This window comes from Rattus norvegicus, chromosome 7, assembly GCF_021556685.1.
Source record: "Rattus norvegicus strain SHRSP/BbbUtx chromosome 7, alternate assembly SHRSP_T2T, whole genome shotgun sequence".
In the NCBI taxonomy this organism is placed as follows: domain Eukaryota; kingdom Metazoa; phylum Chordata; class Mammalia; order Rodentia; family Muridae; genus Rattus; species Rattus norvegicus.
Genome location: NC_141540.1, coordinates 136,543,032 through 136,831,389, shown reverse-complemented (window position 1 = coordinate 136,831,389; position 288,358 = coordinate 136,543,032). Strand labels below are relative to the sequence as shown.

General features: G+C 45.2%; 1 protein-coding gene and 3 long non-coding RNA genes across 17 annotated transcripts; 3 read left to right on the top strand and 1 right to left on the bottom strand.

Annotated features, from left to right (window-relative positions):
- The first annotated feature begins 91,293 nt into the window (after positions 1–91,293).
- Positions 91,294–125,667, top strand: LOC134479558 (uncharacterized). The gene is made up of 3 exons (XR_015625925.1): positions 91,294–91,362; positions 110,185–110,328; positions 122,223–125,667. It is a non-coding gene; the product is annotated as an uncharacterized LOC134479558 (long non-coding RNA).
- On the bottom strand, positions 96,819–276,849 carry Ano6 (anoctamin 6). Of its 12 annotated transcripts, none has more exons than XR_015624132.1 (23): positions 276,461–276,744; positions 233,156–233,218; positions 202,638–202,720; positions 175,599–175,727; positions 157,717–157,782; positions 156,312–156,596; positions 155,949–156,062; positions 153,870–153,985; positions 150,172–150,306; positions 141,735–141,840; positions 137,585–137,645; positions 128,592–128,734; positions 126,734–126,811; positions 122,919–123,144; positions 121,680–121,849; positions 121,381–121,478; positions 115,703–115,833; positions 109,393–109,598; positions 105,589–105,791; positions 104,097–104,202; positions 99,501–99,742; positions 99,279–99,404; positions 96,819–99,175 (listed from the first exon to the last, which is right to left on the bottom strand). XR_015624132.1 is itself a non-coding variant. In XM_087557552.1 (22 exons), the coding sequence occupies exons 1-21, from the start codon at positions 276,531–276,533 to the stop codon at positions 99,536–99,538; spliced, it is 2,799 nt and encodes a 932-aa protein (XP_087413678.1). In that variant the 5' UTR covers positions 276,534–276,744; the 3' UTR covers positions 96,819–99,404; positions 99,501–99,535.
- Positions 233,773–240,387, top strand: LOC102547300 (uncharacterized). Of its 3 annotated transcripts, XR_015625922.1 has the most exons (4): positions 233,781–233,938; positions 235,352–236,846; positions 237,563–237,823; positions 238,699–240,387. It is a non-coding gene; the product is annotated as an uncharacterized LOC102547300 (long non-coding RNA). The 3 variants fall into 3 exon arrangements; XR_015625924.1 differs by lacking the exon at positions 237,563–237,823 and having other exon boundaries at positions 233,773–233,938; positions 235,352–235,490; XR_015625923.1 differs by lacking the exon at positions 237,563–237,823.
- On the top strand, positions 245,777–251,974 carry LOC148004950 (uncharacterized). Its single transcript, XR_015625927.1, has 2 exons — positions 245,777–246,525; positions 250,406–251,974. It is a non-coding gene; the product is annotated as an uncharacterized LOC148004950 (long non-coding RNA).
- Positions 276,850–288,358: the final 11,509 nt, after the last annotated feature.

The window sequence follows — 288,358 nt, the reverse complement described above, 5'->3', positions numbered from 1 at the left end:
ATAAGAATGGATCGATCTGCATTCTTCTACATGCTGCCCTCCAGTTGAACCAGCACCATTTGCTGAAAATGCTATCTTTTTTTCCATTGGATGGTTTTGGCTCCTTTGTCAAATATCAAGTGACCATAGGTGTGTAGGTTCATTTCTGGGTCTTCAATTCTGTTCCACTGATCTATCTGCTGTCTCTGTACCAATACCATACAGTTTTTATCACTATTGCTCTGTAATACTGCTTGAGGTAAGGAATGGTGATTCCCCCAAAAGTTCTTTTCTTGTTGAGTATAGTTTTCAATATGCTGGTTTTTTGTTATTTCAAATGAATTTGCAAATTGCTCTTTCTATCTCCATAAAGAATTGAGTAGGAATTTTGATGGGGATTACATTGAATCTATAGATTGCTTTTGGCAAAATGGCCATTTTTACTATATTAATCCTGCCAATCCATGAGCATGAGGACCCAGCTATACTTCTCCTGGGTATATACCCAAAAGATGCTCAAACATACAACAAAGACACATGCTCCACTATGTTCATCGCAGCCTTATTTATAATAACCAGAAGCTGGAAGAACCCAGATGCCCTTCAACAGAGGAATGGATTAAAAAATGTGGTACATCTACACAATGGAATATTACTCAGCTATTAAAAACAATGACTTCATGAAATTCATAGGCAAATGGAATGAACTAAAAAATATCATCCTGAGTGAGGTAACCCAATCACAGAAAAACACACATGGTATGCACTCGTTGATAAGTAGATATTAGCCTGAATTTCGCAAGATGCAATCCACAGACCAAAAAAGCTCAAGAAGGATAACCAAAATGGCAGATGCTTCCACTCCTTAAAAGGGGGAACAAAAATATCCGTAGGAGGGGATATGGAGGCAAAGTTTAGAGCAGAGACTGAAGGAAGGGCCATTCAGAGCCTGCCCCACATGTGGCCCATACATATACAGCCACCAAAACTAGATAAGATTGATGAAGCTAAAAAGTGCATGATGAAAGAGACCGGATATAGATCTCTCCTGAGAGACACAGCCATAACGTGTCAAATACAGAGGTTAGCAGCAAACCATTGAACTGAAAACAGGCCCCTCTTTGGGGGAATTAGAGAAAGGATTGAAAGAGCTAAAGGGGCTTGCAACCCCATAAAAACAATACCAACCAACCAGAGCTCCCAGGAACTAAACCACTACCCAAAGACTATACATGGACTGACCCATGGCTCCAGCTGCATATGTAGCAGAGAATAGAAATGTTGGGGGGTTGGGGATTTGGCTCAGTGGTAGAGCCCTTACCTAGGAAGCGCAAGGTCCTGGGTTCTGTCCCCAGCCCCGGAAAAAGAAATGTTGGGGCACCAGTGAAAGGGGAAGCCCTTGGTTCTGCCATGGTTCGACCCCCCAGTGCAGGGGAATGGGGTGGTGGTAAGAGGATGGTGGATTGTGGGGGGGACAACCTTATGGGGGAGGATAGGGAGCTTATGGACAGGAAACCGGGAAAGGGAATAACATTTGAAATGTAAATAAAGAAGTATATCCAGTAAAAAAAAAAAATTAAAAGAACCAGTGTGATTGAAAAGTGTTACTTAGAGTCGTAGGAGATTAGAGCTGGGTGTGGCGGGTGTGACTTCATACCAGTTTTATTTTAAGCGAGGTTGGCAGTTGCAGATTAAATCTTTCAAAACCTGGATTTGTGGCAACAAAAGAATGAAAGCCATGCTCGCTGAGGAGAGGGCAGGCCCTTCATTGCGTCTTAAATCACTGATGGGGCTGAGGGCTGAGGAATCATGGCGGGCCTCAGAGCGTTTTTGTATTCTCCTAGACATTTAGGATTTTACCAGGAGTAGGAATGTGGGGGTTGGGGAGGAAAAGGGGTTGCTGTTTGGCAACCGTCCATTCAGTGAGCAAGTTCTGTGGGGATCTGGGGTTGTCTCAGTGAATAAAGTGCCCATCCGGACCGCCTCACTTGGCTATAAGCTGACGCGGACTGATGGCCAATTGCAAGGTATTCACGTTTGGATCGATATCCCAGGCACAAGCTCGTTAACCCCAATCCTATCACCTCATACATGTGAAGCAGATTGTTTTTAATGTGATGACATTTTCGGTGTCTGAACCTGAGTCCTGATGCGGTAAAAAGCCTGAACGCAAGCAGACATCCATCCGTGTCACTCTCCGCACAGCCCGTAAAGTGACGCCCGCAAGTTAATAGAGGTCCGCTCACAGCGCACAGGGTTCGGCCCGAATTGATGACCTTGATGGATTTCCGGTTGTCCCTGCTCTTATTTCCCGTCTCCTTGAGATTCTAGCTCTTTAAGTGGAATCTGGAAACCTCCCTCACTATCTGTAGATTGGTTCCTTTCTCCAAGATGGTGGAGCTTGAAGCCTGTCTGTGCTATTTTTTTTTTTAACCTAGTTTAATCTCTGTGTTTTTCTTCAACCACATTAATGTGCAGACTTTATGGGTGGGATGGGCAACCCCCCCCCAAAGATACACCACCTCACCTCCTGGAGTCATTTGCATGTTACCCCATTTTCTATCTCTGCAGGGACAAGCCAATTGCTCTCCACAGTATTATCTCAACCACCAATGGATTCAACTTAAAATTACTTCTGAATCTCATGGCTGCATCTCGTCCCCTCTTCCCCCCAGAGCTGAGGACCGAACCCAGAGCCTTGCACTTGCTAGGCAAGCGCTCTACCACTGAGCTAACTCCCCCACCCTCTCTTATTTTTATTTAGGGTCCTCTTTGATACTAGCTGAGTGGTCATTTCTTTTGTGGTGTTTGAAGTAATAAGGCATTGGCTGTGTGTGCTGCTAAAATAAACATTTTTAAATGAAAACCGTTCCATCTTGACCATTCATGCCGTCTTGATGGCTTCAAATGTCCATCCTGATCTCAGAACATTCAGCAGAAGAGGTTCGTCGTTCACCCATCTCTGAAGGGTTGGGGAAGAGTATCTACCTTACCGACACACAATCATAGATCACACGGATTTCCCAAGGGAAAATGCTAGACAAATACATACCGGTGTTATACCAGTGGTTCACACCCAAGCAAACATTTGACAACGTCTGGGACTATTTTTGGTTGTCAGAATTCAGTAGAGGGAGATGCCACTGGCATACACATCCTGCAGCATGCTGGATAGTCCTCTGCAAAGCACTCCCAGCTCCTCAAGTGAATGGTAAAAAACTTGACTGGGGGAAACTTTGACATAAAAAGCAGAAATGAGTCCTTCCTGTTCAGCAATCACCCACTCTCCTCCTTGCCAGCCACTGGGTGCCCAGCGGTAACCAATCTCTCACCGTAGGCAAGCTGAGTGATGTAATGACATTGATTACAAGCGCTATCCCTTCGGTGTCATCAGACATATTTTTAACCTGTCACGTTAATCGACAAGTACCGTGTGGATCACTTTCAGCGGTTGAAAGGATCGCGATAAGACGTTATTTCCTGGCTGAGGTTTGGAGGAGTGCCTAGTCATTAAAGAATAGAATCCAAGAACCAAGGCAGATCCAGGGCTGTTTCACTCTGAGGGTTGTTAAGGCTTAAAGTTAGGGCCGGGCGTTGTGGCCCACACCTTTAATCTCAGCACGCAGGAGGTGGAGACTGGTGGATCTTTGAATTCAAGGCCAGCCTGTTTAAAAAAACAGGTATGTTTAAAAATGCACACGACCGGTTCCATCAAGTTCCTACTCCATCCTCATGCTCTCTAGCTGTTTCTCTGTCAGCCACTTTTCACACACTGTCCTCTTGGCGGGTTGTTAACACGCCTGACACTCACATCTCGTTCCTTGGGCCGTGCTAGCCGTGGCCCCAGCCACACTAGCCCCAAGCATTCTATAGCCTACCACAGCTTCCTGTCATAGACTCTGTTCACACTCCCAACAACCCGGTGAAATCATTGCTCAATGTACAACACATCCACACAATTAACTTACAACCAATTGATAAGGATATAAACCACCCACCTAGATAAGGTAAACTGACCTTTAGAAATCCATCCCTTAAGAAATATTCATAACAACCTGTATTTATGTAGAGATGCATGGCGAGGATCGTTTATGTCTGCCTCCATGTTGCCTCTCCCTCCTTTCTGCTGCTGCTCCTCCTCCTCCTAAAACCTCTGTTCCCTCCTCCCTTTCTTCTCGTCCAATGACAGGCCTCGTTTTATCTTGTACCTGCCTTCACCTGCATAATGACATCAACCTGCACCAGCCTGATCTACCTAGCAAGCTCCAGGACAGCATAGACCTTATAGCAAAGATAAACAGAAGACTAACTGTCCCTGCTAGTGTCAGACATTGCAGTGGCTGCCAGCATCCTCTAGGCAGTCAGTAGAGCTCTGGCACATTCATGTTGTAATTTATTTTGTCTTTAGACCACCCTGAGAAATAGATTCATCATCTTAGTTGAAAGCTTCACTTCAACTAAACAAAACTTTATTAGAAAAACCTTGAAAATAAACAAAACCATCACGCACCAAAGTTTTTGGAGGTTTTGGGTTGGGTCGTGGGTGAGTGTATAAAATAGACACCGAGTGTGTGAACTTTTTTGTGGATCTCCACAGCTTCTGTTCTGGGTGCCCGTCTCACTGTGTGGAAGTTCACTGAGGTGTACAGACTTCGGGTCAGGTTAACTTTGCTGTGTGATATTTTATGCACACACATACTCAGACCTTTCTGACTATGGAAATACAGCATGACTTCAATGATTTCCTTTAAATGTATCTGCCTCAGCTTGGTCTCTGCAGCCCTACTGTGTAAGGAGTAGCGAGTCTATGTGCCCCTGAGTGAAGCGATGCTTATGTCAATTATAGATCCTTACGTCCAGATCACCTGAACAGACCATGCAAGCTTGTTAACCAACAGGCCACCCGGAGAACTGGGTGCACAGAATGAAGCCTTTTGTTGCTGTTGAAAATAGGTCTACGCTTTTAAAAACCACCATCCAGAAGACCTGCCAAAATGAACTGTGGCCATCTTTGGAACAGAATTACAGAGTCACGCTGCCCTTCTCTCTATGATTTAAATGTTTTATAAGGATTGTGTGTAATTCTAAAGACTAATGAGCACGTTTCTGCTGAGAATATGTATATTGGTTAGGACTTAATAATCATAGCACGTATGCAAAAATACCCCCGACGACCAAATATTATCCTGTGTTAACAGAATGTATGTGCACTGTGCCTATGATATTTTACACGTTTGTCAGACACAAGCTTATTATCACGATATGTCTGTGAGGGATCTTAATTCCTACCTTGCAAAGGAGGAACCTGTGATACAAGAGCAAGAAATCTACCCAAAGCCACAGATGTAGCATTTGAGTGACTGAGACTTGAACTCAGGTCATCCAGCCGCAGAACCATAGCGTGATATATTCTTCTGGTGCCAGAGGAGTGGCACCCTGGAGGACCGGAGGCCTGGCAAGGGAAGCAACTTGGAGACTTGAGATCCTCATGGTTTCCTATGGCAGGAATACCAGGTTCGTGCTAGACTATTAAGTCTCTGTAGGGCAGGCACTGTGTCTGTCTTTAGCACCCAGAATTGACTTCTTATCAAGGACAGGTCTTTAGCAACTGCTTGTGACAGTGAAGGTTTAACCCCGTGCCCCCCGGTACCCTAAATATCTGCTTTTTGGGTGAGTAGGCATCTAAGTCCTTTTTCTTCACTCTTGGTGAGGAAAGTTTTGATTCAGAAAACTGATTGGCCGTTGTGTGTGATCACAGGTGAGGGTGGTCATTTCAGTGTTCATTTGTCATGCACCTTGAACGCCTCCCACGAGCAGGCACGGTCGTTCTGGGGACACGATGTCTCTATTTTACATAGTGATTGCTTAGTGGTTAAAAGCGCTGTCTGAAACAAGCCGGGCAAACCCCGGCATACAGAATGCGCTTGGCTCTCAGGACCAGTACAAACCCTGTGAAGAGTTGTACGAAGTATACATTTTATAGTAAATTAAAGTATTACTTTAATAGATAATAAAAGAGAAAAGTTCTTCTGCCAGACAAGGCTCCGATGCTGTGTTATCGAAACAAGGAAATTAAACCTAATGGCACCAAAGGGAAAATATTAAAAATTATTTTCTGGTCATGTGCTATTAACCATAATAGTACAATAAATAGATTCATGGGAAGTGGGCTGTTCACATCCTCAAGGAGAAAATGGCCCAGGAGGAGCAGAGGAAGGCTGAAAGGCTGCTTACATCCAGCTTAACTGTTTCCTGGTTTCATCTAACGTCCCAGAGTGTTTGGTATTCCCACGGGGCACAAAGCCCACCTCAAATGATCATTACAAGCCTCCGAGTTATTTTATGTTGTCCTTGGAGACAGAAAATAAGCTTTTACCTCTCTTCTGGCTTCATTTTCCAAAATGATTCTTGGAAATGAGTTTTTCTTAGACACATTTATATATGATGACAAGCTAATATCTTACCCACCATTACTGTACGTAATAACAGTGTGCCAAACTGACACGGACCAGGCCAGAGATGGAAGGCAATTAGCTATGGAGGGAACACTACCCAGCAGAAAGGAGGAGCATCATCCTCTGTGCTGTGACTTAATGGTTACCGAGTGACGGATGTGAACTTCTCCAGAGGCAAAGCTTCGTGCAAGTGCAATTTGTCCTTAAGGCCCCACTTTTGGTGTTCTGTATAGACTTTTAGCTGTCAAGTCCCTTTCACTGTGTAGAAAAGCCACAGCCCAGAATCCAATATTTTTATAACTGATTAGGAACTCTTCTTTTGATATGGGTGCACAAATGAACAGATGGATGGATGGATGGGTGGATGGATGAGAGAGTAGATGGGTGGGGAGGTGGATGGGTGGGTAGGTGAGAGAGTAGATGGGTGAGTGAATGTATGGGTGGGTAAATGGGTAGATAGATGGGTGGGTGTATGGATGGATGGGTGGATGGGTGGATGGGTGGATGGGTGGATGGGTGGATGGGTGGATGGGTGGGTGGATGGATAGATGACTGGATGTGTGAGAGTGAATGGGTATGGGTGAGTGAATAAATGAATGAATGATTGGACGAGTGGGAAGGTAGGTGGGTGAATATGTGAATGAATGGGTGGGTGAGTGTATGGCTTGCCAATTCACTAAAAGATGTAAGGAGGTTTTAGGCCACCCACTTAACTTTTTATTTAAGAGGTGAGCTATTGGTGATGGGATTTGAGGAAGGGGAGAGAAGAGCGTTTTATATAAGAAGGACTTCTGATTCATACTTTATTTTATTATTGTGGGGGAATATCTGTGCACAGCAGGTCAGGGGTAGATTTTTGGGAACTGTTTCTCCCTCTTCGTTGTAGGTTAGAACTCAAGTCTTCAGGCTTATGTAGGAAGCCATCTTGCTGGCTCAGGAAGGACCTCTTCCTGCATTATTTGACTGTTTATGTAGTACAGAACACGGAGAAACACGTCCAGATGAGAGGGATTTTTGCTGTTAGTTTTTAGCTCCGAACTTGGACCATTTCCCTGCTGACAGGGATCAACCAGCCTGTGCACCTCCCAGGAGTCCATGGACAGTCACAGTGACAGACATAGAGTCCACCATATGGTTGGAGCTCAGCAAACATGAGCTTATCGTCAGTCGTATCCTGTATGGAAACTCCAAGACAACAGGGAGAGTGAAGAGGTAGACACAGTTGGAGCACATCTTGCTGTCCCTAGACACTGGGGTACCACTGGTTTTTTTCCTCTTGGCTCTTTTTGTCTTACAAGAGTCCAGTTGTCAGTCAAGCCAGTCTCTCCATCTCGGGTGGGATAATCGCTTTTAAATCCTTTCTCACTCTGCCATGGCCATCCAGGCTCTCTCATTTTTCTTCAAACATAGTCTCGTCCAACTGCAGGGCTCTGTAGTAACTTCTCACCTGGCAGGAATGAGCCTCCCAAGATGCTCACAGGATGGCTCCCTTTATCTCTCTCAAGCTCGTGCTCAAATGTCTCTTTCTGACTAAGGCCGGCTTGGAGCACCCGGAACACTGGTGTCTTCCCTACTGACCCTCATATTCCCGAAGCCAATTACCCTGCTAGTTCTTCTTCCCGGGTGACTTGAGCCACACTCTAATACAACTCATATATACTTATTTATGTTTATTGTGCATTTCTCTGTCAGTCAGGAGGTGAGAACCTTACCGAGGGGAATTGTGTGCTTTCATTTCATCAACTTCCCAAAACCTCCAGCTCTATTTCTAGTCTGACTCTGGACAAGTATTTGGCAGATGATGATTAAGACAGATAACTGAACTCCAAAGCATCAAGCACACAGGAATGTAAGGAACAAGGCGGGCGGGTGCCCAGCCACCTAGGCTAGAGCACTGAGAGTCAGGGAACTCTCCCCCACTCACCCCATTCATCCATCCATCTGTCAGATCCCAGCAGATAGTCTCATTCTGCTTCTGAGACATCTGTCAATCCTTCCCTTCATTTCTGACTCACTAATTCCTACCAAACAATGATCTGCATTTTTCTTCTTTGGCTTCTTGTTTCACTGTGATCCACTGGTTGTTTATGTGAAATACAGAGTTTATTTATATTTCTCTAGTATTTAAGAACCCTCGGTGGTTCCCCATCAGCTGGGGTAAAACCCTAATATACTCTATCCTGATAGTTAGTCGCTTTGTCACTAACAAGCCCTGTGAGGTAGGCAGAATGATACTCTTTTTCTCTGCAAGGCACCCGTGTCTTAGTCTCTGGAACTTGTCAACACGTCAGGTCACGTGGGAAAGGGGAATTAAGGTGAAGTCAGAGCTGGTAATCAGCTGATGTGAAAAGATGGAGATTTCCCAGTCAGGACCCATGTAATCCCGAGGTCCTTAGACGTAACATCCAAGGCAGAATGAGTAATGGGAGGTGGTGGCTCGTGGAGTTTGGGGATGGATGCAGAGATCCACATACCCACCAAGGATGTAAGAGAAAAGGTGTGAAACAGGGATTAGTAATACCAACCTTTTATACTATTACCAAGGTCAAGGGATTTGCAAATTACCAAGCATATACCACACACAACAGGTACTTAACAACTTCAACAGTACTCTTCCCTGTTGTCTCCCAAGTCATCTCCAAACATAATCCGTCCCTTTCTCTTGATTTGTCTGTATAAAGCACCTCAACACTTGACTAGAAAACGTCCTCTCATTCTTTGAAGACCGAGAAGGGCTAATATCTCATCATTGAGCAAGCATTTTTATAGCCTGCTCTCAAACAAATTTCATCTGCTATCCCTCTGCCTCCTCCACCCTATGATTGAGTGGAACAGGTACCTGACCCAGACATCACTTCATGTACAAGCGTTTCAGATCCTTCGCTCTAACCTTGGTTTTTACTTACGTTCGAAGGAAACCCAAGTTCAAGCAGATGTGGTGTCCTGCTGCTAGGTGGCAGAAGGGACAGATTTTGTGGTTTGACTTCACTACGGACAAACTCCTAGAGAGGAACCTAGTGCACGGCTACATATGTCTGAATAAATGTGAGCAGATGAGGTAGTAACATGAATGGCTACCTGTTACCTTAATTCCCCTTTCCCGTGTGACCGGACGTGTTGACAAGTTCCAGAGATTAAGATATGGATGCCTTGCAGAGAAAAAGAGTATTGTCTCTTCATAGCTCTGAGCTTGGCAATGTTAATAAAATTTTTACCCTGACATAAAAGAACACTGAGGAACTTCAGATCCTTCCCTAAGGCCTTGCTGTTAGTAAGTTCGCAGTGTGTGAACCGTAGGATACTGACTCAGCAGCCCTCCGACTTGGTTTTGTCACTTTTATTTGAAGTACTGATTGAACTAGTTACTTCATTAACCAAAAGCTTCTAATTGATCTTAGGATAAACACCGAAGTGTCAAGTGTTTAAGGCAGTGGGTTGCGACCCCTTTGATAAAGTTTTATCTCTAAAAATATTTGCACTCCGATTCATAAGAGTAGCAAGATTACAGTTATGAATCGGCAATGAAAATAATTTTTGTCATTGGAAGTCACCACAGCCTAAGGGACTGTATTAAAGGGTCGCAGCATTAGGAATGTGGAGAACCGCTGTTCTGACGTAACTCAGAGCTCCAGAGGGAGCTATCCCTCTCTTCTGTCAGCAGGAGCAATGGATGGGATGTTTATGGAAACGAAAGGAGGTAGACTGGGGACAGCAGTCCCTCCCCAGCCTGTGAGGTGTGTTTACCCCTCTGCCATGAGCTTGCTCTGGTGCAACTTTTACTTTGGTGTAATGAATCGTATTAACTTTATGCTTGAGTGAGTTATCTTTCAAGATAGAAAAATGTGTATTTCCAGGAGTCCTTTTTCATTTACACATGGAAGGGTATAGGAGTTTAAAAAATGGGTTTTAAGAGCGTCCGTGATGGCAAAGGGATTGCTATTTCAGTCCTGAAAATTGCCTTTTCTACCAAAAACACTGAACAAGGAAATCAGGCCATCTGATTTTGCTGGATTGGAAACATTACTCAGGAGCTGAGATGCCTCCCAAAATTTAATCCCCTTCCCCCCTGACGTTATAAAAACTATACACTGGGATTTATCATTAGAATACTTAATAAGATAATGCCGAAAGCCAACTTTTAATTAATTTTAAAGATTGTAGGCTCCAAAAATCTCCTGAGATTTTAAAACATCTGTTGCGGTGGAATTCAGATATCTCTGTGGAGTCATGCGGTGGGTAGACCCGGGGATGTAAATAAAGCCATGAGGTCTACGCAGCTACCTTAGGAGCCTATTTTTAGCCTCTTGCTACTCTGTTAGGCGCGAGGACATGCAGCTGTGTCAGTAACTCCAGCTCTGGAATTCAGCCAAAGTCTTCGTCGCCATCCCCAAATCCCCATCCTTTGGTTGCCACAGAAAATTAGTTACCCTCCTAGTGCGATGGATCATGGCAAGTTAAAGATCCCCACTGATCGAATTCCCAACTTGGGAAGAAGAGCTTGTGCGTTGCTGGCGGTCGCATTTCACCCTCGGTTGCAAATATCTGCTGTCAACATTCTTATCATGTCTTGGTCATCTGCCAGACACTGGCCTCTTTCTGCTGCTGAAGCCAAAGCACATAACCCTTTCTTCTTTGGCAGAACCTCTGTTAGCAAACGTGTGGGAGGGAGATGGACTTCGAAAGTCAGGGATCCTGAGGGAAATGACGGAATAGCCCTGGAGGCCATCTAAACACGAATGTTCGAATTTCAGGGTTCCAAGGAGGACATGAAAGCTGGTAAAAGAGCTCCTTCCCCACCCCACTGACAATGAGACAGGTTGACAAAAACCACACAGATTCTTGGGTCTAGGAGAAAGTTGAATTCACACTGAATTCACAAAGAAATCAACTGGCCTGAAGTCTAAGGGAAGGCTGGCGTCCCTGAAAAAAGGCAGGGCAAGGCATCCTTTCAGGGTTTAGGAAAAGACTGGGCTACTTTGCCAGCAGTCGAGAAGAGTTTTGTTGGTTGGGGATTTAGCTCAGTGGTAGAGCGCTTGCCTAGCAAGCGTAAGGCCCTGGTTTCAGTCCCCAGCTCCGGGGGGAAAAAAAAAGAAAAGAAAAGAAAAAGAAGAGTTTTGTTAAATGCCTTGGTGAATTGCTGAACCTTGAGTTTGGGAGCTGCTCTAACCAAAATGAGACGTATCTGTGTGTGGACTTTCTGCTTTGCCTACAGTCACAAAGACCATTAAAGGTAGGGTGGATGGAAGCTGAGAGCCTACGGAATATCTGTTTGTAACCAGGCCAGGAGGAGGGCCTATTACTATAAACAACCAAACAAACACCAAAACAAAACAAAAAACTCAGGATCTGCTTCCTGAGTCCTTTTCTCTTTGAGGAATGAAGACCTTAGGACCCAGAGACAGCAACGAACCTTAGAAATCCCAAGTCATTGTTTGCTGGGGGCTGAATAAAAGAAAAAACTACAAGGCACTTCGGGATGACACCATTAGAGACCCCCATTGTTTTCCACAAATGGGAGAGCGGTAAAACTGTAAGGTAGCTTCAGCCTGGATCCTGGCCAAACAGATGAACAAGAAACAACATCTTACCTCTCCCAATTCACCACCTACCACACCAGACAACATCAAGGACAACAACATAAACAATTAAAAAAAGAGTCTAAAAGAGGGAGGGGGATCTAAAAGAACTGAGTATTATGTTAAAAGGTATTTTGGAAAGCATATACAAATGCTAATGACCAGGCAGGGAATCTCACTGAAGACACACCCCCTAAAGAAATGGTCAAATAAAGACACAAGGGCAGAAAACACGTCCAAAATAGCTAATGCCTTCGAAAGACTCTTCAGTGGACTTGACACATTTAAAGAGCTGGGGAACTTGAAGCTTAAAGACAGACCACTAGGTATAGGTACTATCTAAACAAAAGAAAGCCACCAGAATGGAGTATCCGGGCTCTGTCGCATGAGACCACAACTTGCATACAAGCCTTGGGATTTAGAAGGGAAAAGGGAAGGCCAGTGGGGCAGGTGAATGGCTGAGACTTTTCCAAAAGTAGTGAACCAAGGACTGAGCGCCCGTCTTGTCACTGTGTTGAGAGCTCAGAGGGCCTTAAAAAGCTAAGAGGCCAACGGGAGTGGACTCAGTTTAAAAGGAGGGGGCTATCAATGCTGAATACAAAAATGAAGATTTTTTTCTTTAAAACCAAAACCAAGGGAATTAATTCCTAGCATAAAATGTGTTGAAGGAATTCCTTCAGCTAGAAACAGTTTGTCCGGCACTGGGGCTGGAGAGTTGTCTCGGCAGTTAAAAGTACATCCCGCTCTTCCCGAGGAATTGACTCAGGTCCCATGAGCAGTGTGAGAAGCCTCACAACCATCTTCCCCTCCAGCTCCAGGGAGGTCTTATGCCTTTTTCTGGCTTCTTCCAACACACACACACACACACACACACACACACACACACACACACACACACAGAGAGAGAGAGAGAGAGAGAGAGAGAAAGAGAGAGAGAGAGAAAGAGAGAGAGAGAGAGTCATCACCCACATAGACATATATGCATACACTTAATAAAAAAAAAACAAGACTTAAGTTTGTCCTACACAAACAAATGAAGATCTCTGAAAATAGTTAAACACGAGAGTAGTTTGAAAGTCTTTTTTTTTTTTTTTAAATTGGTCGTAAATATAAGCAACCAAGAAATGGCAAAGCTGCCTGGATTACAATGTGCATAGAAAGAGCATGAAGAGGAAAAGGGAGCTGTGGAAGGCTGAGGCTTACACAGTGGGGAAGGAGGTCAGAGGTGGAGAGGACTGAGGTAAACCGGTGTTTCCTGGGCATGACAGAAGCGTCGAACTCAGGAACTGAAGACAGATATGGTGGCTTATACAAGACCTGTACCTATGGTTCAAGACTTGGTGGTGTTAGTTTCTTGGAAGAAAAATAGTGTCTAGAAAGAAACAAAACAAAAGGACGTGGTACACTATTATGCATCACAGTGAAGCAAAAATCCTCCAGTGGGTTTTTTTTCCTGTTTTCATTATTTGTGTGTGTGGGTATATGTGCATGCACGAGCACATGTGTTGGTACACATGTATGTGTAGGAGCATTTACACACGCATGTGTGTTCACATGGAGGCCAGAAGTCAACTTCCAGTGCTGTTGCTTTTGAGTCAGGGCCTCTCACTAGGACCCAAAGCTTGCCAAGTAGGCCGATCTGACTGGCCAGTGAGCCCTGGGGACCTGCCAGTATCCACCTCTCTAGCACTGGGGTTATAGACCCTTACCCTCCCACCTACTCTTTAACATGGGAGCTGGGGGTGAAACTGGGCTCTTCTCGCTTGTCTGGTAAGCACATGACTGGCTGAATCATCTCCCCAGCGCATGCCCGCCTTCCTCAGTCCCTGTGCAGAGTAGACATCTGTTCAGAAAATCTCTGTCATCCAAGGAGTTGAACCAGTCAGCCATTAAGATATCTGACAAGAGTCATGGAGGCAGAAGAGTCATGATGTGTGAGTGAGAAGCTTGTGTGAGGAACAGCAGCAAAACAAGTCTGTCTGTCTGTCTGTATGTCTGTCTGTCTGTCTGTCTCTTTCCTTCCCCCTCTCCCCTCTCTTCCTCTCCCTCTCCCTCAACCTCCCTCTCCCCCTCCTCCTCCCCTCCCCTCCTTCCTTCTCCCCACCCCCTCTCTCTCCCCCCTCTCTCGCTCGCTCTCCCCTCTCTTGCTCCCTCGCTCGCCTGCCCACACACGCTCACATGGATGCTCCTCCTTTAGCTACCTCCTGGTTTCCTCTTTCTAATGAAAGAGCATCTGCCTTTTTGCATAGACAAGGCTCCGGGCCCCGAATTATATCGCGTTAATTCACGCTTAACTGTTTGAATGGCTACCGTCGCCCCCAGCTTTGCGTCCCTTAATGTACAAGATGCTAATTATTAGGCAGTAAGCCACACCGTGTGAGTTCCTGCTACTTATCTTTCAGAGTACAGATGGCTGGGAGTAGACCGTGCTGGTGAGTGACCAGTACACTCAGTTGGCAGCAGGCAAATGATCACAGAACACACAGGAGGGTAGGAGTGCAAAGAGAGCCGACCGCATGGTCCTTAAGGGACAAGAAGTTGTTCTTCACAAAGTGGCCGTCATCAATTAATTGACAGCTGTAGCGATGGGTCTTAGCCTGCTCGTAGGAAGACTTTCTACCAAACTTCGCTTCTGCCTTATAAGGCCTCCCAAACGAAACCTGCGGCGTTTGAAGGAGCTCACGAAAAGCCCCGGCGTTTGCCTGGGAATTCTCTAACAGATCTGATTAATCTTTTGTGACAGAACTGGGAGCCTATTACTTTCTCATAGCTTAGGGGGGGACGCCGCGGTATCTTTTGGGAGTTCAAGAACTAGACCTTGAGAAGCCGTGGGAATGCTATGAATTGGTAGAAAACAATAACATTTGCACAGCTGGACCATCTGGCGCGTTATTCAGATGTAGCTGAATTTGTCACTGACGGCAGCCGTAAAGCACCGGAGGAAGATAAGCTGACATCTTCCTCTCATTTTCCGAGGCTTAATCACTTCCATTCTTTACGTTCTGGAAATGAGAACTTTGTTGGCAATGGCCTCAGCGTTTTGTAAAATGAGATCCTTTGAACCTTTTGATCCTTTGAAGCAGAATGTTACATCGTCACTGTCGACTCTATGCATGCCCTCCTTCCATGCATGTACCTCCACATGCCTCTGTAAGGAGAGCGCCTTCTGCTTCTTCTACCTTTGCCTCAGAGGCGTTCCCTTCCTTAGAGTGATGTAGTAGGCCCTGCTTTGTTTTGGGTTTTGAGACAAGCTGAGGCTATGTCCAAGTATATCTGGCTTAAGACCACCTTGGAAGCAGAATGCTTATATAGGCCCTGGCTATATCCGGACCGCCCTGTGGTAAATCACTCACCCTCTTGAGACATCAGTTTCTTCATCTTAGACCATAGATAATTCTAAGTGCACCCAGTAGCTTTGAAGAACAGAGCACATGAAGTTGGGAGGGTGTGGTAGTTTGACTACGCTTGGCCCAGGGAGTGGAACTATTAGATGTTGGAGTAGGTGTGGCCTTGGAGGAGTGACGATGGGCTACTCTGAAACTGTAAGCCAGCCCTAGTTAAATGTTTGCCTTGGTCACGGTGTCTTTTCACAGCCATAAAACCCTAAGACAGAGGGGAAGTAGTTGTATGGTATGGAGGAACTGGAAGGGAAGGAATCAGGGTACTCTTGACCAAAACATATTATATGCACATATGAAGTCTTTAAACAATATGAATAATGAAGATAATTTCCAATATTCTGTACTACATAGACTTGTGAGTGAGTCTCTTCAGAGCTTAGCCCAGTGTTTGTCACACAGTACGTATTGTGCAGCTGCTTTGGGCATCATCACCTTCCTCGCCACCATCACCACCATCACCATCATCACAATCACAATAACAATAGTTTCTGTTAATAAGCTGAGTTGTGTGTAACGTCACTCTCCGGTTGATTTTAGACAGTGCAAGGGTCCACACTCATGCTCACAAGAGAGGCCATATTTTACACCATGAACATAGAAAGTTCACCAACACCATTACACCAGCAGCAGAGAGAGCAGCTCATTTATCGCACTATGGCTATGTATCAGGCGGTGTTCAGTGTTGTCCAGTTGACAGGCCTTTGCTGAGCGCCTCCCACATGAGTAAGATACTGAGGATCCAACAGTGAGCCCAGGGCTGCTGCTTGTCTGTGGTGGGGGTGTTATTAGCATTCTGTGGCCACGAAGGGATTGAGTCCTCATGAATTTAAACTGCTTGCTCACTACTTAGTTACTGTACGAAACTTCTGGAGAGCCCTTTGACCCCAAAGTTGATGTTGGGTCCGCTCCATTTTGCTTTCTATTGGCAGAACAATAAAAGTCTGAGACTCGCCAGTACAGCCACATCCGGGATATGTCGACTATATTACAGAATAATATTGGAAGTGGGTTGTAGTGCACTGTCTTAAATAACAACAGCATAAAGCCCAAATCCGAGTCGTAAGTGGAATGTGGTGGGAGAGAGAGAAGCCCCTCCTTCTCAGTCAGAAGCTTCCTTCCATGACGAGATAATGGCGGGATGGAGAGAGGCTCCACAGTTAGGAGCACTGGCTACTTCTGCAGAAGAGCTGGGGTCAGTTCCGGCTCCCACAGCGGGGCTCACAACCATCTGGTAGTTCTACTTCAGGGGACTGAATCCTTTCTTCTGAGCCTGAACTCACCAGGCATTTGCATGGTACACTACATGCATGTAAAACACCCATACACATAAAATAATAAATCTAATTTTTATCAAATGAGAAAATTAGAAATTCTATAGCCATTTACTATACAGTACAGTTTAATAACTGATTAAACCGAGTATCAATATTGGATAACATTTTATTAGAGATCTGGGTGTTCACACAGTCTTTAAGTAATGCACTGGTTGCATTTTCCTTATGAAGTAAAACACTGTTTTTCTCTCAATGGGTCAAGTTTAGAGTGTCTAATAATGAGAGCGGTCAACCTCATGCAATGATGTGTCCGTCCATCCTATACAATGCTTTGAGGGTCACACAGCATTGTCTGTGCGTAGTTTTAAATGCTTTGCATCATACCATGGGAAAATACCCAGACAAATCTGGAATGTAAAAATCGAAGTCTTCATGATCACTGACCTGGGCCCTGCAGACGATGTCATAAGTCCAAGAGACGACAGTCTTGACTGGATTGGCTTTTGGGTTAGGAATCCAGTGAAAGTTTATCAAAGACATACTGTTGTTAAGTAGAAAGATTTGAAGACGCGCCCTGTAGTAGATCATAATACTAATGTGGGTTTCTTGTTTGCGATGATTTCACTGTGGCCTTGCAAAGGAGAGAGCGTCGTTCTTTGGGTGTGAGTGACAAGTGCTTAGGGGAGTGCGTCCCTGTGGCATGGTGTAACTTAACCTCAAATACTGCAGTTCAGTGTGCATTGGTGGGGACATGGAATGAGAGAAAAGAGGGGACAGACTGACATTAAGCAAAGTATGAATAATCCAGGCAAGGTATATAGTCATTCGAGCATCACTTTTTCACCTTTGAACATGTTAGAATTTGAGGAGGGGAAAAAGCCCAGCGCTGCAGATCTTTGCAGACTAATGAAAGCTTGACAAATTGGCCATATCCACAAGCAATGCTAAGCAAGGTACAGTTCTCCCTTTACCCCCACGCAGACGCGTCCACTATACTTTCCATAATTTTTGCAGGCGCTGACAGATAGAGTTCAGTTAATGTCTCTGAATTCCAACTTCTGAGAGAGTAAATCTAGACAATCTAATTCTGGTTCAAGTTCAAACTGGCCCTGGGCTAGTCAGCAGTAACTGACGGGCTAAGAATGATTTAGCCACACGGACACACTGCAGACCCAGTTTCTAGAGTGAGAAAGGGTTGACTACCTGCTGGCTGGGCCCCTTCAAAGGATCTACTGCAGAGGGTGACTCTGGAGCTATGCTGGCATGACTTAGCAGGAAAAGCCTGTGTGGTTGCCACTCATTCAGGGAGAGCCTCTGCTGAGCTGCTGTTCTCCAAAGCAGAGCTCCCCACAAAATACACACCTCCTACCCAGATCTACACATACCCATCAGTAAATGAAACATCTGTCTGCCATTTTATATTGTAAAACACGCACACTGGCGTAACTTAACACATATGAAGTAACCCTAAGTTGGAGTCCACGGAGTACCTTGTCGGACTCCAGTGTTTTTATGAAGCCTCTATGGTGGTGCTTCGATAAAGAAATAAATAAATTTCTATTTACTGCAGGAACTTGTTTGTGCCCACTCACACATTTATTAGCACCTACAGGAGATTTTAATTTGGTTTCACAAAGCAAAATGAGAAAAGCAATTAAAATCTTTATGCTTACTTACTTTGGAATGAATCATACGTAGTTTCTTATTTATCCTGTTGATGGATTAGACTCGCCAGTACATGAGTCCTTCCTTGAAATTAACGCACATTTGAGCTCGATTTCCTTTGGACTGGTTACTGTTCTTCGCTCTCCCGTGGAACTGATCCTTCTCCCCGGGCTCCTCTGTATAACAGAGTCCTGGCTGTCTAGGACCAAGCTGGCCTCGAACTCCCAGAGATCTGCCTGTCTCTGCCTCTCAGTGCTGGGACCAAAGGTGTACACCTCCACACCCAGCCCTAGAATACTAATCTTAAAGCATTTTTTCCCCTCAAGCCTTTTCATTAGATACCTCTATCTGTTTCCTAAATGGAATGTGTGTGTGTGTGTGTGTGTGTGTGTGTGTGTATGTAACCTGAAAAAACACAGCATAATGTACATTAATAGATTATATATTGTAAATGTTTTGCTGAATTTTTTAAGAAGAGAACTGAAATATAAGTAGATATTCTAGTAAGTTCATTAGCCCCAGGACTTACATTAGGATTCTCCAGAGTCGAGAACAGGTGGGGTAGATTTACATTATGGTAGACAGGGTATCATACACAATATGTAATTCAGTACAATATAGTATAAATATATTTATATAGCAGAAAGAGAGACAGAGAGGAAAGAGACCAGGGAAATCCTCAAATCTAAGGGCAGTTTGCTGGAAGAATTTCCTCTCCCCTGGGGAAAGACTAGACTTTTTATCAATCCCTCAACTAAGTAGCTGAGGCCCACTGCCACTTCCTAGAAGGTAATCTACATTATTTGACTCCTAATGACTTTAATATTACTTAGAAATTATCTTCACGGCACCATCCAGCTTCACTCGCCAAACATCGGCCACTATGGCTCAGCCAAGCAACTGACCATAGATTATTCTCTCAGATTACCAGATTTGACAAATAATCATGTTTCCTAAGTTATCCATAAGAATGCTATCAACCTGCCCAGGCTTTCTTCTGGGTTGGTCTTTCATTGGACTATTTCACTGTGGGTGAAGCCCTTTTATGCTTGTGCAAGCATTAGCTTGAAAAGAACTGTGTTTCAACTATACGTCTATGTATTGTTTTATGGTTTCAGCCATGTTGTTCCCATCCACATGGGGGGGGGTATTGCAGAAATCCCCCTGTTACCCTCTCACACCGGGGGTGGAGGGCAAGTCGGACTGGTTCTGGTTCTGAGGAAACTAACCCGCCTTCAATTCTGGCTGCCTTGGGGCTTTTTATTTTGTCTTTCATGTTCTCAAATTTACCCATAAAGAAGTTAGCTTACTGGGCTGGTAAAATGGCCATTGTGAAAGCATGCCTGTCATCATTCCAAAGTCTCGAGTTCGATCGGTGGGTCAGACATGCTGGAGGGAGAGAACTGACTCCAGCAAATTGTTCTCTGACCTCCACCCGTATCTTCCCCTGCCCGGCTTTACCACATACGCATGCATGCACGCACTACATAATTTAGGGAATTTGTAGTTTTTCTGTATTTTATGTGCGTTCTCGTATCTGATCCCTTTACAGTTGAAGTGCTACATACCATTTTCCTTTATCGTTTATTTTCAAATATTTTCTGCTCCGTTCTGTCCCTCTTGGTCCACGTTTTCTTGAACCTTCTGTCACATAACTTAACATTTTTACGGCTTCTCTTCATCTCTTTAAAGCTTGATTTCTTTATTCTTTTGGATATTTTCCCCAAAGAATATTTAATCAGATTTTGGGTCTTCTACTCTGCCTTTTAAGTCTGTCTACTCCATTTTGTTACCCTTTTATTCACCAACGGTTGTTTTATATCTAGCGTCTTCAGCTGGTTTCCCTCTCTTCACCTCTTTGAGAAGTTTAAATTTCTTTTCTATTCTATCTACAGATTCTGCTTTCCTCTGCTGCAAGTGAGATAGCTTTCTTTCCCAGTGTCTACGATTCTCAAATATATTTCTTCTATGAGTGCTTGTCCATGGTAGGTCACTGAATGTCTGCTCACTGAACTGTCATGGAGGGACCCATTCCAAGCTTAGGGATCGGCTGAGTCCCATCAGTGAGCATCAGGAGGACCTGACTTTGAGTCTAAAGTCTCTGGCACTGCATTTGCTCTCATTTATCTTGCTTTGCACTACACACACACACACACACACACTCACACACTCACTCTCTCTCACACACACACTCACTCACACACACACTCACACACTCACTCTCTCTCACACACACTCACTCACACACACTCACACACACTCACTCACACACATGCATACTCACTCTCACACACACACACTCACACACTCACTCTCTCTCACACACATACACACTCACACTCTCTCTCACACACACACATTCTCACACACTCTCTCTCACACACACTCACTCACACACACTCACACACACTCACTCACACACTCACACTCTCTCTCTCTGTCTCTCTCTCTCTCTCTCACACACACACACACACACACACACACACACACACACACATACACACACACCAAAACAAATCTAAACCGAAACAAACAACAAACAAAACTCAACTCAAAATAGAAAACGTGTCATCGAGAATATTTCTATGTCTGCTCTCTGGTCCGTCCTTTGTGCTAACCTGCCATTTAAACTGGGGCTCACCCATGTCTTCTTCCAAATCTTTCTGGTTGTCCTGGGCTCTGTAAATTGCTTTCTTGTTTGCATGACACAACCAGAGCTGGGGTTAGGGAAGGAAGTAAATGTTTATCGTCGTCGTCGTCGTCGTCGTCATCATCATCATCATCATCACCATCATTTCTTGCTTCATTGGAGACCAATCTACAATCTGCATGCGGGCCAGACACACTGCTGGCCTGCTGGGGATACTCAGACTGTCCCACCCTGCACCGGCTGGGCCTTCGGCTCTTCCTCCTGTGCTATGAGGCCCTGCTCCACTCAGGGACTTGTTTCAAGTTGGTCTTTGTAAGGCTAGCTCCTTTTCCCTTAGGGAGAATTCAGTCCTGTGGCCACAGGAGCTCCAGGCTTGTTTGGATTCTTGATTTGTTTTATGAAGTGAGTTTCATGTAGTTCAGACAAACCTCAAATATGATACGTGGCCAAGGCTGGCCTTGAACTGCTGATCCTTCTACCTCTTCCTTCCAAGAGCTGACCTTTCATGGGCATGGCTACCACACTGGGTTTAAAATCTGTTTTCAGTTGACATCGTCTACTAAATTATATCTGCGTCCCTCCAGTTAAAAGGTTCAAGGGTTCAAGGACTTACATCCTGGAATCTAGGTAGGCTGCCAGGTTTCTAAAGTTGTGTACAAAAGAATCAGGAGTCTATTGAGAGGCTCCGCAGGAATTTGCATTCTTGAGGAGATCAGGCTAAAAAGACTAGCTCTTTCTGTTCCAATGTGCTCTGTATCGGCTTGAGAAGGCATGGCTGTTCTCCACAGGAGAAAACTCATATTCCTCTCGGAGGAACAGTGTAGCTGTGAGCACAAAGGAGCTGAGGGCTGAGCAGCACAGAGCTGCACAGAGCGGCGCAGAGTGGTGCTGAGTGACGCTGAGCGGCGCAAAGGAGCACAGAGGGGCGCAGAGGGGCACAGAGTGACGCAGAGTGACGCTGAGCGCCATGGCCCCACTGGTAAAGAATATGTGTCCAGGGTACAGATTCCATGGCTTTTGAACCTTAGCTCAGCTGTTATTATTTTGCTTTTGATAAGTCCTTAAGCCTCCATTTCTTCACTTGTAAATAGTAACAATGCCCATTTATATACTAGAAGGTTGTTTTGAAAACAAAATGTTATTTAAAAATCAAAAACGACTACTTAGAACAGGGCCTAGCATTAAGAATATAATTGCTGGCCTAGAGAGATGGCTCAGCGGTTAAGAGCACCCAACTACTCTTCCAGAGGTCCTGAGTTCAATTCCCAGCAACCACATGGTGGCTCACAACCATCTGTAATGGGATCTGATGCCCTCCTCTGGTGTGTCTGAAGACAGCGACAGTATACTTATATAGAATAAATAAATATATCTAAAAAAGGAATATAATTGCTATTAATTTTATTTTTATGGACTCTTCAAGGTTTCTGGGCCATGGGCTCTGGGCATGCTAATGTCTGAATTTGTGGCTCCCACATGGTACAGACCATGCTGGCACACCTGAGGGGTGCCCCGAAGGTTAGTGGGCAGCTGGAATACTATGTCAGACCCAGAGAATTTACCCCTATCCTCTCGCTATGGAGCCTACATCTCAGATAACTCTCTCTGCTTTAGGACATGCTATCAGATCTATTGGAGAACAAAAAGATATTATGTTTATATACTTAAATGATGTATACATCAGCATTTGAATTTAGGCAGACTAGCATTACTTTATAAGCATCTGTCTCCCTCCAGTCTGACAAGCTGTGAAATACTTTAATCAAATGCTTTCCTGAGATGTTGGGAGTCTCACAGCTTGGAACAGGACTGGCTGAGCCCCTGCTGCCCAGAGCCCCATTGTATTTTCAGGAGAACTCAAAACTCTGCAGACCTCATGCTGTCTCTAGCCCAGGAGCATGCGTTTGCACAGTCTCAGAGGGTTTAAAATCAGTCGTTCATTGTGACCTCTTGGAGCCACTGTGGAAGACTGGAGGCTTGAGCCGTATTTGTTGCCGTGGAGGAATAAACAATGCATCCTCGTTCCATTATCTGTGCCTTGCTAACAAAGACCCAGTTTTCGCCAAGTTTTCAAGATCTGTAATTCTCGAAAGCTTAGCTGGAGGGTTCTGAGTTCGAGGCTAACTGGGCTAGTGAGCTCCAGTCTGGTTTGGGATCTATAGAGACTGTTATCTCACTCCCAACAAAACAAACAAAAGCCCACTGCCCTCGTCCAAAACTAGCACCAGTGGGGTCCAGTTTAGGTAACTGTGTTCTCTTCCAACTATTTCGGTACCATGTAATTCTCACAGCACTTTATGATGGATCAACTACGAAGCAACTGCTTTCCTGACAGATGGGTTTGGGGTTAAAACACAATTCACCTTACATTTTAGTATACATGGCATCGCTTTTTCTTCTATGATGCCAGTGTAAGATAGTACCTTGTTATAACGAAGATTCATTGAGATGCTGTAATCAAGGCCCAGGGTACAGGGTCAGCCACACTGGCAGGGCCCTACGTGTTATTGTCATTGGTAGCTGTTACCGTCACCGATGGTGTTTACATCACAGTTGCTCCCTCTCAGGGCCACGCAAGTGGGGAAAGAGACAAAACAGGCTGGGAACTTTCTCAGTACCTTCCCCAGGTGTGGACGAGGACTTGTTCTCTGAGGTGTGTGATCCACATCCACACTGTCCTGTATCCCCGATATGCCTTCCAGCCATGTCTGTGTGCGTGAGTCCGGTGAGGAGACCACAAACCCTGTACGACCTTTCTACTTCTCTGTCTGCAGCTGAGCACCCACCTTTCCTAAGCCACGGAGGCTGCTGCAGGAGGTGCGGCCTCCTTACCAACCCGAGACCAGAATCTGAGGCATAGCTAGTTCCCACAGTTCTCTTGGCCCCTTCCGAAGACGCACAGGTTGCTCTTTCTCTTCCCCAGCCCCTTTCTGCAAAATGACAGTAGACAACAGTGACTTTACAAAGCCACTGGTCTTAAAGCTTCAACACACAGGAGAGGATCAAGACAGCCTTGCAAGCCTGCTTGGATGACAGCAGCATCATTTCGCCAAGACTGCAGTCTCCAGAGAAGGGGAAATACCGATGTCACCCTCTTCCTCTTCCCACTTGTATCTTAGGATGGAAAAAAAGAAGCTGACTAATTAAAGGAATAACCCTAAATTGGGGTTCCCCCTGTAAGGATTGCCTTCCTCATCCTACAGGTTTAAAGGCCAGTCCTGGCAGTGACCCCTATTCTAGTGTGTTATAATCATAAATATAATTATTAAGCCATGTTAGGAGAACCTGGCGATGTGATTTAGCATCACGCTAAAGAGAGCACTATCTCAGGGCCCACAGAATGAAGGGTATTTTCAAGCAGTTTTTACTCAAGTTTGGAGAGCGTTTCGCTAACAGAATGGACTTGAGTTTGACAGGCACAGCAGGCCGACAGATGCTCATCCCATGACCTCGACAGCATACGAAAGTTGTTATTCATGGCCAGTGAGATATAAATACAGCAGCGTTCATCATTTGGAAGTGTCACTTCCATCAAATGGATGTGTGATGTATTGGGGAGAGGGGTTGCTCAGTCTATAAATAGCCCTGCCTTGGAATCCCCACCTTGGAGTGGTTGAGGCAGTGAGAGAGGGCGACGAGTTCTCTGTCTGCCTACAAACTTAAGACCAGCTGTCTGTGCAGCTCTCACATTCGGTTGTCTTGAGAGCACACTGGACTCATTATCTGTCTCTCAAGCTTGGTCCTGCCTTTATGTAGACAACACCCTTGGCTGGTTAGAAGAAGCACAGAAAGAAGGGAGAATGGGCAGAGGCCTGCTTCGTAGCAGGCACATTGAGGGCACGAGGGGTTGACTGGGAGTTGGGGTGGACATGAGCAATAGACTTGATTGTGATTTCCAGGGGAAGGATTAGGCAAGGCAGACTAAAGATTGGCTAGTTGGGGTGATTCTGGTGGGCACGGGCATGGGAGCTGTCCTTCGTTATCTGGTACCTGGTTCTTAGTGATGAGGGAAGATTAAAGGCCCAGAGAGAAGAACTAGAGGAAGGAGGTGGTTGGAGATGAAAATCAGAAGCTCTGTAATTGGTTAATCCTGAAAGGGGAAGTCCTCCCTGGGTCAGCAAAGACACAGTTAATACTCCCAGTCCCTGTTTTCCTCCAGCTACTCTTCTCTAGCAGCGTGAGAAAGCCTTGCTCCCTGGTTCTACCCATGAACTGTGTCCTATTGCCCTTTCAACATGGATCTAAGTGATCCGGTCCCTGACCATCTTCACCTTGAGCAAGCATCTTGGTTTATGAATCCCTAGCCACCTTCACTTGCTTTCAATTCCTTATATGTGCCAGGTTACCTCCCTGGGCACATGCATGCACACACATAACAAACATGCGTACACATACTCTTACACAAATACATACATACACACATACATGCATACATATATACACACTCTCACACAAATACACACATACACACATACATATACACACACTCTCACACATACACATGCATACACACTGACACACACATACACATACCCACTCTCACACATACACACTTGCACACACACACCACACACACACCACACACACACACACACACACACACACACACACCTATACATGGACTGATTTCCCTTCTCCTGGTCTTTGTGGTTGTACCTAACCTCTCTGACCATCAACTGAAGCACCAATTCCTCAGGAAACCCCCTCCCTTCTTCCCACTGGCAGGGCATGTGTGCCTTAAGGTCCTATAACCTCTCAGGTTTTCCTCCAGTGTGATTATCATGGTTCCTGACTGTGTATTTATTTTTAGGATTAATTTCTGCTGCCGGGGAGGCAGTACTGTGAATACTTGGCCCACACTGCATTTGTAACTCCTAGCAGACTACCTCAATACACGCGGAAGACCCCAGTGAATGTGTGTGGAATGAGTGGCCAATGCCATTCTTGATGTAAGACACAGATACATATGTAAAATGTCTCACTGAAACTGTTTTCAACTAGTTTGATTGGGTAGTGAAGCCTTGGCATCTACCCATCTCTCCCTTTAAATGCAGGGGCTGTAAACACATGGCAGCCATGACTGGCTTTTGTACGGGTATGGGGACTTGAACTCAGGCCCCCTTGCTTGCATAGCAAGAGTTCTTATCCAGCCCCTATGGCTGTCTCTTTACAGGGTGGTGATTCACGTGACAGTTGTTTTAGACTGAAATACATAGAGACATTTTTGTGTTCCTATTAACCATTTATAAAGTTGTTATACAAAGATAGTACATCAGACTCCTCTTGATGTTTACAAAGAAAAAGTGTAAACCAAAACGTATTAGACTTCATATTCCCAGGAAGAGAGTGTGTCAGATGGGTAACTTAACTTCAGTATCACAGATCAGACCAGACAATGCCACACTGGGACTCCAGAGCTGCACAGAAGGTGTCAGAACTCGCTTTTACAGCATTCTGGCAGCACAGGGGACTTTAAAAAGATCTGTTACGATTGGATTTAAAAGTTTATGTGTATGTGTAAGCGTATGCTGGGGAGAGTGCCTATGGAGACCGGAAGTGCTGGTCCCCTATTTGGATCCCCGAGTGCTGGAGTTACGGGCGGTTGTGAGCCATCTGACATCGGTGCTGGGAACTGAACTCTGGTCCTCTGCAAGAGAAGCACACACTCTTAACTGATAAGCTGGGTCTCCGGCCCCCTAATCCTTCCTCTTCTATAGTATAACTCTCCATTGTCTGTGTCCTCTGTTTCCTCTGTAAGGGCTTTTTTCCCCTTGAGATGTAAGGAAATGCTACAATAAGATCCTCAAATAGAGCAGATTTACCTATATATCTATACTATATATGTATAAATATGATGTCCTCAGATAGAGGAGAATATCTGTATCTATAACTTTACACACACATACATATATGTATATGTATTTCTATAGCCATCATCTTATGTATTCCTTATATGTATAATATAATGTATATAATATGATATCCTCAGAGCAGATATATCTATACTATACCTATATCTTTATCTATATCCATATTTATCATCAATCAGTATACTATCTATCTATCATCTATCTATCTATCATCTATCTATCTATCTATCATCTATCTATCATCTATATCTATCATCTATCTATCTATCTATCATCTATCTATCATCTATCTATCTATCATCTATCTATCATCTATATCTATCTATCATCTATATCTATCATCTATCTATCTATCTATCATCTATCTATCATCTATCTATCTATCATCTATCTATCTATCTATCTATCATCTATCTATCATCTATCTATCTATCATCTATCTATCTATCATCTATCTATCATCTATCTATCTATCTATCTATCTATCTATCTATCATCTATCTATCCACCTATCATCCTATCTACTATCTATCTATCTATCTATCACCTATCTATCTATCTATCTATCTATCTATCTATCACCTATCTATCATCTATCTATCATCTATCTATCATCTATCTATCTATCTATCTATCTATCTATCTATCTATCTATCTATCATCTATCTGTCTATCATCTATCATCTATCTATCATCTAGCTAGCTATCATCTATCTATCATCTATCATCTATCTATCATCTAGCTAGCTAGCTAGCTATCATCTATCTATCTATCATCTATCTCTACATCTATCTATCTATCTATCCACCTATCCTCATATAGACCATGGATTTGGAACATTAGCTAATCATATACTACATCTGGCTGGTGGATATAATTTCCACTTAATTTATACAACACTTTTGCCTTGAAAATGCTTTATAATTTCTTTTGAAAGTTTGCAACACATGATTAGAGACAAGGGATCTGCTAGAGAAGATGGGTAAAGGAGGAACTCTTAGGGAGGGAGGAATGGGTAAATACAGAAGAAGGTTGGAGGAAGGTAAAGGGAAGTAGCAGGAAACAAGGGATGCGATGAGGGGAAAGGGAACAGGGAGGAAGGTAAATACAGATTGTGAGATGTGTGCAACAGCAACAAGGATGTCTGAAAAAGTCACAAAGAATCATACAAAAACCCTATAATACACATGATTCTCTGTATGTGTGTGTGTATATTACAGCCTCAAGGGTGCAGTGGTGACTGGCATAAGTGCCTGAGCAGTAACCAACAGCCCTCTAATTGGACGTAAGACTTACTCCACAAGAGGGGAAATGGTGCCTGCTTCTGGAAACCTAGCCACCGCTCAGTGCTAGTGACGTCATGGTTTGGGGAGAAGCATCTACATCACTAATTTACTAAGCCAGCATAATTCCTCGCAACCATCTATAGGCATTTGCCCTTAGGACCACAGATAAGCGTCGTCTCCACTTCTCATCAGGGAAACTTCTCTTTGTAATGGATGGGGACCACAACAGAAAATCGCAACCAATCACAATGCCGAGTCGTGGAGCGCTAGCTATCCCCATGGGTACCCAGACATGGCACCTTTTTACTTTCCTGCTCTCTGCTTGCATCTGAAGATCTGGAACTAGGGGCGAGCCACAGGTGACACAGCACATATGGCCTTTGCCTTTCTGGGCTTGGATCTCCTCACTCCATACAATATTTCCACTTACTGCCAATTTCATGATTTTTATTTTTCGAAGTCATCCATTATCTCCCTACATATTTGGAATACAGAGAGGAGCCTGCATTATGTGAATTTAGTTTTAAATGGCAGTGTGCAATGACTAGTTTGGAAGTGTCTCTGTGTTCTTGTCTTGTTCTTTTTAAATGCCCCAAATTCTCAACATGTGGACGCCCTGCACTGTAATAATTATGACCGTGGGGTCACATGCTCACCGAGTCCATTTGCTTCGCCTTTTACTTAACCTTCACTTCCGGAAAGCTGGCATGCAATTGGAGCGGCCAGCCCTCAGAGGATATCCAAGATGTGTGGAAGGAGAGAAAATACCTGCTGCTTATTTAGAGACAGAGGTTCTGGTGTTAACAGGTCTTATGATTCTCTCTATTTTACACAGTAATGAATAATGCACAAAGTTGGAAATTAGGTTATCTTTCACAGACTCCTTAACACACAGTGCCCAAACTAGTACTTGGTAGATGACCAGGAAAATATATAAATAAGTTTAAAATGACGTCTGAGTAAACAAATATGTGCACGAACCCACCAGTGAGCATGGTCACTTGCGTGCAGGCCAGATAAAACTAGGAACTTGACCGTTCGCGTCTGCTGGCTTCACACACAGAAGCCAATCCCATCATGTGCCAATCAGAGTATTTAGAGAGAGTTCCATCTGAGCTGCGGATGGGCACACGTTACGTCTGATCACATCCTGGATGGTACCCCATAATAACTAGCTACAGAGAATTCACACTCTAGACAGCGTTAGACTAGTCCAGACACGAGAGACATGTCTGGGGGAAATCATATAGGTTATGTGAGGGCACTTTGCCATTTTGTGTGGGACTTGTGTATCTAGAGATTTCATCATCTGTGGGGAGTTCTGGAAACAATTCCCTACAGATACTAAGGGATAGCTGTATGTTCTAGTACATTAAAAAAATCCACTTAATGACAGAATATATTTACTCATACCCCAAGTTCGTATCCTGAAACCCTTATGGTTACCATGCATCTGAGTGTCCTTACCTGTGATCGTACTAATCTGCTGGGGGAAAAAAAAAAGCGTGGCCTTTCTGTGCTGCACAGTCCTTTACTGTCTACCTCTGAGAATTGTTTTATACCCAGCAGTAGCTTACATTTCAGTATTTTTGACTGGCAATCATTCCCACCTGATTCCTGTTGTTACTGAAGCCAAAGCATTTGTGCTGGCAAGGCTATGACTTGGCCACATTCTAGCCAAGGATATCTGAACAAGAGAACCTGAAATTTGACCTCTCGTTGGCTTCTGGGAGCCTTACTCTTGCATCTACCCTAAATGACTCTCTTCCTTACTTCTGCTGTCAATGACTGTATGCCCTGACCAGAGTAGCTTCTTCTGCTCATTTCTGTGATTTGGAACCTGCGTTTATGTTTGTTTTAAAAGGGGAGGCCTGTGATTTCATCATCTATGGGGAGGTCTAGAAGCTTTTCCCTACAGATACCAAGGGATCCGGAGGGGCCTGTGAAATGGCTCGGTGGGTACGGCTACCCCACGCCAAGTTTGATGGCCTGAGTTTGGTCCCAGAACCCACATGGCGGAAGGAGAGAAACATCTCCTAAAAACTGTTCTGTGATCTCCACAAGCATGACATGCATGGGTGCTGTCTGATGATATCAGATTGGATCGGATTTCCAGATCTGGATCAAATGATCTTGCTGTGTAGTCCAGGCTGGCTTTGAACTCATGATCCTCTGGCCTCAGCCTTCCTTTCTGAGTTCTGACATTATCGGCACAGGTCATTACGCATTCTCTGCCTAGTCATTTGTGATAGGAGTAGTCATGAATTGTGTTGGCATTCTCCCAAAGTTCTGTATTGTGGCATTATGGTGTAGGCCCTTCATTAAACTGCTTTAGCTGAGGCTAAAGGTAAGGGACCCAACCCCTAACCCTGCTCCCCGACTCCCGCCCTCCACCCCAAGCGCCAAGCCTCATGGCTGGTGGAGAGTGCCCCTGCTGTAGCCCTGAACGGAGCTTGAAAACAGACAGCAGCTCAAGGGCCTGACTTCTAAACTTTGGAGCAGGCAGGCTGTGACACTCTAGTGGGGGTAATGAGTAAATAACGTCAGAATGCTTGCCCGGTTAGTGCCTAAGAGACCTGAGAACCGTGAGAATCGCCACCACAGGGCCAGGAGGAACAGCTCCTCTGCTCGGCAAGAAGGAGTAACCAGGAAACAGCCCAGGACTGGAAAGGCAAAGTTTGGTGGTGTTCTAAGGGTAATACAGAGCAGCTTTCTGAGCTGGGTAGGAAAGCACATTCCAGGGCCCAAGGCCAGCCCCGAGACAGAGTCTCTGGCAGGTGGTCCCCACTTCTGTCTGTCGTAGAGGCCCATTCTAGTTTGAAAACCTCGGGCTTCTACCCAGGATCCCTGCTTCCTGGTGGAAGGGTTTAGGGATGATGGCGCGCGGTGGGCGGTGATCCTGGGAGTGGCTGAGAGGCTAAGGTCTAGTGTGTGAAAAGACAAAAGGAAAATTTAAAGGGGCACCCCAGCTCCCCTAAGGGAAAAGCGGCTAACCTGCTTACCCATGAGACAGTGCTTTGGGCCCTGAACCACCGTGCTTCCTACCAAGCACAGAAAGCTGCTTAAAGTTTCATTAAGAATTTCGGCAAACCAGGCTGGTTCTTTCCCATGAAGATGGGCTACTTGACAAAAATGTCAGCACATCACGGGTTGCTGCTGTTGTACCTTCGGTCTTCTTTACCCCTCCCCCAATAGCTACAAAGAATACTGGTTAGTGTTCAGTTACCCTTGATAGTATGAAAACAATAAAATGTCTCCCCCAAGTTCCCAGTCTGTATGATTTACATGAAGATCAACCTGAACCAAATAACTTCTTTTAAAAAATATCTACTTTATGTGTATGGGTGTTTTCTCTGTGCGCTGGTGTGTGCAGGCGTTCGTGTGTGTGCGTGTGAGTGTGTGTGTGTGTGTGTGTGTGTGTGTGCGCGCGCGCATTGCATGTGTGCATGGTTTCCAAGGAGATTAGGGGAGGGTATTGGATCCCCTAGGACTGGAGTTACAGATGACCGTGTGCACCCAACTGAATATGGGTCCTCTGTGAGAGTAGCTACTGCAGTGCGTGTTCCTAACAGCCGAGCTACCCCTCAAGTCCCAGGAATTTGTTTCCACTAGTCTTCATCTCCTTAAGTATTTTCACCCATTTTCCAATTGCATTCACACCTGATGTGGACTTGAAGGTACCATTCCCAGATATTTGATGATAATATGCACAGTGGTCATGGCTCTGATAAATTACTTCAAGGAGGCACGGTTAGAGGTGCTTTATGATTAGACACTACTACAAGCGTGATCCAGATCGACCGATAACACAGTCTCAGAAAACAAAGAAGAATACGGAATTCGAAGTTTTGCGAGCACATGAAGACGTGGCCGTCACTGCCCAATCAAACTGGATGATCCAAGAATAACCCTGCCGTGAGTTAGTGAGTGCCAGAGGCATATCTTTCTAGCATGTCTGATTCTGTGGCTTTCTTCCTTAAGGAACAGTTTTAGTTGGTGAGACAGTTAGCGGGGAAAGATCAGAATGCATTTACAATTTACACTGTTTCTCTGTCCTTACACAATGCTATATGTGACAGGCCACTAAATTGTACCATTTTTCTTTCTAACATCAAACTGATGGATCTTGGGGGAGTCACAAATGGGGCTGGTAGTCGTATCTAGGTCGTGAAGTTCACTTCACAAAAACCTCAAATAAAATGTTATTCTACACAGAGACACCAAGAACCACCCCACTTTATTATCATTTCAATCAGACCACACAGTTACCTGCCTTTGAAGTAATGGCTATTTCTTTCAAGTTCTAATTCCGGGCTATGAGCGTCCTTCATGTTAAATTTGACATTTTAATGAAGTTTTTCTGCAAAATATTTGAGGCTGTATGACCCTGATATATCGCACTGGAGGCCAGAATCCTGTGTGTTGCGCTGAGGACAGATGGAGCTGTCCGTTCCGTTCCTGATTAACACCATCTGAATATAGATCAGAGATCCAGGTATGAATCCCCGGTGATCAATCCATCATGACTTGCTAAATAAATCTGCTGGTTTATAGCTGTACCACTTATGAATATTTAATTAAATTTGATTAAAAAAGTCCTGAGCCTACTCTAAGACTAAAGACCCGAATCTTCACTCCCTTATCTCGTTTGACCTTCATGGTACTTCTCCTCAGCTGGTGGTGGCAGAACCATAGTAGAACCTGTCTCCCACACCCTCCTGTCAGAATTCTCTTCATCACACTCATCTCTGTCCAGCCTGCAGCAGGGTCATTGATCTGTTGCCATCTGGTCTGTATTGATGAACACTGGGTGGCAGAGAACATCAGGGATCAGGGTACGAAGGACTTCCTGGTTGCTCTTAACAGTAGCTTGAAAGATGCCCTTGCCACGCAAGCTTGACCCAGGGTGAGAGAGGTTGACGGTGTTAACCGGTGTGAGCTGTGTCCTCATCCATCACTCTACCAACGTCACTTCTCATCTTCCCAACTTGGCCCTTTGTTAAGACGCCATTTTGAGTGGAAAGGAAAGAACATGCCTCCATTCAAGAGGATGCCTACTTTACCAACTGCTCCTTGGGACAAATCAAAACTAGGGGCTGGGGATTTAGCTCAGTGGTAGAGCGCTTACCTAAGGAAGCGCAAGGCCCTGGGTTCGGTCCCCAGCTCCGAAAAAAAGAACCAAAAAAAAAAAAAAAAAAAAAACTTGCTTCTCCTCTGTCCTGAATTTGCGTTGAGAGCCTTTGTTGACTCCATCACATGCCAACCTCTGGCTGCCTCGTGGCAGTTAGTTCTCATGATTTACATTCTTAGTTGTCTGGTTAATAAATAGAGATTGTTCACCAAAGATCGTCAGGACCCAGCACTAGGACTTGAAGGAAGTGACTCGTATTTCTAAAGGCCAGCTACTTGTCAGTAGCTCCAAAATAAATAATGGTGGTGGTGATGATGACGACGACAATGATGACGGCAGCAAAGTGAGGTTTTACAGAGTTCTTCTGTGGTCTCCCCTCTCAGCTCCCTTAGCTAAAACTCACCAGCAAGCCCTCAGTCCTCACGGCTGCATCTCCAAGTCTTTCTCTACTCACTTGCGTGTCTCCCCTTCTCTTGCTGCCTCCTGATCCTAAAGCAGGTTCCTTAATGAAACCAGGAATGTCGATGGTGCCAAGACTGTTCTCTTCCCTTGGGCTGGCTTTGACTATCTGAGATCTTTTGTGTTTCCAAATATACTGTATCTTCTTTTGCTGTTTACGTAATGAATGGCGCAGGAATTGGACCAGGGTGGCTCAGATTCCATAGACTGCTTTCAGGAGAATGCCCACCTCACAACATCATCTGTCACCTTATCACACTAATTTGTTCAATCTGTGAACATGGGGGTCTTTTCATCTTCTAATGTCTCCTTCAATTGTTTTCTTTGATATTTTTCAATGTTTTTTTTAAATATACAAATCTTTGGTTTCCTTGGTTGGGTTTGTTCCAAGGTTTTTTTTTTTTAAAGATTTATATATTATATATAAGCACACTGTAGCTGTCTTCAGACACACCAGAAGAGGGCATCAGATCTCATCACAGATGGTTGTGAGCCACCATGTGGTTGCTGGGAATTGAACTCAGGACCTCTAGAAGAGCAGTTGCTGCTCTTAACCGCTGGGCCATCTCTCCAGCCCTCCAAGGTATTTTTAAGCTAGTGTGAATGGAAGTTTCCTTGATTTATTCCTTGGCGTGCTTGATATTAGCACGCAGGAAGCCTAGTAATTTTTACATGTTAATATTGCATCCCAACGCTCTGATAAAAGCGTTTATCAGATCTGAGAGATTTCTGCTGGGGTCTTTGGATCTTTAATGTAGATAAACAGAATAGAAAGTGGGTTTGTAGCATAGCCATATAATTTCTGGCAAAAAAAAAAATGCCAAAAATATATATCGAGGGGAAAAAACCCAACTTCTTTAAGAAACAATGCTGGTAAAACCAGATATATGTGTGTTAAAGAATGGAGCTACAGTGAAAGAGACCATGAATCAAGGTGGGAAGCAGCCTACTGAGCTGGAGGAAGGCTTCACTGATGAAGAATTAATATTTATAATATACAAAGAATTTAAAAAACAAACCCACAAGAACTCAAGCAGCCCACACAATACGTATGCTTATGCAGTGAGCGGGCGGACGGCTCGTAAGAGATGAAGTGCAGTTGTCGTTCAGCAAAGATAGAGAAAGATGTTCGGCCTCACTAGTCCTTAGAGAAGTGCAATCTGAACACCGAGATTCCATCTCACCCCAGTCACAACGGCAACCATCGCAACAACAAACAACTGCACCTCCGGTGAGGATGTGGACAAAAGGAACCCTCATGCTGGTGAGGGTGTGTCTAGCTGCTATGGCGACTGGTGTGGTGTAGAAGCAGCTTCCTGTGAGCCAGCTGTGTCCCTCCTGGGAGCCTGCCAACGTCCCCCAAGTCAGCCTTCCCAAAGGTCCCCCATCAGTGTTTACTACACCACTGCTCACGGCTAAGCTGGACCCTTGCAAGCATCCAACATCCAAGAAGTAGGCAGAGAAGATGAGGTTTGTGAGCACAGAGGGACGTGCTCGTCCCTAAGAAGGAAATCATGTTATTTGTAGGAAAATGGAGACAACTGGAGATGAAGATATTAAGTGAGTTAAGGGAGTCACAGAAAACAAATATCATGTATTATCTCATCTGTGTCATTGTGATTCCTAGTATTTATATAGCTACATGGAAATTATATGTATATATGTGTGTGTATATATTCACATATACATATATAAAATACATGTATACACATGTATCTCTGTGTATGTGTATGTGAGAGAGAGATGGTCTCTTATGGAATGTGTGTGTATGTCTGATATGTATATATATATATGTGTGTGTATATGTACATATACATATGTTGCTAGGCAGTGTCATTTGAGAAAATTTGACTTCATGAAACTTCATATGCATACATATACATATACATTATATATTACATATACATTACACAGACACACACATCACATATATGTTACATATATATCACATATACACACATATGCGTGTGCACACACACATATGTGTGTGTGTATATATATATAGAGAGAGACAAAGTGTCTAGATCACACACACACATACACACACACATATAGAGAGAGACAAAGTGTCTAGATCACACACACATATATATAGAGAGAGACAAAGCGTCTAGATCACGCACTACACATACACATATGTATATATATATATATATATAGAGAGAGAGAGAGAGAGAGAGAGAAAGAGAGAGAGACAAAGTGTCTAGATCACACACATATATATAGAGAGGGAGGGGACAAAGTGTCTAGATCACACACACACACACATACAGAGAGAGACAAAGCGTCTAGATCACACACATACACACACACATATATGTATATATATATATATATATAGAGAGAGAGAGAGAGAGAGACAAAGTGTCTACATCACACACATATATATAGAGAGGGAGGGAGACAAAGTGTCTAGATCACACACACACACATAGAGAGAGAGACAAATTGTCTAGATCACACACACACACATAGAGAGAGAGACAAAGTGTCTAGATCACACACACACACATAGACACACACACACACACACACATATATATATATATATAGAGAGAGAGAGAAAGTATCTAGATCACACACACACACATATAGAGAGAGGGAGACAAAGTGTCTAGATATCACACACACACATATATACATATATATATACATATATATACATATATATATATATATATATATATATATATAGAGAGAGAGAGAGAGAGAGAGAGAGAGAGAGAGACAAAGTATCTAGATGAAGGTAGAGGACCGACCAATAGGGAAGGGAGGGGAAGGCTTAGAAGGGGAAGGGTCCAGAGAGAGGGTTGGGAATGTACTCAGTGTACACTGTGTACTGTGTGAAAGTGTCCTTATGTAACATAGCATCATGCACAAAACATGGGTAGCTGGATAATAGAAGCTGAAAGAGACCGGAGTAAGTTCTTCCCTCAAGATCCCAGAAGGGAGCACGGCCTGGTGGACACCTTCAGTTTAGGCTTCTGGCTTCTAAAACCCCATGAGTGTGAGTTTGTACTGCCTACTCAACCAAGTTTCTGGTAGTTCACCTCAGTAACCACAGGAAGCTGATACACTGTGCTGGGGATTTTCTTTGTATCTGTGGTCAGTGTCTAAGCCAACTGCCACCTGCCTCTCTCTCATTCTTTAGGACTCAGCTCAGATGTTACCTCTGAATGTGGAATGTTCCTGAGACTACATAGTATTCCCTTCAAGTATTGTTTAAGATGGTAACTTACTCTAAAAACTAAATCCTACATGACCATAAATAATGCTTAGTCTAAATTAGTCTCATAAAACAAATACATTCCACAAATATGTCAAGGGACACTCATACAAAAATTACATTTTATAAAAAGTCAAGTTTAGCTGGACTTCTTGGCCCCCTCCCGTCATACCTGGCATCTGTGTAGTAAACGGAAGAGTTGCTTTGTTCTCGGGGAGCAAGATCAAACTAAGAGATTATAAACCTTTCCTTCAAACATCTTTCCTTACACAGTTCTTCAGAACCACACGGGGTGTGCCTATGAGCGTACGGCCCTTCCTTTGAAGCAAAATCAGAGGGAAACTGCTTCATACCCACAGCACCCAGGAGGGCATAGCATGCTAGGAGCAAGCTCTGACGGGTTCATGAATGAATCTCCACTCACGATGGTGAGATCGGGTTGAGTTCCCGGATGATCAAAGATTGGTGGATTTCTCTGTACTCAAAACAACCTAGAAGATGCCACGGGAAGATGGAGAATTTAGTTAGGAATGCTTATGTTGGCACACAGAAGACCACAGAGAAACCTCAAGATGACCAAACAGCACAGTACAGAAACAGAACAATATGTTTTCTAAGAGAGGCTGTGCCCCAGAAGGGAACAAAGGCAGCTGTGTGTCACAACGCAATGCTTCAAAATAGCTAATGATGGTGAAAATTGGTCAGCTCTTACAGACTACCTCTGTGTAATTGCCCATAATCTATACTGGTTATACACTTTCTCAGAGGCCCAATTTTCCCTTCAGTTTTCCCCACAATTTTAAATGGTCAGCATTAGTTTTTCCAACTCACCGTGCTCTTTGTTTCATCCTCACATCACTTCCAGGGGTCGGAGTATAAATTATCTGAAGGTTGCTAAGCAGTGCTAGTCTGTTTTGTGGTCTGGGCAAGTTTGACTTCATGAAAGTGCATGGTCACAAGCTGTGCATGTAAGCATTGGGTGGGTTTGTGGGGAACAGAGAGCAGGTGTACCGAGGATGTCTGTGATCTCAGCACTGGGAGGCAAAGACAGAAGCCCCATGAGCGGCTAGCCTGGGCTACATTAAGAGACCACGTTTCAAATACAGATATATACATACATACACAGGGGTAGGGAAGAGAAAAGGAAAAGAAAAAAAGAAAAGAAAAGAAAAGGAGAGGAGGAGGGAAGGGAGAAAAGAAAAGAGAGAGGGGGAGAAAACGGGGGGAGGGAGAGAAGAGAGAGAGCGAGCAAGCGAGCGAGAGAGAGAGAGAGAGAGAGAGAGAGAGAGAAACAGAGACAGAGAAAGATCACAGAGAACGAGAGAGATTCCCCAGAGAGTTAAAGAGTTCTATTAGACTCTGTGAAAGAGTTGCCAGCAGGGGACCCCTTATCTAGCAGGCACAAAGTACTCAGGATGTCATAGGTCTGTCAACTGTTGTACCTGCTATGGTGGTCGTGCAGCACTGTTTAGAGATGAAGAAATGAAATTATTGCCCGTTTTATTGTATAAGTGGTCTATGATGATATCTGCCCTTTTGTTTCTAAAATAGTTATTCTTTCAAAAAATTAAATTTTTACCATTCTCTTTCTTGCATTTATTTTGTTTGAGAGACAGGGTGTGGTATATATAACCAAGACTGGCTTCACACTTGTAATCCCCCTGCCTCTGTCTCCCAACTATTGAAACTATGTTTCACTATCATGTCTGAACTTAATTGTACAGAGGTATACTTTTAAATGATTTTAAAATTAATTTTTCCAGAATTTTGTCTTCTGGATCCCTGCTCTGTGGAAATTCGAGTCTTGACATACGGGCTGATTTTCAGTGACTTCCCTACCCAGGACTGGGACATTGGGACTGTATTTTACAGGATTAAGACGCAAAGTTCACCTGGGCATAGATGGTGTCTTTATTGTGGAGCTATGTACATATGTGACCACAATGTAAATATTCTGAGAATGTTTTCATTCTTTGTTGGGATTCTTGTACACGCGGCTGTCACCTAGGACCCTAGTGAGTAGGACAGTCGGGAAAAGATGAACTTGATGTTTCAAATGTCAGGAGGGATTATTTTGGTCAAGGCCATTTAGTTGACTGGGATCCCTTTTCCTGCCTGTGCATGTCACCGGTTGAAAGGGAAATCAGAATGGGTCACCCTGCCAGGGAGGCCCTGTTCTCTGTGAGATCAGAGGAGCCTGTGCCAAGAGATTGAGAGGACACGCACTGGGCTCCAGTGTCTTGTAGCCAGCAAGACCCGTTAACACTAGTTACTAACAGGTCTGCTTAGCCAGACCTCCCCACAAGGAGGAAATCTGGGCAGAGGTGTGGGCAACACCCCTACCTCACTGCCCTGCCCACAGAAAGTGTGAGCACTCTCTTTTCTTAGGAAAAGGGAACATAACTACTTCCTGCTAAGATACCTCTTCTGGGAAGAGCTTGTATTTACAGAACCAAGTCACCAGTGCTGCTTGCAGGCCCGATCGCCCTTTGGTAGCCGACGTGGGAGAGCCGCTGTGAAACCAAACACTTTGTGCTGGGCATTGTGACAGTTTGGACATTTAATAAAGCACACTCTTAAGTCTTTTGTTACCTTGAAGTCCTTTACAATCTAAGAGTAGGAATTAGAGTTAGGGATAGGAATCCTTACTGTTGGAAGGGTTCCCACCAGTAAGGGACAGAGGGCCTGGACGCAGTCTCAAATTCCCTACTTCCTCCTTCCAACAGTTATAAAACGAGTGCTCGAGTCTGCCCCTGTGTTTTCAGTTAGCCCACCCAAAACAATACAATAGAATGTTCTAGAAACTCAAACAGTAACCGAAAACTCAGAAGTTATTATCTTTCTGTCTTTAATTTTCGTCGTACACAGTACTGTGTTACACAAGGACATTTTCCACAGAGCACACGTTGTACAGGGAGCAGAGTGCCACATTCCCATCCACCCCGTTCCGCCTGTCTGCCTCCTGATAGCCTTCCTTGTTTCCCTATACAGTCACACTTCTGTCCTCCACTTTCAAGTTACACACACACGACTTTATGAATCTATTAGAAACCTCAGAACGAAATGGCAGGCACGTTTATTTAGCCGTATTATTGGGGTTGTCTATCTACCACTCTTATGACCCTTCTTCCACGATAATCCCTTCCACCCTGCTGACACTAGGTAAGACAGAGAAGGCTAGAGGGGAAAGGGGACGTCGACCTTTTTAGACCCACTGATTAGGGACATCAGGTTCCTAGAGAAAGTCCAATCTTCACTGTCAGAATATCCAGCAAATCAGCAAACTAAAAACAGCAGATGGGACCATTGAACCAGAGTTGAACCTTACTACAGCAGCAGCAGCTGCTGCCACAGGTCCTCTTAGGGCTCTGGCATTTATACCCTCCTCAGAGTCCCCAGAATTAAACTGTCTGCAGCTGGCAAAAATCACTTCCCATCCCTCCCTCACCCATCACCCAACCCCCAGAGCACGAGGCAATCATAGTTAAAGGCTGTGGGCAAACTGACGCTGCCGAATATTCCAAACCTACTGTTAAAACACAAGCATGTTCATATAACGTACCTGGGGTTTTTAAACCAAAGTCCTCGCTACACAAAACAAATTAGGGAAATATGTTACCCGTCATTGCGAGGCTGGTTCACCTTGCTTAATGTGACTATCTCCGGTGGAATGTTTCCCTGCAGCTTTATTCTTTATGACTAAAAAAAAGAAGAAATCTCTTGTGTTTATACACACCTTTATTCCTTGGCTGGGTGGCTCCATAATTTAGCTATCGTGAGTAACACAGGGATAAGCATTGCTGTGCAAGGCTCTCTGAGAGTCGTCACTGGTCTCAGAGGCCGTTTGCATAAATACCAATAGGTAGACGCTGTGGGCCCTGTGGTAAATCTCCTTCGAGTCACCCCCAGAGTGACTTATACAGTGGCTACGTAGGTTTACACTCCTACCTACGGTGTGATAGGTTTTGCTTTGCACCACAGCTCACCAGCAGAGAGGTGCAGAAGCAGCCCCAGTGCCTGTGTAAGGAGCAGATGGCCTAAGTGGACGTTCGCTGCCGACATGAGCTCGTCGTGTCAAGGACTCCAGTGCCTCAGACCGATGTGAATGGCAATACCTTCCTGAGATTTGGATCCAGGAAACAGCAAAGCCTTCCCTTGGTCTAGGTGTGGATCTGGGCAGTATGTCTACAGCGCCAGACGTTCACAGCCGGAGACTGGTCCTCTGTAAAGATCTACCACCAAGAGTCACTAAACCTATTCTCTGTATACAATAAACCCACCTCCCCATTCGGATGTACAAGAGAATGCCCTGAGTTTCTTGGCATCTCCACCAGAGCATGCTACCTACCTGATCCCAGTACATCCACCACAGTGTGTGCATGTGTGCGCATGTGTGCGTGCATGTCTGTCTGTCTGTCTGTATATCTTTTTCATCCACTCATTGCCCTGTCACCCTGTCAGGACATCCCCATGTTCTTCATGTCATAGCAACCAGCATTTGTTGTTACTGAGAGATGGGGATCTACGAACCACTAGCTTCATTCTTCTGCATGTGGGTATCTACTTTGTGTGTTGGGGTTTTGGTTTTCACATTTTTACTAAGGGACAACAGGGGATGGGGCCTCGTCAATCATCAGAAGTGTTCAGAGGTTCTTCAGCCATTCCAGGCACATCAGGCATGTTCCCATTACCTCAGACAGGTACTAGGTGGTCATTAGGTATAGCATAGTTGATCACGGCAGCATACTTTGTGTAGGGCTGACCGTTGGCATAATTATAGTCCCAGCCATCTTGGTCTTAGTGGTGACCAGGGCCAAGGTATCTACGTCTTTAAAATATCATTTGTTTGGTTTTTCTCCACTGTGCGTTTTTACACGCTTGACCAACTGGAAGACCACAAATAAGCATTTGGGGCTTATGGATGGGTTTTCTGTTTTGTAATATCGATGTGTCTGTTTCGTGACCACCATGTTGTCTCTGTTCCCGCAGCTCAAGAATGACTTAAAAGCAGGCACAGCAGTGCCTCCGGTATTGCTTTTGCTTTGACCATCTGACATCTTTTGTGCTTCCATACGAAACTTTAAGATATATTTTCTTTACGTGCAGAATAATGTTAGAATTTTATTGGAATTACATTGAACCTGCAGTCTGCTTTTCATAGGCTGGTCATTTTCACAATGTTAATTCCAACAGTTCTGTAAATGGGGTTGGGGGTATCTCACCACTGTCTAGGATCTTCTTCAATGCCTTCCTTCAGTGCGTTAAGGCTTTCATCGTGGGGAAGGTTTTGTTTCCTGGGTTATGCTTATTTCAAGGTAATTAATTTTATTTTGAGGTAACTGTGAACAGAGTTATTTTTCTGATTTTTTTTCTCGGTTTGTTTGGTTTTAGAAAGGTAGAAAAGGTATATAGAGTGTTTTTGTATTTTGACTTTGCTAACGGCGTTTAACAGATTCACTCTTTTCTGGGAGAGTCTTTAAGGGACTCTTATTTAGAGACCGTATCATCCCCAAAGAAAGCTTTGACTTCCGCTCCTCTTGCTTGCTTCCCTTCACTTATTGTCTTCCCGCTCTAACTAAAGCCCTGGACACTGTGTTGATAGAGACCAGTCAGACCTCTCAGTGGTCCTTCAGGGATCTGACTGTCAATGTTGGTCCCCTCCTTGGGCAGTCCTTGCTGGTATCCTGCATGTGTTTGGAACCTTGTGTATTCCCCTGTAGATTCTGGCTCCAGCCAAGTTTACACCTCGGTGAAGACTGTGTGTGTAGTTCAGACTCGTGATTTCTTCCCTGGAGTCTAGAGGAACCCTCTTGGCTCTGCTTGCTCAAACGTTCCCTAGAGCACAGGAATGTGGTTCTAAATGGTCTGGGGTAACCATGTAGATGGCTGAGCAGCCATCTTTTAAAATGACCTCTCAATGATGCTCCAGGTTAGCACACAGAGAAGTTTTATCAACACCTCTGCTGTTTCCGCAGCTGAACATGCCTTGTGTCTCCCCTTCTCTCCTTTCCCTTTAAATGCCCATGGCTGAGAGTGGAGAATGTTTCCTGAGACTCTCCATCTTAAGCGTGGCTCCGGTTATTACCATTCACTGGATGAAGGGGCAGGGAACCCCCATACCTGCCAGTTCCTCTGGGATGGATGGGGATTTCCCCCCCTCTGTTCTGTTTTGTGAAGTTTCTTATTTGACTTTGCCATTAAACTGGACATTTTCAGTCATCGCACACACACATCCCCTCCCACCCTATCCCTTGTGATAAGGCTTACCCAGCTTTCTGCAGTTCATTCTCTGGAGATTTTAGCACAGTGTGCTTAGGTGTCCTCCACCATCTTCCTAAACTATTGTTTTCTTTTAAATATTATTAACGCAATGCCTGTCAATCATGCCAGGGGGGAGGAAATGAGAAAACAAAACAAAAGAACAGCAAAACAAAGAAAACACGACAAGATCAACCCTGTCCTGACAGGTTCCTCTCCCATCTTTCCCCACAAATTTCTGGGAGCTTTGTCTTTAAGAGACCCCGGATCCTCGCAGGAAGGTCTGCTTTCACTCCACGTCAGCTGGGGATGTGCTCTGCTTCTTCGGTTCTCTACTAAGACGCACTCACTTCCCATCTTAGAGAAGAGACTGAGCCCTAGTGGCTGTGAACAGAAACAGAGTGACTTTTCCCAAGGACCAAAATGAAGGACTGAGCCCGTGAGGAACTCTGAGGAACTAGCTCCCTTACTCTTCTGCGTCAAGTGTTTGAGATTGCCGCCAGATAAGTTGCTCATGTGTGTTCTGGCGACTTAAAAAAATGCAAACCTGATGACAAGCCCAGGCATTTTAAATTATCATATTTGTTCTTAGAAACCAGAAATTAACAGCCACATTGGCCAAGAAGTACCCAACCTGTTTTCATATGGTGGTAACATGCTGTGCTGAGGTGTTGTCTAAGTGGATTGGACCACAGCAACTGAGATTCTCCAGTGAAAACCAAAAGATCTGGACCAAGTTTTACACAGGAAGACATACAGGTCTAGTTCCAGGAGAACCAATTATGTAATTCTCCTGTAATTTTCTGGCAATATTTGAGAGTCTTTAAGATAGTATGCATTTTAAAATCCCATTTAATGTATAATCAACTAATTTAAAAAAGGATTCATTTTAAGAAGAGGGCAGATGGTCCTCATGTTTTTATTCTATCTAGCTTTCTGACTATATACATATATTTATTAAAATTTCAGTTTATCAAGAGGGAGATTCTTTTTCTTTCCATCTTGGTTCTGCATTTGAGTCATAACTGTTGTTGGTAATTTAATGTGGGAGTGGGCACAGGACAGAAAGAGGGAGGGTGAGGGGGGCCTGGGGACACCTGGGAACACAGAGAGAGAACTGGGTGGCAAGCAGTCCTGTGCTAGCATTGGCTGATAATGGCGGTAAGCCCTTCTAGGTCCCTGGGAGCAGCCTAGTGGCATCGCTGGTAAGCTAGCATTAGATACTTTCCGATTTTGTTTCCTATGCACAGAGAAGCATTTATTTTTGTTTACTTTTAGTCTTTGTTTTGGAAAGTTGGAAAGTAAAATAATGGAAATGTAAGCTAGTATGTAACTGCTGCTGAGCTGCAACTGAAATGGAAACATAGTCTCCTTCCTCCTCTCCCAGTTCCCTTTCCTTCACACTCCACTGGAGAATTTGCAAGCTCATCTGCGACATAATATCTTTTCCCACTGCCGGCATGAGGACTGTCTCAAAATTGGACATACTTTTGACAGTGTGTTCTCTTTTTGCAAACTAGATTTATCTATCCTAATTCTATTTCTTTTTCATATATACTAAAATAATTTCTCCTTACCTGTGAACACCTTCCAATGTTAGTGAGAATTGTATAAAATCTGTGTAGTGGTTAATTACATACAACTTCTCTGGGCCACGGGACTTTGAGTTCTCAGGCCTTTGGGCATAAGATAGAGTAGCACAGCATTGCTAAGGCTCCTGCTTGCTGACAGCAGACTTAAGGACTTGTCATCTGCCATTGCCACGTGGCTCAACTGCCCCTTTATAAGTTGTAACTCTTTTCAAACCTTATTATAAATGATGGTTCTTAGACACTTTAACCTCCCTTGTAGCCCACCATCCACCCGAGGTAGTGAAAAAGTGGACCTGTTTAGAAAGGTTCTTTGGAGCAGATCACATCTGTGTTGTCTGGAGATCAGCAATTCAGTTCTCAGGTTAGCTAGCATGCGGTGGCAGTTGGATCCATTTGCAAATACTTCATGGAGACACCAGGAGTCCAGGTCAGTAGAGTCAGATTGGCAACAGCAGTGACACAACCCAGCAGAGACAGCCAGGCCTCAGTCCCGGCTTGAGGCAGCAGGAAGTACTACCAGGAACAGCAGGAGAGCTCTCTGCTGCGCCTCTCTCAGGGAAGTGAAGATTCCTGAGACCCAAGACCCACAAGTGTTACACAGCTAGCTCTATAAGCAAGCCAAGTTCTGTCTTTGTCACTCCAAACTTTATAACCTCCAAACTTCATGTGTCGTCCTCAGCACGGGCCTTACCTCAGAACATGCATCTGTCTCAGCTAACATCACTACCAATCAGCATAGTCCCTGGAAGAAGCAAGAAACTGCAGCACGCCATGAGAAGGTTTTTGGTGCATTTCTCTCTATGCTGTCCCAACAAATGCAACTCAACTATGCAGTGTAAGGCAGACCAATACGTTTATATCATTAGCAAAGAATCGTTCCTCACCTGCCATTTCATGTGCTTGCTTTAGCAGGACATCCTCTCTCCTGTGTCTGCTTCAAGGATGCTCGGGTCTGCCTTAGTCTTTCCCCTGTGTCCACTTCAGGAAAACACTCCTTCACATGTTCGCCCCAGCAAAACCCCATCCAACACAACTACTCTCCAAAGAACCCTAAAGTTTCCACTTCAATAAGTAATAGTATGTAAGCAATCTCATATATTGTATATATTACATGTATACTATGCAAATATACATTTGTATATATCATATACTATGAGTCACATAATCACATATAAGGTGACAAGTACATTACATATTTCACACCTAATTTATCACAATCAATTGCCTTATATTTAGTCATAATGAGCAATAACATTTATATTTAATATATGCAATGCTATATGAATATAACTTTTATGCTAGTTTGTGAAGAAGTGGCATCTTTATCATGTTTTAAAATCATGGTTAACTTTTTAAAGGTAATGTACCGAGTTATGAGTTTCATCATGCTATCATAATACACAGGTGTCATGTTGTTTTCACTTCTTGTCTTCCTCCACTGCCCTTTGACCCCCCTTTCCAGCTGGTTCCCCACTTCTGCTTTTCCATTACATGCATCTCATAACCCTTCTATTTTTAACCACCTTTAAGTGCTCTTCCTCTGCCACCAATGACCTTCTTTCTAGCTTGTTGGCTCATCTACACATACACACATAAATATACCGCACACACATTTTGAATCGAGGTTCTGCATATGAGAGAAAACCTGGTGCCGATCTTTCTGAACCTGGCTTATTTTGTTGAACGTACTGATTTCCAGTAGCATCGATTCTCTCTCTATCGATGACCTGATTTCATTTTCTTTATGGCCACACTGAACGCCACTTAGCACCTGTTCCATGACTGCATTAACACACTTTTGCATCTAGAACATATATATGAACGTGTCTCTTATCTATGCACCAGACTTTTCTACTCAATTGTAAGTTTGAGAGACATGAAGGTCACCATTTACCTCATCAGCATCTCAAAACCTGAGACAATTAATGACCAGGGAAGAGAGACATTACTCAACACCATTATCTCTAGTTGTGCCCATGTTCCTACACAGGGCTGTGGTGTGTGCATCCATTGCAGAAACTTCTTAATTTTCCGTCTTCTCATTTCCCAGTTTTGGGATTGTTTCCTGTGCTCTGGAGTCCTACTTAAAACATCTCTGCCTATGGCTTTATCTTCAAGTGTCTTTCCTATGTTTTCCTTTATGTCTGTCCTTCAATACCAAATGCTATATGCTTTTCCACTTATTTAAACCCTCTTTGGTTGATCTCTTTAACATCTTTAAGTTTTCAAAATACAGGAAGCATAGGACTTCGTTAGACTTGCAGCGAGGTATTTTAAGTCATGTATTTTACGGATTTGTTTTTCTCAGTGCACTCTCAAAAGGTCTACAAAATTATTATATGATTAACGGGTGACTTTAGCAAGGTTACAAGATGCAAGGTCAGCATTTAATGTAACATGGAACAGGTTTTTTTTTTTTTCACAAGCAAGAGGAGGAATGAAACTGTACTCATTGGATAGCATGCACAAAGATTAACTTGGTGAGGATCCAGGAACTGAGTAACAAAGTTACAACTATACAGTTCTTCAAAACCACACAGGCATAATTGAGACATCTTGGGGCTGGATTTGATAATACTGCCTTGCACACGGCCCCACAAAGTACAGTCAGTGGAAGAAACACATTTTAAATTGCATTCATGGAAATTCAGCATTTCTAGACATCAGAAGATAGAATCAACAGACTGAAAACACAACCCATGGGACGAGAGGAACTATTTGCAATTTGTGTCTCTGAATAGGGTTAGTACCCAGTGTACACAAAGAACCGCACCTCAGCCTCAAAACAGCAAATAACATAAAAATTAACCAACACCAATGCCTACCCTTAGGAAAATGCAAATCAAAGCCATACTGACCTTCCCCCTCCCCCTTATGTCTGGGTTTGGGACCATAATCCTTCAGCCAGCCCACGCTCCCTTCTTCTGAGGTTCTGCTTCTGGGTGTTCCCCACCGTTGACAGCATGCTCAGCTCCAAGTTCACTGAAAGCTTCTTCTGCCCGCTGAGTCATCTGAACCCCGTTGGTAAAAAGTTTCCATTCACATATCATGATTTTTCAGTCTCAGAATGTCTGTTTGGTGTTCGAAATATGACTTCTACCTCTGCCAGTGTTCCTTTCCTTCAGTTCGTAGATCACCTTCCTGAATTCGTTGACTGTTCCTGGTCTCCTTTAAACTCACTGGTCCTATCTCAGTTGGCTTAGAGTTGTGGTCAAGTTAACCTGAAGCCATTCTTCTTCAGGGTCAAACCATTCTGTTTCCTTGCACCTTGTGATCTTTTGTGGAAGGCTGAGTGTTTGAAAAATAACCCCATCTCCCCATTTTTTTTTTTGCTGACTTTGTGCTGACTCCATGACTTACTGCTCAGCCCAGCACATCCATCCATCCGTCTGTCTGTCTGTCTATATCTGTCTGTCTATATCTGTCTGTCTGTCTGTCTGTCTATCTATCTATCTATCTGGATTTTCAAGACTGTGTAGCCCTTGCTGTCCTAGAACTTGCTCTGTAGACCAGGCTAGCATCTGTAGACCTGCCTCTGCCTCCCGTGTGCTGGGGATTAAAGGCGTGCGCCATCACCACCCTGCTCAGCTCGCATCACAGCTGCACTGGACCCTCCATGTCTTCCCTGTGCCTTTCCTCAGCCTCTTCCTTCTGTATGACTGACATTCAGGGTCACACTTCCCGTGAGTCTCATGCCCACTTCCTTTCAGGGCCTCAAGTGTTCTATTGGATTTCTCTGCAATAGCCTCTTTTTTTTTTTTTTTTTTTTTGGTTCTTTTTTTCGGAGCTGGGGACCGAACCCAGGGCCTTGCGCTTCCTAGGTAAGCGCTCTAACCACTGAGCTAAATCCCCAGCCCCGTCTGCCATAGCCTCTTAACCAGCTGCCATGAGGTGTGTAGTTTCCAAGGGCTTCTGACTCGGATCTGAACTATGGTACGATTCCAGCAGTCTTCAGAGGAACATAATAGAATCTAGTCCTTTATGCCTCCCCCGAGGCATGCCAAGTGTGGCACGGCCAGATGAGGAACAGCCTGACATGGTTTCCTGCCCCTGGAACAGAGCCAGCAGGGTTGTAGGCTTCCGCAAGTGTTGACCGTTGCTGTGGGTGAAAGGCTCGTTCGTACGATAATGTGCATATGGAGGGGCAAGCAAAGTGATGAATCAGAGAAAGATTTGACAGAATAGGATACACTCAACTCTCACTAGAACAGCACAGGGAGGAGAGGCTACTGACAAGAGCACAGGGAGAGCGGGTGGGTGAGTTCAGTCAGTCAGTTCAGTTGAGTGGAGCCAAGTTCGTTGCAGGGCAGTGCAGTGGAGTTGAGTTCCTTGGGAGATCATGCGGTTGAGTGCAGGGCAGCAAAAGCGGTTGAATGAGAATGAGAAGGAGCCAGAAGATTTGAACAAATTGTCAGAGTTAGCTTGAGGATGAGCAGAGCAGTTCAGCTGAGAGAAGCCAGATTGGATCAGTTATCTTGGAGAGGAGTTTGAACAACAGCTGAGTCGAACCAGTCAGCCAGAGTTCAGAAAGACCTAGAAAGGGTAATATTGTTTAGCATTAAGTCTCAGAGGCTGAAACATTCTAGGCCTAGGTTATCGGAGGCTGGAGGCTTCAAGGTCTGGGCTTGCAGAAGATTAGATTGCATGAAGGCTAGAAGTTTCCAGAACTAGGCCTAGGGACAGTCAGAGACATTCTGGGCTCAGCGTGAGTACAGCTCTTTATCATTTACTCTGAGGAAATAAAACCAACTCTCACATTAAAAACAAAAGCAAGCCTTTTTATTTAAGATATGACAGACTACCTAGTTTTCAAGAGAGAGAACTTGGACCCAGACTGAGCACACGTGCACGGTTCTCTGGAAACACTTGTGGACTTCAGGAGGTCGATGTTTGGAAGAACAGAATAAACTCAGAAGCTAAGAAGCCCGGGTGATCAGATTGGAATCCCTTTGGCACCACCCAAATGGTGCCACTCACAGAAACGAAGCTGTAGACTGGATTATTGTTCCGGTCCTCATCGCCTCTGGTGTGTCAGGGTTACAGGACACCGCGCCCTTCCTCTGATTTTTTTTTTTTCATCACCACTCACAGGAGCGCAGAGAGTAGATTTCCTTGTCTCCGTGGTGTGGGCTGAGAGAAAATGCATTGATAACAGCAATCTTAGAATCCAAAGTGGTTTTGCTGGGCTTCCCGTAGTATTACTGGCTGATGCAGCAGGAGATCACAGCAGTATTAGAGATTCTGATGAAAATGATCTGTGGGAAAGTTCGAATCTGTGTTGAGCTCTAAGCCCAGAAAGTTCTGGTATGTGTTGAGCTATAAACCCAGAAAATTTTCTGAGATTATGGCTTGTGGGGCTATTGTGTAAAACAGATGATTCAGTCACCTTAGGGGATCTAAAAGCTAAGAGTGTAGAATACACTTTATCAGCTATTGGCGGCTGCCATGGTGTGGTCACTGTGAGTCACGAACACCGTGTGAGCCTTCACCAAGTTACGGCATGGCATTTCATTTACAGACAATGCCTCTGCTTTGTAAGTCCTTGTTTCTTTCAGAGGATGGTGGGGTTAGTTGTTTAGTGATGTGTTCACCCTTTACAGAACCTGAAATTCCCTGTTGAGGGTACAAGGACAAACACAGGATTTTTACAGCATGAAAAACCAAAAGACTCACTTTGACAAATCTGACAACTTCTTCCAACTGGCGGAGAGATCGGGTGTGAATCAAGCCGGCCTGCAGCTGTGTCTTTCTCTGTGGCTGGCAGCATATGCAGAGTAAGACAAAAGAGTTTATATTAGGATGCCACCCCCAGGGCCATATTTTCTCTTTTGTCTTTGCTGTGAACTACACCTCAAGTCAGTGATGCGTCTCTACAGAAATCAAAGATGGATAAAATAGACTTTAGATAGGCAAGCCTTACACTAATAAACCACACCTAGTTGCATAATTATGTGAAAATCGCTTTTCTGAACAGCTTAAGGAACTGCTCTAAACTGGTAGACAGTTGCTTCCTCTTTCTCAGATTGCTAACCAGCATCAGATTGATACCCGCTGCAGTTCCAATATTAAAGAATATTGGTAACACTTCTCTAATATTCAGTCAATCTGAAAAATTGAGACAAACCGTGAAGTGTGTGGGTGAATGATCCCACCGATTGTCGTTTGGAAGTTGCTTAGGGGTGCTGAGGTAGGGAACAGAGACTGGGGAGGATGCTGGCTGGGACAGTCCTGACTTCGGCTCTGGCTGTCTAGGTGACCTTGGATTCCTCATGGAGGCCGGGGCTTCAATTTAGATACTGCAATTTAAAGCACTTATCAGAACGGATCAGAAGCAACATTTCTGGATGAGGAGAGAAATGGAGTGACGTAGGCTGTTGCCTCTAACCAGTTTCTTGGCAGACGAGGTGACAGTCATGGGATTAACTAACCTTCAAACCATGCATTTGGCCCTTTAAATCTCAAACCTTAAAAATGGAGGGACTGGGGGCAGACATTGGGAGCTTAAGTGAAGGCTTTAAATGGGCTACTGTAACTTGATAGAGGCCCACGGTATCCATAACTCACAGTGAGTACTCCAGGACAGATGTCAGGACATGGTAAGGGAGGGTCTACACATTTAATTTCCAGGCTCCCTGAAGGTGTCTGGATTATCTATTTTACTTTTTAAGGGCTTCAAGAAGCCATTGTCTATGTCTTCCTTTTAGGTAAATATTAAAATTACTGTTTGTTTTTAAAGTGAGATTATTAGACTCAGAAAAAATACTTCGACAGCAATCGAGGTGAACTCATTCTAAATACTGTTCTGACTCTTTAATGCCTTTAAGAAAACCCAAGGCCTGTTTCTCTAAGAAGCTGTCTTGCTTCCCACTGCTATTCTGTGCACTTGGGAGGCGTGAGCCAGCACTAGTGTTTGCAGGGCCTCCTTCTTCTTCCAGCACTTTCACTTCTGTTCCTTCTCTCACAGGAGTCACTCGAGAGCCCTCAAACATCACCCAGAAGGAACCTTGGCCTCCCGTGTTTGCAGATCAGGAGAGCACAGCGCAGAAATGTCTAGAAACGTTCTCAGATTCGCACGGGACTTTTCAGTTGAGGTTGAGATTCTGCTCCAGGCTTCCTGATGTCAGAGTTCCACCAGCCAGATGCTCTCCCAGTGTCGGCTGGGCTCACACACCGAGTTTGAAGGACTGGAGGTCTCTTGGGAAATGTGTCTTTAACAACGCCAGAATCCTTGGATGTGGGCACAGGTGGGATTCCTAGGTAAAGGGTAACAGGCTTCGTGCAGGAATTTGGGGAACTCAAAGCATCAATCCCCCCGTGTGAGGACATTCAATGTCACCAACCTCTGGCTTAGGCTTAGACCCTGGGATCTATTTCCCCCTGAACGGGCTGCTCCAGATGACCGGAGAGCATTTGTTTTTAATCCTGGGCTGTCCTGAGTCCACTGTTCAAGGACATAAAGCCCTGTGTCTTTTGTTTGGGATGCTTGTTTGCTTAGTAGAAGCATATTTCTGTGCAGTTTGTATGAACTCCTTCGAATGGCACTGCACAAATCATATTCAAACAAGTTTCCCCAACCTAATTAGAATATTGTTTTATTACACTGCACATTGCCTAAATCTCATGCTAATTAAATGTATGTTGTTCTCCATTATTACCAACAAAAACTATCTATGCTCCAGATTTATGCTCGTGTACCGCGGCGGTTGACGGCTATATCAGCATTTCAAATTGAAATGCGTTGCAGAGGTTCAGAACTTTTTCTGGGAAATTAATTGCAGCTGGAACCTGGCACCGTGGGCCTTGCAGATCGGCCCAGGGGCCCCTGTAGCTCCTGGCTCTCTTTTCTGGAACAGAGTGACTGGGGGAGAGGAGCCAGGAGTGTTAGAGGCAGGAGTAAAAGGGAATGGGGAATGTGTGCAGTGCTGTTCGTTAGAGCCTTTCCGCCCTTGCTGGCTGTGTCTATGGGGAGATGAGCATTCCTTTGTGTAAGGAGCTAGTGCTGTTCGCTGCCTGCCTTAAGCAAGCCTGCTAGGGTTTGGTTACTGTCAATGCTGACAGCAGTTTCCCTGTTTTTTATCTTGATAGCCAAAATCTTAGATGATTACTTATTTGCAGTCGATCCCAGCAGAAATAGGTTTGGGAAATGGATGACTTTCTGTGGTGATTTAAATGGGAATGCGCCCCCCCCCCCCCCCATAGGCTCTGGTATTGGAAACTTGGTTCCCTGTTGGCGGAACTGTTTGGGAAGGCTTAGGGGGTGTGGCCTTGCTAGAGGAATTGTGTCATTGGGGATAGGCTTTGCGAGCTGAAAGCCTCACTTCCAAGTGTGCTTCATGCTTTGGGTTTAGATGTGAGCCCCTGGCTTCCCACTCCTATTCTTTTGCCTCCCTGCCACCACATTTGTGCCACGACACCCCCTTGCCTCCATGTTCCCCCAACCCCTCTGTCACTATGGGCTCTATGTCTCTGGAACGGTAAGCCCAAACCCTCTTCCTTCTATAAGTCGCCTTGGTCATGGTATTTTAGCACAGCAACAGAGAAATAACTAATTCACCTCCAAGGTAACAGGACTTGTTCGCTGTTGATTTGTCCCTCAACGTTTCCAAGAAGAAGAAGAGAGATGACATTAATGCCTGGAGCCTCTATAACGCAGGGGTTGCATCTCTGCTTTGTAAGATTTTATGAACCCCGCCCACCCCTGCCAATTTTTCTTTCTTTGTTTTAAATGAAGAAAAAAAAAGGTTTTTGTCTCAAAATACAAAACCAAAAAATGTCTCTAGTCTTGGCATAGACTCGGAACTCTTCTTGCTTATCCCGAACGATGAAAAGTAAGGAGACCACGATGAAAAGTAAGGAGACCGGAGCAGCAGAGCACAGTAGCTCGTGGAGGTGGAGCCTGAGTTCGGTAGCCCAGGGGCTCGCTGGCTCATGTGGGTGGAGCCTGAGCGCAGCAGCCCCAGAGCACATTGGTTTAAAGAGAAGGAACCTGTGTGAGGCCGGCCACGAGCCCTCTGGCTTATGGAGGTGGAGTCTGAGCTCAGAGCCCCGGAGGTTTGGGTTGTAAGCCGAGGAGCCTTCAGGAACCAATTCCTTCGTCCCACCTCTTCCTTCCCACGTCTCTGCCGCACCTTCTTTCTGCAGTGTTTACTTTTGTGCCACCTGCTCACCTGATGCTTCCCACCACAGCCTGGTTGTTTCCCGTGCACCCACTCAGTCCCCAGACTACCCTAGCCTTAAAATCTGTCGAGTTCTCTAGTGATACTTCTTAACCATTAGAACGGTCCCATTGTCTCAGCCTGAGTCGGGTGCCCGGCTTGTGTCAAAGCCATTTCAACAGGTGTGCTGGCCCGGTGAACGCCAAATACGTTGCTTCGCAGAGTCTTCAATAGTAGCGTTGCTTAAGAACAGGGGTTCGGCAGGGTGGAGGTCATGCCTACATAGGTGTAGGTGGATAAGAGTGCATGTTTAGCGGCAGCTTAAAGATGGCGTCATCATTGGCGAAAACGTAGCTAATGTAAAGTAGTTGACTTCAATGGCTACTGAGCTCTGACATCAAGACTTCTACAGAGCCCACGTTCCCTTCAGAGACCCTGACTGAGAGGACGGAGAACGGGAATCTGCACTAGAGGAGCCCTTTTGGAGCATCTGATAAAGTGACCACCTATGACTTTTTGAGAAGCACCTGGGCATGTGTTCGGGGTAACCAGTGGTCAGCGCTGAAGGTTTTTTCTTCATGGCAGCATTTATAGCAGTGAAGGGCTTGTGACTGCCTCACACCGGCTGGAGGAGGTCCAGTAGTGAGAACGGACCCATCCTCATTCTCTTCGGACCGGACTTAGACACACGCTCGAGCCAACACTTCAGGAACTGATTCAAAGAACCCTCGCGTGTTTCCATCTCACTCGCTCTAGTTCGCGATTGAAGAAAGAAAAGGTAATTATGAAATAACGTGGTCATGTTAATAATACAATCCTAGTCAGCATGAATGAAGTATGCCAGGGTTGATTACATTAGCGAGCCCGGAGGCTTCATCAGGAGCTGTCAGAGGGACATTAAAGGAGCCCCCGTCCATGTTTCTTCGAGCTGGATTATCAGCACAGAAGATAATTTAATTTCTTTCATCTCTTTTCCGGGGTGTGATACCTTGCTGAAGGTGCTAATGTCTAATTTTAAAGAGTGCGGATTTGGTTTTTGCTTTTGTTTTTTGTTTAAATCCCAAAGTTTAAAAAAAAAATACAATTCACATTTGCAAGTTTTCTTCTCTCCCTGTGATTCAAGGGTGGTTAAAGTCTGGCGCTGGGCGAAGATCCATTGCACACGGTTCATCTTGCTTTATTGTTAGGTTAAAAAAGAAGCGCTCAGGGGCTGGGGATTTAGCTCAGTTGTAGAGCGCTTACCTAGGAAGCGCAAGGCCCTGGGTTCGGTCCCCAGCTCCGGAAAAAAAAAAAAAGAACCAAAAAGAACCAAAAAAAGAAGCGCTCAAAGGATGAAATTAAAAAGAAATTAGGATATGTAGTGTGTACAGCCAAGCCCACCATCTTCCTTCCACACGCAGCACGGAGGGTGGCTTTACAGCATGTGGGCACACGGGGCACCTGCATTCATTTAAATGATTAAGTGTTCACAGCATTTGACTGTGTGCTGTGCAGTCACACGGACTGCGCATTATACAGTAAAATAAACCCACAGGAACACGGCCTGCTGCCTGTGAGAAACTAAGTGAATTAAATAAAAGAATGACGTACAGCTGGCCTAGGCTTAAGGTTTGATGGATAGGAGGCAGAGAAGTCACAACTCTTGTCTGACCGGTACCTTTTAGCCCTGGAGAAACGTAGTTAGAAAAGCCACAAAAGAAAGGGGCGTGTCTGCTGCTTGCCTCAAGCTACCAGGGTACTCACTTCACACAAGACTTTGGACAGTAACCAAGAACTGTATAGCGAAAAGGAGGAAACTGGATGACTGGATGGTGGTGAACGAGGCAAGCAGAAAGAAAACAAACCCCTTGGAAGGCATGAGCTTCCCCCTGAGTTCTTTTTTGTTTGTTTGTTTGTTTGTTTGTTTGTTTGTTTTTAACTTATTTCCTGGGATAGGGGGCTGTGCTTACGACGTGGCCCACATGTGGAGATCCCGGTTCTATTCTACGACCATGTGGGTTACAGGAGTTGAACTCCGATTGTCAGGTGTGGCAAGTGCCATTACAGGCTGAGCCGTCTTGCTAGCCCTTAAGCAAAACTATTAAAAGATAAATTTGGTTTCTTCAGTCTATTTGAGTGGCGTTTTCTGAGTTTGTCCTGTTTGTTCTTGGCACAAGAAGAAAGACCTCCCACCCCTTTGTGAAGCATCTCAGTTCCCAGCATGCCAAGCTCTCCTGCCCTCCTGTGGAGGCTCCTCCCCCCAACCTCACCCCCCCCCCAGCCCCGTCATGACGACATGATTGGCAGGTGCCTTTCTCTCTTCAGATGACCATCACATCCCACCGCACACATGTACGCAGATGAACCCATATTTACAACGCTAGCCTTCAGAGGTCCAAAAGCACACATGCTCCTGTCTAACAGTTCGATGTCCGCATCTGAAACATCCACAAAGATCTGTAACTCTACAGGGTGTGGTGGGACTCTTTACACTGTCTGTTGTCTTTGAGGTCACAGTACCATCTCCTTCTACCCGATTGCTCCTGCCTGTCCACCTCATGTGTACTCCATTAGCATATCCACTAGAGAACCCTCACCCCCAAACCCTCAGTTGCCACAAGGTGACTGCCATCTCATCTTCTTCTGGTGACCATGGTTCCCCTCCCCCACTTTCTCTTTGATGACATCACCCTTGTCCACCCACCTTGATATCACTCTCTGATAATCCTTGTTACTACCCCTGTCTCTGAACTGACCTAAGAAGGCAGCCAAAGAGACCCTCCAACGAGACAAACCAGATCTGATTCCCCAACCCCCACTCAACATAGCTCTCTGTTACATTTGGAAAATATTATATACATTTGGAAAATTACAATAGTGCTGGAGAGACAGCTCGGCAGTTAAGGGTACTTTACTGAGTTCAATTCCCAGCAACCAGACGGTGGCTCACAGCCATCTGTAATGGGATCTGATGCCCTCTCCGGTGTGACTGAAGGCAGAATGCTCGCATACATAGACCGCACAGCGCCTCCATGCTCACGTTTACCTCAGTTCTCAGTCTCACAGAACGTCCTTTTAAGAGTTGAAATCAGACTTATCCCTCAGATTAAAACCCTTCAAAGTCTAATAATCCTTTCCACATTGAGCAGTGTTTCGTCTGTGAGGAACGTGTTTGGCCCCGAGTAATGGAAAAACCGACTAATGAATCAAAGGGTGTGTTCGCTAACAGAACAAGGAATCCCGAAGAGGCAATTAATTGTGCTGGTGTGTGGGTTTTTAATGAATCCAAGAAGTACTCGGATTCTTCTTTCTCTCAGCATGCCATCTCACAGCATGCTGGCCACGGTTGTTACCTCATGGTTCCAAGATGGCCGCCTCAGCTCCAGACATCACACGCATGCCATCTGTGTTCAAGGCAAGAACGTGGTAAAGGAGATATAAATTGTACGGCAGACACGTTCCCACTCCAGAACTTTTGCATTCATCATTTCTTTCTTCCAGGATGTGCTTCCCCCGAGTTTCTACTTTGTGTTTCCCTTGTAGCTATTTATGTCAAAGCCCAAATGTTAAAGCAGAAAGGGGAATCATGGATCCAAATGAGTATGGCCTGTTGCTCTCTTTCACACCCGCTTTCTGGGTTTGTCTTACGGGAATCCATACTAGTTGCCAGGACTGATAAAGCAAAGCATCGTGGGCTATTTATTGGTAAGATCACCGCCTCTTTTGGTGTTCGAATTTTGGTTCTTTACATAGTTCTGTAGGCTGTTTCTTTACGCTGTTATTTGCATGTTTTCTACAGAGCTCTGGTTCATCTTACAGGGTCTCACTTATCAAGTACCACTGGTATTTCCGGAGGAGCAAGCATCCCATTAAGAAGTCGCTGCCCCTGCCTGAGTCTTGAAATGATTTCTCTGCCTTCCTCTGGTGGTTATACAATTTCATGTCGAACATTAAGGTCTTAGACGCACTTTGGTTGGGGGAGGGGCAGTTAGTTTTAATCTTTTCATTAACCTAGTTGTTTTCCCAGTGCCACTCCTGTTTTCATATAATGCGGCTTTGTTCCTTTGGCTTTATAGTATTGTTTGAAGTAAGGTATTGTGAACACCTTCTCCTGTGCTCTGTGTGTGTGTGTGTGTGTGTGTGTGTGTGTTTTTTTTAAATTAAATTTCTGTAATGAATATCACTGGGTGTACTGGGTAGTTTTGTTTGTCAACTTGACACAAGCTGGAGTTATCATAGAGAAAGGAGCCTCGGTTGTGAAAATGCCTTCATAAGATTCAGGTGTAAGGGGGCTGGGGATTATAGCTCAGTGGTAGAGCGCTTACCTAGGAAGCACAAGGCCCTGGGTTCGGTCCCCAGCTCTGAAAAAAAAGAACCAAAAAAAAAAAAAAAAAAGATTCAGGTGTAAGGCATTTTCTCAATTAGTGATCAAGGGGGGAGGGACCAGCTCATTGTGGGTGGTGCCATCCCTGAGCTGGTAGTCTTGGGTTCTATAAGAAAACAAGCTGAGCAAGGCAGTAAGTAAATCCCTCCATGGCCTCTGTCTGCATCAGCTCCTGCTTCCTGCCCTGCTTGAGTCCTGGTCCTGAGTTCCTTTGGTGATGAACAGCAGTGTGGAAATGTAAGCTGAGTAAATCCTTTCCTCCCCAACTTGCTTCTTGGTCATGATGTTTGTGCAGGAATAGAAATCCTGACAAAGACACTGGGTGTTTGACAGGAAAACCTTATCAACTCTTTGTATTACTCCACTGACGTGTCCAATTTATTGGTGTTAATTCTGCTAAATCTGGTGATGTAAACTTTTCTCTCGTGTTTTAAAGTTCCAGTGTCAATGTCCTCCATATATGTAGCTAAGTATATTACTAAGTATTTTTAAAGCTCTTATAAATGAGGTCTTGTGAAATCACGACAAATGACGACCAGTAAGGAATGACAAGGTGTACCAATGCCATCCAGCGCCGTTCACTGCTTGTTGGGTTATGTTTTTATTTCGTCTTAACATCATGTGTCCTCTCACGTGTTTGCTTTAGCGAAGCATCCTTTCACCTGTGTCTGCTTCAGTGAAAAGTTCCTTCATGTGTCTGCTTTAGCAAGACATCCTTTCACCTGTGTGCCCCAGCCAAACATCACTTGACAACTGACTTTCCAAAGAAACCAGAAGTAGCCACTTCAGTCTCGATTCCTAATTTCTTTCTTACTAGCCCATTACTGAAATACAGAAAGGTCTACCTTTTGTATATTGGGCTTGCTTCCTGCTGTAATTTCTTTTCTGGTGGGGACTTTTAGGGTTTTGGAGGATTTGCCAATAGGACTAGTTGATCTATGTCAGTTTTTATTTTTCCCCTTGCTCGATCACTATAGCTAAAGCTTCAAGAACTGAATGAGAGAGAAAGGAACAGAGCCTTGCTCATTATTTTAAAGGAAATTCTTTCAGTTTCTTCTCATGTAGTACAATGGCAGCTACAGATTAGGTACCTGTAGCTTTTATTATGATAATTTATGTTCCTCTATCCCTAGTTTGTTCAGGGCCTTTATCAGGAAGAAATACTGAATTTTGTCAAAGACCTCTTTTGTATCTATTGAAGTAATGGGAGAAAAGGAGGGGAGAAACTTGTTGCCTTAAGGCAACGTTGTATCTTTGAACAGTCTCTCTCTCTCTCTCTCTCTCTCTCTCTCTCTCTCTCTCTTTCTGCTTTTTATTTCCTTTTCTTTTTAAAATCCATGCTTTCCTTTGGTGATTCAATTTATAACAGTGGTTTAAAGCCTTTCCTCATTATATCCAAATTCTGTATTTCTTTAGTTTTATTTTCTAGAATGTTATTACTTTTCACTAAATTCTCTCATGCTTCGTGGTTTTAGGGGCAGGAGGATGTTGGTGAGAACATCTGTTAAGAGCCAGCTCTTCCCTTCGTCCTCTCTTGTTGACAAGGGAGGTGGTATTCAGGACTTTGGTGAGTATACCCTCTAAGCTTAGATTTTAGTCTTCCTATCAGTTATCACGCATATAAGGATGTATGTATATGATGTTACATATATGTAATATCTATGAACATATATACATGGTTTGCTTTTAAGTGTCTGAATTTCCCTAAGGGTTTTATACTTGCTTCCAGAACATTCTCCGATTATTTCCCCTGCAATCCATTGTTCCTAGATGATTGTAAGTTTCCCTGTGTGCTTCCTCTTCCTAGTTACCAGCCACTGGTATTCGTGACTTTAAACCTGACATCAAACCATACACCATTCCATTCCTCCTGCCCCTGTAAAGCCAAGCCCCAGGGTGGCCCACAGATGGACTAACGTGTTGCAAATAAGGTTTTCATTCTTTTCCCTCCATCCTGAGAGAGGGACCCGGGAATGGCCCACTTCCACCAAGCCACGCCCTCTCGGAGAGCAGGTGCAGCAAGGTTAAATGAAACACAAAAGCACCATATGTTTCTATCATTTTCTGTGTGACTTTTGAAGGGAGGAGGACTGGGTGTTCAATTTGTTGCAAATCTTTGGCTGCTTCTCAAGGGTGTACAAACAACTTAATTTAATCATTAGTGTTTATTTGATATTTCCTACAGGGAAGTAAGGACCTGTCATTTCATATCGTTTTTCTTTTTTGCTACCATCACTGAGGAACTACGTTTTCAAACATACACACGATATTTATTAAAAAGACAGGTTATATATTACTGCAAAAATCTAGTCTCAACAAGTGTGTTTGAATTGATCAAAAAATTTCTGCCATTATGAATTTAAGGTTAGGCTTTAAGTAAATGAAAACTTAAAAGTTTAAATCACAGAATAAAATAATTCAGGTATTATAGTCAAGCTACAATTTAAATGTTAAAGTGAGAAAAGTGGTTTCAAATCCCCAAATTTAAAAAATAAAAGTGATGTGGTTAATAAGGCCTTCAACACATAAAACAATACGTGCCTCATAACACATATGTGGATGTTAGTTGAGTGAGTTATTGATTAAATTAAATAAAGGAGATCTTGATAAGCAGATGGCCGAGAGGAGGATGTCTTAAGAGTATTTCCTGCTGAAACACTGTAAGTTGGGGAGGGAAGGGTTTATTTGGTTTATGCGTCCATAGCATTGTTCATCATCGGAAGAAGCCAGGACAAGAATTCGCTCAGGGCAGCAGCTGATGCGGAGGCCGTGGAGGGGCCCTGCTTACTGCCCTGCTCCTCATGGCTTGCTCAGTCTGGTTTCTTATAGAACCCAGGACCAGCAGCTCAGGAATGGAACCATCTACCATGGGCTGGGCCCACCTACTTCAATCGCAAATTAAAAAATTCCCAGCAGATGTGCCTACAGCCGGATCCTATGAAGGCATTTCTCAACTGAGGTTCCCTCCTCTCAGATGGCTCTGGCTCATGTCAGGTGGACGTAAAACCAGTCAGCGTGCCTGGTAATTGTTGTCTTCAGGTAGGCTGCATGTAAACGAGAACTAATGTTTATCCTAGTACTTTCTTAAAGGTACAGTTCAAATGCCCCACGCTCAGAGAGGCTCCTTGGAGTGTTGCATTTCCCTGAATGAAGAGTGCAAGCGTGCTAGTATCTGGGCTGTCTCCAGGATGAAGAGCAAGTGGGAACTGGCCCTGAGACCTGCACTGCAGATTGGATGAGCATAGCAGATCTCGATGGAGATGTCAGGAGTCCCGGCTCCACCTCCTCGGCCTTTTTCACTGGCCTCTGTACAACCCGACACTCCCAACTCTCTGAGAAGGCTGCTGTACCTGCATCTCACACTCTGAGGTGCTTTGGTAGTATGCTAGCATCGCTCAAGTTGCCAAGACGCTCGGAGCATGCTTCCTCACGTCTCCCCACTGGGACTTCTTAGCCATTGTACTAAACCAGCGTGCCAGCCTTTCCCACCCTTATTCAGGATCTCAAGCAATCGGCTGATGCTTCCGTTTATGTCTTCTTCTGTCCTGGTGTGCTGATAAATCACCTACCTGGAAAAACTCTCTTATCGAGGCAGATGAGGTTTTCATTCATCAACTCATCAAATATTTATTGACCGCCTACCACCTGCCAGGCCTGCTGTATCAAGGAATGATTGCATACACTAGTTTCCTTGTTTAAAGTGACTGTCTCTTAACAGGACAACTCACTGCCCACAGGGCCCAGGACCAGGCTATGACTATGGTTTTTGCACTAGACTCCTAAGGGATCCAAGAATTATGGTTCTGACCAAGGCTTTGCACACTCATCCCTGACACAATTGGCAGATTTTCTACCTGGAAGACTAGGGTTTCCAAACAAAGTAAACTATCATGGAATCCCACAAATATGTAAGGAATTCAGCAGGACACACGTTAGAAACCACAAATGCTCCTTATCAGACTGAGGCCCCGGGACAGAGCTGGGAAAGGGGGTGGGGGAGGTTTAAAAACCCAGCAGGCTGAATGCAGGACAAGACAGTTGAAGTCGTTAAAGATGGCGTTGGTAGATAAGAGGTGTGGCTGAGCAGCTGGTGGACGTCACACGGGTAGAGAGTGCAAAGTTCTTTCTGCTACTCCCCACTCCCGTTCTGTAGTCAGTGGTAAAGAGACTGAGACAGCTCTGCTGTGGTCCTCAGAAGGCTTGAAGAGTTCTGAGACTAAGGGAACCAGGTCTTTCAGATACTGTAACTCAGGTCAAACTTAGATTTGGGGCTTCATTGATGAAAAGGATCTCAAGACCTGACTGCATAAAGAAGCAGAGTTGGATATTTTATTAAAGATGTTTGGATGTAGGTTTAGAAGGAAGGATGCTCAGATGGACAGACATACCCAAATATAAAGGTTTGATTCTCAAGGGGGGGGATGGTGGAGGAGAAAGGGTTATGAGGAAGGGAGGGGCAGAGATAAGAAAGACATATTCGAGAGTGTGTGTGTGTGTGTGTGTGTGTGTGTGTGTGTGTGTGTGTGTGAGAGAGAGAGAGAGAGAGAGAGAGAGAGATACTATAGTATAATTTTGGTGGCTCTTAGATTATGTAATTGTTGAGCGAGAGAGGTACAAGTGCTCTCACCCATTCCAATGTTAGTGTACGTTTGCTCTACGGTTGTTATTTGAGACCCAGTTTATCTCTGAAGCTCAGACTGGCAGGGAACTCAGACTCATAACCCACAATCCTCCTGCTTTTTTGTGTGTTGGAAATTTCTTATGCTTTTCCGATAGTTTGGAAATATAGATTATTTTCATCAGTTGATACCTTATGGTGCTGTACAAGTGAGAACTAATCACCCCTGTCTGCTTGGTGCCCCTCATCTGACGTCTTTTTGGCCTCCCTGGTGGCCTTTGCAGTCGTCCATGTCTTTGCCTTCAAGGCTCATTCTTCTGTAGGACAGACGTTCAGTTTCCACAAATGGAGACAACGTGTGCCATTTGTCTGTCTTTATTCCACAGGAAGACCAATAGAGTTGGCTAGCCTGAATCCTTGGGGGCTCTCAGGGACTGAGTCACTGACCAAAGAGCATGCACAGGCTGGAGAGAGTCTCCGTTGCAATATAAGTGTAGCGGGCGTACAGCTTAGTCTCCATGTGGGTCCCCCAGTGACTGGAATGAGGGCTGTCCCGGGAGCGGTTTCCTGTCTGTAGAATCCATTCACTAGCTGGGCAGCCTTTGCTGGCCTTGGTGGGAGACGATTTGCCTAGCCCTGCAAAGACTTGATGGACAGGGTGTGGGGATACCCAAGGGAGCCCCGACCTTCTCAGAGGAGAAGAGGAGGAGGGGAGGGGAAGGGAAGGGACTCTGTGAGGGGGCACCAGGAATTGGGGGCAGCAATCAGGATGTAAAATGAACAGATATTGATGGAAAAAGAATGTCCAATTCCGTCACCATTGCTGGAAATGGCAGGATTTCATTGATTTGGATAGCTGGATAATATTCAGCTGAGTAGATGTAACACATTTTATGCAACCATTTGTTCAGTGATGGGCTTTGTAGCCAATTCCATATCTTAGTTCTTGTGTGCAGTTCTGCAGTTCACACAGGCATTCAAGGATCCCTTTGCTTATCTCCTTTGGGTGTATTTCTTGAAGTAGGATTGCTAGATCACACAGCAGTTCTAATTTTAGCTTTTAGGGGCGCATCCACACTATTTCCCACAATGGCTTCTTCACTAATTTACTTTCTCATTAGTATGTCTGAGAGGTCCTCTTCTGTTGGGCCCTACCTTGGGGTGTTTCCCTTCCCCCTAGCTGAGCCTTTCAGCCTGCCACAGCAAGAAGTTGTTTACACCCTTGGCAGCTGCTCTCAGCAGCTCCTGTTTTGTGGCCGGGACTTTCTTTTTTTTTTTTTTTTTAATTAACTTGAGTATTTCTTATATACATTTCGAGTGTTATTCCCTTTCCCGGTATCCGGGCAAACATCCCCCTCCCCCCTCCCCTTCCTTATGGGTGTTCCCCTCCCGACCCTCCCCCCATTGCCGCCCTCCCCCCAACAGTCTAGTTCACTGGGGGTTCAGTCTTAGCAGGACCCAGGGCTTCCCCTTCCACTGGTGCTCTTACTAGGCTATTCATTGCTACCTATGAGGTCAGAGTCCAGGGTCAGTCCATGTATAGTCTTTAGGTAGTGGCTTAGTCCCTGGAAGCTCTGGTTGCTTGGCATTGTTGTACATATGGGGTCTCGAGCCCCTTCAAGATCTTCCAGTTCTTTCTCTGATTCCTTCAACGGGGGTCCTATTCTCAGGTTTGCTGCTGGCATTCGCCTCTGTATTTGCTGTATTCTGGCTGTGTCTCTCAGGAGCGATCTACATCCGGCTCCTGTCGGTCTGCACTTCTTTGCTTCATCCATCTTGTCTAATTGGGTGGCTGTATATGTATGGGCCACATGTGGGGCAGGCTCTGAATGGGTGTTCCTTCAGTCTCTGTTTTAATCTTTGCCTCTCTCTTCCCTGCCAAGGGTATTCTTGTTCCCCTTTTAAAGAAGGAGTGAAGCATTCACATTTTGATCATCCGTCTTGAGTTTCATTTGTTCTAGGCATCTAGGGTAATTCAAGCATTTGGGCTAATAGCCACTTATCAATGAGTGCATACCATGTATGTCTTTCTGTGATTGGGTTAGCTCACTCAGGATGATGTTTTCCAGTTCCAACCATTTGCCTACGAATTTCATAAAGTCGTTGTTTTTGATAGCTGAGTAATATTCCATTGTGTAGATGTACCACATTTTCTGTATCCATTCCTCTGTTGAAGGGCATCTGGGTTCTTTCCAGCTTCTGGCTATTATAAATAAGGCTGCAATGAACATAGTGGAGCACGTGTCTTTTTTATATGTTGGGGCATCTTTTGGGTATATGCCCAAGAGAGGTATAGCTGGATCCTCAGGCAGTTCAATGTCCAATTTTCTGAGGATCCTCCAGACTGATTTCCAGAATGGTTGTACCAGTTTGCAATCCCACCAACAATGGAGGAGTGTTCCTCTTTCTCCACATCCTCGCCAGCATCTGTTGTCCCCTGAGTTTTTGATCATAGCCATTCTCACTGGTGTGAGGTGAAATCTCAGGGTTGTTTTGATTTGCATTTCCCTTATGACTAAAGATGTTGAACATTTCTTTAGGTGTTTCTCAGCCATTTGGCATTCCTCAGCTGTGAATTCTTTGTTTAGCTCTGAACCCCATTTTTAATAGGGTTATTTGTTTCCCTGCGGTCTAACTTCTTGAGTTCTTTGTATATTTTGGATATAAGGCCTCTATCTGTTGTAGGATTGGTAAAGATCTTTTCCCAATCTGTTGGTTGCCATTTTGTCCTAACCACAGTGTCCTTTGCCTTACAGAAGCTTTGCAGTTTTATGAGATCCCATTTGTCGATTCTTGATCTTAGAGCGTAAGCCATTGGTGTTTTGTTTAGGAAATTTTTTCCAGTGCCCATGTGTTCCAGATGCTTCCCTAGTTTTTCTTCTATTAGTTTGAGTGTATCTGGTTTGATGTGGAGGTCCTTGATCCACTTGGACTTAAGCTTTGTACAGGGTGATAAGCATGGATCGATCTGCATTCTTCTACATGTTGACCTCCAGTTGAACCAGCACCATTTGCTGAAAATGCTATCTTTTTTCCATTTGATGGTTTTGGCTCCTTTGTCAAAAATCAAGTGCCCATAGGTGTGTGGGTTCATTTCTGGGTCTTCAATTCTATTCCATTGGTCTATCTGTCTGTCTCTGTACCAATACCATGCAGTTTTTATCACTATTGCTCTGTAATACTGCTTGAGTTCAGGGATAGTGATTCCCCCTGAAGTCCTTTTATTGTTGAGGATAGCTTTAGCTATCCTGGGTTTTTTGTTATTCCAGATGAATTTGCAAATTGTTCTGTCTAACTCTTTGAAGAATTGGATTGGTATTTTGATGGGGATTGCATTGAATCTGTAGATCGCTTTTGGTAAAATGGTGGCCGGGACTTTCTACGACACAGATTTTTCCTGGTTGGGGATTTTCCACCTGCTCTAGTACTTTTTCCACTGCTTTTTGACTCTTGTATATAAGGAGATCTCAGTAGAGCCCGGTCTGCATTCTCTTAAGATGAATGACCCAAGAATGTGTTTCTTCTTAAATCTCAGTGTTGTGATAACGCAGGCATTGTCACTCTTCTACACATCTCCACCAACATTTAAAAATTTTAGTGACTGCCATGCGGATGGGTGGGTTGGCAACTCATTGGGTTTTTGTTGTTGCCCGGGCTAATGTTTTGACCTGACAGAGTCTTGCCCCATAGCCAAGACTGTCAAACCCTCAATCCTCCTGCTTCAGGCTCCCAGGTGCTGAAATTACAAGTCTATACCATCCCTCCCTGCTCACTGGGGATTTGATTTGCATCTCCCTGATGAGCAATGAGATTGAATTTTTTCATAACAGTATGTGTGTTTGAGGTTCTAAATACCATCTATACCTATATGAGAAGTATCTACTCAGGTGTTGAGCCAAAGTTTTAACTCGATTTATTTTCTCTTGAAGATTTATTTTACGTATTTTAAATTTATTTGTTTTAAATTTATTTTTACTTGTGTGTGTGTTTCTGTGAATGTATGCCATGTTAAGGGGGTGCCCCCAGAGGATCTGGAGTTATAAGTGATTGTGAGCTACACTATGTGTGTGTGTGTGTGTGTGTGTGTGTGTGTGTGTGTGGTGTTTAGATTTTATTTTTAAGAAGAGAAAGCATTTAATTGGGTTTACAGTTCGAGAGGTTTAGAGCCCATGAAGGAAGAACAAATGCAAGGCAGCAGGAAGAGTTGGGTGCTCACATCTCGAACCACCAGTAGGAAGCAAAGAGCACACTGGGAAACTTCAAGCCTCCAACAAAGCCACGCCTAATCCTCCCCAAACACCAACTGAGAACCAGGTGTTCCAATCTATGAGCACGTGGAGGCCATTCCCACTCACACCACCATAGATCCCTTCATTCTGCAAGGAGTCAGTCTGAAGACCATCTGCTTTGCTGAACAGAAACATCAGATATAATTCTAGATGCCAGTTCTTTTTCTCTGCTTTGGAAGTCTGGGGACTCCACCTGTCCCAGCGTTTCCCTTAGGACCTATCCTGGCTCTAATATGGTTTCACTGGGGTTTTCTTGGCTACTTGAACTCACTTGTGCTTAATATGAATTCTGGAAGGTTGTCTCCAGTTACACAAAGCCACCCTTACTATTTAAAGCCACCCACTGTTACATTGAGACCAAACATCAGCTTTTTATGTCTAGTAGTGGTTTTTATAGAATTAGGAGGTGGTGTTTCAATGCTTGGCATATAAATTTACATCTCATTCTGATTTTCTTCAGGTAGGCTTTGAATATACTTAATTCGTTATACTTATCTTATGAATTCTGTAGTTTACTGTACTAGTAGTATTTCTTTCTTATTCCTTGTGGGCATATGTCTTTTTCTAGTGGCATTTATTCTCATCTTTAATGATGGTATTTACTAAATCCTTTCTTTTAAGGGTATAGGATTCCTTTAAGCATCTGTTGTAGGTCTGGTCATTGGTCATGAATCCCCCTTGATCTATCCTTATCATGAAATGTCTTCTTCCATTGTGCACAGCCTTGCTGGGTACAATAACCTTGGTTGCAAATTATTTTCTTTCAGGACCTTAAATACATCACTCCATGCCCTCCTGACATTTAGAGTTATTCCTGAGAAATCTGCTGTTAGTCTAATGTATTTGCCTTTAAATATTACTTGACATTTCTCTCTTGCAGACTATAATGTGCTTTCTTTGTCCTGTACTTTTAACGACTTGACTATAGTATGTTGTAGTGATGTACTTTTACAGTTGTGTGTGTTTGAGGTTCTAAATACTTCTTGTACCCAAACTTTGTGAAGTTTTATGCTATTATTTTTACTGTAGAGATTTTTCTATGTCCTAACCCATATCCCTGTCCTTCAGGTATGCAATGGTCCTCCTACTTGATTTTCAAAGGGTGCCCCAAAGTTCTCAAATCTTTCTTTTCATGCTCTTTATTTACTTCTCTTTTGTCCTGTCTGAAACTAATAGTTCAAATGATTTGTCTTCAGGCCCCGTCATCATTTCTTCTGCTTCATCTAATTTCTTACTGAGGTTGCCGCGATGGCTGTTCTTGGTGGCTACTTGACTACCTCTGGAATTAACCAAAACGGAAGCAGCTGGGTATACCTGTGGGTTTTTTTTTTCTCCATTAAACCATTTGAAGTAGAAGAATTCCCTTTACTCCAGACCTTTAGAGGTGGAAGGGTACACCTTTTATCTGGGCCACACCTTCTGTTGGCAGCCTATACAAAGGACATGGAAGGAGAAAGCTCTTATCTCTTTGCCTGCTTGCTGTCACCTTCAGTCTGTCTAGTGGGTTCATTCCTTCACCGGCATTAGAATCTATGTCTTTGGGATTCCAGCATATACTGGAGACTGAGACATCCGATCTTGTTAACTACTGGACTTTCTATAGGTGGTCAGTCATGGTTGGACTAGCAAAACCACAGCCTATAAGCCACTGTATCAAATCACCTGATAAAGTATGTATATGTATGTGTATGTGTATATATACATGTATATGATGTATAATTTGTATATATCAGATTTATTCTATAATCTTCAAGCCCACCTTTCCATTTGACCTTGAGAGCTTCTCATTTCCCCCATGATCTTTGTCTAGCTCTCTTTTGGATCCTCCATTCCCTTCCTTACCTCATTTAACTGTGTCTTTTCATGTTTCTGTGGTAAGAATTATTCCTTGGTTGAGATAAGCATCTTTTATGATGTGTGTTGGCCTCCTTAGACTTTGTCTTGAAAATGCCTTGGGAGGTTCTGGTCCTGACTCACAGCACATGTTCTCTCTTCTTTACAATACTCTCCAAGACCAATCTTCTCCGTGTGTTTTCCTCACATGACCCTGATGAGGCAGAGCTCAGTGTTCTCATTAGTAAATTCCATATATATATATATTCAAATTCCTCAGTAGCAGTTCTTTCTTGGATAAATGGTTTATGGGTGTTTTCTTCCATTCTGTAGGATCTCTCTCTCTCTCTCTCTCTCTCTCTCTCTCTCTCTCTCTCTCTCTGCGTGTGTGTGTGTGTGTGTGTGTGTGTGTGTGTGTAGGCCAGAGGGTCAATATCCGCTAACATTCCCCAATTGGTTCTGTACATTATTTTTTGAGCCTTACTGAGCCTCGAGCTTACTGATTGCCCAACAGAGGATGCTGTGTCTCCCTCCCCGGTTCTGAGGTTATAAATGCATACTGTAGCATCTGGCCATTGCACAGGTGCTGGGAATCTGGGCTCCGGTTTTCATGTTTGCCTAGCAAGCGCTTTACTGACTGTGCCATTTCTTCAGCTCCTATATCTGTTTTTACTCTGTGTTACACTGTTTTTACTCTGTGTTACACTGTTTTTATTCCGTGTTACACTGTTTTTACTCTGTGTTACACTGTTTTGGTCTCCCATGCTTTGTAGTAGGCTTTAAAGTCAAAAGTTGAAATCGGTTAAGGTTTACGTTTTTATTTCTAATAGATCACATCAGCTAGGTGTATATAGGGTCTTCTGTGGATTCTTTCAAATTTTAGGATTTTTTTCCCCATTTCTTTGAAGCATGTCATCATTAGTATTTTGAATCTATAGACAATAGGGTCATTATTTTTTTTTTGTTAGAGAAAGAAACCTGAGAGCTATGTTGCTTTTTTTTTTAAACAGCTACATTAAGATGAAATTCATATACCAAATTATCTCCATCCATTTAAAGTGACTACTTCAGTGGTTTTGGTATATTACATTATTGTTTTATTCTTTGACAATTCCTTACATGCATAGAATGGATTCCATCATAATTCGCCATCACTTCCTCTTCCAACTTCTTCTGGATAAGTCCACCTTCTTAATATTATGTCCTTAAAAAAAACCAATAACCCCCTAAGTCTAATGGCTGTTGTCCATATACCCATGAGTATGAGGTTTATTCATACTAGAACATTGTCAGCCTACCAGGAACCATACTCCTAAAGAAAACTGCTTCTCCCTCCCCTAATAGTCATCAACTGTCAACAGCCCCCCAGTTAGGGATAAGACTTCATGTGTCTTTCCCTGCACCATGCTGAGGGTTACTTGGCTTCTTGTTCTGCACGCAACTTTGGGTTCTGTGAATTCACATTAAATAGACTTCCTAATTGTGGCTGAGTGCCCCACAGACACTCATTTCTCTGCATTTTGACAAGCTCTGTATCCCTACATTAACTGTTGTCCACTGCACAAAGACATTTCTCTAATATGGCCTGAGAGCTGCACTAAAGTCAACACAGAGATTGTGTATTTAGAAGGTTATTTGATACTATATCCTTTTAGCAAAAGAATAGTAACACATTCACTCTTAGGGCCTATGAGCCTCCTAGCCATGGGTTCTTGACAAATGTATAGTCTTAGGCATGTGATTTCTCCCATGGTGAGCCTTAATCAGAAAGCAGTTGATGCTACTATTGTACTGACAGGCACTCCTTGTCTTTGTTTTGTTGTAACTACCTGTTTTCACAGGTAAATAAGATGCCTGATGACATTTCTCACTCAGTTGCCTGCATAGCACATTCTGGTAGTGTTGAAAGTTAACCAAAAGGAAGGAAATTTCCAAGTCAACACCAGCTTGATTTCTCCAAATCCTGTGATCCACATATATGCAATGCTCGGCAATAGGGTCTTACCAACAGATTGTGATGGGTACCCAAAAGCAATGACAATAGTGTGTATTATTTATTGGGTCTCTGGGACCACTCTGACCAATAACTCAAGGGGAGATATCTTACACTTGGTATCATTATCTTTAATCTGTGGTTTGTTAAGGGAGCATTATCCCCTGTATAGAGTAATTCTATCTAAACTATTTTTATGTATGGGTATATTCATAAATACATATATTTAAGAAGTTTATAAAATTGTATTATCTCTGTGGTTTTAACTTTTAATCTTCAAATTTTTAAAGTTGGGTTTTCTATACCTAATGTGGTAGTAGTGGCAGCGGCGTTGGTATGTGTGTGTGTGTGTGTGTGTGTGTGTGTGTGTGTGTGTGTGTGTATAAAAGGGAGGATGTTGAATCTTATTTTTGTCCTCAATTCTGTAGATGTGTGGGGTCACATTTGTACGGGGTTGAGTCATCTTCATATGCCCGGATGAAATCCACTTGATATGGTGTGTGGCCTTTTGATGTGCCGTTAAATTTTGTTTGCTATGATTTTGAAGAGCAGTTTTATACCTGTTTTTCAGGGATACGTTGGCAGTTGTTTTGTAGCTGTTTTGGATTCAGGACAGTATGGGCCTCATAAAAAGTGTTTGGCAGAATTCCTGCCCTTTAAAATTGTGGCTAGTTTAAAAAGATTTAGAATTAATTCTCTTTAAATATTTTATAGAGTCCAGCAGGAAAGCCTTCAGACCCTAGACTTTTTACACTGGCAGATTTCCAATCACTGCTTCAATCTTACCACTCATTTTGGTCTGTTTATATTTTCTATTTATTTGTGATTTGACTTTGGTAGTTTATGTACTGAGGTGTTTACCTATTCCTCCCAGACCTCCAGTTTGCTAGCATGTAACTGTTCATAACAGTATCCTGGGCCTCTGGTTTGCTAGCATGTAACTGTTCATAACTGTATCCTGGGCCTCTGTTTTGCTAGCATGTAACTATAACTGCTTATAACAATATTTCTGTTGAATCATCACTTGTTCTCATTTTTCATCTCTGATTTCATTTTATTGATTCTTCTTTGCTTTGCTATTGTAGCTAAGGGTATTCTTGCTTATATTTAAAAGCCAACTGTCTTATTAATCTTTTTATTGTTCTTGTTTAATGTATCCATTCCCTAATCTTGGTTCTTTTTCCCTACTCATTTTGATTTTGGTTTATTTTTTCTTTCCTAAATCTATGACATGAATGTTTCTTCGCATTGGTAAATGTTGCCATGTTGGGGAGGATACTCAACATAGTAGCAAGAAATCCACCACCAAATTATAGGTCTTGGCCAATACTCTTCTTTTCCTTCATTATTTAATTAAAAAACTTTTTATTGATTTTTTTTGTGAATTTTACACATCATGCACCTTAATCCCACTTATCTCCCCATCCCTTCATATCTGCCCTCCACTCTTGCAACACCCCAAAAGAAAACAAACAAACAAACAAACAAACAAAAAAACCAAAAACAAAAGTCTCAACCATGAAAGCTGCTATGTGTCACACAGTATATATACCCTTTTGCCCAAACAGCTTTCTTGAGAATGTTTGTTGCAATGAATCATTGATCTGGCTTGAGGCCTCTGGCTTCTACTACACTGTCAATATTGGATCCTCACTGGGACTCCTCTGGGATATCCTGTCGTTGCCCTGTGTCATGGAGATCCTACAGCTTTGGATCTATAGGACTGGCTTTAGCAGTTCATTTGTTGCCGTGGATATTGTGGTGGGCCATCTCAGAGCCCTGGATCTGAGCCTGGGTGGAAGTTGAGTTGGTCAGCCCATCTGCTCTCTTGTGCCCACCCCACCAAGGCCAGCGGTCCTGCTTTGCCCAGGCAAGGGGCAAGGACACCTTTCTCACTTTCATGCCTTTGGGGAGGCTCTCCCACACCCAGGCCAACTAGGGCTATCTCTATTGTGCTGCCCAGGTAAGGTACATCCCAGTTTCCCAAATTCTGCAGTCAGAGAGGGATGGGCCAGCTCTCTACTCTCCAATTCTCAGGGCTAGCTCACTCATGTGTCACAGATCAGGGGGATGGGAGTGCATCTTTCCCACACCTACTCCAACACATAGCATACAAGGAGTCAGGGCCAGCTCTGCCATACTTAACACCCCTGCCACTAGGACCAGGTCTACTGTACTGCCCAGGAGAGGTATGGGGCCCACTCTCACAAGTGATGCAGCTGGTGAGATGCAGGGCTAGCTCTCCTGCCTTCTTTTCAATACATGTATTCTTATATAAACTTTTCTCTTAAAACTGCTTTTATTATAACCTATACTTTTTCCCTCCCTGAAATGGCATCTCATTCTGTAGCTCTAGCTAGCCTAGAACTTAACTGTGTAGGCCAGACTGGCCAGGAGCTCACAGAGATTGACCTGGCTCTGCCTCCAAAGTTCTGTGTGTACCTCCATGCCCTGCCCTGTAGCCTAAACATTTTGATGTGTCATGGTTTCATTTTTGTTTCATGACATTTTGAAACTCTTCAGTTAGTTTCTGCAATGATTCCTTGTCCATTTATCACTATGTCGTTCAATTTTCGTGTATCTGTATATTTAAATTTTTAGTTTTGTTTTGTAATTTTATTCCACTCTTTCTTAATAGATACACGATAGGATTTTGATTTTCTAAAACTTGTTGAAACTCAGTTTGAGGCTTTACATGATGATCTGTCCCAGAGAATGTTTTAGGTGCCAATGAGAATAAAGTGTGTTCAGATGGTATTGAGTGCAACGTTATGTCAGTTCACCAATTCAGAATTTTCTTTATTGATTTTATGTTGGCGAGAAAATGAAAAAAAAGATAGGTGTGCACCATGTCTGGTTCTTTGTCTCTTTTTATAGTTTCCACTACAAATTTGCCTTAACTGAGGTTAATATAGTTATTCCTTTTTGCTTGAAAATTCCACTTGAATGATATACCTTTTCCAGGCTCTTACTTTTGGCTGGTGTGAATAGTGGAGTTTCTTGTAGGCAGCATATGGTTGGGTTTTGTTTGTTTGTGTTTTGTTTCCTAGTTGGTTAATTTTTTAATCTACCCAGTCACTCCGTCTTTGATTGGTGGATGTAATACATTTATATTCAAGGTATCACTGCTAAATTTGACTTTCCTTCTGTTCATAGTTTCTACTTATTATATATATATTTTTTCCATCTCTCTGTATCTTTGCAGTTTGGTAGTTTTTAGTCATATAGATTTCTTTTATATTGCTGTTCTAGTAAGCTTTTACATTTGTGCACATTTAATAATGGTGGTTTTCATTCATTTATGTCTGGTATAGGAGTCATTTTAGTATTTCTTATAGGGATAATCTGGCGGTAGTGATTTCTTTCTATTTCTGCTTATTTGGGAAGACTTTATTTCTCCTTTTATGAAGGTCAATTTTTCTGAGTGTATTCTTGATTGGCAGAGGTTTTTGTACATTTATTTCCAGGAATTTGTCTATAGCACACCATTCTCTTCTGGCAGGGCAGTTTTATGCTGAGAGGTTTGCCGTGTTTAATAGATACTTTTCTCTAGCCATGTCTGCCTGCCTGTCTCTCTCTCTCTCTCTCTCTCTCTCTCTCTCTCTCTCTCTCTCTCTCTCTCTCTCATATCTGTCACATTGGCTATATGGCCTTAGATAAGACTCTGTATACTCTGGAGCTGGAATCACAGGTAGTTGTGAGCCACCTAATATGGGTGCTGGGAACCAAATTCAAATTCCCTGCAGGGATAACAAGAACTTGAGACTGCTGAGTCCAAGGTTGGAACTGTAAAGGAAGTGTAGGATTACAGGGGAGGGCCTAGAAGAGACAGCCAGTGCCACATCCCACCATATGGAGTGCCACAATCATGTGCCCATGGGTTAGACTTCTCAGGTGGAGTGGGTAGCAACCTTCCAGAAGGTGACATGTAAGATATTATTTAGGAAGATTTTGTCTTAGGCTCTTAATGCAATCTCCTAGACTAAAAGAAAATAGCTAATAACATGATTTACTTCTGTGAAGAGGGCCTAAGGATGCATCCCATGTGAAGGCAAGTATTAATGGGATATTTCCTCCTAGCTCCATTCAGTGAGAGAGTTCCTAAGACTGATCTGCTCCACCAGTCATGTTCCTAGAAGTGTCCCTACATGTGTTTGCTTTCAAGTATTTGGGAAACAGCAAAGATCGACTATATATTCTTCCTTAGTTATACTCAAATATAGCAGAAATGAAAAGAGGATAACTTTCTGTGTGCTGTTGGAATCTCCTGAGAAAATTTCCCCTTTGTTTATCTCCTGGAATCATTTGAACAATACCTCTCTTCAACCCTGCTCTGGAAACAGTGATACTTAAAAAGAAATGGTTCTTAAAAATATAGCCCTGGAAGAGTAGGTGCTGCTGGACAGAGGAAACAAAGTATTTGAGAGCAAAACTTTACTTGTCTACTTTTTTCGTAAGTAGAGGTCCAGTGTTAAAATGAGCCCTTGCATCAGTTAATACTGTGTCCTGTCCTGTCCTCAAAATGGCAACTCAGCTGTGTTAAGACCAAACATGGGCAATGTGGTGGTCCACACGTGTACAGACCCACTCCAACCATTAAGGGTCACAGTCTACTGAGTGGACTTCCATATGAAATGGTTCTAACTACAAGAACTAGTTAAGGACACATGAAGTACACATCCAGATGACAGAGTGAAAGATGCTTGCAGCAAGAGCCAGGCATTTTTCTAGTTGGCTAAGCAAGAGAGACAAAAATCACACCAGCATTGTGAAATGTTCCAAATGTAGCATCATTTCAGGAAGGAAACCAGAGGTCTGAAGGCCTCCTACCTATGGGAATGGAAAAGAAAACATATCCAGAATGAAATGGCCCAAACTCTCTATTGAATCAGATGGGCTAGACTCAGAGACCTCAGAGAGAGCTGAGCAGAAGAATCCTCACCAGGGCGAAGATCAGATTCTTGCTCTCAGTGTTTACCCCTGAAACCTTCCCCAGATGCCCCATTTCTCTGTTGAGTTCACATGCCTAGTGGTTTGATGCACACTTTCTAAAGATTCACTTGGCAACCACCAGCAACTTTCCTCTGTGACTCAGGGCAGAAGTTAGCCAAACTAAAGCTTCTCAATATTCACTCTACACACTCAGCAACACCCACCCCCTGTGCCTTGTTAGCAATATGAAATCCACGCCAAATAAAAATGTAAGATTATTGACCATAGCCCACTATAGCAAGGAAGTCAACCACTATCACCTCTATTTGAATGGACACTCACAAACTTTGAGGGGAGTGTAAGAGCTGTGCAGAAAACAAGGAAGCAACAGATGTGTCATGACTGGAGGCTGTTGGCAGGGAAGCGACTGGCAGCTGCTAGAAGCTGGTGTGCTGTGCGGTTGGGTGGGGACACATATGTTACATTCTCTGGTTTCTACATTGCAACTGGTGACAAAAGTTGGGGTGGGTGTCAGTTACTAGTCAAGTCCTGGCAATATCAGGTCAGTTGTTACAAAAGTTCCTGTCTGTCTACTTGGAATGTCATAAGAGATGGTACAAGTCTGGCGTAGCCCAGCTTCCTGGGCTGACTAGTATAGATAAAAGGTTCTCTTCTGTGCAGGCTGTGAGTCAAGAGTCCATTTCTGGTTCATGATCTAGCCACTATCTCTTGTGTAGAAAATTAGAGAATATAGTGGACATGCCCTTATGTTTGTTTGTTCGTTTGTTTGTTTTTAAAGTACTTTTGGGAGAACTGTATTTGTAAATCTGATATTTAAATCCTCTCAACTGGATAAAGAGGAAATGAAGTGCAATGAATTTGTTAAGATATTTTTTAATAGGATGTATTATTTACATATACTGGAGTTTGGTAATTTCAAATGCACATCCAGTGTACTATGATCCAACCCCCTCCCAATCCCTAGTAATAGTTATTCTGCCTCAGGTAGGTTTCCTCTCCTGCTCCAATTTTCCTTGTGAGAATAAATTTTTCTTTCTGTGCCTGTCTTTTTTAAAAATTCTTTTATTTATGTGTGTCTGTGTGTCTGTGTGTCTCTGTGTGTGTGGTTGTGCCTGTGGTCTACCATGTGAGTTCTAACATTCAAACCTCGGTCCTCTGCAAGAGCAGCTCCTAACCACTGAGCCATCTCCTCTGTACTTCTCGGTGTCTGCCTCATTTCATTTGACGTTACTCATCCCACTTTACCTATTTTGATAGGAATTACAGAATTTCACTTTTTTCTTCACGCCTAAGTTATATATGACATTGTGCATGTTTGATACATTTTGCTTATCTGCTCTTTTGTCATAGACCCTTAGGCTGATTCCAGACCTTGGCTATTGTGAAGGGTTTTAGAGTAAGCATGTGAGATGAGCTGGATCATTTAGTAGCTGAGGCGTGTGTGTGCTTATGTGTGCACATATGTGTGTGTGTGTGTGTGTGTGTGTGTGTGTATTCACGTTTCATCAAGTACACTCATTGTGTACACTGGCATTGTACTACAAATGGACGTTTGTATTTATTGTACGTGAGCACGATCTGTTTCATATCACCTCTCCTTCCTCCCCTCTTTCCCCTCTCCCCCTCCCATGAGATGGTTATTCCCCAGATGGTTTTGCCGTTTTCATATTGCCACCATCTAGGAGTCTTTACCAGTTCATTTTCTCAATGCCTTATAGAGTTATAAGGCGGGAAAAATCCTGAGTGTGGCAGGTAGCAGCAGAAAAATCTCAAACACTGTGAACAGAAGCAGACAGGATCCGAAGTTACAAAAGCCATGCAGCATGCATGCGGGGTTGGAGGGGAGACCCTCGGCAGAGCAGAGGCCACAGGGGACTCAGGAAGCCAGAATCATATCTCTTCTCGCAGACTGGGGTTCTTAAAGTCTCAGAAGAGCCTTCTTCCCCTAATTTAGCATTGTGGCCTTGAACTCCATCCAGTCCATAATCAGGGGCCTACTGGTGGAAAGAAAAGCCCACAAGGCCCTGGTTTTAAGCTGTCTGGCTTTTGTCTCAGGTCAGGAGGGTGAAGGAGCCGCCATCTTGAAAGCTTTCCACCTTTACCGCCTAGCTACGCCCCTCTCCCGTCTGTCTAACTACCAGGGAGCACTGTCTAACCCCCAGTGTCTCATTGGCATATATCCATGTATGATTTTACATATCTGTGTGATACCCGAAACCACAATGAGGGAGCACAGATGTTTGTTGTTCTAAGACCGTCTTAATTAGCTCAGCATGCTTATTGCCAGTTGGGTCCAGTTTTCTTCTTTATGGCTAAACGATTGATTCTCTTATACACATGCATACCATTCTTTAAGTCCATCCTCTGTTGTTGAACATCTACATTGGTTCTGTGGTTTATAGAATAGGGCTATGATAAATATTAATGCACTAGTTTCTCCGTGTTATGTTGTTTTAGTCTTTTGCAGTAAATACTCAGGAGTGGTATAGCCGTTCTGTATCTGATTTTAGTTAGGCTTTTTTTTTTTTTTTTTTTTGGAGAGACCTCCGTATTGATTTCAACAGTGACTGGATTAGTTCCCAGATTAGTATTTGAGGTGCTCTTATGTCCAGATCCCCGTGAGCATTCGTTGTTATATATTTTGTAATGATTGGCATTCTGCCTGGGGTAAGGTGCAATATCACTGTAATTTCCCTGGTGGGGAGCACTCACATATTTCCCTATGTTTACTGGCCGTTTGTGTCTTGCTTTTTGAGAAATGAATTCCTTTCATTCAATTGTTAATTAGATTGTTTCGTTTCTTGGGCAGTTCTTTTTAGTTCTTTGTATAGCCTAGCTATTAATCCCGCCATCTTACTAGCTAGTACAGATTAGCTCTAATCATGTAACCTGTCTCTTAAGTTGATTAACTGTTTTATTTTTCACTGAACTGAAAATGCCAGTTTTCCACTGCTGCTATTTCCTGAGCAAATGGAGCCTTGTTCAGAATGTCCTGCGTATGCCTTTCTCCTGAAGTGTTTGCTCTGCTCTCTGTTTCAGAGTTGTCGGTCCTCCACTCAGGTCTTTGATCCATTTTGGAGTTGATTTTTGTATGGGGTGGGCAATGGGGACCTCGCTGCACTTCATTCTTCGACGTGTGGACACCCAGAAAAAAGTCACCTTTCTCAAATGTATGTTTATTTTTGGTATCTTCATAAGAAAAATCAGGTAGTTACTGCTGTGTGGATCTATCTCAGGGTCCTCTGCTCTATTCCTCCGGTCTGCACGTCTGGAACTGTGTTCTATGTTATTGGTTCTATATTGTAACTTGAAATCTGGTGTGGTAATAGGATTTTGGTCAGGATTGTTTTGCTTCCTTGTGCCTTTTGTGCTTACATATGAATTTTAAGATTTTTTTTTTATGTCTATGAAGGGATTAGCGAGGATGGCATCGAGCCTGTAGGTTACTCTTGGTAATACAGTCATTTTCACAATAACAATTTTTACAATCCACAAGCACGGGGAATCTTTCTATGAAGATTATACTAGAAGTAGACTGTAATTAATTTCTTCAGTATTTTAAACCTCTTCAAAATTTAACTCTTTTAAATAGTCCCATAGGTGAGTACTATATTTATAGTGTCTACTCCCACTGTTCCCTCTCCCTTCTAACTCCATCCACACCCCTATGTCCTCTCAGATCTAAGGTCTTTTCTACCTTAACTATTACTGTTGCACACACGTAAAGAAAACCTATGGAGTTTATTATAGACCCTACCGAGCTCATTTAACCATACTTGTATGTGCATGTGTGTAGAGCTGACCACGTGCGTTCCGAATAGTCCATTAGGCTCTCTTCTGGAGCAAACCGATTTCCTCCTTTACAACCATTGTTTACCTCCAGCTCTTCATCTAGCAGTGGATGCCTTGCGACCTGCCCCCATCCAAGGGGTTGGTATTTTTATTATGCAATCCTCATTTAGGCGACCATCTTGGTGAAGAGTTTATAGGTGCAGCTTCTCTGTCATGTTTAGAAGATGCTATCTAGTGGCAGGTGTCCTGGTCTTCTCTTACAATCCCTCTTCTGTAATGTTCTCTGAGCCTTAAGGGTAGCACTGTACTGTGGGTCTGTGTTGGAGTTGGGCAACCCCAAGTTACCTACTCTGTTTTTCTGTAATGGCTTCTGTCTGTTTTTTTTTTTTTAAATTAAGCTTCTTTGATGAGGAGTGAGAGCTACACTTATCTGTGGATATAAAGGTAACTATTTAGAATATGGTTAGAAATTACATTGGTTTAGGAAATTGGTAGTAGTATGTTTTCCTCTAGAGTTCATGGCATGTCCAGCCATGGGTGGTGGGTGAGATTTGTACGACCAGACAGGAGTTCTCTCCTACTGTGTGGGCCTTAAGTCTGGTTAGACAGCTGTTGGTTATCCTCAGGGTAAAGGCACTGCTGTTACACTATTGTGGCTGTCTTGGCAGAGCAGTCACTGCCAGGTTTTTTTCTCCCTTGTCAGCTTGCGTGGCACTCTTGGATACTTGGATAGCTAGTGATGGAGGAAACTTTGAGCTCATCTCTCCTCTAAGTCCTGTGCCTGATGTACACGGTGTCTTCAGCAGCAGGGTCTTGTCTTCAGTGCTGTAAGTCTGAAGTCTTTTACATCATCAGTTATGTTTATTCCAGAGCAGTCCGTTTTAACTTTGTGACTATTATGAATGGATTCATTTCCTTGTTTCCTTTCTCACTGTGCTTGTCATTGATACATTGGAAGCTACTGATTTATGTGTGTCAATCTTGTATCTTCTCACTTTGCTAAAATTGTTTATCAGTTCTAAGATTGTCTGGTAGAGGTTTTAGGGTCTCTCTATATAGAATTGTATCATTTATAGATAAGGATGGGCAACTTCTTCCTCTTCAGCTGAAGGCATCTTCTTCCCTTCCTGATCAAGCTAAGACATCATGTTGAGTTTGAGTTTAGAAACTGGACACCCTTAGCTTTTTTTCCCTGAACTTGGTGGAAGTGCTCTGAGGTTTTTCTAGTTAGAATGAACTTGGCTGCAGCTCTGTCAAATATAGGCTTCATTACATTGATACCTTTCTTCTATTCTTAGGCTTGCCAGACCCTTTGAACATGAATGCACATTGGACTTTTAAAAGGCGCTTTTGTTTTGTTTTGTTTTGTTTTTTGCATCTATTGAGATGATTACATACTTTCTGTCCTTAAGTACATTTTGAGTGTTGTATTATAATTATTGTTTGGATATGTAGAAGCTTCTCTGTATCTCTGGAATCGTGTTAAATGGTCCTTCTAATGTGTTTTAAAATTAGACTGGTAATTTAAAAAAGTATTCTATTATGTATGTGACCGTGTGCGTGCACATGCAGAGACAGCCTTGAGTTCTCAGGTGCCATTCATCTTGTTTCTCTGGCCATGGTCGGCCGGTGGTCCCGACTCACCGAGTAGGTACCAGTAAACCCAAAGAGTCCTCATCTCCTTGCCTTCCCAATGCTGGAGTTACAAACGTGTGTCACCATATCTTTCTTTTCTGCCTGGCTTCTGGGATCGAACTTAGGTTCTTGTACTTTTGAGGCAGCATGGAATGACTGTGCTCATTCTTGAAGCCTGAAAATATTTACATCTATGTGCATCAGACAGTTATGTCTTCCTTTTCCCCACCCCACCTCCCCCTCGTCCCCCTTATTGTCTCCTCTGATTTGATAATCAAGTTAATACTGGCTTCATAAAGAGTTTGGTAATATTCCTTCCTTTTATATTTTGTGGATTGCTTGGGGAACACTGGGTGTACATTCTTTAACAGTCTGGTAGAATTCATCTGGACCCGGACTCCTTTTTTTGACATCACTTCCTCAGTCTTACTGTCTTTTAGAGATGGTTTAAAATTGTCTATCTCACATTGGTTTAATTTTAGTAGGTCATATGGGAGCCAATGAAGTTCTGGGAGGAGGGTATAAAGATTTGCCCAGTTCCTGCAATGAACGAGTGTGCTTTTGCCACTTGCCTGACTACTGGAGTCTGTGTCATTGATTCTGCCTTACCCTTGTCCCCAAGGTTCTTGGTTAGGGTTGCAAGCAACAGCTTATGACCTCTCAAGCTCTGGGCTTTTAACTACATGTACAGTAGCAGCCATGTATTTCCTTCTGTGGAGCAGACTTCAGGTCTAGCAGGAGAACAGTTGGTTACCCATCCCCCTCCCAGCAGAGACACCACTATTGCTCTAGGTGCTATATCTTGCCTAGTAGGTCAGTATTATAACACGCAAAGGCTAATGCCAGATAAGATGACATATGTAACACCCCTGGGTATTCATACTTACATTTAATAATCTACATTTTCTGGAACCACTGTCGTCTGCCCAACCCGGTTACCTCTGTTGAAACGTGTCCAAAATTTCATTTCAAAATTATCTTATTCTGTACTGGGACTCCATAATGTTATGTCTTAAATCCATGGATCACGTTTTCATTACCAACTAGCTGACAGACATCTAGGCAGATTCCATAATAGCTATTGCGGACTAGAGAGGCAATGTGCAAATGTCTCCGTAATCGAATATGGAGCCCTTGGATTTTGTGCCCGGAAGTGGTAGAGCGGGGTCATGTGGTACACTTTTGGCCCTTGAGAAGCCTTCACACTGATTTATTAGTGGGTGAACCCACTCCTGCCAGCAGTAGAAAAGGATCCTTGTTTCCCTGCATCCTTGCCAGCACCTATTATTGTTGGTTTTCATTTGTTTGTTTGTTTTTTGATAATAACCACTCTGACTTGGCTGAGGTAAATCTCAAAGTAGTTTTAATTTTCCTTTCCCTAATAGCTAAGGGTGTTGGGTACTATTAACTATCTTTCGATAAACAACTCTGTTTAGATCCGTAGCCATTTTTAAATTTTTTTTTTTCTCTTTAGCCTTTTGGAGTCTTTGTAGAATCTCGACATTACTCAGCTGTCAGATGTGTGGCCAGCAAAGGCGTTTCCCTTTTCTGTGGGCTGCCTTTTCCCTTGACTGTTTCCCCGGTCGCAGAGAAACCTTTTTAACCTCACAGGGTCTTTCTTATCGATAACTGGCCTTGTTCTCACCAGCAGAGTCCTAGTCATAAAGTCCTTACCTGTGCCTCTGTCTTGAAGCGTATTCTCTACTACGTCTTGGTGGCTTTAGAGCGTCAGGTCTTGGTTTGAGGTTCTTCATGCCTCTGAGTTTCTTTCTGCAAGGGGAAAGCCAAAGATGTAGTTTCATTCTTTCACATTTGTTGAAGTTGCTGCCTTTTCTCTAATGTGTTTATAACGTACTATTTAAAAAAAAATCAAGTAACTATAGTCACAAGGTCTTGTATCTGGGTCCTATATTTATTCAATTTCATTGATTTTTGTGCCAGTGCCATCCTGGTTTGGGGACTACTGCTCTGTAGTACAGCTCCAAGTCAGGTAAAGTGACATCTCCAATTGTATTCTTCTTGCTCAGGATTCTTCCACCAATCTGGGGTCTTTTGTATTTCCATCTGAATTTTAGGATTCTTTACTATTTCAGTAAAAAATGTCACTGGGAGTTTGGCTGGGATGGCATTGAACTTGTAGGTCGCTTTTGTTAGCACGGCCATTTTCACAATATCAGTCCTTCCAACCCATGAGCACAGGTGGTCTTCTGCCTTCCTCAGCTCTTTTCCTCGGAGGTCTTTTCTGTCTTTGGTCATAGATACTGCCGGGTCAGGGTTTTAGTTTCTGTTTGGATTCTTTGTTTTTTTTTTTTTTTGAGGAGGTGAATGGCATTTATCCCCAATTTCTCAACATTTTTGTCTTTTGGCACATCGGCTGCTGCTAATGTTGTATCTCCTCCCACTTTGCTAAATGTGCATTCTCGGTTAACTGTTTTCTGGTGAGGTCTCTATGGTCTCTTATCCAAGACTCACATCATCTGCTGAGTAACAACACTTCAACTTCTTCCTCTTCTATTGCATTCCCTTTAGTTGCTTGTCTTGCTGCTGTAGCCACACTTCAAGTTGCCTATCAAAACAAGAATGGATAAAGTGACTGTCACTGTAGTCTCCTTCCTGCTTTTAATGGGAAAGCTTTAAGGGTTTTCCCCCACTCAATACATTGTTAGATATTGGTTCGCACATATAGTCTTTTAATTTTTTAAAAATTCTTTCATATGTATACTGACTGTGGCCCCTCCCTCTAGTCTCCTAAATCTTCACACCCCCACCCCGAATCCACTGCTCCTCTGTTTCCCTTCAGAAAAGAGCAGGCTCCCCAGCTATATCAACTGAGTATCGCGTAACATGACAAGATTCAAAAGGACTAGGCAGAAACCCTGGATCAGGCAACCAGTAGGACGAGAAGGTCCCAACAGCAAATGAAAGTCAGAGACACCTCCTCTCCCACTCTTAGGACTTCCACAAAATAAACAACCCAAGATAAACAACCACAGCTTGTATACACAGAGCTTAGTTAGCATAGACCCTGTGGGCTCTGTGATTATCCGTTCAGTCTCTATGAGCCCTGCTTAGTTGACTGTGTGGGCTGTGTTCTTCTGGTGTCCTTGGACCCTCTGGCTCCTGCAATCCTTCCTCTCTCTCTCCCATGGCCTTCACTGAGCTCAGCCTAATGTTTGGACGTCAGGTGCTACCTCTGCTCCCATCAGCTTACAGTCTTTGTTACGTTGAGCTATGGTCTCTCTACTCTTGAGTTTCTTCACACATTTTGACAAGAGGGGACTTGTGTTTTTTTTCAAAAGCCTTTTCTGTATCTATTGAAATGACTATGTGGGGTTTCTGTCCTGAGACACATATGTTATTTGTAACTGATTTTTATATATTGACCCATCCCAGCATCCCTCAAATAATAGTGGAGAATATTCTTCCTGATGTATTTTTAAATTCAGTTGGCAATTATTTTGTTGAATTATTTTTTGAAAAGTTTGTTTCTATGTTCTTCAGGGTGACTAGTTTGTAGTTTTCCTTCCTTCCTTTCTCTCTCTCTCTCTCTCTCTCTCTTCCTTTATTTCCATTCTTTCCTTTCTCTCTCTCTCTCTCTCTCTTCCTTCCTTCCTTCCTTCCTTTCTTTCTTTCTTTCTTTCTTTCTTTCTTTCTTTCTTTCTTTCTTTCTTTCTTTTTCTTTCTTTCTTGTTGCATCTTTGTCTCGATTTGGCATCAGGGTGATACCAGCTCTGTGAACAGAGTTTGGTAGTATCCTTTCCTTTTCTATTTTGGGGAATGGTTGAGACACACTGGCGTTAGTTTTTATTTGAGGTTTGGTAAAATCCGTAGTGAAGCCATTGTGTACCTGGACTTTTAAAAACTAGTCCTTTAATCTCACTCCTTGGTATGTTTCTGCTTAAACTGTTTATCAAATTTGGCTTACTTGTGGTAGGTCATAGGTTTCCAGGAATTCATCCATTTCCTGACATCTTCAAATTTTGTTGAGTGTGTGTGTGCGTGTGTGTGTGTGTGTGTGTGTGTGTGTGTGTGTGTGTGCGCATTACCTTTTCATATCTAATAAAAGTTTTTAATTCATGTCTTTCTTGGTTAGTTTGGCTAAGAGTTCATCTATCACGCTTTATCTTTTTAAAGAACCAACTCTCTGTGTCATTGCTTATTTTTCTCCATGATTTGTTCTTGTCTACTGATCTGGAATTTGGCTTGCTGTTCTTTTGTTCAGATATGTAAGGTATATAATTAAGTCATTTTTCTGAGATATCTTTAATGCAGGCATTAAAGCCATAACCTCCCCCCTTAGTATTGCTCTCAGTGTGACACAGGCTTAGACGTGTGGTATGTTCGTTTTCACGTGATCTGAGAAATGTTTTTATTTTCTCCTTGCTGGTTTTTAAAGGCCTGAACCGTTGTCGAGTACAGTGTTGTTTGACCTTCATGCATCCATGTGTGCTCCGGGTTTCTCTCGCTATTGATTTGTAGTCTCACTCTATTGTGATCAACAGAACACAGGGAATCATTTTGATTTTCATTTATCTGTTAAGACTGGCTTTGTGTCCCAAGGTACAATCTATTTTAGAGACAGTTCTGTGGGATGCTAGGAAGAATGTGTATTTTGTTGCATTTGAATGGACTATTCTGTGGATGTCACTTAATTCCGGTGTTTGCTTAATTTGTGTCAGGTAGACCAGATGACTGCTGAAAATGAGATATTGAACTTGTCCACTATTATTGTGTTGTGGTTACTCTGTGACTTTAAATCTAATAGTATTTGCTTTATGAAATTTGGGGCAACTACTCCTGGCATGTATCTTTAGGGTCATAATATCTCTTTCATAGATTGTCCCCTTAACCAGTATTAAGTGACTTTCTTTATCTCTTCTCATTACTTGTGGTTTAAAGTCTATTTTGCGAGATATTAGAATAGGGACACCTTCCTGTTTTCGTAAGTCCATTTGCTTAGAATACTGTCTCCATCCTCTCCCTCTAAGGCAACGTCTGTATTTGTGGTAAGGTACATTCATGGGAGGCAACAAATAGTTCCTGCACTTTGATCTGGCGTACTAGAGTGTGCCCTTTAAAAGATTACTATTTTTTTTTTTTTTGGCCACACTTCAAACTCCATTTGAAACAAATTCTAATTAGCTTACAGATTCATCACTTCTTGATCAGGGGCATGGAGAAACACATGCAGCATGGTCCGTGTATGACAATCAGAGGACAACTTGAATGTGTCAGTTCTCTCCTTTCATCATGTTGGGTTCATGGATTGAACTCAATTATCTAGGATCTACCCATCTATCCATCTATCCACCTTATCCACTTATCTACCTATTCACCCACCTACCCACCCACCCATCTATACATACATACATACATACATACATACATACATACATACACCCATCCACCCATCCACCCGTCTGTCTGTCTGTCTATCTATCTATCTATCTATCTATCTATCTATCTATCTATCCATCCATCCATCCATATCCATCCATCTATTTTTGATTGGTGAGCAAGACCATTCACTTTCCAGTTAGTCCTGAAAGGTGGGTACTGACTCTTGCGTTTGTTTTGTGGTGTTTCGGGTTTTTCTTCTTAAGTTTCAGCTGACAAATCTGCTGTTACGTTGATGCACCTGCCTTCACGGTGACTTGGTGTTTTTCTTTTTACTCTCACTATACTTTCTCCATTCTGTGTATTTAACATTTTAATTCTATTATGGAGGGGGGTGTTCTTTCCAAGTCCTGTCTGTTTGATATTCCAAGTGCTTTCTGTATTTGACTGGCATCTCTTTTCCTCAATGGGATTTTCCAGTTATGATTACTTTGAAACTATTCTCACTCCTTTAAAATGAAAATCTTCCTTATTTATGGCCAGCATCCATGCGTTTTGGTCTTTTAACAGCATCCTATATATCATGAAATTCTCAGCAGTGCCTTATCTTAATTTTGTGTTTTTCTTTGTTTGAATGGTGTTTCCTCTACATTGTCCTCAAGTTCAGATGTCAAATCTTCTCCTAGAGCCAGTCTATCATAGAAACTTTATATAAAATTTCTTCTTTAACTTCTAACTTAGTTAGGGTTTTATGGCTGTGAACAGACACCACGACCACTCTTATAAAGGAAAACAGTTAATGGGGCTGGCTTACAGTTTCAGAGGTTTAGTCCACTATCATCGTCGTAGAAAACATGGCAGTATGCAGGCAGACCTGATACTGGGGCACCCAAGAGATCTACATCCTGATCTGGAGGTAGCAGAGAGACTGTGTACCACACTGGGCCTAGCTTGAGCATAGGAGACCTGTAAGCCCACCCCCACAGTGACGGGCTTCCTCCAACAAGACTACATCTACTCTAACAAGGCCACACCTCCTAACAGTGTCACTCCCAAGGGGCCAATCATCCAAACATGTGAGTCTATGGAGGCCAGACCTATTCACACCACCAGAGACTTACTGTCTTCTATTTTGATTGGTTTTTCGTCCAGTATTTCTATCTCACGACTGAATTCCCTTTCTTACGTTGTTGAGATGTTTGTGTCTTTGCACGTATTTAAAATCACTAGTTTGAATTCCCTGGGGTTTCATCTAACTCACTCTCCCTAGTTGTCATCACTGTATAGTTAGTAAATTTTGGAAGAATTATGTTGTCCTGAATTGTTGTTGTTTTTGTGGTGGTGTGTTATCTTGTTGCTTGGGGGTTTTTCCAGCTATATTCTTTTAGTTGAAGCGTGGTAATATCCAAATGGGCCTCAACTGTTGTAGAGCTGAGTATAAAGTTCAGGAAAAAAATTAGTATAGCCCTGGAGATCATGGTGGGTAATGTAAATACTGCATTATTCTGTGAGAAGGATATTAACCGGGAAGACAACTGAAGCTGCTTGATATTGCCAGCTATATCAACGTCCTATTCGCCAGTTCCTAACAGCGGTCACTTAGACTTCGCTAACTTAGACCGTCGAAGGATAGACAACTAAGGGCAATACGTACGTATACTTGGATTTTAGTCAATGGTGTGGGCAAGGGGAAGGATCAACTTAGAAAAGAGAAACATGGAGGTGGACGAAGAATAAAGGAGTCAAAGCAGAGTTAGTGAGGTCGGAGTCTGTACACGTTAAAGAGTCAGATCCAGGGAAGGTCACGTTAAGAAGTGAAGAGGAGCAGAGAAGAGTGAGAGGAAGAGGAAACGATGTAGGAGTAAGGAGAAGGAGTCTGTGAGATGAGGCTGAAGGACTTAAGAGAGCAGCAGAGAAAGCCTTAGAGAGAGCTGAGTGGCGCAGAGCAAACCCGAGAGGCATGCGTCCAAGACCGGAAGTTGAATCGTATAAAATGAGAGCGCTAAGGAGTCCTCACGGAGTGAACTGCTACCACAGCTGTCCTGAGTTAAAGGCGATGCTCTGAGATCCCTCTACCTCAGAGGTCCTCAACCTTCCTAATGGCTGTGACTGGTTAGGACCGTTCCGCGTGTTGTGGTGACCCCCCCCAACCACAAGTTTATTTTTATCGCGACTTAACTGTGATTTTCCTACTGAGCGGTGCTGCAGTTCCTAAGACCATCAGAAATGTATGTTTTTTTCCTGACGGTTGTGACCCACAGGCTGAGAACCGCTGCTGGAATTCTAGCAGGTTCTCTGTGGTACGGCGTGGAGCAGAGCGGGAGTCACTGGTCCCTGCAGTTAGTGTTTTGGGAGTTCTGGTGTGGGAGAGACTGTAAGTTTCCTCTGACGCCCCTCAGTCCAGCACAGCCCCCTTCGGCTCCTGCAGTTCCAGTGAATGTGAGGAACAACATTTGTTCCTCTCTCACTTTCTACTTTTCTTAATTGCTTCTTATCAAACTTATATTGTTTGTAAACAAAGACAACTGCTTTTTATGTGTTGATTTCATACACTGCTGCTTTCCAGACTTACTTTATTAGTTCTAACGGTCTTTTGGTGTTGTCTACATTTTTCTTCCTATGTAGAATCTCATCACCAATAAATGTGTGTTGTATGTGTTTACCATTTCCCTCGAGTAATGTCTAGTGTTCTAAATGTACGTTGACTAAAAGTAGTGAGATTGGGAACCGAAATCTTGTTTTTGACCTTAGAGTAAATGTCTTCACATTTCACATTCAGCATGACGTTGGCAATGGGCTTCTTATATATAGCTTTTGTTTGACGACGATCCTTCTATACCTAACTTGCTCAAAGCTTTCCTTGCGAGGGGATGCTGAATTTTGTCAAGTCTATTTTGTCTTCTCTTGAGATAATTATTTGATTTTTAAAATCCCTTCCCAGGGTTAAGGCATTTATGTTTACTGATTTGCACATGTTAAGCCATCCTCCTATTCCTGGAGTGAAGTCAGTTTGATCATGGTGTGTGGATATTTTGATCTGCTCTTGAACTCATTTTGAGAGGATTTTGCTGTGGACTTCTGTGTTCAGTGGGGACTTTCATCTATAGTTTCCTTTCTTTCCCTTCTTCTCTTCCCCCTTCTTTTCCTGGATTGTGTTTGGTCTCAGCAGGAAGGTGATGCTTACGTCACATGACCAATATGGGTGGGATCCATTCTTTCATAGAATGCTCTGAGAAACCCCGACCTGAGCTTTCCTTTGTAGAGAAGCTTTGTATTATTGATTAAATTTCATTGTTGACCATTCTCCTTACGAGGTCAGTTGGTATTGGTATACTCAAGTTTGTAATATCATATTTGTTAAATTCTGGTTAGTGCTATATCTAAAAATGTGCCCAGTTATAGTTTTTCTCCTTCATTAGCATAGTTTTTACCCCCTCCCCCAAACTTTAGCATTTTTGCATGTTTTCTTCTGTAATTCTAATTGAATTCAGATCCTACCAGATCTCTGTTAGTTTAGCTAACTGTCAGGCTTTTTTCTTCTGTTTCAACTGATCCCCATGTATTGTTATTTTTTACTGTTTCATTTATTTCCGCTCTGATCTCTTGCTTCCTTTCATTCCGCTTTGGGGTGTGGTTTATTCTTCATCCTTTAAGACCCTGAGATGGATGTTAAGATGCTTCTTTGAAATCGTTCTTTTTCTGTTTTTGTTTTTGTATTTTGATTGAGTACTCTGCTGTAAATTTCTCTGATAGTATTGCCTTTTAATTTTAAATTATTATTTTTCATAATTTCACATAGGTACACTTCGCACTTAACCTTCCCTACCTCCCGACCGCCGCAGGCTGCCCTTCACAGCTCCCACAAACACCTCCCATGCACTCATGTCCATTTGTCTCGTTTTGTGACTCAGCAGAGTTAAGCAGGGCCATCTGTGTGACTGTTGGAGGCCGGTGGACTCAGCAAAGGACACCTGGCTAAAGGCAGCCGTTCCTACTCTCCCATAGGGCCCTAGGTCTGATCCCCTTTCCCTGATTGGTTGACAGGGCTGGTCTTGTGGGAGCCGATGCAAGTGGGCAGAGCCGATGCCGGCGGGCGGAGCCGATGCCGGTGGGCGGAGCCTATGCGAGTTGGTGATTCCAACAGCTGCATCATTTTGTAGCTCTGCACCTATTTCTGGCGCCTACATATTCCTACCCCTTCTGAGCTGTTTCCTGAGCCTCCGTGAGAGGGTGTTCTAAGCGGCCTGCTTCGGGCTGGGCCCATATCCTTCACTTATTTTCTGCCTCTTGGGTGGCGTTTACTATTGTTATGGTAAGAAGAGGCTGCTTCGCTTAAGTGTGGAAGCCACTTTTGTCTGTGGATACTGGCAGAGGCCATTAGAAGGCAGTTTGCTGCTAAGTAAGTTTAACTCTCAGAAATCCTTTCTCTGAGTGAATCTACTAGTTTCCCACGCCTGGGGTGTTAGCCAGGCTTAAATGACCTGTTTCCGCTGAGCCCTGACAGAGTGAGTCTTTAGTTCGTTCAGAGAACAGTGTGTTACCTTCCTGACGGTCCATCCGCTTCTGTACAGGTACATCTTGCTTTCTTCCTACTCCCTTATCCCATCGACTCCTCCCTCATCCCTACACTCTCCTCTCCCCAGTCCCCGGGTACTCCTCCCTGTCCAAACCCTTCAATCCTTACTATTTCTCCTCTGAACTTTTCTTTAATCTGTTATCCCTTCTCTTTTCCTTTAAAGCCACCCCCTCCGGTGTTCACAGCCCACAAGGCTGAGGCATTTGGTCCCAATTACACTGTTTCATGTAATTTTTCAATATGCATTCAGCTCACCTGAGAAGGATCTCATTGCATATGTCTATATAATTCCCAAAACTTCTCTGTGATTTTTTTAATGACATATCACAGTGATCAGGAAAGATACAGGACCTGATGATACGGTTTCATTTCTTTCCACTGTCAAGACATTTGTAGCTTCATGTTTTCTCTCTTAAAAATATTACTTGCTCACTTTCCAACTCAATATGAATCCTTTCTCTCCTCAGAGTACCCCCTCAAGCAAGTCCTTCCTTCATTCCACCTTTGGGGAAGTCCCCCTCTGGGTGTTACACCCCCCCAACACAACCCCTGCCTCTGGCACATCCAGTTTTGGGTGCTGGTGGAAAGAACATGTCCTCTGTCGCTGCTGGATTCTTCTGCAAATGTCTGTGAAACCCACTTGATGTGTAGTGTGGGGCTTGCTCATTTGCTTGCTTTTGACAGGCTCTCCCTATGCATCCCAGCCAGGCCTCAGGCTCACAGATCCTCTGGCTCCGCCTTTTATGTGCTGGGGTCACAGGTGTGTGGCACTGCACCGGCATTGTGGTTTAACTTGGATGTTATCTGTTTCTCTTTTGATTCTAAATGGTAGTTTTGCTGAGTACGGCCGTGTTGGTTGGCATTTTTCTTTCAGGACTTGAAATGCATCCTGTGTATCGGACTTCTACTTAAGAGATCTGCTGTTACCTTAATGGGGCTGCTTTTCAGTGACTTGGCCTCTTTATCTCCCAGCACTTAAAATGCTCTGTCCTGTACTTCTTGACTGTTGGACTCTCTCTCGGCCAGGGTGAGGGTCTTTTCTGGTGGTGTCTATCTGAGCTTCTCCAGGCTTCCTATACCTAGAAGTCCTTGTCATTCACAAGACTGGGACGGTTCCTGTTACAGTTCATCGAATGGGTTTTCCATGCCTCTCACCTTTATTTCTTTTCATCCGTTTATACAAGACTGCCCCTTTAACGGTGTTCAGCAGCTCTTATGCGATCCCTTCTCTCTCGCTCCCATCACCCCTTACTTGCATGCTATTTTGGAAAGCCTGCTTTCAAGCCTTGAGATTCTTCTGTTTGACCAACTCTCCTATTCATTCTTTCAACTAACTTTTGTAGGATACACAGAATTCTCTGCTTTTGAGATTTTTTTTTTAACTGCGTCCTTTTTTCGATATATTCTTACCCATAGCCTGCTTTGTCTTTCAGTTTAACTGTTTGTATTTTAATGATCTCATTGGACTTTAAAGTAAATCATTCCTTTGGATCCTTTATCAGATGTTGGGGTGTCTCTGGAGGGAATGGTTTAGCAGGAATTATAGTATCATGGTTCCCCATTTTTTGGTGTCTTAATTTAAGGTTTATGCATCTGATAAATGAATATCTCTTCTGCCCTTATTGGCCAGATCTCCTAAATAAGCAGGTTTCTCCGAAAGCTATGTCTTGGGGCATCAGTTTGTCACACAGTGTTGTACTTATGGCATCTTGTGACCTGGGGCACAGGTGGTTATCACATCAGAGCTAGATGGTGTGCTAGGGTCTTGTCCCTCTGACAAAACATCTGAGTGAAGGAAGCCCCTGAGGGGAGAGTGGGTTACTTTGCTTGCAGTCCAGTGCCTTTAATTCACAGCCCTCCATTCCCAAGCCCATGTGGACAAAGTATCACCGTGGAAGGGTGTGGTGGGGCAAAGGTGCTTCCCCAAGACACACGAGAAGCAGGTGTAACAGGAAGGGGTCAGGGCCTCGATGACTTTGCAGAGACACCTGCCCTGTGCTAGTCACCTGGGAAGAGGGACCCTCGACCGAGGGGTCGTTTCTGTCATATTGGCTTGCGGGCAAGTCCTTGGAACATTCTCCCGGGTAATGATTCAAGTGGGGGTCCCAGTTCTCTGTGAGCAGTGTCACCCCTGGGCATGTAGCTCTGGGCTGTAGAAGAGAGAAAGGTGAACGAGCCATAGGCAGTGTTCTTCCATGGTCTTTGCTTCCCTCGATGATGACGAACGTGAAAAGTGTAAGCCAGACTAACTCTTTGCCCCTCCCGGTTGATTTTGGTCGAAGATTTCATCACAGTAGTGGAAACCTAATAAGACATCTCAGTGACCCACTTCTCTAAGTTTACCTTGCTCTCCACAGTCCTATCACATCCTATATGCTGTTCAAACTCTGAATCCTTGAATGGATTAAACATTTGGTCAGGTCAGAGCTTTAATGCTCTAACTGTCCTGGGAAATGCTCTCCCAAACACACCAGGAGGTGGGCTGGCCTAATCTTCTAGGCATATCTCTTTCTAATCAGGCTAACAAGTAAGATTAATCTTCACAGAGAAACCACAGAGAGACCAAGAGTTGATTTTTATGATTGTAGATACTCTAAACGGGAGGCCTGGCTTTGGTACCACCATAGCGTGTCCCTTGTGGCTCTTCTGTGTGGAAGTCTGTAATCAGGCAGCGTGGGCCTCCTCAGACACAGCTACTTGAATGAACCATGGTATTGTTACCCCAAGTCTCAAGGGACCTAATATGTTTGTCCTCCGACACAGATGTGGAACCAGGCACCTCATGGGAAGCAGTGTCAAGAGTCACTCTCCCTGCCCTGTAACATTCATGGGGGTTTGCCAGTACCACACGACCAGATAAGGTGCCAGTGATCAATGTAGGTGACGTGCAGAAGTGCAGACGCAGGACAGATTGTGCGTCCATTCTTCTGCCGTTGTGGGCTTTTGCGCTCAGATGCAGGGCTTCCCCCACAGCTGTGCACGCCTGTGGTGGGTGATGGGCAAGGACTCCTGCTAGGTATTTTTAGTTTCAGTGCCCACCAGATCAAGCAGAAGTGGGTCACAGCTGGAGCCAGACGAAACCGCTCTTAGCAGAGGTGCTCCAAGGAGCTGCAGAGCGAGATGGTGGTGGCACCAGGAGTTTTCTAGCTGGACCGTTGGCTGTAGAAAAAGCTCCGGGATCTTATTAGCTTTTGTAGTGACAGGCATGGTTCTGGGGGGAGGAATGGCACCTAAACAAAACCACATGTGACTGGCCACATACTCATCTCAACAGGCTCCTGGACCCCCACTTCTTATGGATGGCACCATCAGCTCCTTTCTCTGTCCAATACACATTCCCCAGTGGGTATGTTGCTCTCTCGTGACTGACCGTACAGCTTGTTAGCATTCCTTCTAGGTTCCGCCCCACAGTTACCTGGCAACAGCCAGGTGTGCCTGACTCACTATAAAAGGTGCTGCTTGCCCCCTCCTCGATCTCTTATCCCCTTATCCTCTCTGTCTTTTCTCCTTCCTCCATTCCCTTTCCCCTCTTTCTCCGTAAGTTCAGGGCCAGCCTCTCTTCTACACACTCTGTCTGTCTCTCTCCCTCTCTCCCTCTGCCTTTCTCTGCCTCTATTCCCTCAACTCCCCTCCCCATGCCCTAAACAAACTATTCTATACTGGCACCTCATGGGGAAGGGATACCTCAGCAAGGGCCCACAGAGGAACCCCCTTTCACCTCACAGTACTGTGCCACCACCAAATGGATCCTGTCTTTGTTTCTTTCTTCTCTCTTTTTATAAGACACAACACAGCTAACATTATCAAGGTAGGATACATTTCAAATGGCACAGCACATGGTGGCCATTTGTGTGGGGCTGTGGTGAGGTATGGCATCATGACAGCAGGTGCATGTGGTATAGAAGGCTGCGTAAAGAATCAAAGGTCTGGGGACCAGGCTGAGGGTATGCCCCTAGTGACCTGTTATTTCCAGTGACGTCTCATCTCCTACATTTTCCAGTCTCCCCAAATAGTGCCACTAGCTGGTGACCAAGCATGCAATAAATAACCCTGTAGGAGACATTTGATATTCACACCATAACAGTTGGTCTGTGACAGTCACTCCAAGTCAAGTCTGGCTCGCAGGGCAACCATGAGCTGAGCCAGGGAGGTAGAGTATCTGTAGCGTCCCAGAGATGGGGACACACAGACGTTTGACCTCTGAATCTGTCCAAATTTGGGTATTGTCTCCTTTCAAGAGAGGTCGAGGCTGTGGTACGCTGAAAATGCATGTTTGTTTCCGAAGGCTTTGAATGCCTTCATTCTCCCCCCTCTCCTTTTTTCCTTGTTTGAATAACTTATTTCAACAGCTTGGTTTGCGTTCAGATATTCTTTCTTCCTGTGGATCCAGTTTGTTGTTGAGGCTTTGTGATCGTGTGTGTGTATGTGTGTGTGTGTGTGTGTGTGTGTGTGTGTGTGTGTGTGTACGTGTGTTAATCTGACTCACTGAGCTATTAATTCACGGGCCTCCTCACCCCTAGCTGGTCTGAAACCAGGGTGATAACAAGCCCACGCTTCTCAATCCTTGAGTCCAGTCACCTCCTGTGCCCCTAAGCACCTGTCACTCTGGCTCCTCTGTGAAGGAGAAAAAACAAGAGCACCGTGTGTATCTATTTGGCCACTTTGTCTTCTGAAGATTATTTTTAAAACATTTACACTTTCATATGCAGAAGTCTCTTAAAACATGGCACGAGAATTTGCATCTTATGATCAAGTACTGAGGAGCTCCCCATTGAGAAAGGGGTGCTTTGCGTTAGAAGTAAACTTGTAACTAACCTTTTGCTGTACTTACAATGCCTTGAAGAGGAAAGTTCCTTGTTAGTACTGTTCTAAAATGCATTCAAGAGCCAGGTGTGTGGCTCAACTTGTAGTCTCAGAACTCTAGAGGGGGCTAGCCTGAGCTACACAGTGAGACCCATCTCCAAACAAAACCCAAAAGAGGGTTAGTGATCAAGGGTGTCATCTCATTGGTGACTCTAGGGTACCTGGGCGGGTGAGCAGAACCTGCAGCTCGCCTGGATTATCAGGCTCAGGCATCTACAACATCTAAGTCCATGTACCCACAGGCCATGAAAAAGTCATCTTAGGGGCTGGAGAGATGGCTCAGTGGTTAAGAGCACTGTTCTTCCAGAGGTCCTGAGTTCAAATCCCAGCAACCACATGGTGGCTCACAACCATCTGTAATGGGATCTGATGCCCTCTTCTGATGTGTCTGAAGACAGCTACAGTGCATATATAAAATAAATTAAGAAAAAAGAATGCTTTAAAAAAAAACTCATTTTAGATATACTCTATACAGAAGTGCACATCTATCATCTAAGTGATACTTAACCAGTTACCGGCAAATCTCAGAAACCTGTCACTTTAAGAACATCAGTAAGACAATTATTAAAACCTAGTTAGAGCACAGCATTGTTTGTAAAACAGAATTTATTAAAATGCTCATTAAAAATATTAAAAGGCATAGAAATGAACGAACATCAGTTACAAACATTACACAGGATACAGGAAGCATCATGAACCTCAGTTCTGTCTTAGCTTAGCTGTGAGCACTGTCTCCACTTCTCAGACGTAATTGGAGCGGACACAAGGAGCAGACAAGTATGGGACCAACACACCCCACTCTGCCCCCCTCACAAATGAGTGCCCCATGAAACTCAAGACCCATGTGCCCCGCAAAGGGGAAACCTTGACAGACTCATTACCAGGTGGCCTCATTTAATTTCAAGACAAACCGTGGCCTTCTACTTCTAATGGGACACCTAAAACATCCAAGGAACATTTAAAGAAAAATCCCCTGAGTACTGGGTCTACTGATTTCATCCATTAAAACGCAAAGGCATTACAAAAGGACAGACTTTCTCTAGTGGTTCATGCTAGACAGGTGGGTGGCCAGATCTTCCCTCACAGTCATGCCCTTGGCTTTCCTGGGGCTGGGGGGGCTGTTATCTCACTGCCACCGCAGATGTCCTCTCCATCGCCAACTTGGCACAGGTCTCACAGGAATGATACTGATGCCGTGGGACCCTTTAGCCCACGGCAACTTTGCCGGTCAGCATTCTGGTAGCATCAGACGCCATGAACGTTCCCTTCAGAGACGCAGGGTTTGTTTGGTTTCTTCTGTCCACAGTGGTACTTTCTGCACTGTGAAGGGAGTTCTTGGCTGGGGGTACACGTGGATAAATGCACTTTTTAAATTCGATGTTTTCTTTGTATGTACAAAGAAAGGAAGGGGAGAGTTATGAGAGGAAAGATCTCCTTTCCTATGGTGTGAAGTGTGACTGAAGGTGAGCACAGGCTCTGGAGAAGAGGTAACGAAGGGAGCAGGAACTCCAGGGCAGTTGGGATGGGGCCGGGGGTGGGGGGAGGAAGGGCAGGGAGTGGCACCTGGTTTTAGCTGTGGAGTGAGAACCTTCCTTGAGGGTGGGGGAAGGCAGTCATTTCTATCTTAGCTTAACTGTGGTTAGACACTGTATGGCAGGTCCTGGACTCCCAGGACAAGAGGGGAGGGGAAATGTTTCCGCTGAACTCAGAACACTGTTTTGATTAATCATGTTGATTCTCTAGTAAGCCATTCCCGGTGGGCATTTAAAACCAGGAATTAGAGCTGCTTCAGCTCAGTGTTGAGACGGCAGCCTCTCAAACCATTCACTTTCCTTGGCTCGGCTCCTGGTCACCCAAGCCATTTCCCACCATGCCAGTCAGCAGAGGCCCAATCCCGAAATGGTGTGAGGCAGGGCCTCCCTTCTTCACCCTGCCCTGACCTCTGTTATCAGTCCAGGGTGCGAGATATCAGAGGTAATGGAGGAAAGGCCGGGCATGTATAGGCTGCGGAGAAACTTCAGTCAAGCAACAGGGAGGGAGGGCACCAGGAAGCTAAGGCTTAGCAGCGAGCCACCAGCAGATAAACCAGCCTTCCCAGAATCTCCCTGATGGCCTGAGAGGAGGCTTGGGGCTCAAATCGAATCCTGGGCAACGATCGGGGTAGACTTGTCTCTGGCACAGTTGTGATTACAATGAGTTAGCAGGCCTAGGAAAGGGACAGAGCCCGCAAGGAAGCTGGTCACAGCGGCAAGCAGAGAAGGCAGTGGGAATCCCTGTGAGTGACGCGGGACCGCAGAAGGATCACAGGACATGGCTAGTGATTGGGTTACTGGCTGCTGCTCTGACTATGCCCAGCGTCGTCAGGCCACCAGCCTTCTCAGCGAGACGGGCAGAAGGCGCTTGGTGATTGGTAGTGCCTGCCTTCTGCATGAAGTTGATGGGCTTCCCAGCCCATTCTGTTGAGGACGGTACAGTCATGATCATTTGATTATCATCCTACCAAGAAACTTACATATCAAGAAGAGGTAAATTAACCGTTCAGATCAGTAAGAGTTTACTACCTTCTCCTCTTACTCCCTTAAGATCTGAAAGCCAGTCATCATTGGTCAGGCCCAGAGCATGCTGGGAGTACTGCTAGAAAGCAGATGTCCCCGCGGGGTGACGGAGACAGGCTTCATTCAATGCCCTCCATCTTCACGGCAATCGAAGACGAGCTTTTCTTGGAGGTGGAAGGCTGAAGAGATACAGAAGCGGCTCCATAGGCAGCGGAGTCTCCTTCCCTGGGGTACAGTAAGACGCGAAGTACTGTGAACTCTGGAGTCTACCTGGCACCTCCCAACAGCATCCAAACTCAATCCTGAGCTGGCTGTTGTTGATAACACAAATGCGATTAAAGCTGAGGTCTGCCTGGTCTTTGGTGGCGGTGCCATCCGGACGAAATAGGTCTGGGATAGATTTGGCAAAATTAAGAACAGAAAAGGAACTCTGCACCTGAGGTCAGGAAAGTAAAGCCTCCTCCCCTCCCCCCCCGAGAGGACTTGGGCCCACCTGGAGGCTTTCTCTGTTACCAATTTATCAAAGGAGGGGACAGAGTCAGGTCCTCCAGGTAGGCGGTTTTATGCCCTTCCTGATCAAAGTTTTTCCCTTCTCCAGTTCCCGCGTTGCTAGCTGAAACTGAAAAACAACCATATAGGGCGGAAATGGGTAAGGCGAGGACTCCATTTGCACCGTCCTCTCTAGTGATTCACAACACGCCTGACAGCTAATTACTTTTAAAGTGCTTCTCAGGACCGTAAAGCGCTCTCTCATTCGAGTTTCGGCCTCACGCTGCTGTCAGCCACTCCTCCCATCCTCTCGGCGATGAGTCCCATGTTTTTGGTCAGGTCTTTGAGGTGACTCTCGTGAAGCAGCTTCTGTGTGAGGTATTTCTCCCTCTTGATCTTGCTTTTCGTGATCTTCGACACATCCGGAATTGCGTACGAAATGAAGAACTTCACAGAGTAGATGACGTGCTGTGGAAAAGGAGAGAAGACGACGTTAGAGAGGCACAGAGTTCCCGGGGGCTTGCTCTTGCCTGTCATTATGGTGGTGTGTCTGGGTAAGGGCAGACAGTGTGGCCATTCCGTCTCAAAGCAATGGGATATAAAGGAGTGACCTATGGAGGCTACAAAGGGGTATCAGAGCCCTTGGAACTGGGGCTACAGCTGGCTGCGAGCTGCCATGTAGGTGCTGGGAACTGTTCCAGGTCTTCTGCAAGAACAAGCGCTCTTACTGCCCGGCCATCTCACCCACCCCTCTAGACAGCATTTGGGAAAATACCTTTTTATAATTCAAAACTAGTTTTTTTAACTTCTCAATGCCATTTCCATAGCTGGTTCACTATGGTTACTTTCACTGCTGTATAGCTCTCCCGGTGAGCGTGCTGTAACACCTCTGTCCCCCTCTGTCCCCTACTGTTAGGAAACGGGGTGGTTTCCAGTTTTCACATTAGCAGCGCTGTTGTGAATGTGTAGTGAAAACACTGTCTGTTGGTTTCTAAAGAGCAGGAACCCATAGGGGGCGCTGCCGAGACACTTGGCCAGTCGAATGCCCACTTTTTTTGTTTGTTTGTTTTTTTTTTTCCTTCTTTCTATTTTTTGGAGCTGAGGACTGAACCCATGGTCTTGCACTTTCTAGGCAAGCGCTCTACCACTGAGCTAAATCCCCAACCCCCGAATGCCCAGTTTTACAGGATGACCAAGTCCTTTCCAGAGCGGTTGCACCTGCTTAGCTCGCTCCAGCAGCGGGACATTTTCAGCTGTGCTCTGTCCTCTCAGCGCTTGGTGACATCCCACTTTTCTTCTTCTTTTACCAATTTTCTGATTTTCAGACGGACCCTGATTTTGGTCTCACTTAAGCATTTCATCTGTTACTGACTGCCCCAAAGTTTCTTTAGCTAGGTATGTTCCATGTATAAAAGGGATATAGATGAGTCACCATAAAAGAGAGAGAGACAGAGAGAGACAGAGAACGAGAACGAATTGTACCTAGTGTCAGGCACTGCTTAACATTTGGGAGAACCTAGAACATTGCGACCCTGATCTGTGCTAAACACACACACTTTATGCAGAATAGTCTGCACACTTAACACTCAGCCAAGGGTTTATGGGGTGAGGGAATGAGCCATGGAGGTATTAGAGGGCAGAGTGGGGATGGGGGGTTTCCAAGAACATGATCTCGAGTAGTGAGGCTGGAAGGAGAAGCAACTGTGAGAGCCACAGACATGGCTGGACACACCACAGCAGGGAACTCTGGCTTTTACTTTAAGGTCAGAACTCAGTAGTCTCCAGAGAGAGACCAGGGCCCAGCCAGGCAAGAAAAAATGGTGGCTCTGGCCTGGCAGACCTTGGTTTCTCTAAAGTTCCCCCAAAGCCCTGCGTTGGTTCCCGGCTTGTGATGCAATCGAGGGGTTTAGCAGAAGGAGGTTAGGTTATGGTGGTGTGTGCTTGTAGGGCACCCTGGGACTCTATCCCTTACTGGCTGCTGTGAAAGGAGAAGCTTCCTCTCCATAGCATTCAACTGGTTTGGGAGGCTACCTCAGTATAAGTCCAAAGCAAGAGGTGGGGGACCATGGATGGAGACTACCAGGCAGAGTGAGCCTGCCAGCATTTCGAGGCAAAGGTAACGGACACGTGGGGAAAGCAGGCAAGACGGTAAGGAGGAGTCAGTGGTTTACTGTTGAGGGAAAAGCCAACAGGCTTGAATGTGGGGCAGCTGGGAAGGGCTCCGAGAACTCTGTCCTGCGAGACTGGTTGGACAAAGATGACATAGCACAGAGGAAGGGACTGCAGAGCAGAGTGAGATCGGGTAGCCTAGAGTGGGAAAGTACGGGAGCTAACCATGCTGAAAGCTTTAGCAGACTGGGCTCAGACGGGGAAGAGGCATCTTTGGGGCAATTTGCCTTTTTCCTGCTAAACTGATATGACCAGGGATTAAAAAACGTGCTTCAGTACTGCCTTCATTGTATCCCAAATGTTTTGGCACATTTGTTCCCACTATCATTTGTTTAAAAGTTAAAAAAACAAACAAACAAACTCTCTCTTAAATATCTCTACTGATTTGCTGGTTGCTTCAGAATATGTCGTTTGGTTTCCGTGCACATGTGTGCTTCCCCAAATTTCTCCGGTTAATTTCTCATTTAATTGCACTGCACACAGAAAGCCACTTGATAGGATTTTAATTTTTAATTTTTAAGCATGTGCTGAGACTCGTTTTGCAGCCTCCCGTGCGACGGGCCCTGGCAGGGTGCTGCTCTGTTGAGAGGAATGTATGTGTCACCCCAGGCGCAATGTTCTGTGGGTGCCGGTGAGCCACCCCCCTTGTCTAGAGCGCAACTCTGCAGGTTCTTATTTTGGGTAGAGATGACCTGATAAACCCCTCTGTCACTGACTGACAACCGCTTCTCCCTTGAAGCACACTGACTGTCCTTTGACACTACATGGCACTGTCGGCTATGTATTATCTATAATTGTTCCTTCCTTTTGCTGAATGGACCCCTTCGTTGTTCTAACTTTCCTAGACTTCTTTTTCCTGCTTTAAAATACAAAATAAGTGTTTTCCTGAAGCCAGGGGACAGGCTTCATGGAGGAATGAGAGGTTGGCTGTGTTGGTGTTCACCGCCGGGTAACACGTGGGAACAGATGCTGTTCAAGAAATTCACCACGGGACAGACATTATGGTCACCGTAGCCAGAGCAGAAGAGTGACTTAGGAGGTGAAGAATGGCTGGACTGGAGGGAGGAGCGGAAGGGGAGTGGGAAACGAACACTGCTATGCCTTTGGGGACCCTGGCCTCACTAGGGGAAGAGCAATAGAGTGGAGCTGGTGAACCCCACAGATGTGGCAACAGATACGAAGGAAGAGAGTCCAACAAGAGAAGGGTAAGACTCCTCTTCTCCAAGCTCACCTACATAGAGGTTGGTAGCATTCACAGGTGGCCGGTGTCATTTCTGGATTAAAGCCAATAGGACGTGATGCCGTCTTTTAAAAATATCCTACAGTGAACCTTCTCACACATTCTACGAGGACCTCTGTATTTACGAGCCAGAGAGAATGGCCTTAGTTCTCCTTTCTTTTCAGCATTTTGGGTTTTCTCGTTTTGGTGTTTGAGACAGCGTCTCCCGATGTGGTTGTGGTTGGCCTGGGACTCACAGGGGCCAGCACCTCTGCCTCCTCTGGGCTGGGATAGAGACCCCTCTGTGCGGGACAGTCTGCTGTCCTGTGCCTACAACTGTGAGTTTATGATCTAGTCCAATGGTTCCCAACCCATGGAAAACACATATCTCTGGTGGTCTTAGGACCCCCACCCCCAGCCATAAATTTTGATAAGTGTCATTTTGCAACTGACTGGCACTTAGTTCTTGGGTTGAGGACCACTGATCTAGGCTGTCCCAGCCTCACAGGAGTTAAGAAGGGCTCCTCCTCTGTGTTCTCTCCATTTGTTAACTCTCTGTAAGGGTCAGTGCTTACCAGCATTCTATCATGGGGGTATAAACCTCGGTTATTCCCTTTCGCTGCCTCTCTAGGTTAGCATGCTGAAGTACTACAACTGTTGTTCCTGGCTCCCACCGTTGCTATGGAGACGCCTCTTTCATTCTTCTGGTCTTAGTTTTCTTCCTCAGCTGTTTGCCACTTTCCTCTGGCCCGTCTTTGGGGAGTTGCATCTTCTTTATGACGTATGCTGTACTTTCTGTTCCGTGGCCACCACCTGTTGTCTATCACGGGACGTGGCCCTTTCCTCCATCCCCCATTTCCTTAGTCTATTGTTTATTTATCTTCAAATCAGATTGCAAAGTCTCAGAATTCTGCTTGATTGGTGTTTACACATGACAGAAGACTTACCCAAGCGAGGGTTGATGTCTTTCTTTGCCCAGCAAATAGGCTCCCTAATTTATTACTAGTAACGACCTCTCAGACACTGGCTAGATCAACTGACAATCTACAGCCATGTCATTTCCTCAGCACTAACTTGAGAGAGAGCGAGAGCGAGCGAGAACGAGCGAGAACGAGAGAGGTGCTATAAGGAGTTGGGGGTGCTCCACGTAGCAGCATGAAACATAAATACACCATAGCTACCTGGGCAGAGGCCTTTCACAATCCAACATGCCGCTCGGTGTGCCCCAGTGTACAAAAGGAACTGAATCTCCCTTGTCATGGGCTTGCTTTTTAACATTTAAAGCAGACGGCTACTTCATTCAGTGTTACGGACTATCTACTCTCAGGCCAAGCCTGATTAGTTCATGTCCTAATATATACATTGAGTAAAGTTGGTAATACTTAAAGGACATAGATGGGTGGCCACAGGCTCTCTCAGAGCCCATTCTCTTACCTCCATGACAATGATAAAAGCCAGCTTGGCGGCAATCACGTGCCAATAGTAGATGTTGTGTTTATACTCTTGTGGGTGCCCGGGTGGGTTTCGGAAGTCACGGTACCTGGAAGTACAACCAGGCACGTTAGGAGACAAATCTTTTGGATTAACACTGTGAACGAGAGCCTGACTTAAAACTGGAGTCATCTTTGATGCAATGATTTTTAAAGTGGACATCACATACATTTCACCTTAAGTTCAACTTAAGTACCCAGGAGTATCTTATCGTTGAGCATGTAACGAGAAAGTGAGGAATCCAGCTGGGTAAAACAGGACGCTTCTTTACAAAGTTTGTGTATTTTCCCCAAGGCTCCATCCCTGCTTTCTGAGAAGACACAAAACAATTTAGCTATCTCATGGAGCCGACTGCACCATCCCACCCGGTGGAGCCTACTGGTTAACTCAGGGCTTTCACCCAACTCTTGTCTTCCTCGGGCAGCCCACTTCTAATTCCTGGGCCGTGAGGTATTAGACATACAGGAATGTAATTGCTGAGATCAGCATTCTGCACAGTCAGAACAAGCTGACCACTTGGGACAGTGGTCTTAGTCTTGTCTGACTTCTTGGTTGTGATACTGGAAATCTGAATCAGAGCGGCTCGGAGCAGTTGAATTAAGTGAATTTGGGTTTAAGAAACCGTAATAGAGAAAATAAATTTGCAGGACCTACGTGGTCAACAAACTACCAACTGGTAAGTGACCTGGTGTGCTCTATCCACAGTTGACATTCCCAGCCACCAGAGCACGTGACACCCCTTGAACGCATCCACCTTTACGTCTTTGCTGAGGTGCCAGTGTGTCATCACTAGCTTTTCGGTCGTCCTTGAATAACAATTTCTTTCACTGCACTGTTCGGGATGGAACCTGGGCTCATGCCCAAGGACGCCGGTGTTCTCTCCTGCTGGGCTACAGCCTGAATGGCTGGCTCGCTCTTTTATTTTTATTTTACTGAAATAGAGTTTTGCTATGTACCCCAGGCTGGCCTTGAACTTACTATGTATCTTAGGTTAGCTTCCACTGGAAACAATTACCTGTAGCAATACACCCCTCAGTGCCGGGCTGTGGGCACCCACCAGCACTTCTGGTTTTATGCGTTGTGCCTGATTGGTGAGAACTACCACATCAGCTGCCTTCCCCACCTTCACAAGGCAGGCTTAGAAGGGAATGGTCTGAATCTGTAGCTCTCTCGGCTATCCCCATTCCTCAGACTCGGGAGGCTTTTGTCCTCCATTGTTACAATGTGTCCATTTGAACACATTTCAAGTCTGGTTCACAGGTTCTACCATTGCTCTCCAACAGCGTTAATCTGAGTATTACCGAAAAGAAAGCACTGTGAAAAGTGTCTCATCTAACACCGACTTAAACGATACCAGTTAGAATCTTATCACACATACCAAGAGCTCTTTTTATAAGATGAAGGACATTTTTCAAACAGGTGAGTGAAGACTTGCCTGCACAGGGTGTAGTTGCCAAGCCCAATGTACGGGTTTTCTTTGTCTGTATTTTTGAAGTCGGTGATGTTGAAGACCGAGAGAGTGTTGTTGATGTAGCCGTCCATGGTGTAGTAAGTGTGGTCCCCATAGGGAGGGATGGAGAAGGACCAATAGTACACCAGGCGGGGGATCATGTCTGAGGTGAAGGCAATGATCATGGCCTGCATTGGGGGAAATGAGAAAGGCGTGTCAGGATGGCAGCTACGGTTCACGGTACAACAGAACCGCGGTTTCCAACAAGCTGCATCTCTCAGTGTAAGTTACACATAGTCCATGTAGAAGACACGTTGGGAGGCCTTCCACTCTAAAGGAAGATTGGAACGACCAATGGTTGCTCGCTGAGCTTCTGAAATACCCGAGACGATTTGTGGAGAATGACTGACTATACTGGGGCACCATGAAGAGCTGAAGCGGGGAGACTGACTGTGCCTCCTGTGTGTACAACATCCACTTTTTTTTTTTTTTTTGGTTCTTTTTTTCGGAGCTGGGGACCGAACCCAGGGCCTTGCGCTCCCTTACAACATCCACTTAACCTCAGCGTGCTTCTTCACAGAGCCAGGAGTCGGCCGTAGTTCAGTTAGAACACTTATAGCATGAATAGAACCTTGCTCCATAGAACTGATTTGCAGGATAAAGAGTGATTTGTTTTGTTTTTTAAATAAAAATCACTTGCTTGAAAACTGACTAAAACATACCTCTCCTGATCCATGGTTACATAATGGCCACTAAACTCTCATTCCCCTCTGCCATGCTATCTTAGACTTCCTTACACAATCCATGGCCTGATAAACTACTCAGTCAGGAAACAATGCTAGCTTTATAACAACCCCGTATCTGAGCATCCAGAAGATTAACAGGATAAAGTTCCGAAACCATAAATTATCGTTTAACACAGCTCCGTATGTTCCTGCGTAGAAGGAATAAATGGGCCAGTTATGAGCCCGTGTCTATGCCAGGCAGAAGTGTTCTGGGACGAAAGCCTACTTAGAACTACATGCACCTTCCCCAAAGAGCTTTAATTTGAGGCTTAACCTCTGGTATAGGAAACGGCTTGCGGGGACAAAGGGGAAATTGTATCCATGTTAGGCCAACCATCAACCGAAGCACAAGAACAGACGTGCGTCTTTTGGCTCGCAGTGATTTTTAATGGTAGTCATCCGGACATACGACTTAGATACAATGAGACTACAAACTAACAGACAAGATTCGGGCAAAGCAGAAAAACAATGAAGCCAGCATCCTGATCTCTGTGGTGTGTGTGTGTGTGTGTGTGTATGCATGCCTGCCTGTCAATTGTGAGGTAAGACAGGAAGACTTGGTCTCCTGCCAGATCTCCATATCTTCCCGCTCTCCTTTAACTCCAGGCCATCTTTTTTTTTTTTTTTTTTCCTTTTTTTCGGAGCTGGGGACTGAACCCAGGGCCTTGCGCTTGCTAGGCAAGCGCTCTACCACTGAGCTAAATCCCCAACACCAGGCCATCTTTTAACAGAATCACCGGAGATAAACTTTGGGGGAAGAACAAAAACTGCAATCAGAACCACAGTTCTTTGTTTTCCTGACAAGGCACCTTTCCCCCTGAACTGAGCCGCTCTGGGATGCGCCGCAAGAACACACATAACGTAGCTCGTCCCGTTCCCCATGCTGCTCTGCACACACGTCCCATTTATATCAAAATAAATTAAAACTGCCCTTCGATAGCAGATGCTCTGGCGTGGCATGACAATGACATCGGGGCTTATTTATGGAACCGTCGGCTTCCAACTCAAGTGACTTCCCAGCGCACTCCCGCTCAGTGCCTCCTACCCGGGTGGCCTCCCTCCTTCCTTCTGCACACACCAGGCTGTGGCCGTTATGGACAGCACTTCAGGGGGGAGGGCTATATACATGGGGTAACAGACGTGTTTCCTGTAAGTGTGACAAATGCTAACAATATGGGCTGAAGGGTTGTCAATAGTGTGACCAAATGACACGATCTAGTGAGGGGCTTGGCTAGGGCATATTATAATAGTAAGGTGACAAGTAACCCCAATTAGACAGCGGATGTGTGTCTGCATGAGTACACGTATAGAGAGGGGCGCGCGCGCACACACACACACACACACACACACACACACACCCCTTTGGAGACCCAGCCAATTCTGCATCTCTGCTCATGGAGGAGAGCCACGTCGCCATAGATAAAGAGAGAAGGTGCCTAACAGAATCATTCCAAAACGCTTGAGGAATCAGGAGTTTGAACCAGATCAATTTTCTGTTTCTGAGGGTCAAACAAAAAACCCTTTTAGTTTCAAACCTTCGTGCCTGAAGCACTCGGATCTGCGTTCCTGCCCTGCCTAATGTACTGTGGCACACTGGCTGTGGCAGATTCCTGCTCTCATGGCTGTGGACTCGAAAGGCCTTGCTGTCACAGCTCTAAACATCAGCCTTCATTTTCAAACACAGTGGGCACTGAAGGTGGGGGCTGTTTGGGCGAGAAGAAACTGATGTAACCCATCAGTTTCTCAACGCTAAAGGTTGCCTGCAGTTCAGAAAAGTGGTGGGGGTGGGGTGACAGCTAACATGTTTCATGGAAACCAGTCAAGGGGGTGACTGATTCTGAGGTGCCCGTCAGAGCCCTCAGGGAACCAGTGTTAAAGATGTCAGGTAATGACGTCAAACAGCGGCCACTATGTGGATAAGGACCAGGCTCCGGCTGCAACTCAAGTGACTTCCCAAGCCATGCTGAGTATAGAACCATTCATGTAACACATATAAAAAGGGACTCAGCAGTGTGTGGGGCCAGGGCCACGCAGCTCGAGCAGTGGTGCTGGGATGTGGAGCTCAGATCCTCCTGACTTCACAGTGCACTTCCGGCTTCCAGCGCCTGAGCCGGCCACGGCCACTTTCTCTTCTGCTTTTGCAGGAGCTCCCGGGGACTCAGCAAATTGTGGCTTAAGAAACTAAAATTGAAAAATCATTTTGTTTGGGAAGCTGGGTCTGGTAAGATTAGTAGTGAAATATGGGCAGAAATAACCCTGTTTCTGAGGACATTCGTAGGCAGGATCCGCTGATGGCTGGTGTTAAACTGGTCCGCTGGAGAGCTGCTGCTTGGCCTCTGCCCAAGTAAACAACATACACAGGTTGGACCTGTGTCCCTCACAGTTGGGACTGCCCCACCTCTCATAAGAGCTTATCTCCCTGAAGACAAAAGGGCCACTAACCTATAGTTAGGATGGACGCGCACACACACACACACACACACACACACACGTGTATGTATATACAGTGATGATATATGGTGGGATGCTTTTAGGATGCTCTGACCCAGTATGAACCTGTATCTGCCTGTGTTTAAAAGCACTTTTATGTCATAGATGAGTAAAAGTTTCAGTTTTCATTACTCTGTTTCTTTAGATAAAGACATTGGCAGAGGAGAAACAGCGATCCCTCTGCAAGATGTCCTGGTGGGTGAGTCGATGATGATGATGATGATAAAAAATTAAAATGTATTGGGAGACAGTTGCAATAGCAATTCAATACCGCACCGGGGCTAGAGAAATAGCTCAGTGGTGAAGAACTCTTGCTGCTCTTGCAACAGACCCAGGTTCTATTCTAGCACCCACAGGGCAGCTCACAACCGTCTGAAACTTCAGCTCCGGGGGGGCTTCTATTCCCTCTTTTGGCTTCACCAAGTGCACATGTGGTCCACATCCACGCAGGCGAAACACCCACCCGTGTAAAGATAATACTGGGTGGTCTCCCCGTGAACCCCAGGCTACTCACGTTGGTCACCACGGCCAGGATGGCTATTCCTTGCATGATGGGCTGCCACGCGCCGATATCCTGGGCTTTCTCTGGCACCATGCGTCGAAACTGTGTTGTAAGCTTCCACGCATCCACTCTTATCTCCAGTATATTGTTCACCAGGGCCAGCAGGGGAGCCAGTGGGAAAGAGGCCACAAATAAGGTGACGAACCCAAACTGAATAACTGTCAACGGAATGGACACACATCATGGTGGGGAGGACAGATGGGAGGACGATGTATTTTCCTCTATGCTTGTAAAGAAATTTAAAAGGCCAACAAAGGACCCACCCCAGTAAGGAGACACAGCCACGGGCAGTCACAACACAGTGCTCAGGGCAGGACAAATACAAAACATGAGTATGAAATCCAAAGAAAGGTGACTAAATACAGCTCCTTTCCCACACACGTGGGATTCGCTCAGAAGAAACGGCGCATTGGAAACTCTGAGTCAAGCACGGTTACTTGGTGGTCATACGCTGGAGGCAACCTAAGCGTATTGTTCACTCTGCCTCTTAAGATGCTATGAGAAGCAGACCCAGGGTTTGGGATTTAAAAATGAACAGAGTGCAAGTATCTAGTAAGCAAAGAGGAAACGAAATGTGTGGATATGAAGCCGATACTTGGAGGAATGTTGGAAGCCTGCTAGCAACAAGCAAACTTCATCGCCTCTGTGTCACACGCACGCACTCGGGAGAGCCCTAACCCTTGTCAGTCTGTGTGGTCCCAAGATCAAGATTCTAGTGGTAACTCAGCCTTTTCTCTTCATCAGAAATGTATGTGACCTTGGTATAAATAAAGGATAAACTCCGCCGTGGAGGGGATGAAGAATGGGGTAAGACCAAAGATCTAGCCGAGAAACGTCTCCCAGGTCCTTCCAGCCTTACTAGCAGAGCCATGGAAGACACCTACACAGGTAAGAGTGAGCCCAAGACTGGAGGAGAGGTCACCTGACAACTCTTCTAGGCCTTCACTCCATTCTGCTCAAGAAGGGCAGGGCTGTGTGCGGTATATCAGCCTAGGAGAGGAGTACTTCAGAACGTGGAGAAGCTAAGCCACAGGCCAGGCAGGCATGGTCAGCATCAGGAAAGCCAGACAGGCAAGGGCCCAAGCTGTATTAGCAGCAGGAGTCATGCCTGCCTCTGTACCTCTCTAACCGCTATCCACACGAGTCTTGGGCCAGGCAAGTAAGAGACTGCAGAATGGGGCAGAGTTGACTGTGGCAACCCAGTCAGTGTCCAACCTATTGGAAGGACAGCTTGGGGTCCCTGTGTTAGAATGAGAGTGTAGCATAGCCAGATCTTGATTGTTCAAGAGAGGCCAAAAATAACACAGTTAAAAGCACAAAAGAGAAACCACGCCGTTTATAATAACGAAAACAATGCTTGGTTAGAATAAGCTAATGATAAATGTTAAGGCTAATGGTTATTGTAGAAAAAATGAATGAACAAATTGCATATTCTTAATCAGCTAGAGTCAATTTGGGGATATATACAAATCTAGCTAGTAATTCCTTATGGCTATCTTAGACACTTAAATTTCAAGAGACATCAACAAACAGTTAAAATAACACTGGCAATTACTGTAGATTACTCTGATAAAGAATCCAGTTCAAAATGACACTGGGTTCAAGTACACGCAGACACGGTACCGATTAAACAGAGGGTTTTAACGAAGAAATACAAATATTCATGGGTTCTCACACAGCTGGCTACATCACTGGAAAAGCCAGGGCCTTCGTCACTTTCACCCCCAAAGGGATTAAGCCATTTTTTTTTCTTACATTAAACACAGTGAGAGAAGAACTTTCTAAGCACCCTTTGGAATGAAGAATAAGAGGTGTTAGTGAGGCGGAAACCACTCATTGTGAAGATCCCCCATTGCTCTACAGCATTTTCAGGATGGCGGGCGGAACCCACACTTCTCTGCCAGTCACCCCATCCTCTAAGCTGTGCATCCCACGAGCCCTCACCACTGTACGGAAGCCACTCCTGCAGCTTCCCAACCCCACCTCCAGATGTGGCTGCGCACGCCAAAGCCCAGGAGTGCTCTTGACCTCGCTCGTTTAGACAGATAGTTTCTGACAGGGCCAGGCAGCTCCCTCTCCACAGGATGGTTTTTGATTTGTTTTTACTTAACGTAAAAAGGCAAGTTATATTTTAAATACGAGCTTCTAGAACTCCATTCCCAGTAGGGCGCCATCCGCTTCCTACAGCTCTAGCATCCACAGGGTTTTAGCTTTGACTTTCCCTCCTGTCTTATGAACCTGTCTGCTATGTTTCAGTCTCCCCCGAATAACGCTGGTACCCTCAAAAGCCTTCTCTGTGGAGAGAACCCTGCTTCACTCAAACTCCTGCAAGGCACGCCCGATCCACCCGCCATGGTCTCACCTTCAGCTCCTCAGTGCCTAACCTGTGCACCTACTTTCCCCAGTAACACTGCCATCCTCACGTCCTACAGACAGCAGAGCATCTCCACACCAGCTCCCCTCCTGCACATTCTATCTCCTGGGAGGTATCTTGGAAATCCTATCCCTCATCGACCTCCCGAGTCACCTCTCCAATGCTCACCAAACCCAGTCTCGCCACATCTATTCCCATGCGCACAACCTCTGTTTATGAACTTTTCCCTTACCGGCGTTGACTGCTGTAACCTAATTAATCGTCCTCCCACCAAATACAGACCCCATCCAATGGCTGCCACTCTGCTTCCGGAATAATCTGACCTTCGACAAAACGACACACAGTTCTCTTGCTTACCAATATCCCTATAAACCCCCATTCATTCATCTGAATCCCAAGCCCTGGCTATGCACACAGAGGCCATCTCCTACGTCTGTAGTTTACCTCAGATTCCCACCATGGAGTCTCTGCTTCAGAGATGCTCTGTCTGTGTAACACTGAGGCAGTCAGGGAGTAGCTCTGCATTTTCCAACATGTCTAGTCCTCCACTACTCCGAGTCCCGTCCACTTCCTCCACCACACCTTTGATGCTAACACTCGCTTTTCAGAATCATATTCACACACCATCTGCTTGACCGAGCCTCTACTTGGCTCTTTTTTTTTTTTTTTTTTTTTGGTTTTGTTTTTTGTTTTTTTTTTTTTTGTTTTTCCCCTCCCCAGGGCTGGGGACCGAACCCAGGACCTTGCGCTTCCTAGGCAAGCGCTCTACCACTGAGCCAAATCCCCAACCCCTACTTGGCTCTTATTACACAAACTGCCATGTGTCCAGCTCCGTGAGAGCATGCATCGAATCTCAGCTTGGCACAGTGGCACACCCAACACTGGGTAGTGAGCAAACACATGGGAGTGACCCATCTGCCACACTAGAAAGCCATTCATTTAAGGACTAGAAGTCTTCAGTGCAGGAGGTGGACAGGAACACAAGAGAGGCCAGGGAGACTGCGGGTCCCCTCTCTAGAGAGTGTGGCCCATCTGGTAGGTGTGTCACAGGGAGAAAATTGGTGAGCATGGGTGATGTTAAAGAGCTGAGTGACTCACAACAGGAAGCCTCGTCTGTGGAGATCACTGTAATGGTTGACAGTGTCACCACAGCAGCATCTAGAGTCTCCTGGGAGATGGGCCTTGGGGTGTGCCTGTCAGGGAGTATCTAAATCCCGTTTATTAATGTGGGGAGATTCTGCCGTGGGCAGGGAGCCCCGGGCTGTATACAGTGGTTAAGGAAAGGTAAACATTAGCACACACGTGTCTTTCTCGATTTCTGTAGATGTGATGTGACCAGCTGCCTCATGCTCCCACACTGCTTGGGCTTCTGCACCATGGTGGACTGTAGTACCTTGAACTGTGAGCTAGAATGAACCTCTTCCTCCCTTAAATGGCTTTTCTCAGGGTATTTTAACCCAACAACAGGAAATAAAGGAAAATAGCCTTTATCCTCATGATTTTTGAAAGTTTGCTTTGGGGATGGGTGCAATTAACAAGGCAAATGTGGAGACTCAGTGCAGGAGAGACATGGAGGACTCATGACCTTGCTTTCGTGCCCTTGGCTATGGCACCTACCAACGAGGAAGATGCCGTCACCACATTCTCAAGAGGCCCGTGTCTATGACTGGTAGGCCCAAGGTACAGAAACAGTATCTTCAGCTTCTAGACTTTACTATCAGTAGCTGTTCCTCTCCTCAAGTTCTCTGAGGTGGGGTCTAAGATTTTGCCAGGCAACTCTGGCTAATACCCAATCTGAAATCATGGGGGAAATTCACTTTAAAAGAAATTCACTAGCAGCAGTAACAAGAACAAAAACCATAGGGCATCCAGCCTCAGTGGGCAGAGAGTGGGTGGAGCAATGCAAATGTAGGATTGACAAGCGGTTGTATACTTGCACCAAAGGTAGCAAGTACCTGGGAGTACTAAGTTCCAAGCACTCATGCTAAGGGCTTAGTAGTTGCCTCCAACAGGAGTGGAGTGGGGGAGAGGCATTCATGCATGCACAGGATTATGGGAGTCAAGGCTGCCTAGCCCTACAAGGGGAGCTAAGTGGATCTGTGGAGGTTCCTCAAGAGCTGTGAGAAGGAATGAGAGGCAAGGAACCGTGGTAGCCGGTGGAAGTCACAGGGCTAACTGCTGGGACGTGGTGGTGGAAGAGGGAAGGCCACACCCATGGGGAGGTGCCTAAAGGAAGGTACACAGTGGTGTTGCTGGCAAATGTGGAAGAACACCGTGAGGGTCCCGTGGGAGTGGCACCACTCCCAAAGACAGTATTTACTTTTAGAGGAGTAAGACAAGAATTCAAAGGGTACTGAAGAATGTATCTTCCACAACTTAACACTAAACACAGATTTCACTGTGTTACTGACTACCTAGTAACAGACTGCCTGTACTCAGAAACCTGGGAAGATCGCTGGGATGGCTGTAAGGCATGGGGACAAAGCACTGTAAGAAATCTCGTCTGTTATGACAGAATGTATATCATACATATACTGTAGGGTAGGATGAGACGAGATTAATTAGTCCATAACTATCTAATAGGCCTATGAAACTCTAAAAGTCTGATTTTTTTTTCTCCCCCAAGGCATGGGATGTTGCTTTCCCCTGAATGGCATACAGTTAGCTAATTAATTTGGGAAAAAACAACTTCCTGTAAAGTCTTCTTTGCTGGGGAGAGGCTCAGATAGATAGCATTCTATGCCAACGTGCTATTGTTAATGGTGACAGTGGCCCTGGCAAGAGACAGTTAGTGAGGACATGGACTGACTTCAACTTGGTCAGCACTGATGCTGCACCCTTAGTAAAACCCAATCCTGACAAAAAGCAAAAACGAACTTCAAATCTGACCCCAGGCTGCTAACAGACACAAAATGGACTGTTTACTCACCCATACAGACAGATATTCTTGTGCACTCTGCATATTTTTGAAAAGGGACTTTATACATAGAATGTGATTTAATAATCCACCTCCCCACCCCCCAATCTGCAGGAAACACTGTCCTGGAAAAGACACCAACTCCTCTGCGTAAACATAAGGCCTGTCAGTTTTATGCCTGTTTTTCTGTTCTCGCTACCTTAAAAAAAAAAGTGATTCGTTGTAAAGTTTCGGAGAAAGGACAGAGAATATGTAAACAGTTAGCCATCTTTTAGATTTAGCAGGTCATTCACAATAGAAAGGTTAGCGTTGCCGAAGGGAGTCTGTTCTGAGCTGCAGCTATTTAAAGGCAACAGAGCTTAAAGCCACACCCATCAGTCTGGGCAAGTAATCCACAAATGGACAAGACATTCAGGAAGGTAGGGCGGGACCTGTGCCAAGTCCTAACTCCAGGCCGTACACTGGCTCTCTTTGCTCATGCACCACATACAAAGCCTGCACAGAAGAAACCTGAGGCCATCTCGGGCAGGACCAAGGTATGAAAGGGCAACAGAGTTCCTCCTGCCATGAGGGAGCACGTCCTCCCGGGCTTGCTCCGTGATTCTGTTCCTGCCCGTCGCAGTGTCTGCATGGACTCGGGCTCAAGCTGCCTGAATCATGACAGTGATAGGGTTCCTTCACAGACAACACAGCCAGAACACTCTGAGAACTCACAGCAAAGTGATACGTCAAGGAAAATTCCATCTCATTGCAGAGTAATAAATCCTTAGCTTTGAACAACATAGACATTAACAAAACCACACACACAGCCGTTGTATCTGAAAGCTTTGATTTTTCTCTACTATATAATTTTATCCTGGTAGAGAAAAACACACAGCTCTTCACATCAATGCACTAAATAATTCTGTGGCTCAACAACAGATACTTTTCAACTCCAACACGCACCCCGACATACTTTACAGAAAACTTACTCATTTCAAGGTACTCATAGAACAATCCCAGCCTGCCCATGGGCTGCAGATGGTAATCCTGTTCCCATCGTGGGGTTATCTTTTCTGATCCCGAGACTCTTTTATATCGTCCAATTAGATTCATAACCCACCTGTCAGAAAGATCAAATTATAGATTAGAACACACATTGTCAGGCCTGCATCATTAAGTATTTCTTGCTATCTCAAAGCTGACTATGTAATCCTCCCAAGAAATCAGTGTCTCTCTTTTGCATGGTAAACATCTTCAGTTTGTCCAATTTTTCTCTAATCATTCAGTATGAGAATTATCAGTGAAATTGGCAGAAGAAAGGCAACGACACAGACTAGTCCTAGCTGCTACGGACAAGCTCTATTTGTAATAGTGTGCAAGGAGAACCAGGGATGGCGTCTCAGGTAGGGTTTTACAGCTGTGAACAGACACCATGACCAAGGCAACTCTTATAGGGACAGCATTTCATTGGGGCTGGTTTACAGGTTTAGAGGTTCAGTCCATTATCATCAAGGTGGGGACATGGCAGCATCCAGGCAGGCATGGTGCAGGGGGAGCTGAGAGTTCTACATCTTCATCTGAAGGCTGCTAGTGGAAGATTGAGTTCTAGGCAGCTAGGGTGAGGATCTTAAAGTCCACTCCCACAGTGACACACCCACTCCGACAAGGCCACACCTCCAAATAGTGCCACTTCCTGGGCCAAGCATATTCCAACCATGACAGATGGTCACCTTTTAATAGTAATTGTGAGGCACTGAAGGAGGCAGAAGGCTAAGTAAGCGTCAGGGTGAGCACCTCCAGGCTGGGGTACTTACTAGCGACTACAGACAGCTTGAGGCAGGATCAGACCTGCCTTTGACAACTCTTAGGATCCCAGGAAGCAGGAAACAAGGCCACCACACTGGCATAGGATCTCTGAGACCAGTGGGGGAGGGATCTAGGTGTTCTTAGCTATGGGATGTGAGGGGCTACTCCAGAAAACTACACACAAAAATGATAAAATAGTTCTCAGGCTCTGCCTCAAGCCAAACAACTTGAGGACAACAGAAGAGGTGGAGGTCCTCCGGATGAGGGTGCAGAGCCTGCCCTGTGTACCACTGCACACTGCTCTATTCCAGCAGTCTGTCTTTTCCTTTTGAATATCACATCCCTCTGTCCCTGAAAAATGCCTGCTCTTTTCCTAGCAATCTGCCTTGAAAACAGATCTCAAACGGCAACAGAACTGGCCACGGGTCTGTGACAAACTCCTCAACTGGCAGCTGCCTTCGAGTGCACACACAGCATCTCCTACACTTTGGTTGCTTAGACAATAGACTTGTGTGGGTCGGAAGCTCTGACAATGAGGACCCATCACGGGGATCTAAAGACAAACACTACCAACCGGTGCAGGTCCTCACCTGTTCCTCCATCCCACCAAGTGTTTAAAATGCGAGGCTGACAAGAGTTTTCTCACTGTGCTGGCCTTCCTCCTGCTGGAGGTCTCACTGCAGTCTCCCCTGACTACCAGTGTGGCCTCACTCAGGGCAGACACCCGTCCACAGAACCTGGCCCTGGCTTCCCCATCTCTTCCCACTTCCTCTGTAGGAGGTCAGGCAAGTGGGAAAACTCAGATTCGGAGGCCCCTAAAACCTACACTCCCTTGCTCTTCTGGTGGAGTTAAAATGTGCCCTTGGGATGTCCGCTGGCCAGGGCAGATGTCAGGATTAATGGGAAAACAGACGGGGAAAGGGGGCCAGCACGCTTCCCCACACACACGGGACCTCCTGCTGACTAATATGAGCTAACAAGCGGAGGCCACTGAATATGGAGCTATGACTGGAATCTTGGCTTGGAGACACCAGGCCATGTGGACTAATAGCTCCTGCTTAAGGATGTCATTGTGGACCGCAAAGCCTCCTCCTATATGTCAACTCAAAGATCCCAAGACGCCTCAAATATCGCTGCAGCTGTTCCAGGTGTCACATAGGTGACACCAAACCATGATGAATAAGGGCTCCCTCTCTGTTGGTTTGTTTGCTCCACCTCCCACTCCCCAGCCTTTTCTGAACACTGTCCATGGCCTGGAAAAAGCAGGCATTTTTCTTGTGGGCGTCCCATACATCCTCTGTCCTGGTATATACCTAACTCAGCAGATACTTCTCCCTCCTCTCATGCTGTCTTCCCAGGCCACAGTAGATGACTCTGCCTGGCTTTCTGAGCTATAGACTCCAAGCCTATTGTTCCATTTTCCCGAGTTGAATTACTCCTCTGTAATAGAAATCCATCCATCTTCTGAACTTTTTTTTTAAGCAAAAATAACAACAAACTGGGCTGGAATCCTGGCCAACAGATCTCAACCTTGACTACACATGGGAATTGCATCACAGAACTTTAAAAAGAAAAAAAAAAAGCACCAGATCCTTTCCCTCCCTAGTCAAGACTAGAAGCAGAGGTTACAAAGTAACTCCCGTACAAATTACCATAATATTAACAAACCGCGTAATAAAACTTTGTATCTCATTTTCTCTTGGCCTTTTATCAAACTAGAGCCAGGCGTCATTTCCTTTTAGTACACCCCACCCAGGGGCACCCACCACATCCTGAATTCAATGTTCTTCTGAAGGATATCAGTGGTGGCTACTTGAGGCCTTGTGGCAGCCCCTCCTGAGGAGGTTTTCTCTACTACAGTATCTTCTCTTGTTATATAAATGCATCATTATTTTGAAAAGATAAGAGATACATAGAGGGAAAGAAATGTGACCGCTGCCCCCTGGCTGAACACCCAAGGACACTAATGTTCTAGGTCTTTTAGGGTTTTCATTATTTAATGTTAACATCATCTTTGGGGAAGAAAAAAAATCCCTAGACTGTCTCAAACATCAGTGCTGGGAGGACCAGCGGGCTGACATTCTCTGGCTCCAGAAAAACACCATCTAATTTATTGATGATTTGCATATGAGGCCAATGCAGCACTTGCTCGGGGGTGGGGGAGGGTGGGGGGTGGGGAGGGTGGGAGGTGGGGCTCATGCCCAGCGCCTGCTCTGTAGCGGGGACCAGTCTAGCTGTAGGCTCGGCTTAGTCTAGGAAGTCATGTTGACTGAAGGGTGTGGGTGGGCCTGAAACGGCCAAGTCTGAGAAATTCTGGTCAAACATCCTTCACTGTGCTCCACTGGCATAGCGCCCTCAGGAACGCAGCCGAGATGGTTGTTTGCTCTGACACTCTTTAGTGGAGCAAGGGTCTGGGAAGCTCTACCTGATTCTGTGTGGAAGCAGGGAACTGGCCCGTGCAGAGCAGCAGCCCCAGGGAGGCTGCCCTGACGGACACTCGGCTGTCTCGGGTTTCCAGCCAGTGGAAGAGAATTAAAAACATACATCAGTATCTCTAGCCAGAATCGAAATCTCTGCGATTGTTAACAGTAAGTTTACCTGAAGTCAAAATAGGGACAGGCCATGGGTGCTGTAGTCACCTATCGATTGCTCATAATTAATCTGGGAAATACGCCCTTACCCACTAACTTTGAAAGCTCAGGAAACAGCTCACTGCCAAGCAGTGGCTTATCAAAAAATTTAGTGTTAAACAGCCTGCTTGGCTCGGAAATATGCTGCTTTAGTAGCCTGAGAACGAGTTAAGTTTTTTCCTTTAAAAAAAAAAAACGCATTTTCATATTGAAACAGCATGATTTGCGCATGACCTACTTTCACTTATCTGGAAAAGCACAAATATGGACTCGATGAAAGGAAGGGTTGTTTTCTGTGCAGCAGGATTAAAGTTATCTCGCAGCTAAGGATGGAGCCCCTTCCTGGGAGGGGAGTGCTGTCTTTGCTTTGAGAAGGGCCTTGACCGGTCACACTGGAGGGGGGGCGGGGATAAAGCCCCAGTGAAGAGTGTGGATGCACTGAAACCCAGTCGGGGTCTCGGAGGGGGTGAACAGAAACCTGGCTATGAGGGAGGCAGAGACTCAGGGCAGAAAAAGAGGTGGGAGTTGTTGAATGTGGGGATGGAATGCAGGGAAGAATGCACGGGGGCGTCGGCCTGCACGCGGTGATGAGTTCTAGGCATGTGCACCCCACTGCACAGCGGGATGAAAGGCGCTGCAAAGAATTTACATCTTGAAATTAAAATCCTTCCTAAGTTGACCTCCATGCTGGAGGACGTTAAGGAGAGGGGGCGCTCTGTTGGTGCTGTCCTGGAACAGAAAGGAGATCACAGAGGAGGCAAAGTATAAGGGTGACCAGAAGTCTCATGAAAGCAAAAAATGGAAGCCAGAAACTACTTTGGAAAAGGAAGTGTGTGGTCAGAACAGCCTCTCAAGGAGGTTCCCTGCCTCCAGAAGATCAGAAGAGCATCAGGTCCCATGAACTCATCGACTACAGTACAGGAGGCCATTCTGGATAATGTAGTGGGGGCTGAGGATCACAAAACGGGGCAAGGGTCCGGGTCCTCAAAGCCTGAAAAGGCCAAAGAAGATTCCGCTGAGAACTTCTGGAAAGGCCTTGGCTAGCTAACATCTTGAAGTTAACTCAGTCAGACCCATGTCAGACCTCTGACTTCTAGTACCAGAAGACACAGAACCCTACTTTAACCTACTAAGCTTGTAACAATTTGTTAAGTTGCAATGGAAAACTATTATATCAAGTGTCCTGTTTGCACAAAATACAAGTGGTGCTGGACTGTGGACAAACCCACAGTAGGGCCTTGCTTATCAGGCAGTCACTGTGCCCTGCCACTTCTCAGTGTTTTGGGAAAACTATTCAAAAACTCCCATGGTGATTATTTCTAATATCTCGGGGATCATAGGAGATGTCTGTTCTTGACAACACTAAGTCTGAGGTCATGGCATCCCACTGTAACCCCTCACTGCCAGTGTGATCTGGGTAAGTCATTTCACCCCTTCAAGCCTCAGATCTCCATTAGCAAAAGGGAGATTAAGATTTGTTAAATTAAGCTATATAACTATGTAACCGCCATATACACACATACACACGGAAACACATAGCCCTTAGTACAGAGACTGGCATATGTTAGGCATGTAACACACTACTGTTAATGACTTCTAGATGCATGGGGACGGATGCTATGCAAGTCTGTGGCAATGCGTAGTTCACAGTGCTAACAAGGGCCCTTTCTCAAAGGTCTGTTTACTTAGCCATCAGTGATAACCTAAGAGACATAAACTACAGTAGGTGGGATTTCTGTTAGATGTGAAGAGGAAGGGCTTCTATAACTACTGCATGTGCCTGCGTGCACACTCAAGTGCACAGGAGCATGCAAAGTCCAGGGCTGACATCTCGTGTCTTCCTCAATCTTCGTCTAGCGTCTTTGAGGCCTGGTCTATCATTGAGCCCAGAGCTGCCCAGTGAGCTCTAGGGATCCTCCTGTTCCTCCCTCCCCAACATTGAGGCACAGGTGTTAATGACAGTGCCTGGCTTTTTACATGGGTCAGGTTTCTAGTTCCGGTCTTCATGCTCACACACGAAGCACATCACAACTGAGCCATCTGCTGAGCCTTTCTGTATAATTAATAAACACATACAAACTACTGCTTGGACCTTTTGCCTGGAGGCCTTTAATTGCATCACATTCTAATCTGCTTTAGAGACAGAGGTATGGCTCCGTGGGTAAACTATTTCAGTGGGTGGGCTGACCTGTCCCCCATCCTGCCACCCAGGACACCTATGCGGTACTCACGGGAGCAGAACTTCTTGTATGTTGTTCCAGATCGCCTTTCCCCCCATGATGATCGTCAGCTGTGTAGTCAGTTCAAGGAGGCAGCCCCCCGGGTCACACTGGCGTGTCACAAAGAGAGCAACATTTAGATTCCAGGTGCATCAACTTGCAAAGAAGCGTTAGATTAACATCTCTGTTTGTTCTCTCAGCTAAAAATACCTCAGAAATACACAAGGAAGTCACTATTCATTAGGCAGCCGAGAGAAAGCAAGTGGCAGCTTCAGCTGTCAAGAGAGTTAACAGGTCTCTGCTTTTCTCACCTCTTCGTTTCTGTATTTGCCCAGCCAGTACACCGGGTCCCCCGGATAGCCGACAAATTTGCCCTTGAAGAATGCGATGTAGAAGCAGGAGGAGTAGTAGTTGACAAACTGGAACAAGAACATCTTCATGGTCAGGCTGTTCTCATAATCAGTCTGGGTCCTTGGGAGTTCTGCGGTCAGGTCAACCACAAGAGAGACACTGAAATTCCGAACAGCTCTGAGACCCAGATCAAAGACTGATATCCCAATAACATGCTGAGAGAACTATGATACACTGTTTCAATTTAACCTGCTTTCCATTCCTTAACATAGCTGCTGTGTTAGTTTTGAGTTTGCACATTGTTATGAGTCCTCTTCCCAAAGAAACACAGTATATCTTCCTTGGCAAGTTGTGCCATGTGCTTGGGAGTGTGTGTGTGTGTGTGTGTGCGCGCGCACACACACACACACACACTCTCCTTAAAACCTATAAATGCTATGCTATCAAAGATCAGCAAGAACTGTTTTGGTCTAAAATCCCCCCGCTATCTCTTGTGGTCCTAGGGAATCAAACCCTGGGCCCGTGCCACTGAGCAACATGGCCAAGTCCTCAGAAAATGAGCTCTGAACTGACCACCCAGTTCTTCTGTCTTCACAAATTGTAAGATCTGTTGGAAACAGTGGAACAGACTCCCTGCTAGAGGCATTTGGGAAGCACAAAGGATTGTCCTCCTAGCTATGAATCTCAGCCAGTCTGACCTCTGACCTCTGAGCATCACGCTCTGAGAATGACCCACACGCATGCAGGGTGTGGGAAGCCCCCAACCCTAGCCACGAAGCAGCTGCCTGGGACTCGAAGTCATCCAGAATCGGCACACATCACAGCAGACAGCGCTGATGAGAACTGTATTAAAGGAGACGGCATGGGGGATGGCGCACAGCCACCAGTGTGGCAGTTTGTTTTCTCCACGACAGAGGCTCGCACTTGCGGCGGGAGCCGAGACCCTATTCTGCTGGCTCACTATAAAGAGACCATTTGCTTTCAGTGGCAGAACATGGGAGCTAATGTAACTGAACATACTCTTCTGCCTCATGTGCTTACAGAGCTCGGACATTACCACCACTGTCTCTTCAAATACAAAGATGCGCACGGCTCACTTCCCTCACGGGCTGGAGCAAGATGCTCCCACTCAAAAGCTCCCACCGATTTTAACCCACGGGAATGAGAACGGCTCAATGGCTTTCCAGGCAGGACCTCACCAAAGTTGGTGATCATGATGGCCACCTTCTCGTAGATCGTGTTGAGGATCATGATGATGATGAAACTAATAATGGAAGCCGTGATGGACGTGGCCATCTGTGGGGTCAGGTACTTCTGGATTGGGTCTGTCCCATTGGGGTTCTTGGGGAGCGTCGTGGAGAACACGATGAACACGGACAGCCTGTAGACAATGATCCCAATCACAGAGGCGATGATGAGCAGGATCTGAAACCACCAAGGACGACACAGAGTGAGCTTCAGCAGAAGTCAGTCAGAGCTGCACCGGGGCTGGCCCTGTGCTCAGGTAAGGAAAGGGTGGGTGCCCCGTGTGGGAAATCTCAGGTGAGTGCCATGAGAAAAAAATGGGGTGGAGTGGGAAGAAACATGGTGGCCAAAGAGGAAGCACCCACCAGAGTGGGATACTGGGGATGGTTATACTGTGCACCGGGCAAGAGAAGACATGGTCTGTCACTTAATGCATGTTCTAAACAATTGTCCTGTAAAACTAAGAGAGTGCCACTAAAGAATGTCTATATTTAAGGAGCGTTATCTTCAGATAGCACGAAGGTGGGAGGACCTTCTAGGTCAGTGGGTCTCAACGTGTGGGTTGTGACTCCTTTGGAGGCAAAGTGACCCTTTCACAGGGGTCACAGAGCAGACATTCCGCACATCAGTTATTTACAGTACGATTCATAGTGGTAGCAACATTACAGTTACAAAGTAGCAATGAAACAATCTGGGGTGACCACAACAGGAGGAAGTGTATTAAAGGGTCGCAGCATCAGAACCACTGTCTTAGGCAGAAGGAGTGTTCATCACCCCAGAAGTACCGTAAGTTTCCCTTGTACAAACGCTGAATGGGTCAGCTGTGGGGTTAGCAGGGATTTTTCTTTGGTTCATTCCTCCCATCGGAGAGCCAGTCAGTAAGAATCCACAGGGGGCTGCCTCTGCCTTTACCATGATGGCGGCAGGGTATGACTGGAGCACTAGCTGAGGTACTGGGGAGCCGGGATTGGCAGCAGGTCTCTGCTTTAAGAGCTTCTCATGGTTTTCACACTCAGGTATTCCTGAGCTGCCATCCACACCTGCACCCCCATGAGCCCTGTTCTGTGGACCTTCTGCACTTCGAACTCCCACGTCCCAGGATCACTGGGGCGCCCGCCACAGAGCCCACGTAGGACCTGATCTTAGTTCTCAGTAAACAGGCTTGCTTTCTCTGGCCAGTGTTAAGTGCATGTTAAAGACCCTTTCCTTACTTGATACCCAGCATTCAGACCAGTAGTTCTCAAACTGTGGGCCGTGACCACCACAGGGGTCACATATTTGACATCCTGCACATCAGATATTTACATTATAGTTCATGACAGTCCTGAGACTACAGTTATGAAGTAGCAATAAGATAAGTTTATGGTCGGGAGTCACCACAACACAAGGAACTGTATTGAGGGATCAGAATATTGGGAAGGTTGAGAACCACCAATTAGACACCGTCGGAGAGGCCGTTTTAAACGGTTTACCCCTATGGTTTCTCTCTTGGATATACTTTAGAACTACTCCAACTGCTCGTGATGAGAACCAGGGTGGGGGTGGGGGGAGTTACAGAGAACAAGAACTCCAGAACGAGGCACACCCAACGTCCACATGTGCAGAGCCACACACAGGAAGAGGAGCTACAGACCCTTGGATGTGAACCTCGACTCTGCCGCTGGCTGCGGAACCTTGTACAGGTTGACCCCAGGCAATGGGCAGAATACTTCTTTTCGGCCTAGGAATAGCACTGGGTAGTTACCAGCGATGACTCTGGCAACCAGAGTGTTAAAAAGGCATTTTCTTACTTGCTGTGCGATCTGTATATAGAGAAGGCATTGTATCTCCCTGCCTTCTCGCTCATTATCTCCTTTCCTCTTTCACAGTTAAGTCTTGTGAAATGAAAAGGATTGCGTGCGTGTGTGTGTGTGTGTGTGTGTGTGTGTGTGCGCGCGCGCATGTGTGCGTGCATGTGTAAATTAGCTAAGGCTGAGAAAAACTGTATTATGCTGACGGAGGAAGTCATTGCATTTTCCAAACAGGCCATTTAAGTCTCTCTAATAATCACCCCCCCACCCCCCACAATTACTCTTACAATTATCCACCCCAACAGCATCCTTGGAGTGCCACTGCCAACCTCAACACTCTTTCGCTGGTGGATTTTCTAATTAGTAGGCAGGGTTAGAAGGCTGAAAGAGCAAAAAAAATTTTTGAAAAATTTGTTGTGGATTAAGCCGACAGGAGGGAAAGCCGTGGGAGTCAGACACGGACCTCAGCAGCCCTGCTTCCCACCTGGCCTGCCCCACCCTTGGCTCGGGTAACAGATTCTGGTACCTTCCGAGGCTGTTACAAACCTTCGAGGCCTCCATGACTGGTTGTGGGGTTTGCTTGCCTTCTTGGAGCAAGGCACACTCCCCCCTCAGGTTTCCCTCTCTCTGACTCTAACATGATTCAGATCAAGCTGTAGTGAGCTCCACCATGGACCGACACAGACCCCTTCTCCCTGTAGGAGAGACACTAGCCTTTCCTCTGTAGGGTCAATCTCTCCTAACCCCTCAGCCTCCTGGGTACCCACTGGGGATGATTTAAGTTGTAGGCACCAGTCCTCACCAAAATTATACCCCAGACCTGGAGCTGAGGTTTCAGGAACTGATAAACCCAATTTCCCCTATCTTACCATCATAGACACTAAAGGGAGATGGGCTTTATCACCTCCAATTTAAAAAACAAAAAGAACCCTTTAATTATAAGAGGTAAAAATCAAGAAAACAGGCAAGATAACTATGAAAATAAAAGCAAAATTATTTCAGAATGATGCCTTATTTGCATATTAAAAGCCACCTTTTGTATCTGTATCTTTCCCCTGAACTCATCGTAAACCTTAAGAGTTTCATGGATATTTTATGAGCAGACCTGTGCGAGGATGTGCAGCCCTCCACTGTGTGGCTGAGCCTGAAGTAGGCCATTTTAGGCTGTGGCGTTCAAGTGCGTACGTGCATGTGTGTGCATGCGTGTTATAAAATGTGACAGTGTCTGTGGGAATATTCTTGCCTCTCCGTTACACCTATCCCTCTCACGACAAGATCTTGCTATGTGGCCCAAGATGACTTCGAACTAACTATCCTGTCTTGGCTCTCTGGAGACTGACATGACAGGTCAGTGCGGCCACTCTGGACTTCCGAGCTGGTTCTTGATGAACAGTTTCTAAAAGCCAAATTAAGCTGACACACACAAATCTGTCTGAGTCACCTGCTCTCTAGGAAAGATGGAGAAACACAATCACCTGCTCTAGTGGGAGAGGCTGATATGGCTGCCCAGTCACCTCGACATGGCGCCCCCAAGAGGCAGAGAGTAGAATCTCACAGTGAGCACAGATTTCATCCTTGCAGCCTGGAATGTTTTCCCATAGGGACCACTGTGTTTTTCTTGTTGGTGCATCCCCGTGCTGTCACCTGCTACTGAGCTCTTGCAGTTATGGGGACTCCGTCCTAAGGTGGAAACCCTGACCTGCTAACAGGAATGGAGTGGAAAGAATAGAAGAGCCACAGTGGACAATGGAGAAGGTACCCTGGCCTGGAAATACTTCATGTGGCAGCCAGGGAGCGCTCCAGGGCCATCACTATGACATCATGTAGCAACCACACCCCTCTGTATAGGACACCAAGTAGGCACCACCACAGGTGGCTGGTGCTTCCCTCAATATTTTAAAGGAGATAGTAAAAAAAAAAAGTCATGTAATACAAAATTTAAACAGTTCCTCAAACATAGGCTTGAGATGGTTTCTTACCCAGAAGAAGACAGCGCTCGCACACAGGGTGATCCGGATACACTTCCCACAGGTGGTAAATGGGATACGCTCCTCCTCCTGATGGACAGAAAGGACTGGTCAAGTGGGTAACACTGACAGAACTGCTGGTGTCTCTGGATGTGTCAAGAGATTTAGACTTAAACACAAACCAACCCTACTTTGCCAGTCTACTGCTCTCACGCATGACTGCTTAGTTAATAATCTCAGACACACAGGCCATGCTCAGCGTTGATGTGTTTTGGCGTTGTGTAGTTTTGGCATGATACATTGAACACGGGCCCTTTACTCATCTGGCAAATGCGCTCAGCTATCAGATCTGTGGGGTTTTGGTCAAGTTTTACATATTAATGTGGTATAATGATGAATTTCTGGAGAGTTTCCATCTTCTAGTTTATCAAGAGAGGAAGACAAGGCTCTTCCTGATTTCCCTGGAAGAACAGCCAGCGCGTAGCACCCTGTGTATCTTAGCTGGCACTCACTCTGTGCCAGGTCCTCTCTTAAGTGACCTTTAGACACAAACCCCCATCAATGCTCAGTATAGCAACACTGAAACTCCCATTTTGTAGACGAGGGAACTGAGGCACAGATCAGTCAGCCCACAAGCTGCTGTGTTAGGACCTGAGCTACAGCCTGCAATGTCAGCAACACAGGACTCTGCCCTCTCACCCAGGAAGGATGCACAGGCAACAAAGGAGAAACAAGGAATAGAGAACAGTGAGATTTCATTCGGGAGTTCTGGCGAACAGCGTTTCACTGGGGGTTTAATTCATCAGTTGGCCATTTTAAATGGCCAGACCATCTCCCCTCTGGTTGTCTGGAGATTTCGTCATTGCGTGAGTTGCAGCTTTCATTCTGGAATAGCTACTCCTAGGCACTGCCCGTCCTCTGTAGCAAACAGCGATCATTATTCAGAATGGGGGCTCCCTGAACCCCAAGAGACAAATGTTACCTCCTGTGCTACTTATAAGACGAGGATGCTCAACTACCCGCCCCTAGCACCCACATTCTGAAAATCTGGGGCTGCTAACTTAGAAAACTATAGTCGGAGACATTTCAGACTTGTTCAAAGAATTTTCCTTCCAGGAGCAATAGCTCCTATTGAAAACCTTCTGTGGGGCCGGATTCCCACACTGAGGACTAAGAGCAGCTCAGAAGTCCCTGTGTTGACAGAAATACTGCAAACACCCAGAAATCACCTACTAGGGGTTCGAGGATGTAGAGGGAGACTTCCTATTTTTGGCAGCAGTAGTTACAATAGACAGACTCTTCCAGCGACAGATGCTTCACACCATGCTGGCACACAGTAGGACGATATGCGTTCCTGTCCTTCGACACCTTCCAACTTTAGAATAGGAGTCACAGTATTTTGTGTGGTGTGTGTGTGTGTGTGTGTGTGTGTGTGTGTGTGTGTGTGTGTGTACAGCCCAACCGGAAGGTGGGCCTATGAGTGAGACTGAGCGCAGGACAGAGGGACAGCTAAGCTAGTACAAGGTGAAAACTGACTGCAAGGAAGCTGCCTGTGACAACTCTGACATCTGTACATGCCGACATAGCGTCCTTAGACAGCCATGCCATCCTCACTGTCTGAAATACACACACTTTACTGTTATTGCAAGAGAGGGACCACAGTGGTCTCCTGCATACACTGTCCTAAGCAGTCTCCAGACACATCTGGGTACTCGGTGGAGCCACAGTGGGCTCAGGCACCTGCACTGTTCAAGCCCCATGATGGCCTGGTGAATAGTGTTGTGAACCACTTCAGAGAGAGCACTGCACTGCACTACTATGGTGGGAACCTGCGGGGAGAGCACTGCACTGTAGCAGAACAGACACATACCTGAGTGATCTCGTTTATTACCACGTGATTGCACTGGGCCTCATACTCTGGCCGGGGCTGTTCCTCTTGCTGTAGCTCAACAGTGTCCCATTCATACTCAAGCTCTGCTTGGCGCCGCTTCCAGAACTCCAAAAACAATGTAACTGACAGGAGAGAGGAGGACAGTGTGGCTCTTTAAGATTGGCGTCAGACTCCATGCTGGGAATTATCACTCCTCTTTGCGGTGAGTGCAATCTATTTATAGGTGATGCTAGCATTTCAAAGGCAGGAAGTGCTTTCTTGGCTAAATGGAAATGTTGGTAATTTACAAACACGATGAAACATGATGTTCTGAGGCGGGCAACAGGGATGGTCAGAAGGCCAGTGTGTATCAGACACAAAGCTTTCAACCCACGCTTCGCCAAATGAACGCACAAGTAATTCTCTAATCAAGAGCAGTCCACGGTTCAGCCTTTCCTTACATCCTCTTCCTCCCTCCCTCTGGGACTAGGATAGGAAGAACACTCTGGTACCCTCTAAATAAGCTAAAACAATATTTTTACACGGAAAACCAATCTCGTCCTCAATTTTGTACAAATACAAGACAATTAGGCATCTTTATTTTTCATAATATGTAACTCAAAAAAAGCCAAAAAATGCCAATCGTTAATTGATGATACGGCTTCCAGGTCAGCTTCCTAGGCTCTTTTAATTAGAGCAGTCACAAACCGTTCTTACATAAAAATTCTGACATTTCCACGGTTCCGTTCACAATTACTATTCAAGTGTCCACTACATGCTGAGAGCAGGAAAGAGGAGAAGGGAGTCTGAGATGCATGGGGACGGGAGGCCCCAGCAGAGAGAGCAAGAGCTGACTGTGTTAGAGACAGCCAACAGACGAATGGTTCTCAACCCAGGGGTCGCAACCTCCACAGGGGTCGCATATCGGATATCCTGAATGTCACATATAAAATATTTACATTACAACTCATAACAGTAGCAAAATTACAAAGTAGCAACAAGATAATTTTACGGTATGAGGAACTGTGCATCAGGAAGGTTGAGGACACGGCGACAGACTTCCAGAGAAGGGAGCCATGTGAGGTCTTGGGATGACTGACATGATCGGGTCAGGGAGGAATGTGGCAAGTGAAAAGTTGATCTTCCTCGTGGAGCTGCCTATCTATGTCCAGGAGCCCAGGGCACCAGGTGCTTTCCAGCCAGGTTCTGACTGCAGGGCTAAGGTGAGGAAGATGGGGCAGCCAAGTGACAGACCTGAAGGAGAGTGCCTTACAAAGACCTATAGACCTTGAAAGGAACTAGGAGTTTAACAAAGGTGGGTGGGGCACTGGAGGTGGTCTTGTGTAAACACCAGATACAGATGCATGTGTGAAAGATATTGAGACAGGACAGAGGCAAGGTGTAATGAAGGGGCCGGAAGATGTCAAGCACACAGGCCCCGTTTCTGGTTTGAGTGGAGTATTTGATTCTGGTGTAGTATAGGAGAACATTGGAGGGAAGACGCTGGGTCTGTGTGTGCGTTGAATGAGAACGACCCCCCCCCCCCCCCAGGCTCATATATTTGAACACTTGGTTCCTACTTGGTGGAACTGTTTGGGAAGGATTAGGAGGTGTGGCCTTATTAGAGGAGGTGTGTCACTAGAGCAAGTTTTGGTGTTTCAAAAACCAATGGCATTCCTAGTTAGCTCTGCCTCTCTCTCTCTCTCTCTCTCTCTCTCTCTCTCTCTCTCTCTCTCTCTGTGTGTGTGTGTGTGTCTCTCTCTATCTCTGTCTCTCTCTCTCTGCGCTTCCTACTTTTGTATCAGGATATGAACTCACAGCTCTCCTCCAGCCAACATGTCCTACTGCTTGCTGTCAAGATGCCTCACACCACGATTGATCGACTTTTGCCCTCTGAAACAGTGAGCGCAGTTAAACACTTTTATAAGTTGCCTCGCTCGTGGCGATTTGTCAGCAATAGAAAAGTAACTAAGAAGGTCAGTGACAATAGGCGCCCGTGGGCGGGTGTCTAGTCTAGAGGTCTGGGAAGACACAGCCAAGTCAGGAATCCTCAGTGCTGACTGGGAGCGGAGGGATGGCTAAACGAGGTGTCTACAGTGGCAGTTCTCTCCTGAGATGCACGTAGGAGGTAATAAGGAGGGGGAGCTTTAAAACAGTCCTGAGCACAGGCACCAGCCCTAAGAGTCTTTCTGGCTTAACAGGTCTGGGATGGGGGATGCTGCTGGTCCTGCATGGCAGAGTGGGAAGCCTGAAGCTTGGAGGAAAGGCTAGGACATGGGAGAGGTAGTGTAAACTCAACACTTTCCAAGGGTGAAGACTAGGGAAAGGCTCAAGCACCCAGTTCCCAGTCCCGCTTACTTTGACTACCTCACCAAGTTAGTTAGTGGTAGAAATGGCCTGCGGGTTAGAATCAGTTCACTCATGGAGGGAAGAATGCAGGTTCCACTGAGAAAAAACATTCAGACCTTAGCGTCTTTGAACTTGCCTAAGGGGAAGTGAGGTAACCGCTTGTCACTGGATAAACACCTTCAGGACACTAGGCTGTTGTGTGGAGCAAACTGTGACAACCCACAGGAGCTATGGGAGCCTCAAATGGCAGACACTTCCTGAGATCCCTGCCTTGACTATGGAATTAAAGCCCCTCAGTAAACATCCACACAGCCCATCAAACAGAAGGCCTACTTTAACTTACCCAAGTACTCTGCCAAGCATACACCACGTCAGACGCTGAGGTCATTCTAGTAAAGTTTGCTCTCCCACAAACAGCGCTTCATTTCCCTGTCGGCCCCCTTTCTCTTTAACCCATGCAGCCTGCACGCAAGCTTGATCTACATTTGCTTCTGGGCTTATGGTCCGCCATGCCTACAATGTCGCCGTCATGGGGGCAAGAATGTCTTGTTCACAGATACACAACTGTAGCTTAACAAATGCACTCATTGAATACATTCATGGAAATGATCCAGAAACTGGGTGCCCTCCAATCTCAGCTTGAGGAACCAATCATCTTTGAGCTCCCAGCTATCACCACCCTACTCTCTGTTACATCAGTCATCAGTCAACCTGGGTGGATGCTTTGTTTCACTGAGGTGTGTTTTGTTTGTTTGTTTTGCTCCCCAATCTATTAATTTCCATTCTCATTTAATTAATTTATTTCTGCCACTGATTTGGGGCTTCTTGTTTTCCCAAAGCCTCAAGGTTACCTTAAATTACTTATTTGTAGCCTCCCTTATATTGTAATATATATACTGTAACTATAAATGTCCTGACAACCGTTTTCATTGTACTGAAGATGTTTTGGTAGATTGTGTTTTAATTTTCATTGGAATCTAGGAACTTTTCTGAGTTGTTTCTGGATTTCCTCAATGACCCAAGTCATTCATCAATCAAAAGTATGTTGTTTGATTTTCAAGAGTCTACCTTTTCAGGTTTTTAATTTATTTTCATTATTTTTAAAACTGAGCGTGCAGGTGACTGTGGAGGCCAGAGGTGTTGGATCCTCTGGAACTGGAGTTACAAGTAGCTGTGATGGCCTAAAACTAGTGACGGGAACTCTGTATAGATCCTCCGGAGAACGGTAACTTAACTGCCGAGCCATTACTCCAGCCCACATCTTTTCTATGGTTGTTCCAATCTTCATAGATTTGGGGAGACCTGCTTTGTGTCCTAGAATATATTCTATTTTGGACAAAGTGCCATAGATGCTAAGAGGAGTTATTTCTTTGCCCATTTTCACTTTTCTGAACTCTAAACAAAACATCAACACATCAAAATACAGTTAAGTCAACAAAATCAAACATTTATGCCTCTTTCTAAAAACCTTGCTGCAAACTTCTTAATGTTCATTTTTATTATGGTTGTTTTGTTTTTTGAGACAGGGTTTCTCTATGTAGCCCTGGCTGTCCTCGAAATCTCTATGTAGACGAGATGGGCCTGAACCTCACAGAAATCCACTTGCCTCTGCCTCCAAAGCGTTGGGATTAAAGATGTGGGCGCCAAGCGTGGCCTACACTGTGTCTGTCACTGATTGAAGTCTGAGGAAAGCCAAGCGTCCTGCAGAGCTCTTATTTTGTGCTTGTCACTTTCTGTCTGTGTGGCCATGGGCCACCTGCCACTTTTCTCACTTTTAAAATCATGACACGCACACAGAGCCCATGAAACAACTCCGCCAGTAGAAGAGGATCCAGAAAAATAACTTTTCTCTCAAAAAGCAACATGAACAATTCTAACCAATGCCTAAGGAGGAATTAGCAGCTACCCACCCTACTCCTTGACATGAAGGGTTCGGCAGTTCACCCTTGGAAGTGACTGGATTTGAAGTGAGCGTGTGGCCAGGTAGAAAATAGAGTTGTGAGATTTCAACCTTGAAGGCAAGCCCTAGGGGGTTACAAGAATGGAGGGGAACTCTTCACTTTTATTCACAGCCAAGAACTCTACCGGGTGCGTTAGCCAGGGCTTTGGTGTACTCCTGGGAGCTGTCAGTGTTACTCATGCGCCCTGTGTCCCAAATGGGAGGAATTGCTACTCTGTATCTTTTGCTCTGCAATACAATGAACTGGACTCCACTGGCTAGCACTGATTTCAGTACCCAGGCAAACCACACACCAGGAGGCTCTAGGTCAGTGGTTCTCAACCTGTCAGTTGCAACCTCTTCTGGGGGTGGCATGGGGGGGGGGTGGAATGACACTTTCACGGGGGTTGCATATCAGATATCCACATTATGATTCTTAACGGTAGCAAAATGACAGTTATAAAATAGCAGTTAGTTTTATAGTTAAGGGCCACCACAACATGAGGAACTGTGTTACAGGGTTTCAGCATTAGGAAGGTTGAGGACCAGTGCTCTAGTCAACTAGATGCAGTTGCAACTCTGCCAGTACCCACCCACCAACGTAATAAGAGATGAGGGGGTACTACGTGGATCTTAATTATGATAACATTGTATCTAAAGAGAATATGTATTGGATAAAGATGCCCGGACACCAAAAAAAAAATTGTTAGAATTTTTACAAAAAACACAATGTTACAGAAAAAATAGTGTTATATTCTGTAACATAGAAAGGCAAGACATAAATTCTGATAGGTGGGTGCCTTCAGTCCCTGTAATGAGTTAAAGCTCTTTAGATGCCATAACTTATAAGGTAAAATAGCTTTCTCCCCTCCCCCTCCACCTTTCTAACCCAGACTCTCTTGCACCTGGGGTACTAGAAATGACTTAAAAGGTTTCCACCCTTAATGTTTACCATTTCTAGAGAGCTGAGAATTAGTCAGTGCCAGATACACGGTGCAGGAGGAGATGCCACAGGATTGGCAGCAGTTTTAGCAATGACTTCAGAGCCTCCCGCCGTCTGACTCTGCAATTTCAGACTTTCTGTAATGAGGTTCACAGCAGTCGTCCTCAGAAGGCAGAAGTAACGAGGAAACTGGCATAAGGCACTTAGTTCATCTGACACACGTCCTTAAAGATGTACATACGATACCACAAGCAATTCAGAGACGCTGTCTGCATCCTAAAGCCAGACAGGATCGGCAGGCAGCCCGATGCATGACCAGGGTGCAGTTAACAACCAGAGGAAGGAAACTTAGGACATCTGAGCTTTGTCCCTCCTACATCAAAAGTAATATTTTTTCCTTTCCTTCAAATGCCTTCTGTTAGAGTTGTAGAGATCACAAACTGTGGCTCACGCAACATTACTAGTGCTGACCTACACACATAGTTCCTTAGCTACTACTGCTGGAGGAAGATGCATTTACAACAGTGGAGGACAACACAGAGGATCCTAATACACAAATCCGACCCAAAGCCTCACTCATGCTAGTCAAGCGCCCCACTGAGCTGCACCCCCTGCCTGCTCTATGCTTCTGTGCCAAGTATCTCCCAGTGTGTGGTTTCCAATAAAACAGACTAAGTGTATGAATGACAAGGCCTCTTAATTCAGCCACCTTAGATTTCACTGTCCCCAAACAGGGTTCACGGGGATCTCTCTCTCTCTCTCTCTCTCTCTCTCTCTCTCTCTTTCTCTCTCTCTCCCTTCCATCCTCCCTCCCTCCCCTTCCTCTCAGAGGTTGACTTGCTATCTATCTATCTATCTATCTATCTATCTATCTATCTATCTATCTATCTATCTATTTATTTTTAAATTTTGAGACAGGGTTTCTCTGTGTAGCCCTGGCTGTCTTGGAACTCACTTTGTAGACCAGGCTGGCCTCGAACTTGGAAAACTCAGAGATCCACCTGTCTTTGCCTCCTGAGTGCTGGGTTTAAAGCCACGGGCCAGTACGACCCTGTAGAAGTTAGATCCGGTTCTTCTTCCCAGTCCCATGATCCCAGAAATAGACTCAGACTTAAAATGTATTTATAAATACCTTGGCCATATAGCTAGCCTCTACTCTGACTAGATAACTAGATAACCTAATTAATTTAGCCTGCATTCTGCCACGTGGCTGGTTACCTGTGCTCAGGTAACCTGCCTTTGTCTCCTCACATCTTCCCATGCTGATCTTCTGCCCCCCCCCCATGTCCCACCTTCTATTTCCTGTCTATTATTGACAGGTACCACATCCATGCAGACATAAGATAGTCTCCCTATACCACTCAGTGCATGGGTATTCCTTAAGGGTACAACATACCATCCGGTGGCCCTTCACAGGTACAGCCACCACCTGCCCCATAAGGACCGCCAACCCCCACTTCTGTGTGTGCACACACTAATGACTTGCCTTTCAGGTTGAGAGGTGCAGTCTTACTCCCTACCCTTTCCTGTGGCCCAACACTGCTGATCTCAACGTACATAACACAGCTGGAAATGAAGTGCAGGTATCCTTGAAGGTGGGAATTTTCCCTCTACATTAAGAATATTTACCTCAATCAAACACTCAGACGTCTGCTTTTAAATAAAATGCTTTCCCCACCACATCACGAATGCTACCCAGAAAAAAGGATGAACAGCATCTAGTTTCTATGCAGAACTTACATATTACAACCGCATCTTTCCATCTGTTTACTACGGAGCGCTGGCTATTATTATCACAGTGAAATATACTTAAAACTTTCCGATCCTACGGAAGTATAAAAAGCAGCAGACTCAAGGACGTTCTCTGCTCCTCCCCATCGCCCCTGCCCCAGACTGAATCCCAACCGTAGTGATTATTGGCCCTCCTGATCTACAAACATGCAGAAACACGCTGAGCAGTGACTTACTGGGATTTTGGAATGATATAGATTTTGTATTTGAGGATTATAGATGTTCCCGTGATTGTCTCCTCAAGGGGGAAGGGGAGAAGCAGGGGAAAGAGGAGGACAAAGGGGAGAAGATGACCGTGAGTTCTGAAACACCTCTGGTCCTGAGCACTTGGGACAATGGATACCGAAACGGTGAGAGCTTCCAACAACTCACACCCATGGGTCGCCTCCTCCACTCCACCCCCTCATGACTCAGACTCTGATGCCTGACTTGCCACAGCTGCCAGGACATTAGCAAACGGTGCAGCCATAGGCCCAATGTTGCCATTGCACTTGTGGGCACACTCTGCCTAGCAGGTGGGTACCCAGGGCACGGTCATGGCATGACTTTTATAGGGTAGCCAATTGTTTTCTGATTGGATTCGGGGTCTGCTTCACTGGACGGAAGACAGGCCTGGTATAGAAGACAGGCCTGGTACTACTAAAAACCGAGCCAAGAGCCCATGGCTGAGGAGGTCATAGGCCCTACCTAGGGTGGGTCCTACCGTTGTGACTTTGCTAAATGGTTATACAGTTAAGCTGTCATCTAAGTTTTTAATGTAATAGTTCTAGGACGCTCTCAATGGTTACTGAGAATAGGTAACCATGAATATTCTGCCCTAAATCTCTTATGAAGCCCTTGCCTAGGTTCAGGTAAACATTCCACAAGAGGAGGGGGGAGGGGAGGGGAGAGAGTGAAGGGGGAAGGGGGAGGAGTAGGAATTTAGTGGCCAGAGGACAGGGAACAGTGCCATGAAGTATTGTTTTCTGAACAAGGCATGGCTGCTATACTCACAGCAGCCGGGGTTACCTGCACAAGACCTGCCCAAAGTAAGCCAGCCTAAATTACAACACACACCAGGGGTGAGCTCACAAAACCCCACCTCTAACCAAGGAGCTGCTGCCATTCGGTAGCTGCTTGGGGAAGGAGAATCATTCTCCTTTAGAGGTGTGGCCAGAGGTAAGTTGCCTAGGCCCCAGTAGCTGGCCAAGCACCCATGCACACCCAGGCGGCACCAACTGGGTTTAGTGAGTGATTTCAGAAGAGGAGAGGAGACTGTGAAGGCGAGAGGAAGATGTACTGAGGAGGATCTGGGTGAAACCTGAGAGCGGAAGCAGGGGGTGAATACGACCGTGTTAGTCGTATGAAATTCTCAGAGAATAAATGTCAACAATAATTTTAATGCCAGACACATTGAGGTTCGTGGTCCCTTGCTTCCTTTTGTATCTCTGAAGCCCCATAAAGAATCCTAGGCTAGACCCCCTTGAGGGTGAGACCATTTGGAATCCCACAGACCAAGCCAGGCTTCTTGCTGCTAGATCATTTCTTCAAAGAGAAAACGATGACTCAGCACAGAGATCAGGCCACGTGACTCAGGGAACTGAGAGAGGGAGGGAAGGAGGGAGGGAAGGAAGGAAGGGAAGAAGGAAGGAAGGAGAAAGAAAAGAAGGAAGGAAGGAAGGAAGGAAGGAGAAAGAAAAGAAGGAAGGAAGGAAGGAAGGAAAAAGAAAAGAAGGAAGGAAGGAAGGAAGGAAAAAGAAAAGAAGGAAGGAAGAAGAAAGAAAGAAAGAAAGAAAGAAAGAAAGAAAGAAAAAAGAAAGAAAGGAAGAAACAGAAAGAGAAAGAAAGGATGGATGGATGATAATGACAAGTACAGCTCTGGAGGAGTGGGGGCTCAGCTAGGACAGGGTCCTAAAAGTAGATGGATTAAAGTAGCTTACACAAAATTGCACCGACACCATCAAAACTGAGAGAAAACTGAGAGTAACTCACCCCACACTCCCATAAATACAGCGAAGATCAGGGTTCCAAAACTGTCAAAGATGCACAATTTCTGGAAAACAAGAGCGAACGGCGGATTAAATAAATCAATTCCTCGTGTACCAGAACTCAGCGAACACGTAACACTCGGTGGGTACTCCGCAGCCTGCAGTGCTCTCGAAGCCTGATGCTGGTTTAACAATCACCACACGTATGGCATACCCACAGATAGAATTTCTCGCATTTTAAAGGCGAACAGCTTTCGCCCGCCTGAGCCTTGAGCACACTTTCTAGTGGAATCTTCCCACACCGCGATAAAGCACTAAGCGCATCTGCCAAGATTGCAGGCCGCTAAAGCCTCTTTTATGAGCTGTCAGAGTGAGTGGAAGGACGCGGGGAATGGCCTTAAAGATCCAGTGGCCTCTAAGTAACTTCATGGTTTGCTTCTTATCATTGTCTTAGTCCCCGTCAGAGGATAAATTCCAGAAATACCCCTTTTCTTATTTAAAATAAAATAAAATAAAAAGCTGAGTTTATGTAGCAATGGCTCTCCTCCAGGAGCCTCATGCTTCCACCAACCCGAGGACGAGGACAGCTTTGCATCTGTAAGTGACGCTGACAGTCTTCCGTGGGACACAGGCAGTGCAGGTGCTCCTGCGGATGGCACTGGTACAGTTCTCAGGAAGGTTTACTGTCTCACTGGGGCGGTGCTACCATGGCTGCCAAACTCCACCTCTTGGGTGACAGACACATAGCCTAGCTGCTTTTATGACTGGCTAGGGGAAAAGTATCTAATTGGTTACCAACTTTTCATTTAGCGAGCACTTAAAAGCTTCCTTAAGGAAGGACTCACCATGCTAATAGCCAAGTGGGAGCCTAGTTTTGCAAGAGGCCATGAGAAAAGTAAAGGGGGGGTGGTGGTGCAGGAAGAGGATCCAGGGGACCTTCTGCTGTGGTGACATTCAGATTTATTATATATGAATACATTGTAGCTGTCTTCAGACACACCAGAAGAGGGCATCAGATCTCAATACACATGGTTGTGAGCCACCATGTGATTGCTGGGATTTGAACTCAGGGACCTCTGGAAGAGCAGTCAGTGCTCTTAACCACTGAGCCAGCCCCAAAACCAGTGGTGACATTCAAAGGTGTTTCCGAGTGGGAAGTGTACTCTGCTTAGATAGGTTTCTTTTTTACAGTTGCCTTTTATACTCAAAGCTGTGTAATTTTCACATATGCAAAAAAAATTGGTTATTTTCCATTATAACCTATGTATCTAGTTATGCTCTTACCCACCAGGTTTCCAAATAGGACACAAGCACCTCGGTCATCCATGTGGGCCTTAACCAAACAGCATGATTCTAAATGGTTTCAGGAGATAATCCCTCTTTAAAAAAAACTCTCCAGGTGAAGGAAGATATACTCGTTATAGCTGGATGTCCCACAAATGATGCTTTCTGTATCTTTTCCCTTTGCCTTTTGGGACCCATGGCTCTGAGACGTACTCCAGCACCACGCTCTACCCTTTACTGCAAATAACTGCACACAGGGCTATGAAAAATATCCCACACATATAATCTCCTTCCTCAAGATCCCATCCAATGTCGCTCCCATTTTGGAATTGATACAAGTCAGGCCAAGTGCCTAGTTCCCAGTGTGGGATGTGCTCTGTACCCCAGGGCAGGATTAGACATAAATGAAGCTGTCATACTACTAAGTAGACCTTTGGCCTTTCTGCTTGTCCCAGGAGCCCCATGGAAGCAGGAGCAGGGGAGATAGTAAGACGCATGCTTGCTTCGAAGCCTAGCTTATCTTGTTTGGCAGTTGGCACAGTGGTCGAGATACCACCTTAAGAACAGCCCCCAAAATGATGACATTTTGTTGGAGTCACATCAATTAGTGAACATCTCTTCAGAAGAGAGGCAGAAATTAGTAAGTGAATCAATGAATTAAGAATGGAAGAGATCAGAAATGTTTTTGCCCCGCCCCTCTCATCCCTGCCCCACCCCTCTCATCCTAACCCCACCCCTCTCATCCCTGCTCCACCCCTTCCATCCTTGCCACACCCCTTTCATCCCACCACGCCCCTTTCGTCACTGCCCCACCCCTTTCATCCTCTCTCTGATTCTTGTAAAGATTCAAGAAGGTCCTTTAGGAAACATGACAGAACCCAAGGACATTTGAAAGTCTTCATAAGGTAGAATAGGTGGACTCTAAGGAATGAAAGCGTGTGTAGGGAAGGGACAAAGGAGTAAAGGATGTCTTTAGAGGGGACCTTCCACTGTGGCTTCGTGGGTGCACAGCCACTGTTTGGGTGCAGAGCCTCGGAGAATGCGCTAACACCTGCCTGTAATTTATCAGTTCAAAACCATCGGCCAGCAGCTCCTCTGAGTCTTACTTTGTGTAATCAGTGTACAGTCTTCTAGTCCACAGTCTGGGCACTGCCTTGGCTCAAGGGGCAGGCAGTTAAGTCCTTTTTAATCTTAGTTAAGTGTAGAAATCGATTAGGCTGGCAATGTGCCACAATCATCATAACTAGTAGTGGAACAAGTTTTTCAAACACAAATCTGGATTTCAGGGTTGTGCCCAGTGCCACAAGTCAGTGAGGAAGGTGGTATGGTGGGCAGCGCAGATCTGCTGTAGCTCTTGTCCTTGCCAGTTCCTAGCTGTGTGAGCTTAGTCTCTCAGGGCCTCAGCATTTCAACCTGTCAAATGGGAGAATGATTCTGCCCACATCACAGGTGCTCTGCGTCCAAGCTGATGTAATCAGTGTAAGAACACTGAAGAATATTTATCTTCAAAATGGCTCTGCAGCTAAAGATGCTTTGCTGCACAAGCCTGTGACGTGGAACCCCGAGAAAAGGTGGAAAGAGAGAAACAACTCCACAAAATTCTCCTCTCACTTGAGCACTTGCTTGTACACACACACACACACACACACACACACAGTTAAAGTATGAAAATAAGTACTCTAAGGCTGGAGAGATGGCTCAACGGTTAAGAACACTGACTGCTCTTCCAGAGGTTCTGAGTTCAATTCCCAGTAATCACATGGTGGCTCATGACCATCTGTAATGGGATAAAATGCTCTGGACAGTGACAGTATACTCAAATAAGTCTTTAAAAAAAAGTTAAATCAGTGGTCTAATACTTCTCTTTAATGACCAACTTTGATGGATTAGGTCAGATGTCTCCAGGACCACATAATGATTCCTGGTCTCTCACGGCAGGACAAGATTTCACGACTGAGACCGGTGAATTAAGAATGGAAGAGATCAGAAACGTCTTTTTTGCCCCGCCCCTTTCATCATAGCCACACCCCTCTTATCCCTGCCCCACCCCTTTCACTCCGCCATGACAGGCCAGGCTATTCTGTTTTCCTACCTCCTAAGAAAAAGCACCATGTTGTGGGCAGAATCATCCACACTTTACAGGTTGAAATGCTGAGGAGCTGAGAGCTCAAAGCTCACAGCTTCTCAGCACAACTCCCTCCTGTCTCAAGGCGCGACCCAAGTTTCCTAGGTCTTAAGAGCTCGCCCCACCGGCCAGTATTCGAAGGAGTGTCACCCATGTTTTGCGAGGATGTTTTGAGGCAAGCATCTTTTATCACTGAAATATAAAACCTCCCCTCTATATTAACTGACATAATCTAAATATGAACAGGAGGACCTTTAAAAATCCAAGAATACAGTGCCTGCATGCTTTGAAAGGCAGAAAGCACAAACTGTACAAACTGCAGGTTTTGTAAGTACAAATCTACACGCACACATTTGAGGGTTTTACTCACTTGGAGTAAGGCAAACACTTGCAATGGTACACGTGTGGTTGAGGCTACAGCTCAACGGTAGGGCAAGCCCCAACTCCGAGAAAACAAAAACTCAGAGTAAGCTGATTTTGGAACTTCTGCTTGGATTTGCTGAGTTACTCAAGATGGTTCAGACCCACCACATCCTTACTTCCCCTGAGACCTCTGAGAAGTGGTCACTCTCAGTTTATTATCTGCAAATGCAGAATAAACGTGCGTCCTGTGCACTCCCTTCCACTATACCTCTGCGGGAGGTTTACTTAAAAAGGTCCTTTTTACAGTCCTCAGAGGAAGAATAGTTTGTATGCTAAACTTAAGTGACTATTTTACACAAACATCTGGGATGCTGAGAGTTACCTTAGAGGATTCACAGGTGATATTCAGCCTCCAGAACGGACACAACCTGTCACACTGGGGACACATCAGGATCTGGCCACCGATGTCAGGATCACAGACCTCTTTGCTAAGGAAAAAGGAAAGAAAACATATTCAGATATGTTAACAAAAGGCTTTCATGTTCTGTCAACATAATAAACTCCAAGTCCATCCATGACAAGCAACAGAACTGAAACCTGTGGAACAGGCTGGCAGGAGATGGTCATTCTGACGAAGGCTTGACACGAACAAACTCTAAAGGCACACAGAAACCAAAAAAAAAAAAAAAAAAAAAAAAAAAAAAGAATGGAAAAAAAGGGCTGGGGATTTAGCTCAGTGGTAGAGCGCTTACCTAGGAAGCGCAAGGTCCTGGGTTCGGTCCCCAGCTCCGAAAAAAAGAACCAAAAAAAAAAAAAAAAAAAAAAAAAAGGCACACAGAAGAGCGAACCTTTCTTTGAAAATTTCTTTTACATATTTCAAACATTCTGAACCTTTGTTTTCATTTATCTACCTGGCTATTTTGCTAGCATGTGTGTATGTCTATGTACCATGTGCACAGAAGCCAGGACACTGGATCCTCCCGGGGCTGGAGGTATTAGATGGCTGTGAGCCAACACATGGGTGCTGGGAATCAAATCCAGGTCTTCAGGAAGAGCAGTCAGTGCTCTTAACCACTCAGGCATCTCTCCGGCCTCTGATATTTTAAGATAATATCTTTTACTAATTATTTGAGAATTCCATACAATGCCCAAACCTATTCTTTAACTCTGGGATGAGAGCGGGTCCTCCTAACTGCTTCGCTTGGAGGTCTGTAAATCACAGAAGGTCCAGCGATGTAAGACTTTGAGCACTGGGAGGAGGGAAGCCCCAGCCTCTCACAGGTGTTCCCACACACCACCCGGGAACCTGCCACTCTCCACGAAACCCCTCCACTCACTGTTTGTATTTATCGTAGGAATCACATTTCTACTTCTGCTCCCATGAGCCCCAGCAACCTGAGACCCCACCCCTCCCCCATAGAGATCCTAGAATTTGTCACAGCGTTAGGTCTATCCTTGAACCCAGACATACTAAGAGCATAATTAGTAAAGTTTGTGGACTCGAAATCAATATATAAAGTATACATGGGGAAATAAAAAGAGATTTTTCTTCTTATCCACCTGAAACAATTGGGAAATAACATTTTTTTAAATACTATTTTTTTTCAGTAGCTTAACAAGTATAGTGTCTGGGAATGAATCTAATCAAAGATGTATTAAGATTTATATAAAAAAACTACAAAACTTTGTCCAAAAACAGTGAGGAAGATCTGCATTGGGATTTCAGAATTGTTTGGTAGCAGGATGCGGCGAGGAAGCAGGATTCTTGCTGGATCTTTTTCTATTGCTCTACAAATCTCACGGAAGACCCAAAGTTCAGGACAAACAAGTTGCTAATTAGACACAGCTGATGCAGTCTTAACCAACAACAGCAACACAAAATAAAACACATAAAGGTTTTTACCTGCACCCAAAGACCTGGCCCCCAAATTAAGAGCAGACAGCTCAATTCATGGTACACGGAAAAACATGAGCTTAAACAAACCGCACTGCACCACATAAAAATCAATTCTATTTGGGATACAAGAATGATAGCTACAGAATATGAAAAAGAAACAAATGGGGCTGCAGAGTTGGACTCTGGGGTTAAGAAAACACACTGCTCTTACAAAGGATCTGAGTTCGGATCCCAGCACCTACAGAGAGCAGCTCACAGCTGCCTGTAACTCTAGCTCCAGGGACCTGATGCCTTTTCTGGCTTTTGGGAGGGGAGGTGCCCGTCTTATCACGGTGCGTACATAATTGAAAATAAAAAGAAATACTTTCAAGAGAACATAATAACAACAAAAGACTATCTCAGCAATCTTAGGTTAAGGAGAGATGCTGTCACCATGGAAACCAAAACCACAGAGGAAGTTACAGATACATTCAAGGTTTGATGGAAGTAGACAAGGAGTTGTAGACTGCTCTTAGGGGTGATGCTGTTGTAGGTGGACACTGGGAGTGGGGGACACCATTACAGTTCGTTAGGTGACCTTGCAAACAATAACCCAGAGAAACGCAGATTTGGGAAGAGTGTCTGAGATGGTGGTGTCAGCCCTAACAAAACCTACTCATTCACAAAAGCAATGAGAACAGGGACAACATGTTCAAACTCACCCTTTTCTGAAAGTTGCCTAGGGAACTCCTCTGGTGCATACGTGTGTGTGTGTGTGTGTGTGTGTGTGTGTGTGTGTGTGTGTGCGTGCGTGCGCGCGCGTGCGCATGTGCGTGTGCGTGTGAAGGGCTGGCCAATCTGTGAAGAATACAGCTTTGAAGCATCTTAACTAGACCAGTTACCTTGCCCATCCCCCCAGGTTCATGACAGCCTTAAAACCTAGCAGACGTCCATCCACAATAAACAAGAGCAGCCTCACAGGATCAGTCAAATGGCCACAGACAGTGTCTACAGCTACTTCAGGGACCTCTCCCCAGGAGTGTCAGTGTTGGACCTGTCCGGCCACTCCCTGGAGAAACTTCATGTTGACCATTGTCATTTTCTTACCTCATACCCACAGCTTTTACTGTGGAAAAGTCCAGTCCCCAACTGTCTGCTTCAAGTATCTTCAGGAACTACTCAACATGGCTGCTCCTTGGGTTAGTAATAACCACAAATATAAACCCAAAACATTTACAGGAAGAACTAGGTATGGCATGCCCACAGTCACCAAACCTCTACGGTATCTGTGAGATGCAGGAGGCATATGCATATGTTCTAGATGAGAGTACGTACGTCTGGGGTTGGGGACTTGGCTCAGTGGTAGAACGCTTGCCTAGGAAGCGCAAGGTCCTGGGTTCGATCCCCAGCCCCGGAAAAAAAAAAAAAGAAAAAGAGAGTACGTACATCTGGACAGGCCTGAGAGAACCTGGAGGCTGACCCTGGGCTTCTGCCTAAGCCAGAAGGGGAGCTTTATGAGAGCTGGAGGCTGTCTGTTGGAATGTCAGACACATTCCCAATACGCATGGCGTAGAGGAGGGGCGGGACCCAGCATCAGTGGAATCACTGTAATGTGACTGGTGTGTAATGCTCTACCACACACAGACTTCAGTGCCCATACAAGGCAGGGAACGCAGACCGTGGAACCAGGAGAGGAACAAGAGCAGCAGAGGAACTTCCACAAGTAGCAATAAACTCTGAGAGGAAATCTGATTCCCGTGGCTATTACAGTGTAACACTTAAAATGTCAAATTCTACCGTGCAAGGCACAGGCAGAGCAGAAGCCCGAGTGAGCAAATACGTGCAGAGAACTAAGGGAAGTCACACCCATGGCATTAAAGAAATGGTCTGACCAAGTCTCACCGAATGAGGAAAGCAGTACCTTAAAGAGAACTGACAAGACATTGAAGCGAAGCACAGTAACATCAATGAGAAAGTCCCTAACCGCTCTCCTGTGCAAATAAGAAACAATGTATCTACTAAGACGATACAGTCTGAGAAATGGAAAGAAAAAGGAATAGAAAAACACCTGGGAATCCAGCTTCAAATACCAGCGACTCTATCAGACACTCGGCACATGCACCGGGCAGGTTGCAGAAAGGGAAGAAATGCCAGAAGGAACCAATGAAGGATGAGCCCAGCTTCCAAATTTTGATGAAAGCTTTCGTCTCTACATCAGAGAAATTCTGCAAGATCTTAGAAGGATGCGCTCAGAGAGATTCACACCTAGAAACACCATACTCAAAGGGTAAGGAGAAGAGAGCCCCAGGGAAGAATACAGAAGGGGACACATGACTGGCCACACAGAAAGCTCATCAGGAAGAAAACATGACTCCCTGTCAGAAACCCAGGGTCCAGAAGGAGTGGGATGACGTTTGCTAAGTTATAAAAGCGAGCTGTGCACCCAGATTCTATACCTGCAAAGCCAGTCATCAAGAATGAAGGAAGAATTTATGTCAATTAAGAAAAATAAACAACTGGATGCTCAGACCAGGCAGGTACAACACTAGCTCCTTCCAGACTCTGCCCACCCCCCAGGAGGCACCAAATTGCCACCCTGATCTTGAGCTCCTACCATGTAGACCTGTGAGAAATAGGCCTGTCTGATGGGATATCATCTGAAACAGAAGAAGATGGGATCGCATAAGGGGCTTCTATGCTGAGCACATAGAGAACGGTAAATTCCAAGTCAACACAATTACATGCAGAAGATTCCAAGGGATGTTTCTCTAAAGTCACATCAATGATAAACCCAGAGAAGAGGCTCAACACCAGACTATGCTGGGGAAATCCACAACAGCCATCATATACCACTTTGTATTGAAGGAGATGGCTAATGTCTTAGCTAAGGTTTTAGTGCTGAACAGACACATCAAGTCTTACAAAGAACAACATTTAATTGCGGCTGGCTTACAGGTTTAGAGGTTCAGTCCATCATCATCAAGGCAGGAACATGGCAGCATCTAGGCAGGCCTGGTGCAGGCAGAGTTGGGAGTTCTACATCGTCATCTGAAGGCTGCTAATGGAAGACTGGCTTCCAGGCAGCTAGGGTGAGGGTCTTAAAGCCCACACCCACAGTGACACACCTACTCCAACAAGGTCACACCAACTTCAACAAAGCCACACCTAATAGTGCCACTCCCTGGGCCGAGCATACACAACTCATCACAGCCAATTTAAAACATAGAAACAAAACCAAGAAAAGTGCCCACTGGTACCTGGAGAATCTGGAGTCCTTACAGGTGGCTGATGGGAATGTAAACCAGCGGTCATCTGGTCAGTACCTTGGTACTTTCTCACAGTGTTAAACAGAGACTTTATATATAGCTCAGAAACTCCACTCTTTGTTATATCCTCAAGAGATGTGAAACCATATGTCCCTGTGACAACATGTCAAGTAAGTGTTCTCCGCAGACAGCGTTCATCAGTTGCTGTACGGATAAGGAATGTAGCACACCCATGCAATGGGATATGATTTGGCACCAAAAGGGACTGGGGTGTCAATAAATACTTCAACAAAGAACCTCGAGACAGCTTGAGCGATAGAAAGCAATAATGAAAGGACACGTAATCACGGAAGGCCGTGTGATCATGATAGACCACGCACTATGTAACTTGACTTATACAACATCCATAACAGACAGTGCTTTCTAGAGCCTAAGTAAACAGGCACTTAGGAGATCACTGTTAATGGTTTCTTCGGGGGCTGTTTTGGCCACTCTTCTGTTGCTGTGATAAATACCACGACCATGGTAGCTTATAGAAGAGTTTAATTTGGCGTACAGTTCCAGAGAGGTTAAGTGTTCATAACGGCAAAAAGGTGTGTCTGCACGTGGCAGGAGCCAGAAGCTGAGAGAGCGATCGCATTTCAACCACAAGCATGACGCAGAGGGAGCAAACTGGAAGTGGGGTGAGATTAGAAACTCTCAAAGCCCACCCCAGTGATGTAATTCCTCCAGCTAGGCCAGACTTCTGAAACCTCCTCCAACAGCGCCACCAACTGGAGACAAAGTGTCAAGATGCCTGAGCCAATGGGAAACGTGTCTCACTCAGACCACCGCGCTCCACTCGTTGGCACCCAGAGGCTTACAGCTCTATCATAAAGCAAAATGTATTTAATCCAAACTCAAACGTCCCCATAGTCTTGACAAAAAATCTTCCAAGTCTTAATGTTTTCCAATGTTTCTTTTGAGAATTAAGGCGATCTCTAAATTGTACCTCCCCCAAAGAATCAAAAAGCAAATCACACGCTTTTAACCTATAATGTACAGATCATGCACTGCCATCTGAAGAGAGAGGCACAGGGGCACAGTGAAGAAATACTGGACCAAGGAAAGACCAGGACCCGGCAGGGAAAACAACGAATCCCATAGTTCCAAATTGGGTGTCTTAAACTTGGGTTTCAAGGCGCTCAGACGGCTCTTGCCCTCCGTTCCTCCAGGACTGGGTACACTCCCTGATGCAGCTCTCTTCTTGGCAGATATGGCTCTGGCATCTTTAACCTCATGGAGTCTCTACTGTAACCAGGCTTCACTTTCCCAGTTCCCCAAAATGAACTCTGAGGGCCTTCGTGCAAAGACCGCTCTGCCTCACGCTGCCTGCGCCTGGTGTCTTTCTGAAACCGTGGAGGCGGAGGCCATACCCTTTCTCTCTTCCATATTTTAGCCTCTAAAGCCAGCACCGTGTGAACAACACTGTCAAGTCTGACCTCCAACACCCACTTCATAAAGCATGGCTGCTGGGATGGTTTGCACATGCTTGGCTCATGGAGTGGCACTACTAGAAGGTGTGGCCTTGCTGGAGGAAGTGTGTCACTGTGGGGTGGGCTTGGAGACCCTCCTCCCAGCTGCCTGAGGATGCTCAGTCTGTTCCTGGCTTCCTTCGGGTGAAGATGTAGAAATCTCAGCTCCTCCTGCACCATGCCTGCCTGCATGCTGCCAGGCTCCTGCCTTGATGATAATGGACTGAACCTCTGAACCTGTAAGCCAGCCCCAATTAAACGGTATCCTTTATAAAACTTACATTGGTCATGGTGTCTGTTCACAGCAATAAGACCCCAACTAGGACAGCTGCATATACCCATACTCCAAGACTTGGGGATGGAGACAGTAGGATCCCAGAAACTCAGCGGTGAGCCAGTTTAGGAACAAGGTGAGCTTCTGGGTCATCGAGAGATGATATTGTCAAGATGTTAAGACAAACAGCAAGGAAGGAAGATCTGAGTTCTGCTCTGGCTTCTATGTGCTCCTATATTCGTGTGCGTGGACCACAGCTAACATCCAACCTATCTAACACACACACACACACACACACACACACCCCACTACCACCACCACCACACTCAATGCATACAGACACACACACACACACACACACCACCACCATCATACCCAATGCACACACACACACACACACACACACACACACACACAAACACACACACCATCACCACCACCACCACCAACCACCACGACCACCATCACACCAATGCACACAGACACACACACACCACCACCACTACCACCACACCTCATACGCAAATGGACCTTACAGAAATGAAGCCTGCTCATTCTGAAGATATATTCTGGGATGCCAAGTGGCAGCGGAACATTAGCCCAACGAAAAGCGGAAGACAAATGGAGGGAGGAGGCAGCAACGTTCAGATCTTAGTTACAGATTCCTTGTCATGAAGACAGAGAAGACTTCCAACAGCCAACTTGGGTACACGGGCCCTGTGGCCCGTCAGTGCGATAGGTCACGCGCCTATGTATCAGGCCAACAACCATGCAGCCTCAGAGCCAGTCTCACATGCTCAGGGCCTGGAAAACGTCATCGCCTCTGCCCTGAAGCCCATGAGCCACCGTCTGCCCCTTACACCTGGACAGAGGCCAGTCCATCAGGAGACAACAGAGAACACGGAAAGCAGACACATGATAATACAACTCGCAAGAGCACCTCAAAAACCCAGCGTTCCCCAGCACCCAGCGACTCCTCTTAGATCAGTGGTTCTCGGCTTTCCTCTTGCTGCGACCCATTAATACAGTTCCTCGTGTTGTGGTGGCCCCCAGTCATCAAATTATTTTTGTTGATCTGTCACAACTATAATTTTGATAGCTGTGAATCACAATGCACATATCTATGTTTTCTGGTGGTCGTAAGTGACCCCTGTGAAAAGGTCATTTGACCCCCAAAGGGGTCACGGCTCACGGGTTGAGAAGCACTGTCCTAAGATGCGGCTTTTGAATTCTAGTACCGAGCACCGACGGGCTATCGGGTACTTAGTTACCCCCCTTTCCGACATTATAAGGAATACTTTTGTAAAAGTAAGACAACAAAACCACAACTGGCCACTTGAGTTTCCTATCATGCAACTCTTCATTTAAGAAAAAAAAAATCATTTCGAAACAAAGAAAAAATCCCCAGCTTTCTCAGAAGGACCCTAAGAGTTCAGAGCTCTCATTGGCCCAGGTCTGCAAGGCTGTGTGAAACATTCCTCAGAAGCCAGAACTTCAAGGGCCTCCTTATCCTTTCTTCCTTCATACATTCATCCTTAGAATGTTGGGATGCTTATCTATCTATAACATATAGACATAGGGGTTGGGGATTTAGCTCAGTGGTAGAGCGCTTGCCTAGCAAACGCAAGGCCCTGGGTTCGGTCCCCAGCTCCGAAAAAAAACAAAACAACAACAACAAAAAAAACCATATAGACGTAACGCATCTGTCAGAGGCTGTGTTGGATTATCTGAGGAAAATGTTTCCCATTTCCTTTGTAACTATTCTCAGAACAAAGGAGGGAGGACCGTGCAATGTGTTTGCAATGAGTTCTTCTTTGCCCAAACACTCTAAAACCCTGGGAACACGTTTGGACTAATTACTGCGGCGACAAAGGTCAAAGTGAGATTACCTCCAAGTGCAGTTATCCTGATTAAGATATCCATAGAGGAAGCAGGCCACGCCCACCACAGCTGCTAGAAGGAGCATCTGCGTATAATAGCCCAGCCACGCGAAGTAGATTCCAATCTTCTCTCCGTAATACTTCCTGGAGAGAGAGAGAGAGAGAGAGAGAGAGAGAGAGAGAGAGAGAGAGAGAGAGAGAAGAAGAAGGAGGAGGAGGAGGAGGAGGAGGAGGAGGAGGGGAGAGAGAGAGAGGGAGGGAGGGAGGGACAGAGAGAAAGAGAGAGAACAGAAGGAGGAGGAGGAGGGGAGAGAGAGAGAGAGAAGAAGGAGGAGAAGGAGAGAGAGAGAGAGAGAGAGAGAGAGAGAGAGAGAGAAGGTATTTTTAGAGGCTCATTTCGTCACTGTGTAGCTTTGTCCTAGCATGGTTGCTTGGTTTTTAAGTAAAGGAGGTGGTGTTTTTTATGTAAAAACCTGATCCCGTTAACCCTTCCAGCATTCTCACCATCATACCAGCACCTGAGTTTAGCTATGGAACGGAAAGGATGCTACTCGAACAGGAGTGAATTTAAAAAGCAAGGAAGGAAGAAGCATGGTAGTTGGGGCAGATAGGGTATCCCTTGCTCTCGTGAAGTTGAGCACCATGTTACGGACTCCGAAAGACCCTTTGGTGTGCCGGAGTCTTCTGCCCATTTGGCTGGTTGCTATTAAGAACTTGGAGAAGATGCACAAAGTGCAGCATAAGACCCAAACCTTACAGATGGCGACACAGGCGTCTTCCCAAGTACAGGGAACATGTTTGATCCCATATGGTGTCACCCCTCCTCCAAACTGTCCTGGCCTCTCTCTACACAAACATACCTATATACCTATGATGCACTAAATACTAGTAGGAACATAGGAGTAGTTCTGGGAAGGCGGTCTCTCTCACAAAACATTGCCTTCTCTCTGACCGTAGGTAGTAAGGTGAGCAAGAAGCAGGAAAACACTGTTCCTGCCAGTGGTGCGTGAGGCCCAGGCAGCCACTGTGATATGGGTTTCTGTGAGTTGCTTTTGATTCCTGTCTTGGTCTGTGGGCTCAAGTGTTTCTGCTTGGAGTCTTACCTGGGTCTTCAGGTTTAATATGGAGCTGAGCTGGTCTCCTTGAGCCTCATTGTGAAGGTTTGTATATGCTTGGCCCAAGGAGTGGCACTGTTGGGAGGTGTGGCCTTGTTGGAGTAGGTGTGTCACTGTGGGCGTAGGCTTTAAGACCCTCATCCTAGCTGCCTGGAAGCCAGTCTTCTCCTAGTGGCCTTCAGATGAAGATGTAGAACTCCCAGCTCCCCCTGCACCATGCCTGCTGGAAACTGCCATGTTCCCACCTTGATGATAATGGACTGAACCTCTGAACCTGTAGGCCAGCCTCAATTAAATGTCATCCTTATAAAGACTTGCCTTGGTCATGGCGTCTGTTCACAGCAGTAAAACCCTAGCCAAGACACTCATCTAGTGGGGAACTCAGCTGGGAGCACAGCCTAGATCCCCAGGAGGCTGGACCAGATCATAGGACAGAGGTCAGCCCAGTGCTAAAGCTGCAAAAGAAGGCTAGAACCCATGTGGAGAGGAGTCAGGGCAAAAGAGGAGCATAGGATGACACTTTCTATTGACAGGGGCTTGGTGTCTGGCTCTGAGACAGCCAGAAAAGAGCAGGCTGGAATGGTGCCTGAAGGAAAGACCCTGGCATGGGTAGGGGCCATTTTGGCCTGTCTTTAACGTGTTCTTGCTATGCTTGGAGAGAGGCTTAAGTGATGCCAAAGGGCTTGTGGGCTGGAAGTTTGCTTGGTTCAGTTTTACAAAAAGAATCCCCCTCCCCTGTTTCTGAGAGAGGGTCTCTCACTATATAGACCTAGCTATCCTAGAACTCACTACATAGACCAGCCTGGTCTTGAACTCACAGAGATCTGCCTGCCTCTATCTCCCAAGTTCTGGGATTAAAGGCATGAGCCTGGTTAAATTTCCCCCTTCTGACAATCCCATGGAACTGTAGGCATGGGTCATCAACCTGAGTGCTCAGGAGGTTACTGGTGAAGCAACAAAAGGAAACTGGTTGAATGGGGCAGGGGCAGTTAACAAATGCATTTGATTTACTTAGAATAAGAACCCACTAAGCCCACGGCTGTGTAGTCTGATACAACTCATTTCCTACGAAAGTTCATTAATAAGACAGAAACTTCACAAGGATGACAACCTCAAAATATAGCCCTCCACCTGTGGGTTCTATACCCCGAGATTCAGTCAACCACTAACTGAAAACACCAGAGGGAATCTACGGTTACACCGTGCTGACCGCACCCAGTCAAGCCTGAAGACACTGGGGGCAGACGTCATCTGCATTGAGCATACCGAGACTTTTCTTCCTGTTTACTCCCTTCATGGCCCGGCAGAGCACTCGCCCGCGTACATGTTATTTACACCACCCTAGGGATCTTGAGGGATTGGAAAATGACTTATGGTTCATGGGAGGAAGGACATGGGCCACATGTAAAGGTGGTAGCCTTTTACGTGAGGGACTTGAACAGGTCTCCTTATTCTCAGAGGCTCCGGAAACCGGTGAATGCCCAGGGAAACTGTTTACATGTTTACGTCCACATACTACTATTTTATCTACAGGGTAATCAGAGCTCACAGAAGTACACTGTGTGACAATCATCCAGATAAAATTAAACGAGGCGGGACTATAGAGGACCAAGTGAAGTAATTAAAGGAGACTTCATGAGATAATTAATCTAACAAATGATTTTTAATGAGTGATCCCTGTTGTCCTTGGAGGTTATTTGGGAATAGAGGTGATGATGCCTGGACAGTGATGCTAGCAGCTGTCACCCGAGAGAGCAAGGCAGCTGGGTGGTGGGAGCCCCAGGATGCTCGTGCCCTGAAGTGAGGCCATGGTAACCAATAATAAACTGGACCACTCAAGACATTCACCTTCACAAAGACAGAGGAAACGGGAAACCATGCCAACAGGAGCACATGATGCTGCTTGTCAAGTATCCCTGCACAAAGTGGTCGGACAGGGATGATGTCACTGCTGCAAATGCGCAGGACAGAGGCGTGATTCAACATCACAGGGCCCAAACCACCAGCTTCTAACAGGAAATATTCCGAGACACGAGCCCCATGCAGTCACGATCTCCTATGACGTAATGAAATGACACCTAACGGCCCAGGTGAGTTAATGACACTCACTCCTGTGCAATCAAGAATTCTAAGTCCCCGACAGGTAACCTCTAACCCCTGGGCAGTTCCTGGGAGAGAAGGGAGTCTTTCCATTCATGGTGGGAACACAGTAATACTTTCTGCTCACCTAAATCATACTGGGGTGGAGAGAGTATGCCCATGGGATGACTCCGGATGGAGCCGACCATGAAAGAAAGACCAATCCATGACTGTCAAGTTGGGCCATGAGACCAGTGAGACTGTTGGACCCGCAGGGTAAGAAGAGACTGGATTTTATGTTCAATACCAGGGATCAAATCCAGGGCAGGCTTCACCACTGATTTAAGAGCAGACACTGAGACACATAAGTTATGCTCCATCTACTGTGGGTACGGATAAACCCTGGTATGAGAAACCTCTGGTAACACAAAGCTGGGTGAGCCCCTCTGGTTGGCAATGGTGTGTGAAAGCTACCATGCTCACACACACCACAGGGTATCCTCTGCTGCTCACCTGATAAGATCCAAGGGCTGTTTCTTGTATATACTCCGAGGGTGAGCCCATTCCCTGTACAGGAGGTAACGCTCGCTAGGACAGTTGGGGTCTTCCGACTTATAGTTGAATTTGCACTGAGAAGCAGAAGGAAAGAAATGAGCATCATGGTCCTCAGTTTACACATCTGCTAAATAGGGCACTAATGGCTATTGAGGGAAAAGTCCCTGCCCCTTGTCAGAAGGGACAGACATGCCATTTAATAGTTAGTGATTCTAAAATAAGGGTGATCCCTGTTGCCCTTGGAGGTTATTTGGGAATAGAGATGACAATGGATGCTTCGGTAGTGATGCTAGCAGCTGTCACTCCTAGAGAGCAAGGCAGCCAGGTGGTGGGAGTCCCAAAGATGCTGATGTCTTGAAGTGAGGCCACGCTAATTGATGAGAAACTGGACCGCTCAAGACCTTAGGTCCTCACAATCAAGGAACATCTGTCGGAAAGCCTACCCCACCTTGGATGGTGGGGAGTCCCGAACACTGGCTGTGAGTAGCAGGCCACTGCTAAAGCCAGTGTTTCGCTATCTCTCAGTTTAGTAATTACGTTGATGATACACAGACAATAAGTAACAGAGACTGTATTGGGTCAGCCAGGAAGCTGACCAGAGCCAGTCAGAGCCTCTTGTCTCTGAATCCAAGCCTCCCTTTTCCTGTCTGACCTATTCTTCTGTTCACATACAGAACTATAGTATCACAAATCCTTGGTGAGAGCCCTGACCTTTGTTTGCCTCCTACTCACACCATAGGATTACTCCAGGCTTAGCTAGAGGGAAGACTAGGGTACACACGAATGTCAACTGAACACTCTAGTATGGTGGTGTCCCACTCTAACATCCAGAGAGCATTATGCAACCATCCCCGAGGTTCCTATGTTTCCATTGCTAATTTTGCTGGGGCACAAAAAATAGAACAAACTCTCAGGCTTGGTGGCCACCGCATCTCCCAAGAGGCTCAGTCCTTGCCATCTCGCCCCCACCTCCCAGTCTCCGTTTATCCATGTGAAACAAGTACTTGTCTGATGCTCTAGCTTTGTTTGGATACATTGTGCACTTCAAGATTGTCCTCAGCTCCCAATGCACAGAACACAAAGTAGCAATGATCAAACACAGTGTTTGCTTTCTTTGGTTGCACAGATTTAGACAGATCAGTAGTAAGTGCAGCAAAGTAACAGCGCAATTGACATGGAATTTAGCCTGATTCAGTGACAGGATACAGTAAACACTCTTAGATATATACTGACCTCACATAAATGTGGTCCTGAAGGGCTGGAGTGATCATCTTTTAAAAACTCAGCCCATAAGAGATATGCCGGCAGCTTTATAAATATCCCTGAATCCAAGGGGCCATGATACCCTTTGAACAGTCCTCCCTCAGTGTCAATAATACGGTGTTTTGTCACTGTGACACGAACCCTGATAAACCCCGTTTTAAATGCTGTGGTACAGCCTGGAAATACTATTCCAAAGGGGGAAAGTCTATCTACAGAAAATGTCAAATGAGAATTTCTAACATGTTTTCCTCACACACAAACAAACGGGCAGCCCCACTTTTTTTCTGGTAATGACGTCCGTCAGCAATTGTGAAGCTAGCCATCATTTGTATGACAGGGACTAAAAGTTTATATAAGTTTTATGGACTCCCGAAACAGCTCCACGAGGTAGGAACCATTACAACGCATTCCTTACTGACAAGGACATGAGGGGACAGAGAGAATATACGTCTCACAAGGGCTTCTAGCTGGACAGCGGAAGAGTGAGACTTTACCTTCTGACACACAGAGTGAGTGCTGCCCTGTATGATCTGTGTTGTTGCCACTTTACTCAGAGCAGGGAACTGTTCCTTCTCCCTAGTCCTGAAAACCCAGCACTGTCTCTACCCCTGGGCTCTGTCAGTGAAGACTCCCTGCATCTTTCTTGCCCTGAATCAGCTTGTGATCTTTCACGACATCATCTTTGTCTTATTGAGGAAGAGGCAGAAGGCCAGGGAGTCTAGTCCTTCCCTCTCTCACCAGAATACTCAGGGACATCTTTGCCGTTTGACTTACGTCGTGCAGAGGGAACGCTGCTTTGTAGATGCCAGAACTGACCAGTCTATTAATCCCAAATTTGTTAACGTTGTTCATCACTTGGTATTTGACCCGAGAGAGGATGAAATAAACCTGAAAAGATTTCAAAACAGACTGTGTTGTTTTTTTTTTTTCTCCATGGTGGAACCAGTGGCCTATGCGACCTTGTCTATCACTATAGCAGAAAACCATCGGTGCTAAAATCACACCGCCACTGCTAATAATAGTTAGTAGGTTTCCGTTTCTAAAAACAAAACCACCACAGCTCAACCAAGCGACTAATTATTCAATAGCAGGTTTCGAGTCTCATCTAAACAGAGGCCATGTTCAGTTTGGACGTACAATGCGACTTCTGGTGGCGGGATTGAAGAAGGAGTCTCTGTCAAGGATGTAGAAGTCATTCATCCGGCTCTTCTCAAAGGGGGCAGTGAAGAACTCCTGCTCCGGCTTGATGACACTCTCATTCACACGGAGGACCTTGGTGAACCAGTTGAAGGTGTCAAAGGTGGAACGAGTCTTCAGGTCATTGGGCTTTAGTGGGAGCTTGATGTGCATGATCTCAGCATAGGTGCACAGCACTTCCCAGGGCGCATGCACTTTGACGAACACAAGCTTGTCATCAGAAACCTGGGAAGGAGCGACAGAAAACCAAGCAATGATTTTCACAAGTTTAAGGAACAGATTCTTTGCTCCCCATGGTCCAGTGGAAAATCCATGCAAAGTGAAGATATCAGATCTACAAATGATTATGTATAAATATATAGGTATATGTCTATATCTTTAGTTTGAGGGCTGGAGAGATGACTCAGTGGTTAAGAGCACTGACTGCTCTTCCAGAGGTCCTGAGTTCAAATCCCAGCAACCACATGGTGGTTCACAACCATCTATAGTGGGTTCTGATGCCTTCTTCTGGTGTGTCTGAAGACAGCTACAGTGTACTTATGTATAATAAATAAATATATCTAAAAAAAACCCCTTTAGTTTGAGTTTAAAAACATAAGACTAGAAAGTGTTTAAATATTTAAGTCTTACTTGTGAGTGTGTGTCTGTATGTCACTTGTGCGTGCACACTATGCATGTGCACATGCATACAGGTGGCCCACAGCAGCCAGAAGAGAGGGACAGACCCCTTGGAGCTAGCGTTACAGGCAGATGGGCTGGGAACTGAACGTTGGTCCTCTGCAGGAGCCCCCAATGCTCCTAAATGCGGAGCCATCCCCCAACACGGTCTAAGTGAGTGACTTGGAATAACAACACTAGAATATTCACGGTAGTGTCGCACCAACGAAAAAGAACTCTAAACCTGAAAACTGGCTGCTTAATCTACATCTACCCATTGTGCTATAAGGCCACGGATGTCAAAGAATTTATACTTGCTGCTCTAGATACGCAGTCTGTGTAATAAAGGAAAAAGCAAGTAATAAAACTGAAGCCATCCCTTCTTCCCAGAAAGACGTGAATACATGGTGTACCCGTTGGTCACACATGTGGACGTCAGAGGATGACTCTTGGTGGTCCGCTCTCATCGACAGCCATGCAAGCCTGGGATGGAACTTGGGCTGTCGGGTTTTTGTGGTGGGTGCTGCGCCCACGGAGACATCTCACTGTCCTGTGGTACAGGCTTTGCTTATCTCCTTTCACACTCCACTGCACGATTCCTGGGCCACTCCCCCTCCCACAATTCCAAGGGATGCATAAAATCCCAGGCACGGTGGTTAGCAACTGTTTCAAAGGCGCTAACACTTACAGATCTTGTGGCTTCCAGCTGCAGGCCGTGGCTGATGAGGTTAGATTCGTATGCTTGCCTTTTCCTCTGACAAAAGAGACAGAACACATGTTAGACGGCCGGGTTTAGCAGAAGAGACTATTTTTTTTTCCTTAAAAGTATTTAAGAAGCTATTTTCTTAACTGTTGGCCTTGAGGAGACATATTTGCTCAAAATGGAACAAAAGTAGTCAGCCCACTCGTGTTACAGAGGTGTTAGCCTCCAAGAGAATGCAAGAGTGTAATGATTTCCTGGATTCTCTCTAGAGGACTGAGAGTGGCCCTGGGGGGCCTCTGGTCCTTTAGGCATCAATAAAAATCGCTGTGACACAATCTCTGGCTCCCGAGAGCACAGAAAAGGAACTTTTTGAGTTTCATTCCTTGATGCTATTTCCCAGATGTTAAAGATTCCAGATTTTAAACTTTTATTACTATATTATACATTCAAATGATTCAATATTAGATGCATGTAGATTTACACACAAACACATACACACATACACATAGGCATAAACACACACACACAGACATACACACACACACACTCCATGCATGCCTTAACTAAGGCGATACAACAATACAGAAAACCCTAACAAGATTCAAAGTATTTGCAGCGAAATGTTCATAAAGCCAAACATCTCTAAGTATACAAAACAGGGAACTCTCTGATGATACCGTACCACTCCCAAGTTACGGGGCCAACTCACGAGACGCACATGCATACATGTGAACGCGAATAAAGCTTAATAAAGTAAATGTTTAAAAAAATTACTAGCCTTACGCTTCTTAATTCAAACCAAAGAATCATCTTTAAGTGAAAAATGTATAATCACTTGCAGATCTGATATTAATTTATTTTCGCTGCATACGTTGGATGGACTATTATATCCTATATGGCCAGGCATCTGCAGAAACCATGCAGACGTGCGGACTTCTGCCCTCATAGCCCTTCGTGATGTATCAGGCAGAGGCTAAAATAAGTCCTTTCTTGCTCACATTGCTTCTGGACATGGGGTTGGGCAGATCAATAACAGGGAAACAACACAGGAAGCAGTTGTGCTGTGAGAACGACAGAGAAGGTGGGTGGACAGACAAGTGGCTTGAAAACACAGCACTGGGGGGGCTGGAGAGATGGCTCAGTGGTTAAGAGCACTGACTGCTCTACCAGAGGTCCTGAGTTCAAATCCCAGCAACCACATGGTGGCTCACAACCATCTGTAATGGGATCCGATGCCCTCTTCTGGTGTGTCTGAAGACAGCGACAGTGTACTCACATACATTGAGAGGAAAACACACACACACACACACACACAACACTGACTAGACTGAAACTCCAACTGCATGTATCACCTCTACAGCCCACGGGAGGTAACCAAGTCCCTGTGTGCTGCCTTTTCATCTGTTCATACTTCAGGAGCGATTTTCACACCATGGTAAGGTCTGACCACATAGACTGAATTCCCATTCTTGAGGCAGCCCTCTCCCTGATGCCAGCAGAGAATGGTGGATGACTTGATTTTTTTTCTGCTTTTTGTTTGTTTGTTTTTTGCAACAGCCACATGCTGCTGGACCAAGGTCACGATAGTCCAGAGGTAGCAGTCAGCCACTTTACTCAGAGAGCACCACTCCTGACTTGCCCCAGCGAGGAGCAGAGAAGTCCCTGAGGCGCTGTGGCCCCAAACACCGAAAAATCCCGTTAATAAGTTGTGAACACCCAGTATGTGGCTAACCCTGTGTCCACATGGAATGTCCCTGGTGACGTCCTATGGAAACGTCAGAACCGGATATGGTTTGATTTGTACTCAGTGATCTCATAGTTCTAATAATAAGCAGAGACCACTTTGCACACGTTGAGACATAACCTAGAGGAGAGAGAAACCAAAGCAAGGGCTAGAACACCCTAGAGAAGAACACCTGGCTGGCCTGAAGCCCTGGACTCAAAACCATGAGAAGGCTCAAGGCGCTGTCTCCCCGCTTCCCTGGTTCCCAGCAAGTGCTGGGCCCCTCTGAGGGCAGCCTCACCATCTCTCCAAATAGTCTCTGGGTGTTTTGACCTTTTCTAACCATGGCCTGTCTTAATTCCAGCTCACCTTGGGAAGTAACTTATCTCCACAGCCTTTCTTCATCTAGAGTAGAACGGTCATGTCTGTTCTCTTAGGGCAATGCAACCTTATTCCTGACCACTTCTTTACCAGTGAAGAAAGACACTTGGATTATGTGGAGTTGGAATGAGAATGGCCCTCATACACTTGAATGTTTGGTTCCCAGTCCATAGAACTGATTTGGAAGGGTTAAGAGGCATAGCCTTGTTTGACAGGGTATGTCACTGGGGGCAGGGTTTTGAGGTTCCAAAAGCATAGGCCAGCCAGCCAGTCAGTCAGTCAGTCAGTCAGTCAGTCAGTCAGTCTTCCTAACCCCTTGTGCGTGTGTGTGTGTGTGTACTTGTGTGTGGTGTGTGTGTGTGCATACACATGTGTGCAGTGTGGTATGTGTTCGGTATTTGGTACTGTCTAAGGCTTGGGACATCCCCTGGGGTCTTGGAATGCACCCCTCACATATGAGGGGAGAGCACTGTCCTCTATGCATTTATTAGTTTCTTATATAAACGCTTACTAAGGTTCTGTTATATTTCAGGGAATTTACAAACTTCTCAACACACAAAGAATTTTTTCCATGTGCCCAATAGAAGATCCAAAGGGAAATTGTCCATGACCTCAGACTTTCTCTCATGTTAGGGCAGAAACACTTATTCAAGCTACCAGGCATTGCAGCTGATGTCTGTGTTTGCTTTGGACATCCAACATTTCAGGTCATTGCAGACCCTGGATCCGCTACAGGGGGCATGCAGAGCTATTCCTCCCCTCCCTAGTTCAGTGGCTCTCAACCGTCCTAATACTGTGACCCTTCAATACAGTTCTCCATGTTGTGGTGACCCCCCCAACCACAAAATTATTTCATTGCTCCTTCATAACTGCAATTCTGCTGTTGTGAATTGTGATGTATATATCTGATATTCAACCTCTGTGGCAGGGTCATTCAGTTCTCAAAGGGGTTGCAATACACAGGTTGAAAACTGCTGGCCTAGTGTCTAGTCAAGTTCAGCTCTATTCTAGACCCTATGTCCTGAGTGGTTCTTTTGTTATTGCTGTTGGTATGGGCATCTTTTCCTTTTTCCTCCTCCTCCTCCACCTCTTCCCTCTCCTTCCTCTTCGAAGTTGATGCAAATTACAAACCTATGAGAGAGGGACCCTCAACTGAGAAAACGTCTCCATCAGATTGCTTGTAGGCAAATCTGTAGGGCATTTCCATAGTTGATGGTTGATGGGAAAGGGCCCATCCCACTGTGGGTGGTGCCATCCGTGGACTGGTGGTCCTGGGTTCTATAAGAGAGCAGTCAGAACAAGCCGTGAGGATCAAGCCAGTAGGCAGCACCCCTCATGGCCTCTGCATCAGTTCTTGCCTCCAGGCTCCCACTTTGTACCCACTATGAACTCTCTCCATTGGTGGGGTGTGGCCTGGGAGTTGGAAAATGAAATAAACTCTTCTCTTCCCAAGTTGCTGTTGGTCATAGTCGAAGTGGAAACTTGAGGGATCTTTGGAAGGTCAGTTGTGTCGGATGGTGTTTTGCTAAGGCAAATGCATGGTATGCCAGGCCTTCTTGCGGACTGTGTGGACTCGGACTGATTGGCAGAGTGATGTCAGTTGAGACAGACTCAAGGGCTGAGGCAAGACCTGTGGAGGACACGTGATGCTTGGAAGGAATATAAAAAGGACTCGAGGGACAGCGATGAAGGCTGAGCTCGGCTTGCTGATAGAGCTTGCTGGACAGTGATGGAGGCTGAGCTCGGCTTGCTGTGCAGTGCTTCAGGCTCACATCTTTGATGATCTTCACTTTGCCAAGAGAGGCACAGCCAAGAACTTTTCCTGGCATTCCTCTTGGCCCTGGTCCCTGGTCCATCCTGTTGCCTTGTGCCGAGGCTGAGGCCTGGCTGTCGTATTTGCTATCCCAACTCAACCAAACTGGACTGCTGGTGTGTCCGTGAAGTGTTTGCAAATTCACCAAGCTGCCTCTGCTGACGTGTGAAGTGAACTGTCGATGTCCAGACAACATGGACGGGAGTTGCTCCAAAGAACCCTTTCTAAACAGGTCCACTTCCCCCATATCCTTTCTTTCCCGCTACCTCCGGTGGGTGCTGGGCTACAAGGGAGGTTAAAGCATTTAAGAACCATCATTGAAAATAGGCTTTGAAAAAAATTAAAGTTACACACGGTGTTCGTTGCAGCAACAGAAGCCCTAACTAACACAGCCTGAGTTGGAGACCATGTGTCGCCATGCAAGGAAGAACTCGCTGTGGAGAGGTGAAACAGGTGCCAACTCCAGAGATGGACTCAACAGGAAGCTGTTGGCTACCCCAATGGTGGCAGGGATTTCAACTAATATTTTACTTGTTCCTTCTCTGTCAGTGTGACAAAATTCTCAACAGAAATAACTTAAAGGAGGAAGGCTGGTTGCAGCAGTGGCCTGCTTACATGGTAGTGGATAGGAAGCTCAGGCCAGAACCAAAGGTGAGCACAACCTGTAAAATCCTCTTCCTCGTGGTCGACCTCTGCCAGCCGTGTCCTGACTTTCTCAGAGTTCCCCAGCTTCCTAAAACAGTTCTACAAGTCGGGAAACATGAGCCATTGGGCAGGGAGTCATGAGCCATTGGGGCATTTCGGTTCAAAATCTCACATGTATGAAGACTCGGGCTCAAGCATTTAGGTCTTAGAACAGCTGAAGTGTCAGCCAGAGGTGGGTCATCTCCCATACTTTAAGGAGTATTTTAATATTTAAATGCTGGTAAAAACAAAACAAAACAAAACAAAACACATCAACAGCAATTGGTTCTGTTACAAATGCCATGCTCCACTACTCACAATGCTCAACTGTCTCCTTTCTGACCAGCAGCCACCCACTAGGGAGCCCACTCATGCTTGGCACCCAACCAGCAGAACCCTATTCTGTTTGTGGGCTAGCTTCCTTCCTCACTGAGACAATGGTGGCCACTCACTGCACACCTACAGCTTTCTTCCTTCCGACCCACTAACCGCGGCCACCATCTCTCTCCGTGGCAGCGGAAATCCACCCATTTCTTGAGCTCACTGGGACACGCCTTCTATTTTCTCACTGTTCTTACCGGTTGGCCACAAATCAACTCAAAAGCTTTCCTTTCTACGACCATCACATATCCCACGGTCCTCTGGACTTTTATTACCACTCCTGCCCCTAGAGATTTTGGTGTTTTAATATCAGTATCATCAGTACTTAATATAGACCTATAAAATAGTATGCGCACCATAAATGTTTGATGAATGAGTAAATGAACGCAGTGTAGATTAATGGCTCCCTGTTACTCAGAGACCAACTGGCATGTTGGAATGCTACAGTGTAACAACCGGCTTCCTTAGTCCTTAGCTCCCAGTGAGCCTTTACTGCAACTGGGTCTGGCAAGATATGGTGGAGGAGGAGAGGTAGAGTTTTATCTTGGAGTACCCCAATATCAGAGAGAACAAGGCTTCCAGGGCAGTGGAGGCTTACAGACAACCACAGAGTTTAAGAGGAAGACGGAAGAGGTAAGTTCTGGGAGCTGGGCTATTCTGCCATCAGACATACCAAACAAACCACTCTTGTCTTGGTCCTGTCAACTGCACCAACCACAGACATTATACACTGAGTGTTGCAGACCAGACATGGTCCGTTTTCCCACAGATTTTCTTCTGAATGGAGGCTATGCCTATTCACTAGTTTCACAGGCCCTCTGTACTCTTAAAAGCTACTCTGCCCCAAACAGCCCCTTTCAGTTCTCATACTTGGGATTTCCCTTTATTCCTGGGTTTGGGGCAAGAGTGAAATCTTAGCCCTTCCGTTTTCCACCTCCGTGAGGCTGGGCACTAATTTGAGATAAGAACCACTGTTCGTTCATTGCTTACATCTCTAGAGTCAGTGAAGAAATCGCTTCACTCTAGGGTTAAAGATTAAATAGGACGCCTGGGACTCAGTGTAACACATGACACGTAGTACCCAGTCCCTTCTACTCTTCAGGACTTCAGGAATCACCTCTCCGCCCTAATGCCAGAAACCTGAGAAGACTGGCAGTAACCATCCGCTCTGCCTCTACTCTGTACGCTCAGTGACCCCGTCCCGACGGAGGCACCTGCCCCATTCTACAGGAGTGCTTCCAGGGGATCTTAACCCTCAGGTACCTGGTCTGCCACCTTCCTAGCTTTTGTGGCCACCCCGATCTTGATCTTTAAACTAGGTCTTTGATATCTAAGGAGAGTGTATTCTTTCCATCCTCTTCTCTGAGTGCCCCAAGGCCACTAGACACGGTTACACATGTGCCCATCACAGATGCAGAAGAACACAAAACCGTCCCTCAATCTCATTTGAAAACCTTAGTAATATTCTTGCAGGGAGACGGGCTAATTTTATTTAGCCAACCTCAAAGCATTAGGTATTTGGGTTGCTTTTAATTTTCCCTGTTATAAAAAAAAAAAATCCTCGTAGAACAGTCTCCACACGCCCTTTGTTTCTTCCTCGGGGCGAGATCCTAGAAGTAGAAATGCCCGATCAAGTGCGTTTGAAAGTCCTTTAACACGTACAGCCATGCTGCCCCCCGAGAAGGCTGCACTAATTTATCTTATTTTCATCCTTATTTGGTTCACAAGATGTTGACCGGAGCATAATTGGTAGAGCTTGGAGACTGCCTTGGAATGCCCCCCGACAAACTATAATAAATACGTAAGCATTTGACTCAAGGACAGGCCATTCACATTTGCTTGAACATGTTAATAAGCCCGGTGTCACTTTAACAAGACAGATTCTCAAAGAACCAATGGCATATTTTAAAAAAATTGATCTAAACAGTTTTACTTATGTCAAGCAATGAAAGCAAGGGAGGGAGTGTGTGTGTGTGTCTGTGTGTGTGTGTGGGGGGGGGGGCGCATGTCTACTCTATTTGTCAAACAGTCACGGAGTGGGAAGGGGCCGCTCACTTCAAAAGACTTCTGGAGCCTGTGTGTGAAATCGTCACCTGCACTTCTCAGCAGAACTCACACGGCATCGGTAACCATTCTTGACAACGGAAAAATTAGTGCAGGACATCGTCTACGTTAAGACCAAACACAATTAATATTGCATATTGACTGGCACAGCCATTGCTCAATAAATATTTGAACAAATGGTTATCTGAAGACATAGTTTTAACTGAAATTTACCTCAGGGGCTTGCTGGGAAACCTTACATAAGAAACCTAACCTTACATAAGAAACTTAGAGTCTTTTTTTTTTAATCGAGTCATAAAGCAAGTTGTGCTGTAAATTCCTACATCCCCGTGGAAGCAAAATCCACAGCAAGGCAATGAGATTGACCTTCTTCACGTACGGCATTCTGGTAAAGACAAAGTGGCTACTCCCTTGTCACTATGTGTCCCTCACGGGATGAAGCACACACGGGTCCACTGCCATCCGGGAGAGTGGGCCTACAATGCAGAGTGAAGAAGAGAGAGAGAGAGAGCAGCTCCCCCACCCACCATCCTGAAACACGATTTATTTATATCGCCTCTGAGAGACTCATAAAGCTGTCAGAGACGTAAAGAACTCAGAGATTAAAGCCGCAAAGGACAGACGGACATAGTTAAAGAAGCCTTCTGTCTGGAAACACTGTGGGTTACTGACTCCACGTCTCAATGGCTTAACAAAGTGTCTGCTGCACAGGACTTACCTGTGAACCACACTGTGCAAATCCTGGTTGTAAACAGGACGCGGAACCTGCCTTGTCAGTGGAAAAATCAGGGACCTCGGAGACTGAGAAGTCAGAGAGTGGAGGACGCCGGGGTTAGACTCGATGAATATAGGTAGATTAACTTCTCATATCCTTCTAACTCCATTAAGCAAAGTACCATTGGCTCTGTTATTTTATTTTTGTATTTTTATTTTCATTTGGCTCATCTCTGCAAAGTCTACAAAGATGCACACACGGGTCCACCAGCATCCGGGAGAGTGGGCTCACACTCTCTTTAATTCATGTAAAACTATTCATCACTTTATGTGCTAGTTTATTAGTTACATAGCACACGCTCCAAACGGGTTCGGTAGGTAGAATACACAAACTAATTAATTGCCACTTAATTGATATTCACGTGCCGGCGACACATTTAACGTTGGTGGACCCAGGGTGTGATGAGGAATTTACTGAAGCAGGTAATGTGTGCTCGTGGAGGGTCAAAAAGCAGATGGGCGGTTTTTCAGGGACGGGCGTAAATGAAGGTGAATTGTTTGGATGAAGCTCAGTTTCAAACCTCACTTTTAAATTAACATTTTTGTCTAATTAAAAAGAAATACACAGCCAGGAATGGGTCACTTAAAAAGCAAGCTACCACAGAAGGCAAACCTCCCAGAACCTACCATTGAATAGAGGACGCAAAGGGTCTGAGGTGGTTTCCGCCCTAAACAGCTTCTAAAAACAACTTGGAGAGCTCATCTTCGAATACAGACCCAGGCCTTCTGTCTAGAGTAGCAGTTGCGACCTGTGGGTACAACCCCTTGGGGACATGGGCAGTAAACGACCCTCTCACAGTGGTGGCAGATATCTTGCATACCAAGTGTCTACATTATAACTCTTAACAGTGGCAAATTGACAGCAACAAAATAATTTTGCGGTGGGTGTGGGGGTGGTGACCACAACATGATGACCTGTGCTAAAGGGTCTTGGTGTTAAGAAGGTTGAGAGCCACTGACCTAGAGCTACTCATTTCAGGAGAGATGAGAAGGAGTCGAGGTAACCTTCACACAGATCAGCCTAGGTATGGTCAAATATTGCTGTCCAGAGGATGGAGGGAAGGCTGTCGAATGCACATGGCTGTTGTACCCATGAGCTCCCAGAGGCTGGGGCTGCCTACGTAAGAGCTGCACACAATGGGCCTGTCAGCAGTGTACCTCAGGTAGAGGAGGGACTCAAGGAGCCTGCTTTCTCTGAGGAACCATTGGCAGTCATGAGAGGCTATGGGAAGAGGAGCACAGCCCCTGGTAAGTTGTCCCCACTCCAGTAAATACCACACTCCAAATGCTCACACAGAAAACAGAGTAAGTGGAGTCAGGGCATGGGGGTAGAGGAGGGGGGGCATTGTGGTTCAGAACAAACACACACACTCAGGGGTTAAACCAAACATGTAACACATCTCCTAGCTGGAGTCTAACTCCTAATTCTAATTCAATTCATTTCTTTTAGTCCTGTAAGCAAGTTGGAAGCAAGGTTCCCCAGGAATGGGAAGAGAAAGCAGTCAGGTGGAGACTGACCATTATATACCATACTGTATCAAACTGTCAAATGATAAATATATATTTATTTAAAAAAAAAGAAGAAATACTTCTTCCCAGAATGTACCTTTCAACATGCATGTGCACACCAGCAGATTTGTTCGTGACTGCTTATCCCCCTCTTCTTCTACGTAGGGATGTGGTCTAGTTGAGGAACCTTTAGTAGATCCCTTTAATAGATCCCTTTAATAGACCCCTGTAATAGATATTATTCCTAAAGGTGAGACAGAAGGGGCTGTGACTACCAGAGCAAACACTGGGAACAATTAACAAAAGCGTATTCTTTCCCCATCTTTCTGAAAGTCCCAAGGTCTTCGATGAGCTGACATGAAACGACTTCCAGTTTATCAATGTTTTCTGCCAGGTTTTGAGGCTTAGGGCCAATGACATTATCCATTTTGGAAATAAGCAGCAAGATCCAGCTTTACTGCTCTTACGACACACACTCAGGGGTTAAACCAAATATGCGACACATCTCCTAGTTGCAGTCTAATTCCTAATTCTAGTTCAATTTATTTCTTTTGGTTCTGTAAGCAAGGCAGAAAGGGAAAAAATAAAAATCTTAAAAGGGAGCTCCTGGCATTAGTTCCAAAACATTAAAAAAAAAATCGAAAGTAGATCTGGTTTCTCTCTAAAATGTGAGCCTGGGTGCCTACCACCTGGGAAGGTAACGTCATGAAAGATCAGCCATGAGCATTGATCACCATCCGGTAACCTATCATCGTGTGAACCTACTCTGGCTTCTGATCCCTGGGGAGTCAGAATCCTATCTGGGGGAAATGCTCATCTGAGGGAACGGTCTCGGCTGTTAGGATTCTTTGCCAGTAACCATCTTCCCTTGTTGATTTTGAGATTGGAGGTGACGGTCCATCTGTCCCAAAGATCCCCCAACTAGAACATGGCTTTCCATTTGAACAATCGATTTTGTCTGCAGTTGTGTTGAGAAAGAACAGTAGCTCTCATTATTGGTAATACTCCCAGTTCTGTGCGGATGAGGACGCTCAGGGAGAAACGTGCAGCTCCACGCTAACTTCTGAACACAACATTATAGGTGCACAACACAATTCGTTTTAATTTTCTGACCTTTACCTTCCTTTCATACAAATGCCCTGAAATGGGTTTTCCCTTTGCTCCCTAACTTTTCCACATGCTTTTACTTTGGTTGACAAAATCGCATGTATATTTCTCATCTACACTAAAGGCATTTCCCATAGTTATACATGAGGAAGGGTAGCTTTCAACTACTTGGCAATTATCTCTTACATATCCTAGGAACTGAAAACTATTCTCTTCTGCCATTTACAACAGCACAGTACTTAACTATGGTCTCTATCAATACACGAAAGATCTCTTGAAATTATTCTTCCGAACAAAAAGTGTTCTACCCATTGACAAACATCCTCCCAACCCTTCTACTCACACAAAGATCTGGGAAGCCCATTCTAATCTCTTCATCCATGAGCTTAGCTTCCAGTACTCCACAGACGTGTCAAATCTTTCCAACAACATAAATTATTCAATGTAGCATCATAAATAAGTAGGGAGCTAATAAATGAGAAACTATGTAGCACTTTAAAGCCAATAAGAAACAGTTTTGTGCCATCCTCATTATTAAGTGTTGGGTTCTTACTTTATAACCCCCATGCTGGCTTGGAACACAGTATGCAGACCAGGCTGGCATTGAACTCACGGAGCTCCGCCTGCCTCTGCCTCCCAAATCTAGGGTTAAGGGAGTGTTCCCTGACACCCAGGTTTCCACTAGATTCTTCTTTTTAAAGCACATAACATAAAGTTCAAACCATTTAACTTAAAACTAAAAGACAACAGCTTAACTTCTACAATGGAATCTACCAGAAATTTATGCTGGCATAATTATACGTACTGGCGAAGTTGTGCATCTATTCCTGTTAAAATGATAAACAATACCACAGTCACTACTATGATGAGTTGCTAGGTTCACCTCAGAAGCCCTAGCAACTGTATGCAAATGAGCAAAAAAGAAAGAACTGTAGGAAGGCAAAGGAGAAACAAAACTGTAGTAAGCTGGTGGTGGCGCGTGCCTCTCATCCCAGCACTAGGGAGGCAAAGGCGGGCAGATCTGAGTTCAAAGCCAGCCTGGTCTACAGAGTGAGTTCCAGGACAGTCAGAGCTACACAGAGAAACAAAACAAACTGTTATAACTTACAGACCATAAGGCCTTGAATAGACAATACTGTCTTGAAACAAAACAAAACTGTTACGATTCGTAGACAATACAGTCTGACAAATAATATAAAGAACCAGTGGATACATTAGAACTAAAGAGTTTACCGAAATACCTATACAGACTCATAAAAGTCAAGTCTTATATAAGACAGGTCACAAACTACACTTTGGAGAACAGCACCATGAATTTAAAATAACTAAGAAAATCTAAAAAAAAACTTAGAAAACCCACATGAATATCCTAAAACTTCACTAAAGGATATAAAGTCTCATCGAAGATCACAGGGCATTGCCCTTATACTAGACATTTCCTGAACGTGAGAGCATTTCTAAAGAGAACCCATGCAGCTTCTAGGGAAACAATTCTGCCTAGCGTGAGTCACTTGAGCAATGCCCAACAATTGTAAAGGTTCATGATGTTGAAACCTAGTATCTGTATTTATTATATAAATTAGCTTGATGGGTGCTTTAAAATTGTTATGCGTCAGTCTCTGGACCAGACCCTTCTAGAGAATTCCTAAGGTGAATGTGAAATTAGAGGACCTACTTTTCATGTTGTACCTTTCCTCAATCCTAAGGAAACTAAGTTTCCATCATTTACTAGGAACGGATAAAAACGAAATAAGCCTTATTCAGAACTAAGTGTACTGCTCTTATTCTGTCTAGACACCTCCTCTTCCCCCTTCCACCATCGGCCGATTACACCATCACGTGGTCAAGAACAGGACTACCTGGTGGGAGGCAAATGGCGGACAAAGCAAAATCAAAGCAGACCAGTCTTGAGATTGGAAAGAAGCCACTGCTACGCAGACCGTGATGGAAGAGGTGATGTAATGCACGGGCATCTGTTTTACTGAAAACATCTTTGCTCATAACAATACAGATCAGACATATTTAGTAAAAGTAGCCGTTTGGGCGCCAGACACCGATGGCGGCTTACTCATCCCACTATTCCAAAGAAAAGCTAAACATGTTTCTGTTACTAGGTGATCCCGTGATTGAGTTGATGAACTGGACCAATCCTGACTATCCTGGGCCAGTGAAAGATTCCACTTACCTTACTAGTCCAGCCCCTTCGGCAGACACATGGATGGATTCTGGAACAGTCTCCTTGGACACGGAAGAGACCCTGACATAAAACGGTGCGGTCTTTGGGTATCACCTGTCTACGCACCCCATAGATTTTTAAACCATTTCCGATCGCTCTGAAACAGCGAAATGTAAATGGTGGCTTAAACTGTATACCTTAAAGAACAGTGAAAAAGAATGCCTTTGAGTGTGTTCAACAGAAGCCGATTTTTCTTCTAAAACCTTTCTTTTTTTTTTTTTTTGGTTCTTTTTTTTTTTTTTTTCGGAGCTGGGGACTGAACCCAGGGCCTTGCGCTTCCTAGGCAAGCGCTCTACCACTGAGCTAAATCCCCAACCCCTTAAAACCTTTCTTAAAAATTAGGTTTATTTACTTTATGTGTGTGAGCGTTTCGCCTGCTTGGATGTCTGCCCACCCATGCATGGCTAGTGCCCACAGAGATCTAAACAGAGCATTAGATGGCCTGACACAGGAGTCGTAGATGGTTGTCAGCCATCACATGGGTGCTGAGAACCAGACCCAGGGCCTTTGCAAGACCAACAAATACACTTTAATCACTGAGACATCTCTCTAGCCCCTTTCTGAACATTGTTTTTAAGCTGTGGTTGACCAAACACATGGACACAGAGCCAACGGACCTGAAGGGCTGCCTATGGTTGAACTGTAACAGTCTATGAGGTGGCAAGGGATGTAACTCCATTAGTGAATGCTTGCCTAGCCTGCTTGATGCCTTGGGTTCCCTTCCCCCAATCAATAAACCTGCTGCCCTAGTTTGGCTTCTGTTGCTGTGATAAACACAGGATGAAAAGCAGCTTGGGAAAGACAGCGTTTATCTTACAGGAGGTTAAGGGTCCATCATGAAGGGAAGCCAAGGCAGGCGCCTAAAGCAGCAGCTGAAGCAGAGGCTGTGAATGAATGCTGCTCACTGGCTTGCCCCCTGTGTCTCTGGAGATAGCCTTGTAACACGCCTGGGGTCTACTTGCTGAGGGATGGCAGGGCCCACATTACGCTACACCCTGTCCCATCGATTAGCAGTGGAGAATACCCCATCCCTACCCTGAAGTCCTGCTTGTAGACCAAACTGAAGAAAGCTACTCCTTAATGGAGGGTATCTCTTGTGAGGCTGTGTCAAGTTGCCAACCAAGATTAGCCACCACTTCTGGTCCAGTGGCATGAATCTAGGACCTCAATACTCAGGAGGTACAGGCAGGGAGATCAGAAGTTCAAGGTCATCATGGCATAGTGAATTTAAGATGAGCCTAGGCTACACCGGGACCTTAACAAAGGGAGGGAAGGAGGGAGGGAGGGAGGGAGGGAGGGAGGGAGGGAGGGAGGGAAGGAGGGAAGGAGTTAGGAAGAGACTATGATCCATGCTAGACAGGGAGCTATGGTGGAAAGTCTGCACGGGGGTCTCTCCACAGGAGCTTCTTAATCTCTCAGAAGAGACATATTCCTCTCATGCTGGCTGTCTGGGTTTCAGCCATCGGCCCATAACCAGGAGATGCTTGTTTGAGGCTCAGGGCAGCAGGGTGGGATGGCCTCATTAAGCTGGAAGATCTCCTGCCTCAGAAATGGCTCTACCTCCTGATTAGTTACATAATTATCTCCTTCTAGCAATTAAATCATTTTAAACCTTGTTTTCTTGTGACTCGCAATAAAAAAAAAAATCATCCGAACTGATTCTGTGCAAAGCATTAGCCGTAGAGGGCTTGCTGAAACAATTTACAATCGCCCCCTATAGCACGCGAAAGCAAACGTCTTGTGTCAAACTCAGAGCATGATCTCGCCAATATAAAGGGGCAGAATTTCGCAGTGTTTAAAGGCTCGGCTGCCCCAGAATTGTCTCTTGTTCCTGAGGGCGAATGGGTTTTAAGTCTCTGTACGCATTCAGGGTGCCTGCAGCCCTACGAGTCCCACCTTTCCACAGCCCTAAAACTTGCTCACAGAACCCTTCCCACCAATTCCCGCAAAGTCAATCACGGCGTTGTTTTAGGAAATCAATATGACAAACACAAAACCTTTTCCTCTTAGGGAAAACAGGACTTTGATGTTGCCTCTCCGTGGCGTCGCCCTAAATCCCCACTAAGCCTCCCGGCAGGGAACACAACAAAGCTCAGAAACGTCTGATATAAAAAGGTGGTTCTGAGGCTGGGCTTTGAAATCTGACGGAGTATAAAATTAAGGAATAGATACAAATGCAAACTGAAAACACTTCAAAGCCCAGCTTATGAACGTCAACATGAAGGTATCGCTCACTGTGCTGGAGGTTTACCAAAATTAACGGTGACTTTTTTTTCCCCCCTCCTGACTTAGTGAGGGTCACCCTGAGACCTACGTTCCTGTCTGAAGCAGACGAGGAACTTATTAATAACGTGAGTAGCTCCAGGTGCCCTTCAGCCCAGCAGTACAGCTTTTTCTCTAAAGCCAGACAGTCTCCTTTAAACGTCTTGGATTTGATCTGCTAAGAGTGCTTTACACAAACCCAGCCCAGCTGTCGGCGGATGGGTGGGTCATGACTATCTGATAGGAGTAAATACGGATGCGCCGGCTATTACCGCATCCTGGGGAAATGATCGAGTCCATTAGCTACTTCAGTGATAGAGCCGGCTGACAGGAGACTTAAGCCTTTTCTATCAGACCACTGCTTTAGGATCACACCAAATGAAAGAGAGAAAGCACATCACCTCCTACGACTTACGTGTATTAGAAATCTACGCGATGTCGGTGTGTGACCATTTATTTAATTTTAACTGTAGCCACGTGGTAGGTACTGAAACTCTGTCTCGCGGAATCTACGAGGCCGCTGATTGTGCGATGAGCCAATAGTTTATAGACCAACAAGAAAAAGAAATTTTCAACCAACTATAAAATTACGATAGCCTGTTTGTAAGATGCCATCTAAACGCGAAGAAGTCTAAGTGTGCGTGTAAGTGTGGGGTGGAGGGAGGTTACAAAATGGACAGTGAGGTTTGCCTGAGGCACAGACCCAGTCCTGCCAGAGCCGTGGCTTGCTGAGCTCTTCTTGACACAACTTGAGCGCGATGGCTGCAGTCAGCCCCCACAGTGATGCCCCAGGAGCTCCCCCCTTCACCCACCATGGCATCTTCTCTGCTTTTCATGTTGATATCCAGGTTGATTCCGAAACTGCCTGGCGAACACCAGCAGAGCCGCGATTTCAGCCTGGGTTCCCAAACGACTACACACCACACTGTGCCAACCCCAAGCCATGCTTCGAAGGAGAAACACCACCTTCTACTTTGGTGTAAGTGATAAATACCCCTGCCCCCCTTTTTCTGGTGAAGCCAGTTACCTGGGGAACTGTTCCATATAAACTAACTCAGCTAGGACAGTGGCTGAATTAGAATCTGAATGTCAGTGTTTCTAAACCCTGGGGCTTATTCTGCTGTACCAGACACAACTTCAAACTCTAAAGTTAACCCTCTCCAAATTTAAACACGCGAATAAAACAGCAATTTGTTTCATTTCACAAAAACGAGGTTTCAACCACTCGCTTTCAATGAATAAGCCGAAATTAAAAGGATAAAGATTGCTATAGTTCGTGAATTCTGCATACATAAGGGACACTGGAAGCTGTATGTGTGTTACGGCACATGGGGGACGGGGACTTTTAACGGTGTGGGGAGTTCCAACATGGACACAAACATCCAAAGGCATTCCTTTTGTGCTCTGCAAGCTCAGTGCAGTTTGCGTTTTAATAAAGAAGTTCCGGGTGGCTGTGCTAACCCTGGAAAGTAAGAATAGACAGGGCCCCATGTGGAGGGATGGGGTTGCCAAGCCACAGTCAAAATTTCAGATCCAGAATTGTTCCTGTCTAAAAGAACTGCGGGGACTAAAATGGAGAAGAGACTGAAAGAAAAGCAGTCCAGTGACTGGTCCAGCTTGGGATGCATCTCATGGGGAGGAGAGGGGGACCAAAGCCCGACACTATTATTGATGCTATAGTGTGCTTCACATAGGAGCCTGGCAAGGCTATCTGTCCTCTGAGAGGCCCTACCAGCAGCTGACTGAGACAGATGCAGATACCTAAACCCTACCAATGGACTGAAGTCGGGGACCCCTATGGGAAAGCTGAAGAAGATGCATGGGAGGGTAACCCCAGAGGAAGGCCAACAGTATCAACTAACCCAGACCCCTGGGAGCTCCCAGAGACTGAGCCACCAACTGGGCAGCATACATGGGCTGGTCGGAGGCCCCAGGCACATATACAGCAGAGGACTGTCCAATCTGGCCTCAGTGGGAGAAGACAGCCTAAAAACCTTGAGAGACTTAAGACACACCAAACCCTTATGAGACTTGAGGCCCCAGGGAATGGGGAGGCATGTTGGGAGTTGGGGAAGCACCGTCTGGGAGGCAAAGGGGAGGAGGAATGGGATGAGGAACTGTTAGGGGGAGAACAGGAGGGAGAGCCAACAGCTGGAATGTAAATGAATGAATAAATAAAAGGAACGGTTTGCACGAGGCAAGAGCAATGGAAAAGGAGGATGCAGCCTGGAGGCCAGTGGATACGGAACAGGAACAGAAGGCGAGAGGGTCAGAAGCACAGAGTCTGGAATCAAACCGAGAAGCTGAACTTGTCTCCACCCTGACTAGACGAGCGCCATGGCCTCGGCTTCTCCACCATCAAGTCTCATGCACAAAGGATGGGATAGCTAAGCCCAGCTAGTGCGTGATAAGAGTTAAATGAGGGGGTTGGGGATTTAGCTCAGTGGTAGAGCGCTTGCCTAGGAAGCGCAAGGCCTTGGGTTCGGTTCCCAGCTCCAAAAAAAAGAAAAAGGAAAAAAAAAAAAAAGAGTTAAATGAGAAAAAAGAAAAGCCCTGAAGGGAACCCACACCTCTGGCAGCAGAGTGAGCAAGTGCACTGGGAAGGCTAGGCCGTCCTGCACTTGTCCTTGATCGTCAGCCTCCTCTCCCAGCCAGGTGCAAGCTGCTGCCCAGTGTGCCTTCATGCAAATCTGCTCTGCACATACAAAGTGTAATCCCTTAAAAGTAAATTCTCCCTTTCGTATGAAACTGACTGGGGAAGTTCCTGAGTAAGCTCTTTCAGATCAACAAAATCTTCTGCTAAGGTGCCCTGAAGGATCACAGGCCGAGAGAACATGGGAGGGATGTTCATTACCCGACTGCTTACTTAAAACCAACTCACTCCTCGATATTAAAGGGGATAAGAGGGAAACCAAATAGAATGCAAGTCCTACCTTCTGTTTCTCATTTGTCCCTTTCTTATTGTTCTCCTTCTTGCTCTCGTCTTCGTACACGAGGACGAAGTCGATCCGTCTCTGGCCATCGGTGAAAAAGAGCGAGTCAGGCTTTCCGTTAAACTCTTCCTGTGTGCGGAATAGGGAAAACAGAGGCAAGGTGAGAACTGGAAAGGCAGTGACAGGCAGGCGATGGCAGGTGTGCACCTGTTGGCTTTCACTGATGAGCTCACCGAGGGAGGGAGAGACACAGTCACATCAAGTTACCTAATCTCCACAGCTACAGGGCATCTGTGCGTGGGTAGAGGAGGCCTGTGGTTTGAGGAGCATGGCAGTAGCCTAGAATGCTTGTGCAGGAAACGATCTCCTCCCAGATTCTACCTGTCCAGGCAGCTGAGGGGAATCAGGGCTGTAAAGAAACTCAGTGATGAGAGTCCCTGGCTGAGGGACTGAGTTGGTTAGCAAGAAGAAAACTCTGAGACTTACTGTGAGTCTCGTCCCCTGTCTGTCTTACTTCCTGGCATCTAATTGGTTTCCATGACATCTCTCTGGACATCATTACCTCACCTACGGTGTCACTTTAAAGAGATGAGGAAAAGGCCACGCACACAAAGCCACTTTAGACACCGGCGTTTGTCTACAGATCCACAAGCAGTGTCTCCTGACACAGAAGCAAATTCTAGACATTGTAAATAGCTATGGTAATAAACTGAGTGTTTAATTAAGAGCTTAAAAGTCTGTACTCTGAGCTGCACAGGGTGGGACAAGCTACTGTGATTCCAACAATACTACCTGGACTGAAGGAGGAAGGCCCACAGGCCAGCCTGGGCTAAGATATATATATATATATATATATATATATATATATATATATATATATATATATATCTGCACACACATATATATGCATATATACATATATATCTCTTACACATACACATACATATACATATATATACACATATATTTAACTAAATATATATTTATATTTATTTATTAATACAATTAAATATGTATATTTAATTAAAAAGAAGGGTAGGTGGGAGAATGAATATGGCAACAAAATAAGATGTTACAGCAAAAGGTGGCTTAATAAAATTAAATGACATAATATAATATATATAATTAAAACAACCGCTGTCCCTCAGTTTCCATACACACATAGTTGGTTTAAACCACCATGAGGAGAGTCGGTGTCCTCACAGCCTATTAAAAAAAAAAATGCTGATGTCAACTTCGTTGTTTAAGAACCAGACTGCCTTTTAACTGGTAAGTGATGGTTTTTAAATTTCCCCCATTAAAAACAAATGGGGAATCGCGCTTTGCAATCATTCGACGGAACGGCCTGCATGCTACGTTCATTAAATGTGATTCATTCTCGTCTGCGTTCAGCATCGATTAGCGCAGAAACTGTCGGGTTTTACCGCCATCCCAGAGCCTCCTTTTCTCCACACATCTGAGAGGATGTAATCTTCGCAACTCATAAAACCCGCGCATGCGTCCTTCCTTTCCTCTCTCCCAACCGGAGTGTGCGTGGAGGCGTCTCACCGTCCCTTTCCACTCGGCAAGCCACCCAACCTACAGAGGCAGCATCACCAAGGGTAGCTGCCTCCATCCCCACATCCCCGCAAACCAGGGTTTCTCGGCCTTCCGAAAGCTGGGACGCCTTAGTAAGGCTCCTCACGGTGTGGTGGCCTCGGAACTGTAAAATTACTTCATTGATACTTCCTAACTGTCATTTTGCTACTGTTGTGAACTGCAATGGAAATACTACATTTTCTGGTGGTCTTAGGCGACCCCTGTGAAAAGGCCATTCTATATCCCCCCCCCAGAGGTCACGACCCACAGGTTGAGAACCCCTGCATGAAGGGCGCCACGGACAATATGGTTCTATTTAGGGACTGGTCGTGTTCAGGGCACAGAGTGTCCCGGAAGGCAAGACACATGTTACCGCCTTTTTTTTTTTTTTTTTTTTTTTTTTTGCTTTTTTCACTTGCCATTTCAGTTATTTAAACTAAGGAGCCTGAAGAATAAAAGTAGAAGGAAATGCTAAGCTCTCCATGTCTCACTTCGACCACGGGCTTTTCCAGTGCCCTCAAATCTTCTCTTTGATGGGGCTTTATTATGGGTGATGCCCAGGGCAGCTTCTGGAGGAAAATGGCCATAGAAAGGGAAAACTGGGAATAATCTCTCAGAATGGTAATGGGATGTCGGTAGCACGTGACAGGAAAGCCTGGTTACCATTGGAGACGGCTGAGAAGCTCACAGAGACTTTGGTAGAGCCAGCAGCTCACCGAGGAGCTAAAAACCAGGCCTGGAGTGTGCAGCACCACAGGGCAAGGCACACACGCTGACCATGCTTCACCCCTGCACAGTGACACATGCTGACCATGCATCACTCCTGCATAGTGACACATGCTGACCATGCTTCACCCCTGCACAGTGACACATGCTGACCATGCATCACTCCTGCATAGTGACACATGCTGACCAGACATCATCCTTGCATGGTGGCACATGCAGGCCAGGCATTGGATCCACATAGTATCATACACAGGTCAGACATCACCCGTGCATGGTGGCCCAGGCTAGCCAGGCATCACCCCTGCACGGTGGCCCAGGGTGGCAGCTACCTCCCAAATCAGCCACTGGGCACAAAATCCTCTTGCATGGGATACAAGACCATGTCTTTTTGTTCGTGTGAAGACCCCACTGATTAGCGACAACTACCTGTGTGAAGCTAATGGTAAGGGTCTGATATGGAGCTTAGGGTGAGCTGACAGGAAAAGGGCTGCCAAATTCCTGCTGCTGAAAAATCAAAATCTCTCATCTCTTGGCAGAAGACATACTACCAGGCAACTGTGAGGAAGAAATAAGTTCAGATTTGAGAGAGAGAGAGAGAGAGAGAGAGAGAGAGAGAGAGAAGAGAAGAGAAGAGAAGAGAAGAGAAGAAAAAGGAGGAGGAGGAGGAAGAAGAGAGGAGGAGGAGGAGGGGAGGAGGAGGGAAGGAGGAGGAGGGGAGGAGGAGGAGAAGGAGGAAGAGGGGAGGAGGAGGAGGAGAAACATTTTGTTTCTGGGGAAAAAATGGATTTTTCAGTATGAACTTCACTTATAGGCCTAACTCATGCAGTAGCCCATTAAAATCACAAGCAACCTAAAAAAACTCCTGAAGTTTTACTTTATCTAGAGGAAGGAAATATTTAAGTTTCTCCAAACAAATGATCATTTTTTAAGTGACTGAAAATTCAGAGACAGACCTTTCATCCCTGGCGACTCCCTTGGTGTCTACTCAATTCTTCACTGTTAATTGTTTCCGAGTCAAATGACACCCAAACTACTAGTCAAAACGCGGGAAGTTCAATGATTCTTCTTTAGCAGAGCTTAAGCTTAGAAATAATTACAGAAGAAGTTTCCAATTTGTTGAGTAAACTCATTTTAGAGACAAGAGCTTGTCTATAGTTGCCAGCTCCCTCACTGAGAAATTTAATTCTCATGGTCATCAAAGAGACGTCCTAACTTTCACCCCGAAAGTCTTGAGCATAGGTTTTCAACGTCAAGGCAATGAGCATCCTTTCTGGTCTTTACGGTTCATCCTTCGTCCTGAAAAAGTGTCTGTAAACTTCTAGTTACAGTATCATGTGCATAATGTACTCCCATCTGTTTACAGCCCCACCCAACCTGGTCCTGAGGACAACGGACTCCCATGAGCCCACTCTTCAATATCCACTGCCAAAATTGCCTGATGACTCAGCCCTGATGAGGGTTCAAAGCACAACATGCATTTCATTTGTCACTGCACCAAAGTAAGACGAAAAAACACTATCATCACTTGGGTTGTGAGCTCTCCACGGTGGGTGGATGGGGGTCACCACAACATGAGGAGCTATGTTAAAGAGTCAAGTCACAGCATCAGGAAGGTTGAGAACCATTGGGCTCAATGCTCAAGTCTTTTAGGAATTTACCTTCTAAATATTTATGTTTTGACACAGGTATCAGATTCGTAGCAACTGTGACCACCTGCTTAAGCCTGCCAAAATTCCATCATAGATGGGGGAAGTATTCTCCAAGTTCTACCCTTTAAGAAGGAGAGATCAGCAGTTGATAGCTGCTGTGGAAGAGAGAGTAATTTTCCCCCCACTGGTTCCCACTGGTATGGTCCCACATCCATATATACACGGGCAGCACTAACTGAAGTTAGGTGGGGCACTGTGGTGATTTGAATAAGAATGCCCCCTATTGGCTGATACATGTCAATGTTTGGGCCACAGTTTGTTGGTGGAACAGTTTGGGAAGGTTAGGAGGTGTGGCCTTGGTGGAACTGTTTGGGAAGGCAAGGCCTGTCGTCCCAGAAACACTAATGTCAAGGATCCTGGGCGTGTTTATTACCTGCCTGCGAATACACTTGCTGCCATAGCAAACATGTACTCTAACCTTCCACATCTGCAGACATAAGCCGGGCCTGTAAGTGAAGTTCACACTGAAAAATCCAAATTCCTCTCCCTCTCCCTCTCCCTCTCCCTCTCCCTCTCCCTCTCCCTCTCCCTCTCCCTCTCCCTCTCCCTCTCTCCTCACTGTTGCCTGGTAGTATGTCTTCTGCCAAGAGGTGAGAGATTTGAATTTTACAAATGCTTTACAAACCAAAATGCTCTTTTAAATAAGTTGTTACCTTGGCCATATTGTCTCTTTACAGCGAGAGAAAAGCAACTAAGACAGGGACATATCGGAGGGGACTTGGAGAAAGAAATGAGGGGAGGGTGTTGGATATGATCATATTTTATTGTTTACATCTTTGAAATTTTCAGGAATAAGGAAAATTATATATGTATGTATATATGTGCGCAAATATATATATATATATGTATACACACACACACACACACACACACACACACACACACACATATATGCAGGTAGTGGTCAATGCTGAGACTCATTACTGTTCAAAGTGCTGAGAGTGAAGCTGGGACTGCTTAGTCATAGATAGGACATCCCACTCTGCCCAAGGCTCAAGGAGCATTGCAGAAGGTAAGGAGGGTGATATAAGAGGCAGAGGACACTGTGAAGGGCTGTCCTCTGGACAGGACAGAGTTATTGGACACATGAACTGGATAGCAACCGTGGTCACCTGCATTAGATGAGGTCAGTTAACTATTCCTTCTTGATGCTGGGAGGGAGACAGAACATGGACCATCTCCTGGGAGAAGATGTGGGGGTGACGGGGGGGGGGAGGCAGAGTAAGAACAGAGACTATCAAGATATCTTGTACCACATATGGAATTTTCAAAGGGTGAAAGAAAAACGTTAGACTATTTTGCTCAGTGCCTTCAAACGAGTGTGACTTTGAGAAAGTAAAAACTGCCCGTCCGCTTGACTGTTCTGAGGTTAAACACATGCAGGGCCTCATCCCAGTCAGTGACTCAAGTGCAACTTCAGGTTACTGTAGGGCAGTGGCCGAGAGACAATGTCCCTAAGTGAACCTTTTCTAGTAACAACTTGGTGGGTAAAGTCCACCTAGGCAATCTGGTCAAAATGTGGCATTGAGCTCCCCTTAAAGAGGACATCACAATCACACCAGAGAGAAATGATAGGGCCATGTGGAGTGTGTCTTCAGGATGGACATAGGGGATAGGGGTGAGAGGGGCCTAAGGGAAGGACTGCATGCGTAGAGGTGCTCTGTGTTACTCAGGGCAGGCAGAGTGAACTCTCCCCCACTAATAAACCCTCCCAGGATCCCTGACATCAGTACTTCTGTGCCTACAAAAACCCTGTCAGCACTGGTCCAGACTCACACGTTTCAAATGTCATTAAGGTGGGTCTTCACACAACCTGCCTGGGAACACCTCACTCCAGCAGAGTCCCTTATCGGCTGAAATGCTGAATTTAAATTATTCACAATCAGGACGAAATGTGGCTCCTGGGGAGTCTTTGCTCAAACTCATGCTTATGTATGAGAGTGTCTGACCCTTGCCTTGGACAGTGAAATGGATCGCATCAGAAGAAATTTCTTGATAACCTGAAACACCGGCCTGCTCCAGGCTCATCTGCGTTCACACAAAGCAGGCTGCAAGGAAGGCTTGTTTTTCCAGCAATAGCTGAGAAACTGCACTATGAAAATTTTTCATATAATTAAAGAGGGATATGAGAGGAGCAAAGAACTGCTCTCTGCGGTTCGTATGACTAGAAAAATAAAGTAGTTAATTCTAAGACCATGCAGGGAGGAAGGGGCCCTGTTCATAACTGAACTAAATTAAAAATATTGTACCATCCATTCTGCAGGAAACCCTGAACACACACACACACACACACACACACTCTCTCTCTCTCTCTCATACACACACACACACACACACACACACACACACTCTCACTCTCTCTCTCATACACACACACACACACACACACACACGCTCTCTCTCTCTCCCTCTCATATACACGCGCTCTCTCTCTCTCTCTCTCTCACACACACACACACACACACACACACACACACACACACACACACACCAAGTTCAGCTCAAGCGAAAGCCTTTATTCAGATCTCAAAACACAGAACTTAACTTCATTTGCATGCCACCAATGACAGGTTTCCATTTCCTAGCTGCTAGAAAGATACAAGATATCAAGAAGTGAAGTGTTTTCCTCTGTACCATAATGTAAGCATGCTACAAAGCAGGACAAATTTCACTCCTTTTATTTGGATCAAAATGCAAACTGCACATCAATGTCAAAAGCCAAATATTGAACCAAAAGAGTTCCAGGACTACAGCTACAGGAGGCTGAGGGTTGAGGGGAAAGACAAATATTTGAAGAAAGCAGGGGAGGGAAGAGAAGGACGTAACAGATTAGTCACAGGGAAAACAGAAGTGTGTGGGCACACACAGCCAGCACACAGGAGCGCTTCTCTCTGACCAGACTAGGCATTTCAGATTGCTGACTTCAGAGAAACAGGCAAGGAAGCCCACTCTGGAGGAAAGGCCCTGAAGTGAAGGCTGTTTTTAGAATGTGTCTCAGGGTGTTCCGGGAACATTTGGTGTTGACTCTGTGACAATCAACATGGACTCAGGAAAAACCCAGCGATTCCTGTATAAATCAGTCTCCCCTTGGTTCTATGTTCTGAAGGCAGTGACCCAGGACTTGCTCACCCTGGACCTCTCCATGTATCAGACTTCCCACCCCCACCTCCCAAACTACAAAGACTCTTTCTCTCCTAATGGAAAAAACCTATGCTCGTTACAAAGTAACTTCTAACATCATGGTAAAGTATAAAAGGAAGAAATAAACGACATATGTAACCCCGTCTCTCAGAAATGAGCTTGGTTTTGAAGTATTTTAGAGAGGATCCTTCCGTACACAGTCACTAAAATGGCACCATGCACCATGCGCACGCACTGTTTTACAAACATCGATCAGAGACATCTCCGAGCTTTATATAAAGCTCTGAATCATCATGTTTAATAGCTGCAATATAATTTAGCTAAACAGTTCCTCCACTGATGAACACAGAAGTTGCTTCCAATTTTCTGCTTCTATAAACACCGCGGCAATACGCTTCCTTGTACATATGTATATGTGCACGTGTTCAATTACTATTTCATTAGGCCTAAATTTCGGGAAGCAGATTTCTAAGTGCTGTGGCCTGCTCAAATGCTTTTGATACATGAGTCGCTAAACCGTCACCCACACCACACACCCACCAGCACAGTGTAAGGATGTGCGTGCCAGGCACCACCCTCCCTAGATTACAGACTTCCACTTTCCCACTACTGCAGCCAAACCGTGTATTTTGGTTTTTCCTTTACTTCTTTTGCACCTCTTAACTAGAGGACACGGACACTATCCCAGGCTCCGCCCAAAGGAATTACTGCATTTTTTAAGTAGTATCTATTGCCCCCTTTGACCTAACTGGACTCTTTGATAGAGCTTCGGTGGTGAAATCTGAGGCCACACAGGGAAACGGGCAAGAGAGAAAAGAATAGCACAGAACAAACTCTCGGGACCCTGTACGTCTTCAAAGGTGACCCCGTGATGGGGCCTGAGGGAAGGGCTGGCCGAGGGGCCTGTTCACTCTTGAAGGAGCCCTGCAGCAAGCTATCTGCAGAAGTAATGTTCTGTAACCACGGTGGACCCTGGTGTCCACCTGACACAGAGTAATCCTGGCTAAGACAACTGTCGTCAAGGCGGCAGCCTGTGGTCAAGGGGAAGACAGGGAACTGTATGGGGAGAGACCTTGGAAAGTGCTCACGTGTCCCAAGAGCATCCCAGAATGGAAAGGGAGCCATGCCCCAGGCACTGCCAGCCTGCCCTGGGTTCTGTGGCGCTGACCCGCCATCTTCATCTGGACATTAAACTGAAATGTGCTCATTTTCAGAAGGTCACCAGAGCACGGGCTGACTTTTCATCGCAGATTACAGGCTACCCTCACAACCACCAAAACATCGGCTGCGCATTCCAACCCGTACATTTCTCTATATTTAGAACCTTCTACTTATTTGGCTTATCGTGGTTTTTGGTTTCAAGTCAAATTTGATGTCAAGTTCTTAAAAGTGCTGTCTCTGAGCTGTGAATTATTCCCAAGTGGTGGGGCTTGTTATTTTCAGCGATTCCTTACAAGGCACAGATGTGGTTGCCTGTAAATAGCGGACCATATCATTACAATGTCTTCTTACAGGCCACAGCCTCCTGATTCAGCGTGTGCATTTCGTCTTTTCCCTTTGCCGAACGCCATGGTTCTATTATCAGGACTTGCACATGCCCGATGCCAGCAAGGCTGAAGGCACACCTTTGCCAGCATCGTTGTTACTGTTCCCCTCCAGCTCATGACGAGGGCTCAGTTCTTTTGTCAAGTGGCATTCTCCCACAATTTTATAAACCGTTAAATTTTGTAAACTAGACTGGAAGACAAATAAAGACAGAACTTTGAAATAAAATCTCCGTAAAAGGAATTCATTGGGGCTGGAGATGACTCAGTGGTTTTAGCCCGACCCTGGGTCCCACCCAAAGCACCACACACAGAGAATTAACTAGCTATGGAAATAAACGGAGTCTTATGGGAGACTCCAGTCAGGTGCCTTCTTGCTAGGCAGGGAGCTGCCTTCCCGGTCTTCTCTTAAGCCCTAGGAGTTCAGGGCGACCAATTTCATCAACAAGACTTCATTCTTTTTAATTTCCTGTTTTCCTATGAGCTTTCCACCTTCAGGGGTGGGGGAATCTCAGTTCAGTCTTAAAAACAAGAAATAAAACATTGAAGAAACATCATTTGATGAAAAGGAAAAGCGAAAGTGCCTGCCGCAGCTCTTCTATCATTTTCCTTTCTAGAATAAACTATCATCTGTTTATTTTCAGCTGTCAGTGGTAGTGCGAGCAAAAGAGCTGAGAGACACAGAGACACAGAGACATAGACAGAGACAGAGAGTGACAGAGACAGAGAGACAGAGAGACAGAGAGAGACAGAGACACAGAGAGAGAGACAGAGAGAGACAGAGACACAGAGAGAGAGACAGAGACAGAGACACAGAGAGAGACAGAGAGAGACAGAGACACAGAGAGAGAGAGACAGAGAGAGACAGAGACAGAGAGACAGAGAGAGAAAGACTATAAGGAATTTTCAACATACTGCCTACTATATAAGAGGTAGTGACCAGATCAAGACAGGTACAATCCAAACTGTGTGAGAGAGAAGGACCGTCCTCCCAGACGCTGGCCTCCTGAGGTCTCAGATGCCCAGATCAGTATATCTCGGTTCATTGCCTATCCACTGGCATAAAACCTTGGATCCGTCTGAAATTTTAGTCTACACCATCTTCAGGAGGATGCTGTAGGGTTTCCACCTCAGACAAGATGCCTGTCCTAAATTACACTTCTGAACCTTTAAGAAAAAGTTCCCCACCATATATGTATGTGTATATATATATATATGTGTGTGTGTGTGTGTGTGTGTGTGTGTGTGTATAATACATATATATACATATATATATGTATTTCCCCACCCACCGGTGTTTACCTTCTTCCTTAGCCATATTTCAACTACTTTTGACATACATAATTTACTATATCTTAAACACTAGTAGATCCCAGTCACCAAACTCATAGCTGCAAGCTGCCCCTTTTCCTCCATTATCATGTCATATGCTCCCAGGTCAACAGTCTCTGTTTTGTTTTTAAATAAAGAGGCACTGGCCTACAGGTTCCTCAGCTGAGAATGAACACAGTGGTTTGCTGATCCACACTGGGGGCTTCCTGATCCAGCTACACAGACTGACTGGGAACTCAGCAGAGCACCGCTGTGGGCACAGTGGCGCACAGTAAGTCTTCAGGTCTTCCCTCCTGTGCAATCCTTCTTCCACAGCCTCCCTCGAGGTAGCAGTGAGGTTGACAGCCATCTAAGGGTTTTTCTGATGTGGCGAGATGTCTTTAGCGAGCAGCTCATCTGGAAAAGCAGTGCCATGCTATCTTCGGCTGCTCAGAGTCTTCGGCAGGGGTGCTGTCCTCCAGTCTTTCTAAACCCCATGTACCTCTTAAGCCATAATGTCCTCTGACCTCTACTCTGGAAATTGATATTTTTAATTTCATTGAAGCCAAGAGGAAGGAAGACCCGGAGTCTCGGGGAGCAAAGAGCCACATAGGTCAGCATCCATTGGGTGAAGTACTAAAAAGATACTGCTTTCCCCCTTCGACTCAGAAGGTGGTCTTCGAAGTGCTGCTGGCTGTGCTGGGATGAGGTCTACAACACACAGCCCCAACGACTCATTTATGAGCAAGGCAGGCAAGCGTTTAAACTGCATCATAAGGAAGAATAAAAATAAGACTTTATGAGACCTCACTCAGTTATTGGGAATGGTCTATAAATTAAACGTCCCAAAGAAATAAGCTGCCACTAGAGCCAGAGAGATAGGCCAGAGGTCTTGCCAAGGACAGGTCAGTTCCCAGCATGTCCATGAGGCAGTTCACAAACATCCATCAATGCAGTTCCGTGGAATCCAAGGCTTGCTGGCTTCTCTGGGTACCTCATTTCACATGCACATACTCCCAACACAGGAAGATACACATGCATACATATGTGTGTATTTGTGTGAATATATATTTAAATGTACGTATATATGTTTATGTGTGTTATGTTGAAGATAGCTAAGAAGTGTCTGATACCTTGTACTAAAGAACCGAGGTTCAGTTTTATAGAAATTCAATAAATTCAACCTGGTTTCTACTTCAAAGACAGCTAGAAGCAGTGAACGATAGGAAATTACAGTACCCACTAAAGACAGCTCATAGCTAGATGGCTAGGAGCTGCGTATATACATGTGTGTGTGTATGCACATATATATACATATATATGACTAGGAGCTATGTATATATGTGTATGTGTGTATGTATATGTGTATTTGTATTTGTATGTATATATGTGTATATATGTGTATATATACATATATGTATGCATATACATATATACACACATATTCATATATACATATACATATACATGTGTGTATAAACATATACATACACATATATACTCATATACATGCATATATGTGTTTGTATATATACACATATACATGCATGCATATATATGCATATTTACACATACACACACATTCTTAAAGGTGGCTAAGCTTTTATGCCTGAATATTTCTTACAGTATATGGCATTTTTGGTATCTTAAAACGAGATATTGCATACTGTTCCTTAGGAGGTAGATATGAAAGGCCGACAACAGAGGAAAAAAAAATGAGAACTTTGGAGTCCAGGAGATCTAAGTTCAAAGCCCAACCCTATTGCAGACAGCTAGCCTTGGTGTATACATGTTATCTTATCGGGATTCATTAATGGGGCGATGGTGGGAAGACAGGGGTCAGTGCTGAGACAGCCGACCTAAAGTCTGAGTACAGACAAAGGCCAGTAAGGGAGACCCACAATGTTCTCTACTCTTCCTAGAGGGCTTGGGTTTGACCCCCAGCACTCACCCAGGGGCTTACAAACCCCTGTGTCTGTGGGTGCAGAGGATCCCATGCCCTCCTCTGACACCACACACACTTGTGGTAAGCAGATGTACATGCAGGCAAAATACCCATATCTATAAAATGAACAGGGTTTTTAAAAAAAATGGTGAAGGGTGAAAATCGCTGCTTTGCTGAACACAGTCACCACTGTGCCTGCAGTCAGTCCCTAGCCACACTCTCCCCCTTACTGCAGAGCCTCAGTAACAGCACGCTTGCCCCCACCCCCCACCCCCCATAGCTGTCTACCATGCCCTATAAAGAAAGAAGTTCTCATAAAGCACAGTTCTCTCCTCACCAAAGTTCCCTGACGCCACCAGGAAAAGCGCTTCTGAACTCTGCACTCAAATGTCCCCCTGCACCAGGGAGCATTCATTCTATCCCACAGAAATTGACTGAAATACGATTATAAAGACTTAGGTAGCTGGCAGATACTTTCGAGAAAACATTTGTCATTAATGACAATATCCTAAAACTTCAAGCAAATATTAGAACTTAGCACAACTGTTTTCTTCTTGACTGTCTAATTGCTTCCTAATAATGGCTTCTGGTTGAGACTGAAGGTGATGTTATAAAATGTGACATTCCTTTTCATTTTGCATAAGGAAGCAAGTAAACGTTTGTAAGAGCTACTAATCTGTAAAGTCTACTATGACCTAAGCAACAAGAAACTCCAGTTCTCTACTCTTACACGGACCTGGAAAATACATAAAACAATGCCATTTCTTCTGCTAAATCAAAAATACACTCTATATGGATACACGCTAGTGTATATTAATGTATATTAATATTCAGTACTGATTTAATGATCACTCTTTTGGTATATTGTTGGTCATGTTTAAATTAAGAAATGTGTTAAGTTTTAGTGTTGTGTTTTAAGGTCTGGTGTACTGAACATTATGCAGGTCCATGTTACTGAATGCGAAATGTAGGACTTTAAAGTTGAGAGCTACAGTTCTATCCAATTCTAATATTGCATTATATAAGTTACCACGGTATAATGCCAGACATATGGAACATAACGCCATGTGTTTGTGTGCACACTATCAATAACTTTAATTAGACTATAATCCCGAAGGGAAAACTACTTGCTTTGCTTTTAACCTGTAACACCAGGAAAAGCGATTCAATGGGTGTTTGTTGCACTGACCCGAGGTAACATACTCCAGTAAAAACATTTAATGTAACCACTCGGCTAAAGCTTATACTTAGTTGCAGGTTTGCAGAGGCCATTGTAGATGATGTAGGGAATTAGCGAGTCCATCCTGATGCAGTCCCCAGTTTCTCTATTCCTTTAACACTTGTATGTCTTTGGTATTCTTGTTTGAGATGAGGCTAGGGGTCTTTCTGTGACTCCTGGGACCACCCTGAGCTCCAGATCCTCCTGCTTCACACCCTCCTGTGCAGCCAAGATTTCGGGCCAATGTTGCTGCCCCTGCTCACAGTGGGCCTCAGGGTTTAATCCCCTCATCTTTGCGCTGTACGTCCACCGTCTAGGTTCTCTACCTTCTAGGGTAAAGCTTTGGGGTCTTCCATTGTCTGCCTTCTGAGGTTGCCTAGCTCATAGCACCTTCCCTCTCCTTAAATGTCACATCTCCTAATTCTAATTGTTGAGCTATTCGTGTAATGGCTTAATTAATGTCTGTCTCTCACTAGAACGTATGCCCCGAGGGGATGCAGACTGTGCCATCATTTCATTGCTACTTCCCAAGAGAGTTACAAAAACATTAAATGGGTAAATATTATTAAATAAATCAACTGAAATTAATTCCCCATTTATCCTGTGACATTTTATAATGGGGCAGATGAAGCAACGGGAGAGAGATTCCACTATGCTGGGACGGAGATGGTCTGGTTTGCATTGTTAAAGGATGGCACAGTGGTGATGGGAGAGTGGCTTCAAGGAAGAAGGGTGGAGGAAACAAAGAAGCTGAGGAATATTACTACTTCCTGCAAAAACAGTCTAGGCTTATAGTGTGTTGTCTTTGTAAGGTTTACATAAACACACTCAGGTTCTGACCAGGAACAAGGACCGTAAAGTGTGGTCCTTTCTGTGTCGAGGGCGCTATCAGGATTATCCTGACTCACAGCCAGCTCTCTATGTGCACACTAGGACTGACCTAACACTCCAACACACCTCAGAGACTTCTGACCACCAGCCAGCATCACCTGCACAGACAGCCACCGGACACAGAGGTGAACAATGTACCACCTTTGGCCTTGAGGGTGAACATCTGAGATGCACTCTTTTTTATTTCCCCACTGAGCACATGGGTTAATAAATATTGAATGAATAAATTAATAAAATTTTACTGCAAAATTTAGTGATGTTGATAGTGGTTTATTCAAAACTGAATAATTCAAATAGGTCTTATTCTTAATTCATTAAAAATTCTATTAGCGAGTTTTAGAAAGGGCTCAGTATATTTATTGACCGGTTGCGCTGTTGGTATTCTATAATACTGCTGGGTATAATTAATCCCCAACCCACTGATAATTTGCTCAGCATTCAAGAGCTGATAAGAGTACTTTCTTGGGGATACAAGTTGTCAATGCTCTAGCCTGGTCTTCTAAGAATGAAGCCAGTTTCTGATACCTACAGTGTGACATCACATGACAACGCTTTCAAGAAACGTGCTATGGTTGGTTGAGGGATGTCCATTCAGTGCTGTGGCCTGCCATGTTGCAGTTCTGTCTTTTACTGTCTATTTTTGGTTTTTTTTTTGGTTCTTTTTTTCGGAGCTGGGGACCTAACGCAGGGCCTTGCGCTTCCTAGGTAAGCGCTCTACCACTGAGCTAAATCCCCAGCCCCTTTACTGTCTATTTTAATGCTAAATGCGGGCCACCAGGATCTGGAGTCTGCAAGTAGCACCCGTGACCCCGCCCCCAAGTTATTTCTGATTGGTGAATAAAGGTGCCAACAGCCAATAGTTGGGCAGAAGACACATAGGTGGGGTTTAGGTTTCCAGAGCTTGGGGACAGAGGAAGGAGAGGAGAACCTACCTGAGGGAGAAGAAGAAGCTGCCATGGGTTAGCTGAGCCATAAAAAAGTGGCCCTGTGGGCTAGCCCAACTGCAGCTAAGAGCAGCCTAGTTGAAGCACAGTAAATAATAATAACTCGGGGTTATCAATAGGAAAGTGGATTCTAACAGCACGGAGAATAGGCAGCTGCAAAGCTATCATGTTATTTAAGGCTTATTATAAATTTAAAGGCTGTGAGTGTGTCTTCCTTCTGAAGCCCCGATCAGGATTCGCTACTTTCTACAACGTTCATGACCACTAACTAAGCTACGGCTGTTCTCTGCCTAACTTTGTGAACATGTTTTCCACACCACTCAAACACCTCTCGACTCTGTGCCGCACCACATGCGGGTGAGGAAATCTGCCACTGACCTTCTTGCTTTTTATGTATAAGGAAGTAGAAGACCTAAACAGAAAAAGAGGCTTCCTGGAGGAGCCAGGGGGCAGAGCCATGCAGGGGCACAGAAGGCTTCTCGTGCTCAGTTCCATTTCAGGCTCTACTTCCTAGTGGGGCCTTTGGAACAGCTTCCGCTTACAGAAAAAGAACGGTTCCTATCAGGAACTGGACATTTTATAATCTTAGAAGTCCCTCACTGCACTGTCTCTCCTTCACCCTCCTATGTCACCTGTCACACATTTACATCAAATATGCATTAAGTTTCAGGGCACAGTGGTGCATGCCTGTGGTTTCAGCACGTGAAACACTGAGGCAGGAGGAGGATTAAAGGTTCAAGCCCAGCCTGGGCTAACAGTAAGAACTCTGTCTATAAACCACCAATAAAAAGCACTTGGGGACGCACGGACCAAAAGCCAGGCCGAGCCTCCTGTGAAGTCTGATGGTCTGTTTCTGTTTTAGACCATTTAGCTGAGATCAAACTTTATCCCCAGCAACAACTCAGGTTCAGACTTGATACATTCTGATCCATGTTCACACCCCGGGATGGAACACTCCGGGGCTGGTTTGCGCATTATAATTAATGAAGATGCTGTTCGGTAGTAATTACAATCTGTCAGGTCGCATTAATCTGAATTTCACAAGGTGACTTGGAAGGAAGTATAAATGCACTCGGGTCTTCTAGGTAAAAATGACTTTATGGTTTCTCCCCAGAGATGGGCTGAAGGAATGCTTAAGACTTTTCATAGCACCAGCAAGATCGCTCCAAGTACAAGGGCAACCTCCACATGCAGAACAAGATGTACAGGGACCACATGCACACACACACATACACACATATGCACACATATACACACATAAACATACACACACATGCACACATATACACACATACATAAACATACACACACAAAAATAAATGTAAAAAAATTTAAGATTTATAATAAAGATGCACCTTTTATTTCTATTTGATGGAATAATAAAAGCTATAATTAACTGGGAGGTTTTAGAAAATAAAAAGATTTTGTATGTAACATGTAAAACATGGAAGGGCACACAGGCACAGTGGCAAGCCCTCTGGTCCTCCTCATTAATTTTCTAGGAACCCTGTGAATTCCTAGTGTGTTCACATTCCCACCACATCCTGTGTTCTCTCTTTACATTTTTACCACAGATCTGCACCCCTGTGCGATGACAGGTCACGGCACCGTCAGGCTGCTGGCCAGCAGACTCTTAACTTCTCTGGCTCTTCCTGTGCTGTGCGTCCAGACGCTTTGTAATGGGTGAGGTCCACGGTAAATGCAGACATTATAACTGTTCAGAATGCCCAGGGCTCCTACTTTCCTTGCCATGGTTTTGTTAAATTAATTTTGACATCCCCACATGACAGAAAGCTCCCTGAATACCTGACGTGACGCTTTGCGAGGCAAGACTCGCAAGGCATTTACAGTCGAAGATTTCTGAAAAGGAAGGCGGTAAAACCAGGTAGAATGAACAGTTATAAGGAAGGGAGGATTTTACCCGATCAGGTGATCTGGCTGCTGGTCATTATCTTGTGTGGACAAAATAAAATGTGAAATAAACCAGACGCATCGGTGAGCCACGTCGAAGGACAGCCACAGCTGGTCTTTATCGTTCCACACATCCCATTAGTGAGTCCCGCTCTCCGTGAACCATCCACGGCCTGCCTTCCCTCCCACCCACGGACACATCCTGAGTCATGTGTTCATTATTCCCATCTGGTCCTGTTCATCTCACCGCATCCGAATGCCACTGGGGTGTCAGGTGTTTCCGCTGTGGGACACCATCTTGCTGGAAGAAAGTCTGTCAGCTGTCCTTGCCTCCCGTTCAGTCCTGAAAACCATGCTTCTCAGGGCTGGCCAGGCAGGTGGCTCTTAAGAGTTCAAGAGGATGTCCTGCCCTCCAAGAGGACCGCAGCTCAGTTCCTAGCACCCATGATGGGCAATTCACAACCGCCTGTAATCCCAGCTCAGGGGATGACACACTTCTGGCCTCCTTGGGTACCGGCATGCATATACATGTGTGAGCACATGCTGAAGTACACACATGTGTTCACACTTCACATACATACATACATATACATACACACAGGCACACACATATACACACCTAATTTAAATTTTTAAGAAATCTTTTTACAAGTGAATTGTCTTTCATCTAAAAAATAGAAAGGAAGGAAGGAAAAGGAAAGGGCAGAAGGAAGGAAGGAAGGAAGGAAGGAAGGAAGGATAGAAGGATAGCGGAAGGAAAGGGAAATCTCTAGTTTCTATCTTCATCTACCAATTGCTACTACCTGATGGTGTCCTGTTCTTGGAAAGTTATCCAGTACGGAGCGGTGAGCTCCCTCTCCAAAGGGAGTACTCAGAATGGGAGGCGGGGCTTTGCCAACCTGAGCAGAAGCCTGGGTCTGTCCTCAGTGGGACCGGTGTGGACGCAGCCTGGATTTCCACCGACTTCCTGACACTATCACCCTACGTTCAATTCTTACTGTGCTTAATTAGCCCAGTGCCTGAACCTTCCTCGCCATCCGCCTTCAGCTTCTGCCCTTGCGGCCGCTACTCACGCAGCTGGGATTTATGAATCGGGCCGGAGTCCACTTTGCTTCCTATTGTCTCCTCTATAAATTGAATTTTATCCACTATTCCACGTTCTTCCTAAGATCAGTTACCCGGTAAGTGCCACCTCCAGGACCTTATTTCTTCATTTCGTATCTAAAGGCAGGACTTTCCTCTATATTCCCGCACTGAAATCAAAGCATATGAACCTGCAGTAGCTTCCGTCCACTCCACCTGCCTAATGAACTCCATTAAAAATAAGTAAATAACGTGTCCAGGCTGGAATTCTGTTCAGGCTGAGATGCCCAACCTCATGGTGGCTCCTGGTGGCCTCTTCCTAACGTTCATAAAGAACCTACTCACAGGCCTTCTGTAACAGTGTAGGAGACAAACTCTCTGGCTTCTACGACATTCTTCATCCGTTCACTCTGTGTCCGATCTCCTCCCTAAATCAATGTAGTCCCCTCCTCCCTCCCACACACACTTATTTTCTTAAATGCCCCATTTGTCACTTTAGCCTTCTAGCATCGATATCACCTCATGTCACCTCAAGACCACTCAACTGTGGTTCCACAACCCAGTATCCCTGCTGTGGGATACCCTAACTGACACACAACTCCAGCCAGAGAGCTCAAACTAATGCGGGGCAATCTGGCCCCCACTCTGAGGCTTTGGTTTGAGGCAGTCTCACTGTGGTCTCGAACTCCCTGTCTCAGATCCTAAGTCAGAGATTACAGGTGTACTTCTCCGAAACCATCCTTGAGCAGCCTGGACACCTACGGCTGATCAATAGGGCTAAACCACTTCCACGGAGTTCACTTTCATTTGTAGAAGCTCGACAACCTGTTTGCTTGGGCCACGTCCTTCGTGGAACTGGCTTCTTCCCCTTAAGGTCTACTGCTGCTGCTGCTCTGTTGTCTATCACAACTCAAAAGTTAACAATCAATCAATCATCAGTTAATCGATATTGTCAATAAGCATTTGTTGACAGGACTTTGGACTTTTACCTACTTCAGAGTTGTAGAAAGGGATACTGAGATTTGAACCAGGAGTGATGTGCATGACAGGCGGTCACTGTATCTCTGAGTCAGACCCGCATGCCTTTTTTTTTGAGAGAAAAATCTCAAGTTACCCAAGGTGTCCTTGAACTTGCAAACTGCCTGCCTCTGCTCACAAAGAGCCTGGGACTATATAGCCTTGTGCCAACAGGGCTGGCTCATTTTAACACCTTTGAAGTGATGATTTTTTGAAAATGATTAGAATGTTCCAGAATGTACAGAATGGGACTTGTTAGTATTTTGAGTTAAATGACCTGGTTGGTCCTATGGTCTAATTACCACCATCTCTCTGGGAAAAGACACTCCTTATTCCAGAGAAGTGACTCAGAGATCTTTTTGAATGGTCTCTTGGCATCTCTGTCTACTTCTGCTCGTCCTCCTTAATGCTGACAATCCATACATTCAGCTTCCGGATCAGCCACACAGAGCGAGTAAGCATTCTTCCACATTCAGGCAGAGGACACGTTCACAACCTTCTTCCCTGAGTGCACGGTGCACCTGCAATGTTGATGCACCTTGTGAATACTGACTGCAGCAAAATGGCCCAAGTGAGCAAATCTCACTGGCTGCCTCATCTTTGACTTCTCTCCTCTTCTGAGAGTCCATGAGCCGAGCTAAATATTAAATTCCTTTGAACAAATTCCTTTGAAGGCTTGCCCAATCTGTGGTCTCTGGGCTATATATAGCCTAGCATAACTATAAATGAGACCCAACATCTTTTATTTTTCTTTTCTTTCACCTCTCTCCCTCCCCCTTCCTCTCTCTCCCCTTCCCTCTTCCCTTCCCCCTCTCTCTCCCCCTCTCCCTCTCTCCCTCTCTCCCTCCCTCTCTCTCCCCCTCTCCCTCTCTCCCTCTCTCCCTCCCTCTCTCTCTCCCTCTCTCCTTCCTCTCTCTCCCTCCCGCTCTACCTCTCTCCCTCTGTACCTCCCTCTCTCTCCCCTTACCCCTCCCTCTCCCTCTCCCCCTCCCTCTCTCCCTCTCTCCTTCATCTCTCTCCCTCCCTCTCCCTCTCTCCCTCTGTACCTCCCTCTCTCCCTCTGTACCTCCCTCTCTCCCTCTGTACCTCCCTCTCTCCCTCTCCCTCCCCTTACCCCTCTCTCTCCCCTTACCCCTCCCTCTCCCTCTTCCTCTTGTAGCAGGAATGTGTGGTTCTTGAGCATGAAACCCATAGGCCACTGTATCATGTACAATATCACATGATTAGCATGCCTGGCTGTCTTCCACTTAGCTCTTTTTCATCATGGTCCCTTCTGAACACATCAGAAAAATGATCCCACTCAAGGACTTTGCTGGAAACCCTCCCACTCATCCAGACAAAGTTCATTCTGAATGGCCTCCCAACTTAAAAATGAAACCAGAGTCTTTGCAGTGACCTACAAAGCCCCAAACCAACAATTCTCCCCATTTCCCAATCTACTACAGTCGGGTGGATTGCCTTCCTTGTCCACAAATCTATCAGTAAAGTGTCCACTTCAAGTCCTCTTTCTAGGCCACTCCTGCGTAGACATCTGTCCTTCCAGTTTGCTCCAGCACCACATGCAGGCCTTGCAATACTAACACTCTAACACTCTGTTTACAACTGTTACACGCTCACAACTGCTGAAAAACACACACACATACATACACACACACACACACACACACCCTCTCTCATACAATTCCTATTACTTTTCCCTATTTATATTCTTTTATAATTTATATTACTACTTTGTATCTAAAGTCTCTCGCATCAAAGTGTTAGCTCCTAAGATACAGAATTTTCTTTTCTGAATATTCAGTACCTAAAATAAATGCCAAGTTACTATTGTTGAAAAAATTAATACTCAGAACTCTTCCTTGGGCCTGCATATTCTTCAGCTTGTTGAAGACAATTAAACCAGAATTTCAGGGAATTAACAATAACTCTTAGAAGAGAATGTCTTAGTTACCTTTCTATTTCTATGCTAAGACATCGTAACCAAGGCAACTTACAAAAGAAAGCATTTAATCTGGGGGGGCCTCCTTGTTCCAGAAGGTGGCCCAGTGCCTGGCCGGTGCGATAAGGGGCATGGCACAGGTAGGCAGTCAAGTGTTAGAGCAGTAACTGAGAGCTTACATACTGAGGCACGACCACAAGGTAGACAGACGGTTAACTGGAATAGTGACGCTCCTCCTCCAATAAGGTCACACTCTCTGGGAATCAAATATTCAAATATATGAGCCTATAGGGGACGTTCTCACTCGAAATGTCACAAGCAATAACTAGCCTTAAAAGAGGAGTACTCATCCTCCTGAGTCTGTTTTCACACCCGGTTATTAAGTCTTACGACTTCGATCCTTCTTCCTGGTTTATCCTACTGTAACATTCTCTGGCCAGTCCAAATTTTATGGTTTACTCCAAATTTAGTAGAAGCTAAGCAATGAAAACAATCCAGTTAGCATGAGATCCAAAGTGGTAAGATATTGCTCCTGCCTCTAAGAAGCCAGGAGGGTAATATGAATACTTCCAGTTCTGCAAAGGCTGGTCGGGGTGAAACAGTGCAGTAATTCCATGTTGGTCACAGCTGTAACGATGTTAGATCAATGTCCCCCACACCCCATTCTTCAACTGTGTGTGCTGGGACCACTGTAAGTTCCTACGCAATGACCACTACCTCTGATGACCCAAAGCTCAAACTCCTTAACACTCGGGGTGAGTGTGAGAAGTCTACGGGGCCAGCCATATCTCACTGGCCCTTCAATTTAGCCCTTAGAGCTCTTAACCAGATACGGAACTGGGAATCTGGTAGCAGAACATGTCTCTATCCTCTAACCTATCCTATTGGTTCTCTATCCTTAGGGAACCAAACCTAAGTTCTAACTCTGTAACTATCCTAACAGCATCTGGGTTGGTTGGTTACACGTAGTGAGTAAGAGAGAGAGAGAGAGAGAGAGAGAGAGAGAGAGAGAGAGAGAGAAGAGAAGAGGAGAGAGAAGAGAGAGAGAGAGAGGAGAGAGAGAGGAGAGAGAAGAGAGAGAGGAGAGAAAAGAGAGAGAGAGAGGAGAGAGAAGAGAGGGAGAGAGAGAAGAGGAGAGAGAGGAGAAAAAAGAGAGAGAGAGGAGAGAGAAGAGAGAGGAGAGAGAAGAGAGAGAGAGGAAAGAGAGAGAGAGGATAGAGGAGAGAGAGAGGAGAGAGAGAAAATAGAGAGAGAGAGAGAAGAGAGAGGAGAGAGAAGAGAGAGAGAGGAAAGAGAGAGAGAGGATAGAGGAGAGAGAGAGGAGAGAGAGAAAATAGAGAGAGAGAGAGAAAGAGAGAGAGAGAGAGAGAGAGAGAGAGAGAGAGAGAGAGAGAGAGAACACTTATTTCTCTCCTCCTCCGACCTGGGGGTTTTGGGGATCCAACTCAGGTTACCTGGCTTAGAGGCTGATGCCCTCACCTTCTTAGTCATCTCATCTACCCTCTACTTCTACGTCTGACCTCTTCTAGATGATCTGAGGCTCAGGCACCCACTTCCCAGTGCCACTTTCCCCATACCCTGCCCCAGAATCAGAATCTTCCATGTCGATTCCTAACCATGCTCCAAACGACAGGCATCGGTCACACAGCCACCGTCTCCCTCCTGACCAGGAACTGCTTTAGAAACTGTAACGTGATGAGTCAGGCTTCACTGGTAGAAGAGAACAGATCATACTGAGAGAAATAAAACAGCACGGAAGGCCCCTGCAAGATAGGCGGCTTCTTGCTGTCTGACATGAAATCCTGACCACCTGGGTTCAATCCCTAGAACCCAACATAAGGGTGGAGAGAAAGGTGTCCTCCATGAAGATGTCCTCTGATCTCCACCTCCCAATATCAACAGTAACAAGTTTGTTTGCTTCTTTGTTTCTTTACAGATTTGTTTGTTTGTTTTATGTAAGTATACTGTCCCACCAGAGGAGGGCATCAGATCCCATTACAGATGGTTGTGAGCCACCATGTGGTTGCTGGGATTTGAACTCAGGACCTCTGGAAGAGCAGTCAGTGCTCTTAACCGCTGAGCTATCTCTCCAGCCCCAACAGGTTTGTTTTTTAAAGATAGCACTAATTGGGAAAACATTTGTAATACAATGTTAACTAATTCTACTGTACTTTAGCAAAAGTGCACCAAGACTGAAATGGCGCCATACCGGTGTACAAGATTACCAAGTGTCTCAGTAAACCACAGTTACCACATCCTTTTCATACTGACTCCCACCGGCACATCTGCCTCACCTCACAGTGATGAGATGTCATTTCCTGCTCCCACCATTCTGACACAACAAGAACACATCTGCATCTCTGGTCGCCTCGTTAACACTCTAGCGTTCTGGCTACCTCCATAGCTCCCATCTACAAAGGGGGGCGAGAGAGCAAGAACGGACACCTGGGCAAGCGACGCAGCCACCCAAAGCTGCAGGGGAGAAGAACGGAAGGCCATGGAGCTGCTACTGTCTATAGGCCCCAAGCAGCTGACAGGGCTGTCAATCCACTCAATTAACAAACACAGTTTGGCAGATGGCAAGGGATCCTCCGAAAGGCCCGATGGAAAAATAATTAGAAAACTAGTTTTCCCAACTTCTTTTATTTTTATCTAGCATTGTCCGAGACTTTGCTTTGCCACTGGGTCCTCTGGCCCCCACCAGTATTGGCCCCAATGTAACAATCTGGTTTCCATCGACTTACCTACTGTCCTGGCCAAGCCTGCATAGAAGGCGTCTCTTAAATATCACAGTGTAGTTCCCTGGGGTGCCCTGTTCTCAAGGGACCTCCTTCTATGGCCAGTTTGCTTACCACAGAGACAGCACATGGTAGTTATGTTTATTATGAGGCCAGGAGTGCTGGCAACAGTGGTGCTGGGAAGAAAACAGCAGCAGCTATTTACAGGCTTCGCAAGAACTGACGAGTCGCGAGCATCACAAACAGGAGTGGCGTGGGAACACAAAGTATTCCTTCCCAACGCCCCACGCCAGCAGAGGAGCTGTTAGCAGCTGGCTGTGGCCTGAGGGGGAGTCCGTTTCCCTCAGGGATGTGCCCTGCCCAGTTGTCCATGCTCTGGCTGAAGGCCCTACACCCATGGCCATATGAAAAGCACTAACTGCAATCAACAGGTTAGGGGAAGGAGGAGGGAGCTATGGTGGTGGTAAGTCAGGGAGATGGTGGAGAGGAGTAGAATGTGGATATGATCAAATTTAAAATATATATACAAACATATATACATACATATAACATATAGACATATGATATATACATGCTATATGCATGCATATATACACACCTAAATACATATAATATTCAAGCATGATATATACATACATATGATCACATATACACACATACATACAGCATACATATGATATATATACATATATGCATACATGCATGCATATAATATATATACATACATATAATATTCAAGAATATGATATATGCATAAACACATACAAACAAACATACATATGTACATTCAAACATACATCATATATACATACATATACAGACATACATACATATACACATACATATATACATGTATACATATAATATATACAGGCATATGGTATATACACACATGTATACATACATATACATACATATAATATTCAAGAATGATATATACATAATACATATACTATGCATATATATGTATATATATATGAAATTCTCAAAGAACAAATTTTTAAATACATTTTAAAAACTAAATGCTCCCTGAGCATTGTAAGCAGGTGTCATTAGAGAAAGACAGTAACCAGGCTTTCTGTCGCTTGTCAAAATGCTCATCAAAAACAACCTAGGAAGCAAAGGGTTTATCTTAGCTCACACTTTCAGGTAAAACTTCCTCACTGAGGGAAGCCAGGACAGGACACTTAAGGCAGGAACTGAAGCAGAGCCCAACTGACTGGCCTGTTTGGCTCTCTTTCTTCTACAACCCATGTCCACCTGTCTAGGGAGGTCCCTGCACACAGCAACCTGTGGTCCTCCTGCATCAACTAGCGATTACGAAAATGCCTTACAGACATGGCTGGAGACTAATCTGATGAAGGCCATTGATTCCTCAACTGAGATTCGCTCTCTGTGGGCGTGTCTTGTGTTCAGTCAAGTTGGCAAAAACGAACTAATACACAGGGACACAGAGCTATTCTGTCAGGTACACGTACAGGGCAATCATCTATATTGTTATCAACAGTATAGCCTAATAAAATGACTTGCAGGAATTCTGAAGGCCTAATGGTTAAAAAAAAAAAAAAAAAAAAAAAAAAAAAAAAAAAGCCAAGAAGAAGATTCTCCTTCTGGTTCCCACATCCTCAGAACTATGGTTGAAATAAGAAATAGGTCTCTCCAAGGCGACTGCCCTTGGTGACTCTGGACTCTGTGATCATTGATCTTACACTAACTAGTCTTAGAGCTTTGAGAATGAAAAACATGAAAGAAACTAGCGCTGCTGCTGAAGGAGGAGGCTTCATCTGCACTACCCACTCCAACTCTTCGTGCAGATACTGCTAGGGCGAGCTAAGCACCAGCACCTCCATCCACTCGAAGCTGCCGAGAAAACTTCCATTTCCACGAAGAGAATGGGTGTAAAGTATGTATGTTTTCCAGGCACGCCAACACCTTGCTGCACACAGCTCTCGTTACGTCAGTTATGGTCCTTATAAAGTTTCGATTAAAATCTGCTCGGAAGGAGAAGAGTGGAGTGGCTCCCTCAGTCTGTATCAGTATCGCCTGCCTTTGCATCAAGCTGCCCTTCCAGACGGGAACTACTGGGTGCACTCAGTTCTCCCTCACTGACACTCACGCTGACTGTAACAGGAGTCACTGAATGCCAGGTCTCTGTGTTACTACCAAGTGCTTTTCCCAGCAGGTCATCTGCAGGGATATTGCAGGAGCTCCGCTCTGAAATGAAACGGCATTGTGGGTACAGTTTTATGCGCAATCCTTCTCAGTCCAGAGCACTGTTCGAGGTCTATACTAGTGGCTCAATCGAGTGGGTAGCACAGAGAGAGAGAGAGAGAGAGAGAGAGAGAGAGAGAGAGAGAGAGAGAGAGAGAGAGACTCATAGAATCAGTATTGCAGTCACACTCTGCCAACTACTGGAGTGGTAAAGGTGTATCATCACACTTCAAAAATAAACTCTCTATATATATATATTTAAAATATATATACATAGACACATAGACACAGAGATACAAAGGCACACATGCACATGCAAGCATGAGCACGTGTGTGCACACGCGCACACACAGAGACACACTCTCACACAGACACACACGTTTTCGTTGCCAACACAAATGGTAGACAAGTCATTCACAGTAAGGAGAAAACTGGGCAAATCCGGTGAAGGCCGCCATGCTTCCCTGATTCTCCGGTGCCTTAATAAGGCATGAGTCAGAGAGACGAGCACTTTAGGAGACTAATACAAAATCTGCTTTGAAAGACATTCTGCAAGGCATCCTACATACTTAATTTTCTTTAAACAAGGCACTAATAAAATCACAGTGGCATCTAATACAATTTTTAATTCCTTGAGGGTAGGAGCCATGGCTAATCTTCAATGTCTGACTGAGTGGGAACATTAGTTTCCCTCTTGGTAGAAATAACCAGTAAGATATTCTTAGTCCTACCGGGTTCGAATTACTGAAGGTTCTTGAAGGAAACCAGAAACAGGCCGTTTCACTATGAATAACTGCTCTGGCCAGAGCATTGTCTGTGCTCAGTCACGACTCATTTCCAAGGTTACAGAGAGCAGAAACCAACAGCAACCGAAATCAGGCAACAAAGCGGGAAATTTTGCAAACATCTCCTCATCCTTTTACTACCGACTGTGTTCCTGTCACATATACAGTGCGAAATCAAACCCAGAGTGCACGATGCTGGGACACTCAAGGTACCTTCGCCACAGCGAAGACCAAAGTCTTAGTAGTCACTGAGGGGTCCTGTGGCAGATCGAACCACTGAAGAATAGAATTTGCTTTTCAAAGAAGACCTTAGTGACACATTAAAAACTTTAAGATGGGGTACTTACAAACTCTGGAGTGCGGAAGTCCTCCTGGCTCTCCAGTGATCCAAAGGTGGAGCAGACTATGGTCTGGTCGAAGTTTTCCAGCACTGCAAATAAACAGTAAATATGTAAACCACAAACTCCCCGGGGTGCACACGGTGACGGGAGAGAGGTGCCTCAGCACCTGATGCTCCTCTGCAGGGTGAGCTCCCCACGAACTACCAGATCCTCAGCTACTATTTCATGTATGTGGCCAGGTCTCAAAACACTCTAGGCTGCGTCTAGAAAATTACTAACCTCCCCACTGCAATTAAATGTTGTAGTGAGGCTAAGGAAGTCATTATCCTGACGGTCTCTTGGGGGAACTGGTGAGGAGGTAAGCGAGGGCAGTTTCTGTCTTAAGATATACTGAGGAGCAGTATCTGACAGACATTTAATGGGAGCCAAGTAAAAATGTCCAGTGGATACTTTCAGCTAATGACAAACAAGTGAAGCTAATTATAATAACATAATTTAACCAATAATACGTTAACATTTCAATGCATGGCCCATATTAAAAATGACCAGTGAACTCTTTTATGATGATATAATTTAATCCGTAGAAGACATCGAAAATCTGAATGCATTTGAATAATATGAACACAGTCTATATTAGAAGTCATCAGTGAACTATTTTACCTTTTTCTTGGACTAACTAAGTTTTAGGGATCCAGGATATATTATGAATACAAATCTCAGTCCAGATGAGACAGAGGTCAAAAGATCAGCAGCTGGGGGAGTCTGCTGGCCTTGGTATTAGGTGACTGCTGTGTTGGGTGAGGTGAAGGAGCCAATATTCATTCAGGAGGTGGGTCATTCTGCCACACCAACCCCTGTGTTGGCATCAAGACCCTGTCATGAATGAAATGACAGCCCAGTGTGATGGACCTCAAGAGAGCAAACCAATCATATACACTCTGTGGGTTCTAGATCAAATAACTCTACAGAAGCTCGAAGTGAAGAGCTCCGTAAAGGAACTGTTGTGTGCTGGAGGTCGATCGGCAGTAGAGAACTTGCCTTGTTCATTCTTGAGCACTTAAAAAAGTCAGAAAGTTCAAATAACAAGAAAGCGTTGGCTTATACTCGGAATCACTACGTAATCGTGTAACTTTGGTTTTACAGAAAAATAAACACCCTTAAAGGGGCATTAAATAGTTAAGTTCGCTGAAAAAAAAAAAACACCAACTGTTTGAGGAGGTTTAAATAGATGTTCTCGTGTGTGGACAGGGCCACATCACTTCAAGAAGCCACTGACATGCAGAAACGACAGGTTAGGATGTAAAGAGAACGGAGGTACACGTAACGAGCAGCAGGAGCACGCATCCTCAGATGGTCCCGACACAACAGCGAGGAACGGCCTTTAACGTTACCCGTAATAACAGAATGAATTTTATAAGTCACGACACATCTGATTTCTTGAATATATAAAAAGGTTTTGTGAAATGGCTGGTTCCTATTGATGCAAAAAAAAAATTCCTCTTTCTAGTGCCTAAAAAAATAAAGAATACCTCAGCTTGCCTGGGGAGATTCCTTAGAGAGGTAAAGATTGTTTACAAAGCCAACTTATTAGCCAAAAGTTCAGACAGCTCATCTCTGCCACAGCACTTAGGACTTGAACCTTGTTTAAAAAAAAAATCCCAGTATTGGAGTTACAGATTTTTTTAAAGACTTATTTGTTTATTATATATAAGTACACTGTAGCTGTCTTCAGACACACCAGAAGAGGGGCATCGGATCCCATGACAGATGGTTGTGAGCCACCATGCTATTGCTAGGAATTGAACTCAGGACCTCTGGAAGAGCAGTCAGTGCTCTTAACCACTGAGCCATCTCTCCAGCCCAGAATTACAGGTTTGATTCACACCAAATACCTTTGTTTATACACTTAACTCACATGCTAGCATCCCTATGCCCTGAAGAGAAAGCCCAGTAGAAATGGCCTCTCCTGAAGAGTCCTTCAGAGGATCCTCTACATAAGTACCAGAGAAGAAATGGGAAATGGAAGAGAGACAGCTTGAAGGCAGCTCCCAAAGATGACAATCAAATGGGTGCCTCTGACTAGCCAAGGAGGCCTACAATTTCCATACGGCCAGTTAAGTTTAGAGAGAAGGGTCACAACAGCAGAATATGTCAACAGCCAAAGAACAAAATAATTACATTCCTGAGACCACCCTCACAGCGTCCTAAAACAGTGGTTCTTAACCCGTGTCTCGACCCCTTTGGGGTTTTGTACCAGATACCCTGTATATCAGATAGTTACATTATGATTCCTAACAGTAGAAACTTACAGTTATAAAGTAGCCATGAAAATAATTTTATGGTTGGGGGGTCAACACAACACGAGGAACTGTATTGAAGGGTCGTAGCATCCGGAAGGTTGAGAACAACTGTCCTAACACATGACTGTCGGTACGCCAGGCTGTGAGAAGTTCCCCACTGCTGGAGGACAGCTTGGCTCACACCTGGAATTAAAGACCTAACCTTTCTACAGCATTAACTGTAGAGATAGCGAAGATAGTGCAAACATTTATGGTCTATTGCTTCATTAAAGTTAATGAAGCATCATACTTGGGTGTATTTTTATAAGACCACTATAAACCAGATGGCGTCACTCTGTTTGCCAACTTATCTAAATTCCTACAAGATGAGATATACAATTTATCTATTATGTATCTGAGGTCAAAAGCGCAGTATGCTGCCTTTTGTTCCTTTCCTTCTGCCCTGCCCAGGCAGACAGACTGAAGAAGGCATTGGTAACAAGGCACTGATAACACAGACAGAGGAAACAAGTCATGGGACCCAGGGGCCCTGTTAAATCTCAGACATGGGTGCAGAGGACTGGGCCTGTGAAAGCACAGAACCGCTTAGAGTTCTAGCTCTTCTCATAAGGAAAAATGAACATAGTAGCAGCTGATGTCAACGCAGAAGAAAAACTGAATTTGAGTAAATAAAAACAACAAATGACTTTACTGGCATACCACGGGGGCAGGACAAAGACACAGCTATTTTCCCAGGATCTAATACAGCTGAGAAGTAGGTGACACATGGTGCTAATACATTAATCATAATTAATCTTCCCCCACTCAGGGGGCACAGGAAGTCTTTGGAACTCTCATTTCTGATAACCTAAAGCAAATAGGAAAAAAATCATTTTTTGGCAAAAAAAATTAGTTTTAAAATTAGGTGAAAAACTGAGCATTTACTAAAACATTAGAATGTGGGGGAGGATACTTTGGAAAAAGCAAACATGTTCTATTTAAAATAATACACTTACTTAATAGGTTTTGGAAGGTGTCTTCAGTACAGCCATTAAGTCCTGTATTAAGAAGTAAGAGTACTACCTTGAACACTAACATCAGTTCTCTTAATTTCAAAACTTGGAACATAAAGTCCTGAGTATGTCTATGTTGCCCGTCTCAAAGGCTAACTAGCGTGCTCTAGGTGCAAGCTGAAGTCTTGACACATCAGTGGTGTTCTGTGCAGAGGTGCAGTGAATGGGCAACTGAACACCAGATCACCCCAATGTACCACCTGCTGAACCTTCTGCCAAACCTTGGTTTAAAGCCCTAAGGAGACTGAGGCCCCTTTTCAAGACATAACTGATGCTAACTTCAGAATCATCTGTAAGTCATAGGCTACACAGGTTTAGAGAGAACTATAGGAATGTGTCAACTAGGGGCTGAGAGACAGCTCTGCAGTTAAGAGTTCTGACTGCTCTTGCAGAAGACCCAAATTCAATCCCCAGCACCCATGCAGCGATCCAGAACCCTCTGTAACTCTCGTCCCAGGGGATCTGATGCCCACTTCTGACCTCCATAGGCACTAGGGATGTTTATGGTACACATACAAGGAGTCAAAAATGCTCACACACATAAAATAAAATTATAAATGTAAAATAAGATATTATCAGCTGGCTTACTATGAATAAAAATCACAAAACTGAATGTTTAGATCAAAAGAACCTTATAAATACTCACTTTTTAATAAATTTCACAGTAAATCAGACACCTACCAATTAGTTTAAATGGAAGGAAGTGAGCGCATTTTTAAAACTTTATCAATACAGTTAGGTGGCGCTAAGTCTGCCTTACTCAGCACTGTAAAACCAAGGTCCGATAAAGCAGCGTTGAGATTTGGCCATATTAACCAGTTAATAAAATGACATTGGCAGCCTCACCAAAAAAGTGAGTCATGTGGTGGCTTACATACCAACTAAAAGGGAGTGACTCAAGTTTACGACCCAGATTATGAAACAGATGTAACACACACTACAACAGTGACGGAGATTGAGATACAAAGTAGCCAATAAACGGTCACTATCTATCTACCATATGATGGCTCAGAGACATGTTCTCTATCAGAAAACACGAAACCCAGGAAATCCAAGGGGGTGGGGGCTGGGAGTGGGGACAAAGTAGCTGGTAAGTAGAACTCTGGAATAAAGGTAATTAGAAGGGAGACAATGTATCTAATGTACTGCACTAGCATGGGCATGAGCTAGGTCTAGCTGACTCATTCTTCCAGTAACTGGTTGCCACTAAAATGATCAAAATCACAGTAAACAAATCAGACAACTGGTAAAGCCTGGCCAGAGCTGAAGGTTTAGCTCCGACATAAAGCACTTGCCTAGCATATGCGAGGCTCCAAATTCAACACCCAGCATTGGAGAAAAAGAGTAACAATGACAAAGCCAAGTGCAAAGGGCCTGGACTAGAGGCCCCAACAGGGCTCAAGTCCTAAAGCTACCTGCTGAGTCCTGCTTACTATCAGCATATTTGTCCCAAGCTGGCGATAGCCATCTCCCTGGTGATATGGCAGGGCCATGCAAAGATAGGAGTGACAGTATAAAAGAAAAAAATTGAGGGGCTGGTGAGATGGCTTGATAGTTAAAAGTACTGGCTGACCTTCCAGGGTACCTGGGTTCAATTCCCAACACTAACATCTGTGACTCAAGTACTGGCGGGGATCCAGTGCCCTCTTCTGGCCTCCAAGGGAACCAGGGACAAACATGGTACACAAACATGCATGCAGGCAATAATTTAATAATTAAATTGAACAATTATGTAAATACAAATTAAGTTTGCATATGCAAACTCAATAATGTGGAAAAATGGAAATGCAAGATTACAGAGCATACTAATCTGTGCCTGGTGTTCCCAAAAGTCTGATCATATTTATTCCTATTTTTTCCTTGTTTCCTCAGATCATGAATAATAATTTAAGGTTGTCAGTGGCCTCAAATCAACAGCTAAAAGTAAAACTACGAAATTCTGCATCGGTCTGATTCCAAAATTGTACATCTTTTAGACACACCATTTTCTGTCCTCTGGGTTGCTATGGATACCCTGTTAAAGGTGAGTTGATAAGAAATTAAGGCAGCATTGTAAATATCAATCAAAAGTATCAGCCAAAAGCTATGCCAGCATATGGCTAGGTAGAAACAGAGTAACACCTACCTATCCCACACCACCCTTGACACTTGAGCTCCAGCCTCCAAGTCTCATTCTCTGGTCTCCTTTTAACAGTGTCTACTGTACTGTGGTGACAAGTGAATGCCATCCCTCAAACTATCAGGAGGTTGCAGGCTACAGATAGTTACCACAGGATTTTAAAATAGCGTCGCTCAGAGCGATAACTGGGAAAAGCATTAATAGTGGAGCCGTAGTGGTGAGGTTTTGTCAGGGTTGTTTTGGACAACGCAACAACTATAAGAGCCGTCTGGAACGTTGGGCTGGAAAAGTCGTCAGGTGACCAGAGTCTACTGAGCTGCTATGGGAACGTGGAAGATAAAGCTCAGAGAGAAGGCGGAGGCCTGGCTTGTAACATCCAGGGAACTTGAAAGACTTTGATCAGGGTTGTTCAAGTCCTGTGGAGAGTTAAGAGATGTGTGCCCAGTCAGCTGGAGCTGAGGAATCAGGTGTGATTAAGAAGAGACCAGTATCTCTGGGGTCATCTTCTGGGAGTGTTCCTCCTCAGAGTCAGGTGGGGTCATCTTCTAGAAGCTCTCCTCAGAGTCAGGTGGGGTCATCTTCTAGAAGCTCTCCTCAGAGTCAGCACACAGCAGCTGTGTCCAGAGGGAGCCAAAGCAGCATCGGAAGCTGGCAGCTGAATTAAGTCCTGTGTAAGTCACCTAACCGTTACCACTTCTACATGATACTGGCTTTGAAAGCACAAAAGGGTCATGGAGAGCAGCTGAGCCAGGAGAGGCCACTGGTGGAGATGTAACCTCAGTTGCAGTGGAGACCCCGGGACAGAGGGTCTTGGAGAATAATAGCTGAGGCTTAGCACTGGGTGGCAGGGTCAGAGTCTCTCACAGAGGCCAGCAGGCCACAGGTGAAGGTGTGGCCTGTGCGTACCACAGCCTATTAGAGATGCCAGGACTGTTGGATGACCACCAAGGACAGCAGCAGCTAATGGAGAGGAGCCTGCTGGAGCCTACGAGGTGTGCTGTGTGAGCTGTGCGTGGCAGGGCCCAGCAGGTGCAGCTACCCAAGCACTCTGGGTCCAGAAGATCACGAGTGAGCCCCAGATGCAAGGCATTTAGCTGCAGGATTCAATTTAGTTAACTTTTACTTTGTTCAGACTGTGGCTATGCACTTCCCTCTTGAGATAAGAAGAATGTAAATTATTTATTCTACCGGAGCCCACAGTTAAGATACTTTGTATGTTTAGAAAGATTTGAGAGACTTTGGACGTTTTAAAGAGACTGAACTTTTCTAAAGTGTTGCGTTTTCCTTTAAAGACTGTGGCACTGTCAAACTTTTTATTATTATTTTTAATACTGTAATATTAACATGACATCTTCGGGTGGACAAGAAAGGAAGATCATACTTTAAGAGTGATATATTTGTGTGTCAAGGTGTCAAGCAGTCAGTTGTACTGGTTAGTTTTTTGGCTTTTGTTTTTTGTTTGTTTGTTTTTCCAACTTGACACAAGCTAGAGTCAGCTGATAAGAAAATCTTAATTTTCTGTGGGGCATTTTCTTTACTGATGATTGATGTGGGAAAGCCCAGCCCCCAGTGGGTGGTTCCATCCCTGGGCAGACAGCCCTGGGGTGCCTGGGGTGTATTAGAAAGTAAACTGGGAAAACCAAGGAGAGCCTGCCAGTAAGCAGCACTTCCCCATGACATACGCTTCAGTTCCTGTCCTGAGTTCCTGCCCCAGCCTTCCTCCATGGTGAACTATACAAACTCTATGTTCGAATTAATCCCATCCTCTCCTGCTTCTGTTTGTGGTGTTTAATTACAGCGACAGAAAAGCAGGAGGAGCTCCCAGCGCCCTGTAAGTCTTCCTAATGAGTGTAGTTACTTATATAAGAAACCTGCCCTGGGCCACAGGGAACCATACATGCACAAAGGAGACCTGGCAGTGTCTCTCTCACTCAGTATTCTGCGAACAGTTGGCAAACACTTGCAAAAAGGGAAAGAGTCAAGTTCCTTCTCACTCTACCCATTTCCCTGTCACCAAACTCCCTAGCCAGGACTACAAGGCATTCCATAGTAGAAAAAAATGGAAAGGGAGCTTCCGTCCTTTCTGGTTTTAGTCCAAGAGAAAAATTCTGAAGACGTCTTTCATCCACAAACAGCAGCAAGAAGAGCTCCAGTGGGCACGATCCTTGCCCACTCTGTTTAGTGTCAATTTTGACACACCTTGTCACCACACCTCTCCCCAGTAACTCATCACTGAAGCCCAACAGATGTGCTTCAGAAAAGCTGAGAACACCGCCATGTGGTTCTTTCAACAGCCCACATGGCTGGTTAATGCTTTACGGACAACACCACAGTGTGTTGTGAACTCACAATAGAGATACATACTTTTACCAACATACGTTTTCTTCATACACATACATATACGTTTGTCACATATACACCCATCCCCTGATGTTAGCCAGTTTCCAGCAGACCTTTTAGTAGCAATGAGTGTTCCCAGTGTTGATCATCGTCACTATTACCAAATCGATCACCTCAGATTCTATAATCATGAAGCAACAACTCCCAACTTCCCGTCCCTCTGCCTGACAATCTCTAACATTTTTCTGTTTCGATTCGCTTGCTTTCTTCCACATACAGCACGCACCTGGAACTACGAAGTGTCTGCCCTTTTTAAAATCATTTTATGTGTTTGGGTTTTTTTCTGTGTGTGTCTGTGCACCATGTGCCTGCAGTACCCACAGGGGCCAGAAGACGGCAGTGTATCCCCTGATACTGAGATTAAGAGATGGTTGTGCGCTACATGTGGGTACTGGGAATTGAACCTGGGTCCTGTGGGAGAGCAGCCAGTGTTCCTAACCACTGAGCCATCTCTACTGTCTAGTATCCATCTCAGTATTTCACTCTGTACTGTTCTGGGGTTCCACTTATGATCCTTCTTACGACTGATCCTGTTATACACATGTACCACGTTTTGTTTGCTCAGTTATCTGCTGGCGAACACTTGTGTCGAGTCTGTCTTTGGACTCTTACAGATAATACCTCAGTAGATGTTAGTGACCATCCAAGTCCCTCCTTTTCTTCTGGGTATGAACCTAGGATGTGAATTGGTGGTTCAGACCGTACTTCTTAGCTTTTAGAGGGGCTTCCAAATAGCTTGCCACAGTTGCCGCTGTCTCACAATCCCATTCACAGGCTCTGAGTGTTCTCACACCCTCATTCCCTCAGTCTTCCCTGTGCTGAGATTTTTTTTTTCTGGAACAGCAGACATCCAGGTAGATTCGAAATAATACTGAGGCTTGAATTTGCTACTCTGTAATAACCAATGCTGCTGTGGTACGTTTCACTTGCTACCCGCCATCTGTGTGCACTCTTTAGAGACCTGTCAACTCAAGACCTTTCTGGTTTTTTTTTTTTTTCCAAATGGGCTGTCTTTGTAGATATCAAAGATATGCTGTGTGTATGATTTCTGATTATTATTCCTAAAATGTCTCACTTCTCGGTAATATCCCTTACCAAGAAGGGATCTAATGAAAGTTTCTAATGAAATTCAATGACCTGTTTTATACTCCGAGTGTTGCTAAAGCACTTTGTGTTTCACCAAGAAGCCGCTGTCAAATCCAAGGTCTGTTTTCTTCTGAGAGATTTAAGCTATTAACTCCTACACTACTGGCTGACTCTGAGTTAAATTTTACATAAGGTGTGAGGTAGGAACTCGGCCTCATTCTTCTTCCATGCAAATCCAGTTAACACAACACCACTGGTCCAGGGACCCCTGAGTCCCTTCGCCCTTGTGGAGAACTCAGCCAGCCATGAAGGCAATGACTTCACTTCTGGACCCAGACTCTGCTGCAGGGCCACACTGTGATGGCTGTGGCTTTGCATTGAGTTTTGTGTGGCTGTTGGTTTGTTGTATTTTTCAAGATAGGGTTTCTCACAGAAATCCATCTGCTTCCCCACTCCCCAACCCCCGAGTCCTAGAACTGTAAAGACGTGTACCGCCATGCCTGACTTTGCATTAAGTTTTAACATCAGCTGCTGTGAATCCTCCAACTGTTCTGGCCACTTTGGGGAACACTGAAGTCCATGTGATTGACATTTACATTGCTACGAATGTTCCCCATTCAATACACATCTTTAAATTAAGATAAGATGTTTTATGTAACTGAAAAGTGATGTTATTTAATTGCTCTGGTTTCGAGTTGCTTGTAAATCATGGCTGCAACAGCCGAGGCTCGAGAAAAGACAAATGGTGCTCATTACAGAAATGCCTCCTAATCGAATCCTGGAAGGCTCACTATTGCTTTGTATCAGAGGGGTTCAGTCCCCCATGGCTCCCAGGGTTTCCGATGAACACCACATGGGCTCTGCTGCTGGCTGCAGCTCAGGTGGGATTCAGTCCAGTCACCAGCCTGTCAGTTACTCAGTCATAGTGACCATACATGCCCTGGGAAGGAAAAAAGACACCGCTCAAGTTGCCATTGCCCATAAACCCAAACCACATTTGAGGCAGAACTCCATGCTCCATCTACCAGAGTAGGAAAATAAGAGTATAGAAATGAGAGGGGACAACAAAAGAACCTGGGCAGTTCACATCCCCCTATTTTAAACCTTCTAGAACAAAACTTCTCACCTTCAGAATTCATAAACAAAAGAATGCTTACACGTACTCAGTGCACACCAAGACAACCTCAGCAGGTCCTAGAGCAACACCCTTACCAAGACTTCATCAAGTGGGCTCAAATCCGTCAGTCACAGCAAACAAAAGCATGACCAAAAACTCCTTCTAGCATTTTCTGAGTTTATATTGTGAGGAACTATGAGTCTGTAAGAACTAAGAATGTTTCCCGCACAGCACAACAGAGCGTAAACCCCATCACAACATACTGTCATGGACACACAGAGTAGGAAGCAGGCCAGTCCCTAAGAATGGACACCAATCAGAGGAGGGAAGGGTCAGCAGCTTCTCTCACCAGCTCGCAGGTTGAGTGCCCACCCCATTAACACACCTAGCAATCACCTACAAATAGCTCTATCCTAAATTTGGGTAAATGGAAAAAAAAATTCAGAAATGATACTATATTTTTCATAATTGAATTAGCAGGGGAAAAAGTTACCCAAACTGCACCATCAGAGGACACATTGTATACTGGCTGTGTTTGATACATTTCACTTGCTACCGGCCATCTGTGTGCATTCTTTAGAGACCTGTCAACTCAGGACCATGCTCTATTTTTTTTCCCCAAAGGGATAGGGTTTTTTTGTTTTGTTTTGTTTTGTTTTGTTTTGTTTTGTTTTGTTTTGTTTTGTTTTTTTGTGGAGCCTGATATATCACAAAAATCTTCAATATCAGTTATACTTCTTGGTTTTGTAATTATAAAGAAAGCAATATTTAGGTGCTTGAAGCTTTTAGAATACAGCGATTTGATAACAAAAATGAGTAGTTCTAAATAACTTAAGAGAATAGTCTCTGATAGAGGGCTAACATCCAAAATATACGAAGAACTCAAGATGTTAGACTCCAAAGAGCCAAATAACCCTACTACAAAATGGAGTACAGAGCTAAACAAAGAATTCTCAGCTGAGGGACATCGAATGGCTGAGAAGTACCTAAAGAAATGTTCAACATCCTTAGTCATCAGGGAAATGCAAATCAAAACAACCCTGAGATTCCACCTCATGCCAGTCAGAATGGCTAAGACAAAAAAACTCAGGGGACAACAGATGCCTTCGAGGATGTGGAGAAAGAAGAACACTCCTCCATTGTTGGTGGGATTGCAAACCTCCAAACCACTCTGGAGGTTCCTCAGAAAATTAGACATTGCACTACCTGAGGACCCAGCTATCTTCTCCTGGGAAAATACCCAAAAGATGCTCCAACATACAGCGAAGACACATGCTCTACTATATTCATAGAAGCCTTATTTATAATAGCCAGAAGCTGGAAAGAACCCAGATTCCCTTAAACAGAGGAATGGATACAAAAAATGTGGTTCATCTACACAATGGAGTACTATTCAGCTATCAAAAACAATTTCATGAAATTCATAGGCAAATGGATGGAACTGGAAAATATCATCCTGAGTGAGGTAACCCAATCACAGAAAAACACACATGGTATGCACTCACTGATAAGTGGATATTAGCCCAAAAGCTCGAATTACCCAAGATACAATCCACAAACCACATGAAGCTCAAGAAGAAGGATGACCAAAGTGCAGATGCTTCACTCCTTTTTAAAAGGGGGAACAAAAATATTCATAGGAGGGGATATGGAGGCAAAATTTGGAGCAGAGACTGAAGGAACGGCCATTCAGAGCCTGCCCCATATATAGCCCATATATACAGCCACCAAAACTAGACAAGATTGATGAAGCTAGGAAGTGCATGCTGACAGGAGCCTGATATAGATCTCTCCCGAGAGACACATTCAGAGCATGTCAAATACAGAGGCAAATGCTAGCAGCAAACCACTGAACTGACAATGGGATCCTCATTGGAGGAATTAGAGAAAGGATTGAAAGAGCTGAAGGGGCTTGCAACCCCATAAGAACAATAATGTCAACCAATCAGAGCTCCCAGGGACTAAACCACTACCCAAAGACTACATGGACAGATCCATGGCTCCAGCTGCATATGACAATGGTCTTGTTGGGCAACAATGGAAGGAGAAGCCCTTGTTCCTACCAAGGATGGACCTCCCCAGTGTAGGGGAATGTTTGGGGGCGGTGGGGGAAAACAGGAAAGGGAATAACATTTGAAATGTAAATAAAAAAATCCAATAAAAGAAAAAAATGGAAGGGGGAGAGAAAGAGAGAGAAGGAGGGAGGGGGAGGGAGAGGGAGGAAGAGAAGGGGAGAGAGAGAGAGAGAGAGAGAGAGAGAGAGAGAGAGAGAGAGAGAGAGAGAGAATAGTCACCCAGAAAAATTTTAATGTGTTTCAGTGGGGATGGGGGAGCTGTACTATGATACCGGTTTGTTCCCCCAAAACTGGAAACAGAAGTTCAAACAGATATCTCCATACTGTGTGGAGCAAGGCACCATTTACAAAACAGTGACTGGTTGAGTTACCTAACTCCACCGACAGATGAACAGACAGACAAAATGTGTGCATACGACAGGATGCCGCTCAGCATAAGGGGAAGGAAATCCATGGGAGAATCTTTGGGACATTCCGCTAAGTCATAAAAGGACAAACAGATAACTCCATTTATACAAGTACCACAAAGGTCAACTCCACAGAGACATGGCATGGAATGGCGGTCGTCGGGGGAGGGGAACATGAGGAGCCAGGTTTAATGGATGCAAGATGAAAAAAGTCTACAAGATGAAAAGAACATGGAATTGGACGATGACGCTGGAGATATATATATATATACACATATATATATATATATATATATAATTACCACAATGAAGGGGGGAAAGTAGCTTAAAAGCACGTGTTGCCTGTTGTCAGTTGGACTGTACCAGGCAGCAGGAAATGTCTACAAACACAGCAGCTCAGCCCCATGTCCCACCCTTCCCAAGTAGAACCCTTTGCAGGCTGGAGACCAGCACAGCGGAGGGTGGGAATGGGCGGAAACCTCACATGGTGCCAGAATTTTAACTTTCCCCTATGCGAGGCGCCATCTGCCAAGAAAGTGCACAGTGTGTTATTTTCAAAGATGAAACAAAGCTTCTATATATTATATGACCTAAGACTTTGTAAGAATAAAAAAAGTCAAGCAAAATATGCGAGTCAGGTGATTTTTAATTATTTAAAAAAAACTATTTTCTACAATGAGTTAGCGCGCCTTCCCTCCCTTACGCCTTTCACAGAGAGCCTTACAGATGCTTGAATCTATTACGCATCACTCTACTTCCCATTCCTCGATGAGCCTCATCACGTGCTGCGTCATCACGTGCTTTGTCATCACGTGACAGTACTGCGTCATCACGTGATGCTGCTGAGGCCACAAATCAGCTGCTTCTCCACTCCCACCCACCTAGATAAGGTAGCCACGACTCAAAGAGTCCCTGGATTCGAGTCCTTGGGGAATCCTAGCACACGTTTCACGTCTAAGTTCTTTTCGGCCACGATCACGTCATCCTACGCCTGTCCTAGCTAGTGGGATCTGTACCAACCTTATCTCTGCGCTACTGAAGAGGCAGGGAGAAGTCAAACACTGTGTCTAAGTCACAGAGCAAAGCTCTGTGGGACCTTGACCAAGGGGCTCTGGGTTCCAATCTCTATGCACTGCCTTTGGGACTTCTACCATTCTGTCACCTTCCGTCACCTCCTGTCATGCAAGTCCTTAGTCCACAGAGTCCAAGTTCTCTGAGGGCACGGTGTTCCCCTTGTTTATAGCTGAACAGTAGTGACGGGCTGTTAGGCACTCTGTGATTTCCTGTTGAAGGCTCCACAAAGAACGGGCTCTCTTTATGAGGCTGGTTGTTAGAGACAGGCAGATCTGAACTCAGGCTGCAGACCTATCACTTCCTAACTGAACTGGACAGCGTACTCAACCTCTCTAAGCCTCATCGCTAGCACCTAAAGTGGAATGATCCTGTCCCAGAGCTGGTTTTGAATGAGCCATAGTGTGTTCAATGTTTAGCTCGGTGCCTATAGATGGGAAATACCCAGCAAGTATTCATACTGCAAATGAGAAAAAAAAAAAAAAAAGCCGATTAAGTTGAGAGAGATGATGCTACAAGCAGCTTATTAAGTGCCCTGTTACAGCAAAATTTAAGAAAGTACGGGGCTGAGGGTGGAGCTCAGCGGCAGAACACAGCAGGGTGCTGTTGCAAGCCTGCAATGCAGAAAATAAGGAAGCATCTACATGTGTGTAAATGCCCCACTAAAATGAAGGGAACTCCAATGAGAGCTCCGTCCAAACCCCATTCGCATGCACTCACCGCTGAACTCGCTACTAAGTTTTGGATACAAGGAAACATTTTAAGCCACTAGTTAATAAATAACAGACTCAGACAACAAAAGTTCTTTCTAAAAGGGTCCTTTTTTTTTTTTTTTACTCAAGTTAATATTTCAGAGAAATAAAACTGAACAGCTCAGCTGATCTGAGCTCAGTCAGCCACCACCCACAAGTTGCCATGCTGAGAACTTAGAGCGCCAGTCATACAGCAACAGCCCAGCATCTTGGGGCTCGACCAGTAGCCTAAAGGCAACTTCTCAGATATAGGGCACGGAGCTCTCCTGCCAATCTTTCACTAAGGGGTTGGGTGCAAACTAAGCACTCTGGGTAAACTGGCTATTCTGAGGAAAACGGCAGCTTGGGAGGAGGGTTAGGGTGTGTACCACAGTATCTGGCCCTGTGCCAGGGATGATGCTTCAGAGTCCTGGATGCCTACAGTCTTCTCGGAAGACTGGCCCTGTGATACAGGGACTCCGAGTGATTGCCCTTGTAGCCTTCTGACGATAGCATTTCTCAGCCCTGAATTCGAGGTCTGAGAACTTGGAAGCCAACCAGCTCCTCGTACTTCTTCTTCCCTGGTATTTTACTTAGTCATGCTTTGTAACTTTCCACTCTTTCTTGGTGAGGTGGTGGTTGGTAGCTGGTCACTCTTTCTCTTCTTGCTGCTGGGGTAGCCGAGGGCACAAAAAGAGAAGCCTGTAGATCCATGTAGAGCCAAGAAGCACTGCTGTATCCATGTCCAGGCTTTCAACTGGATACAGCAAACACATTTTATTGTTATTATTATTATTATTATTATTATTATTATTATTATTATTGTTGTTGTTGTTGTTGTTCTTCATTCATTCATTCGTCTATTTTGAAAACCCCATTTGAGACTTTAATCTTACAATAATTCTTAGCAGGCCAGAGGCAGCTAAAGTCAAACAGGTCTACTCAGAATATACCACAACGTAGTATCTGTTTGACATTTTTAATGACGTGTGTGTGAATGTAGCTATATCACCTTAAAGATTGGAGCTATTTTGGATTCATTAAATATGCATTTAACCTGTTAATGACGGAGATGACACACGTGACTGTGGTTGCTCTTTCCTATGGAACAATAATCCTGCTACTCGGTTCAAGGTCAAACAAGCATTTCCAGTTGCTGGTCCTTTCCTAATGGAATGGCTACTTTTGTCCTTACCATTTTATCCCTCCTCTCTCTCCCCTCTCTCCCTTCCCCGCATTCTCTCTTTCAGTACTGGTGATTTAAACTATGGCCTCATCACATTTTCAGCTCAAAGTTTAACCTAGGACCTCATAAATTTTAGACAAACACTTTACCAATCCCCACAAAGTCGGCTCTCACTCTCTTTTTTGCCTTTTTATTTTGAGACGCGTTCCTACTAAATTACCCAGGCTGGCCTAAACCTCCAAGTCCCCAGCAGCTCTTTTTATGTGCCACGTCTATGTATGCACTATGCTTACAAAAGTAAAATGGCTATCACTTATTTAGTATGCAGTTTGTAGTAGACTTGGGGACAGAAAAGATAAAACAGCTACCAAGACACATGTGAGGGCTTAACATTAATGGACAGCTATGGTTGGGCGGCAGACGGCTGGACGATGCTTAGGCACTCAAACCAAGCCCTGACTGATGCTTTAGGAGAAGCCATCTAAGAGGTCAGGCTGGTCAGAAATCTGGGGCTGGGACTAAAATAATGAAAGCTAGAAGAGAAAGTCAACGGAGTGCCGTGACACAAAGCTGTGAGAAGCAAGGTCTTGCAAGCTGGTTGGAAAGAAAGGTTAAAGTTGTCTAGAAGCAACACTCCCTGGAAGAGCCCACATGCATCCTGTCAACTGTGTGTGCTGTCTGTCTGTCTGTCTGCCTGCCTATCATCTGTGTCCATCTGTTTGCCTGCCTGCTTGCCTATCATCTGTGTCCATCTGTCTATCTCTCTATCATCTATCTATCTGCCTGCCTATCATCTATCTATTCATCTATTATCTGCTTATCTATCTCTACCCTTCTCCCTCCCTGCCCCTGAAAAGCTTTTGAAGCACTTTGCTTAAAAGAAAGGAGAGAGAGGAGAGAGAGAGAGAGAGAGAGAGAGAGAGAGAGAGAGAGAGAAAGGGAGGGAGGGAGGGAGGGAATACCAAGGTATAAAAGTAGAAGGGGAAAACTAGAAATGGAAAGGTTAAAGGTTTACGACGATGGCAGGTGTAGGGGGGCAGAGAGATGAGGGGAGTAGGGGAGGGAGTCAAACAAAACTAATAAACAAAAAGAACAAAAGGAAATCTTGATTGTTGATAAGCTGATTAAAACCAAACTTGAGATGAGAAAAGTTTGGACAGAGGTCCCCTGTATAGGTAGGTAAAACTGCTACAAGAAACCATCAGGTTATTAAACAAAAAAACAAGTTGCTACCTGAGGACACACTTACTCCAAACGATAGAGGTAATCGCCACTGTTCTGGGTTGCCCACTAAAATCAGTTGGTAAGATCCTATTACTGAAGACACTATATACCTTCGTCACATGACATAGAGAAAGCAGTGTTAAGTCAGTGGACCTGGACTGGAAGCCTCCTCCTGGTGAGCTAACTATTGGTACTGTCTAGGCTGCAGAGGGAAGCTGCCTTCAGTAGTCTTTCTCAGATTGGATCCTGTGGTTGTGCACCAATGCCAATCTCACTCACAAGGAGCAACAGTAGCAAGTTTGTTATGGGAGCAACCAGCTGCTTTATTAGGTTGGACTTGAGACCTGCTAGACCTGGGGAAGCTGACACCTGGGCCTACAGGGCCGGTCAAAAGCCTAGGGCTGGGGAGAGAGAGCTACTACCATTGTGTTTGCTAAATAGACCTGATAGACCTGTCAAACTGCATTCCAAATAGCAGTATCTGTGCCCTTATACTAGGGCTACAGCTAGCTTTGCCTAGAGAAGCTTCTTTTTCTAAGTGGTCAGTGGTGAGCACTGATTGCCTGGCCATAAATGGGCTATTTGTAACAGCCCTCCCAGGACATAAAGAACATTAGAGATAAGGGGCGGAAAGACTGTAAGAGCTAGGAATCGGGGACACAGAGGGCATTGACTTCTGGGTGCAACTGAGTTCACTGATCCATCGATTTCTACTGATTTCTCTACGTCCTGTGACCAAGAGGTGTAGTGTCTTTGATAGTGTTGGCACACCTTAAGATTGGGCATGCCATGGTAGGAGCTGGGGTACCCATCTCTGAGGACTTTTATTGCAGATAAGGACTGAGGAGGTATGGGGAGCCCTTTCTCAGTGGGATAACCATGGGTATGACTTGGAAACAAACTCCTGTAAACAAAGCATAGTGAAACTCACTGGGTCAAATGCGAGCACGTGCGCTGGAAACCACAAAGTAAAAGCGGCAGTGGGTCTGGTGGGGAAGAGGGAAAGAGCGAAGATGACCTAAATACATGGTGTACATATACAAAAAGTAGCATAACAAAACCCATTTTATATAACTAACGTATAAAACATCAAAATTTATAATGACTAACTTGGGTGTCTTCTCTGATTTGGGCCAGAGTTCACTATGCAAGAAGAGGCTTCCAAAATCCCAGCTCCTTAGCTCTGACAAGGAGGCACTACTAAGCTCCCAGGAAGATGACTTTGACTGTTCACCCACCTAGTCAGAATTCTTGGAATGCCGCCACCAGGCAAGCCCAGTGGATACAGAAAGGCAGAGGACCTGGCCCACCCTCCCCCTCCTTCTTATGGGCAGGTGGCTCTCCCCTCCAATCCCAGCCAGGAGCCAGCTCATTCTTTACTCTTCCCACCATGGACACTTTTCATGGCCTCATGCCTTCCCTCTATATTTAACAACAATGACAAAAACAAAACAACAACAACAAAACAACCCACCTCCCTCTCAGTAATGAAGCACTATTAAAACGTCAAATGTGCTTGCTCTTTGACCCCACAATCCCACTTCCGCACCTTTGCAACACTGTCAGTAAAAAGACACAACTATACCCAAGGATGCTACTGTGTCCAGCGTAAAGCTGTGGGAGAGCACAAGAATGTCTACACAAAGCTCAAACATCCAGAAAATGTTGCAGGACCATTGAGCAGTACTCCTCAGCTGCAGGCGGTGGCAGGTCCGACATGAATAAGTGAATGCAATCCACAGAGGCACGAGAAGCTCACAGGAAGCAGTCAGCCGACCCCATATCTTCATAAGCTGACTGTAAAGTGTTGTTAAGTGTGTGTGCATGCATGTGTGTTAGCGCACGGGAATCCTGAAGGGCATATCTCAAATGACAGTGTCCACACATAAAGAAATAGTTATATTCTCGGTTATGTTTTTAAATCTTAAAACTTTTACATTAAGTATAATGCTGTATAATCAGAATAAAACAATAAAGATAAGGTTATCTGAAGAAGTTAAAATAACAACCTTAATCAGCTTTTCCCAATGTACTTATCGCACTGTGACACAGTCCAAAATCCTAAGGGCTGGGAGTACAGCTCTGTGAAGACATGCTTGCCTAGCATGAGCAAGGTCCTAGACTAATCCCCAGAAGGGAACAAAAGAAACAAAGAAACAAAGAAAGGGAAAAGAAACAAACAGTCCAAATCCTTACTGCCTTGGAGTAGCCAGGTACATGGTCCCCTCCAATGGGCACTCAACCTCCGCCTGCTCCCTCAATGGCCTTTACACTGCTCTGCCTAATGTGCTACATCTCTTGCCTCCCAGAGATCTCAGTGGTCACTGTCATAGCTGACTATGCCAGCCTTTAAAGACTCTTGCTGCCATTCTATCGGTGTGCTTCCTGGTGTTGATTTCTCTGCACCCTGGGCTGGTTTTTGACCTCCTTAGTATCTGAGGCTGGCTTTGAGGTCAAGATCTTCCTCCTCAGCTTCTCCAGTGCTGAGATGTCGGGGGTGTCTATCTGAGGTCCTTCCATCTTGCTGGACTCCTCCCCTGGTCTCTCCTCCTTGACCTATCCTCTTCTGGAAGCCATAGAGCTCTTCACTCTCTGTACCATGGCTGCTGTCAGCGTCTCTCTGCTCCGGTGAAGGGTTCTGTTTCACTTCTCATGTCTAGATTCCTAGGTCCCCTTGTCTGTGTGATGCTGCCGCGTAGATAGGTTCTAGCATCTCACACTCAGGTTTTGACGGAGGGTCGACAGTTACATCTCCACACACTCCCACCCAGAAGTCCTTTCTGCTTCCCTCCATCTCCGCTCTGCCTCATACTGGCTCACTCCGCATCCTGTGGTCTTCCACTCAGACCTCACCCTGCCAATCCCCTGCACACTGCTCTGCACAACACACTTAGCTTTAATCTGTCCTGTCAGAGACTTTCACCCTCTTCCTAACCCCATCTCCTTCCAGCTATCAAAGTGACCTTTGAAATCAAAACTCTGGCGAAGTAGGTTTGTGCTGCAAACCCTTTGATGGCTTTCTAAGAAGAAAACCACTTTGCAATTTGTACCAAGCATGTGTAAATGGAGAAAGCTAAGACAACTGTTTTAATAGAGAGCTAGTTAGCACCCTGTAAGGGTGGGCCCCATGCCCAGCAGTACATGGTCAATACAAAACAAATTCAATGGTATTTTTGAATTCTTTTTGACTCATAATGCTCTGTTTGGGCATTTTTTTTTTTATTTTACTGATCTTTTGTTTATATGTCGTGGTTTCTAATTTTGTGTTTTTATGAGTTTTGTGTGTTATTTATTTCTGTTTGTTTTATTTCATTCTGGTTTGTCTATCTTTTTGTTTTCTAAAGGGCAAGTAAAAGAAGGCTGGATTTGGACAGGGTGGGAGGAGGATATATGAGGAGATCAGAATATATTGTATAAACATAATTCTCAATAAAATTCAATCAATTATAATAAAAAAGTTGAAAAGGAAATCAGAGAAGGGAAAAGTGTGTTTTTTTATTAAGGGGGACAGTGAATAGAATATAGGTAATTTGTTATAAATGACTTCCAAATAAATGAGGCAAATTTTACATTAAAAAAAATGTCTGGTTAAAAAAAAAAACTGCTAAAACTGGTTGTGATGACACAGGTCTATAGACTCAACTCTAGTGAGGTTGAGGCAGGAGGATAAGGAATTTAAGGCTAATCTAAGCCACACAGTTAGCCCTTATCTGGAGGGGGGGGGAATGCTGGATCAGTGGGTAAGCTATCCTGTCTCAATTCTCAAAAGTAATGAGGGGGAGGCCAGGGCCAGGAAAGAGAATAGAAGGAAGCTGAGTCCCTGTAACATCTGCTCCCTCGTGTACACAGCAAAGCCTGTCACCACAGCCCAGATGTAGAATCAGCTAGGTGTCCATCAGTGGATGAAAGGAAAGAGAACCTGTGTGGAATGACATAAGTGACATTTACTGTACTGAAATGAAATTTCTGCCATTTGCACTGGCAGGGACGGAACTAGAGGACATCATGTTAAGTGAGATTAGCCAAGCACAGAAAGGCAGATTGCAATGATTTTTTTTTTTTTTTTGTTTTTTTAACTTCTGTGCAGAAGATGCTGGTCTCACGGAAACAGAGCAAAATTGCAGTTGCCAGAGTCTCCAAAATCCTGTAATCGTGAGGGCAGTTAGTAGGCACAGGGGGTGCAGTCAGATAAAGTTTTTGAATGTCCCACAGCACAGTGCAAAACCAACAATACAAATCTGAATGTTCCCAACATAAACAAATACATATCAGCAGTTCTGATCTGACGTGTGTGTGCCTGTGTGCACATGTGTGTGCATCCCACTGCTTCCCATAAGTGTGCACAGCTGCGATGTCAATTAAAAGTTTAGAAAGAATTCAATGAGAGTGTAAAAGCATCTTGAGAAGAGGAGTTCTATCTCTCTATCCTGGTATAGACCCTCGGGGCCTTTGTACATTGACTCTAAGTAAATCTCTAATAAAGAATCAATGGTGAAAAGCAGAATCTAGGTGACCGTAAAGCTGAAGAAACTGTATGGTAAGTCTTTCCTGTGATTTACTTTGCAGATGATACTTACTCATCCATATGGGTCCCTTCTCACACACACAAATTTATTCAGAGGAAAGAGAGAAAGGGAAACAGAAGGGGTCGCTGAGGAAAGCTGGCACACACAGGAGACAACGATGTCAAAAACAGGAAGGAGGAAGCTGGGAGGTGGCTGCCTGGTCTGCAAGCAAGAGGACCAGAGTCCGAAGCCCTAGAAGCTACTTAAAAGGACAAGGACTTGTGGCGCTTATCTGTAACCTTAGTGTTGTGGGGAGGGGCACGGAGAACAGAGGCAGACTCTTCTCAGAAGCCTTCCAACCTAGCTTATCAGTGACAGACCTTGTCCAAAAAACAAAAACAAACAAAAAAAAAAAACCAAACCAAAACAAAACAAAAAAACCCGCCAGGGTGGATAGAGGATGGTCCTTTAACTCTGACCTCTGGCCTCCACATGCACGCGCACACACCCACATGACCTGTGCACATAGCCACAGGAGCAATACACAAACCACAGATGTGCCCGAGCCCACTCATTAAAACAAGAAAGAATAAGAAGTCACACTACAGCATGCATTACACTTACAGCAATATACAATGTGACTGCACCCATTCCGATAACGTATGACATATGCATTATTGACACACATGCCTTGGGTGGGCGGAGAGGTAAGCTGAGGCAGTGTTCCTCTGAGCAAGGAGATCTCACTGTGAAGGAGAGACAGGTGTGGACGATGATTGACAGGGGAGGGTGTGCTGACCAGGCGTACTAGATTTTTTTTTCCTTGTTTCTTTTGTTTTCCCTGAGTTCTGCAAATACTTGAGAGTCTGAGTTGGTTTTTGGCCTCCTGTCCCTAAAATAATAGTTCCCAAATGTCAGTGCAAGGATCAAATAAATAACAAGCTATCCGACTACGCCATACAGCTTGCCAAGGAGACTCTGGGCTTGCAACTGGGGCAGGGGTTGGCTCTGCTGGAAAGATCAGCCTGTGCAATCCGGCCCAAGGGAAGGCATCCCTGGTTTTCAGGTCACAGGGTAAAGGACTTCACAGCCCAAGATTCTTCTCAGTCACCGTACTGACCGCGGTGATGTCTACTGGGTTAGTGATCAAACCCTCCAGTCAAAACCACAGTGACAGGCAATGCCCACTGCCTTCCGTCCCAACTGAGAAAAATAACTCGGAGAAGAGACTATACAGAGAGGGAGATTATCTCCTCACACACAGCCTTAACAGGAAGAACACAGGCCCTGGCAGGGGCTACGGGGAGGTCTCCACTTCCAGAGGACGAAGCAGAAAGCTCGCCCCTGAACTACTAGCGTTCCTATTTTCCTGACTGAAATTCACTTCACCTTGGTACTAAGGACTCGAACCCGGTATGCTTGGCCATCAGCTAACGATGCCCACAGTGGAAGGGGGTTGGGGGAAACCATCAGAATATTTAACCTTCTACAAGTTCCTAGTTCATGAACCATGGCTTGGGTTGCCTTTTTTTTTGTTAAGAATTATTAATTAATTAATTAATTTCATGTATGTGAGTTCACACTGTCGCTGTCTTCAGATACACCAGAAAGGGCATTGGATCCCACTACAGATGGTTGTGAGCCACCATGTGGTTGCTGGGAATTGAACTCAGGACCTCTGGAAGAGCAGCCAGTGCTCTTGACCGCTGAGCCATCTCTCCAGCCTCCCCCGGGGTTGCCAGTTTAGTTAAAACTAAGGGTTTTTGGAATCAGTGAATTGATCCAAGGAGACCTTTAATTTCATGTTTTCCTCCATCAACTTCAGCAGCTCTGCTCCCTGTGCGAACCTTCAAATGCCCGTCACCTTAATTCCTTAAATGAAAGACGGCTGTGAGTAAAGACACTTGAAACCTTCTGCTTCGTGTCCTTGGTCTGAAGGCAGGGAGGGGGGCTAGGAGAGAGTGGGCATGTTTGCAGAGCGGGGGCTAATCTAGGAACGGATCAGAGCCTCCCACTCTCCTGTTCTCCTAATTCAGCAGAGCCGTAGGCAGTAAAAGGAGAGTCCAGGCCTGCACAGAGAGGCGATCATCTGCCTGATCAACAGCAGTCCAGGCTTGTTTCTGTCAGACCCTCCTGCTGTGAGTCCTGAACTACCAGGACACAAACCAAGAAGGACAGAGGACATGGGGGTGTGTGCTTGAAAGACAGAACACACAGCACGTAGCGACTGGCTTAGCAACTGGCTTAGGCACTGGAGAAATTCCATCCTAAATGAGGAAGGGCCAGGGGCAAGTTCATTTCAACCACACAGGCTCTTCTAGAACTAGAGGCCAAGGTGGAGCAGAAGGAAGAGCCAAATTCCACTAGAAATCAGTCATCTCTCGTTGCAAACCCTAGGGCAAATGGGCCTACTTAATATGTCACACTCCCAATCCTTAGGGGTTATTGGAGGACATGACAGGGGACAGGATGGGACAAACAGGACAGTCCAAGACACCTACCAAGCTCTCCAACGGCTTCTATTTTCCCATAGAAATCTAACATGCGTCCTCCATCCTTGGAGGGGTTGAGGAGTCAGTGCTAAGGTCTGGAAATGCCAGAGCCCACACCCACAGCCCACCTCCTCCCTTTCGTTTCTCTTTTGAAAGGAGGACAAAAGTGAGAAGTTTATACTCTGGTTGAAGTATTTCATAAATAGCTGGAGTTGAGGGTAATAAAGACCTAAAAATACCAACACCCAAGGTTTCTAACAGTTCAGCCATGTCACTGCGGAGGAAGCCTGGAACTGCAAGGGGAATCAGCAAAATCCCCCCAGGGGGTTGGGGAGTTGGAGGGGACGGCATAGAGGATAGAATCTATGCATCTTCAGACTGCTCATTTGAGAGAAAAACATCCATGAGGGGACAGAAGACATTACCAAAAGGAGACACACAAGAGAGAAGGATTTGGAGGGGGTAAAAAAACTAAAAAAAAAAAACCCGAAAACTGTGGCAGAAATTAAAGTCACCAGCAGGCTTGAGCAATACAATTTGGGGTAGGTTCATTAAGTTGGATCAAGAGATCAAAGATAAATGGTGCCAAGTGTGGGAGCCAATATCAGGTGACAGAAATATTCACAAGCTGAGAGAGAGAAAGGAGAAAAAAAATCCCAGCATACAGCTCATTATTTTTCTCTAGAATTAAAGGCTTTTTTGCTCCCCAGATTAAACTTTCTACTTTAAAAGAGTGGCCAGGCATGGAGGTGCACATCTTTAATCCCAGCACTTGGGAGGCAGGCAGACCTCTGACAGTTCAAGACCAGCATGGTCAACATCAGTGGTTCTCAACCTGTGGGCCTCAACCCCTTTGGGGGTTGATTGACCTTTTCACAGGGTCAAGTATTAGATATTTATGTTACGACTCATGACAGTAGCAAAATGACAGTTATGAAGCAGCAACAAAAATGACATCATGGTTGGGGGTCAGCACTGTCTGAGGAGCGTAGGAAAAGGTCACAGCAATGGGAAGGGTGAGAACCTCTGGTCTACGTAGTGAGTTCCAGGTCAGCTGAGGACAACAGTTAAAAAAAGAAAAGGAGGAGAGAAAAGGCTGGCTAGAATGAAGGACCCACTAATATTCCCACATATTAACAAAATTTCCTAAATCAGGATTCAAAAGGAAAAGCCCACAAAATCCCAGGGGAAAGGGGTATCATACAAAAGATTCAAAGTCAGAATCTGATGCATACAACTTTTCAAGAAATAGCTGGAGAAACAGCTTTGAGTGGAAGGGGTCGACCTTCAGAAAGTGGATGATTTCCACCCTGGATGTGCAAATTTAACAAGTCATCACTTAAAATCCATGAAAATGAAAGCATTTTCGGACATGTGTCTCCCATCTCTGCAACTCCCACCTTCCTCTGGGAGGCCCTGGAAAATGTGTCCATGAAATACTAAGCCAACAGTAAAGACAACATGAATCCGGGCCCTCCTATAAGACAGAGAGCCTAAAGGAGCCGGGAGGATGGTGCTAAGTGGAAGTCATTCTCTGCCCTGAGAGGAACAGAAAGTTCCAGAGGCTCCTCCTCCAAAGATGACCTTGACAGACTCCCTATGTGGCTGGCTATATTGAAAGGAGATTTACAACTGTTATAGAACTTGAGGTTGAATTATTCATAACTATATCAAAAATTAACAATAAAAAAGTCAATATTGGCCATGCAATCTAATCGTGAAAGAAAAAAAAAGTAAATCAAACTGTATTAAACGGTTCATCTGTGGAGAAGATTCCACAGTTGCGATAAAGTAAACACTGAATATTGATCTCACTCAAATTACAGTACAATTACAACATGATTACAACTGGCAAAATGAGAACTGAGACGCAAGGGGCAAGGAGGAAGGAAAGCAAACTAAACACTGGCACTGAAGGATGATGCCTGAAACCGAGAAACAGATAAATTACAATGTCAGTGTGCGGATTAAAAAGAGCAGGGCGCCACAGCATCACAGAGCTCTCTGACGCAAGAGTGGCAGTCACACACCAGCCAGGAGACCTGTTGAGGGCAGGTAACAAGGTTGACCCAGGTGGAAACAAGAGAAGACAAAGTCAAGATCAATTACAACGTCAGTGTGTTGATTAAAAGACACATGTGATACCCCATGGCAGCTCATAAATGCCTGTAACTCCAGTTCCAGGGGAATCCGATGCCCTCTTCTGGTCTCCATGGGTCCCTGAACACACACAGTGCACATAAACTCATGTAGGCATGTACACACGCACACACAGGACAAATAAACAAACATGTTTTTACAAACAGGAAGAGTTCAGAGGTAGAGCACCTGACATACCCTCCAGAGGTCAATCGCCAAGCCTAAGAAAAATCAAGAGCGAGAGTGCATGCTCATTTCAAACATCTCCTGAGAGCCAGCACCTACAACATCCCAGGCTCTGTGCTGAATGCAAACGAGGTTATCAGTGTACAAACCGTAAGCTGTTCCTTCGAGGGAGCCTGTGGAAGTACTTCTAAAGTAACTCACTGTGCGTAGTGAAAAGAAGGAAGTTAACAGGATGCTGTGGCATATACCTCAGACAAGTATTTGGAGCAGGATGTGGAGAGGAGACTCCTTGAGGAGCCATACCTTGAAGCCTGAAAGGATGGGACAGAAGTTGGGGAGGGGCTTTAGGGGACCCCAGTGTCACAGAGCTCTGTGATGCAAGAGTGGGAGTCTCACACCGGCCAGTAGACTACTGTGGAGGGCAGGTAACAAGGTTGACCCAAGTGGAGACAAGAGAAGACAACACTGAGATCACTTTGAAAGGAGAACTCAAGTACTGGAGGCAATGAAGATATCAAAGGAGCAACCAGGGCTGGTTCCCACTACAGGGAGGTGGCATTTCAACTCTGGAGATGAGGAGGAGGTACCAGAAAACGAGGCAGGATAGAGTCGGTGACACATGAAGCAAATCTGGACTTCTTCTTTGGAGAAGCAGGCAAATGCAGAGTTTGGAACTCAAAATAGTTAAAAAGTGTTACACTGGGGCTGGAGGGATGGCTCAGCGGTTAAGAGCACTGGCTGCTCTTTCAGAGGTCCTAAGTTCAATTCCCAGCAACCACATGGTGGCTCACAACCATCTGTAACAGATTCTGGTGTATCTCAAGACAGCTACAATGTATTCATATCCATTAAATAAGTAAAATATTTTTTTTAAAAGAAAGTGTTACACTGAAGCCCTCGGGGAACAGAAGAATATGCAGAGAAAGGGGGCCCAAACCACTATGGCAGGAAAAAAAAAAGTCAACATTCCGACATCCTACCGTGAAGGAAGTGCTATCAAAGGACCAAGGGATAGACAGCAGGAGCCGGGAAGACAAATTGGGAAGTAATTACAAGAAAGAAGTTAGCCATGAGTGAGCAGAATTTCAACGAAGTAGCATCCATCCCGGGGGCTAGGTAAATAAAGCATTTCAGGTAGGAGACAGTAGAAAACCCCGGCCTCCACTCAAGAGCCACTGTGACTCGCTGTGCAGTGGCACAGGACTCTGTCAGGAAGGGCTCATCTAGAAGTCAGCTCAGATGACCTAAGGATACAGAATAAAGATCCCCAAGGTTGCCCCACCCTACCAGGCTTAGTAAGAGGTCACCTGGAGAGCAACCAGGAAACCCTGGGACCCCCTGTGACAGGGGAGCTTCCCAAACAGGAAGTAGACAATGTCCTGGCAGAGAAAACAAGATTTGTGAGTATAGGGCACAACTGTTTTGTAGGGCTGCTGCATGTTTCTAACTCGGGGCCCATGGGAAGGAAATGAATGCATTGAAGCCACGACGTCTCGTTTGGCCGATGCAGAGACTCAGGAGAGGTGGGATTCTCAAGTCCTGGTTCTCAGTGATAAAGCACAAATCAGTAACCAGTTTGATCATCCGATCCCTCCAAGTCAAATACATCAAATAAAATCACAAATTTCTAAACCTATGGCTTTAGACCACAAGTGGACCTTTTAACGTATGCCACTGGCACAAACTGAACCCATTCACAGAACTTAAAGCTCTGCTGGGCATATACATCCCGTGCAGATCTCCTCAGCCAAGTTCATTAGCGCACACACATACACACACACGCGCGCGCACACACACACACACACACACACACATGCCACATCCCACCCTGCTGTGCAACTGGTCCCTTGAACTCACTCACATTGACTTTAAGAACCATCTGATGCCTTTTGTCCATTTCCCCTCCTCCAGGCCCTAACAACCACTGCTCAGCTCTCTGCTTCAATGAGTGACATTTTCAGATTCCATACATTAGCAGTATTTGGCTTTCTTTTCTGCCTTGTTTATTTAGTACAATGTCCTTGAGACTCATACACGCTATCACAAATGGTGCAATTCCTCTTTTATTCTGCTGAATGACACTAATAGGCATGTGGGTATATATACACGCATACACACATGCATACACAGCCCATAATATTCATAGGCATGTACACACACATATATATCCCATAATACTCATAGGTGTGTACACATACAAATACATATCCCATAATAGTCACAGGCATGTATGTACATACACACACACATACACACATGTATACACATCCCATAATACTCATAGGCATGTACACATATACACATATGCATACATATCCCATAATTTCTTTATCCATTTATCATCAACAGACAGGTCTTTCCATATTCAAGCTGCTGCAAACAATGCTTCCACACCCATGGAGATGCAGATCTTGACGTCATTTCCTCTGGTATATCCCAGGACTGTCTGATAGTGCGGTGGAAGTTCTACTCTTAACTTTTCCTTGAACCACCGTGCTGTTTTTCATAACGGCTCAACAATTCACATCCCCACGGAGGTGTACATGTGTTCCCTTTTCTCCACACTTCGCAAACAACCATCATCTCACCAACTTACCCGTTGCTTAATAGAAGTTCTAAGATGCTGAAGCAAGTGTTCTTCTTCCAACACAGTAAATGCTTGAAGTTAGTAAGTAGTCTCATTCGGAGACCTCAACACAGGGCCAAAGGCACAGGACTTAGAAATCTGAAAGACTTGGGTTCAAATTCCAGTTCTGTTCCTGTGTGTGTATGTGTGTGTGTAAATGTGTGTGTATAAGTGTGTGTGTATAAATATGTGTGTATAAGTATGTGTGTATAAGTGAATATGTATAAGTGTATGTATACATGTATGTATTGTGTATGTGTGTGTATAAGTATGTGTGTATACATGTGTGTATTGTGTATATGTGTATACATGTGTGGAAGTGTATATGTGTGTGGAAGTGTGCGTATGAATGTGTATGAGTGTTAGTATAAGTGTGTATGTGTGTATGAGTGTATATGTATAAGTGTGTGTGTATGTATAAGTGTGTATGTACATGTGTGTGTGTGTGTGTGTGTGTGTGTGTGTGTACTTGTAAAACCTGAGTCCTAAATGGCAGTGCAGTTACATATGGTCAATGGTGTGACCTAGGCGGGAACCAAGTTCCTTATAAGTTTAGAACAGTAATTGTTCTCTCCCTTTTTATTCTAGAATACATTTCCATGCCTCTGAAGTTCAGACAGCAATAGTTACTCACCAATAGGCTTTTTTGGCCTGTTAAATTTTTCATCCAAAAATGAAAAAAAAAAAGTTAGAAAAATTTCTTGAGATTTTTGTTTTAAAAGTGACAAAAAATACATTCTGTGCAATGTAGTAAAATTAATTACTATGAAAATGTTTTACAGTGATAGCCAGGTGGGACGGTCCACATTCATGATCTAGTACTGCAGAGGTGGGGACATCCTTCAGACACAGTGACATGACAGTCCATCTCAAAATATAATTAGACAAAAAAATTTTTTCTTTCCCTCACGTGGGCTGGTTTTGATTCCACACACCCCAGGGATGTGACAGTCCTTGCTAACAGTGACTATGCAAGATGTGTTATACAAATTGCAAAGTAGTTCTCTGCACGTTGGCCATTGTTCACATCCTGGGTCTACCCACAACACTGCCCCAGTTAGCAGTCCTGGTTCAAAAGTTCAGCTCTGAATCTTCCACCCATGACAACCATTTCTTTGTACAATATTTACACTGAGCCTCACGGCCACCTACAGGCTACAGAGCCACAACCAGGAAACAAGCACACAGAGCTAGCAATGCGTTCTCGGTGAAAACCGTGATTCAAGGATGACACCAGGGGTGACAGAGGAAAACATATTGCTTTTGTCATTTAAGAAACCTACATCTACGAAGTCAAAAAGAATTAGTCCAGCTATTTGGTTTGTGAACCGAACGCTCAGAGTTACATCTTCAGCACGAGCACAAAGATGACTTGAAGCACAGTTCCGTGCAATACCGACACCTTTCAATTCGCCCAGGGACCACAGGCTCCCTCTCAGCACACCAGCACCCCGAGAGCAGCATGCTATGCAAAGCACCCCGAGCAACATAAGAAGTCACCAAAAATCTCATTTTCATGATATTAACATTGCCTTGCCAAACACTTTCCCCAACAGGATCCTGACCCATGCAGCAAGCCACAGGAAACACTTAGCTGTTAGTGCTAGTTAGTACACAGCACCTGACTGTTTTTAGCAGCCCCACGAGGACCCAAAGTGCAGTTCAACAAACGGCGCCTAGGACCTAAACGAACACATACCATCAAGTGACACAGTACACAAGAATGTTATGGGCTTTTCTCCAGAACCGGCCATGTGAGGGGAAACCTACACACAAGTGCCCATCAAACACAACCAAGGGGATCTTACCCAGACCGGATGGTAGAGGAGTATGAGGAGCTAGAAAAGGTCTCCTGGAGTCAGGAACATCACCTGAAGGATGAGGAGGTATCAATAAATACAATAAACAAACATAAAAGCTGGTGTTAGGCAACAGTAAGCACAGAAGAGACATCAGACCTGAGTCCCAGGCCTGACGGCAACAAGCGTCTGACCTTGACCAAGTCATTTTAACCTTCCTGGGTCTCGGCTTTCCTTAGGGTAGAACATGGTTAGGTCAGTCAGTCAGTCAGCTGGCCAAACTCTTGCTGCACATCAGAAACACATCTGGAGCTTTTCAGAAATCCTATTTCCCTCCTCCAGAAACGTGGTTTTAATGGATGGGCATCCTTGGGTCTCCAAAATTTCCAGGTGTTGCCAATGTGTAGCCAAGGCTGAGATTTCTCTCGTGAAGCAACCTCTCAAATCCCTGACGTCTTAACCTTGGTATATAATAATTTCCCTGAGACTTTCTTAAAAGTCCAGTATAAAGTATATCCCAGACAATTAAAGCAGCACCTCGGGGTAGGGATCGGTTCTCAGACATCTGAAAATCCCCAGGCTGGGGCCAAGCTGTACCCAAGGTTGACGCCCACTGTTCCGGACCTGCCTTTCCGCTTCCTCTACAGGCAATGGTGGATGGGAGAAGGGAGGGAAGAGAAGCCGGTAAGTCTCCCCCTCCCTCGTTCCCATGTTAAATTAAAAAGACAGCCGAATGCCAGAGGCCGCTGGTGACTTATAAATAAAGGGTCTGCATGGAGAAGTTGATTTCAGGTGAGTACGTCCTTCACCTCAGTGCACGACAGGTGGGAAAGTTCCAAACTGCACTTGTTCTAAATTTAAAATCCAATGGCATACTTCTCTAACAATGACCCCACAGTGTGTTCTCTGCAATTCCCGGTTAGAGTTTGATTTGCATGATTGCCTGTAACGTGAGCAGTGCAGTCCTCACTCCTGAGGTTACTTAAATCCACTTATTAGGCACCGGTGAAGCAAACAAACAGTAATTAGAAACACTGCAGACAGCCCTTTCAAGCTTTGCTGAATTATATGTTTCCTGCACCCAAGCCCAGAAGCACAACGTGTCCATAGCATCGTAAAATCAGAACCTCAGAAACACTAACATGGACACAAGTCATCTCAGGCTTCCTTGGGACTGCCCGGAAGCTAAAGATGGCTTTAGAAGAGAGAGGACTAGTCTCTGCCGGCCCTTCTCACAGCTGGGTAAATAAGACACTGCCCATGTGTTTACAAGTCCCAGGTGAAATACGAACTCTCCATGGGCCAGGACAAGCAGCAAGCCTCGGAGAGGCAGCCTTCCATTTCCAGAAACTAAAAGACACCGTGGCACAGTTTAGAAAATAATGGCAGGTGACACCAAAGGCTGAGCAGCTGGAGTGGGAAACTCTGGGCCAAGCAGAGCAGTGTTCCGCCCTTAATATCCAAGCCACAGCGGTTGGCTTATGGGACCTGTTAACCTCAGGAGCTGCTGTCCCTCCTGGCCTACACTGAGATCTTTGATGAGAGGTAAGACTGCCCACATTCTATTAGAAGCTGCCCCTTGCCACCCTGCCGGACTAGGGCCAGGCAGAAAGGAGTCACATGTTACAGCCATCTGTATAAGAAAGGCTGTTTAACTGAAAGTGGGCACTCCTGCTAATTAATGACTCAGAGACCCCAATTCCTGAGCAAGGCTGAGGGTTGAGATGACCTCAGTGGCCAGGGAAAACCCCTCCCTGCACAGCGGGGGCCTCTTCCAAGAGGGTGGAAGACTTTTCACACTGTGCTAGCCAACAATAAACAGGAAGTGCAGACAAAGACTGTTTTCACCGAAGGCAGAGGCCTACTGCCTTTATTAAGTGGTTCTTTCCATCTTGGGCTTTAAAGGGAATCCAGCTATCCACTTTGGGAGGTGGGGTGGGGGTGGCTCGGGAAACAGCCTAAATGCCGGCTAAAAGCTGACCAAACTGAAACACCACACACACTTACTTACTTGATGGATTGTTATATAGTAACACACACACACACACACACACACACACACACTTACTTACTTGATGCATTGCTACATAGTAAGTATCTCAGACAGACAACTTACTTAGATTGCTACATAGAATCTAATTCTCTCTCTCTCTCTCTCTCTCTCTCTCTCTCTCTCTCTCTCTCTCTCAATGGATTGCTACATAGTATCTCAGGCCAGTCAGTGCATGGGTGCCTCCCTATGACACATTAACACGTGGAAAAACGGAACCCGGCCTCAATACAAAGAATGCAAAGTGCAAACGTCAGAGGGGGTGGTCGTTTGGCAGAAGAGCACGCAGAGAGAGTACGTTCCTCTTCCTTCCAAATCCTTCACAGCAGTCCCAACTATCTTCTCATCTACCTGTCCCCTCCTCCTTTAATAACAGACACAAACTCGCTGGAGTGCTATTTTGGGGTTCTTTTTTATATTAATCTCCCCACATGCAAACAAAACAACGCTGTTTTAAACAGAGGGTTAGGGAACGCGACTTCTCAAAATCCCTGCGTCCGAGTCCTAACACCTACCTCCTTTGGAGATGACTATTTGAAGAGACAGGATTTAAGGGAATGATTATGTTAATTAGCATAAAGCTCCTGGGTGGACCCTAATCCAGTCAGAAGAATTCTTGCTGCAGGAAGAGAAGCCAGGTGCCTGTGCACACGCTGAGGAAAACCATACAGGGACACAAGAGAGGACAGCTGTGTGCCAGCACGGAAGCTGACCTTGAGAGATTCGGAGTGCTGACATCTTGACCTTGGCCCTTTCAGAGCTGCATGAAAGGAAACATCTGCTGTTTAAAGACCTGTTCTGGGATGCTCTTATGGTTGCCATAGCAACTTACAACAACTGAAGAAAAGGCAGACTCAATTAACTAGTTGAACAAGTAGAATGATGACTCTTCCTGGCTGCAGGGCAGTGAACATGTGACACTTTCCCGGTGGACCCATGAGACTCACGACACGCTTCTGCGGCACATCTGACTCTCACAGTCTTGTGTGACTCGTGAGCAAACAGAAATCGCCAAACTCTGAATGCCCCCAAATCAATTTTAGGTTGTTTTTACATAAAAGTAACAGCCTAGGCTAATGCCAGTGAGTTTTAAACAACTAAATGTAGTGGTTCCAGCTGTAAACTCAGGAAAGCCATTTTCATAATGAAAACGCCGATGCGTTTTTTTAATTAAGGATGGAATTGCCAACATAAAAACCTGACAAGAAGTGAGGACTTATCCCTTCCATGCTCAAATGAAAGGGTTGAGAATGCAGTAAAAGGTTTTGCAATTTGAATTACCGGAAATCGTCTAGAGTTTAAACCTGGAACTTTTCCAGATCCTCAACACTTGACACAGGGCCCACAGCCTCAGACCGAATCCCAGGCCCTTTCTCTAATTCTTGTCATCACAGCCCCTCGTCCCGTGGCTAGAGTCATTATGCAGAAGTGAAGAGGCTAGCACCATGTCTAACTCAGCTATGCTAACATCCCATGTGTGTGCAATGCTGGGGATCCCGGTGGCCGCCTTGCACAGGTCAAGCAAGTGACACTACCCATGACCTACATTTCCACACTTTTTTGCTCTGTGAATTTGGCCTTAAAGAGAAGATTAATTATATATTTTAAAAACACACGCACACTGACGTAAATATGCATGGGTGTTTAGAGGTATGTTTTAACAACCAAACACTATCTCTCAGCTATCATGAAATGACTATGTCAAAAGCATGTGTTGGGTCTCGACTCCCCCACGCTAACACTGTCTAAAAACCATCCTGTTCAGTCAAAGACAGGTATTTACTGTATCACCAGACTGTGCATTACTTCTTAAAATCGAAAGCTAAGATACAGAGGCCACTCCTGTAGCACAGGGGCTGGGGGCCAAAGGGAATGAGAAATCCACATACCAACATGACTCGTGACACACCATTAACACTGAAAATTAATACCATCATACAAACAAGCAGGAGACAACACTTCCAGTGTCAGCAGGAGAGTAGTAACTGAAGCCAAACAGCACATTGGGGAAGTGGGGGGGGGGGATATTTGGGGGTAGAGATGGGGGAGGGGGATAACAAGAATTCCTTTACGGAGAAAACAAAGGCTAAACATGAAATTCAGCCTGAGAGTTATTCAGACAGACAGCTCACAATTATGATTAGTTATGAAAGGAAAAGGCTGAGGCATGCAATTGATAATAATCAATGAATGACCTCATCAGTGAAACTTCACGTCAAATTCCCCTCGTGTATACGATCCCACACACCCTGTGCTGCTCCAGGACTCAAGCTGACCATTTCCTCCTGGAGTTCTACAGTCCTGTAGCACATACTCCATATTTTCAATGTCTTTAATATTATAGTTTGTTAGTTTTACATTTACAGATGTTCTACCCACATGGCTGTGCATCGGATGCATGCCAGGTGCCCATGGAGGCCAGAAGAGGGCATTGAATTCCTGGAAACTCAGTTGTGAGCCACTGTGTGGATGCTTGGAACCCAGCCGAGCTCCCCTACAAGAGCAGCCAGCGCCCTTCACTGCTGAGCCATCACCTCCCAGGCCCCACCCTTCACCTCATTTTGTTGACTCCTTTAGACATAAAGTCTCACAGTGAGCACAAAGAAAAATCTACCCCGTGTCTGCAGGTAAACAGGGTACATTAAATGTATGTGACAGAATATTACTCAGCTATTAAGTGTGATTTGTGATACATATTTTTTTAAGATTTATTTATTTTTATTTTATGAGCACACTGTAGCTGTCTTCACACACACCAGAAGAGGGCATCCAATCCCATTACAGATGGTTGTGAGCCACCATAACGTTGCTGGGAATTGAACTCAGGACCTCTGGAAGAGCAGACGGTGCTCTTAATCGCTGAGTCATCTCTCCAGCCCCTGTGATATATTTTTTACAGGGATAGAATTCAGACACTGAAATATTCACAGAAAGGAGTAGTGGTGACGGCTGAACAACTGAAGATGCTTAGAGCTCAGGAAATTAGAACATGGTTAAAATGATAAACCTTATGTGGATATTACCACAATGAAAGAAATACAGTGAGAGGAAGGAATGCTTAGGGAACGAGGCAAGTGAAAAAGAGCCCATGTCTGAACCACATAAAACTACAAACGTGCCTTTGAAAGGCCGGAGAGACGACGGCTCCAGGAAGGTTCTCCAGGGCTTGTGTTTGGGAGGTAAGGTTAGGGGGTGAGCTTGTCTGTTGCAGTTTCCAGTTTCTTTGTAACTCCTTTGTTGCTGTTTTCCACGGTTTCCAATTTCTCTAGAACTGCTCGCATAGTCAACACTTGCAAATAAAAGGAGACAGGGAGGCTTATCATCAGCAGGTTAAATCAGGATCAAAGTCAATTTACCTGCTGGTCTATTCACAGGGCCTGTCACTGCTTTGTGAGTGCCCTCCCTGTGACAGTCCAAACTCATGCCACCTGAGTTAAGACTTTCATCTTTATCATAATGAAATGCTTTTTCTTGCTTTCATTTTTCTTTTTCTCTCTGGCAGAAAGCATGCACTGCAGACCTGTTGCTCCACCGAGCAGGCCTCAGCCAGGCTGAGCAGTCACAACTGATGGGTTTGCTCTGGACACACAAGAAACTGACTGGGTCGGGAACAGTCGTTCTCAAGAGTCAGTGAGTGTCTCCAGGAACCGGTGACAGGATGTAGAGGTGACCAGAGGAAGCACCAGATTCACCCTTGAGGATGAACTAGAATCAAGGCGAACAAAGTCACACAAACTCAGGCAGATATATCATGCAGAAAGGACAACCATTATCACCCATGCTGTGCAAACGCTCCCGGTCTTGGTGACCCCACAAATGGGGACAGCCATGCTTCCCTCCTGAATATTTAACAGGGTGGAAGGTTCTGAGCCCGTTGAATGGTGACCCAGCCATACCATGAGCTCCCTTCCGTTTCCTGTTCAAATGAGGTGTCTAATAAAAAAAATTAAAAAAGCCTGCAACAGTGAAATGCTAACAGTGTTAGCATTAACAGGCACTATGATAGAAGCGCAGGGAAATGTTCTACCTACTTTGACCCCAGTGAAGACCTTGTAATAAAGTTTAGAATTTTCCTACTCTTTGTTCCTCAATAATAGGAAAGCATTCATCACTACGGGTCAGTGACCTCATATACCAGGGACACCATCAAGACGCTTGCACTTCCTTTTTTGATAATCCTGTTTTGAAACCTTGCAATCCTTCGATTGCAGTGGGTCCTCATTACCCTAGCAGGGATGAGTGCACTGCCAAGCTACCTCCCAAGCTTGGAAAAAAAACAAAAAAACAAAAAAACAAAACAAAAAAAAAAACCTGATTCCGAGTGACTCTGGTGCTCCAGTGTGACCAACAATGGACCCTGTGTCTGTTCCATGACCGTTGATCTACATGCAGACTTAAAGTTACCCACAGGGCTTAGCAAGCTGATAGAATCAGAAGTTGCATCAGATCAACACCAGACCAAACCCTCCCTGTGGAAGGGCAGTTCCTATCTTTGCCAAGATCAACCTCCTTCCCATAAAAAACACTCTCTGCCTGACTAAGCCAAGAACGCCAGAGACTCGTCAGCCGTGGGGAATTTCCTTTGTGCACAATAAACTACACAAGCTGAACTCGCTACCCTAGTGCTGGGGAGCCCAAATTCACAGCCATGCATGCCAGCAAAAAGCCACGGTCGCCTGATAGAAGAGAACATACGAGCAACTTTGCCGTGGCCCATCCATCATGTCGTAGAACAATGGTTCTCGACCTTCCTAATGTTGGGAACCCTTCAACGCAGCCTTCATGTTACCGTGAACCCCAACCATAAAATTATTTTCATTGCTACTTCACAACTGTAATTTTGCAGCTGCTATGAATTGTAATGTAATTACATGACATGCAGGATATCTGAACCACAGGTGGAGATCCCCTGCTCTAGAACAAAGCACGCAGAGGGTTATTACGTCTTCACTGAGGGTGTAGACGATGCCTGGGCAAGATCCTAGCTCTGGGTTGTTCGACCTTCTCTCTCTGGGCTGCTGGAGATGAAGGAGTGGACCTACTCTGCCTCTGAGAGGTTCGGATCATGCTGATTCTGTCTTTACTGCTAGAAAACAGGCACCACAGAACCATCCTTGTAATGAATGCCTGCTCACCTGCTTGCCTGCTCGCCTGCTCTCCTTACCTCAGAATAAAGCATGGGGCACTACCATTCTCTCTCCAGTCTTTCAACCCCATGTTTCTTGCCCTAGAGTGGTGTCAGAGAAGAGCGATGCTATTTGGAGCAAGGGAAGAGGCAGAAACCAGCCTGCTTGGAGGTCTTTGGGGTCAGCTTCCAGAGCATGACAGTGGCTAGTCCCTGTGGGGTTCTAGCAGGAGAGAGCCTGCCCTGTGGGTACCACAGGCATCCATGCCAAGCTCAGCTGGAGTCAACACATCTTCAAATGATTTCTGTGCTCTGTTGCTGTCCTCATCCATTTCCTGTGCGTGCATGCGTGTGTGTGTGTGTGTGTGTGTGTGTGTCTGTTGTCTGCCTGTCTGTCTGTCTGTGTGCAGGCTATCCCTCAGTGAGTGCATGCGCTTGGATTTTTGTTTTTCTTTTGTTTTTTTTCCCCAAAACGATGGTTCTTGGCTTTTCACACACGATCCTTTAGCAGAATCTGGTAAAATCCAAAACTCCTTCCCCTAAGGGGAAAAAAGTTCTCCAAAGCAAAAACACATAGAAAGTATTGTATAGAACCTGCGAGAATTCTGAAGTCCTAAGCCCATACACAGCAGGAGGAGGAACACCATAGAGTTGAACATTCCTGGGCAACCGCCACACGCCCATGCCAAGGTTGAAGAAGAACCCGTCGCAAGCTCAGGCCTTCACATTCTGAATGCCAGCCCATTCTCCCACAACATGCCGTGGTTCCCTGTAAAACTGCTGGGGATATCTGCCTGCCTTTGTGTTATCTCTTGAGGAAACAGCTAGTCAGTACTTTAAATATCCTATCAAACAGAAGAAATAAGGCAACACTTACACCCTCCTCAGCCCCTCCTCCAAGAGACACCATTTCCTTCTCTCCTTCAAGTAGGTCCCTGTCCGGCGATCCCACAGCACTTACTACCCGTGATGTCCCATGCCCCTCTCCCTCTGTCAGGACTGTGAGGAACATGGAGGGCATGGTCAGCAGCTAAATCATGTTAGATTTTCAGCTTCTAGTAAAATCCCCACTCAAGAGGAAAACACTCCACTTGTAAACAAACACAAATCAGACACTTTTAATACACGTGTCCTCACGTTCAACCTGCTGGGACGAGTGATGTCGAGACAGATCTTAAAGGAGCAATGGCAATAACCCAGACACGAGGATGGACAGCTAGAGCAGGCAGGAGCCGGCCTGAACAAGGGACACAGTACTTCAAAAGTCAGACAGAAGGTTCGGAGCTGAGAGTCGAGAGTTAAAGAGGGAGGAAGCAAGGGAATCATGGGATGAAACAGAACGGGAATTTATCCTCCGGACGATGGCTTTTCCTGTTTCTTGATGGTACTTAGTAAAGTAAAGGAAAGAATAAATAAACGATCCCTGTATACAGGTCATCACTAGCACTGGCCTTTCATCTTTATATTCTTTATAAACATGTGCATGGGACCAGTTGTGTCTCAATTTTACTAAAATGTCTTATGTTTACTACGTACCAGACCCTGTGCTGAATATGAAACTGTTCAGGGACTACTATTAATCATGATCCTTTTGAAAGACAATTATGGTTTTACCACAACCATGACCAAGGCAACTCTTATAAGGACAACATTTCATTGGGGCTGGCTTACAGGTTCAGAGGTTCAGTCCATTATCATCAAGGCGGGAACATGGCAGCATCTAGGCAGGCATGGTGCAGGAGGAGCTGAGTTCTACATCTTCATCTGAAGGCTGCTAGGAGAAGACTGGCTTCCAGTCAGCTAGGATGAGGGTCTTATAGACCACACCCACAGTGACACACCTACTCCAACAAGGCCATAACTCCTAGTAGTGCCACTCCCTGGACTGAGTATATACAAACCATCACATTCTACTCTCTGGTCACCATAGGCTTCTTCAAACATATGAGTCTATGGGGGCTATAACTAAATATAGCACAATGCAAAATACATTTAGTCCAACTTCCTAAGTCCCTATTGTCTATAGTAGACTCAACAATGTTAAAAGTCCAAAGTTCAAAGTCTCTCCTGAGATTCATCCACTCACTTAACTGTAATACCCAAAGCAAGACAGGAAACCAGCTACCCAAACTCCAGACTCTGCGTCTCCATGTCTAATGGCAAAGCCGTCTTCAGATCTCCTTTTTCATCTTTGATGACTGCAACAAACTTCTTTCTCCTGCGCTGGTTCCACTCCCTGTTAGCAGTTTTCCTCAGCAGAGAGCCCAAGGCTCTGACATCTGGAACATCTTGGGGTCTCCGAGGCAGTTTCTTGTTTCAATGTCAGGAATCCACACATGGTCTTCTGGGCTCCTCCACAGGGCTGTCATCACTTCTCCAGCTCTGCCCTCTGTAGCTCTCAGGTTGATCCACTCTCCACTGCTGCTGCTGTTCTTGGTGGTCATCCCATGGTCCTGGCATCTCCAATCCACTGGGGTCTTCTGCTGCAACTGGGCTTCACCAATAGCCTTTCACAGGCTCTCTTCATGGTGCCAAACCTCAACTCCTTTGCCTGACCCCTTCAGTCCTGGGCCATCAATTGCAACTGAGGCTGCACCTTCACCAATGGCCTTCCCTGGCCTCTCACAGTGCCAAGCCTCAGCCCCTCTGCATGACCCCTTCATGCCTTCAAAACCAGTACCACCTGGGTGACTCTTACACATTACCAAGTCCAGCTGCAGCATGAGGTGCAACCTTGGCCATCTCTGGAACACAGCTTCTTTGTGCTCTCAAAAAACACTTCCCAGGTTTCACCTCAGTGATACTGGTCTCTTCTTAATCACAGCTAATTTCTTAGCTCTACTTAACCACCTATTTGTCCCAGTAGTTTCTTCTATTCTGGACTCTAACATGGCTGAAGCTGCCAAGTTCTGCTGCTTGCAGGAGCTGGAACATGGCCCCCTTGTTCTATTACATCATCACCAGCTTTCTGTTTTCCAACTCCCTCACTGCCTAAGCTTGGCTGTTGTGGAACTTGCTCTGCAGACTGACTTTGAACTCAGAGATCTGCATGCCTGTTTCCTGAGATTCAAGTTGTGCACCACCACGCCTGGATCTAACTTAGCTGGATAGAATCTTGTCCCAAATTCCCTCTCCCTTAATTTGTTATCTCCTTGAACACAGGATTTAGCTCCATTTCACTTCCTGGCTCCCCTTTAATACTCACACCATATATTTTATATTTTTCCTGTTTAAGCTTGCTACGCTTGTTTAAACTGCTCTTCACGAAACTTAACCAGAGAACAAAATCTATGATGGGAATTATTGAGAGTTCCTTTGTCACTGCAATCAATCTGAGTCTGTTCACCTTAGCCTCAGACAGACTCTTCAGACAAGGGCAAAAGTAACCACATTCTTCACCAAAATACTACAAAAGCAGTCTCTAGGCCACATATTGGAATTCCCTACTGAAACCTCTTGGGCCAGGTCCAAACAATTCAGATCACTCTCAGTAGCAAAGCCTTCCATATTCCTACTAGGATAGCCCATTAAGCCCCATTTAAAGCATTCTGCTGCTTGCCAAATCCAAAGTCCCAAAATCCACATTCTTCCAAACAAAAACATGGTACAGGCCTATCACAGCAACACCCCACTCCTGGTACCACCTTCTCTGTCTTAGGGTTTTACTACTGTGGACACCATGACCAAGACAACTATTATAAGGACAACATTTCATTGGGGCTGGCTTACAGTTTCAGAGGTTCAGTCCAGTATCATCAAGGTGGGAACATGGCAGCATCCAGGCAGGCCTGGTATGGGAGGAGCTGAGAGTTCTACATCTTCATGTGAAGGTTGCTAACAGAATACTGGCTTCCAGGCAGCTATGAGGAGGAGGGTCTTAAAGCCCATACCCACAGTGACACACTTACTCCAACACAGCCACAACTAATAGTGCCATTCCTTGAGACAAGAATATACAAACCATCACAATGGATGAAGGGCACTAAGACCACACAACTCACATGCAGCTGAGCCAAGCAGAGTTCAACAGTGTTTTCATTTCAATACTCCATTTCTATTTTTTAATTTTCACTTGCTTGATTTACAGAAAAAAATTAATTTATTTTTCCAGCTTTCCAAGATATGTCCCTTTGGGACCCTGACTAATATGATAATAACCCTAGGACTGAGCTCTTGTTTACATCATTCTCCCACACAGGTCTGTTCACGTTCTCAGGACAGTCCATCATTCTCCTCAGGAAAGACCTGGAGGGTGACACGTCATACACTTGCTCTGGGCAGATAAATCTGAAAATGGAGTGGAGAAGGGTGCATTTTGGAAGACTGGGTCGGCAAAATGAGATGCAAACCAAGATATGGTCCCACTGCAGGCCTGGAAACCTGTGGTTGCTGGGAGCGAGCCAGGAACCCTGGCTGAGAAACCAGAGAAGGCAGAATTAAAGGCATCTGGTGTTCCACCACCGAGAGCACAAAGAGGAAGTGAGGGTATGAGGAGGAAGAGGAAAGGGGACATTGTGAGTGGACAATCGATGCCTTTCAAAAGGAGAGAGAGAGAAGCAGGGGGGACGTGACCTTCCAGGTGTGGCTAAAAAAGGGAAAGTAGCAGGCTCCACTGTGAGCGGTTAATCGCCAAATGCATATCAGACGCTTGGGATCATGGGATAGAAGGAATTGGGGCCACAGAAGGAGAACAGAGAGGGAGTCATGATGTACATAGCATAGCATTGCCCCTGAAGAGTAGGCATTGTAGAACCAGGGCAGATAGGGCACAAATTCAGTTTGAATTAAGTCAGTGACGCAGAGAAAGGAGAAAGGCCAACCAAGAGGAGAAACAGACTCATGACCCTCTTGAGCCTGTTCTACTCTTGAACTTCCCAAAATGAATATTTTTTTTTACATAATTTGGAGGTCAGTCAGTTCATTTAAAACAGAGAACTAATCACATAAATTTCACGACGAGGTAGGAATTTACATCTCCGGGCCGCCTCTAGGAGCTTTAACCACCAGACTCATGGATCCAGTGATTAATATTCAGTAGGGAAGGAATTTATAGTCGTGTGCCTGTCACTCAAACGTGAAACGTTTCCTGCTCCGTGCACCCAATAATACCTGAATATATTTCCTGTTTAAAATACATTTATGAATAATTTTATAAGTTTTCTAGCAAGAATGATAATAGAACAATCTATTTCCACTGTTACATGTAACAAACAAAAGAGAACTAAATGGTTCAGTTAATCAAGGAATTTAATATGCTTAATAATAAATATCAAAGTCATTACTTTGGCTATTTTAAAGGGCGGCTGAGGTCAAAAGATGATTATAACAGCTAGCATTTGTACCCACATTTATCTTCTCTCCTTGAGTTTACAGAGCCAACTTCCTAGATTCACAAATTTGCTTCACTACATTAGAGCGCTGGAAATCAAATTTGTTTTTCTTGATTTATATGCAGGCAGTCATAATAAGATTCTGTAATGATTAACAGAATCAACAACCAAGCCAGTGGAAAAACACAGCCTATCTGAGGTAACCGTGCAACAGACAGACAGACGGATATGAAAATAAATTATCCAAAATGCCTTAGGAAAATGTGGTCCAGAGTCTGAAATGACCACCGTGTGGTTTTTAATGAGGCTAGAGACACAGTACACGGTGATCCTTTATCTTTGGTGTGTGTGTGTGTGTGTGTGTGTGTGTGTGTGTGTGTGTGTGTGTGTGTATGTGTGTGTGCATATGTGTGTGCATGCATACGTGTGTGCGTGTGTGTGTGTGTGTGTGTGTGTACAGGCATGTATGCATGGGCACACGTGTCAGATACACAATCAACTTCATGACACCATGATCATACACTGACCGGTGATAACATCAAGTTCACAAGAAGGAAACACCCAGAGACAGATGGAGTCATCCAGGACTATCTCGATCCCAGTATCTCCTCTTAACAAATACTGCCATTAAAGTCACATGGTCTGGGCTTAGCCTTTTCGCAGCTACCTTATTGTCTCAACTTATGGGCGTTCTCAGTTTGCGATTCGTTTCTCTGTGGTTTTGTTTTGCTTTTGTGTTTTTGAGACCCTGCCTCGGAAACCCAGACGAGCCTCCAACGCATCCATCACCACCTGGCTGGTTTTGCTGTTCTGTTCTTCCGAATGGATCTTCCCAAACTAAGAAGCCTATGATTCCAAGGTATCTCCTTTACAGGTAACACCCAAGGAGCAGTAACCATGGCAACCTCCTCCATCCCAATCCTGCTTTTCCTGAAGGAAAGATACCCAAGACAGAGGACAAAGCTGCAGTGAGCACCCAGTCTCCTCTTAAGTGGAAAGGTGACCAGGGTTACAGGTGACCAGGGTTACAGGTGACCCGCAGATTAAGTGTGCAAAGCTAAAATGAAAAAAGAGAAGGGAGGCAAGGGATGGGATGGCACGCATAAGTTACAGGGACAGGTAGGCTTCCCTAACAAATAAGATATTGTGACAATCTAAACATGTGAAAGTGCTGGTGGCTTGACTTGATAGCATCCGCAAATACAAGAGATACATTTTACATGGAGGGGCTTTAAGTAAAACCAAGCTTATTCTCAATTTTAAAATAAAAAAGTCAAACGTTAAGTCAAATCTGGAACTTTTTTTTTTTTTAAAGAAAAACTCTGATTGTTTCATGACCTGCCATTCAGAGGAAAACACGTAATAAAACGCCTACGGCAGGGAATCCCCACTTTCAGGCATTCAAACATACGCATGCAGAATCCAGGCCTCCACCTCATCGCTGGCTGGTTGGTGGGTCTTAGGTTTTCAACTGTAATTTGGGGAGTGTTTTTCACACTTCGTTTAACAACAGGTCTTCTGGTAAAAAGGTTAAACACAACAGCCTCTACCAAAGTGTCATAAACCGAAGTTTGATAAACAGCAGAATTATGTGGATGTGGAAGCAAATACCTGTAATCCTGGCTCTTGGGAGGCAGAGGCAAGGGAGAGGCAGGAGTTCAAGGGTAGCCTCAGTTATATGGAGGTCTGTCTCGGGAAAAATAATAAAAGACAAAAATACAACAACAACAACAACAACAAATAATAATAATAATATACTTACATTGCTTTTGTAAAATCAAACTTAAAATATGAGAATAAAAATTGGTTCTTGGACTGGAGAGACACATGCTCAGTGAGTAGACTGCCTTGCTGACAAATCTGACTACCTGAGTTTGTTCCCCAGGAACCTCAGGGTGGAAATAGAACGCACTCCTAAAGGCTATCCTCTGACCTCCACATGTGTGCACTGTGGCAAGCATGTACGCATGCCAAAATAAATAAATGTATTTTAATAAAAAATACATTTTTTCAATAAATAACTACTAAACAGGATATATGCATACCTGTATGTGGATATTTATCTCCATATACATGCATATACATACATACACATACATACATATACATATATATGTATACCTATCCATACATATGTTCTGTAGTTCTAACAAGCAGTTAGTAGTACTTATAACACCTGCAGCAAACTGACTACTCCCAGGCAGCCCAGCCTGCTGGGAAAGGTCCAGTGGTAGCCACCATGGACTCAGAAACAAGAGGTTCTACGTTCAAATGCCAGATCAGCCCCTCTTAAGTTATGTGATCTTGGCACGTTACCCGTTCAGTGCCTCAGCTTTTGTGACTGCGAAAAGAGATCACAGTGGTAGCCGTCCACCGAGACCCTTGTGAGGAATCACTGAGAAGCGTACCCAGAAACCCAGCGCATGGTTCATAACATAAGGACTGGATCACAGTGGTATTCTTACAATCGTCATCATTATTACTAGTATAATTATGACCCATCTTACGGGGACTGATTGAAACAAAACCCAACTCAGGTCTGTGCGTTCCAGCCCAAGTATTAATCAGCTGGTCATATTATTCCATATCTCTGTGTAGACCATGATTACAATCTAAGGCCAATTATGATTAGTCAAAGGCCAGTGAAGGGGAGAAATAGGGCTGGGTGTGGGTCTCCTGCCCCAAGATAAAATTCCTTCTTAGTGATCTCTGTGGCTCTCAGTACACTGCCACCACGCATACAAAGAAGGACCCGAGAAAAATACCCCTCCCAAGTTCCCCCAGAGACCGCAGGTGGAGGAAAAGAGTCAAAACCTCCAGTTTCTCTTGTTTGCTGGTCTTGAGTCTCTGGTCAGTAAAAGCACAGGAAAGATGCTCTTCACTGAGCCAAAGCCATGGATCCCCAGCAGTCAGACATCACCTAGCAACATTATGGACACTCAAATCCGTGATTTGACTCCACACAGCGTTTGCACGTGACCTGTCGAATCTTACACTGTAAATCTGGAGCCCACTGACAGCCAAGGCACCTGAAAGGCTATGTAAGCAGCTGTGGTGCTGTGACAGAAGAGGGCACCTGCTTGTGTCACAGCCCTTCTCAGATCTTTGGTTGAATGCAAGAATGGAGACACAGCAGATACAGAGGGGTAACTACCCTTCCTCCCCTGGCAATAATGACTAACATCCTCCCCACCCCACCCCTACCCCAACCCCTTCTTCAGCCACCTGCAGAAGGTATACATGACTGTATTACAAATCCCAGGTTTTTTTTTTGGAGCTGAGGACCGATCCCAGGGCCTTGCGCTTACTAGGCAAGAGCTCTACCACTGAGCTAAATCCCCAACCCCCCCCCCTTTTTTTTTAATATTATACTGGCGAAGGCACAGAGCTCCAGTTCTGAACTGTTCTTTTCTTTTTTGTTTTGTTTTTTTTCTTTTTTTCGGAGCTGGGGACCGAACCCAGGGCCTTTGCGCTCGCTAGGCAAGCGCTCTACCACTGAGCTAAATCCCCAACCCCACAAATCCCAGGTTTTAGAATCTCCCGGTAACCTTCCTCTCCCTGGTTCTTCAAACTCCAGTGCAAAGGTTGGCCCTGATGGCCTTCTTTCTAGCTAGCATCTGTCAACGCTCTCCTTCAGAAGAGAACCCTTTGGAAGAGCTTTGGCAAATCTAAAGCATAAATCAACACACCCTAGCCTCTACACCGGGCGTTATCAATGGACAGTTAAAAGGGAGGACTCTCAGACATGCAATCTAATCTAAATTCCAAAGTTTACTGACAAGGGAGCTAGGATATTGGTGATCATGCAGAACAAGAATAATACCTGACTCAAAGCAACCTAAGACGTTTATAGAACTTGGGCAGAGCTCCGTAATTATGTATCTTCCTGCTTTCAGACCTTAAGTCCTACTGAGTGAATTTATTCATTTAAATCCGGGTTCTTGATGGCATCTCGTATCATCCAACTTGTGCAGCCCTAAGGCTCACACTTGGAGGCTCTCATCTTCGGTGCCTCTTCCCCAGACTCCGATTTTTCACCGTTGTTATTAATGACACTGAGACGTAGCTCTCGAATTGTTCCAAGCGATGAGTAATTCTCTATGTTTGGGATCTGGACTTTATTTTCTCTGCCTACGACGGGATTAGCAGCAGCAAGGGCTCGGAGGGAGATTGAAAATCAAGGTCTGGACTCCTGTTGGCATCAAATGAGAGAGCCTGGCGGGGAGCGACACGATGAAGCAAATCATTAAAATTACATTTATTTTCCTAAGATGCGACGTCCTCCTACCTGCTGTAGAGAGATACTCCAGCATTATATGTGTAACAGACTGAGTAATATGTAAATTTATGCCAGGATTGGTGATGTAGGAAACAGGAGAATTGGGAGTTGAAGACCAGCTTTGGCTACAGAGGGAAATTAACTCAAAAAAAAAAATCTTTTAATTCTGTAGCCTCGATTCTTGTGTTAGGAATAGATTCCATCCATCATTAAAGCAGCCGAGGGGAGGGGGCAGGGGCACAAAGCTACGGTCTATAACATGTCATGAAATGCAGGGGAGGGCATGCACAGTGGTCAGACCTCCCACGGCTGTAAGCAGAATATTCCCATGTAGAAAGCCAGCATGCATTCTGATGATCGGTGCCCTTGCTCTAGTGACCACTGAATAGGCTTTATTTTACTTAAAAAACCCAATGTTGACGGACGTTAGGCTCCATCAAACGTTCCTTTCTCTGAACATTCCTGTTTATTCCAGGGACAGATGCGATTTGCGGTAACTGAAGGAAGGTGACACTGAACAGCTGGAATTACCCATGCTCCCCCGCTCCCAACCCAACATGTGAGGGTCTTAATGTACGCCCAGCTCTCAACAGAGCAGACGTGTTCCACAGGACAAGGAGAGATGTTGCAGTCTTGAAAATAAACAGACACTCTCACTAACACAACGTCACGTCACGTCACGTCACGTTCTACATCCAGAATACGCAAGAAAACTTCGATGGTAATTCTGCTCCTCGAGGGAAGCCGAAATCGGAGACATCGACACCCAAAGTGAGTGAGGAAGCATGGCATTCTCCTGCCGTGTGACGGTTTCCACAATTCCAAGAGAGACCATGTATTAAAGACGTTAAAAAAAAAAATCATAACCTGGCTAGTTTGTTCCTCGGGGTCGGCATTTATCCACATATCCACTTTTAAGTATGCTGGCGACTAAATCGTCCTATGCAAAATACAATAATGAAACGAAACACAAAAACGAACACAGATGTCTGCTGCGGTTTGAATCTGCAGTGTCCCCACGGGCTCATCTTTGAAGCCTCCAGTGCTATTCTGTGTGGAACTTCAGGAATAAGAACGATAGAAGCAGGCTACTAGGAGCAAACCCTTGAAGGGTTATCCCTGCCCCCGGTCATGGCCTCTGCCTTCCTGGTCTGTATCATGTGATCAGTTGCCAGCATCTGCTCCTGTGGTGGAAGACAGAGTCACCCCGCCTGAAGCCATGCTGCCATTTCCTCCTTACCAGAAGAACTGAAACAACATCTCTGAAACTGTGAGCCAAGAGAAACCTTTCACCCACTGGCGTATCTGTCAGATATTTTGGCCATGCAGAAAGCCAGAACACCTCACAGAACACTGGACTTCTACATCCGAACTGTTAGCTCTGAACCTCAGAAAACCGTGAGAATTATTTTGGCTCAACAGAAGAAGAGTCAATGATTCCCCCCAAATTCAAAGTGTTATGGGCACTTATGCATGTCACGCTATGAATTTTTATCCACTCCACGATGTAATGTGTGTCGAAAGAGAACCCTGACGGGCACCCAATTTTCAGTACGGGTCCTGCCAAAAAGGCAATGGTAACTCATCGTGAAATGGTTGTTTAAAAAGCTCTAATCTTCAGAAATGTAGATTTTTGTATTAAGAATGTTCTGGGAGGGGCTGGGGATTTAGCTCAGTGGTAGAGTGCTTACCTAGGAAGCGCAAGGCCCTGGGTTCGGTTCCCAGCTCCGAAAAAAAAAGAACCAAAAAAAAAAAAAAAAAAAAAGAATGTTCTGGGCACCATGAGACTATTCACATAAACAATTCCTTAAACCATTTATCTATCTCCTGTTATGGCCAAAGTAAATATAGGTCTCCAGGAAAAAATTAATTCAAAGCATTTCTTTTAACTTCAAAGTATGGAGACAGAAGTTGCTGGGTTCCAATCTATAAACCTCTCTTAGCTTTCTACCTGACGAATTGATCTTCCTGAGGGTCTGAGCTTGCCTACACGCAGCAAATGACAAAGTTAGTAAAGTGTTCTGGGTCCTTCGTCCCATGGGAAGCCCTTGGTTTGTGTCTGTCTGTCTGTGATGGGGTCTAAGTTAGTCTCCAAGATTCTCCTGCCTCTGCCTCTCAAGTGCTAGGACTAAAGGCATGTACCACACACCCAGCCCCAAGGAAGGCCCACGGAAAGTTCTCCCGAACGCTATTTCTCAGGATCACAATGTACTTTATTTCATTTTTGCTTTGCTTTGTTTGAGATGGTACCTCCCATAACTCAGGCTGGCCTCAAACTCAGTGGGGAGCTGAGCTTTCGTTCCTGACCCTCTCCCACTCCCAAGTGTAGGAGTTACAGGTACACACCACCATGTCCAGCCTTGATAGTTTCCATGCTCATAAAGCAACAAAGCCTTCGTGCTTAGACAGTGATTAAAGGACTCCTAAGGTACGGTCTGACTAAAATACAAGTTTGAAACACTAAACGAATAATCCAAGATGGCGGAATGGTCAAGGAAGAAGGGATGGAGAACAGAGTATTAATTCTGATCATTAGCGTTCTCTCATCAAGTGCAGGCATCGTGGTAATGGCCAGCCCTGCAAGGCATAGCCGTTGCAGTAATAGTGGCATCACAGGTATGGAGGTTACCAACCACATCCTCATTGATTTAAGGCCCCTTAGACAGAAGGAATCCAAGCCTGGTACTGTAAATCTGCCTGAAGAACTCAGGACTGAGGAGTCTACTACTATTGCTTTGCTAGAGTAACAAAACTCTAAAACCCTCCCTCTCTACTCACACATTAGAGTACAACTCGGAAGGAGGAGACGGAAAAGTCAGGAGTTCAAGGCCATCCTCAGTTAAATGGTAAGTTCAAAACCAGCCTGAACTATCCTTGCCTTTAAAAAAGAGAAGGGGCAGGCTGGAGAGATGTCTCAGAGGCTAAGAGCACTGTCTGCTCTTTCAGGGGTCCTGAGTTCAAGTCCCAGCAACCACACAGAACCATCTATAATCAGATCTAGTGCCCTCTTCTGGCCTGCAGGCATAGCATACATGCAGGCAGAAAGCTGTATGATGTATATATAATAAATAAATTTAAAGAGAGAGAGGGAGAGAGGGAGAGAGGGAGGGAGGACAAGAGAGGGAGGGAGGGAAGGAGAGAGGGAGAGAGAGGGCGCTGAGCATAAGTGGATATCCTGTAGCAGCATACTCATTCAGTGATCACAATGTGGATCCTGAGTAGGACAGGAACTCACTCAGACAGTGGTGAATGCAGACTCTTGGGAGGCAACTTCAGGAAGACAGCTCATTTTAAATGGGGTGGGGGGTGGGGGGTGGGGGGTGGGGGGTGGGGGAGATGCCTCATTTGCATAAGAGGCATGACTTTATAAAGGAAGAGGAAGTTTAACTTGGCTATATGACTTTCTCTGGTGAGGCACAGAGAACACACTACTAGGACACACAGGCCTAGGGCTGGGGAGAGCGATCCTACTCCTTGCTGATCTCAGGAACAGACTTGCTGGGTTTGGACACCCCTTGACCCCACTCTTGCTCCCACAACCCCCACATCCACCCATCCCTGGCCCCATAGAGGATAAAAATATAAATCTTTGAAAAGACAGGGGCTGAAATACTCCAGGACCACTTGACCTGCCAATGGATCGGTTCTTGTAAACACTGATTTTCAGCTGTTCAGCAGTACGGTTCTAACCCTCTCAAAGGTATTTCTTGAATTTGCAAGCATTTATTGCTCGCAGAATATTTAATAGACCAAAAAAGACAGACTGTAATCCAAAGAAATAAATATCTCCGAAGGATTACTCAAAACCAAACAGAGTACAGCCTGAAACTATCTGTGAATATTTCATGAGCATGACAAGATGGGGAAATGCCCTGAGGGAGAGTACTCTCAGACAATGTGTTGTTTTTTTAATTATGCATATTGGGGTTCTGCTTTTTTGATATGGAAACTGAGTTTTGGTTCAAACCACATTATTGTATTTACAAGGCCTCTCAGGTCTACAATGACACACAGCAGTTGGGACAATTCCCCATATCAGCCTGCAATTACGTGCTTCAAAGCAGGGTCACGTCGACTCTGTCATTTATCTTTCCCAGAAGCCCTCCATGGTGCCGCTGGCAGAGATGATGATGATTTTTAGAGGAAGTGAGGGCCTGAGAGGCGTGAACACCACAGCAAGGCTGCCTGCCATGCCTGAGAGGGGCCATCTGACTAGAGAAACAGCTTTGACTCCAGCAACACTTTCCCTTTCAGAAGGTTCTGGTGGGACACGTGACCTGCAATGAATTGTAAGTTTGATACAATAGCAAACTGATGTAACACTGTGTCTCGGCTCTGTGTCTCGGCTCTGTGTGAGGCTCCCCCTCCATAACCTTCAGGCCAATTAACTCCCAACCCTACTTCCATTTTGATTTCCTAAAAAGCTCTTGTTTTCACACATCCTTTTCCCTCGCCCCTGAAGCCTTTATAAACACAGAAGGAAATGCAGTCTTGTGCCTGTACATGTTTCTTAGGGAAGTGGCAAGACCGTGACACAGAAGTCCAGGGTGACTCTGTCTGTCAGTTCCCTCATCCATCAAACCGACCTCCTCCCAACTTCATACGCCCATCCTAAGAAGATGTGTGCCCTAACTGAGCCACAGGGATACCCAGTGAAGCCAGGTCCAATCCTACCAATGTCAGGAAAGGAAGTAACCTCATATCAGCCATCCACTGTTGGCTTTTTCCTCTTGTTAATTCATTACACTGTCCACCTAGCTTTCCACTCAGGGAGAGCGCAGAACTGTCAAGCCGGCCAAATAAATTTAATAGAATAATAGAAATAAGATAATGTACATTTAAAAATAAAATTTAAGCTGGGCACGGTGGCATAGGCCAGTCACGTTAGCACTCAAAGAGGTACAAGAGGAGGATTGGGAATTTAAGGGCAGTTTACAGTACATAATAAGTTTGAGGCCAGATTGGGCTGCATGAGACCTCGGTCTCAAAGAAACAAAATTGAAATAAAATTACTAAGATGCTAGGATAATAGCTAATCAAGTAGTTATACTGATCTTGTTTCTTTATGCTTAAGAGAGAGAGAGAGAGAGAGAGAGAGAGAGAGAGAGAGAGAGATGGGTGGATGAATGGATGGATGAATGGACAGACGGACCAAACAGACAGACAGAGAGACTAACTGTATCCTCCCCAACTTCATATCCTGAAATCCTGGCTGTCAACCTGATGCTATTCCCGGGACTCTGGAAAGTAATTAGGGTTGGATGAGATCAGGAAGGTGAGGCTCACCATGGGATTAATGTTCATCAGAAGTGGCCATTGTAAGCCGAGGTTAGAGCTCATAGCAGAAACGTTGCACCCTCTGCTCACAACCCCAGCCTTTTTGGAACACAAGCTCCAGTGTTGGGCTAAAGGACAGACTTCCTCACAAAGACAGAACTGAACCAGGTGACATCATCTAGTCTACATCAGGCCAACCACTGCCCTGTTTACATTTAAGCACTCTTAAGCAAACAAAGTCTACATCTGGGGGATCACTAAGTGCTTAATTAACTTATAAGAGCCAACTCCCCAAACCTACCGTGACTACCTGTCTATCGGCCTCCACATTAGCATAGGCTTCTCAGTTTCTCCTCAAAGGCCTAAGGACTTGGCTCCACTGCCCTCTCCTCCCTGTGGCAGTGTTTGCTTTGACTTGAATTCTCAAATATGGAAGTATTTCAAGCACTCCGTTGACCCAGGTTAGAAAAATCCTGAAGAACTCCAAAAGGATTAAACTGGGAAAGTGCAAGAAACCCAAAAAACCACAAAACAAACTTCCCCTGGGTTTTAGTCACTCGCTGGTTTCAAAGAGGGTTGCTGGCGGATGGTCCTGATCAGAATCGTTTATTGCAGAAGGTAAATGAATAGATTCATTTTAATTCACTCCTACTACAGCATTAAGAACAGTGAGCCCCAGTACTCACTGAGTGAAGTCGCCAGAGGAATAAAAATCAATTAAAGATGTACCATGTGCCTACACTCAGACAGACTCAGGAATTCAGTGCTTTAAGCTAATTTCCCTCTTGGTATTTCCAGACCCTAGCTCAGTCACACAAGTAACACTTATTAGCAGTATTAATGCAGCATATGCTATCACTGTCAACGTAATAATCTTGGGCTTTCGTTTTTACTAAAATGTCAGTCTGACTTCTGCAATCGCACCCAAGAGGGTCTACGGAAAATTATAATTAACGGATCCATTCTATAGGCAGTGTAATTAGCTGTGAGCCCATTCAATGAATGGGTATAATTAAGGTATTTTATATATCAGAATAGTTTCTTTTGAAACCAGGAGATTTACATTATCAGGCCAATATAAACAGCCACTCACCCCAGGTTCTACCACTATAGGCTGTACGATCTCATTTCACCCTCACAGAAAGAAATATGAAGACCCAGCAACTTGCCAAGGTTGGAAAGTCAGTGTGTAGCAAGGTCATTACTTTAATTCAGAAATTTCTACATCAGAAAAGCCTCCTAATGAGCCTTCCCCACTGCTTCATGCTGGACAGAAATCTGAAAAACATTTGCCAGAAGGACAATAAAAGAGCAGATTAATGCTAGGAAGGTATTTTTCTATAAAAGAGCACTAACAATAACTCAAGGAAGACGGAGGGGAAAAAAATCAATTTAAACTTCGTTTTTAATATGACAAATCAATGAAAAAAATGTTTTGCTTCTGATTTTTATATTAAAAACCAAACAGCATATTAAAAATTGCATGGCAGTAGATTGAAACAGCAGACGACTTCACTACAAGATGCCACAAAGCTTCGAAAGAAATAATCTCATTCCCGACGGAATGAGAAATATTCCCATTTCCAACTGTGGCTGGAGTGGCCCTTCTACTGCTGTGTAGGAATACTGACTGACACCTACCCACAAAGGGGGTCTGGAGAACCATCTATGGTCCCGAAAGAACCACTTGCTGGGCACCTAAGGACAGAAGCTACCACAACTCTCTCTTTTTTTTTCCCTCATTTTTATCAGTTCTTTGAGAATTCCGTACCATGCGTTTTGATCATCCTCACCCACACTCTTTCCAGATCCACATCACTTTCTTACCCACCCAACATTACACCTTCCATTTTTTGTTAACACAAGAGTACAGTTTGCGCTGCCCACATACTCTTAGAAGTGTGACCTTTACAAGGGGGTAGATGAACCATCAGAAGCCACACCCTCCCTTTAAAAAAAAAAAAAGGAGTATTCATCTAGCAGCTGCTGATACCTGCTGTCTGCACACACCTCTGCCCTTCGTGCTGGAATTGTATCTGGCCTTCCAGCGCGCCGGGCTTGTGCAGGCTGTCTCAACTGCTGTAAATTCCATATGCACGACTCCCTGATGTGTCCAGAAAACACTGTTATATTGTAGCCACCCGCCACCTCCAGCTCATACAATCTTTCTGTCCCTTCTTCCAGAATGACCCCCGATCCCTGGGGGGAGGGGTGTGTGTGATAAAGATGTCCCATAAGGCCATGCACCCTGCACTGTCCTATTCTCTGCACCCCGAGCTTGTGGATCTCTAAGTTAATTACCATCTTCCGCAAACGGAAGAGCTTCTCTGGTGAGAGTTGGAAGATGCACTGGATCTGGAGGTGTACGGAGAAGCCATCAGTTTCAATATTGTGGCCATTTAACAAAGTCACAGTAACTGGATCTAACCTGAGACCTGTCAGGGGACAGGTGCATGCCCCCGATAATGGCAGCAGGTGAGGGTGCGAAGTCACCCTTACTGCAGAGATTCAGCAGCTGGGAAACCACCAGAGCACATCCACTGCAAGTGGAGAAGAGCGCTAGAACCTTTCTGGGGAGCCGAGAGCCAGCCCGGCTCCTGAAACCAGAGTGACCACAGTCTAACAAGCCACATCCTTCAATGTCCAGGCTGGGTGTGTTTGAGCTTTCTGTGCCCAAAGGAACTGAAACACGAAGTCAACAATCAGGGAAAAAAAGAGGAAGGAATGAGGCAGGGATGTGAAAGGGCCCTCTGCCCCACACTACACAGCAACTCAAGGGCACTCGTGATGGTTCAAAACGGCTAAGGCAGCAGCACTGGAATTCAGTTTCTAAAGGCAGAATGGCTGGTTAAGAATTCCACAGTACGAAGGCTCATCTCCCCAATGTAGGGGAATGACAGGGCATTGAGGTTGGAGTGGATGGGTAGGAGTGGGAGCATCCTCACAGAAGTAGGAGGAGGGGGAAGAGGGTATGGGAGAGGGCGGAAGGGGGCAACTATAAATACATAAAATATCCAAGAAAAATAAAATAAAAAAAAAAGAATTCCATGGCAGTAAGCAGTCAAACCTTAATTCCTCATAATTAACTCACTATCCTAGAGAACAGGGGATATGGTCCCCTTCAGCATCAAAGGACAATTCTGGCTGTGCTTACTAGAGACTTACAAAGACCTAGAATATACATCCTAGGGGATTTGAGAGCACTTTCCCTACCCATGCAGTCCAGGGATCCTAGGTTATAAACTTCTTCATTCATCCAGAGACTGCCCCACATGGGGATCCATCCCATATACAGCCACCAAACCCAGACAATATTGTAGATGCCAAGAAGTGCATGCTGACAGGAACCTGATATAGCTGTCTCCTGAGAGGCTCTGCCAGAGCATGACAAATAGAGGCAGATGCTCACAGCCAATCATTGAACTGAGAACAGGGTCCCCAGTGAACGAGTCGGAAAAAGGACTGAAGGAGCTGAAGGGGTTTGCAACCCCATAAATAAAACACAATATCAACCAAACAGACTCCCCAGAGCTCCCATGGACGAAACTACGGACCCAAGAGAACACAGGAATGGACCTACAGCTCCATCCGCATATGTAGCAGAGGATGACCTTGTTGGGCATCAATGGGAAGAGAGGCCCTTGGTCCTGCCAAAGCTGGATGTCCCAGTATAGAGGAATGTCAGGGCAGGGCGGTGGGAGGGAGTGGATGGGTGGGTGAGGGAGCACCCTCACAGAAGCGGGGTGGGGGGGTTGGGGGGTGGGAGAGATAATGGGTTTCTGGAAGGAAAACCAGGAAACGGGATAACATTTAAAATGTAAATAAAAAATGCAATTAAAAAAAATAAACTTCCTCATAATACTACCCAGGCTTCATCAATGAAGAAAACAGAATTGAGGCAGAGAGCAATCTCTTGATCACTTTCTTTAAAGTGCCTTTACTATCCTAAAATTTCTGAGTCTCCTCAGGGACAGTTGGCAACTGTATGTGTACATGTAACCCCAGAACTGGAGAGGCTAAGGCAAGAAGTGTTATAGCTTAAGGCCAGCCTGGGCTACATAGCGATATTCTGTCTCCAACGAGGGGGGAAAAGACAGCTCTGATGAGACCAAAATGGAGGAAACTGATAGACGTAGAAAACCTAAGCTCTTTACTGCGGCCTACCGCGGCGGGTCAATGCCACAAACTCAGTCTCATTTAAAGTTTAGAATGCAAAGCCCACAGGACTCCAATAGACAAATGTATTTAGACTGCAAAAGAGAACTCCAAAGCAATCTAGAATAGCCATTACCCAAATAATATCTCATTACAGGGGATGCAGTGGCCAATGACTTATTTCACAGCAGAAATCACGGGTGAGGGTGTTTAACGGTTGTGCGTAGAAACCTAACTAATGTACAGTCAGCTTTCTCTGCCCTCCGGATCTACAGCTAGAGTTTCAACCAACCTCAGACTGAAAACTTACAAATCTTGCCCCTACTGAGTGCTGAGCGTGTATTTCTCCTCTGAAGACTTAACCCTAAGGAGTATGGCGTTATCACTGAAACAGCAAGGAGAGGTACTAACAGTCTTTCCAGTGTACTTGGTCCCACAATACAGAACTGACTTATAGTATACTGTAGGTTATATGAAAACACCTACATAAAGGACCTGAATACCTGAGGACTTTGATATCTAGATAAAGCTAGTACTCCACAGATAACAAGGGATAATACACAGATTAAAAATCAACAGATATAAACATTATTCAAAAGAATATAAAAACTGACATACTTTTTTAAAAAACTCAGGAAGCATGCATGGTGGTTAGCTTTAACTGTCAACTGGACACGAACTAAAATCACTGGCAAGAGTCTTGATGCAGAGCAGTCTACACTGAGCTGGCCTCATGTCCGTGGGAGACTGTCTTAACTAATGCCGGAAGACCCAGTCCACTGTGGGCAGTACCATTCCCTAGGCAGTACCTTTGGTGGCATCATTCCCTAGGTGAGAAGTCCTGAGCTGTTTAAGAGCACAGAAATCAAGCTGAACACATACAAATGCATGTGTTCATTTCTCTCCACCCTTGACTCTGGACATAATATAACTAGATGTTTGGAGTTCCTGCCTTAATTCTCCCACCCCCACGATGGCCTATACTCTGGTATTATATCAGAAATAAAGTCCTTTTTTCTGCCACTAAGTTGCTTTTGGTCATGGTATTTTTATCAGAGCATCAGAAACAAATCCTGTACCCCCACCCACCACACACACACACAAACACACACACACACACACACACACACACACAAACACACACATGTCCACACACAAAACCAACCCAGGTATGTTTCAGCTCTAACAGACAGGGCGAATAGCTCATTTCCCTCTCCTAAAACAAACAAGACCACTCTGCCCTTCACAGAAACTTCCCTTCAGAATCCAGGCAGGCCAGAGGAGAGACCACCTGCAAGGAAGATTTGTGCCAGGGATGATTGAAGAAAGGAGGAGGGTGCCGGAGAAAAGCCACTTAGGAGAACACAGTCATCAAGCCCTGAGAGACACCTGGACCTGGTAGCTAAGGAATGGCGCCAGCCTCCATGAGGCAAAGAAAAGGTCAAGAGTCAATCACGACCCATCAGATTCAACAGTTTACTAAATAGTGCTGGTTTTGACTAAAGGGCTTTTCACAGAGACTGAGAAAATGTCTGTTTTTCATAATATGAAATACGGAAGGGAGCTTTGCAGCCATACCGATCTGGGATTAAGGCATTCACACCAAGCCACCAGCATGTCTTTTTCAATATGTCAAAATCATGCAGTTTAAGGTCACCAGGTCCAGGAGAGCTGCTTCTCAATGGACCAGTTAGCTGCCGAATCCACATTACTACCTACCTGCAGGAGGGATATGGTTTCCCCACATCCTAGAAAGCACGTGGTCTTTTTCAGGTGACCAGTTGAAGCTCAGCATCTCTCTCATACCGTACACCTCTCACCATCTTATATACAACATCTTATATACGACAGCCCTAATATGACTGAAGGACAGGGACAATAACATGACATCCGGGTAATAATCTGGACATAAGATTTCAGGTACCACCAGTGTGACAGTTAAAGAGGGGACCTGGGACCCATCATAAACTGTGGGACTGGACGGAGGGACACCAAGCCAGGCAGGCCCTATCGGGATAGGAGGCAGGTAGTAGCATCATATTGGACAGCAGTTCTAAAGACACAAACCAGAGCCAGATTGAACCGGAGGACCTCGGAGGAGGAAAAAGCATTTCCAAGAAAGGCTTATGGACACATGGGAGGCAGGCAGTAATAGAGGCTGACACTCAAGGTTATTGCTATGCTCATGGTGACTGCTGAGTTCTCCAACGATTCTCACACAGAGCCGGAATTAGTTCCTCAGACTGGGGTGTGGCCTTGCTAAGAAGTGGGAACCAAGTGCTAGCTGGAGGGGGAGTGTGGATAGGAGCCTGACTCAGGCAGTTCCTAGGCCTCCTTAACTCAGGCAGTGAATGACTAATCAGCCTTAAGAAATCATGAGTCACGAGGCAGGGAAAGCGACATCAGTGCCAAGTAACGTCTCTGAGAACTGGGAACCCTCAGGCTTGGACAAATAATACTGTGGAATCTTCTATGTGGGGCTGATGGTGAACACCGCCTCCTCCCTTGGTGTGGGTCAGTTTTAGTTTTGGGTTCTTAGAGCTCATCAGTTACCAGATGAGGCTAAGAATATCCGTCTGAAACATGCCTTAGTCAAAAAACAAAACAAAACAAAACAAAACAAAAAAAATACGGAGCCATGTCGGTGCTGACCTTTCGGAAAAATTAATTATTATACTTGACATTCTTGTGCGGAAGGAACGAACCCTCGTGCGTTTCTCCAGGGATTGCTGTCGGACCCAGCAGCCTGGTCACTCAGGGACAGCATGTGAAATGACTCTCTGAGTTTGGATTCAGACAGCAAAGCAGTTAAAATGAGTGCACTTTCCCTGTCCCCTCCTCCCCAACATAAAGTTAGTTAACTTCCTATTATAAGCAAAGGCATTGTGTGAGCTGCTGTGCATAAGATTACAAAAATAGGGGTTGGGGATTTAGCTCAGTGGTAGAGCGCTTACCTAGCAAACGCTTGCCCTGGGTTCGGTCCCCAGCTCCGGAAAAAAAAAAAAAAAAAAAAAAAAGATTACAAAAATAACTAAGGGGGAAAAAGAAAAAGAGAGAACGAAAGAAAAGGAAAAAAAAATTAAGAAACCTGACTTTAGATAGAATGAAAAAGTAATGTTAGGTAGCATGTTAAGATTTAACCGAAAAAGTTCTTTTCCAGATATTCTTGCAGTTCAAATACACGGAACTAACGGGAGTAGAAGCCACACATAGATTAATCCCCCCCCCCAAAAAAAAAAACACCATGCAACATGAAAAGGGCCAGGTGTGAAAGATTATTACACTCTGCTTGGTTCCATTCATGTAAATTCCAACAGCTGACACACTCGGTTTACAGGAGAGGTCATTAAAATGTTCCCCTGGGCTGAGAAAGGGAATGGGGGCACCAGGGCGGAGGGGAGTGGCCTCCACCTGTGTGGGGGTGGCAGTCAGACCCAGGATTGAACTTGCCAAGTTGCACAGTTAACAGCGCATATCACTATACACGAAGTGAACTTTAAAAATCTAACCAAGAGTATCACTGGATCAGGCTCCTGGTCAGATAAAAAAAAGCATGGCAGAAGACAGCCTCACTTACTCGAACTCACCCATAAAGAAGACTCCCGTCTGGCCAGGAACCACAGGTAATGGATATAAAAGTAAGTTGAGATGCCATCCTAGGACGTACAGCCTAATACAGGACACTGAGCAAGAGGACTGTTTTCAACAGCAAATGAGATCAAAGTTTGTTCTCATGCCCTCCTGCCCCTTGACCTGAGAACAAAACAAGCCTTAACTTTCACCCTTCCATATCACTCTAGGTGCTCTGACTATTCACAGGGAAGAGATTCTAGAGCGAGATTTCTCCAGCTAGGGTTTCAAGACCGAGAAGCTGGAGCCTAGCATAAGCCACCTGTGGGGTTTCTGGCTTCACAGGACTTCTGATTCATGCCCCAGGGGCTTGGTTGTGACTCTCAGCAAAGCCAGTCCCTTCTCCTCCCAATAGAAGTGATTCATAGCCCTCAGGAGAGCAGCCAGGAAAGAGAATGTGGCTGAGAATCCGGAAGATTCCTTCTCCTCTAGGTCCCCATGCCTTTGAGGTCAAGAGAGGAACAGACCATGAGCAAGGAATGGCAGCACCCACTGTCTCCCCTCTTCCTTTGACAACACAGAAAAACTAACAGGATTGACAACCTCAAAGGTCTCAGCTCCCCTTTAAAACTTACAGAAGGGAGACGATTATGCTAAGTTGAACAGTAAAGCCATTGTGAAGGAACCTGTTGCCTCTAACCGAGTGTAGCTTCTGCAGCCAACAGACACATGGAGGAATAGTGGGGCTGAGGACTGTGAACAAGCTCTGCGAGATGCGTGAAAGACCACGAAAATCATCCTAACCCCGGGGCCAACTGGACCTGGAAGCCCGCAAAACACACACAGGGTTTCACAAATTTGCCAAGTGTACATCTGAGCCTTTTCCCAGCCCTGCTTTTGAAAGACATGCTCCCCGAAGATCAGGCTATGTTTAGAACCACGAAAATAACAGCTGCACGGCCAGTCATCCCCCAGTGGAAGGCCTCCCCCTGCATGGTGGTGGGCACGCCCAAGATTCTCTTCTCACTGTGCCATCCTGGTTTGCTCTCCTTTTACAGCCTTTAAATATAACTTGCTACAACCACTTGATATGTCTGTCTTACCCTGCCAGGCGGGCCATGCTCTGAGGACAGGGGCCATTTATGTCTTATCTGCTGCTCAATTCCCAGAGCGAAGACCATACAGCTAGCACACAAGGCACTGAAGGGACTTTCGCTGAATGAGCAGACTCCTACATGGGTTTGGCTCTCACAGATCAAGCCTAGACTACAAACTCCACCAACGTCCAGGCTGTCTCTACCTGCTTCTGTATCCTCAGAGCCCATAAAACATAGACCTCCTGTAGGAGGTCTTCAGTTCAGAGCTACCAAACGAATACAGTGAGTGAGGTGGGGCCATCCCAGTGTGCTGGCCTAAATGAAACCTCCATGCATATGGATTTTAAAAAAACAAAAAAACAAAAAAACAAAATCATCAGGTTTGCTTTGCCAGCAGGGCTCACTGCTGGCAATCCAGTCAAGACTTCAAAGGAACTTTCCTGGTCAAATAAGTTAGTCAGCGCTACCTATGACAGAACTCTTCGAAAGAAGGACACAGAGCTTGAAACGAACCAGAAGCCACAGCTGAGGTCACTGTAACGCCCAGGAAATCCATGATTACCCGACCGCTAAGAGGTCTTTGGTGTTTGCTTGCCCTGAGCATGATGAAAGGCTTGTCTGCAAGCGTTCGCATCTCCTCTATGATTTGTAGGCTATAATGAGTCTGTTATAGATGCCTGTACCCAGTGGTCACTAAACACTATCTACATTTAAACGAAGGCAGGAAACGCAAGCGGCCCTCATGGCAGAGGCTGGACCTCCAGGTACTGTGACTGAACAACGGAATTAGGCTTACACTAGAAGTCGCTTCTATGAAAGGCAGAAATGTCAATCAAATGACCTTAAACTCAACTCCCCTCTCCTTCCCACTTTGCTCTCTTTCACCCCAAGGAGATGCAATGCGTTAGCTGGCCTAAGGCTGGTGCTCCTGGAGGGGCAGCCTACCGTCCAGCCCCAACACCTGGACACAACCAATCAATCGTCCCCAAGTTTCTCAGTATGTGAAATGAGAAAGCATTGTCTCCTGCACCTAACCTGCAAGTGATACCCAGATTTCACTTCTGTTATCACTAAATCCAGAAGCTTTAGAGCTACAAGGGCAATAACACAAAGTGTGCTCACACCTTCCACTTTATCTACTTGTACTCCTTTGTGTCCTCAGAAGTGTTTTGTTTAACTTTCACACTTTTCTTTTCTTTTTCTTTTTTTTTTCCTGGAGCTGGGGACCGAACCCAGGGCCTTGCACTTGCTAGGCAAGCGCTCTACCACTGAACTAAATCCCCAACCCCAACTTTCACACTTTTTAACGCTACCCAATGAACAGGAAATTTTAAGTCTCATGGACAATTAAACAATTCAGACTTTTCCTTTTAAATTCCCCTACGATTACAAAAACGTAAAAAACGATAGGAACATCACCTCCCAACTTGGTGCAGCTGTGCCAGCAGTGTACACTGTGTGTCTGTGACGCACGCATCCTTGGGGGTCAGAGAAGCTTCCCGGTGCAGTGGGCAACGGCCAGTGCGGATTCGTCCAAGTGTCGAGAAGAAGTGACCGCGCTTCAGACGGACTCTCTAAATCAGTGCTCCCACCCCTGGCTCAGAGAGCATCAAGGAAGGAGGGATGGATAGAATGTAGCCTGGAGGCGGGGAACTGAGGAATGCTGTAAATGACGCAGCCATTACAGGCATGAACGCACGGGGATGGTTACCTGCATAAGACCTGTTAAGAATCAAGGTAGCCAAAATTATAGCATGGATGAGGAGGGGCTCGCAAGGCCCAAGCTAGAAGAGGGCTCGCTTTTCCTTAGGAATGTGGTGACTGATAGGTTGCCCATGCTCCAGTGGATAACCCAATCCCTATATCTAGTCAGTTGGCACTAACTGACTTAGTGGTTATTTAATGGGGGCTGGGGAGGACCATAGAGAAAAGGAACATGAGTTGAAAGGACATGTTAGGTGGCTTCAGGGGAAGTTGCCCTGAAGAGAGGTAAGAGGTAAGCATGAGGTATGATCAAAATATATTTTGCATGTATGCATATATGTATGGTCTTATTTCTTATACATTTTTAGAATAAAGGCTATCAAAGTATCTGTCACAATGACCCTTTATATTATGTCCTATCTTTCTTACTACAATTGTATCAAGGTGATAAAACCCTGTTACAAAATGCATCTACTACTACTGTAAAATCTTGCCTGATTTTAAACACCTCGGTCACTTAAATTTCTTCATATTTTGGCTGTGACTGACTGACCTTTGAAACGAAACCCATCCACTGTGTTGCATGTATTAACCCTCCGACTGGCGCACCCAAGAGCCGGTCACTATCCAAAGTCCTTAGTTGTATGTCAGCTCTTTGGTGGTCAGTATCTTTCTCTTATTCATTAGAACAGAAGCAGCAGGCAGGCATCATGCTTCCCACTAGGGCCACTGCCCTCAAGACAGCAACAGTAAGAAATGAGAAGTACAAAGTGACGAGGGAGTGTGGAAGTCACTGGCTTAGGGAAAAGGAACAAACTACAGAATAACCAAGAGGTAACCCTGGGTTAAGATTTAGCTAAAAACAGTTACACAAAGCACTGGCAACATTGTTGACAGTTGTGGAGGGCTCAGTTCTGCAGGCGCCAGAGTCCTGCAAGCACGTCCAAGTTTTAAATGCTATTACTCATTCGATATTCCCACACCTTGCACGCCCCCGCCCCATTTTACAGAGGAAGGTCACTTCCATCACTCAAGGTCACATGGCTGGGGGGATGTCTGGACCAAACTGTGAACTTGCCCTGCTCTGTATCTCTGGGTAGAGCCTGGCAAAGGCATCTGATGAAGTGTAGAGGCAGACAAGGAAAGGCTCTAAGGGAAATGATGAGCAACCGAGAAGGCCATGCAGCTGCGGTGAGATGAAAAGGCAAAGCAACCAACCCACCCAGGAACTGCGTCCACGTCACAAGCGGCCAAAGGACAGACTCCAGGCCAGCACAAGGCTACCAGTCTGCATCACAGCTGGCCAAAGCATGGCAGGATGTCAGTCCTCACCTAGGACCCAATAAAAGTGAGGGTATCACTGAGCAGATGGCAGAAACGATCTTTGAACACAGGGAAGATCCACCCTTTCTCCATCATCTGCAGAGTGTGTCCCTGCAGGCCCACTCAGGTTTCACCCTCAGACTCAGACCTCTGGCTGACCAGGTCTATCCCTCCCAGGATCCAAAATGGAGGAAGATTCCCCCAGTCCATGGCCTGTTCCCTTCTCCTTCCAGATCCAGAGATTCCCAAAGCAACCCTATAATCCCAAAAGTCTTCGCAAAGAAGAAAACGTTGCTGAGGAGGTCACGAGCCAGATACCCTTGGATTCCACAAGACATTAAGAGACAATAAGACTGGAAGGGATACCCTCTACATACACACTGGCAGAGAACTCCAAGGCTGAATGAGTGGAAAGGTTAAAAGCATTTTAAGCATCCTGCCCCTCCTCCCTCCCTCTCAGGAGATTCCTGACTGGCTGCCCTCTGTAGAATGGCGAACATAATTTCTAGCATTTACCGTGGGGTCATGCAGAGCTCTGTTGAGTAAGAATCTCACTAGTTATCACCCTCCGTTCCTTCTCTTGTCCTGTTTCAAGAGCTACTTCATAAGAAGAGCCAGGCATTGTCTTATTGGTTTTATTGCTGAGAAGAGACACCATGAGACCACAGCTACTTCTATTAAAGAAAGCATTTCATTGAGGTTGGTTTACCGTTCAGAGGTTTAATCCATTATCATCACGGCAGGAAGCGTGGCAGTGTGCAGGCAGACATGGTTCTGGAAAAGAAGCTGAGAGTCCTGCATCTAGATCCATAGGCATCAAGGAGAGAGAATGGGCCCCTGGACCTGGTTTAAGCTTCTGAAACCCTAAAGCCCACCCCAGTGACACACTTCCTCCAACAAGGCCACACCTACTCCAACAAGGCCACACCCACTCAACAAGGCCATATCTCCTAATTGTGCCACCCCCTGTGGGCCTTTGGAGGCCATTTTCATTCAAACCACCACAGTCACCTAGGTGGATGTCTCCTTCTTTGCCTACTATGAAGGTGCACACACATACTTCTGCAGACACGGACTGACAGCCACCAGTCCAAGGTATGTACGACAGAAACCACTGATGGAGCTGAAATCTCCACATTTCATCAGCCATGTATTAAGAAACCTACTACATATTAACCCCTACAGCCTTTAGCTAAGATCCCCCAAGAAGAATTCCTGATAAAAATATGCTTCCTGGGGATTGGAAAACATGATTAGCCTAACTATGAGAATACAGGGAAAACCCAATAATAATTTCCTCTGTAGAAACTGTTGGCCGTTGTTCCTTAACTCTCACCTTAAATGCACAGGCTGAAGAACGGCCTCTGTCATGACTGCCCCCAGCCAGGAAATCACTAAGCTCCTGGGTATACAAGATATAACAGAAACAGGCAGCTGTGGGTCAGAGAAAAACCTGGAGTGGATTCAGAGGTTAAGAGTAGCAGTTCCCATGACTGCCTTTAAAAGGGAGAAGCCGCTGCAATGGAGACATTGTGACAAGACCAGAAACTACAGCCTGAGTGAGAAGCATGGCACCTGATACACAGTTTCCGGTGAATGGATGAGGAAGAGAGAGGATGGAGGGTACTGACTACTGAAGAGAGGGTAGGTTGGGCAAGGCCTCTTCCTGGTCTAAAAACATTACCCTACATCCTCCCAGCAACCCCAGAGGGCTGAAGAGACAGCTGAGAAACTGGCCTCAGGTGAAGGGCACCAGGTGAATACCACAGGTTCGTCCCAGCTGACACAAACTCAGACGTCACTAAGTCAGTTTCCCTCCCTCGCACTCAGCAAAAGGCAGCAAGCGTCCTTATGGACTTCCTTTTCTTCCATAAAAAGTTCTTCAGTCCTCCCAAAGCAAACGCCTTTGTCCCAAAGACAGCAAGAAGCTCTTAAAAATCTCCTCCTCCTCCTCCTCCTCCTCCTCCTCCTCCTCCTCCTCCTCCTCCTTCTTCTTCTTCAGCAACACCCAAAGCCATTAAACTTATACCATTTCTTTACACGTTACTGAGAAATACTGGCTTTTTTCTTTTCCTTTCCTTTTCTTCAGAAGTAGAGTATTGTGTTTTACACAGCTGGAACACTCAGAACCGGTTTCATAAGAAAGAAATATAATCATTCAAACAAATGCAACTTTTTCAAATCATTGTGTAAATCAGAGTAAAACCTTTAAACAAAAGAGTTCTGACTGTTTTTAAAACGAAGTACTGGTTGGTTTTCTTTTGAACATTTTTCCCTCCAAAAACAGCACAAGTCAGAAAAAAGAATGTTTCAGATAGTTCAGTGAGAGTGTGCAAAGACAAACCTTAGTTTTTCAGCTATCTAGCTACAATGTTTGGAGAGATCATAACATTTCAATTATGTAAACAGAGCCTTGGCTTCTACAAAACAAACGTTATAAATAAACTTTTAATTTGCATATTTGTACTTTGTAAAAGAACATCTATTTATGACTCTGACCCAGTGGTAAAGTTAACAAAGTTAAAAGAAATATTGCAGAGAGAGAGAGAGAGAGAGAGAGAGAGAGAACTTTCAAAGATCAATACCCTCTTTTTCCTAATCTTAAGTTATTTGTATTTTTAAAAGATGCCACAAATTGTAGAGCTCAGATGTCCTAGAATAAAAGTTAAATTAAATATAAAACTAACATCTGGGCTCCTCAAAAGACTGCTTTTTTCCTTTTATTTGTGTTTTGGGCTACTGAAGAAACTTCCTGCAAGGAGGTCTGTCCATCGGTATTCAGAAATGTGGCCAGGGCACCCATAAATACAGAGGTGGGAAGAGCAGCCATTAACCCTCTCCCTGTTCTCCTGGATGCTTTGGCTGAACGGTATCTCCATTGCAGTTTGGGCCGCATCCAAGATCTGCTGTTGCCATATTCTTCTGCTCTTCAAACTGGCTGTGTCTTGGGACGGGTGCCAATTAATTTTAACTGCAGAGCTACAGAGACATAGCTAAGGAGAAGCAAAACGGAGTCAGAGGAATGACGGGGCCAGGCGGGCGCTCAGCGAGGGTCCACTTGCCTGGCATGCGAGAGGCGGGGGGGTGGGGGGGGGGGGGTGGGGGGTCCCTAACAGTGAGAGCAAAGCACGACCACGTGGCTGCATTAAACCCCGACACCCTCCGTCTTAAAATTGAGGAGTCATTCCAGAAGCACAGGGCCTTGGCTGAAGGTAGTTAGAGGTGTCTCTTTGTTCTAAAGCTAGGCTGTTTTCACATGGACCCCCAGCCTGAATGTCCTGTCTAAACTGGATCAGGCGGCTTAAACCATGTGACATGAAAACCTAAACCAGCCCTATAACAAATGCTTTGCTAAACACCTACTCTGTGAAAAGCGTGGAGATGAGGGCAGGAACCATCTCCCGGTGAGACCACAGCTTCTGCTCCGGGTGTACTGGTAATGCGAAACAAAGTGTTAGCCACAGGAAAACTTCCATTAAATGCCCCCATTTCAATCTAGTCCACGACAAACACCACCTTCGGAGTTCAATACTGTCCTTTACGTAACTTTGGCACATATCACGCAATTCCAAATACTGTAATACCCCCCCCCCCCCACAAACGTCAGAATTAAAACTGTATCTCTAGTGGAAATGTCTGTGGGCAAGTTAGAGCTAAATTTCTTGGCTTCTAAAGGGGAAAGGGGAACCAGTCTCACATGCTACTGTGGCACCCTCCCCACCCCACCCCACCCTTTCAGAATAATTCTCTCAGAGCTCATTTGTCCCATGCACAACAGTAAGGTTGCCACAGAGTTGAGAAAGGCTAGAGGACATTTTGGAAAGCTGCTTACTTGACTTAGAAGTTAGAATGTGGACGGCCAGCCATGACAGCGTGTGGCAAGGCTAGGCTGAAAGAGAAAGGAATTTGTTCACAGTTTGTGGGTTTTTTTTTTAACTCTCAGTCTTTTGTTTAAAAAAAAATGCATGGACACACACGTGCACACATGTACACATATGAATGTAACATATAATACATAAGTTGAGGGTAGTCCTGTTGGGCTCACTTGAGGGGTTAACCCATGGTGGCTGTAGGAATCACAGCCCTCTTCTGTGGGTACCACTGTACCTTAAGTTACTATAACAGACCTGAGGCTACTGACTGTAATCATTAGATTGGGGGAGGGGATAATGAGTCCCAGTGCAAATTGGCTACTGGCATATTAAGAATGTGGACCTCTCCATCTCCCAGAAGCTGAGATTACAGGTGTACCAGTAGTGGGTTTGCACACGCACTAACCCTAAAGGCTCACTTGCTTAGTCCCAGTTGATGGGGAAATACTTCTAACACCATGCCTGTGTAATTAACTCTGGGTAAAATGGATGAGTCTTTAAATCGCAAACTGCTGTTAGTTAGATGGAGTTTCTGATGGTGGTGTCTAAGTAGAGCCAGCGTGGCCAGGTTGGTCTCCCTGTTTGGCTGTCGTACAGGAAAGGAGTGCCAATCTATGGTCTCCAGGCACAGCTGATTTGTCAAGCAGAGTTGACTTTATTTTTTTCCTGCATGCAGTATCAGTGCCTTCGGAATCCAGATGAAGTCCCAGATCCCCTGGAACCTGCCATGTGGGTGCTCTGAATCGATCCAAGGTCCTAGAGAGCACCTAGTGCTCTTAACCACTGAGCTACCTCATCTCCCCAGCCCCAAACATTTAAACCTAATGTTTCAATAAAGTCTTACTCTCTTGAGAGAAGAAAAGAAGAATCACAGCCCCATCTGTCATCTGTCTTCCCAGACCTCCTGGCTGGCTCTGCTGCCCACACCTCTCTGCAGCTCGACTGGCAAGATTCCAAGCTTTCTCCTCGGTACCACTTCCGTACCAGGGTTTCTCTCGGCACACCCTTTGATTACAGCAGTAGTAAATGACCACAGCAATAAGGTGTGCGATGGAGCGGAAGAACTAGGAGTGTGTACTCCTCAGATAACACAGAAGAGATTTCCACAAGGCCGTAAAACCGCTAAGTGTTATGTTAAATTATTTCGGGAGTGAGCCAGTCAGGTGTGGTGGCTTGGTCCTGTATCCCTACACTCAGGAAGGAAAGGCAGGAGGATCGGGTGTTCAGAGCCAGCCTCGGCTACCTAAAGAGTCCAAAGACAGCCTGCCTAAAAGAGACTCTACCTCCAAAATAATAAAATAAAAATAAGTAAACGAATAACACACATACATTACACACACATACACACACAGACACACACATACACACATACATACACACATACATTACACACATACGCACACATACATAGATACATTATACACACACATACATTACACACACATACATTACACACACACATACATTACACACACATACACACACATACACACACATACACACACATACACACATACACATACACACATATACAATACACACACATACAATACACACACATACATATACACACACATACACACACATACACATACATACACACATACATTATACACACATACACACACATACATTATACACATACACACATACACACACATATACACACACACATACACACATACATTTCACACATACGCACACATACATACATTACACACACACATACATATACACACACATACACACACATACACACATACACATACACACATATACAATACACACACACACATACACATACATACACACATACATTATACACACATACACACATACATTATACACATACACACATACACACACATACATACACACATACACACACACATACACACATATACATTACATACACACACATACATTATACACATACACATACACACACATACATACACACATACACACATATACATTACACACGCATACACACATACATACATACATATACATACACACACATACATCACACACATACACACACATACATTATACACATACACACATACACACACATACATACACACATACACACACATACACACATATACATTACACACACACACACGTACATCTTGTAGAGATACTAAGAACGAAGAAACACAAGAGCAGAACAAATGAATGAAGGACACAGAAGATAGAAAGAAGGGATATGAGAATGCACAGGCTTGGGAGGACGATGAGTCACAGGGAAAGAGAGGAACTGAGGCTGGAAGCAGTCAAGTAAAGAATGACTTCACTCCTTCCCACTACTCAGCTCAAGAGGCGGACTTACGCTAGGTGCGACAGCTAGAACCAGATGCTCAGAGATGGTCCTTCTTCTGTAAGCTCAGAGACACACTCCTTAAACCTTGGGTCACTGCAGTCACAACTAAACCCAAATCCTGGGAAGGTTAACATTCCCATCTCCCCCTCTGCTTCCCAGCACACTGCCAGATGCAGATCTGATCTTTCCAGGACATATTTCTGGGGCTCCCAAGTAACAGACAGCTCAAGATCTTCAAAATGGAGGATTCTCCACAGGATTGTCCCTCCACGTCCTTCCAGCCTGGCATCTCTGCCCTGGAAACTTGTCTATGCCTTTGTGTCCCTGCACAGGCCAGGCTTCACACCCTTAACCACCTCTTCTGGAAAGTTCCCCTTCATGCTGTCCGTCCTTCCAGTTTTGCACACACTTCAACAAAGCCAACCTCTACAAGAGACGTTTAATGCTTCAAAGGACCCCCCATCCTGGGACAGAGGGTGTCTACCACACAGCCTCCTGCACTTAGCCCAGAAGGGTTACTCAACCACTGTTCATGAAGCCCAACAGACCAGGACTAGATCGGGGATGATTAAACATGAAATGGACTGTGGGAATAGACCACATGGGTAGATAAGACTCTCTAAGACTGCAACGCTGAAAGAGAACTGAGAAATGAATGGCCAGACCATCATCTAACATGACCTCTGTCTATTTTCCCAAGTGACAATCAACATGAAAAGTCACTAAGTCAACTACCAAAAACAGATGGTGAGCCTAAAGCTGTCGAACTTATCCATCTGAACCCCGAGTTCTTCCTCAGAGCCCCCGTGTCTAGAATCACTTTCCCTTGGCAGGGTTTGAACCACAGATAATCCAAGAAAATAAAAGCCCTTTTAACCTATGATACAAACTGTTAGAGGAGTGAGACGCACTAAAGAAATATATTAACCAAGATCATCTACATTCTGTCATGAAAGCTATTGTTATCCATTTTTTTTTTTTAAAGATGGTTGGGGGTTGGGGAGACAAAAGAGCCAAAACAGAAATGAAGGTCAGAAAACGTGTGGAAGTCTCTCCTTCCATCATGTGGGTCTCGTGGATTGAACTCACGGCCTCGAGCTCAGTGGCAGGTGCCTTCACCCACTGACCCATCTCACCTGTCCTATATCCACCACTTTTTATATCAAGGAGAAGTGATGCCGAATCAGCTCACTGATGAACTGGAGGTGGGGAGTGTGGAGACAAAAGCTGCCAAGGACAGACCACCCTCCGCCTTTCCAGTCATTTGCAGTTAAAGCCATCTCTGCTAGGGCACTTCTGCAACTGCCACCTACACCAGATTTCTGTGGCTCCTTGGTGAAAATCAGAGCAGGTTTTCCAAAACAAAACAAAAACCACTGTGCCCCCGTGGGTTCATTCCTTACTGCACCTTTCAGGCATTACTTCCGGTGGCCATGACTTAAGCAAACAAGGAAGACACCAAGGGAAATACACCATTTTCAGTTCTCCATGTAGGTTCATTCCACATAAGGAGGCCACTCCTGCGGCAACTAAGTATCGAGCAGCAACAACCTGAAGTAATTGTGTATAAAGCTCTACAACCCAGTCTCCCAGAAGACTCTGCCTCACACATGTGGGCGGGACACCTCGGTGATACCATCGTCTATTTTAAAACGTTTTACTTTGGTTGCTTGAGATTAGCCTTAGATGATGTCGGGGGGGGGGGGGGGGCTCGTGTCTAAGTAACTTTCCTGCTCTGAATTTTAAAGCTAAGCGAAATGTAAGCAGAAACTAGCATCAATGCTGATTATGCTTTAAACGATTATACAACTGGTGACGAGGACTGAAGAAAGATATCAATCAAGAGCTTTCATACTACGCGATTGGAGGCAGAGGTTTTCATTACAATCTCCACTTCACCAGGGCCTTCTCTCCCACGGTTGGAAATTAGAACTAGTTTCTAATAGTCTATCAACCTACTGCAGTAACCTTCAAGAAGGTTTCTGTAGTGACATAAACACTCATAGGCTTGGTAAAACGTTGTCTGGTACAAAAATAACTGTGTTCCACATTCAACTTCTAATTCAGTAAAGGACAACCAAAAATGGCCAGAATCTGCTTAAATATTTGTGACCTGCCAAAACAGGCCGTCTGCTCTCTAAGGTCCTACTCTAAATACCGGAGGCTTCGGTAAAAAGAAGCAGAGGTAGTTAACTGCATCGGCTGTTTTACTTCAAGGAAAAAGTGTGGATCATTGAAAGTGAGGCCAGCCTATTGGCAGGGTCTGAAGACAACCTATGATACCTATCATGTAACAGAGGCTAGCCCAAATTAGATTTCCTGTCTAAATTGAAATCTGACGGCAGCAATTACTTGCTCAGCTTCTTGCCTATGTCAATCCTATTCCTGATCTCTCTTGAGTGCGTCATTATAGCGGACGAGAATATTTCCCCCAAGAAACTAACTGGGCTAACACGAGTGTAACTTTTTAACGTTGCTCCCACGGGTGTTATTTTGTGTAAATGGTCACTTAGTGTTCAGTCGCATGAAACGGTAGCATCTTTTGCCCAGCAGCCGCCAGGTGCAGAGCCTTAAACTCGCTCAACTCTGGGAAATCAGAAACTTGTGCTTGACAGTGTGGGGCTCCAGGGAGGCTAACCTGCGCGCACTTCTCTCCTCTACTTGAAAGGGAATACTATTTGCTCTGTCCACAGAGATGAGTGCCTGATAAACCGCTATCACAATGAAAGGCCAAGGCTGATCGCGGCGTGGAATTCCCAAGTTCGGCTAGACCAGGGAGTTAACAAATTCCTATGATTGGTCTGTGAGTAAAACCTGAAAGGAAGGAAAAGCCACACCCAACTATTAAATTTACTTTGTAAAGTGTTTGGAGGCCGTGAGAGGGAACGTTTTGACATCCAGGAGGCCTGATGGAAATGTGCCATCTTCCTCCACCCGGCGTCGCCCCGCGTCTCTGCCCCGCGCCCGAAGCTCCAGCCCTTTTGTTTGTGTCTCTGCGGGCCGGTGCTGCGGCGCAGCCTGTGGCCTCGGAGAATCCTGCTCAGGTGTGTCGTGAACCCGAGCGCGGGGTCCCCCCAAACACTGCCAGAGACGACGCAGGAAAAAGACCCAAAGTTGCTCGGGAGCCTCGGCTTCCGCGCAAAGGCGTCCGCCCCGGATGCCCCTCGCCCCGGCCCGGCTCCGCGCGCCCCGGCTCTGGCACTCACCAATGTCTCCATCCTCATCGTCGTCCTCTTCCAGCTCCATGTTCAGCAGGACGTTCCTAGTCATCATCTGCATGTCTCCCCGAGACCGCCGCTCGGCTGCTCTCGGCTCTGCTCGGCTCCGCTCGGCTCGGGCCGCAAGCTCCACTCAGCCCTCTCAGCACAGCCCCGCTTCGCTACGCCCGCGCTCTGCTTCGGCAAGCGCTGCTCAGCTGTGCAACTGAGCATGCCCAGAGGGACACCGCCACTCCCGCCCCAGATCAAACCGCCCCGGCTTCTAGGAGCCCGGGAGGAAGTCGGGCTAGGGGAGGAGGGGTTGGGCGAGGGGAGTGGCAGAGGCTGGGCGAGCCTGGCTGCGCCTGCGGAACGCGCCCCAGCCGCAGAGGCAGGCCGGCTTCCAGGGGGCTCGCCAGGGTCTTTAAACTAGTCTGCACAGTGACGAGGCGTCACAAGGTGCCCGATTGGTGTGGGGGAAACGATACACGTGCGCACCTCTCTGTCCCCGCCCGACGGAGCACACACGCGGGGAGTGGTCGCCGGATGCAGGGGATGTGGTTTTGCATTCCCCCTCCAAGCCCCGGGACTATGCCGAACACGTCATAGCTACGTGTAAACTCTTTAATAGGACAATATGGGAAACTATAGTACCAGGAAGAACAAAGAAAGGAAAGGGGGAAATGACGGCAGAGAGTAAAGGAATGCTGCTCTGACAACCCAAGAACTGGAGCAAATGCGGCGGGAGTACGGAGTCCTTGGGTCGCCGGTCTGCACCGCAGCTGTCAAGGACGCTGGTGAACGGTGGCTTCTCCACAGTGCCCGGGTGTCACTCATTCCCTGGCGAATCACTTGCTTCCTGAGCCCGTACCTAGTTTAATGTTCAATGACACTACATTCCCTGTGTTTTATTCTTTCATTTTCTTACCCTTTTTCCTCTTTCGCCTCCCAGATGCTAGGAGTCCAGCCCAGCACCCTTGGTTGGCGTGCTAGGGGAGCATTCTATACCAGCCTACACTCCCAACCCCCATACAGTTAATATTCTCATGTGAAGGAAAAAAAAAAAACATTGCGATCAATATTAACGTAGGAATTTAACCACGAGTATGCAGTAAAAAAGACAATACAGATTAGAGAAAACGACCAAGAAACGCTCTCCTTGCTTCTTAGGGTCCGGTTGTGCAAAAGAAGACTATTTGTAACATGAAAGGTAACTGCAGAACTTTGGAGATCTTGAGAAGATGAGGAGACTCTGTGAGAGGAAGCGGGGAGAGGGAGGGGGACCAGCAATGACCCATAATGTCATCTGTCTATGGCCTGTAATGCTATCTGAGACCTGTGATGCCAGCTATGTATGACCTGTAATCCCAGCACTGCAGAGGGGGAACCAGGGGGTTCTGAAGCAAGACTGGGCTTCAGGACAGACTGGGAGGGTTAAGGGAAGGGAAGGGGCGCCCTTACTGAACTCTCAGTTCCAGAGGTGTGTCGGTTGCAGGAAGAGTTTCCGGTTCTTCATCCAGCAAATACATACGTGGTGCTTTTCCTGTGCTGTGTCTGTTCCTAAACGTGTTACAGTGGTCGCTTCATCTCCCCATGGGAGTTACTGCCACTGTTTCACCTGAGCCCCAGACAGGTGAGCATCTTGTCTGCAACCACAGAGAGCCGGTGTCAGGGGTGGCGCCTTTGCTATAAACACCTCAGAAACTGTCTCGAGAGACATTCACACCCACTTCTCCAACCCTCCAGGTCTCATCACTGCCCTGCCAAGGTTCTCAGCGGATGTAGAAGCCCTGGGTCTTCTGACCTAAGACTGCTGAACACTAACTTGTAGCTAGAAAATTCTTGGGTTTGATTCTGAAGTAAGTTTCAGCGAGGCATCTGGAATTCTTCAGAGGTTTTAGAGATCCCATTTGCTTGTTGCTTGATAAGTGTTACAGAAGCCTTGTGGCCTTTTTATGTAGAGATGACTGTTGCCACAAGGAAATGGAATTATTTACATAGGCCAGCTGTGAGTCTATTATTAGTACACCCCATTTGGTACATTAATACATGTCCTACAGTTTTTCTCATGCATTTTTAAAAATCAATCAATATATGCTGTAAAAAATACTCTAATAGTCCCGGATAGGAGCCATACTCTTAATCCTAAGGAAAAATGTCTGTCAATGCATAGTTTGTGAGATAAAATGCTCGAGGCATAATGTGGCTGGTGTATTTGCATTTGCAAAGCTTTTCCAAATCAGGTTCACAGACCAAATACTTCCCCATTCTTTTGTCTTCAGCCGGGACGCTCTCTCTGTCCAGCCTGCAGTTGTTTGGTACTCCAATGGATGCAACATTCAGCCCTCTTCTCCTTCCATATAGAACTGATGCTGTTCCACAGTCTTAACCACTATCTATCCCCAAAAAGGAGAGCTCTGTGGGCTTCCAGTGTGCTCTCACAGGCCTCTTTATTCCAAAGCTCCTGAAAAATTTAAAACCCTACAATTGCTATCTTAAATTTCCCTTTTTTGTTGTTGTTGTTTTGTTTTTAAAGATTTATTTATTTATTATATGTAAGTACACTGTAACAGTCTTCAGACACACCAGAAGAGGGCATCAGATTTCATTACAGATGATTGTGAGCCACCAGATGATTGCTGGGATTTGAACTCAGGACCTCTGGAAGAGCAGTCAGTGCTCTTTACTACTGAGCCATTTCTCAGTGCCAGCCCCTTAAATTAATTTCTCTCTCTCTCTCTCTCTCTCTCTCTCTCTCTCTCTCTCTCTCTCTCTCTTCCTTTCTTTCTTTCTTTCTTTTTTGGGGTGGGGAGTTGTTGAGACAGAGTTTCTCCATATAGTCCTGGCTGTCCTGGAATTTGCTCTCTAGACCAGGTTGGCCTCAAACCCAAAGATCCGCCTGCCTCTGCCTCCAAGCTCTGGAATTAAAGGAGTGCACCACATTCACCCACCAGGCAAGCTTAAATTTCTAAATAGCATTGTCTGTGAAATTTAACTTTCTCAGTGAGGTCAGCTGGGGCAATGCCTCCAGTCACATGCAATCCCTCGTCCTGTCATTTCTGGGTCTCTGTAAAATGGACCCTCTGCAGGCAGCTGCTGTGTTCTTCGATCTCTGCCATCCTCCTGAGCATACTTGAAATCACTATGGAAGCCTGGGTCAGGGTCATGGTGGCAGCTGTCCCTGACCTGGACTGCCAGTACCTCAATCACCCAGACTGAAGAGTAAGAACATCTCACTCATGCCGAGACACAGAGGTTGCCATCTCAGCCATGTGGATTGCCATGAAAAGCCAGAGAGAGATACCTGACTCGCCTTCTATCCCGGTCCAAAGCAGCTAGTCAGACCACCAACCTATTAGTTGGAGACTCCACAGCTACTGAGCCGTAGATGCTCTTTGAACAAAGAACTCTATTAAAAATATTTTAGCTTTATTTTTAATTATTTGTATACGCCTGTGTGTGGATTTGTGCACTTGAGTGCAGTGCCTGAGGAGGCCAGAAGAGGGCGTCAGGCCTTCTTAGAACTGGAGTTGTGAGCAGCCGGACCTGGATGCTGTGCCGCTCTTAACTGTGCCATCCCTCCAGCACCGTTACGGTTCTTATCTTGTGGCTCTTGTGTGACTTTTTTCTAGAGAGGCATTAGCAAACACTTGATTGACCGGGATGAAGAACCAAGTAACAGCGCCACTCGAGTCCAAAACGGTGAGCCAGTGGGTATTGGAGTTATAGGAGCGCTGATGGCTTAAAGGCAGATGCATCGTTGAAAAGCCCAACCCAGCTCTGGCACCCTAGAGCCCTGCTTCCTCTACGCTCCCGGAAGGACCTGTGTGCAGTTCAGCCGGTCAAAATTAACTTCAAGCAGCTCAGACCTGGGAAATCTCTCCTCAGTGACTGCTGCTGTTTATGTAACTTTGGGGGTGGGGTTTCAGATTCTTGTAAGTTTAAGGAATTTTCTGAGAATGAGGAGGCTTCCTTCTTGACTTTCAAGGAACCTCTCTCTCCAGGACAGGATGTTTGGGTGCTTCTATTCAGAGGGACTTGTCCGGGACACCACTGACCCCTGAAAATTGTGTACATGGAGACTTCCGCACCATCTATTTGCAGTCTAGATCTCTGTTCATATTCCCAGACTGGGCACACTGGGGATCTCTTGCGCCCCTCTTATGCGGTTGAAACTCAGCGGGCCCAATCAAAGTTCACATCTCTGCCCTCAAGCTGCGCGAACCAAGGAATGACCCCAGATCCGCAAAGAAACCGATAATCTTGAGACTGGAAGACAGACATAAGTTTTGTAAGTAATGGTTATTTTGACTCTCTTCTCCCTGTCTGCGTTAGCCAGCCCATCGCTAAATAGTTCTGTGCTTACCTTCTGGCTACCACACACCCAAACTGCCTTATCTATTGTGGTGTTTTAGGGAAGACCTAGAGAAACTGAAGATTACTGTATGCAACTAGTAGAAGGGCTCGTTCTAGGCAAAAGGCAAAGTAGTTGCAAATCTCCCCAGGGGGCGTAGCGGAGGGGGTGTGGCCTAACGGGGTGGCGAGAAGGGGCCAATTAGAGCCGCAGTAAGTGCACATTAGCTCAGTTCTGCTGAACGCCTTCTTTGAAAAGTACTGGGACTGTTACTGATAACGTAGAAGGAGACCACTTACCAGGAGGGATAAAAGCAAGACTCTTGGTATCTCCTTAAATGGTGCCGTAATGGGAGAAAATTTCCACAAGAGTCCATGTACCGCATGAAGCAGTTCAACTCTCATTCCACAAACCACTGGCAAGAGGACTCAGGGCATTAAGAGGTCCATTAGAGCCGCACGTGCCGGTGTTCCCAATGCTCCAGGAGGCTGCCAGGTCAGCCAGGGCAAGGCAGTGAAATCCTGTAATTTATAATAAAAAGAAAACAAAAGGTATGGGTGGGTGGATGGGCGGATGGGGGTGTGTGTGCATGTCCAAGCGCTACTAGTCAAGGCACAGTGCCTTATTCGTCACCATGGTCATCACGACTACGTAAATCTATGCATCCTATTCTTGTAACTGGAACACTGCCACTTTATTGTCTGCCTTTGTGAGACTGCCCTTTTGTCTTAGAGTCTTACTGCTGTGAACAGACACCATGACCAAGGCAACTCTCATAAGGACAACATTTAATTGGGGCTGGCGTACAGGTTCAGAGGTTCAGTCCATTATCATCAAGGTAGGAGCAGGGCAGCATCCAAGCAGGCATGGTGCAGGTGGAGCTGAGAGTTCACCATCTTCATCTGAAGGCTGCTAGGAGAAGACTGGCTTCCAGGCAGCCAGGATGAGGGTCTCAAAGCCCACGCTCGCAGTGACACACCTACTCCAACAAGGCCACACCTACTCCAACAAGGCCACACCTACTCTAACAAGGCCACACCTACTTCAACAAGGCCACACCCACTCCAACAAGGCCACACCTTCCAATAGTGCCACACCCTGGGCCGAGATTATACAAACCATCATACCTTTTTAAATTCTATCCTGGCCATGCTCCTGTAGTCGCAACACTTAGGATGCTGTGGCCCAGGAGTTTCATCAGCCTAGGAAACAGGAAGACCTGGTTTCAGCCAATCAGCAGTTCTTCAGAGAATAAAAACATGCCATATATACCACATCTCCAAGTCATTTTTGTTTGGGTGTTCTCTTTTGGTTTTGCTTTTTGCTTTTTAAGATAGGGGTCTCAGTTGATAACCCCGGTTGGGCTTGAGCTTTCTATGTGGTACAGACTGGCCTATAATTCTGGATTCTCCAGCCCCTACTTCAGGATATCTGGGATTGCATGCATAGAATACCACACTTGGTATCTTGGTGTCTTGACTGTTGTGACAAGTGCCGAATGCACACGCGAGAGCGGGTACTCTCTGACAGTTTCCATCTGATATCTCGGTCACATGGTAGTTTTGGTTTTGTGAGGAACTGCTGCTTTCCTTGGCGGCATTATAATTGGCATTCCAAGCAGACATGTTGCAGTAAGAATAAAAATGGGGTCGGCGGCTACCGGTACCCGAGCATTCTCACGCTGTGTGGATCCTCGGGAGCCGTGCACTCCGGCTGTTTCTCTGCCAGCTGCTTTCCCACACTGTCCCCTTGGCGGGTTGTTACCACGCCTGACTCACACATCGTGTTCCACGGGCTGTTCTAGTGTGGCATCACGCCATGCTAGCCCCAGGCGTCCTATAGCCTAGCGAGGCTTCAAGAACTGAGACAGGGTTTCTCTCTGCTCACCGGGAGCTTTGCTCACGTCCCCTGGTAAAATCAAAGCTCTAGAGACTTGTAGTTTAACAATTAGATTTATATGTTAAATTATCAATCTACAATACATCCACAGAATAAATTTCCACCAATTAATAAAGATAGAAACCGCCCACCTAGACAAGATAAAATTGACCTAGACCACCTGGATCTGGATCGCCCGGTTCCGTTGTCTCCATCTTGATTCTCTTGCTTCTCTTCCTCCTCTCTCCTTCCTAGACTTTTCCCCACCTACCCTCCTTCTCATCCGGGATAGGCTTTGCCTTATCCTGGACCCACCTTGCTGCATGATGACATCATCCTACACAGACACTCATAAAGGTTTCTTCTCATCCTTGGCCATCTTTTTCTTTTGTTTTTTAAAACAATAGTCATTCTAAAAGACGTGGGCTCGTTTTAATTTGCCCTTTTAAAAAATTGTTAGTTTGTAACGTCCAGAATTGTTTCATACACCTATCATGTTTGTGGGCTTTCTTTAAGCAAACGCCTGATGAGGTCTTTTGCCTGTTTTTCAGCTTCAGCTCTTATATCTTTGTCTTTTAACCATTCTGAGTTGATTTGGGTATGTAAGGTGAGATGTGTAAGGTTTGAGGTGTGGATTCGAATCGCATTTGATTCTTTTGCATACCGACATCCGGTTGTCCCAATGGCATTCATTAAGAGATTGTCGTTTCCCAGTGTTCTTCACATGTTTGTTCAAAGTCAATTGACTGGAAGCATATGGATTTACCCCAGAGATCTCTCGTCAGCGTGTGGTCAATCGACTGTAAACCCATGGGGAGATCTCTGTTGCGTTGGCCAGTGTGTGCTTTGTTTTGCTCTCCTTTGTTTTTATATCAGTCACACTGTTTAGTTTCTGCTGGCCCAGAGCTCACTATGTCCCCCAATGTGTGGGCTTGAATGGACAATGTCCTCTATAAGTTCAGGTATTTAAACAGTGGGCCCCCAGATGAATGTGTCCTTTGGGGAGGTTTTAGGACCCCTAAAGGGTTGGGGCTTACTGGAGTGAGAATCTCACTGGGGTTGTACACTTTGAGGGTGTCTAGCCTCTCCCCGCTTCCAGTTCACTCTCTCTGCTCCCCATGCCAATTGAAGATGTGGTCTTTCAGCGTCCTGCTCTAGCTGCCTGCTGTCCTGTGTCCCCCAGCGTTATGAACTGTCCCTCCGGAACCAAAGCAGAAACTCTTTCTTCTGTAACACGATTTTAGTCAGTGTGGTGGCTGTTCTTGGTTAACCTGACTACATCTGGAATCAACTAAAACTCAAAAATGGGGGGGGAGGGGGTGTCACACCTGGGAGGGATTTCTGCTTACTTTGGAAGGGAAGATCTTGAGTCCAGAAGACACACCTTTAATCTGGATTTAATCTGGGCCCCGCCTCCTGCTGGAAGCCTGCCTAAGGGCATGGAAGAGGGACACTTTGGCTCTACCATCCTGCCCTCACCTTGCTACCAAGTTCTTTCCCTCCACCAGGATTTAGGGCCTACAGCTTCTAATAAAGGCTGACTGAGACAGTCATCCTCAGGGATTCCTGGACCTTCCATTGGTAAACAGCCATTGGTCTGCAGCCTGTAAGTCATTCTAATAATAATTATATATATATACATATATATGTGTGTGTGTAGTATATATGTATATATTCTAGTAATACACACATGCACACACACAGAAGGAGAGAGAGAGAGAGAGAGAGAGATTCAGAGACTCAGTCTATAAATTGTTATTCTAGAAAACCCTAGTAGAGTCATGATATTTTTTTCAAAGCAATAGAAAAATAGTAACACAACTAGGATGGCCTTGAACTTGGAGCAATCCTCCTGCTGTCTTGAGTGCTGGGACTGTGGATGGGAACTACCACACCTGGCTCTTTTGTTTTTTAAATTAGTGGAAACAGCATGCTGGTCTGGGATTTTTGTTGTTTGTTTTTCTCACTGCTGGGGATCGAACCCTGGTATTGTGCTCACGTGTGTTCTACAACTGACCTCAGAGGAGTCCATGTTTACAGATAGAGTCAACTCATAGAACTACCGAAGCCCTCTTTGCGCCTTTCTCTCATCTGCGGAGTTTCATCTCATTTATGATCTATGCATGGGGACTATTGATTCCTCTGTCCTCTCAGAAGTGTTTACTGACCCCTGGATTATGCTGTCCCTTCCCTGACTCATTGACAAGGCGCTGTTTCCTCCCGTGAATAATCTACCAGGAGACAGTCGCAAAGAACCACCATGTGATATGTCGGTTGTTGTTTTTTTATTCAGCATTTTCAACAGTTACACATTTCTCCCTAAGAGATGATTCTGGAAGAAATCACAAGACTTCTCAGAGCAGTGAATAATCCAACGAACCTGGTTCCTGAGGAATGTTTTGGTCAGGTGTTAAGTGGACTCTGAGAAAGATGGTACAGTAAGAGGGAGATGGTGTATCTGTAGAAATGAGAGCCCAAGTCAAGAGTCACCATCATAAAACTTTTAAAATGCACAATGAACATATCTACAAAGATGAGGCATGGGGTTTGCAAACAGACACGTTGTTCTTAGCTGTTGAGAACCATCGCTCTCTTTCCGTGTGGGTTACGGTGGTTGTTAATCTGCTTGTTCCCTTCGGATGAGCCCAGCCTGCTGTGCCAGCCGCTCCAGCCCTCCACACACTGGCAAGAAAACAAAACAGAAGCCTGAGGTTTTTTGATCAAGATTGACAAATTCCAGACAGATGTACCTTAGCTCGTCGAGATGTTTACTCCAACGTTAACTCCACCATTTAAACCTGATCTAGCCCCAAGTTCTCCTTGGGCCCAAATGCATTTCTGCAACCTTCGTACTCCTCCTTTTCGTCCTGCTTCTACACGTGACGATCTTATCCCACATGCAGGATAGGGACACCATGCTGGGAACATTGCAAGGATGCCTTTGTACGCGTTTTGCAGGGAAGAATCTGCACGGACTGCAGATTGCTGGTGGTTCTTGTTCTAAATGACTCTACCCACACACACTTCACACAAAACACACCAAGAGTGGACAAGACTCAGTGGCCTTAGGTCTAAAAACCGTCCCCCGATACTGAGAGGAAGACTTGAGATGGGAAGGCAATCGCAGGGGTAAGGGTCACTTGGCCAGAAGGATAAGCCTGAACTCTTAATTGGGTTTCTTTGTTCCGGTTCTCTGTAAAACCGATAATGAGAAAAGAATTTAGAAGGCAGATTTCGCTCTGGCTCTCCAGATTGCCAGGTTTTTCAGAATACAGCTCAGCTTGAAGACTCACTTCCTGGCTTCCGCTGATGTGACAGGCACCGGGTCTGTTTGCAGCATGCCATGTCACTGGGCAGGAGCACAGCAGCCAAGCTGAAGCACCTGAAACTCTGAGTCAGAAAAAATCAATTCCTCCTTTAAATTGTTTCTGTTCGGGGTTGGGGATTTAGCTCAGTGGTAGAGCGCTTGCCTAGGAAGCGCAAGGCCCTGGGTTCGGTCCCCAGCTCCGAAAAAAAGAACCAAAAAAAAAAAAAAAAATTGTTTCTGTTCGGTATTTGGCCACAGCCTTGGAGAAGAAACAAATGTATGCTATTTGATGAATAGTGTTGCAGAAACTGTCTAAACCTGGGAGCACATATGTGCATACATACTATAAGTGAATAAATAGTATTTTATTTGGGGTATGGTGGTTTCAATATGCTTGACCCAGGGAAGGGCACTATTAGGAGGTGTGGCCTTGTTGGAGTGGGTGTGGCCTTGTTGGAGTGGGTGTGGCCTTGTTGGAGTGGGTGTGGCCTTGTTGGAGGAAGTGTGTCATGTCGGCTTGAGCTTTAAGACCCTCCTCATCCTAGTTGCCTGGAAGCCAGTCTCCTGCTTGCCTTTGGAATGAGATGTAGAACTCTCAGCTCTTCTCTCATCATGCCTGCCTAGATGCTGCCATGTTCCCGCCTTGAGGTTACTGGACTGAACCTCTGAGCCTGTACCCAGCCCCAACTAAATGTTGTTCTTGTAAGAGTTGCCTTGGTCATGGTGTCTGTGCACAGCAGTGAAACCCTAAGGCATGGGGTGAGTAGATTCCGAGAAGAAATAAGAAAGGATAATCAGTTACAAGTCTGCATACTTAAGGATCGATTCGTTATTGCAGCGCTGGGGGTAAAACTCGGGACTAGGAAAGCATTCTACCGCAGAACTCCATCTCAGATTCTGTTTTTTATTTGTTGAAAAGCCACCGGGAGAAGGTCTGGAGAGGTCAAACACTGCTTTTCTGAGTCAGAACAGAAAATGGTTAAAAGAGATCATTTCCCCCACCGGGAACGTTCTATCCTCACCCGCTTCACATTTTTTTTAAATTTTTATTTCAAAAGTATGGGAACTTCTGCCAGGTATGTATGCGCACCACGCCCGTGTGTGCCTGATGGATGGTGGGAACTGAATTCAAGTTCCCTTGGAAGAGCAGCCAGTGTTCTTAACCACTGAGCCATTGCTCCAACATCCCCATTGCCGCCTTCTTAAAAAAATAGACAAATGTCCCCAATAAATGTGGGCCTTAAATAGTGAGTGCCATTCGGATCGTTGCTTCAACAACTCCTGGAGTAGATGCCTGGAGAGGTAAGAGGTAGTAGGGACAAAACCTCCCTTCTTCATGAGTCCTAACCAACCTACTTCCGTGAACCCGCCCTGCACAGGGTGAGGCGGGCTGTGGAGCACTGCCTTATCTTTCTGACGGTCAGCCGCTCCCCGTCTCTTCGATTCTTAGGATGAAAATGCAAAGGACCTTGCAAATCATTTAGAGGGAAACTGTGAGGCCCAGTTAGGACTCTGTGTCAACTTCCAAAGGTTAAAGATTTGCCAGCCCGTCCATTCATCGGTGAGGCTTTTAGAACATCCCCCAATCCCTGTCCCCGCAGGTATTGCAGGTTACCGGAAGAAAGTGGGCGGGGTCTCTTTAAAGGGTTTGCATCTTCTAAGAGTCAAGCCAGAGGGAGAATGAACACTGCTGTTAGATTGCGGGATGTATGCTCACTCACAAATAGAGTAGAATGTTCCTAACCCCAGCTTCCCTTCTCTCCTTCAAGATGCATATCTCAAACCAGTGTTTCCTTCCCCCAACAGGCTCTACACACAGAGTAGCTAAGTTGGAAACAAGAAGGCCCCCGGATGTAAGCTCACTATGAGTTTTGACTAGACTGCCTATAACCCGCAGCAACTTGGGCAAGCTGTTCACTTTGTCGTGCCAGGTTCTTCCTTGGTTGGGAGGAGAAAAGAAATCCTGGAAATGAAATAGCTAAGGTGATTTACAACAATGTCCCCGTCCGAGACATGGTGGTTGGTCTTCCGTGTGCTGTGTACCTGGGACACAGAGGTGGCCAGTACTCTAACCGGCCCTCAGTGAGCTTAGATTCTGATGCTAACTTTAAGTACTTTTGGTACCCTGGCTGAGCAGTGTTCTCTCAGTAAAATGAGAAGAGACACGACATGACAGACCAGGAATCACACTAAACACCCGGGAAGCGGGGAGAGGCACTGACTGGAGGAATTGGACTTTATCTGATAAATGTGGTTATTTCCTGATTTCATTCGAAGTGTGTTTGGTTTGCCTGAGAATGTAATGTCGCTATACAGTGAAAAATCATAGCATTTAACTGTTTGACATTTCGTCTCTGTATTTTCTAGA

Bases quoted from the DNA above. Each gene is read 5' to 3' on its own strand.
- Ano6 (XM_087557551.1), bottom strand. From the start codon at position 276,533: ATGCAGATGATGACTAGGAACGTCCTGCTGAACATGGAGCTGGAAGAG. The intron at 150,307-153,869 runs GTGAGCAGCAGA...CTCTCTCTCCAG, and splicing joins CAGCCCTTGGATCTTATCAG to GAAGTATTACGGAGAGAAGA. The intron at 126,812-128,591 runs GTATGTGTCTGT...TCTGTCCATCAG, and splicing joins TAATAAACGAGATCACTCAG to GAGGAGGAGCGTATCCCATT.